Source organism: Panthera leo, chromosome B4 (genome assembly GCF_018350215.1).
Source record: "Panthera leo isolate Ple1 chromosome B4, P.leo_Ple1_pat1.1, whole genome shotgun sequence".
NCBI classification, from domain to species: domain Eukaryota; kingdom Metazoa; phylum Chordata; class Mammalia; order Carnivora; family Felidae; genus Panthera; species Panthera leo.
This window is the reverse complement of record NC_056685.1, coordinates 139,541,445-139,823,648: the sequence shown is the minus strand read 5'-3', so window position 1 is coordinate 139,823,648 and position 282,204 is coordinate 139,541,445. Positions and strand designations below refer to the sequence as shown.

Genomic DNA, 282,204 nt, shown 5'->3' with positions numbered 1-282,204 from the left:
GAAGAAATGCATCTTTTGAAAACCTGAAAATGCAGACTTGGGCCGAGGAGAACAGGGGTCCGTGAAGGCGCCCCGGGGAGCTGCAGGCTTGGGGTGCCACCAGCACAAGCTGTCACTGACCGCGGTCGCGTAGCTGATGGATTCGCTTATGCGCCTGGTACAACGTGGTTCCACAACCAGAAAGCTGTTTTGTGAAGCAACACAATTTTACTTTATTTTTTATTTATTTTTTATTGTTTATTTTTGAGAGAAAGATAGAATGAGAGTGGGGGAGGGGCAGAGAGAGAGGGAGACACGGATTCTGAGCTGTCAGCATGGAGCCCGACGCGGGTCTCGAACCCACAAGCCACGAGATCATGACCTGAGCAGAGTTGGGCGCTTAACTGACTGAGCCACCCAGGCGGCGAGGCAACACGATTTTCAGCTGATTTTATTTATGACCGTACATACTCAATAACGTGTTATTCACCCAAGTACATATTGGAAGGTCATTCAATATGATTGATTATGATTTTTCCTTGCATGTGAGCATGTCTCAAGACTAGAAAATCCATCCGGAGATTCCCTGATTCAATGGACTGAAAAGATAACGCCACATGATTCCCTGAAGAGATGTAGGAAAAAGTGTTCAGAGTAAAAATAAAAATCTGTTCAGATTAAAAATAAGACTATCAGAAGGTTGGCAATTAAACAGAGTTTTCTTAAGGCTACATAATAAAAACCTACGGCGCGTACCGTCCTTCACAGAAACTTCAAGTCGCTTCCAGCGAAATCACACCGAAGATGAGTTCGCGCATCCGCCCTCTATCATCCCCCCATTTAATGTGGCACCAAGAACTCTGGCCGCGGACACACACGTGTGTGAAATAAAATGGTCGTCGTCCACAGATGAGAAGCCTGTACACAGAAATCCCAACAGAAACGTAAGTGAAATCATGGCACCAATACAGGAACTTAGCACGTTTATCAAATGCAAGGTCGACGTAGCATAACTCAACAGTCGCTTCTACACTAGCTACACCCGGCTGAATATTAATGGAAAATAGAAATGTAATTTACCCAAACAAAATTTTAGATATACTGGTCTAATGAGGACTCAGTTGGTCCAACAAAAAATACACAAGACCTTTATGAAGATTGTTTAAAAAAAATTTTTTTTAATGTTTATTTATTTTTGAAAAAGACAGAGACGGGGCACAAGTGGGGGGAGGGACAGAGAGAGAGGAAGACACAGAATCTGAAGCAGCTCCAGGGTCCGAGCCATCAGCACAGAGCCCGACACGGGGCTCAAACCTACAAACCGCGAGATCACGACCTGAGCCGAAGTCGGGCGCTCAACTGACTGAGCCCCCCCAGGCACCCCTGAAGATTGTTTTAAATCTTACCGAAGGGCATAATAAAATAGAGTCAACACAGTCCCGCTCAAACTTTCATCCAGATTATTTGGGGAAATTTGTTGAAGTCATTCAAAATCATCCCAAAATGTACATGAAATCTGCACAAATAGCTGAGTCAATTCTAATAAATGAGCTGCCAACACGGGCAATTCGCCTAACAGGTGTCGTGACAGGACAGTCGCACAGGTAACAGACGTGGCAAGCACAGCGTGGCCCCCGCGAAGGGAAGAGAGAGCCCAGAGACGGACCCGGACGTGGATGGCATCTCCCCAGAGCTCAGGGTGGGGAGCAAACAGTCCACGGCCACGCGGAACTCTCCCCGGGGCCGACAAGGAAGGAAAAAGCACCGTCCGCACGGCGTGTGCCGACCCCCCGGTGGAATCGCCCGTGGCCAGGGGGATGGGCCGGCCACGGCGGCTGAGTCACTCACACACAAGAGAATGTGGGGGTGGGGACCCAGCTCCCTGCCTGGAGAAAAATGAAGCCACGCTCCCACTTTGCACATCACGCAGGTTAAATCCAGGGAGATTAAAGTGTGAGCGTATGAGGACAGACAGGGAAGCTGATAGAAGCAAATACAGAAGGATACATGTGTGAGGCAGGGTTGGGAAATTGTGCTTCATTTAAAGGTCTTAGAAGCACGAGCCAGAAGATGGGGGGCGGGGGGGGGGGAGGTGATGAATTTGAGTTCATCGCCGTTCGGGAATGCCCTGGCCTCAGGGAATATGGAGGAGGCAGGCTCCCGCCAGCCACACACCCTGGACAGACGTGTGGAGCAGCTCCCGGAGCCCCCGGAAGGGCACGTGACGGCAGGTGCGCGGGGGACAGAGGCCGGCGTGTGAAGGGCCACCCATCCAGGGGGAGGTATCGTCCAGCCTGGGCTCAACACAGCCCCAGACAAGAAGTGAGCCCCTGGAGAGGCGCCCCCCTCCTCGCCCAAGGACAGAAGACGGGGCCCCTGGATCAGGAAGAGGAGGAAATGGCTCCATTCCTGTTTCCTGCCTTCCAGATCCTTCCGCAGCCTGAAATACAAGCACCGTGGCGGGAAGACGCCCAGCCTCTGAGGGAGGGAGGCTTCCTTCCGACCGGGCGGCTCTGATCCCGAGGGCACAGGTGAGTCCCCAGTGGTCTTCCTCTCTCTGTCTCCCAGGAATGAAGGGAAACCAGGAGACCCACTGGCGGCAGATGGGGTCTGAAAGACGCGTGGAAGGAGTCTCCAGGTGGCCGGCGTGGTCCCCGAGGGGACAGGAGACCAAGGGGTGACGACAGAGCCGCGGGGGGAGGGCGGGGTGGTGATGCATCCGGGGAGCCTGGGGCTGTTCTGCCTCTAGAGTGAGCCGAGTGTGACGGGGCGGAGGGGGGAGCGCAGGGGGCTCCGGGGGCGGCCGGGCGTGGAGACGCTTCACGGGGGCCGAGGTGGCAGGGAAGCGCCTGAACCCCGAGTGGGTCGTCCAACTGCGAGTGTGTAGACGGTGATGTCCGGAGCAACGTCAGCAGAGAGGCTGACGTTTAGGGCTCAGGAGGTAAACTGAGGTAGGGCACGGACCGTTCGAGGAGGCGGCAAAGGGGAAATGACAGGAACGCATCAGATGTGATCACACACGTCGTATACTCCGCGTGCACCACCTAACAGACCCACGTTGCCGAAGTGTGTCCAAAAAAGAGGAATAATAGAGGGAAAACACGAACAAGGTGCTGTGTGCAGAGCTCGCTTGCAACAGAACGGTGTAAGTCGGTTAAAAGGATGTGAAACATACACCACGATGATTGATCGAAACGGATCTGGGCAAACCCAGAGCGTCTGCTCCTGTTGGGTAAAGAAACCTGACGGGACCCAGTCGGCGAGACACAAGTGGCCACAGAAGGGCCAGGGTGGCTTTGGTGAGTGTGTGTGTGTGTGCGGGTGCAGGTGCGTGTACTCACTTGTATGTGCATGTGTGTGATGTACTCACTTGTGCTGTGTGGACGTACTCGTGGACACACGCGCACACACACCGCATTCCACGGATTGCAGCTGAGGGTTCCCTCTAAGGAAGGACCCCAGGGGTGGCTGCCACAGAAGGAGCCGGACTTCGGGGACGGTGTTGGAGGCGGGTGGCCTTCCGGGGCCTTCCACACATAGGGAGGGGGTGAGAGGGACCGAGGGCAGCCTGTGTCCCGGGCGTGACCGGATAGACAGCAGTGCTCTGTGGGGAGGACCTTGGGGGGCCGAGCTGGGGCAGGAGTGGCAGGCAGGGTCGAGGGTCAGCTTCAGGCAGGGCAGTGACAGGTCACGGGGCCATCTGGGGGACTGAGGCCACCCGGCCGGACAGCTGCCCTGTGTGGCCGTGGGGAAGATGAGGTCGCCTGGGGCCAGGGGGCTGGCCTCCTGGAGGTCAGAGAAGGACGAGGAATCAAAGACGTGGGCCAGCCGGGCGTCTGGATGGGGGCTGGGAGGTCTCGGGGGACCAGAGCAGAGCATCTTCCGCGGGTGGGGGTTGGACGCGCAGCCGGGAGGGGGAGGAGAGGGGAGACGACGTTGGTGTAGAGGCTGATGAACCTGTGCCACGCGGGTGGGTGCGCGGTGGGCACGGGATCTGTCCCCGGGCTCCAGGCAGAGGTCAAACTCCGTCTGGGTGCCCGCGGCTGCCGGGCGCTCGGCTCTGTGCTGCCCAGGACGGAGACGCGGAGGTTCTGCCCAGGAAAGCGGATGCGCTCACCCCAAGTCCCCCCGAGGCCAGGCAGGGATCGGCCCGGGGCACTGCCACCGCCCCCCACCCTCCGCCCAAGACGTGTTGTTTAAAGGAAATGCACACGCGGACCACTCGGCCCGCGGGGCCCTCCGGCACCAGCAGCAAGAGGCCGGGCAGGCTGGCTCCCCCTGCCGTGGGCGCGAGGGGTGCCCAGAGGCGCACACGTCCTGTACATGTGCTGCGGCCACGTCCTCCGGGGCACGGCATTGTGGCGGAAATTTTGCCGGAAATTACGGATCGGGTGGCGGTAGGTGGCCCCTGTCAGGTGTTAGAAACAGTTACACGATCTGTTTTTCCGTCTCAAACACACCTTCGATGTGCTCTGCGTGCCTGCGTGGGAGAAGGACTTCCGACAAAAGAGCATTTTCATGACGTGAGCTGACGGGCTTCGGGATGTGGGATGTGCACTTTGGGAGGTAACTCGAAACGCACTGGCCACACCGGGCTGACAGGAAGCCGCGCTGCCCGTGGCCGGGCTGCTCGGCCACGGGCGACCTTCAGCGCCTGCCTCACCGCGGCCGCCGGGCGACCCGGCCCCTGTGCACACCTGGGCCCTGACATTTCTCCCCCGCCCCACCCCTCCCCGCATCGGGCCCGGGTGTAGAGATTACTTAAAATAAACAAACGAATAAGTAAATCACAAATGATGAAAAATATTTCCTGTTTGTCTGAAATTCGCCTGTAACTGGCCTTCTGTATTCGCTAAGCCCAGCACGCTGGATTTGGAGGGTGTGACCCTGGAGAGACAGACAGACTGAGGATTATGGGAGCGGGGTCGGTGACTAGGGAGGCTCACACGTCCCCATCTGCTGTCGGTCTGTCGGTCTGCTGGGGGCCCAGGAGGGCCGGGCTGTCGCTCCCTCCAAGTCCCGGGGCGGGACAGCAGGACAGACAGAGAGGACAGACGTCCCGGCTCAGCAGCCAGCCCCCCCTCCTCTGCCCTCTGTGCCACAGAGACCGACCCACACCGGGGACGCCTCCGCTGTGCTCAGCCTTTCCGGAAACACCCCCAGAGACGCTCCCAGAACTATGTTTTACCAGCTCTCTGGGCACCGTCCTGTTGACACAAAATTAACCATCACAAAGTCTTTCTAAAAACTACAGGGGCGCCTGGGTGGCTCAGTCGGTTAAGCGTCCGACTCTTGGTTTTGGCTCAGGTCACGATCTCACGGTTTGTGAGTTCGAGCCCCATGTCAGGTTCTGCACTGACAGCTCAGAGCCTGGAGCCTGACTGGGATTCTCTCTCTCCCTCTCTCTGCCCCTCCCCTGCTTGAGCTTTCTCTCTCTCTCTCTCTCAAAATAAATGGACTTTACACACATTAAAAAAAACATATAAACCATATTTGAGCTCTCCTTAGCCATCTCTGGTCTGGAGCAAAGACAGCAGCCCAGTTTCCCGGAGAACCCCACTGGTGGCTGACCCAGTACCTTCCAATGGCCAAGGAATGTGCCGGAAACCACGTGAACCGGGGGTGGGTAGGCACGTGCCCCGCATAGAGGTCAATCCATCTCTGAGACCTTCCAGAGGGGACCCCTCTGGGGGTGGCATCTGATGCTAGTGGGCAGGTGGCCGGGCTCAGCTTCTCTCTGGCTCTGCGGCTGATTAACTCCCCGGACAGAACCACAGACAGAACCGCGCGGGGTCCCCGATCTCCGGGACTGGAGGTGCACTCCGGCCTCCCACCTGCCTGCCGAGGGCAAGGCCGTCCCTCCCGCGCTGCGTCCCAGAGCGAGACAAAGTTCCCTCTGCTCTTGCGTCCCGTTGAGCAGAAACTTGGCTCTGACAACTGAGGGCAGGGCGGGGACTGCTTTTTCTTGCGCTCGGGGCCCCGGGCGGGAACGGTAGCTCCCTCACCCGCTGGTCCAGACGAAGCAGACACACGCAGGGCCTGCGGCAGTGGACGGCCGAGTTTGACCTTGTGACGGCAGTGTGGCTGGAAGTGATGAAGACGTCGCGGGGAGAATCCGCGTTGTCTCGGAGAAGCCGCTCCCGGGGACCAGAGCTGACGACACCGATGTGCACGGCTCTGTCCTGCCGGTTCCAGGAAGTCGGCCCCGAGCGGACACACGGGCACGACTCCGCCCACGCCTCCTGCCACGCCTCCGACCACGCCTCCTGCCCCTCCCCTGATGAGCCCGCACCCCGACCCCCCGCCTCTCTCCGGGGGCCGCCCCTACCCTCCTGTCCGCCACCCCCTGCAGGGTCCCCATCCGCGTGTGCAACTTGCTCTGCCCTTTCAATGACCTTGCATTTTGGTCTTGCTTCCGGGGAGGACTTGCCCCCCCGATCTGTTTTGTAAACTCCCGTCCAGCCCTCAAGACCCACCACATGAAGGTGTTTAATGATCCAGGGCCTGGCTGGTCCCTCCCTCCTCCGTGGGTGGTGCCGTCACATTCTCCACACTGTCCCCTTACCGGCATGTGACCTGTCCGAGGGCGGGGACCTGCTCACGCGGGTCTGAATCCCCTGTGTTCGGCACAGAGTGTGTATGGTCTGGGGTCAGTCGAATTAATAAATTCTCTCCTAATGTTTAAACCTCCTGACGCCCAGGAGGCCTACTCTGATGGGATAAACTACATTCCAAGCTTTACTTGAGTTCCCTGGACGCTTCTCAGAGAGTGCACCCCCCTCCCCAGGCCTCTCCCAGCATGCCTGCTCCTTCCCATAGGGAGGCTTCTTTCCAGAAGGCTTTTCAGGCATCGCCAGAGCTGGGGGAGGGGCAAAGCTCACACACCTGGGCAGGCTGAGGCCACCTGGGGGAGCGGCCGGTCTCTGGGCGGCAGGACGAGCCCACCTGCTTCCTGATGGGGCTCCGGCCGCTCGGAGGTGTCTCCCCGAGGACGTTCTCCGGCTTGTGCCAGGAACAAAGCCTGGAGCCGGTGGTTAGTGGGCTCTCTCCGGGGACACCCGGGAGAGCATCTGAGCCCCCAGCACGCTGACCACCACCCCCCCCCCCACTTCTGGCTCCTGGGTGCCTCAACCAGGAGGGTCCAAATGGAGACAGGCGCTCGAGGCGAATGACGCACATCCGATTTCAAAACTTGCTACGAGATAAAGGTGGGAAACTCATTCATCATTTTTTGAACTGGTTACACATTTCGGTGATAAGAACTGGGTAATTGGATTAAATACAATAAATGACTAAAATACAGACATTTCACCTGTTTGTTTTCCTTCATCGAGTGTGACCAGGGGACACAGAACACTCAGCGGCTCGTGCAGTGCTCCCTCCGGGCGCTGGACCGCAGTTCGTGCCAGCGTTCCGGTGTCTTCCCTGCACGCCTGGGCCCCGGCCCAGCCCAGGGAGGGTCTCCCCGCTGTCACGTGCGGGAGCTCTGTGACGGCACCTCGCTGCGTCTCTGGGAGCCCGGCGCCATGTGGGGAGGAGCACGGCCTGGCGGAGGCAGGAAGTTAACCGCGGCTCTCGAGGCTGGGCCAGAGCGAACTCCAGGGCGGGATGGGCGGCCTCCACCAGCACCAGGGGCTTGCGCGCAGGGCCACTTTCCTCTTGGTTTGCCCAGGGCTCACGCGTGGCTTCCGTGTGGCACTCAGGGCAGGACTGGGGGCAAGGCTGAGCCGCACAGGGGTGGGGCCGGCGGGAGGGCGGGCTCTGCGAGGTTCAGGGAGCGGGAAGGGCCCCGCAAGGCCCCCGGTTTGGGTTTCATTGCAGGTCAACGCGCTGCCGACCTTCGCCGCACAGCGGTCCCTGCAGCGTCTCCACGGGAAGCAGCCCGGTCGTCTAACGCTCGCGGCTGCCTGCGCCCGTGCCCGTGCAGGGGCCTCCTGGTGACCGGTGACCGCGAGGTCCTGGTGGCTCCGGGTTGAAGGTGGGCCCGTTGGGTTTGGGGCTGGGGTCCAATAACTACCAGCTGCTGTCTGGGCCCCCACTTCCTGGTCTGTAAAATGGGGTCCTCAAGCCACCCCCGCGTCAGCCGTGGGCGGTGGGCACAGCCTCGGGCACCTGCAGGCCTCAGAGCGTGGGCCACGTGTGGCTGGGTGTCCCGATGTTCCTGAGCACCAGTACGGGCCCCACTGGGGCAGCTCGGGAGGGGGGCAGGTGGATGTGAGCCCTGCTCTGGCTCCGAGAGGGGCCCCTGGAAGGGGAAACAGGGACAGAGAGACGGAGACAGAGACTGAGTCTTTCGGCCATGAGTGATTCGGAAATGGAGTCCCCGGGGCCCAAGCGGTCCCGTCTCGATCCCACGATGACCACGGGGAAGGGAGGCGTCGTTTGGAGACCCTCTCAGGATATCCCCGGCCATGCTGGGTCTGTGAAGTCGCCTCCGAAATTAGGGAAAAACAGGGAAAAGCGGATTCATGCTTTAAGGGAGTATTTACAGATAGAAAACTAACAAACTATTAATTTTAAAACAAATTAAGTAAAGAAGCTCAAAATGATGCCATCTTTTTTCCCGAACTGTCATCGATGAGGAGCTAATGTATTATTTTAAAGAATGCCCCTCAGATGACACCATAAATTCCATTTTTATTCTGGCGATTAAACCAGCGTGATTTATGGGAGTTTTTTCGAAGGCATTTCCCCCCCGTATCTGAAAACACAGACTGCATCAGAAGGGCCCATTTGCTGCCCCTATTTCAAATTGATTGTATTCCATTATCTCGTTTGGTGATTTATAACCTGGTTTTTCTTGAGATTCTAATCTTAATATTGTTGACCTGTTTGTAAAGCGTGTCTCCCTATCTACCTTTGGCGACACTGCAATCGTCAGCCCGTCCCGTCTGGGATTCTCGGCCACCCGCCTGCCCTGATGCAGGCCGTGCCCCGGGGGGGTCGGGTGCAGCCGTGTGTGCGTGAGCGAGAAGTCCGCGGTGCCAACACCGAGCGGGCCGCGGCACAGACCCTGAGCACCGCCCTGGGAGGGGAGGAGACGGTGCGAGAGGAAACAAAGCTGGATCCGGCAACCGCTACCCCCCCCCCCCCCCGACTGCTTCTTTCGGGAAGAGACACAGCCGGTCCAGCCTTGATCAGCGACTCCGCTCTGTCGCTGATCCTTCAGCGGACAGGCTCCCGGCAGGCAGACTGAGCTACGGCTGGGGCGGCAGGTGTGGGTGTGTGTGGAGGCGGAGGGACGGGGGTCGGTTGTGTCGAGTCGATGAAGTTCACGGTTTCAGTGAGCCACAGGCACACCGCCCCAGTGTCAAACACACCCAGGTACAAGTGCAAACGCACGCACAGGACAGACAGCTGTTTTCAGGAAAGTGGTCTAAGTCCGTGACCCAGAGCAGGGGAAGGTGTGAGGACAGCTTCCCTCTGCGACCAGGTGGGAGTCGTGAGCTTCAGGACCCGCTGGCTCCCCCGTCCCGCAGGTGGCCTCCCAGGACGTCCCCGGGGCTGAGCATGAGGCGGCTGTTGGCACGTCACGATTCAGGCCCCTCGGACCCCGGCTGTTACGGAAACCTCAGTGTGGCCAGCCTGACCTGTGGTGTCCCCGCCTTAATCCCCAAGGCCATCCCTTGCGGGTTGTATGATGACCAGAACCGGCCCGTCACACGACCCTTGGCTGAACCCATCCCACGAGCACCTCCAGCTGCTTCCAGAGACCTCCAGTGGCCCCGCTGTCCCCAGGGCAGAGAAATGTCCCGGACGTCCTCTCCAGGAACGGCTCAGGCACCTTCCGTGGGGTCTCAGCTCCCGGGGGACCGCGCCCAGATTCCTGCCAAGGACCCGGCAGGGGCAACTGATGGGGACAGAAGGCAGTGCCCGCCCGGCCGAGCTCCTTCTGGAAGCCCCTCCGTCTTGCTCACCTGTAGCCTCCATCTTTCCAGGAAGCCCCGGATTCATCCAGAACCAGGCTCCACCCGACAGCCCCGTCGGTGGGACGAGGGGGGGCGGTCCACGCAGCTGGGAAGGACCATCTGCTCATTCGCTTTGGCAGTTTTGATGACTTTGCTTTTGTGGAAAGTGAACTTCTTTGGTCTGGAAAGCAACATATCCCCCCAAATCCCATCGACTGGAAGGCGCCTGGCCTCACGTGAGGCCAACACAGACACCTGCCAGACTGGAGGAGGGAAGCGGTTGCCGCCATCCCCGCCTCCCGGGCCGCTAGTCAGGCGACCTCCGCCGTGCTCCCCTCCAGGACCTGGGTCTTCGTTCACACTTACGCGTGTGTCGGGAACGCACACGACAACACAACCAGCGTCTGTTTCGGACGCCCTTCCTCCACCGGGCGCCGGCGTTTGTTTGCACCACAGGCCACGGGCTGCGTCATGGGCCACGTGCTTTCCCCGGAGAGCCTTGCCCTTTCCGGAATTTTCTTAGAGAGGATTCTATTCTCGAACACGTGCATTTGGGGCAAGAAACTGGCTGGGTTTAAGATCACGGAGCCCCCTTCCCGTGGTCACTGTGTGCACCGCCCCCGTGTCTCCTCCACCCGTGTCTTCTCATCCACACGGGAGGGGCCCCTGATTCGCTTGTCCACTGTCCCCGCCGTGACACTGGGCTCTGTCCCCCACCCAGGAGGCCCAGGCGGTGGCCAGCTCCACACGCTCCGTAAGCCTCTGGCACATTCGCACCAGATTTTCTTCCAGTTTGTTCCTTCGATGCTCATCGTTTATCTTCTTTCTCCTCTTACCGACCGTCCCTCTCTCCCCCACTTTGCCAACACATTTGCAGAGTGGCCACGCTGTCTGTCTGTCCTCCAGACCCCCCTGAGAGCTCCCTGGCGGCCGCTTGGCAGCTCCGTGGTGGGGGAGGGCAGACTCCTCAAGCCCCTTGGGGGACCCGAAGCTCCTCACCTTCCCTCTGCCTCTGGCCGCGGCCCGTGGTTGAGGCAGGTTCGTCCAACACGGGGCCGAGGGCACGTGGACAGTGGCCCCGGGTGGACACCTGCACTTCTGTGAGGAACCCAGACTCTAACTTCCTTCTAGAGGTTTCTAAACGTACAGGTGTCGTCCCTCTACCCAACGTCTTTAAGTGAGCCCTCTCGAAGGATCTGATTCCTCGGAGAGGGAAGTGATTTTCAAAATTCATATGCTGACGTCACGTGCCCTTCCCTCCTGGTGCATGTGCTGGATTTTTATGTGTATAATTACATTCCACACATCACTGCTTTTGTTACCCCGCTCCCCCTCCGGCCTCACCTGCTACAACCCACTCCCCACGCGGCCACAGAGGCTCCTAAAGCGCTCACTGCCTGCCCCGCCCCCCCACACCCCCACTGCTCCCCACTGCTGTGAAGTTGAAGTTCAAATTCTCGGACCCAACATGTAGGTCTGTTCCTCCAGCAACAACCGTCTCTCCCACCCGACCTCCCACGTAAGTTCACTTTCAGGCCGATCTCTTTAAGGTTCCCATTCTCGTGCCTGGGACTGTTTTCCCCCCTGCTATGACCCAGCGTGATGTGGCAGAAGGCTGGCGGAGGGGCCCCGGCAACCACGAGCTGTGTGTCCTGGGTCTATTTGCTCGGTTGCAAAACATCTTCCAGGTAGGAGGTTAAATGAGATGATAGGCTTTCAACACCTGGCACCCAGCAGGTGATAAAAGGCTTCACGCCCCTTTCCTCTTCAGACAAGCCGGCCCCACCCGCTCTGCAGACTCCCTGCCTCTTCCGGACCAGGAGCAGGTGTCTCCCATGTCTGGAGCTGCAGGGTCTCCCCAACCCCCATCCTCGCTTGTGCTGCTCAGTTTCACCCCCCACCCCAGGCTATTCGTCCCATTGGGCGGAACTCCCTGGAGGAGGGGACGGTGTCTCAGCCCGAACACAACACCTGATGGGCCTCAAGAGACAAAGAACATGTGGGAGCACCACTTACCGCCCGTCTTCCCGGCCCCCCTCATACACGACCTACAAAACCCGGCAATCCCACCTGGCGGGGCTCCATCCTTCCGCCGCCACGGGCAAGCAGAGACTCAGAGAGGCTGAGTGATGCACACAAGTCGCACAGATGACAACCACAAGGCCACGGTGCCGACGCGTCCCTGACCGCAGCAGTTCGGCCACCGTACAGCCAGCTGTCTCCGTGGGCTCGAAGAAATAGAAGCAGGGGTCAGGAGTCAGTGAGGCTGCCGCAGCTCTTCTAAGGTCACACTCGGGAGCGAGACCTCTCCTGGGAGAGATGTCAGGAGGAATTAGCGCGGGCAACCAACCCAAAGGGCTTCATGGGAAGATGTGGGCTTTGGAGGTCGTTCATCCTGACGGGGGGGGCTTTGACACTGGCTGGTTAGTCAAGTTCTTAACTTCCTTAAGCCCCGTGTTTTCTTCTGTAATATGAGCTTAATAATAGTAGTTATCACTCTCTCTTAAGGTTTCGGGTGTATCGGTTGACTTAAACCTGTGTAGGGCACCTCTGAATGGTGCACAGCGCTCAATAGATGTCACGTGGATGGATGGATGGATGGGCGATAAATGATGGATGGTGAACGTATGGTTGGATGGATGGATAGATGATGGATTGATGGATGGATGCATGGATGCATGGGTGGATGTATTATGGATGGCGGGATGGATGGATGGAGGGATGATAAATGATGGATGATGGACGTAGGGTTGGATGGATGGATAGATGATAGATTGATGGATGCATGGATGCATGGGTGGATGTATTATGGATGGAGGGATGGATGGATGGATGGAGGGATGATGGATGTATGGTTGGATGGATGGATAGATAGATAGATAGTGGACTGATGGATGGATGCATGGATGCATGGGTGGATGTATTATGGATGGAGGGATGGATGGATGGATGGATGAGGGATGCATGACGATGGATGGATGAATGGATGGATGGATGATGCATGGAGGGATGGATGATGGAGGGAAGGAAAGGGGGAATAAAGGAGAGGTGGTAGAGTGAGAGAGAGAGACAGATGGGTGGGCACCTACCATAGGCAGTCTCCATGCCAGGCAATAAGAAAAAACATGGTGTGTAAAAACTGATATTTACACCCCCATCCTCATGGAATTTACAACATAGTGCAATAAATAAGCATTATTCAAATAACCACACAAACAAATATAAACTTGCAACTGTGAAATGTGCTGAACAGCAGAGCCGTGCAACTTTAGGAGGTACTGTCCCAGGGGATTTGACCTGGTTTGTGAGACCAGAAAAGACATCCATGACAAAATGACTTAAGCTGAAAAGATGTCTGGCTTAGTTTGGGCATGTCCCAAATTCCAGGGCGGCTGGAGCAGACAGAGCCAGGTGCCGGTTGACCAAGCTTCAGAGATGCTCAGGACACAGAACTGACCAGGCAGAGCACTTGCCTGACGATGGTGCATGGACAGGGTTAGAAGAAGACAGAGCTGGCCCTCAGGTCTCTGGCATCAGGTACGGGTGGTGTTGGTCCCACCCCATGAGAGAGGGAGCAGGGTCATGAGCTGGTTTGGGGCATGTTGATCTGGGTGCCGTGAGAAGTCCACGGAGAGGTGCTGGGGAGGAGGATGGATGCAGGTAGAACCCTGGAGCTCGGGGCCAGAAGGGAGCTGGATTGGGAACGTGGGTGCCATCTGTCTGTGGTCCACACCTGATGCTACAGCTCTCGATGGCATCACCCAGAGAGAAGGCACCGGGCAAGACGGGAAGGAAGAGGGTGTGGTTATCCTTGAAGAGCCCCATCGGCCCCGGGCTGGACACCCAGGGGAGGAGGTGTGGCCAGAGAGACGGCACAAAGCCCTAGGTGGACATCTGGAGCGAGTCATAGGTGGGGGGACGGGAGCAGGACGCAGTAGCAGAGAGGGCTGGGAAGGCCCGGCCAAGAAAGGGCCGAACGGACGGCACGAAGCTGGAGGGAGAGGAGGCAGCAAAGCCCTCGCCGCGCCCCCACAGACACGGTCGTGCATCCGACGGGCCACCTCCCAACACGTGCGATGGAACCTTCTGGAAACTGTGCCGTCTATACAGCACTCGCTCTATGAAGGGCAGCCACACACACACACAGAGCAGAATTTTGTCCTGTGTTTGTGTTGTCCTCTGTCTGGCAGTTCTTGAACGCTGCAGTCCTTGGGGACATTTGGGGACCTGATAGCTGGACCTCAGTATCGCAGTGGTTGGTTCTCCTTAGGGCTTGGGGTCAGTTCACACAGCAGGCTGCTCAGAGTCTGTGTCCGTTTCCAGTCCTTGCTTCTTGGTCAAGGCTTCGGGCAGGGGACCCCCTTCACACACGGGCTCCCCCCAAATTACACACTCACACATTTACACGCACATTCATACATGCACACATGCACACACATGTATACACACTCGCACAGGGAGACTCACACACGTATACGTGCACACTCACACACATAAACACACACGTACACATGCACGCTCACACACACGTGCACACACACACCCACACACATGGAACTGGATCCTTCCTTCAGCCTGATCACTCATTTAAAGATTGTGTTTCAATTTCCTTTAAGTTGACCCATTGCCAAAAACTCCTCTGACTCCTATTACAAAAATGACCACTGCTATCTCCGTAAATCACGAGCGCACAACCCGCAGCGTCATCGGGCACAGCGGTGGTTCCACGCAAATGGATGGCGTCCTAGTCACTGAGCCCTCGGGACCGTCACTGCCATTAGGAGCCGCACCCCCTCACCGCCAGGACGGCCGCCCCGTCCAGCACCCGGGGCCACCGGACAGACGCCTGCGGAGCCCCAGGCTGCACCTCAGACCCCGAGCCGGACCGGCCAGGCGAGGCCTGCATCCCCGCCCCCCGCGGTGCGCGTCTACACAAGCCTCTGTGTCCGAGGGGCGTGTCTGCGGCAGAGGGGGCGGGCTCCCACGTGCTCTACCAGATGCCACGCCCCGTCCCCACCACCCCTGCAGCCGGACCACAAACACCACCTGTGTCACCTCCTGCCCGGCTGCTCTGCGTCGGGGCTGACCTGGCCCTTCTCTACGGCGAGCAGCGTCCGCAGGACAGACACTCTGCCCTCGGTAGGCCAGAAGAGATGCTTCCTTCTGAGGGTCTGAGTGGACCACTTCCCGGGTGGGCAACGGCGAAGGGGAAGCTGGTGCCGGGCTGGGGGAAGCTGGGGTCGGGCGAGGCGTGGGCCTTGGTGGCCGTGAGAAGCCAGGGAGCCCCCGCTTCCGTCTGAGGGGTCCTTGGTCATCTTGACGGGGGGCCTGATGAAGTGTTGGGAAACCCACCATACGGGGACACCGCCAAGGGGCGTCCCGGGCAAGACAACAACAGTAAGGGAAGCAGCGATTTCTGTTGAAAGAACATTCAGATTTATTGACCCGGAGGTTCCCGCTGTCTTGCAGGGTCGGCCTCTGGCCTGAGGAGGTACATTGGCCTCTGGCCTGAGGAGGGAGCCAACATGTGCTGTGTCCAGCCCCACCAAGGCCACACTCCGGCCTCAGCAGCCCTCACGACCCGGGATCCCACGCCCTCTCTGCCTTTGCCCCTGCTCTGTTGTCTATACTCCGTCACTCACTTCCCTTCCCCTGGTTGCGTCTTCGGTCGGCCTTACGGACTCCGGACCCCAAGGACCCCACACGGACCACCCTTTCCTCCAAACTTCCTGATGTTCCTGCTAGGTGACAGGCTGGCAGAGGGGACACGGGAGCCGGGGCGCAGGGCCCCCCCCCGGGGCAGACAGCCTGGGCCCGGCCGGGTGGGAGTGGGCGCCCTTCGGGAACGTGTTGACCCAGCAGCACCTCCGGACTGCATTCCGCTGCTGCATCGTCTGCAAAGCTACTTCTCGATGACAAGCGGACTGTGGATGTGGAGAAGACGTCCCCCGTAACACTTTAATAACTGCTCTCCCCGTGAGCGTGGCGGCCGCTCCGATGCCTCTCAGGCCCTTCGTGAAAAGCCTGCTGTGACGGCAGTGCCCCTCCTGCGGGGATCCGGGGCTGGGGAGGGACCCTCGGCTGGACACCCAGGGCGGGGGGTGGCCCCGGGAGGCAGAGGGGCGTCTCTCTCTGCCCCTGCACCCCGCGTATCAGGTGACCTTGTCGGATCACCCTGGAGAGGGACCGGACCAGACGGGCCGGGCCGAGGGAGGTTCACGGGGCAAACACCCACTGGAGGTGAGCACGCGGAGGGCTGGCTCTCACCCACCTCCCCCGCTCCCGTCTTCCTGACGCCTCCTACCAGGTCTCCCATGAGCTGTCGTGGGGCCCCGGCCCGGGCTGGGGGTTGGGGAAGGGAGGGGCCTCACCCCAGCAGTTACGGGGAGGGACGAGCAGCCAGCCACGGACCTCGGCCTGGAGGTGAGTGGCCACCTTGGCAGGTACATTCCAGCAAGCGAGTCGGGCGTGTGAGCCCCGGATGGGGAGGGGCGATGAAGACTAGTGTGTGACCTCAGTTTCCCTGAGAGTGGGGCCCAGGGGGTGGGCACGTGGGGCCGAGAGGCAGGGGGGCCTGGGGAGGAAGGGGGCAGGCCGGAAGGGGGGATCCGCTGCAGAGTGGCTGGGGTCCCCGGAGTTTGCGGCCCCCGCCCTGTCCCCCCTCGGGACCCTAGCCCCTCCCACTGTAGCCTGGGTGGTGGGGGGAGGGGGGGAGTCATGGAAACCACCCCCCCCCCCCCCGCCACCGTTGTCTGACTGAATTTCAGAACTGAGCATATTTCAGTCAATCCAGAAGTTCAACTGGCCTGGTGACATTTAGTAACACGCGGCTCTGCCCCGCTAATGCCTGCTTTCCAGGATGTAACGGGTGTATTTGTGAAGAACGCCAGTATTTATCGGCTGCCGGTTTTCAGGAAAGGAATAATCTGTGAAAACACTCTCCTTAGGAGTGTCGCTTTTACGCAAACCTGTTGACAAACATGTCCTCTCTGAGACACGCCCCAACTTCCCTGCACATGGGCTGGGCCCGGCCCAGGCGGGTCCTGGAGGGACGGCCAGTCTGCGGGTCTCTGCCAGGCGCCCGGCTTCCGTGGCTCAGTCTGTTGTCCACGCTGCTGGCCATATGCCATAAGCCGTTCTTAGCCGCCGGGTAGCTGGGCCCTCCCAGAGCCCACAGGGCAGGAGGCGTCCCTGGGCTGCTCTTCTCTGAAACAACCAAGGGCCCGGGGCCACCACGGGCAGCCCTCGCTTTGTCCGGGAGGCCGCCCCGGGGCCTGTGCTCAGACACCGAGCAACGCAGACAGCTGGGGCCTCTGGCAGGGCCGAGCGTTTCTAGGGATTCGAGACAGCAAGAGCCACCGAGGGCCGGCGCTGGGAACCGGGGCAGCCGGCTCTGGGCATTCGGCATTTTGGAAAATCACACACGGATGGACGTTCAGAGACGAAGAGGCCGGGCGGCTGGGTGCCGCTGTTGCGAGCCCCCCAGGCGGACTCCCCTCTGGTCCTGCCCGCCATGTGACTGCAGGCCTGGGCACAGATGCCGGCAGACAAGCCCAGCCCCGCCTGCCCGGCACCTGCAGGCCGGCCTGCCTCCCCCTCCCGCAGATACGAGCGGGAGGCACCTGCCTCCATCAGGGCCCATCCCGCCCAGAGCGCTGCCCACAGGCCCGCAAGGTCCTCGGGTCAAGCAGATGCCACTCGGGCTCCTGCTCGTGGTGGGGACACAGCTCTAGGCTGAATCCCAGGCGCCCAGGGCAGGCGCCCAGAGCCCAAGGGCAGGGCACTGTGTCCAGCACGTACGATTTGCTGCCACAGTGGAAGTTTCGACATCACCACAGGTTTTTACACTTCGCTCCCGAAGCTATTTATCCAGGATATAACGATGTCGAGGTTGACACTGGCCCAGCTTCTCTATGAAACCACTTGTCCTCAGTAAAAATCCGCCCGTCCCAGGGGTGCATCATGAGAACACAGGGCCGTTGGTGGAGGAACGCGGACGAGCTTCCAGATCATTTCAAATGAGTTCGGGCTGTCCGCAGCCGCCGTGCCCACTCAGTCCCGGAGCCCAGATGCTCCCGGACCCCCTGGAGCTCACGCCCCTCCGAGGAGCAGTCTCGGAGCCAGGCTGCCCTGAATCACCGTGATTGTCCCCAGACTCTTTCCCAGCAAATCCTTCTGTGTCCGGCAGAAGTGACTTGTATTTCTGACTTTTTAAAATTGGACTCACCTGCCTAATGCCTTCCTGTAGTGGGTCTGGGGTTCGTCTCACCCGATACCGAAAGACAGACAAGAACAGCCCGCCGGGTGAGGGCAGGGAGCAAGGAGCCCGAGCGGGTGGTCCTGTGCCCCTGGTGGGGGACAGCCCTGCAGTCCTTGGGGGTGCCGTGAGGACGGGCCCCGGGGTCTCAGCGGAGAAGGCGGGATTCCGAGGCCCCAGTCCTGTCCAGGGTGAGCCTGGGTCTTTGCCGGAACAGCCTGTGGGGCAGGCCTTCCGAGCGAGCGGGGACGGGCCAGGCTCCCACTGTACCATCCTGGCGATTTGCAGCTGCAGGGGGAGGCGGGGAGGGGATTCACGGGGCGTTGAGAGGCCGGCGTTACGCGTGGGCTGGTGCCTCGCCGAGCCAGAGGAGGCCAGCGGTGAAGGTGGGTGTGGGGTGTGTCTGTTCTCCAGGGAAACAGTCCAGTGGGATGTGGGGGGTGCTCTAGGAATCAGCCCTAAGATTAGGGATCTGTAGTCTGCAGGCTGGGGACCCAGGCCGGGGCTGTGGGTCCCAGTTGGAGGCAGACCAGCGTCCCAGCTCGGAATCGTCAGGCAGGGAGAGTGGGTTCTCTCCTGCCCGCGGGCTCCGTTCCAGCCTCCGAAGGACCAGGCCCCTCTGCACCAGGGAGGGAGGTCCCCGTCTGCTCCCAGTGCTCCTCAGGAACATCAGACTGACCTTGGTGGCTGGAGAAGGGGACAGGGGACAGGGGACACGGCTGGCAGGGGAGGAAGGGCAGCACAGAGGAGCCCACAGGAAAAAAAGCTAAATGTTCAGGTCTCTCCAAAGCCCAAAATAAATGGAAAAGCGCGGTGGCCTCCAGGCCGGGACGGGGGTGATAGATGGGGACACACAGCACCATCAATCTCCCGGGGAGCGGGGGCTGCGAGGGAAATGGGCCGGAATTGGATTTTCTGGTTGTGTTTACTTTTGACAAAGAAGCAAACTGCTGAGAACAGGACGGGATGCACCGACGGGGAGGCGGTGACTCTCATCGCGGTTAAGTGAAATGAATCACTCCAGCTTTTGGACCGTTACCCTGGCCCGTGTGCGAGGTGGGGTCACCTCAGCGTGGGGAGCAGGGGAGAGGTCTCCCCCGCGTGGACTAGAAGGACCCCCTGCCCCACGAGGGGCGCCCCCCTCCCACAGGCACCAGGCCTCCTTTCTGGCTGGCCCCTGGGCACCTGCAACACAGAACACTGTCCAGATTCTGGGTCCACGGAGGGCGGTGGGGACCCTCCTGTCCTGTGTCCATGCCTGCAGCGGTTGGCACGCGGGTGAAAGGGAGGGGCGAACAAAGAGAACAAGGCAGGGCCATCCCTCAGCGAGAATGGGGCCCGGGAAGCCAAGAATCTCACACGTGTGCCCACATGCACACACTGCACATGAGCACACAAGGAATACACACGATAACTCCTGCTCGAGTGTGCACGCACGAATATGCACACGTGTGCACGCACACGTACAGGCATGCGTGTGAGCACGTGCTAATGCTGGTCACAGAGCACCAGCCCGGGACCCTCCTCGGCTGACGCCCTCACCCCCGTGGTGACCGTGTCTCTCGGCTTGTCCCTGCCGTCCCTGAGCCCGAGGGCCAGCACACTGTGAGCCCCACGCCCCGCCCCCACGTGCGCCCCTGCGCGTAAGCACTAAGTGCGAGCCACGTGCCCGGGTTCCAGAGCCTCGCCGTCCACGGCCCGCCGGCTCAGTTCCGCGTCCACGTCCAGAAGCATTTTCCTGCTGAGGGCGCGGCTCTTGGCCAGGCACCAGGCGGACCTGAAGGGGAAGGAGGCTTTGGAAGAAATCTCGTGTCGAAGCCAGAATGAAGCATAAAGAAAGAAGCAGCCGCAGGGCAAGATGTGAGGAAACACACCGGCCAGCGGGAGGAACAGCGGGGCAAGTCCCACTCCCAGCAACAGAGGAGATAAGATACCCATGAATAAATTGAACAGGAGACGCGTGAGGCCAGGAGGAGGATGACTTCAAGGCGTTCATTAAAAAAACAAAAGTAAATTTGAGCAGATGGAAAATCACATGGTCGGGGACAGTCAGCATCACCAAGATGTCGATTCTCTGTTAATGCGTCAGGTTCAACACAATCGGAATGAAAATGCTAATGGGCTGCGTTCTCTGGGAACAGTCAAGGCCACTGAAACTCCCCGGAAAAAATGAAAACAGAAGTGGCCAGGAAAGCGGAGAGCAGGAGTGGCTTGCTCTGGCCGACATGGACGGTTCCCATCGCTGGGGTCCTGGAGCACCATGGACGCGCAGACCAAGGGCGGGGGGGGATCCTGAACGAGACCGTGGGCAGAAAGCCCTCCCCCGAATGCGGCCTCGCCTCGCCCCTGCAAGGCAGGCCCCCACCTCGAACTTGAGGTATGGACGCATCTCCCCAGCAAGCGTGTACCTGTGCCTGGCTGGGCAGACACGCGGACGGCTAACACCACAGACTCCCAGGCACGAAGCTTCAGGAAAAAAGCTCCAGGGCCGGCTTTCAGCCAGTCGCACCCCTGCCTCCGGGACCTGTGGCAGATGACTGCCCTTCTCTCCTTCACCAGCCGCACGGCTGTCCCAAGCATCAGTGTGGCCGTGGATGGCCCGTGAACCCTGCCGTGCGGACAGGAAAGCCCCGTCTTTGCCCCATCGTGGCGAGATGCTCAGCCGTGGGATGGCACCTGCTGGAGGGGTCGGGGCACCACACCATGCGGGTTGCAGCGGCCCCCAGATTGCTGTCCAGACGCCGGGGAGGAGGTGGCCCCGGGCTGGGCAGGCGGTCAGTGCAGCCCACACCGTCCTGGAAAGGCACCCAGAGGCCAATGAGCTTTTTCCTGTCGCTGTTTCCGTGCAACAAAACTTCATTACCATTTTCCAAACCTAAATCAGTGCAAATGGCTGGGGACAGACTGACCCGTGGGCTCTGTGAATGCAGAAAAGAATTGCCAGCCGCCCCTCAGACGGAGGAGCAGGTGCAGGGGCGACTCCTTCTGGATGCTGACATCAGAACACGCGCACCTTCTCCAGCCGCCGGCCTGCGGAGACGGGCTTCTGCTGGTCCGGGCACCTCCTTCACATTCTCCACGGCGTCACTCACACTCGGTCGGACCTCCGTCAGGCCAGCAGGGACTTCCGGAGCGTGAGGACCGGGGGCTTCGGACCACACACAGCTGCTCGTAGCAGGACGTTTTTCAAGTGCACAGTGCTGTAGCTTTTCGTGTGTTCACAAGGTTGTGCCACCGTCACCTGCACCTGTCCTGAAACATCTCCATCACCCCGAAAGGAAACCCCATAGCCATGACCGCTGCCTCACCCCCGGGCCCCGGGGACCTGCATTCTGTCTCTACGGATTATTCTGTTTTTATGCGTTTCATCTACACCGGACAACACGGCGGGTGAACTTGGGTAACCGGCTTCGGTCACCTGCACAATGTTTTTGGTTCATCCACAGCAGATGTCAATGCTTCTGTTGTGTCTTTGCTGGAAAATATTGCACTGTGTGGATACAGCATCTCTCTCTCTCTCTCTCTCTCTCTCTCTCATCCATTCCAGGTGTGATTACACTCTTACCCCTACCACCCTGATGCATTTGTCCATTTTTATTGACGTCCCAGGTCAGCTTTGAGAGTGATCCTTTACGACTGTAGGGGGTTAGTTCCACAGATGCCTCTGGATCCACGTGACTTGACGTGTTAACGTGTCACTGTTGCAAACAAGACAGGTGAATGCACACACCGCCGCCCCCCTGCCTGTCTTTACTGGACCTCAGGACAATATCCTACCAGTTCTAGGTCACATTATGCCCCGTTCAAGGCTGTTTCCATAGGACTTGCTCAACCGCCCCCTTAAACCTGCAGGAACCAGTTCGTGCTTCCTGCGGCTCCTATGGGGGTCTGAGCTTCTGCAGGGACTTCTCAGCTCCGTGCCCTTTATGACAGTGCCGTGGTCTGCAGGGAGGAGCGGGGATGATGCCTCGTGTGCAGCAGGTGCAGGCATGCGTGGAGGGAAATGCACGCACGCCTGGGTGTGCAAATGCGAGGAATCTGGCGGCTGGGAGCTGGCGGCGGGGCAGCCCCTCACCACCTGTGTGCCCGGGTCCCGGCTCCCTGGGTGCTGATCCACAGGCTCATCCAAACATGGGCGGAGTGCCCTGGCCACGTCTGATCGACGGTGCAAGATGGCGGCTAAAGGAGTTGACGGATGTGGACGCCTTCTGTGAACCGTGAGTAACTGACGGGGTGGGGGGGTCCCTTGACTGGGCCCCTCCCGGCAGGATGCACAGTGCTCCTCCTTCCCTTCTGTGCGGCCGAGACGAGGACACTATCATCACTTTGCGTCGTTACCCTTGGTCTTGGGAGCACAGGGTCATCGGGAAGCCGGGCCTCCCCCCGGGAGCACCCCTCGCATCCGGGAGCCAAGAGGGCTGGCTGTCGGGTCTAGAAAACCCACTGATGTCAGTTAATGGATACCACCAGAGGCAGAGACAGAGGTCTCTGAGGCCCCTTCTCCACTCTGAGAGAGAGAGAGAGAGAGAGAGAGAGAGTGTCTCTCTGGTGGGTGGACCCCAGGCCCCTCGTGGGAGGTGACATCCTCTCCGGGTTGGGGGTGGGAGGGGCCCAGCCTGGGTGCCTGATGTTTCCTTGAGCCACTGGGTTCAGATAAGGGTCTTCCGGGGGCCACAGCCATCGGGGATCTTTGCTCTGCGAAGTTAACTCACAGGCACTGACAGCGAGTTGCTGTCCTTCGTCCCAGCCTTCCACCTGCGTTCTGATGGCCCTGCTGATGCCGGCTGTGAGCTGTCCGGTGCCCGGGGAGGGGCCATCAACAGCCGGCTTCCCGAGGGCCGGACCCTCACTCTGTTCCCATTCCCTCTGCGGTCAAAGTGGCTAATTCTGTCCTCATCTCAGTCCTTTTGTGGGCGGCCCTGCCCAATTCAGCCAACCGTGTCCACGGCATCCGGGCCTCAGGCCCCCAGAGGGACGGGGGCCGTCCCCCAGCTCCCGAGACTGTGTTCACGCTGCAATGACGTGTAGAGCACGACCCACCGCCCCCCAGTTCCACCCAAGTCAGGTGCCCTGTGTCAAACCCGTGCGGCCAGGGACAGTCCGGCTGCCCCAGCTGCTCTCCAGGGCCCGGCCCTGTGGGTACAGGTGCTTTGCAGGGAAGAACTTTCTGGAAATGGTGCAGTGTTTGGTCTTATGTGTCCCTCTGCATCCCTGCTCGCCCAGCACGCACATAGTGGGAGCTGAGCACCCGGCGCCGGGTGGAGCTTCTGGTCTGAGCCACTGAAGCCACTCAGTCGACAGCGTCTTGCTGAGCCGCCGGCTGACTTGTCCCCGGAAGGGCCACCCAGGCCCCGCCCGGCCCTCTGGCCCTCGAGCCCGGAGCACCTGCTACAGACCCTGCCCCTCGACAGCTAACTGACAAGGGATACGGGGCCTGGCGGTGGTGACCCGTCAAGCAGAGGTGCGGTGTGAGGGCAGCCGGTGCCCCAAAGAGAAGGCCTTCCAGGGGTGGGGTGGCGCTCCCGAGCCCACACAAGGCCCCCGTGCCCTGCTCACGACATTTATTTTCCTGCTCGTGTCAACTAAATTGAAGTGTAACCAGAGTCATCAGTCAGTGCGGAATTGCCCTAAATGATCTCTCTTCACAGCAGGGGCAGCGCTGCAGGCCCAGGATGGGTCTGTTAATCAGTGCTTACAGCGGGCAGCGCACGCCTCCAAGAGATGCTTCCAGAATGAGTGAGGAGGGGGAGGGGAGGCACCCAGGATGGGGGAGGGGTGAGGGGAGGGGAGGACACCCAGGATGGGGGAGGAGGGGGGGTGGACACCCAGGACAGGGGAGGGGGAGGAGGACACCCAGGATGGGAGAGGGAGGAGGGGAGGACACCCAGGATGGGGGAGGGGGGAGGGGAGGGGAGGGGAGGGGAGGACACCCAGGATGGGAAAGGGGAGGGGAGGACACACAAGATGGGGGAGGGGGGAAGGGGGGAGGACACCCAGGATAAGGGAGGAGGGGAGGACACCCAGGATGGGGGAGGGGGGGAGGACATGCAGGATGGGGGAGAGGGGAGTGGGGGGAGGACACACAGGATGGGGGAGGGGGGAGGGGAGGGGAGGACACGCAGGATGGGGGAGGGGGGAACAGGGGGAGGACACCCAGGACAGGGGAGGAGGGGAGGACACCCAGGATGGGGGAGGGGGCAGGGGAGGGGAGGACACCCAATATGGGGGAGGGGGCAGGGGAGGGGAGGACACCCAATATGGGGGAGGGGGCAGGGGAGGAGAGGGCACCCAGGATGGGGAAGGGGAGGGGAGGACACCCAGGATGGGGGATGGGGGAGGGGGGAGGACACCCAGGACAAGGGAGGGGGGAGGGGAGGGGAGGAGAGGACACCCAGGATGGGAGAGGGGAGGGGAGGACACGCAGGATGGGGGAGGGGGGACACCCAGGATGGGGGAGGAGTGGGGGGCAGAGGAAGGAAGCAAATAGCCTGGGAGCAGGTGTCGGATGCTGACCCCCCACGACCCCCCAACACTGCCACACCCTGCGCAGGGTCTGAGCACGCGCTCTAGCTCCACTGGCCTCAGGCTGGGTGGGAGAGACACCGAGCGTCCCTCCCGGGGTAGCAACCAGTGGGCCGGCAGGGGTCAGCGGGCCGACACAGACTCCCTGGGAGGCAGACACAGAATCTCAGCAAGAGGCGGGAGTGCGGAAGTGAGGGGGCTCCTGTAGGGGGGACAGGCCCCCGGCATCACAGGACACACGGCCTTCACGAGGTGGTCAGAAGGGAGGAGGGGAAGTAGGCCTCTCTGGACGCTGCGGTGAAGACGCTGACTCCTGGGCCTCACCCCTGCATCTGACTCCCGGGACTCACCCCTGCATGACTCTCGGGTCTCACCTCTGCATCTGACTCCTGGGCCCCACCCCTGTGTCTTACTCCCGGGTCTCACCCCTGCGTCTTACTCCCGGGTCTCACCCCTGCATCTGACTCCCGGGCCCCACCCCTGCATCTTACTTCTGGGCCTCCCCCCTGGGGTCTGCTCTAGGGACCCAGGAATCTGCATTGTGCGTGACCCTGCGTGTGTCCCCTGGGGCTGCCCTAACACATGACCACAAACCAGGGCCTTACGAGAGCAGACACGTACTCTCCCCAGTTCTGAGGGTCTGGAGCCAGAGGTCAGTGTCAGCAGGGCCACGCTTCCTTGCTGGGTCTGGGGGTCCCTGTTGCCTCCCGTGGTCTCTGATGGCCGCAGATGATGCTTGCCCTGCGGCCCCGTCCCCCCACCCTCTGCCTCCGTCTATACGTGCCTCATCTTCTCCCAAGTCCTTCTTCTGTCTCCCAGAAGGACACGCAGCGTCGGATTTAGGGCCCACCCTAACCAAGGCCGACCCCACCTTGACCCCCTCAACATCACTGCACTTGCAAAAGGCTCTTTTTCCAAATACGGCCATGTCACAAGTTCAGGGCAGGACGTGCACATAATGTGGGGGGCCTCCGTTTAGGCAGCGACACACCCCAGGAGCCAAACTCAGAACTCCTGGGCAGGGGTGTGTCTGTCACACGGCTGAGGCTGGTCACCTGCAAGTATGTGGTGGCACTTAGGAGACAGGTGTGCCACAGGCCGGGCAGCGCTGGGCTGGGCCGGCCTTCCCAGACTGACACAGGTCATCTGAGCAGGGTCCAGGGTCAGCTGCTGCCTGGTTCATGTCAGCCAGAGGGCGCCTGTGTGGCAGGGGCTGGGGGTGAGGGGAGGGACCACCAGGCAAGGCCATCAAACCAAGGGGGACTTGAGGTGTGGGGAGGAGGAGAGGACAGCAGGGCTGAGCCCCCAGGGAGGACAGGGGATGTTCATTATTAGTTCAACGAACCCAGCCAGCGTCATACCCCAGCCACGTGCCATGCGTGGTCCTGGGAAGGGACGGTCACCCTCGGGAAGGCAGGGTAAGTCAGTGGGGAAGCGAGTGGAGAAGGTGCTGTGACAATCACCTGGCCGGGGGTGGGGGGGATGTCAGGGAGCCCTGTCCCTGCAGGCTTTGGGGCAGGGTCCCCCTTCCTCCAGGCCGTCCTAAGTAAAGCAGGGCCCTGCTGCACAGCTGAACCAGTGGGTGTGTGCAGACAGACGGCCGGGCGGTGGCTGGGCTGCTATGTGCTGGTCCCCACGGGGCTATTCATGCATTTCTTTTAATGTCTGTTTATTTTTGAGAGAGAGGGACACACAGAGTGTGAGCGGGGGAGGGGCAGAGAGAGAAGGAGACGCAGAATCCGAAGCAGGCTCCAGGTTCCAAGCTGTCAGCACAGAGCCCGACGCGGGGCTCGAACTCACGGACCGCGAGATCACGACCTGAGCCGAAGTCGATGCTTAACCGACTGAGCCCCCCAGGCGCCCCAGGTTCCCACAGGGTTCTACGTGAGCAGCGCTCTGGCCACAGGAGGGACTCGGGCAGTGGAGAGCTGGGCTCTGGAAGTTTGGAGCTCGTGGGCAAGAAGGGGTGAGGTGGCAATGTGGATGACGGGTCTCAGGGGAGGGCGGCTGGGGCACAGAGATGGACGAAGCCCTGGCCGGCAGGAGAAGTCCCCGTTTGGCTGATGGAGACCCGACGCCCGGGCAGGGCTGGTGTCCCCGGGGTCGGGGCCCAAGGGAGCGGAGGCAGGGACTCCACTCTGCAGGATGAATGGGAAACCGGGCGAGAGGTTCAAGCACCTTTCAGGCTGAGCCCTGGGCCAGTGCAGCCCCTCCAGCTTGAGGCCACCCCCAGCTTCCTTCCCTAGCTGCCCCCGGGCACTCTTCTCGCCGGGGAAGCCTGGCATCGCCCGAACCATCACACGCACCTCCTCAAGCCAATCAAGTTCCCATTCACTGAAAACAAGAAACAAGGAAAGAAAAATGAATGAAACCAAAAACAAGAGGGCAGAGCAGAGGGGCAATCCCAGCCACGGTTCTCCTGGCAGCCTGAGCAGGTGCCACGTTAGAAGTTCCACTGGGCACTCTGAGCCCGGCCAGGCTTGGGAACCCGTGGTCTCACCCGAAGGCATCGCCCTGGGAGGGACTCCCACCCCCACGCCTGCCCAGGCTCCCGCTGGCCCCCGACCCTGACCTGCAGCCCCCTGCTTCCTCACCGCCAACACGATCCTCGATGCCCCGCGAGCGAACGGGGCCGGAGCAGAGACACTCGCCTCCCTTGCCACATTCTGAACAATCCCAGCGAGAAGTTCTTCGAGTGGATGTGCACGTTCCTGATAATTGGCCAGTACATTTTGTCCTTCAACAGAAGGAAAGGGGTTGAAAAAGAAAAACCTTCTTTTTAAAGTATTGGGGGGCATCAAAGCTTGTTTGTGGAGTGGAATTAATACCGCATTGATAGCATTTGCTATTGTGTATCTGTCTCTCCCAATCTAGCAACAGGAGGTGACCTCCAAATAGAGTTAATTTAATCTGCAGAAATAACCCTGCAATTGACTTTCCCGAAACTGATATTAGATGAAATCTCTGTTCCGCTGAGCCCGCCTGTCATTAACGATTCCCCGTGAAAGGCCTAATGTACGGCGTTTAAAAATCTCCCCTGATGTTGTCAGGTTTCATAAACGCGCTCTTTTATTAAAGAATTAGCAACATGGGCCTCAGGGCTGGTGCTGTATGGGCAAATCTCAGGATCCTGTCCTGGATGGACAGAGCTCCCGTGGACCGAGGCTGCGAGTGGCCAGGGGCAGAGACACTGGTGCCACCTGCCCACAGGGCAAGAAGGACATGGGGACCCCAGGAGAGCATAGAGGACAGGGGTCATCTCCCCAGAAACCACGGAATGCACGTTGCTGACCCAGGCTGTCAGCAGGCTCGGGGTAGCAACGGTAGAGGATACCGACCTTCCCTGGGGCACAGAGAGGACACGACGCTCACTGCCCACCTGGCCGGCTCTCACCGCGATCTGAGTTCTGGGCTCCAGCTTCCCCACAGGGCTGGGCGACAATGGACACGCCCACGTCTCAGCTGTGTTTCCGCTTCCTGCTCCCAGAAGGAACCTGGTGCAGGTGACTGCACGTGATGGCTGCAGACTGCTGGGTGCACGCTTCAGGCTGCGGAGAGGGGCCTGGCAGAGCTGGCTTTGAATCTCGGCTGCCGCCCTCCTTCGCTCCCCATCTCTGTGCCCAGCTCCTACATCTATAAATGGGCACACGGTGGTCCCACCTCACAGGGATGTCAGGATTCACCGAGGCACCGCTGTTGGGATCCGCCCACACTAGGCACAGACCAAGGGTTTCCTACACGTGAGCTTAGATGAGCACTTCCACGTCCTCAAAAGGCTTCTTGTAGCCTTCCTGTCATGGTACCCTTAAGATATGTGTGGGGATGGGCCTGTCCAGGGCCCCACAGCTCATCAAAGCCTTCTGGGTTCTGGGTAGGGGGCCCAGGCCACCCACTGGTTCCCAGCCCAGCAGTGTGTTCAAGGGGCAGATCTCACCCTGGTTTTTGATCTCATCTCCAAAGGAGACTGTGCCTCACTCCCCAGTCACCTGACAGGATGGAAGAAAGGCACTGTCCTGGAGCCCTGGAGGTCTATCCCTACAGTCCACACTGCCAGTAGCACAATCACATTGGAGTTTTGCTAATTTGGAGGGTATTTTGGTATTAACGTTGTATTTAATGTCAACGTTAAACTTCTAGTAACTTTGATTTAGCCTCGCTTTGTTATTTAACAATATGCCAGAACCTAGGAGACAATCTCAGCTCTAGGGCCAAGCAAAGAGCTCTTGGATTTGACACTAAAGCGCGAGCCATCGAAGAAAAGACTGATACACTGGACTTTATCAAAATGTAAAATTACATTCTATGAAGGCGAAGAGAACTAAAAAATCAAGCTAAACACTGAGAGGAAATATTTGTAAACTTATGTCAGACTCAGAATTAGTAGCTAGAATATATAAAGAATTCTCAGGGGCGCCTGGGTGGCTCAGTCGGTTGAGCGTCCGACTTCGGCTCAGGTCATGATCTCGTGGTCTGTGAGTTCGAGCCCCGCGTCAGGCTCTGTCCTGACAGCTCAGAGCCTGGAGCCTGTTTCAGATTCTGTGTCTCCCTCTCTCTGACCCTCCCCTGTTCATGCTCTGTCTCTCTCTGTCTCAAAAATAAACGTTAAAAAAAAATAAAAAAAAAAAAAGAACTCTCAAAACTCACCAGCAAAAAATAATGAAGCAACGCATTTAGCAAATGGGCAAAAGATGTTTCAACCAAGATGATGTCGAAATGAAAAATAAGCACCTGGAAAAGGTCCCGATTTCATTAGCTGTTAGGGAAATGGGAATTAAAACTAGGAGACAGCACTACACATCCATCAGGATGGCTGAAATCCAAAGGCCACATATAACTGATGTGCTAAGAAAAGCAAGAAAATTAAAGCGTAGAAAATGCTCATTTAAAATCACAAAAGGCAGAAAAAGAGTGGAAGACAAAAATAGGAACAGAGAACAAGGGCAACAAATAGAAAACAGTTATGAATATGGCGGACATTACTCCAGCTATAGCCATAATCACTTTAAACATCAATGGTCTAAATATGCCATGTAAAAGACAGAGACTGCAGAGAGGATTAAAAATAAGATTCAACTATATGTTGTCTACAGGAAATCCGCCTTTTAAAATTAAGTTTTTACTTTAATTCCTGTTCATTAACATACAGTGTTTTGTTACGTTCAGGTGTACAATATAGCGATTCAACAATGCCATGTCACCCAGTGCTCATTGCAACAAGTGCACTCCTTCATCCTCATCACCTACTTCACCCGTCTCCCCACCATCTCCCACTCTGGGAACCATCAGTTTGCTCTCTATAGTCAAGAGTCTCAAGAAACCCACTTTTAATAAAAAAGACACACATAGATTAAAAGTAAAGAGATGGAGAAAAACGTGACGTGCTAACACTACACAAAGAAAAGTAGCATAAACTGTATTAATTTCAGACAGAGCAGACTTTAGAGCAAAGACACTATCAAGGATAAAAAGAATAGCGGCACCTGGGTGGCTCAGTCGGTTAAGCGTCTGACTTCAGCTCAGGTCATGATCTCATGGTTCATGAGTTCAAGCCCCATGTCAGGCTCTGTGCTGACAGCTCAGAGTCTGGATCCTGCTTCAGATTCTGTGTCTCCCTCTCTCTCTGCTCCTCCCCTGATCACACTCTGTCTCTCTCTGTCTCTTTCTCTCTCTCTCTCTTTCTCAAAAATAAATAAACATAAAAAAAGAATAAAAAGAACATTACATGATGATAAAGAGGTTAATACTCCAATAAAACATAAGAATCCTTAATGAGTGTGCACCTAACAACAGAGCATCAAAATATATGAAGCAAAAACTGAGAAAACTGCATGGAGAGATTTACTAGCATAGTTGGAGACTTTAACACCTTCTACCAGTAATGGATGGATCCAGGAGGCAGAAAATCAGGACACAGCTGAACTCAACAACACCATCAATCAACCAGATATGATTGATATCTGTAGATGACTTCACCTGATAACTGCAGAATGCACATTGTCCTCAAGCTCACAGGGAACATTCACCAAGACAGGCCACATTCTGGGCCAGAAAACACACCCTAGCAAATTAAAAATAATATGAATCATATAATGTTTGCCCTTAGGCCAAAATAAAATAAATCTAGAAATAAGTAACAGAAAGATAGCTGGAAAGTCTCAAAATACTTGGAGATTAAACAACATAATTCTAAACAACACATGGTTCAAAGAAGAAACCTCCCACCTTCAGAGAAATTTTAAAATATTCTTAACTAAGTGAAATAAAAACACAGCTTTTCAAAATTTTGGGGGCACAGTGAAAGCAGTGCTTAGAGGGAAATTTGTAGCACTGAATGAATATAGTAGAAAAGAAGAAAGATCTAAGATCAATAATCTAAGATTCCACCTTAGGAATATAGAAAAAAAAAAAGATGAGAAAATTAAACCCAAAGTAAGCAGAAGAAAATAATAAATATTGGAGCAGAAATTAATAAGATTGAAAACAGGAAGTCAATAGAGAAAATTAACAGAACCAAACATGGATCTTTGGAAAGATCAATAAAATTGATAAGCATCTAGCCAGGCTAACTAAGAAAGAAAGAGAAAGGGCACTAATTACTAATAAAAGAAAGGAAAGAGGAGACATCACTACAGATTCTATGGACATTAAAAGAATCATAACGGGATACCATGAACAAGTCTATGCCCACAAATTTGATTCCAATTCCTTGAAACACATAATCTGCTAAAATTCATACAAGGAGAAATAAAAAATATGAATAAGCCTGTACCTATTAAAGGAATTGAATCAATGGTTAACAACCTTCCAAAACAGAAAGCACCAGATGAGTTCTACCAAACATTTAAGTAAGTATTATATCAATTCTCTAATCTCCTTCAGAAGGTAGAAATGGAGGAAAATAGTTCCTAACTCATTCTTTAAAACCAGAATTACTCTAATACCAAAACCAGACTAAGACATTACTAGAAAATTATAGACCAATACCTCTTAGGAACACAAAGGCAAAAATCCTCAACAAAGTAATAAAAAATCAATCCTCCAAGATATGAAAAAAATATATACATCATAACCAAGTGGGATTTTTCTCAGGTATGAAAGTTTGAGAATCACTTAATGTAATCCATCACATCAAGAGGCTGAAGAAGAAAGATAGATCACATGATCGTACCAAGAGAAGGGAAAAAAAAGGATTTAACAAAATCCAACACTCATTCATGACAAAAACTCTCAGCAAACTGGGAATAGAGGAGAACTTACTGAACTTGACAAAGAACATCTACAAAAACTGTAGAGCTAAGATCAGACTTAAGGGTGAGAAACTTGAAGCTTTCCACTAAGATCAGGAACAAAGCAATGCTGTCCTCTCCCATCACTGCTTTCCAACATTGTACTGGGAATCCTAGCTAGTGTCATTCTTCACCTAACACTCTTTGGTACGTCATCCACTTCTGGCTGTACGTAGGATGAGAAAAGAGCTCATACATGGACGTGTCTGAAAAAGGCTGCTGTATTTCAGAATTGTCAACATTCTCATTATTGAAGAGTGTCTAGAACCAAAACCACCACAGCACAGATTTTATGTTGTCTGTATATTTGTGGGGCGATGGTCTTATTAAGGTGTTTACTGAAAAGGGCCATTAGCCAGCCTTTCTTTCTGACAATCAACAATTAATAAGTTACTTCCGTTCAAAAAATAATTTAAGAAAAGAAAGGGACTATAGTATGCACACTGCGAAAGAAGAAACACCAGTGCCTTTGTTTACAGAGAACATGATCATCTCGGTGGAAAATCTAAAAGAATCAACAAAACAACAAAACTCCCAGGACTCATAAGTGATTACGCAAGGTTGCAGATGCAAAGGTAACATGCAAAAGTCCATCAGTTTCCTATACATGAGCAATGAACGAGGGGAATTTGACACCTCAAACAACACCACTTACGTTGACGCCCGCACCACTGATGTATGTGAGTATAAACCTAACAACATGTGCACAAGAACTATTTGAGGAAAACCACAACTCCAATGAAAGGTATTTAAGAACTGAAGAAACAGAGACAGTCCATGTTCATGGACAGGAAGAGGCAGTATTGCCAAGATGGCAGTTCCCCGCAGCTTGGTCTGCACATTCAATGCAATCTCAATAAAAATCTGAGCAGGTAACTTCACAGATATGGACAAACTGATTCCAGAGCCTAGATGCAGAGGCAAAAGACCCAGAATGGCACACTCACTATGGGAGAACAAAGTCAGAGAATCAGTGCTACCTGACTTCAAGATTCAGGACAATCTTCAGTAAACAAGACACTCTGGTGTTGGTGGTGACAGAGCAGACAAGGAGATCAGTGGAACAGCAGGCAGAGCCCGGACACAGACCCAGCAGAAATGGCCCAAACCCAGAACTCCGACAAGAGCACACGCTGGTGGGGCTGTAGAGCAAGAGAAGCTCCCATCCACGGCTCGTGGGCGGGCACAGTGGTGCTGCCACTTTAGAGGACAGCCTGGCATTTTCTTACAAAGCTAAACATACTCTGACCATATGATCCAGCAATCACACTCCTTGGAATTTACCCAAAAGTGTTGAAAACGTGCCCAAATGAAAACACACACACACACGTTTATAGCAGCTTTGCCCATAATTGCCAAAACTGGGAAACAACCAAGGTGCCCTTCAGGAGGTGAATAGATAAACAGTGTGGTCTATGCAGACAATGGAATATTAGTCAGTATATATGCCATTTCTTATTAAAAAGGAATGAGCTACTGAGTCCTGAAAAGACAAGGAAGAAACTGAAATGCACATCCGTGAGCGAAAGAAGCCCATCTGAAAAGGCCACATGCTGTCTGATTCCAGCTCTATGTCACATTCTGGAAAAGGCAGAACCACGGGGATGGTAAAAGGACCAGGGTTGCCAGGGGTTGGCAGAGATGACAGGTAGAGCACAGAGGTCGTTCTGGGCAGTGAGACTGCTCTGTGTGATACTATTAACAGTGAATCCGTGTCAGTATACATCTGTCCAGACCCATAGAATTTATGACACCAAGAGTGGCCCTCAATGTAAAGCATTGATGCAGGATGACAATGATGTGTCACTGTTGCTTCATCTATTGTCACAAATGTCCCGCTCTCATGGGGGATGCTGATACTGGGGAGGCTGTGCATATGGGGAGGGGGATATATGAGGAATCTTTACCCTTTCTTCTCAATTTTGCTGTTAACCAAAAACTGATCTAAACAATCAGTGTATTCTTTTTAAAAAGAGAAAATGACAAGGAATTTTCAAACTTGACAAAAGACATTAATCCACAGATTCAAGAGACCCAATAAATCCCAAGCAGAACAAAATAAAATAAAATATGCATCTGGACACATAAATGCAAACCTACTGAAAACCTAAAGCACTGAGACAATCTGGAGAATAGAGAGCCACGACCATCCACCTCTAAAAAGGCAGAAGTTTGGCTGACTGCCCAGAAGATCCGTTGACAAAGCAGCACGGTGAGGTCAGAAAGCACGATGCAACATACACGACATAGGATTCTGCCAAAACCCGAGGGGTAGCCACCCTAGCAAACCACAGTCAGGGCTCTGTCACATGCCAGGTTTGAGGGGAGCACTCTATTCGGGAAGGAGGGGTAGAGTTGGAGGACAGAAGGAATGACCGTGAAAGTGTAGACATCAAGGTAAATCCAAACAAATGTGGGTTGTGTGAGATGCTAAGGAGAATATATGGGGGCATTTAGAATAGAGAATTAGGGGGTGTGACAACATAGGCATAGAGAGGTGAGGGGACAGGTGGGATCCGTGTTCTCAGGTGCTTCCTTTATCAGGATGATGGGGAGAACACCTGTTACCCTTGGACGGTTCTGGGTCCAAACCTCATGCGGGAATTCTAGCACGGCTAACAAAATGACAGCAATAAAAACGTACGACTTTCAACCAGAGGGGGAGATTATAATAATGATAATTATCAATGCAAAATAAAGCAAGACATGAATGAAAGGGAACAGAGCAGACAGGGACATTCATGCGACATTGTAATTAACCCTAAATGCATCACTAATTGTGTCGAATGAAAAAGAATCAAACACTTCATGTAAAAGGCCATTGATGTCCTAAATGGATAAAATAGGAACACCCGTATATAGAATGTTTTAAAAATTATATGCAAAATATAAAGGCCCAGGAAGCCTAAGGGCAAACAGACGAGGAACAGTGAATCATGGGGAAACACTGAGCAAGGGGACGTGGCAGCCGTGGAGTCCCCTGAAGGAGTCCCCCCACAAACAGGGCTGAAGAAACACCGTCCACGACGACCATTCTAAATGTGTGTGCACATGTCAACCCATCAGTGTCACGAGCAACGTCATCACAATGAAAGACAATCATCGGCATCACCTCAAGAGACGAGTTTTTTGAAATAATGGCAAACACAGGAAAAGCAAACTTTGCTCAGCTCACAAATGGCCTCACAACCGCAACAAAACCCTACAGCAAATGGAGAAAATTCTGAAGGTTTCTCTTTGAAACTGGAGACAAGCAGGGACACTCAAGCCTCGCCACTTCTACTCGGTGGTGCCGTAGCAACGAGCCAGAGAAGAGACGCAAGAAAAATCAGTAAAAGCTACAAGGACTAAAAAGGAAGAAATAAATTTATTTACAAATGACACGACCGTATACATGGAAACAAGTAATAATACTCATGTCCCATTAGAAATGTATGTCAGTTTAGTAAGACTGCTGCATACAAAGTCAATATAAATTAAGTCAGTTTATATTTTTATGTACTACAAATGGCTAAGAACGATTTTCTTACAAGGGTAACATGTACAACAACATCAGAAACGTGATACTACATCTCACAGAAGACATGCAGGTGGCCGGGCCCCTCCTGGGCTATCAGGACTCACTGCATACAAAACACCAGCGATTAAGGGAACGTGAGATTGGGGCAGGAATGGTCGCGTGCAGATTTGAACGGAACACACAGCCGAACGGGAAACGTTCTGGAAGGTGGTCGGGAAGAAGGGCTTCGTGTTTGTGTGGAGAAGGATTTCCCAAACCACACACGTACGATGAGGAGGGGATTCCCTGCTACGCACACGGTGAGTGTGGCCAACGAGACTGAGAGTCAAGCAGCCTGACCCACAGCAGGACGCGCGTATGTTGTGTGATACGCCCGGGTCCCTCGTGGTCGCTGTGCACATCCGTGAAGAGCTGTTCTGGTCGCTGTCAGGACAGGGGGCGTCTGCCACGGCGACGGTGCGGGAAGGGTTCCAGGCGCCGATGCATCCGTGTGATCTGTTACTTGTCCCGTCTGCGCTCATTTGACAAATTGAATTCAGAGGCATGTCGCGTTTGACGGATTCTATGCATTTTATGTATTTTTCTTCGCACTGGCACGCTTAACCACAGGGACATGCAGCCTCTCGTAACTGCACAGAACTTGCAAAGAAGTGATGTCATCGTATTTCAGACGTTAAATGGAAACGGTTACGTCATTGCTTAACACTTCCGCAAGAAAACCCAAATACACAGCCGGGGATACCGGGTGACATCGGGCTTTTGAAGAACTTGGTAACTCCTCATTTTTGCGCTGAGGTGCACGCGGTGGCTCTTACGGTCACCCCGCTGCCCTGGTGGCATCTCGGCCTCCCCGGACCTGCAGCCCGGCTGGAGGATGCTTTGTGGTCCCAGGTCTGCTAGTCCCATCATGACCCTGGTCACAATGTGAATAAACACGCACAGACACTACTGTCTCGAATGTCCAGGTGCCCTTGGCTTCAGCACCAGCATTTCCTCCCGGGTGAGTGACACTTACCGTTATTATTAATGGCCCTGGATGAAAAGCCCACGGAGGTGTTCTACACACATTTTCACGAATAGTAAACAGAATCAGCTGTCTTTAAAACGCGTCTCAGGATATGACGAATGGGGCCTCTGCCCAAATTTAAATCAAGTCCCCGGAGATGACAAAGTCAGCGTCCTGCATCAATTTTATTCTTCATTTTCATTTTCTTTTCACTTAAGGCGCTGAGAAAGGGTCCACATCAATGATACGAGAACGAAGGGATCTTTTCCATTAAATGGACCTCGTTTTGTTGAAACTGTACCTTGAGTCGCTTGCCAGAGGGCGCACCCCGCCCCCACATCCCCCCCAACACCTGCCTGCGGGGCCCACCCCGTGACACCCAGCTGCCCCCACTGGCCGCCGGAGGGGACGCTGACGTCCAGGCTGGGGCACAAATGTGATACGTCCCCCATCAGGACGGCTGGTCCCAGGAAACCCACAGACAATTCGGGTGAGTCAGTGGAGGGTCTTACCGCAGCCCTGTCCAGGCCCCGCCCACACCCACCCTCCTGGTCCGGGCCACACCCACACCCACCCTCCTGGCCCAGGCCCCGCCCACCCCCACCTCCTTCGTCCAGGGCACGCCCACATTCATCCTCCTGGCCCAGGTGCTGCCCACCCTCACCCTCCTAGGAGAGGCCCTGCCCATACCTTCCTAGGGGAAGGCCCGCCCACCCTCCTGGTCCAGGCTACACGCACACCCAAACTCCTGGCCCAGGCCCCGCCCACCCACACCTTCCTAGGGGAGGGCCTGCCCACACCCACCCTCCTGGCCCAGGCCCCACCCACATTCACCCTCCTGGCCCAGGTTCTGCCCACCTTCACCCTCTTAGGGGCGCCCAGCCCACCTTCACCTTGCTGGCCCAGGCCCCGCCCTGCTTGAGGAGGTGAAGGGTAGGGGTTCCTGAGTTGGGCTGTGGGTTGATCAGGGGCGTCTTGAGGCAGCACCGCCTCCAACCTGTGGTCTGAACCAGCCCACAGCCCCGGCCTCCCGCTTGCGTCCACACAGCGCGTCACCCACGGCCCCACGAGGCACCCTCACACGCGCGCTCTGAGAACCCGCCCCTGTCCCGGGGTCACCGCCTGGGTTCCAGGGTCAGGTCGCCCAGCGGCTCCCTCCCGCCTGAGGGTCAGTGGACAGTGCGGGCCCTGAGGGGTGGGACCTGCTGTGACCCCGCGGCCGGCTGCACCGTGGGGGCCGCAGCAGGAGGCACGGGAGGCACAGGCCTGCACCCTACTCCGCCCCGTGTTCTGCCTCCCGGAGCGCACGTCCCGGTGTCTCCGGGACCCAGGGGGACTCACACCTTGACAGGTGGAAGAGGGCACTGGGTTCTCGTGGTCGCTCCGGGGGACTCACTTTCCCCCAGGACTTTCACCTGAGCCGCCCCCCACCGCCACCAGGCAGTGCCCCTGACCCTGGGTTCATCTCAGCCCATCTGGGTCTCATCTTCCACCCCCGTGAGCCCGGCAGCTCGCCAGGACCCTGTGCAGGTCACCAGTCCCGAGCGCCCAGGACCCGGCCCCTTTGACAGAACACTCCCGGTAAGGGGGTTTCCTGGCTGTGTCCCCTGCTGTCATCACCGCGGGGCCCCCAGCCGGGGGAGGTGCCAGGGTGCAGCTGTGGCCAGGCCAGAGCAGGGCAGGTCCAGGTCGCCCGCCGGGGTCCTCCTCCCGACTTGAGGGCCGCAGGGAAGTGGAGGGCAGGACGGGCTGGTGTGAGCGAGGACGTGTGGGTGGTGGAGACAGGGGGCGGAGGACAGGGGCCAGGCAGCAGGCGCAGGTACACCTGCAGGGAGCGGCATGGGGGAGGGGCACACCCTCCCGAGAGACAGACCGAAATAAGGAAACCACACCTGCCTTCAGATTGCTCTGTGTTCCTAAAGACACTCAGAGGGCAGGGTGTTTTTCACTCCACGGTAATAATTCACTCCGACACCAAACTCAAGGGTGGGTGTTCTTGAAACGGCCACGGAGGGAGACGCCCAGTGGCTGGGGCTGCAGCAGGGGAAGGGGGCCTTGCGCTCAGGACCTGCCTCCGCCTCTGCAAGTGCAGCCCTGGCAGCGGAGCCTCTGGGCAGAAACGTGTGAGGTCGCAGACGGGCTGATAAGCCGGTCTGTGCCAACCAACCTCAGGTGACCCGGCCCCTTCCCCCCCTTCGACTTCGGGACCCAGCTCTCGGGAATAGGACTGCTTCAGCCATTAACCTCCAGGAGTTTAGGCTCTGAGCCCACCAGGGTCTCCCTGGATGGAAACCGCGGGTGCGAGCCGTGTGCAAAATGGACCAGAGGGGCCCGAGACCCAGGGCCCGCTCCAGCAGCGCCTCTAAAAACTGGGCCCGAGGCGCTCCACGGCTGGCTCCCGACCCCCACGCCCGCAGCCTGCCGAGCCCGAGGGCAGCCTGCACCTCCTCTCTCACACCGGAGGACACGGGCACCCCGCCTGCAGGATGTGTGGCCCGCGCTCCGGGCGGACACCTGGCTTCCTCTGGCAAGACCTTCGCCGGCCGCTGGCTGTGGCGGGTGCGCGGGCAGCGAAGCGGTGCAGGGCCCGGTGGCGGTGGGGGGGATGCTCAGGAGGCGGGTGGGCACCTGGGTGGCCAGCCCCCTTCTCTCCTGGGGAAGAGAGGACAGGAAGGCGTGGGCGCGAGGGGCAGGTGCACGGGGGCGGGGCTGCGTACAGCACCTGGGAGCAACCACGCGTGGGCTCAGAGAGTCGGGGCCCTGGTCACAGAGCCGGAGGGGGCTGAGGGGGGAAGCCAGCAGACGGGTAGGGTCAGGTGTGCGTGGGGAGGAGAGGTCGGGTGTCAGGCTCAGCGGGGGTCGACATCTTCAGACCCCGTGTTGCAAAGGTCACTAAGGAACAGGGAAAGCGGGATGCGAAAGCAAGCGCAGGCCCCCAGGGGCCCCGAGCGTGGAGGAGGCAGCCGAGGTGCCTTCAACACCCTGTCCCCGGTCATCGTCAGCCCCTCCGAGATGTGTCTGCTCCACACCCTTGACCCCGGATCCCACTATCCGCCCATGCGGACGAGGAACCCGGTGCCCTCTCTGAGCCCGTGCTCTGCTCCCTCGTGCACCCCTGCCCAGGGGTTGGCCTTCGAGGCCTGCCCACGCGGCCCTCCCCAAACTTTCTGCTCCAGGCGGCACCGTCTCTGGCCGGATTCTTGCCGTGGCTGCCGGCCTGCGCCCTGCACAGAAGCGTGGGTCAGCCATGCATCTCCCTGCTCGGCGTCTGTAGTAACCTTATTTTACAAAGAGGGAAGCCCAACATCCTCACATCAGGGCCCGTGGGAGCTGCCCGAGCACCGTGCCCCTCCGGCCTCACCGGCCTTGACCCCCTTCCTCTGGGAACAGCCCGTTCCTGCCAGGTTCAGGGCCCTCCCCACCCCGTGCCCTTTGTCCGGGCTTCCTCCTTTCATGTGACTCGTTCTTGCGTCTCCTTTGGGACTTCCCCTAAAAGTCACCTCCTCAGAGAGGCCCTCCAGGACTACAGTACCAAAGCTAGCCCTTCCGCCCCGCCAGGCCCCTCCCCTGCTTTTGCTTTCTTTCCAGCACCTCGCCTCCTTCTGTTCTCTATTTGTCCTTTGTCCTCCGCCTTCCTCACCCAGCCACCCCGCTCTCTGCCCTGGGAGCCGCCGGCGTGATGGGTGCATCTGCCCTGCCCCCACCCTGCCGGGAGGTGCCAGAGGGCTGCCAGAGCTCCCGATGCACGGTGTCCTTGGATCGTGTCAACAAACCGGAGCCCAGCACGGCCTGCGTCCACGGGAGGCCCCGCGCCCCTGCGCGCCGCGGTCTGGGAGGCCTGGGGACCCCGGCTGGAGCCCGGCGAGAAGCTCCACAGTCCGAGGCTGCCAGGGTCCCCGAGTGGCACGTCCGTCCTAGTGCCCCGATGCCCCGCAACGGTATACAGCGCGCGGGAAGGCAGACGGGACGCGAAGCCGTGATTGCTCCGTGAAATCTCTTTCGTCTTTCTGACACGCGTTCTCCCCACTCGACTAATCATTAACTGATAGGTTGCTGCATGGAGATAATATCTCTAATATGTAATGCAATTTACAGAGCATAGAAAGTGCTTATGGAACACAGCTGCTCTTGGGGGTCGGCGACCTGTATGGAAATTGATGAAGAAACTGCCCCGCGGAGCCTGAGCGAGAGGCGTCCGCGCCCGCAGCCCGCTGTTTATCTATGCAGAAGACGTCTTTGTAAATCACGGAGAAAGGAAAATCGATGCATTTGCATCTTTACTCCCTCAAAAGCCCATTAGATGCACTTTATTTAACGTGAGGCTTGTTTGCTGTCCCTCACTTCGGGGGATGCATGAAGGGCGGGACCCACCAATAATTTTAATCTCCGAAAAGTACATTTCTATGCTAATTTTTAATTACAATTAGTGCCAATGTCAGCTGTTAGCTGGGGTGACTGACTTAATGACCTGCCCGTGCCGGTCCACGGAGGAGGGAGAAGGCCCCGGAAACAGCGACGTGGAGTTTAAGGGAGACTCTCGCACCCGGTGTGGACGCGTCCGGGGAAGCACCAGCACGGCTGGTCACCCGCCACCTGTCCTCCGTGTCACGCACCTGCCCCTCCTCGTGAACCCACTCTGGCTGCAGGAGCGCTCGCTCGGCCTACCCCTGTCCCCGGGGTCCCCGGCAGGATCTTGGGGACACCGGCTTTGCGATGGGCCACAGCGGGGCCTGGTTCCGCTTCTCGGGGCTGGGCTCGATCAGCCTCGGTGGCCCCTGCTTTCGGGAAGAAAAGTCCAGAAGCAGAGTCTATTTCTAGCCCATCAGAAGGACACTGGGAACCAAGGTCCCCGTACTGACTCGAAGCTCATGTTGTACTGGGGTCGTGGGTAAAGGCCTGTCACTTGCACAGGTGGGAGGGGATGTGAACTAGAGGGGGCAGACGGAGTCCAGGCAGGTGGCCTTCACAGGCGGCCGCCGCGATGCCCGTCCCCTCCCTGTGCTGCACCCCTGCTCTGGACGGGCCAGGGACCCGCTCTGAGTTCTGGGGCCATCCGCGTCAGTCGGGACCCAGACCACGAGAAGCGGGACGGGCCCAGGGTCTCATGGAAGGCTGACCACACCCTCAGAGACCAAGGTCACCACCCGCAGCCAAAGCACGCTCGGGGGCCTCGCTGCAGGGTGCATGAGCCGCACAAGTTCTGGCCAGCCTGTGGGGCTGCGAGAAAGCAGACGTCGCCATTGTTTTAAGCCCAGAAGTTTGTAGGACGTGTTCCTCAACCGTAGAAAGCTTGAGAGTGACGGCCCCGTGCCTGGTTCTGCTCCTCCTGGCCAAATTCCCCCAGGGACCCCAGGAAAACCGGGCGTGCAGGAGACTCTGGCCTGCAGCCTCGGGCTCGGGGACGGCGAGGAGGGGACAGTGGTCTGCACACCTGCTCTCAGGAGCTCGGGGGTGGGGGAGGTGGCGAGGAAGGCAGGCGGGGTCCCGAGCCGGTGGGGAGGGGGCTGGGCGCCAGGGGAGCCCCCTCCTCTCCCACCTCCCCCGCACCACCCGGCCCGGTCGGAGCCCCCCCCCCCCCACTCCCTCCAGTATCTGAGGCTCCCTTCATAATGGGAGCTGACAGAATATGCAAATGAGCTTCTAAAGGAACCAGCAAAAGTGGCAATTTTTCTCACTGAATCTTCAGATGAGCCGTCTGTCTCCCGGGCGCACGGTCTCATTAGAATTCCGAGATTAATTTTGTCCATCCGCATGAGATCATGGGTTTGAGTGAGGTTGGGGGGGGCGTCCCAGGAGGGAGGCCGGAGCCCACTGCAGAGGCCGACACACGGCCAGCGGAGCTGTCCTGACAGCGCCTTACCATCCCCGGGCGCCTCTGTGCGGGCAAGGTGCCCACGGCGGAAGAGGCCGGCCTGGCAGGCTCCGTGGCCCCCCGGGTGGGGGGGGTCGGGGCTGGGTGTGTAGAGCTGCCAGAGAAAGGGGGTTCCCTGGGAGCCACAGGGACCCCCCCCCCCAAACACATGCTCTCGACCCGGGGACAGAAGGGCAGCTCCTGGGACCCATCAGGTGTGAGCAGTCCCCACGCGTATCGCTCCCATCACTGCCTCCTGCCCGCTCGGAAACCCTCCGAAGGGCAGCACCGACCCCAGTTCACGTGGACGGAGACACCGAGAGGAGCAGCCTCGCCGAGCGCACCTGTCCCTCAGCGGTGTGGCCGTGCTGGGGTTTCAGCCCACACGGGTGCGATTCTGGTCTCCACGCCCCGGGTCTCAGCGGCACACGCCTCCGGGCCAGGGCGCCAGCCATCGGCGTTGTGGGCCTCCCGGGGGGACCGCTCAGAGGACCCCGTCGGTGAAGAAGGGAGCTCACCCTGCAGGACAGCCGACGCAGACTGCCATCCTGGCCCCACGCGGGCCAGGCGCCGAGCCTCCTGCTGTGTCCCCTGCCCTGGGGCGTGCACACGTGCAGAGCGTGACCCCGCCCAGATGTCTCCGTTTGGACTCGTGTGCAACACAACCGACACAGGCCGTGAAAACTTACCCAGGTCTGGGGAAGGCAAGCATCCATCAAGGCGCGGACAAGTGGGCCCCACGCATCCAGAATCGTGGTTCCGCTGGAGTCCGTGGTAAGGAGCGGTGTTCATGGAGCACCATCCGCGTGCCTGGGGCTCGCCGTTCGGGGACCGCGTTGTTCCAGCCCCACGGTCCCCCAGCAGAAACAGACCGTCATGCGCCAGGTCCCCACAGGGGAGGCCAGGTCACAGGAAGCGGCCCGGAGTCCCACAGCCCAGCGGTGGCAGCGCCACAGCCACGTCGGGACGTGGCCGCCCTCGGAAACCCCGCAGCTCAGGCCACTGTCTCCTAAGTGACCGTCAGGCATGGAGACCGCACGCCACGTCTCCTCCGTGGGGCTCCAGGCCCTTCCCCAGCACCTGCCCGAGAAGCATCTTCAGACACGCGGGAGGGACCAGAGGAGCCTCGCACCAGACTGGGCTCAGAGCGGAGAACTGTGGACACCGACTGACAGACTGTTAGGGGACACCGGAAATGTTCTGCTTCACGACAGAATGGCTTCAAAAGAGGAAAAAAGCCCCCAATAATTTAGAAACAAGCGGAAAACAGGGAGCCTAACCTGCCGCTCGGGGGTGGGCATTGTGGAGTCTGGTGCCGGGCTCCGGAGCCGGAGGGAGGCCGGGCCCATGTGATTCTCGGGGCCCCCGGCGCCCACGTGTCCCGGGAACAGGCCGCCGGCCAGGACTAGCCCACACCCAAGCTCCCAGCGAAGCAAGACGCTCAGCCCCGCTTTCTCTGCGTGCACGCCTGCCCGGCCACCCTGTGAGCGCAGGGGAGAGTGGGGGCCGCAGCGGAGAGGCAGGGGGACGTGGGGCCTGCGGGCCCAGGCGTTGGTGGTCAGCCCGGACCTGAGACCCTGTGAGGCCTGGGCGGGTTCCGGGGACACCCCCAGCAGTCTCCCCCGTTTCAGAGCCCACGTTTAGCTACGGCCGGGGCCTCCCCACTCACGTCTGGGGCCAAAGGGACACAATTCCACACCTGCTCCTTCTGCCCAGTCCCGGCGGCGCCGGGGGCCCCAGCGGCTGCTGCAGGCAAAGCCTCTGCCCCTCTGCTCCCGGGAGGGCGGCCGACGGGGGCTCCCGTGCGGCACAGACCCCCGCTGGCTCCTGTTGGCGGAGCGACGTCTGTGATGCGCTCTAGACCGCCTCCGCTTTGCTCTGGGGACCCACCTTGCTTCCCCCCTGGATCCTGGGTCTCACCCCCCTCTCGGTGCAAGACACCCACCCCCAACATCCTCCAGACTCCGAGTCCGCAGAACCTTTCTGAACTCAGCAGGTGCTCAGGACACCTGTGTTGGCGGAGTAAATTCTCTAGACGTGTCTGGATCTCCTTCCCAGCAGCGGGCCCATCCGGAGGTCGATGACAGTGTCCCGGACAGACCTGCACCTGCACCCCTGGCCCGTGCACCTGACAGGCTCTCAGGCCCCCGACCCCGACGCACACACGCGGCCCTGCCCTCTGGCCTGGCGTGTGCACACAGCAGGGGCAAGCACACCCAGCCCTCCCCAGCCCCACAGCGAACCCGCGCGTCCAAACGTGCCCGATGCGTCGCTAAGTGAGGCCGGGGGACAGGTGCTGCCCGGGCCCCAGCTGCCAGCGTGAGTGTCCACACCTCAGCCCATCCCTGTGCTCAGGCTTAACGCACCGGGGGGGAGGGCCCTCTGACCTGCACGCGGCCTTCCTACACACCCTTGGATGAAGGGCAAACGGGCTGAACCGGGTGCCACCTTGGGTCACGGGGACCCCCCCCCAATTTTGGAGACTCACAAAGACTCACAAAGATGCAAATCAGGGCAAACAGTACAAATGCAAACACCTCCAGACCGAACGGGCAGTGGGCTTGTCCACCACCTCCCAGGGCTCGCGGGGTCCCGTTCCTGCCAGCCCGTGTGGTGCGTCTGAGCGTTTCATTTTCCTGCACTGATCCGGCCAGGCACTGTTCCTTCCCGGCTTGCGGCTGCGCCCGAGCGCTCCGATGGACGGTGCCGGGCCGCTCGAGGAGAGGACAATCTCTTAATGTTCTCCGAGGGCCTCAACTGAAACCGTTCGCCCTGCTCACCCCCCGTTCAGGACAATGTTTGACTCGGTGGTTTTGTGAGTGGCTCCGGGGAAGCCCAGCGGGTGTAAATCCAGCTCCTTGTAGAGGAGGACAAGGTGGCCTGGCTCAGGGAGGGGGGCGGGGGCCGCAGCCCAGGCAACTTTCGGGGTCCTGGCCGGAGTGGGCCCTGCAGAGGCAGAGGGGAGGCAGTCCCCCCTCACATTCGCTGGAGCCTCGTGGCTCAGGCACGGTCCGCGGGCTCTCGCCGACACCCACCCGTTAGCCCACGGTGAGGCCCACGCCCGCCCCGGGCGCTGGGGCCTTTAACCCCTTCGATGCCGAGTTAGGGCAGCACACCCTGCGGCCTTCGCAGGACCACGGGAGCAAGTGGGTCAGGCTGATGAATCCATCTGGGGAGAGAGGCTTCCCGGAGGAGGCGGCACAGGCTGAGGGCCAGCCGGCTGGAGGAGGGCGCCGACAGCCGAGATGCCCGCTCCTCGGGGAAAGGGCTCAGGGGAGTCCTGGAGAAGCTTCTAGGAGGGTCTCTTGCTTCTCATCCGCACATGCATTTTGTTCACCAGGCAGGGGTGGGGGCGGGGGATGTCCACTGGGCGAGGCTCCCAGGGCACAGGGGTGACTGGACGTGACACCCACTGACAAGGCCCTCCCAGACCGGTGGGTGGGGCGGCTCTAGAGACGCGTAGCCCGGATCCCGGCCCAGGGAAGGCAGTGAGGCCCCGGCTGGGAAACCCAGAAGCGAACACGAGTTTGGGTCATTTTAATCCCGGAAAAACTGACTCACTGATGACCCATTGTCTTGGGCGTCCATTTTGTCCCCTGGCTAACCTGCCAGAACCCCTTCTCCCTCGAGCACCGGCCACCGGGACAGGGCCCGGGACCTGGGTGCCCTCCTGCCCGCAGCCCAGGAGCCCCCGGCCCGCCCCTTCTGCCCGTGAGACCCGTGGGCCGCCGGTCCTGAGTCTAAGCACTTGGCCCCTGCCTGGGAGAGGCGGGCTTGGCGGTGGTCCGGCCCATCCATCTCCTTAATGAGTCCATTTGTCACGCGAGGGGCTGTGCTGTCCACCCGCCCGACGGAACAGGCCTGTTCCAGCCGGACGAGAGCCACCCAGCCCTGGTTGTCGGGGTGCACTGTGCAGGCTGGTCTAGGGGCTCGGTCCAGGCTGCGGTGCCTGTAGAAAGGGGTCTGCTCCGGCCCCCCGGCTTGCTGTGGACCACGGGGTTCCCGGAGGTGCCCCTCCAGGGTCTGCGGGTCCATTTGCCCAGAAGCAATCGGTGGTCACGCCTCACTCACGTGAGGGACGACACGGCCTCCACCTGCCACGTCTGTTCTTGGCTGACCCCAAGGACACCAGCCGACAGTCGCCCCGGTCACCAGTCGCGGAGAGGGGCCCCTTGGAAGGGGATGGGGTTGAGGAGGAAGGTGGTTCTGCCGTACCCCTCCCCGGCTAAGCAACCCTGGGGAAGTCATCCAGCCTCCTGGATTCTCCAGAAGGTTCTGAAGGGCACAGCGAGGCGCCCACCCCACGTCCCGCTGACGTCGCTCTGCCAGCTCCCAGTGGCTGGGGTGCTGAAATGCTGAAATGTCGGCCTGCTCACAGGGCCGTGTCCCTTCGATGACCTGCTGCCAACTCCGGCCAGGGGCCCGCCCCTGCAGGTGGAGGCCTGGGAACACCCGTGAAGGCTCCGGTCCCCGCACCTCCCCTCCTGGATGCCCAGCTCCAGGCACCTGCCAGGCAATCCCATGGCGAGCGTCCAGCTTGCCCTGGGCCGGCACCTCGAAGGCACAAGAGGAGGGAAAGTGCCAGATGGGGTGGTCGGAGCAGGGGTGGCCCCCAGCCAGGCGGCTACAGGCCCCTCAGGGGCCAGAAGGGAAGACCCTGCCCTCGAATTACCCACCTGCCCCCTGCCCCTTGGTGGAGCCATCCTGCCCTCCCTGGGGACGGCCAGGCCACCCTGGGGGTGGAACTCAGCAGAGCAGAGGAAGGGGGACCCAGGATAAAAAGAAACAGGGTGTGCAGAGGCCCTGCAGGGAAGCACCAGGTGGATCGGAGGGAGGAGACCCTGTTAGGGTCCCGGCTCAGCTCCACTGTCCCCCATGTCCTGGAATCAAGGGGGCAGGGCACCCCCACGGTGGCCGGACTTGGCACGGGGCGTCCCAGGCTGGCCCGGGACTCCTCCTGTCCCGCTCTGCAGACCCAGCACCTTCCTGGGCACCTGCTGCCCCACGGCAGCCTCACAGGTGCACAGACACATCATGTCCCTTCCCGGTTGCTCTGCTCAGAGACCCCCCACCAAGTAGAGCCGCCACAATGAGCAGCCCCCCCCCCACCACACACACTGAGCACAGTCCCCGGGGGGCTCTGCCCCAGAATCCTCTGGGGCTTGTTCTTCTCGGGAAGACCTACCCCTGCTAAGGGCCCATGGGTCCACCTGCATTCCTGTCCCCAGACCTACTTGTCCCCAGTTCTCCAGTGCCTCCTTTCCTGAGTTTCTGCTCAGACAAGCCTCAGTCCATGGGTTCCTCTCTGTCTTCCTCCCCGCTAACTTCTCTTTCTGCTGGTGGACCACCCACTGCCCTGCCCCCTGGAGCACGTCCCTCTGTCAGGACTGCAGAGTAGGGACGCCCTGCAGTGACAACCACATGCCAACCCACCGAACCTCAGAGACCAGCCCTTGTCCCCCATCCAGCAGCCGGAGGTGTGGGCCTGGACAGCAGCCGGGGTGGTGGGCGGGGGCGGGGTGGATGGGGCAGGGGGTGCTGGGGGGGCTCCCAGGCTTGGGCAGCTCTCTCCTGCCCTCCGGGCCTGCCAGCTCCTGCCCGCGCCTGGACGCGCCTCCTTTGCCTTCTGAGGGCCCTGCGGGGGCCGCTAACCAAATGACCTGGGGGTTGACAGAGCACTTCCCCCATCAGCTGGCCACTTGCTGTCCCAGGCTGGTGCTCCCTTCCTGGCAGCCAGGCCACTGGGGTGCACATTCTGAACCTCTTTTCTACAAGCCTCAGCGTTAGCCGTTCCCAGCACCAAACTGCCCACCGCGGGGTCTGCTAAGCTGGCCGTCTCACCCCGCAGCGGCTCTGGGCCCGTAGCTGTTAGTGTCACCGGGTCAAGGGCCGGAGCAGGGCCCCCAGTGTGGGGACCTCCTCAGAGGTGGGGCGCACGGTGCGGCCGGCCATTCAAATGTTGTAGGGATTATCTCCCGCCTGCCGAGGCCCCCATTCCTGCCACTTTTTATCCATCGAGCCCAAGGTCACGGAGTGACTGGTCCCCGGAGTGTTCTGGGGAAAGCCCAGCTGCTATGAGGGCGGGCAACATGTTTCCACAGCCTGGGATCAAACGATGGTCCATCCCTGGCGACCGGCTGGGACCTGGCCCAGCTGTCCCTTCCCGTCTGTGCTGGGACAGGAACGCCACCCCTGGTGGCCCAGCCTGTGGCCGAGGCTGGCCCCCGACAGTCTGCCGGTCCGCTGTCACCCTCCAGGGCCCATCTGGTCAGCGGGGCCAGACTGGGCTGGCGAGGAAGGTGGGGGTGGGGCGGCCTCCCCCTCCGCCATTCTCCCGGGAGGCCGTGTGGTTTCCGTTTGCTCCCTCGGGTGGTGGGGCTGTCAGAGGTTTCCACTCGCCCTTTCTCACAAGGACAGTCCCCCACCACGCAGGCCGAGGACCCGGAGGGCCCCCCCCGGGCCAAGACGCACTTGTTACCCGGCTCCCCCTTCCCCTCTTCCAACAGCGTCCGTGGGTCATGCTGGCCCGAGGAAGCCCCCTGCCGGTGTCCTGGTCCCAGTGAAGCCTGCATCACGGGAACATCCTCTCTGAGTTTACCCTCCCGTGGACCCATGACCCGGGGACCCTGTCCCAACACGGTGTCCTGGCCTCTGCCCTGCATGTCCTGGGCCCACAGCTCCTTCCACGGGCTGCCCTCTCTTCTGTTGGCAGGTGTAGCACATCCCTACCGGGGTCTGTGACGGCCCAGCCTTGCTGTTGGCCTGGGGCCTGAGACGGAAGGGCTGCCCCTGGGGGTACAAGCTGTCGGGTAGGGCAGGCACCTCCGTACCCCGCCAGCCAGGGGGCACTAGCTCTCGGTCTACTGTAATTTTAGGGGGGGCAGTCAAGCAAACCCTAATCCTCTGGCGGGGACAGCCCTTCTCCTGCTGGAGGTTTGGGGTAGGTCTGTTCTTCCTCACTGGTGACCCTGGGGCACCACGCAATGGCGCTCCAGCCAGGGCCCAGACTCATCCCTGAGTTTCCCTGCATCCGTGAGGTCGGGGCCCCTCCCCAGTCCCCAGCGCTGCGGGCCGCTTCTTGGGGCAGCGCCCGGGGGGCAGCGTCCCCTGTGGCCGTGATCCCTCCCCCCCACCGCCCTGCGGCCCCTCTCACCCCCCTCCTAGGCGCCCTCCACTGCAGACTGTGATAAGTATTCCAGGCCAACGTTCCCACGTTCCCTTCCCACGGTTCTCTGACCTCCTAATGCAGAATGATGGTGTTTTCTCCTGCTCGGCAGCCTGAACCCAGAACCCCTCGTTCCCCCGGTCTGTCCCCCGAATCCCAAGTAGCCCCCCGCACGCTTGCACACACAGCCGTCTGTGGGCGGCTGGCAGCTGTGGAGAAGCGATTACCAGGAACTAAGAAGAATAAACGTGCTGGGCGCCTGCCCAACAGTCTCAGAGGCGCTGGGAGGAGAGGTTCCCATCCTAAGCCCAGGGCACTTCCCACATCCACCTGCTCAGATGGCCCCGTGTGCCCCGAAGGGCCCAGGCCAGGGCCCCACCGCGTGCTCACCTGGGACTTCCCAGACCAGCAGCGTGGACACGCACGCCCCTCCCCTGCCCCGCGCAGCTCCTGGTGCGGCCGCCTCCCTGGGACGCTGTTTGGCTCCCGTTCCCGTCCCCCCCAATCCGTTCCCTTTGTCCCTTCACCCCATTCTCATCGCCCTGGTCTGGCCAGCCCTCGCCCACTGCCCTGCAGCCTCTCAGCCCAAAGTCCCTCGTCCCACAAACATCACTCCAAACTATCACGTGAGCCTCACCCGTGCGATCCCCGGCTAAGTCCCCACGTCCCGCCCCACGGGAGCACCTCACAGCCACCGATCCCTGGGCGTGCCCCCAGGAGCTGCTCATGCTCAGCCTACGGGACATTGGGCTCAGCTCCCACGGCCACTGGCCCCTTCCCGGTGACCACGCTCGAAATGCAGCGAGGAATCTGGTGGCAAAGACCTTTCCCCGTGGGGTGGGTGGCTGGGCAGCTCTGGGGGGACACAGTCCTGGGGACGTGGCCTCGGAGCTTGGGGGCTGCGGCTGCATGATGACCCTCCCTCCCACAGCCACCAGGAATTTCCTAGGGGCTCCTTGGACCCGCCCGCCCAGCTCCGCGCTGGCCTCGCGGCCTTCAGTTGATGACCCGCCAGCCGGTGGCTCGTAAGACCCTACACTGTGTTTCCTTTGAGAAGGAATTCACGCCCGGGGTCCCAGTCCCGGGGTCTGCTCACCGCCAACCCACCAGGAGTCCAAAGGGGACTGTGCAGTGGGGGTTCAATGGACGGCCTTTAATTTAGTCTCCAAAGCGGGTCCACGGGGGAGGGAAGCCCAAATCGGGGCCCACAGGAACCCCGAGGCCAGGCCCGGTCTGCAGGACGGAGGCTCTTCCTGTCCTCGGGGACACTCGTCTCCTGCCTGCGGCACAGGCAGACACACAGAACGAAGCAGACAGACATATGGACCGAGCCCCGGGTGGACGGGACGGATGCCAGCCTCACGAAAATCAGTGCCTCCGAGCACCTCAGCCGCAGCTAATTGCTTGTCATCGGAACCCCCTTAATGCGTTAGCGTGTTTCCCGAAGAGAAAAATAAACATGTGCCCTACTCCATGGAGCGCGTCCAAGGCAACGACAGCGGAGCAGACGCTCTCCACGGCTGCGGGACGCGGTAGGTCCTGCCCGGGGCGCGGAGGCCCCACGTGGCGTCCCTGCAGCCCTGCTCCAGGGGCCCCGAACGCTGGCAGGCCAGGGAGGAATGCGTCGTGTTCCTGGTCTTGCCCAGTGAGCCCCCAGCCTGTGGAGCTGGAAAGAGGAGAAACGGGCAGGTGCCGTACAATCCTGATTATGGGAGGAGGAGGCAAGACAGATCCAGGCGTCGGAGGTCACGGCCGTGCAGACCCGCGTGGGGGCCACGCCAGGGAACACGCGGGAACCTGGCCTGACGGGTGGTTCACGAAACCTCACAGAGCGACAGTCCTCGACAGGCAGGGCCTTCTGGGATTAGACGTGTTGACCGAAAACCGGAAAAGCATCTCGACTGCGGCCCCTCCCTCCCTCCTCTGTCTACGTGGCCCGGTGAACAGCTCAGTCTTGTTTCCTGTTCCTCTGAAATCCCCAACCCGAATGTTAGGCCCCACACAACTCGTGGAAGACATCACAGGACGAAGCGTGACCGGCCGCGTGTGGCGATGAGTCTTTAATTTGTTTTTTTAATGTTTATTCATTTTTGAGAGAGAGACACAGAGCGTGAGCGGGGGAGGGGCAGAGAGAGAGGGAGACACAGAATCCGAAGCAGGTTCCAGGCTCCGAGCCGTCGGCACAGAGCCCAATGCGGGGCTCGAACTCACGGACCGTGAGATCACGACCTGAGCCCGAGTCTGAGCTCGAAGGACTGAGCCCCCCAGGCGCCCGGGTGATGAGTCTTTAGATGGGACACGGGAAACACGAGCCTTGTGGGAAAGGTTACCAAGTTGGACTTCACTCAGATGGAAACTCTTTTCTGCCAAAGACCCTGTGATGACCCATAAGAGAGAAGCCACACGCGGAGGGACACGTCTGGGGAACGCATCCCCGACAAAGGCCTCGTGGCCCCAAGAACACGAGGAATCTTGACCTCAGCAATCAGAACGTCACGCAGCTGAAAACCAAGCAAAGGCCCTGAGTAGAGCCTCACCAAGAAGAGGTGCGGAGGGAGAGCACGTGTGAGCAGAGGCCCCGGCGTTTGTGGCTGGGGAGTCCCAAAGCAAAACAGCAAGGTGACACCGACGTCCGCGATGGGGGTTCCGGGAGGAGACGCACACGGCCGCGTGGGGCCCTCGCTGTGTCCTGATGAATCACACAAGGTGACGGTCCGTCTCTGGAGGGGCCGTGGGGACACGGGTGCGCACCGGAGAACTTGGGGGGCGGGGGGGCCTGCGGGACCACAGGCGGGAAGGAGCGCCGTCCTCGGGCTCCTGAGGTCGTGTCTGCAGGACGAGGCACGAGGCGTGAGCTGTGGACCGCGGGACTAGCTCACGGAGGCCGGCGAGGCCACGGCTCCCTGGGGGAGGGGCGGGAGGGGCCGTCCACGCGGTGACGGCCTCGTGTGGACACGTGAAGCGTGAGCTCGTGCTTACCCGAATATTCCTGTGGACGGTCACGTACACAGGTGCATCTGTGCGGCGACCTCCTTGCCCTGCGGGAACCTGGAGTGGGGAGACCCCAGCGGCAATGTCCTCACCTGCACCTCGATTTCCACCAGCGCTTCCCACATGGCGGAGCCTGGCTTCTGGGGGAGTGGCTGCTTGTAGGACCAGGGGTGGGGGAAATAATCAGCCTGGAGCATCTTATAGTGAGAAAAAGTAAGGAGGTGGTGAGGAGGAGGGAGGGAGGGGGGGAGGGGGAGGGGGGGAGGGAAGGAAGGAAGGAAGGAAGGGGGGAGGGAAGGAGGGAGGGAAGGAAGGAAGGAGGGAGGGAGGAAGGAAGGAAGGGAGGAGGGAAGAAGGGAGGGAGGAAGGAAAGAAGGGGGGAAGGAAGAAGGGAGGGAGGAAGGAAGGAAGCAGGGAGGGAAGGAGGAAGGAAGGGAGGAAGGAAAGAAGGGGGGAAGGAAGAAGGGAGGGAGGCAGGAAGGAAGGAAGGAAGGAAGGGGGGACTGAAGGAGGGAAGGAGGGAGGAAAGAAGGGGGAAGGAAGAAGGGAGGGAGGGAGGAAGGAAAAGGGGAGGGAAGGAGGGAGGGAGGGAGGAAGGAAGGAAGGAAGGAAGGAAAAAAGGGGGGAGGGAAGGAGGGAGGGAAGGAAGGAAGGAAGGAAGGAAGGAAAGAAGGGGGGGAAGGAGGGAGGGAAGGAAGGAAGGAGGGAGGGAAGAAGGGAAGGAGGGAGGAAGGAAAGAAGGGGGGAAGGAAGAAGGGAGGGAGGCAGGAAGGAAGGAAGGAAGGGGGATGGAAGGAGGGAGGGAGGAAGGAAAGAATGGGGAGGGAAGGAAGGAAGGAAGGAAGGAAGGAAGGAAGGAAGGATGGAGGGAGGGAGGAAGGAAGGAAGGAAGGAAGCGGGGAGGGAAAGAGGAAGGAAGGGAGGAAGGAAAAGGGGAGGGAAGGAGGGAGGGAGGAAGGAAGGAAATAAGGGGGGAGGGAAGAAGGGAGGGAGGGAGGAAAGAAGGAAGGAAGGGAGGAGGGAAGGAAGGAGGGAGGGAGGGAGGAAGGAAGGAAGGAAGGGGGACGGAAGGAGGGAGGGAGGAAGGAAAGGGGGACGGAAGGAGGGAGGGAGGAAGGAAAGAAGGGGGGAAGGAAGAAGGGAGGGAGAGAGGAAGGAAGGAAGGAAGGAAGGGGGGACGGAAGGAGGGAGGAGGGAGGAAAGAAGGGGGGAAGGAAGAAGGGAGGGAGGAAGGAAGGAAGCGGGGAGGGAAGGAGGAAGGAAGGGAGGAAGGAAACGGGAGGGTAGGAGGGAGGGAGGAAACGCAGTGCTGAGCATATGTTAAAGGGACACAGGAGACGAGGGAACAGACACCCAGTGGCCAAAGCCAGGGCAATGTGACCCCACAACAAAGCCGCAGGGGACCATGACCTCAGTCTGAACGTATATCCACGAATTCATAGTGATGTAAATAAGTGATGAAATAAATAAGAGAAAAGACACAAGTCTCTGTGCACAACGGTCACAAGTAATCTGTGTGGACACCCGCGCGGGAGGAGCTGTGACGGAACCCCCCTGCCCCGTGTCCGTGCACACGGACCCCCTCCAGAGAGGACGGGATGTAAGGGGAAGAGGACGACAGACCCGTCCCCGCCGTGTGACCAGGATGGACACCACGGGGGCCAGTCGGCTGACCACACGCATCCCTGGGGCGGCCCGGCCTCCCTCAGAATAGCCACCACCCCAGTGAGAACGGCGCCTGGCAAATTCCAGGAAAGGCCGGTCCCCGGAACACCCGCCCCGTCCTCCCCCAAAACCGGGGAGGTCGTGGGGACAAGGACGGCCGGAGAGGCCGTCCCGGCCCCGAGGAGCCGCAGGAGAAGCTGTCCTGGGTGATCGGGGACAGACACCCGGGGCCCCGCCTCACTCACCTCCTGCCCTCGTCCCCCGCCGGGCCCCACCCGAGGACTCCCACCCACGGTCCCAGCGACGCCCCAGCTCCACCGCAGTCTGGCTTCACCCGAACCCGCCACACCACCCCTACCACCGCTGCTGGCTCCCCACTCCCCGCCCTCGCCCCTCGCCCCTCGCCCCTCGCCCCTCGCCCCTCGCCCCTCACCCGGACTCCACTGGGGTCTGCTGCTCATCCCGAGTCCTGACAGCGCCCGGCAGGCGAGGGGCGCCCAGCGCTTCGGAGCACCTGGCCGAGCACAGGGCTTGGCGGCCTCCTCGCAGCCCCTCACCGTGGCGGGGACCCCTCCCTGCCCTCTCAGGAGACGCGGGGTTCACCCCAGGCGCAAACGCAGGCGCTAGGCCGCCGTGTGAATGACGGGAAACCCACGCCTGCCAGGCGCCGAGCAGAAATTGCACCCAGGTGGCCACGTGCTCGCCAGGTCCCTGCGCGCAGGGCGCTGCGTCCTCGCTAATCGTTGCAGCTGCTCAAAGTACACGATGGTCCAGGAACGGCGCCAGGTCCCGCCCGCTCTCGGCGGGCACCGCGCAGGGCTGAGCGGCAGGGTCGGATCCCGGCTGCCGCGGGCGTGGGCCAGGGGCCGCACCGGGCAGCGTCCCAGAGAACCAGAAAGTTCCGGGGAGCACCTGTCCTCCACCGAGTGGCCATTTCTGGTGCGCCCGCCCCCACGGTCCGGACGGTCCCCGCAACCTCACGAGGCCTCGGAGAACTGGCTCACCTCGATCAACACCCGTGTCCCGCAGGTGGACAGGAGCGGAGGCCAAGGACACAGCGGATCGACCTCATCTGCCAACAATCTCGGCCACCGGGAACCACTGCGCCTCACCGGAGGCAGCAAGGCCACGTCCCCGCGGCAGATCCAGCTGGGGAGGGGGCGCCGTTAGAGCTCAGGCTGATTCCTCCTTCTGTTCCTGTGCCCCTCACTGGGCCTTGGGAGGTGGGGGCACGGCCAGCTGCAAAGCCACCACGTTGAAAACCCTGACCTCCCGGCAGGGTGACGTGTCAGCTGGCCGCTGAGCGTGGCGGGTCAGGGAGCCCGTGCCCGGACCGGACGGCCGTCGCGGCCTCCACACCATCAGGATGTCGGCGCAGGAGTCCCGAGAGGTCGGCCGCTGACTCTCATCCGAGGAACCAGCTCTTCCGGTGCCCCCCACCCCCCAGCCCGGCTTCAGGCTCCCGACTCCCAGCTCACCCAAGCCCGGGCTCGAAATGTGCTGCTTGTCCCGAGACGGAACACCATTCGTCTGTAGGTGGCTGGCCTCCTGGGGGCCGTGCTGACTGTCCCTGGGCTCGGCCCGGCCCGGGATGCTGTGTCTGCTGGCCTAGCTGTGAACCGCTCCCCCAGGGGCCAGACACAGAGCCTGGCGCCCGCTGTGAGCCCGGCGCAGGCTTCTCACCCGAGATGGTCAGCACACACGTCTCCAGTTTGCAGATGAGGAAACCGAGGCGGCCACGTGCGGCTGGCTGGAATTAGCACGTGGGCTCCCTGTGTCTTCAGCTCTCCGGGGAAGCGGTGTCGCCCGGGGCGTGGGAGGCAGGGAGGGAGGGTCTCTCTCTTCCCGGCGCCTCGTCCCTCCCGACGAGGACCACCAGGCACAGACCACCAGCTCGTCCGTTTCCCCTGGGACGGCATGTGGAGGCTAGAATCGCATACGGCCGGACCTCTGGGTCCGGATGATTTTCTAAGGACCTCGAAGTCGGCGAGGACGGGAGATGACTGGCCAGCGAGGCCAGCGTGACGTGGAAGAGAGTGAGGACCAGGAGCCTACGACACAGAGTCACAGACATGACACGGGTCCCCGATGCAGAGGACACGCCCGCCCGGCAGGGAGGACACGTCCAGGGAGCCCGGACAGAGGGACCCGTGGTCTCACAGAGGACTCCAGAGCCTCGGCGTTGGCAGACCAAGGGGGCACAGGGACACGGTGTCCCCACGGCAACCACCGTGGGCTCCTCCTGGCCACCACGCCCTGTCCACGACTTGGCTCTGGCCCCAGGTCAGGGGCACGGTTCCAGAAATTGGATCATACCGTTCCCAGCAGCCCGACAGCACCGGACTTGGGTTCAATCTTACAACGAAGGGTAGAAAAAAAAAGTTATCTTCACGCCCACCTGACTCTGAGGGCTGAGCTCTGTACCCGGGAGAAAGATCACGTGCACGCGTGTGTGTGCGCACATGTGGGTTCCCGGGGGGCAGAAGAGGAGAGAATAACCTGCAGGCAGTGGCCCAGAGGTCAGAGCCCCCAGGGAAAGCCCCCGCGCTCCCACCCCGGGCCCTGTTTGCTCCCCTTCCAGGCCCCTTCCGGGCAGAGCCCCAGTTAGCGCTCACGGGCCCCTTTGCTCCTTTGCAAGGTCCCGTGTGTTCAGTGTAGACCGCTAAAGATTCTAAGGAGCTTGCGGAGTTGACTTCTTCCCACGTTCAGCGTCGGGGCCTGGCTCTCCTCCCCGGGCATCAGGCCAGGGGCTCCCCCCCACAACTCCAAACCCGGCCCGGGACCACGTTCTGCAAAAGGGCACCTCCACCTCGGTGTGGTCTCCGTTCGCTGCTTCCTCAGGCCCGTGAGATTACATTCACCCGGATGTCCTGGGATGGAATGAGGGCCACAGGCCTCAGGGACACCCCCCAGGTCACTGACCTCCTGGGTGACCGCCAGCTCCTGGGACTGATGTATGGGTCGCCCAGAACCCACAGGTGTCCTGTTCAAAGACAGAGAAGTACGGGCGGTGGGGGGGAGCAGGAGCCCTAGGAAGAGTCTGCCGCCCAGGAAGGGTGGGGTGGGGACCCACTGAGGCCCGGGGGGCCTTGGCAGGTGACCTACACTGGGCAGTGGGGACTTCCCCACCCGTGCCTCAGTTTCCCTCAGCTGACAGGGTCAGCCCCGAGCTGAGGGACGGCTTTAAGTTCCTCCACCGTGTCCGAAAGTCCCCTTGAACCCAGACCTGCCTACTCCGCACAGCCCCACCCACCCGGTGGCTCAAGACGATGAATGAGCCCTTGGTCCCCTCCGCCCCCTCCCTGCTCAGGATGCAGTTTCCTTCTCCAGAGTCAGGAAGCAGTGACCTCCTCCCAGCCGGCCCACCTGAAGCTGGCGTTACCCACACGCACTCACGCACACGCGCCCGGTCCCTGCTCCTTCTCCCGTCTCCTCCTCCCGGTCACCCTGGAGGAAGGCGGAGCCTCCTGACTCTCCCAGGCGTCTGGCGCCGCTCGGCCCCTCCCCGCCACCTGCTCTGTCTCGGGGCGCTGACCCACTGGTGCTCCTCTGTTCCCGGTGTGCCTGTCCCACGTCTGGACCCTCGGGCGGGGCCCAGCCCGCTGAGCTCTCCACGATCACGGTGCCCACGGCCTTAGGAGCGCTGCGATCACCAGCGGGTTTGTGAGCCACACTGTCCCGAGTCTTCAGACTCCGTCTTCAGACGCAGCGCCCACGGAGGGCGGCTCCAAGAAGTGTCTCTTCCCACCTGAGGGTGAGCACCGGGCGTTCTGTCTCAGAGACCCCACCCCAGCCAGCAGACAGAGACCCGAGGGAGCCCGCGGGAACCCCAGCGGGAAGGGCGGCCCTGCCCTCCGTGAGTGTTGGCCGCGGTCCCGTCTGCCACACTAATGGCAACAGCGTCCCTTCCATCTGTGTCTGGGCCGGGAGGCCATGCCAGGGGCCTGCCCCTGGGGCCTTCTGCGCCCCTTAGGAGGTCACTGAGGCCACAGACCCCAAAGGCGGAGCGAGGCTCTGAACCTCTCGCAGGCCTCAGTCTGCAGGCAGGGGTGGCATGTGGCTTCCTGTCCACTGGCCTGAGCTCTGGGGTCACCTGCCCCCCTTGGGCCCGAGGAGCCCCCCCATCCCCCATCGGGCCCAGTGCCCGGGAAGGCTATTAAGCACAGCTAATTTACTCCAGCCATTTAGGGCGTTAAACGGACATCAGGGCAGGGGTGACAGAGGTGAACCCCTCCCCCTGGAGGCGGCCTCTGGGTGGGGACCTCCCCCGCCAAAAGCTTTCTATAAATGGTTCACCTTCAGCTCTTCCTGGGAGGCCAGGCCTCCGCCGGCAATGACGGAAAATCCATACCTGGCACTTTTATTCTGAGAGGAAGCGTCTCCTGTGCCTGTAAATGATTAGCAGAGACCTGCTCCCGGCTGTAAGTAGCGAGCTGGATGGCCCAGGCCACTCTGCCCCTGGGCCCGATGGGTAGTCTCCATGACAATGACACCAGCTTCCCCCGGGGTGAGAGACCAGCCCCTCCCCCGCCAGGCAGACCTTGCCACAGCCCCCCCTTCCTCAGGGCTCAGGCGCCCAGTCACCTGTGGCCCCGCCTCCAGGAGCCTCTGGTGGGAGGGATGGGGCATTTCGAGGACCAGCCTTACCCCGTGTGGGGTCCTGGGACTGCGAGGCAGGGGTCGCCCATCTGATGGGTCTCCTCGACCCAAGTGCCCACTGCATCGATGGTCAGAATGCCGTGACCGCTGCCCCGTCGGCCTTCCACACGAGCCCTGACCAAGCCCACCAGACTGGGAAGCAGAGGGTAAACTGAGGAAAGGAAAACCCCAGAAGTTCTGGCGACGACTGCTGTTTTAAGGACACAGTGTGATTTGTGATCAGAGAACTGCTTCTGCCTCCAGGGACGAGGCCTGCCCTCTAAGCACCCTGGTGGGAACTGACCTGCCCGCCCCTCCCCGCTGTCCTTCTGTACCCTGGCCCTTCCTCTCTGCTGTCTGCCATTCCCAGGGTCCATCTGTGAGCAGGTTCCCTCCAGGAGCGTTCCGTGCAGCAGCCCTCGCTGGCCCGGCACACCCCGGTCACCGTCACCATGTTGGGACCCCTGTCCTCACTGGCCCAGTACACCCTGGTCACTGTCACCGTGCTGGGATCCTTGCTGGCCCAGCACACCCCGGTTACCATGCTGGGCCTCCTGGTACTTCCTGCCTGCCCCGTGTCTGGACCCCTCCGTGGATGCAGAAGAAAGGAAGCAAGGCAGGAGAGTGCTCCAGACCTGGGGTCCTTTTTTGGGGGGGCGGGGCAGACACACTTGACCCCTCCAGTTCAGAAGTGCAGGGTGGCTCAGCGTGTGGCCAGGGCTCCGGGCCTCGGTGTTAGTCCTCTCGCGCCACGGAGAAAATAGCAGAGAGCAGGCGGAGTCCTGGAGGCCAAGGCCAAGATGAAACGGCAGGTCTGGGGTGAGCAGGGCCTTCCCCGGGCCGGCGCCTCCCCTCTGTGCCCACGTGGCCGAGACGGAGCCCTAGGCTCTCGCTCTGCCTACGGGGACCCAGTCTTGCAGGACCGGGGCCACCCCATCCACGACCTCATCTCACCTCAGTGAGCTCCTGAAGGTCCTGCCTCCACACGGCCACCCTGGGGTCAGGCTTTCTGTGTGCAGGCTGGGGGGAGAGGACACAATTCAGGCTGGAGGCCGGACAGAGGCGGTGATGGGATGCAGGGTCCCCCGAGGAGGGGTGCCGGGACCCAAGGCCAGGAGACACTAGGGAGCCCTGCGTGTCAAGCCGTGGGGCCAGCACCAAACACATGCCGACAGTCACACACCTGCCCCTTCCCAACACCACACACGCCCCGCCAGGTTGATTTCACTGGTTGGCTTTTTATCTGAAATAATTTCAAGCTTAGAGAAGATCAGCACAGACAGCAGGAACGGGGGGGGGGGGGGGGGCAGCGGACCCCCTCCCAGGGAGGGGTGGGTGGTCTTCCACCCACGTGCAGGCACCCTCTCCCCCCCGCGCCCCCCCCCCCCACTCTTTGTTTCCTGAACCAGGTGGAAGTCAGTGGCCCCACTGACCTTACAATGTCTGGTGAGCATTTCCTTAGGTCAGGACCTCTTTCCAAACCCAGGGCACAAGGAGGGACCTGGGGACGTCCCACAAGGACACGGAACCCTTTTCTGATCTGCAGCGGCCCCTCCGTGGAAGGACATCATCACCAGAAGGGGCCTGGAAGGCCCTGGCCCCTTGTACGCACCCCCTCCCCGTGCCTGTAGTTGGCTCAGTCATGCCGTTTTCTGGGCGTCTTCCCAAATGCGGGGACATTAATTCACAGCACACGAGCTCATCATCCAGGCCCGCAGGGACGTCGCCCAGAAGGCCGCTGCAGACAGAGCTCCCAGCCCCGACAGACCGAGGAGGGGGGCGGGTTCTGCAAGTTGACAGACCCCCCCCCGCCCCCCGCCATGGGAGTCGCCCAAACTGTGGTCCTCAGCTGGGAGATGGTGGTCCGCCCCAGGCGTGGGCGATACTCACGGCCTGGGCCCCCAGGACACGTCAGATGGAGCCAGTGGGGGGACAAGCTGGAATCTGGAGGCTCCCTTACCGGAGCCTGGTCCAGCGGCCACTGGGCAGGCTCGGTGGAACCAGTCCTGTGGGACGGCCCGTCGCTCTAGTGGCCCTCGAGGTCAGGCCCAGCGACGGACACCGTCCCCGGGGTCCCCGAGGTTGTAAACCCACTATCCTCAGACACAGGATGAGTTTTATGCACAATGTGTTTCATCACTGGGATTATTATTTTTTTAATTTTGGAATTAATAATCCAAGATTCCTCTATGTGTTTTATGAAAAGCCCTATCTTCCATTTAATGAGCTCTATGCGACTAATCAGAAAATAAAACTTGAACAGCACAATGATTTAGCGGTCGGACAGAGAAGGAAGGTGAAGGAAACGCACTGAGTTGGGAGGGGCCGGAGGAGGGCCTGGCGTGGGGAGGGTCAGGAGGGTCAGGAGGGAGGGTCTCAAAGGCCTGAGGGTCAGGCTTTCCGCTGCTGCCTTAACTTCCCCCGCACTGGGTTCAATTCGCGCCCTAGACTGCAAGGCCACCAGGCCCGGCTCTGAATTGGGGACGGGGCAGCGAGGCTCCAGCCTCCGCCCCAACAGTGAGCGGCTCGCGGAGGAGGCCAGGTGGAGGCCTACCGCAGGGCACTGGCGGCCACCGAGCATTTGCTTTTGGGAGATTTAGCTTTTAAAGGCTTCAGAGCTGAGCCCCCTGGGCTCAGGTTGGTCTTGGACTTGAGTGCCTGCAGCAGAGCTCTCGTTAACATGCAAATCTCTCCGGGCTGAGGCCTGGCCAGGTGGCAGCCGTCCATCAGCAGGACCAGAGGGGACAGGGTGCCGGGGAGACATGGGGGAGGGGGGTACAGGGGCGTGGCCTGGGGGACACCGTAAGGGGGACGTGGGACGGGCTCGGGGGGCCTGCTGGGATGGGCCTGGCCTCTGCCCTGGGGCGGGAGCCTCCCTGGTCCTCCAGCCCGACCCCCATCCTGAGAGCCCCAGATACTGGAAGAGGCCGCCTGGCATTTTAAATGGCTTCCTAAATGTTAAAGACTTATTTACATAAATGGCCAATAAACATATGAAAAGATGTTCAAACTCAATCGTAATCAAAGATATGCAAATCCAAACAACAAAAAAACGATTGATACCTTTTTCTGTTCAGCAAATTGGCAAAGATTAAAAAGAAGATATAATCCCTGGTTTGGGCCGCAGTGTGGGAAAGGCGGGCCCTCTCCCCTGGGCTGGTGGGCTTCTGAAAAGATCCTGTTTTCCTGGAGGGGGTTCAGCAACGTGCTGCAAATGTAAAAAACGCACAGAGCTTTTATACTCCTCGCCCAACGTCCCGCCAAGGGTTCGTCCTGACGGTATTATTAAGTGAGATGCGGGAGGTCACGTGCCAATAGATTCCCCACAACGCGGTCATCGGGACAGAGGGGCCACGTCGCTGCAGCACATAAGGGGCTGCGGGCCCTTCGACGGACTCTCGTCCGCCGTCTTCAGTTGAGGATGCATTTCTGTCCATTAACGCGGAACAAGGCCCGACACACAGTGGACCGGAAAGCGCAGATACAAAGCCCTATGCACCCCGCCCGTCCGCTCACCCAACAGACACCGATGGGGGGCCTACTGTGCGCCTGGAAAATTCTAGGTGCTGAGATCACGGTGGGAAGCGAGACAAAGAAGGTTTTGCCCACAAGGCGTTGGTTTCCACGGGCTGGTGGTCCCACGGGCACAAACTGGGTGGCTTGCGACACGCGGGATTTATTCCTGCCTGGTTCTGGCGGCCGGAAGGCTGAGGTCAAGGCGTGCGCAGTGCTGCGTTCTCTCCGAGGGCTCCGGGGAGGTCCCCTCGCTGTCTCTTCCCGCCTCCCGTGGTGCAGGTGCTTCTGGGCCCACAGCTCGTCACCCCTCCTGAGAGGGCCCGTCCTGGAGCTCAGCACCCCCCCTGCTCCAGTCTCCTGGACCTTACCTGAACCCGCTCACAGCCGCAGGGGTGTTTCCCAGTAAGATCCTGATGTGGGAACAAAGGCAGAGGGAAATGGCAGATAGAAATCAATTTCCTTCTAGGCTGCAGCCCCTTGGCAGATACTGGGCAGCAGAGTAACACGTTTCTGCGGGATTCCCTGCTGTCTCAGCCCTGATGCTTTGCTGGAGGGAAAAACCATCCTGGCTTGACAAGAGCTAGGCCTCCGGTGCCCTGGGAGTCTTTAGCAGGTGAAAATGTCCCTGGAAACTTCCCCCGGACTTTACCTCCCCCGACCCCACAGTATATAACCAGCCTCTCCTCATGGTCCCTGGACGGCTCTTTCTGCCCACGGGTCCTGTCCCCGGGCTTTGATAAAATTGCCTTTTTGCACCAAAGACGTCTTCAAGAATTCCTTCTTGGCCGTCGGCTCCTGACCCCGCGAACCCCCATCACCCTAAAAAACCTCATCAGTCTCATTCACAGGCGCCGGGCTCAGAACTCCAGTGTGTCCCTCTCGGTACCCGATCCCATCACACCAGGAGCTCGCCGTGGCTCCCAGTGGCTGACGCGTGTGGGAGGGACACTCCTTGTCCCCACGCTTGACTGAAGGGGAAAGTCCAAGAGGACGTCAGCATGTCGGTAACTCACCGGGGCTGCAGAGCCCACGCTGGGGGTGGTCAGGGTTTCCGGGGGCCCCAGGCGGTCCGAGGGCCTCACAGGTGTGCCCCCCTCCCACGCCGCTGCCCCCTCCCCTCCCAGGCTCGGCCACCTTCCTGCCCCCAGGGGTTACCCAGTCTCCCAGCTTCATGGCCACAGCTTGCTTGTTTTCCATTCTGGGAAGCAAAGCCTGGTTCTGCCTCCTTGTGAACTTTGTGAAAACAGAAGCCCACGTGCGTACTCTGGGTGTCCTGCTTTTTCCACACGGCAGTGCGGTTTTAGGACTAATCCCACTTTTCCTAGATTCGCGGTGAATCGCTAGATGCCACAGTTTATGGATTGATTTGGCCGCTGACGCCGACGTGCCCTTGGCGGGTCCCCACTCAGGGCCGTGACCAGCGGTGAGACCCGGTGCCGAGCCGCGATGGCACGTGTCCCGGATGTGCCCTCCTGCGTCCCTCACTGTCCTCGGTTCCCAGAGGGGCCGGGCGAGGCTGGTCTCCGTTTCCTCCTGCTCATTTCTAAACACTTATTGTTTGATAATTACATTGCCTTGGAGTCAAGTTAAGAAAGAGGGAGCCGCGTGCTGGTTCTTGACAAGCGTGGACGTGGCAGCCAGATGGACGCTGGGCACGCGCCGTCCCTCGTCCACGCCTGGGGCCCCACGGTCAGCGGGGAGGTTAGAGGACACGGAGGAGGCCCTTTGCTGTCAGGCGGCTTTGCTGGGATCCTTGTTACCACAGAAACAAAACCACCGTCATGGTGGGAAAATAAAGTCGCAACAAAGAGCGGGTGGACAGACAGCCCAGGGTTCTTCGTGGGGCACCGGGGCCCCAGGGACTGTGTCCCTCTCCGTTTCATCCCAGCATGGGTGCATTCCACCCGCACAGGCCTTGGTTCCTCCAGGGAGAGCCTGTGGGGGGAATTAGACTCTGGAAGCCACCGGTCAGAGTCAAGGTCAAGCGTCAGGTCTGGAGCCTCACCGTAGTGCAGGGTCCGCCGAGGCGGCCTGAACACCCAGAGGCAGCGGTGTGGAGCTGTTTCAGGGCCGAGCTGGGCCTCAGGACGTGACTGCGTTTGCCAGGGTCTTTACAGAGGTGAGTAAGGTGAAGGGGCATAGGGGTGGCCCGGTCCCAAGTGACCGCTGTCCTTATGGAAGAGGGGACAGGACACAGACACGCAGGACCGTGTGAGGCCGAGGGAGGGACCAGCCCCACCCAGGCCTGGACCTGGGACCCCAGCCTCCAGGGCCTGGAGAACAAGGCCCCTCGGCTGTCACAGCCTCCTGCTTGGTGGCATTGGTCACACAGTCCCCAGAAACTAACACATCTTTCTTTCCAGCTCAGCCTGATGCTTAGGAAACTGTTTCCGGTTTGGTCCCCCAAACAGTCAATCCTGTCCCTTTTCTTCTGTTCCTTTCTCTTCCTCCTCAATTGGGCCCTGTGGCTGCTTGGTCACTGTGATGGTTCGTTCTGCATGTCAAGCGGACAGGGCCATGGGATGCCCTGACACCTGGCACCCATCATCCGGGGTGTCTGTGCAGGTGTTTCCAGAAGAGGTGAGAGGCTGACTTAGTGACCTGGGGGCAGCAGGGGCCTGACCGGGGCTGGGGGGGTGGGGGCGTACCCCATCCATGGAGGGTCTGAATCCCCTCCCTCTGCCTGAGCCCAGACACCACCCTCCCCCTCCCCGGACACGGACCGAGCTCGGCCGCATCTGCTCTCTGGCATCTCCCAAGGGCGGATGGGGAGCCGCTCCTGTAATGAACTTGCTCTGACTTAAATCCGCACGGCTCCTGTGGGCCCCGTTTCCCTGGAGACCCCAGCTGGTGGAGTCCTCCGAGCCCATGTCCCGGCTCACTCACAGGCTGCTCCTTGCACAGACGGGCTCAGCAGGGCTCTGCCATCCCACTGACTGGGTGCAAACCAGTTGGGTCCAAGCCGGTCGTGTGGCCTGGAGGGGACTTCCACACACCTCTGGAAAACCCCCTTCTCCTCCTCTGTAAACCCGAGGCCAAGTGGTGCTGCCTGGAAGGCTGTCGCTCAGGTGAAACAAGGTGAGGGCCGAGTGCTGGCCCCGGGCGCCGCCCTCTGTCCCCAACGAGACGGGGCCACCTCTGGGGTCCTAGAAGAAGAAGGGAGGCCAGCAGGTGCGCCCACCCCAGCGCCAGGACCTAAGGCAACAGCTCCACCTGCATGGGAAGAGGGGGCCAGACAGGGGGCCAGGGGACGCCGCTGAGCCCGACATTTTGCTGATGTTCGGTTACCTTTCAAGTAAGTTATTCAGAGAGTTTTGCAAAGTCCAAGGTTACAGGAAAATAAAGGCAAATGACCCATTTTATGATTTTACATCAGCTACCATCGCATGGTAAGTGGGCGCCTCGCCGCGGGAACGGATGGATAAATCTCCCCCACGTCCACATCTGTCCCGGCTCAGGGAGCTGCTCCCTGTCCCTTGCCGTCCTCAGGCCCGCGATCCCTGGTGGGGGCGGTGTCCCTGGCACTGGTCATTGAGCGCACAGCGCCGTCTTCGGGAACGGTCGCCTGGGGGGTTCAGCTGGGGTGCAGGGGCCCCTGCCATGGGCTCCCTGTGCCTCCCGGGCGTCCTCGAGGTCTGTGACCCCACGCAGCCATGAGCCTGTGCGCCCAAGCCAGAGCACACGGCTTCTCTGCTTCCAGCCCCGCCCTGGCTCTGCTCATGCAGGGAAACAGCCACAGTCCTGCGTGGTCCCGGCCCCCAGAGGGTCTCTGGCCTCACCCCCACTGCCCTCCCTGTGAACCCTCCATGCATCCACCCCTATCACGAACCTGGAGCACAGAGGGCTCCCTTCTTCCTGGAGCCTTTGCACCTGTGCTCCAGTCTACTGAGGCCAGTCGGCCCCAGAATGCCTTTCCTTCAGGTCTCACGTCAGCGCTCTTCCCCCACCCCCTGGTCGCTTCTGTTTTGCCCAGGGCCTCTTCCCATTCCACAGCGACTTCGGTGTCAGGAAGGAGCAGGTTTGGGTCCTTGTGACCCTTCCTGCACCCTCAGTGCCCAAGCCTGGGGTGCGCAGGGACACTCTGGGTCCTCTCCTCTAACTCTGAGTTCTGGAAGACCCTCCTAGAACCTCCCGACACACGTGAAAATGTGTAATAAACGTCCCGTACACATTCCGCTCTGTGGGTCACCGCTGCAGTGGCCGCCTTCTCTTCTCATGCAAATGAAAACAAGGAGGCTGGGAAAGAAGCAGAAACAGAGACTCCTGCAGTGAGGAGGCATCATTGTATTTATAATATTTAATCACTGCAAAGGGCAGCAACTAGAGAGGGCCAGAGATGCCCTGCCCACCTGCTTCTGCAGACCTCCGGGGAGCCCACACAGCACCTGCCCACCCCCTTCTCCAGACCTCAGGGGACCCCACACAGCACACATTTTCCAAAGCAGTTGGCACAGGGAGGGGCAGCTACTCATGGAAAATGATACAAAGAAGCCCTGGGCCGGCTACACAGGCTCTCCTTAAACTCCTGACACCATAAAGGTCACAACATTTGGGGTAAACAAAGGAAAACACCATCTGTCCGCTTTGCAAGAAGTTGCCAGTCTGACATGTGATCAAAGGAAGGAAGGTTATAGGTGAGAAATGGCTTTGAAACCACCGATGTCGAGAGAGGAAGCCCCGTTCTGACCAGCCACACATGTGCCTGTACACACACCCTGTATCACTCAGGACTTAGCCAGGTATGCACCATGGACCCCGGGCCACACTGTCCCTCTACAGATGTCTACCTTGGAATTATCACTCCTCATTCAAATTAAAAAAAAAAAGAAAAAGAAAAAGAAAAATTAAGGTTGATATTGAGAAGGAAAGTAAAAATTTACACCAGAAAAATTTTGCCAGAAAACCAATGACAAAAAATATTAACAAGGAAAGATGATATCTCATGAATTTAAAGACCCTGGTTAGACAACAACAACAACAACAAACGTTGTGACGAATCAGTAACTTAAAACCAAGACAGAAAAGAACAATGAAACCAATAATAAAATTGAAAAAAGAGATGAAAATAAATTAGACCTTGGCAAGGAATGGGAGAGGGCAGTAGAAAAGTCCATCACTGAAAAGTCCATATTTGAAGCGTCTTGAGAACAAACAGCCATAGCCAGGGAGAAATAAACATGAAAAACTTGAGAAAAATGAAATGATTTGTTTAAGTATTGAATATAAGAAAGAATAGGAGAGCTATATGAGACAAGGAAGATTTCCAGCATGCATAAAACTGTGAGCCCTGATGAGGAGGACCTGAGATCCCAGGACTTGTAAGACAGCCTCTCCACCTATTCCCCCCAAGTATCCTCACATATTAGGGGGAAATGTTGAGCTTTCTCAGGACTTCCCTATAGGAGCCTTCAATGTTGGAAGAGTGTGGAGCAACGTTCACAGAGATTTCAATGAAAGAAAATGTCACACAGTAATTTTATACCCAGCTAAATGATCATTTGAGTACAAAGTAAAGAACAGAGCTTTTCTCAGGCAGGAAAACGCCCATCAACTTTCCTGAAGACTGAAGTCAGACAGCTAGGAGCTGAGTAAAGAAGATGTATAAGTAAGCTGGTGATGAGTCTCTTTTGAAACCTTATACAGTTAGTAGTAAGGCTAAGATGACTGTAGAAATGATGGTTATGGGGTAAGCAGTATGTATTAGAAGCTATAACTATGTAAAAATGATAATATAACCTAATAGCAGGTGGGGGGGAAGGCAAGCTAGAGACTGAATAAAGAGTGACCTCATTGGTCACCTCGTATGGTTCAGGAGACCATAGGTGTTATGGAAAGCTGATAAATCAAGTAACAGAAGTAATGATTAAGTTGTTTGAGCTTCTAAAATAAATCGGGATAATTATGTAGCCAGTGATGCTGGATGTCTTATGCTTGCCCCTCAATCTCTTGAGCCCACTGGCTTGCAGCTGAATTTGGGCAGTAAGGAGACCCGATGAGAGATCAAAGGAATGGAGGAGAGTGGGCTCAGGGGGCTTATTCCTCAAGTTTCCTCACTTCGGGTGTCCTTGAGCTGCTGTGCCCCTTGACAGAGGGTTACTGTTCCTCTCAAAGTGGCCTACATCGCCCATCATTCATTCCCCCCAGCTTCCAGTGAACTGTCCCTCTCCTGGTCCCTTTGGGTGTCGTATTGGCTCTTCTGACATGAGGTTCATACACACACACACACACACACACACACACACAGATCCTGCTTCCAAGAAAAAGAAAGGAGAGGAAAAAAGCAAAAAACTCAGATAAAACAGAAAAATAGCACAACAAAAAGTTTTACTACGTAGAAAATATTCAAATATAACTAATTATGACAATACAATGATTTAAGGAAAACAGACATCTGATAAACACAAGAGACATGCCTACAACATAAGAAAACAAAATTTGAAAGCAAAGAGAAAGACACAGTCTTGGGAGCTAATGAGATAAAAGCTATCTTGGCGAAGCTACGTGAAAAATGGAATTAAAGCTACCAGCAATGAAGAGGGTGGCTTTATAATGAAAATGCGAAATTCATCAGGGAACATTAAAATGTCTAAATATGAGTGCACATACATATCTCCACATTTTATAATGTCAGGGAGAGATAGGTAAACCCAGCACCATACTGGAAGATTTTCACAGAGCTTTCACAGTAAGTTAAGATGCAAACATATTTATTGACAAATATATAAAAGATTGAAACAACACAATTAACAAATGGATCTAACGAAAACCTGGACTGCAGAACTGTGGGCCTCAAAATTGCAGAGACACTTTCTTTTCAATTATACAGAGAACACTTACAGAAATTGGCCTGGATTTAGACTATAAGTCAGATCCCAACATGTTTCAAAGCCAAAACACTTTTTACAATGAAACAATATATTTTGTGAACATAATTACATTGCAAACCAACGGCAAGGTAACATTTAGCACAGTTCAACAAACTGGGGTCCGTCCACACCCTGAAACAATAGTCAGCAGTGGAGGGAACCAGAGGACTGTCCATGCATCCGCTCACATAGGTCTCCAGGGCACTGCATGGAGCAAAAGGCCCATCCGAAAAGGCTGCATACCGTAGGAGTCCACTGACGTTACACTTTTAAATGGCAAAGCTTTAGAAATGGAGGCAGTGTCTGCCAGAGGTAGGAGGGGAAGGCAGGTGAGAGGGAGGGTGGGCATGGTTAGAAAGGGGCCTGGGTGTGGGAACTTCTTGGTGTCTTCTCTGTTGTTGGATGCATGAACCTATCTCGGGGATAACACTGCATAGAACTGAATGCGCGGGCACACACACACACACACACACACGAGTACCATGAAAATGGGGAAAACTGAATAAGACCAGTGGATTCTATCCCTTACTTGTGACCTAGTGTGGTAATTCTGCATGATGTTTTCCGTGGAGAAAACAGGGCACGATGTACATGGGATTGCTCTGGATCCTTTCTTACAATTCCATGGGAATCCCCAATCATCTCAATAAAAGTTTCAATGAAAAATTATACATATTAAAAAAATTTTAAACCCACTTTAAAATTACTTGTTTAGAGCATAGATAGTAAGGGAAATTATACCATATTTCCATCTACACAATGAGAAAATTCTGTGTTGAAACATGTTGGATGTGGCAGGTGTAAAAGTAGAGAAAAGTTTACAGCCTTCAATACTCGCACTGGGAAGAAGAAGGATTAAGAGTCAAGGACTAGGAAGTTAGAAGAAACAACAAACAAAGAACAATGGTGTGAATACAAAACACCTGTAATAAAGGCAATTTAAAAAGCGTGGAACTCAATGAAATAGAAGTCAAACGAAACACAGCTAGGAGCCCCCAAACCTAAAGGGTATTCTTTTGAGAAAAAAAGGAAGAATGATTAAAATTGACAAGCTCAATGAAATTTACATTAAAAAAAACACCCTCAAAACCCCAGAAGTCTGATGCATTTTTAGGACAAATAAGCCAGTGCTAGGAATGTAAAAGGGGTTTGTGACTACAGATGTAGAGTGGTCCTATCCTCTCTTTAAAGATAAGACAATTTTTGGGGGGCGCCTGGGTGGCTCAGTCAGTTAAGCGTCTGACTTGGGCTCAGGTCATGATCTCACAGTCTGTGAGTTCGAGCCTCATGTCAGGTTCTGTGCTGACAGCTCGGAGCCTGGAGCCTGCTTCGGATTCTGTGTCTCCCTCTCTCTCTCTGCTCCTCCCCTGCTCACACGCTGTCTCTCTCTCAAAAATAAATAAAGATTAAAAAAATTAAAAGAAAAAAGATAAGACAATTTTCAGATTAGGATGGTGAATCACACATTCCATTTTTCAGCAACTTCCCCAAATTTCCACTAACACTGTATGTTTTTTTTTTTTTTAAACCTGAAAATTTTTCAAAAACTCTAAACAGATGGGAAGAAAAGGAACAAAATTTTTGAAGCTGAGAAACAGACCAATGAACAATAAGTGATTGAGTGAGCCTGAGAAATCTGAATCCCAAGCAGCAGCCAGGAAGGCTGAGAACCTAACTGATTTTCTGAGAGAATTTAAAAGGGAGGGAGGGAGAGAAGAGAGGGGAGGAGTACCCCTGCAGGCATCCGGAGGGGTATTTTCTCCACAGGGCACAACTGAGATGTGGGAACTGTATAAAAATGAAAACCAACCAACTAACCCCCAAAACAAAACCTGGCACACACACCTTCCCTTTTTGGCCAAAATGAGAAGACAATTTTCTGGGGAATCAGATCCACCCAAGAGGAAATATCTGAGGAACAGACACAGGGTGGGGATTTTCTAGCAAACAGCCCATCCCAACCTCCTCGTAGCAGGATTCAAAGTCAGTGATTTCATCTATGTACGAAGAGATTCCAGACCATGTTCTAGACCCGCACCATTCATTATCCAGCAAGGATCCTCAAGTGCAGTGAAGGTCTCCCACATGGTGTGGGATGGCTGGGGAGAGGCCAAAGTAGACAGAATGGCACCACTGGTGGAAACGAGGGCCTTTCAGAGAGCAGAGACTCAAAAAAAGTCATCTAATACCCTAGACAAATAAGGAGAATACTGCAGTCATAAAACCAGAACAAGCGCTATCTATAAAACAAGAACAGATTCTCAAATCAGCAACAAAATGGCTGTGGGAATTAAACATATGGCAGTCAAAACGGAAACCTCTAAAGAAATCTGCAAGATGAGGTTGAGATAACCTCATAAAAACTTGGCAGAGATAAAGACAAACATATGAAAAATGAAGAAGTGAAATTTGAAGACTGGTCCAGAGGGTCCAACACCCAAATAACAGAAGTTACAGAAGAGATTAACTCATCAAAATTTTTTCAAGAAAAGTTCTCAGAAACAAAGGACACACATTGATGGATTTGAAAGCCCCACCAAGAGCATAGGTTCACCCCAAGGCTCATCTTTGTGAAATTTTAAAACAGAACACGAAGACACTGCATTAATCAAGGTCAGATAAAAGGATGGGGAATCAAAACGGCTGTGGGTTTCTCAGCGCGACAGAAACCAAGAAGACAGGGGAGCATTGGCTTCAAAAGTCAGGAGGGAAATGGTTTCCGGCCAAGCTCTTAAATAGGTTCTTAAGATTCGATAATAACATCCATAAAGTATGTGGAATAAAATGAAGAATGACTGTGGGTAAGTGGGATCTGAAAACGTTGCTTCTGGTGAGTCCTTCTCAGGAAGCGCCCGGCAAGCTGGAGGACCAAGCCCACAAAGGGGTGACGCAGGTCACAGGCCACAGGAGATCCGACGTGGAAGAGTGGTGGCCGCCACCCTCGGGATGCTGGTGGCATCACCCTGTGTGGACAGCTGTTCATCAGAGGCAGAGCTGGAGCACATCCAGCTGGAGCACGTCCCACAGGGGGCATTTTATGGTTAACCCAGGACCTCGTCACCACAGAGCCATTTCTTTAGCCCAGCGCCATGCACCTGGGGGTGCCTGTCAAGGGTGTGGATGTGGTTTCCTTGGCCGTCCAGCCCTGAATTCCGAGCCGGCCGTAGGGCCTGCATTCCAGCCGTCAGGCACATCTGTGTTGACCTGATCCTGGGCACCGGAGGACGCCATGGCCAGCCCAGCGCTTGGCCAGGTTCCTCTAGGACACGAAGCCCCTGATCTGTACGACAGCCCCTGTAGGTGCCCCAACTGCAGCGGGCCCTCGCGCTCCGGCCGCATGCATCACCTGCTCCGGAATTCCGCAGGACGCTCTGATCAACTCTCCAAGACCCAGACAAGGCTTCCTCCCAGAAATTCTCTTCTGCTTGTTTCCTTGGGCGCCTTCACCCACGTAGTCATGATACTACTCTTTCCTCATAAAGCCAGTGTTGACTTTCATACTCACATTTTAGGGTAAACAACTTAAACTTATGGATACATCCTTAGACCACAAAGCTATGCAGAAACGTAAGAAGACAATTTGCACAAAGAAAATGATTTGCACGAAGGCAGCGGTAACTGGGGAAGGGGCACGGGGCTTCAGAAGGGCTGCCCGGGATCCGATTCCGAACACAGGTTCTGGACGGACGAGTGTGTCCTTTTTTTACAATTCCTCAGACCCTTCCTGTACCATGCTGATGCGTAACGAATTCCTGACTCAAGACAGTACAGGTGGGAGAGCTCTATAAACACATTTGCACCGATAAATGCATAAGCTTGAAAAAACTGGACAAATTTCTGGAAAAGTATAACCTCCAAAAAATGACCCAAAAAGAAATCGGAAGCCTAAATAGACCTATAACCGTTAAAGAAACCGGCTAAGTATTTTAAAGTCCACCCACACCATATTTTCAATTTAAGAAGAAGCACAGATGGTTTTATGGGTGACTTCTACCAAACAGTCAATGAACAGATCATTCCAATTTCATAAAGGGTTTTCCAGACAATAAAAAATGAAAGAACTCATTTTACGAGGTGAGTGTAATTTTGATCCCAAGCCAGGCAAGGACAGTATAAGAAAAAGAAAATTGTAGGTCAGTATAACTTATGAACATAGATTTTTAAAAATCAATTAAAATATTAACAATTCAAATGCAGTAATCCATTAAAAATTACTCCTGACCAAACTGGGTTTTCTTAGGAGTAAAAGGGATGCATTAACCCCCCACACTCTATTTCACCACAGAAAAACTGTACAATTATTAGACTAGAGGCAGGAAAGTGCATTTTTAAAAATTTAACCCCATTCCTGATAAAAACCCTGAGACAACTATGGAAAGTATCAAACATCTTAATGTAGCTTCTCTATAAACATCGACTGCAAACATGCTTTGGGAGAAAACTCCTGGACGCATTCTCTGGAAAATCTGGGCCAAGTTAAGAGTATTCTCACCTAGTGGTGTAAGACAAGGAAAACAAATGAAAGATAGAAAATAGAAACATGAAAATATCAACATTATTGCTCGGCCATTTTATCGAGTCAACAACAATAACTTAATAAAAGTTTCCCAAAGTGCTTTGTGTACAAATAAAAGGGATGAAACCCAAAGATGCAGAAGAGCCTTAAGAAGAAACCAATGGCACTGAAGTATTGAGAGGCCAAAAGAACAACCGAATAAAAGAAGAGAATCATTACATTAATTTATGTAAAATCTCAATTCCTTAACGATCTGTTTGCCCACAAGAATCCACGAACTCAATCATTTCTCATCAAAATTCTGGAACGATTTTTGGTGGAACTAGAGAAACTGAGATTCACACGTGCGTGCTCGATACGTGGGCTTCTACGTGGCATGGCTCAATTACGGGCCTGGAAAGACACAAAGGAAAAGCAGAAAATGCCAACCCAAGGAACTCGCACAACTGCATTAACACAAAATAGGGGTGTCTGGGGGGCTCAGTCAGTGGAGCGTCCAACTTCCGCCCAGGTCATGATCGCACACTTCGCGGGTTCGAGCCCCGTGTCCGGCTCTGTGCTGACAGCTCAGATTCTGTGTCTCCCCCTCTCTCTGCCCCTTCCCTACTTGCACTCTGTCTCTGTCTCTCAAAAATAAATAAACGCTAAAAAATTAAAAAAAAAATAAAATAAACTCCAGCACAAAATATTATTTGTTTTAGAGACGATCACAACAGGAAGACAACAGTCTAATGATACGATATAGCAACACTTACCACGCATACTCTTAATAAAAGAGCTTCCAAATATATATATATATATATATATATATATATATATATATATATATATAAATTAGCAGCCCTCGCGGGAAAAGTACATACGAATCCCTCATGCTGGTGGGATAGTTCAAGCCTCCTTCGCAAAGTCCAGGCTGAGGGAAGACCGGCAAGCAAGCGATAGGAAATGAACACATAAAGAATGAATACTTTTTCCAAGCGTACATGGAAAACTCTATCTTGCAGGAGGCTGGGAGGGAGGCCTCGGTTTAGAACTAGACGTGTCTGTAATGCAGAGCAGGACCTCTGACCACCACGCGGTGGAGATAAAATTTAAAAACTAAAAGATGCATTAAAAATCACCTGCAAATTTAGGAACTGAAACGCCATTACCAAATAACTCCCGCATTACAAATACATAATAACTCGGGGCGTCCGGGTGGCTCAGTCCATTAAGCGTCCGGCTTCGGCTCAGGTCATGATCTCATGGCTCGTGAGTTCCAGCCCCGCGTCGGGCTCTGTACTGGCAGCTCAGAGCCTGGAGCCTGCTTCAAATTCTATGTCTCCCTGTCTCTCTGCTCCTCCCTGGCTCATGCTCTGTCTCTCTCTCCTTCAAAAATAAATAAAAACATTTAAAAATTAAAAAAAATACATAATAACCATTAAAAATGTTAAAGGACGCAGAGCTGACTTACGCTACGAACACCACAGGTGGAGACGAGATGTGGTGAGCTTAATGCTTGTGGTACGACAGCGTGAGCCCTGCAGGCCAGTCCCGTTGCTGGTGAGGGCTGTGAGCACTGAGCAAGTATGAAGCGTAAGCACCTGAGGGCACTGAGAATGACGGAGAAGCAAGCGGATTGTGGGGCCCTCCCACGCCCGGAAATGCCGCTGACGCGGGGCCCGGAAATGCCGCTGACTCGGGGAGAGTCTCTGGGCTTTGGTGCCTCGTGCCGAGTGTGGGCCCAGCATGGACCCGTAAGAGACACAGCTACCTCCCTTTCTGGCCTGGGGACTGGGAAGGGAGGTGTGGGGAACAGACACCAGTGACGGTAAGGAGCCCGAGCGGAGGGCAGAGCGCCAGAGAAATGGTCTCTGAGTCTGTGCACGGCCCACACAGTAAGCCTACGAAGGGCGGGCTCCACGCCGGCACTGGGTGACGTAGATGGGTCAGCGTCACGTGAGCTGAAGATGGACATCGAGCAGGTGACCAAAGGATCAGTTATTCAGGAAGAGATAAACTCGTAAGCCTGTACGGTGATAAGAGATTTGAGACACCGAAGCAAACATTGGTGAATCAAAGGGAAAAACACACACGTCCACAAAGTAGGAGACTTTCACGCCACCTCGGCGATTCATAAAGCAGCTCCACACAAAACACAGGGAAGACAGTGTAGGATTTGATCTGATTGATATTTATGCACATTAAACAAAAAATATCACAATTAGGGGAAAATGAGCCATCTCACGTCTGTAGTCGAGGGTGTTAACCTGTGTCTTCTCGCAATTCGTAGAAAACTTGGCGGAAAATCCATAAAGACAGAAGATTTGAACATCGCCAACCACCCTGCCCTGCTTAACGTTTACAAAACACCAACCCAACCTTTACAAAATAGACACGTATTTCAAATTAATATCGTACATTTGGCGAGACGCACATCCTGGGCCATAAAACTCTACACCTCCATACATGTTTAAGAGGACTGAAATCACACGGGACGCATGCTCTCACCACAACGCCATGAACTTAGATGTTGATGACACTCATGTATCTAAAAAATCCCCCAAGGACTGAGAAATTACACAACGGGGGAGCCTGGGTGGCTCAGTCTGTGACGCACCCAGCTTTCGTTCAGGTCACGATCTCCTGAGTTTGGCTCCTGAGTTTGAGCCCCACATTGTGTCGGGCTCTGGGCTGACGGCTCAGAGCCTGGAGCCTGCTTCCGATTCTGTGTCTCCCTCTCTCTCTGCCCCTCCCCTGCTCAGGCTCTGTCTGTCTCTCTCTCTCAAAAAATAAACATTGAAAACATTTTTTTTAAAGATATTACACAACACATTTCTGAACAATTCATGGGTCAAAAAGAAAAAAAAAACAAGGAGATCTGAAAATATTTTGAACAGGACAGTAGTGAAAATTCAACAGATTAAAATGTGTGTAATGCCACAAAACCAAGCCTTGGAGGGTCAGCTTTCCATGCTTATATTGGAAAAGAAGAAAAGCCCCAAATAAAACATGTGAACGTTCACCTCCAGAAACGAGAGCAGAGCCAGCCTAAGAGGGAGGCAATGATAAATGGTCAGCTGAAGGCAGGCGGGAGCAGGGGCGAGGAGGGAAAGAGGGCCCTCGGACGGTGGATGTGCTCTTGACTGGGGCTGTTGGAGACCCACCGGCTTCCCTCCAGGACCCTGTGTCCAGGTCCTAACCCCAGCGTGGTGGTTTGGGGCAAGTACGTGGGTTTGGACGTGGCCGTGAGGGTGGAGCCCTGGTCCCCTGGGGTCAGTGCCTCCATCAGAAGGGACCCAGCCAGCTCTCCCGCTCTCCCCACCGTGCAGGACCCAGGGACAGGCTGGCCACCGGGAAGCCAGGAGGAGGCTCTCGCCAGAACCCAGTCTGCTGTCACCGTGATCTTGGACCATCCAGCCTCCTGACCTGCGAGAAACGGATCCCTCTTATTTGAGGCCCCCGTCCGTGGCATTTCAGTGTTTTAGTGCAGGCTGAGCGGAGACGCGGGAAGGTTGCCCAGGGCTGTGCACGCGTCGGGATGTGTTCAGCTGTGCACTTAACTCGTGGCAGTTAATTACCTGCCGATCATAACTCAGGAAAGGCGTTGCTGAAAAACGAGCTTTTGGTCTCATTCCTCCCCTCTATCATTTGAACGTTTCCCTTTTCACCGATGAGTGCTGTTATCTGAGTTATTTCGTTCTTTCTACTCCCGCTCAGGGCTACTCTGCTCCTGTTATACTAGCTGTGTGAGGCGAAAGCTTGCAGCGACCATTTCAGACGTTTATGGTGTCTGCTAGAAGTTTCCAAAGCTGAATAATTTCTCTAAGCACTGCTTTAGTCCCAGTGCCCGGATTTTAGTATGCTGTGCTTTGTTACCATGCAAGTCAAAACATTTAAGTTAATTCAATTAAGTATGTAACATTTATTTTTTTTTAATTTTTTTTTAACGTTTATTTAGTTTTGAGACAGAGAGAGACAGAGCATGAACTGGGGAGGGGCAGAGAGAGAGGGAGACACAGAATCAGAAGCAGGCTCCAGGCTCCGAGCAGTCAGCACAGAGCCCGACGCGGGGCTCGAACTCACAGACCGTGAGATCGTGACCTGAGCTGAAGTCGGACGCCCAACCGACTGAGCCACCCAGGCACCCCTTAACGTTTAAATTTCCATTTCTGGGGCGCCTGGGTGGCTCAGTCGGTTAGGCGTCCGACCTCGGCTCAGGTCATGATCTCACGGTTCGTGAGTTCGAGCCCCGTGTCTGGCTCCGGGCTGACAGCTCGGAGCCTGGAGCCTGCTTCGGATTCTGTGTCTCCCTCTCTCTCTTCCCCTCCCCCACTCATTCTCTGTCTCTCTCTCAAAAATAAATAAACATTAGAAAATGAAATAAAATAAAATAAAATAAAATAAAAATAAAATAAAATGAAATAAAAGAAAAGAAAAGAAAAGAAAAGAAAAGAAAAGAAAAGAAAAAAGAAAAGAAAACAAACGTAAGCACGCCCCTGTCCGGTGCTCCTGCTCTTCCAGGGGCTCACCCTTGGGGGGCGGGAATGTTCTATAAACATCCATCACGTGTTAGCGGATGGTGTCCACGTCTCTGTGCACTCACAGACCTGTCGTCTGTTCCACCGGTTACTGACAGAGAAACAACACGTCCCATCTCGTTGCTTCCAATTCTGCCAGGGTTCTTCTTAATTTTTTTTTTAAGTGTTTGTTTATCTTAGAGAGAGAGAGTGCAAGCAGGGGAGGGGCAGGGAGAGAGGGAGACACAGAATCCGAAGCAGCTCCAGGCTCCGAGCCGTCAGCACGGAGCCCGACGCGGGGCTCGAACCCACGAACCGCGAGATCATGACCTGAGCCGAAGTCAGACGCTCAACTGACTGAGTCACCCAGGCGCCCCTGGAGTGTTTATTCTGTTTATACTGAATGTAACTGTCCACGGGTTTGGCATTGATCCCTTTGTGATTTCTGACTTCTCCTTTCTCGTCCCACCTCATTTTTCTTTATTTTCCCTTTCCTGCCTTCTTTTGTGCTTACCAATCTCAGTGGCATACACTTCACCTCCATTTTTTACCTTTTAGGTAAAATGTCTTTGCGTCACTTTCTAGTGGTTGTGCTGGGGTGGTGTTGTGTCACCACGATCAGCGTAAGGTCGTTAGTAAATTACTTCGGAACAAACATGGGAACCTCGAGGCAGGATGTTTTCTACCTGTGCTGTTCACCTCTTGGGCTAAGTGCCTACAGGAAAAAATAAATAGGGGCTCCTGGGTGGCTCAGTCAGTTAGGACTTTGGCTCAGGTCAGGATGTCGCGGGTCGTGGGTTCGAGCCCCACGTCCGGCTCTGTGCCGACAGCTCGGAGCCCGGAGCCGGCTTTAGATTCCGTGTCCCCCTCTCTCTCCCTGCCCCTCCCCGGCTCGTGTTCTCTTTGTGTCTCTCAATAATAAATAAACGTTAAAAAATTAAAAAATAAATAAACAAAACCTCGGTGCGTTTTAACCCCGCGATACAGTGATAGCATTTTTGTCTCAAGCAGGCGCAGGTGTTTCAGCAATTACGAGGATGCACACACAGGTGTGTATTCACATTTCTGTGATACATCAGCCGTACCGCGGGCAGTGAACCCTCTCCGCTCTGCTCTGTTTTACTGGAAATGTTTTCATTTCACGTTCTATTTCAAAGAATAGTTTCTTGGGATCTAGAAGTTTTGGTTGACGGATTTCCACCTCAACACTTCAGACGCGCACCTGTTCCACGCCTGTGGCCTCCACCGCGCATAATGGGGAGTGTGTCGCCCGTGGCATCGCTGTCCCCTCTGCGGCGGCCCCACCCTTCTCCCCCCCCCACTTCTGGGACTCGCTCTTGGTCTCAGTCTTCCGCAGGTTGGACCGTCAAGTCCTTGGCGGTGGCTTCCTGTGTTTATCCCGCTTTGGGTGACGGGTCTGTGTGGCTCTTTGTGTTGTCCTGTCACCGCATGTGGGGAGCCTTGGCCATGACTTCTGCAAATGCTGTTCCCACGTCCCACTGTCCCTTCTCCTGTCCAGGGCTCGAATCCCACCTACGCTGGACAGGGTGATGCGGTTCCGAAGCTGTCTGAGGCTTTAGATTTTGTCTTCCTTCTTCTGTCAGTTTCTCGGATTGGAAAACTTCCGTGGCTCTGTCTTCAGGCGCCCTGGCTCTCTCATGTTGAGAGAGCCGTCGAGCCCCTGTGGTACGCGTTCCAATTTATTTTCTGTTATTGTATTGTTCACCCGAGGACTATTTTTTAAATAAATATTTTTAATAATTTTCACTTCTCTGTTGAAACTCTCTACCTATGCACTCATTTGTACCACATTTTGCTTTAATTATTTAGACATTTTTATTTTTCAATTTTTACTTATTTGGAGAGACGTGGGGGAGGGACAGAGAGCGAGAGAGAGCGAGAGAGAGAGGGAATCCCAAGCAGGCTCCGGGCTGCCAGCACAGAGCCCAACTCGGGGCTCAAACCCTTAAACCACGGGATTGTGACCTGAGCCGAAATCAAGAGTGGGACGCTTAACTGGCTGAGCCGCCCAGGCGTGCTGTTTAGACATATTTGTAAGAGCTGCTTTGAAATGTGTGCTAAACACAACAGAAGCCTGCTGAGCCTGGGTTTCTAGGCCCGAGCACAGATCGCACTTTCCCGATCCTTCTAATTTTAGGGGAAAGATCGTCATGTTAATTAAGATGTGGACACTCTGGGTGTCTGTATTTCTCTGAGCTCGTCGGGTTTCGTTACGGAGGGCAGTCGCTTTGCCCGTGAGCTCTGCGCCCCTGGAGCCAGAGGAAGCTGACGTCTCTGCTTAGGGCCGTCGCGTCCTGTTTCGGCTTCCGGCTGCGCTTAATTTTTACCGACCCGCCGTGCGCACCCTTCACCCGAGCGTTTGGACGGGGGGCTCACCCACGCTCACGGTCTCTGGCTTCTGAGATTTCCCTCGACCTTCACTGCCTCCGGGGCCACCCCGGGTCCTCTGCTTCGATACCTCGAGCCGGACGAGCCTCCTGCCCTGCGCTGGGTCGGAGGCGCGAGGTCGTCTGTCTGGCGTCCGACGTCTTCCCTGTCCGCGCTCTGCCCGGTGCTGCTCGGGGGTCAGCAGGGGCCGTGGGCTCCTGCCCCCTCCGTGCGCCCTCGCCGACGCACTTCGCCCTGGCACCTGCCGCCTCCAGCTGGCAGGGCTGTGCTCCTGCGTCTCCACGGCTGGCTTTGGGGGGCAGCCCCAGGGAAGAAAGCCACAAAACCGTGCTTCACACGGTAGCGTGCTTGCCAAAGCGGATTCTCCTCCGTTTCTTCCTGCCTTTACCCGTCTGCACAGAGCCTTGCAAGGCACTTTTGAAGAACTGGGTGCGGACTGTGACTGTGGCCCCGGGAAGGACCTCCTAGCCCCCTCCTCCCTCTGTTACCGGCGTCCTGCCCCCCGTCGCGCCTGCCCCTTCCGGCTCCTCCTGGGGCCACTCCCTGTCCCCCCGTCCGTCCCACCCACTGGAGGAAGACGCTCCGAGAGCATCCTCTGCAGTATCTCTGTTCCATCATCATCTGGGGAGTCTCCCTTTGCTGGACGTAGAATTCTACCTTGGAAAAGGTCGGCTTTTCTCCCCAGGACCGTTGAGACCCTCCGCTGCTCTCTGGCCTTGCTGTCTCATGTCCCCGAGGGGTCAGGGGCCCAGCTCTCGTCCAGCGACGTGGGCTGAGCCTGGCGGCGGGTTTCGGCTGCTGATCCCGGCGGGCTGCTCGCATCCTCTGGTGGGAAGGAGTCGGAGCATCGAGAGCACGCACTTTCTAGTGAGCCGGCGCCTTCTGAATACCTGCCCGCATCACATCAGCTGTTTGTGCAGCCAAAACGCGTCACGGGAGCAAGGTCGCGTCCGCGTGGAGCCACAGGGGTGTGGGAACCAGGGCCGATACTGCGGGGTCCCCTGGGGCACCCGCTCGCGGTCGTGCTCACGCCCTGTCCCCTCGTCCGCCAGGCTCTTTGTCTGCAAGTGTCCAGGGTGGTACGGCCACACTACACCTCTCTGTAACGAACGCTACACACGCCATGGAACCTTCCGGAACCCACCAGCTGGCTGCGCAGGAGACAGTTTGGCTACAGAAGAGTTCGTCCTCGTTGCTCGTAAAGATGCCTCTCCTTCACCCAGACTCCTGCCTGTGACCGCCATACCCCCCCCTCCAGTCCTGAGATCCTGGGACACAGGAGCTGCAGCACGTTCAGAAGGATCCCAGCACATCCGAGCCGATACCCCCCGAGCCCCTGCCCACAGACACTGGGCAAACATCTGGACGTGCATCTGATGCTCGCGTGGCGAGAAGTCTGGGGACACAGAGCGGGACAGGCTCCTTCCTGTGGGCCCTGCAGCGTGCGAGGAAGGGAGAGAGGAGAGGAAGGTGCCTCTCAGGACGGGTGGAGGGAGAGAGGAGAGGAGAGGGAGGAGAGGCCTCGGGGATCCAGGTGTCAAGGCGGGAACGAGAGCCCTTCCCTGAGAGACCTAGATGGACTGCAGCCCAAGAGGGGGCTCGTGGCTCGGGGAGCTTTAAGGGGGGTGCTCCCAGGGGCCCCCCGGGGAAGGCGGGTAGGAAGGAAACGTGGGCGTTTGCCTCCCTCAGGGGCTCCTGTCTGGGGAAGGGGCTATGTTTTCTCAGGCCATCTCGACGTCCATCCTGTTCTTACTGAGGGCGGCTCCTTGCTGTCCCCGAAGGACGTGGGCTGACCCATACGGGCCGGGACTCCGCACGCCTCCTGTAGGAGGTGCGTCCCGGGCGCTGGGCACTCGGGTCCGTGGCTGCTCTGACCCTCCCCCGTCCACCTGTCGGGCCCCCGTCTCGTGCGTGGCAGGGCCGCCTTCTCTGAATTGCTGTCATTCTAGGCGGGACGGCTCTCACTTTATGGGGAAGGACACGGTTGATCAGAGCTCAGGAGCTGATGCCTTGGTGGCCCTCCTGTTTCTGCCACGTGCCACGGGGCTGTCTCAGGCATCATCACGCAAACAGGAAGCGCTGCCGTGAGAGCGGCTGTGGTGCGTCCATCCACGTGTCCCATCTGTGTGCCCTGCAGGGGAGGAGGGACGCCCAGGGGCCCCGAGACGTCACAGGGAGTTGTCGCCCAAGGAGCTGGACGTCACGCAGGGCCCTGGGGCCGGGTGACACTACGGCAGAGGCTCGGGGGCAGAGAAGCCGGCAGGCACCAAGCCACAGGGAGCAGGGTGCAAGTGTCGCTGGTTTCCAAAAGCTGGAATGGACAGGAAAGCAAACAGGGTTCTGGACTTCCGTTTCCAGCACGTTCCCAAAGCAGGGCAGCCCAGGCTACAGCCGGTGTCTCCGTGAGACCAGGGGGCTCTGTCCCAGGAGGGGAGGTTCTAACACAGAAGGCGTGGAGACTCCTGTTTCCCACGCCCGCAGGTGGTCTCCCGCCCGATGTCCCCAGACCCCTTCTGCTGTCATCACGAGCACGGGGCCCAGATCTGAGATCGCAGAGGCCTGCGTCCTGGGAAAACACACGAAGACCCCCCCTTCCGACAACCCCTGCCAAGGCCATTGCTTCCTCCGGAACCCACGCCCGGGGACGTGAGAGCGAGAGTGTATTTCTGATGTATTTCCGCGGTAGCCGGCGCCCCAGGAAGCCAAAGGCTGGGGTTTATGTGTCTGTAAAATGGCCCCGGTGACTTTGCTAGAAGAATCTGAGCTCTGCTCTCAGCAAACACCACTGATGGCACGTTTTATGCCCTGGCAGGGATCACGCAGACATTTATGAGCAAATGAAAAAACTCGTTCTATAGGAAAGCATTTTCCAGCCTCAGCTCTGTCCTCAACCACCTTGCCCACCTACTGGGCGTTTCTCCTGGGCCAGCGGGTGCGGGGCTAGCCTGGCACCTGGCAGGAACATAGTACTGCCTGTGCTTCAGACCCAGAGGAGTAGACCCGGGGGGTAGGACGCAGTGGCACACGTCCTCCTCACCGTGACACGGTCATCGGTGCCGCAGGCTCCCTGCCGCGGGTCCTGCCCTGCCTCAGGGCCTTTGCACCTACTGCTGCTTCCTCCAGAAACGCCCCTCTGTGGGCATGGCCTCAAATCCCTCACGTCCTCCCGGATGTCATGGGTCACAGAGGCCTGCCTGGCCGGCTGCATCCAAAGCAGGCTGGCCACACGGCACGGCCCCACCCCGTCCTGGAGTCCATGTTGTCATCTGCCGGTGGGTGTTCTGTCCTCCCGCCCTCCCAGCCACACCACAGTGGAACGTGAGCTCCTTGGGCACTGGCAGGTTGCCTGCTCTGCCCCCTGCTTCCCGCAATGCCTGTGCCAGCGTGGGGCACACACGACCTGCTCGGCGGGCGTGTGCGGGGAGAACAGGTGGACGGTGAACGAGCGACGCCCATCGTCCGGGACGACACTCATCGAGATGTGCGGCAGCTGCTGACAAAGGCCGGTGGCACCGGTCGGAGTCCCGGCCGGGGAGCCGCCCGCCCCCCAGGGAGCGATGGCCGCGCCTTTGGTTGGTGCCCAAGTGCGCCTGCTCCCCCGAGACCCCCACTCCTTCCACATTTCCTCCTTCCTTGGAAACCACAGCTCCTGGGGAAGTCTCCGTGTGACAGAGCTCCAGGCCTGATTCGGCTCCTGGGTGCAGTGCCCTGTGTGCCATCCGGCTTGGGGACCCGTGCTTGGGGGACTCGCAGGAGGGTCCGTGCAGCCGAGCGGATGGCGTGTCCCTGCCAAACGCCCAGGACTGTAGCAGGCGGGGCACGCAATTACGTCACTGAGCCCCAGAGGAACCCCCGCCCACTCCTGCAGACAGGCCAGCCCCCACCTCCGGGGGACGATGGCTGGGAGGGGACGAAGACACCCAGACGCACACGTGGGGGTGCTCAGACACACACACACACACACACACACACACACACCCCTCCCAGGACCCCACAGCCGTGTTAAGGCCAATTAGGAAAGCAGAAATGTCTGGAACCGAATCTGGTGAGCGAGAATCTGCTGACGGAAGGCAATTCGGTGGCTGCACACACATTCCCGCCACTGCGTCGGGCTCTCTAGGGCAGGTGTCCCCCTGGAGCAGCGGGTGCATAGTGCGGCCCGGCACCCACCCCCTAGAGGGGCCTCTGGGAGGGCCGTTTGCAAACAGCACTGACCAGGAAAGGGGGACCCCGGCTCCCCCGCCCCGCTGACAGCTTTGCATAATGATGCCATCTGGGCTTGACATCACTTCGTCCCTGAGAAAATCACAGCCCTTCCTGGGGCAGAGCCCCCTGCCCACTGGCCCCCTCCTGCTCGTCTCCCTAGGCCTCCGGGCTGGGATCCTGGTTCCTGTGGGGCAGGGTCCCCGGGGCGCCTGTGAGCAAATGCAGACTTTTCTGGAGAAAAGTCACCTGTTTAGAAGTCCCTGGCCCGCCTTGCACGGGAGCACAGAAGAGTCCCCAGGATGCTCTCAGGTGGCGGTGGGTGCTTGGGCCGTGGGGTCAGAGGGGTCTGTCTGCCTCCTTGTTCCCGTGGACGCGGAGCGTGTCCCTGCGGGGGAGGGGCCCTGATGGCGCGTCCTCGCGGTGGGAGCCGCCCCCAGGGCCTCCGTGTGGGGCGCCCCGGGCTCCTGCCAGAACCCCCACCCCTCAGCTGTGCCGACCGGTCCCCACCGGCGGGGCCGCCCGGGTGATTTAGGGGCTCTGCAGCCGTAACGGACGGGAAGTTTATGAATCCAAAGCAGAAAAGTAAGTTTAATTATTTGAAAGTCAGAAAGCTCATTCTCTCCCGGTGACTTACGACATTTAGTCTCCAGGCCTCGGGAGCCTACGTGAGGGTAAAATCGGGCTACGTTTTAGGAATTAAATTGATAACTTGACCAAATCGATTTCATTAGTGAACGTGTCATATTTGCCATTAATGATGGCGATCGCTGGAATGGGAGCTGACAAGCGCCCTTGAAAAACTGGGCAGACGGAGATTACATGAAGTCGGCGGCCGCGCATTTCCACGCTCCGGCCGGGACCCACCAGCTCTCCCGCCGCACTGCGGCCCGCCCTCCGCGCGGGGCTCATCATCTGCCCTGAGCTGTGTTGTCCCGAGCTCACGGGCCCAGAAAGGAGGGAGGCTCCCGGTCAGACCCTCGCAGGTGCTCGGGGAGGGTGAGCAGCTGGGGCCACCCCAGCGCAACGCGGACGTCTCCTGGGGGGATGTCCCCGTCCTCCCGACAGACAAGCACAGCCGTTGTCAGCTGCTCCCGGAAGACGATGTCGATTCTACAAGGCTCGGGTGCTCCCCGAATGCTCAAGAAACCCAGGCCCACCATGCCCTCCTCCCTCCGGCCAGACCGGGCAGGAGGGATGCCACAACGGTGGACGCTGGGGCTCCTGTTAGTGTCCACTGTGGGCAGGAGCCCCGGGCTCCCCCGGGCTTTCAGCCTGGCGTGGCCCTGCCTTCTCTGGGCCTGACGGGAACATATCCCAGTGAGCTGCGTGCTGGGGGCCTGTTAGCGGACGGGGCTGCTTTTCCGGGACAGGTCTGTGCCAGGACATGGGGCCAGGATCCTGAACGTGAGGCTAGGGCTCCTCTGATCCCCTGGAGGGACCCAGTCCGTCCCGTCTGCCCTGTTCTTCGAGGCCTCGTCCCTTAGGGCCTTGGGGCGGTCCCAGGAACCACGGCGGTGCGGCCCGTCCGGAGCCGGAGGGGTGTCTGGGCTGTCCTCGAAACCCCACGGCCACACTCGTCGCCCACGGGCTGAGGTGCACCTGCCCTCCGGGGGAGGAAGGACAATCACGGGCTTTGCCCACGGGCTGTGCGGCCGCCTCTGGCCAGGAGCTGACCTCGCACAGTCTGCACAATAGACCCAGTGGTATTCTGCAGGTGTGACCCTCCTCCCCTCTCCTCTCCAGAGGGGCATCCGAGCCCCGGCCGTCTCCCTGGGATGGGAGCTTTCCTAGAGGTGAGGCCAAGCTCACGACGGGCTGGGTCGGCAGGTGTCGGCATGTCTCCAACACGCTCCCTTGAGCTACCTGTGGTCAGGCTCCCGAGACCTCCGCCCGCCTAGGGCGACCTTGGGCTTCCGCACGCCCTTGCTGAGTCCCGTCGCTTGAGAGAGACTCCCGCCCCAGGTGGCGAAGCCGGTGGCCCCACCCTGCTGTCGCTGGCCGTGGACCCCATGGTCTGGGAGGGACCCTGGGGGCCCCGTCACTCCCCGGCCGTCCTGCACGCCCTTCTTTACCATCGCTCCCAGGCCAGGATCACTCTCGCCGTCTGCACAGAGTGTGGGGGGGCAGCGGAGGGGTGCAGCTTCCACAGGCTGCGTGTCCCGCCTGCAGGACAGAGGGGACGGGCCGCCAGCCTGGGTGGGCGCCCCTCGGCTCGTCGCTCCTCTGTCTGGAGTGAGGCTCCCTCCCAGTGAGACCGTGGGGGAAGGGGGCCAACGTCACAGGCGGACCCCCCCCGGGGGCCACCAGCCACCCACCCGCCACCCAGGAAGGACACTGACGCGCCCTCCCTGCAGCACCGGAGGAAGGAATAAATGAGGTGACATTCGTAAAAGCAGAAAAGACACGTGTGATTATTTTAGAGCAATTCTGTGACTCTGGGCACAGAAGGAGGGAATAAAAGGCGGTTGAGATGGAGATGGAGATGCCCACAGGACCATGAACGTGGACCAGCCAGCACAGACACGGGGAAGCCACATGGTTCCTCACGGCTCTGGAACCATGGACGGCCGCCGGACGTTTAGAAGGGAGGCCAGTGCTCGAGGCCGGTGCCCGGTGGTGGGCACGTGGGCTGGGGGGTCAGATGCCGGGTGAGGCCAGTGGGGGGCGGGGGCCAAGAGACGGACGGACACAGGAATGTCTGACCCCGCCTGGACCCAGTTTGGGAACCCAGGCGGTGCGGAGACGTCACCATCAAACACCACATCAGCAAAGGGCCTGCACACGGTAGGCACGCGGGTGTGTGTGTGATCGGCCGTGTCCCCCGTCTCCACGTGTCCCCTCCATCGTGGGGGCCGGGGAGGGGCCGGGAGCATCAGCCCGCAGCGTGCGCCCTCGTGAACATTCGGCTCGGTGGGGAGGCTGTTGGCGAGTTGTGGTGAGGGGGTGAGGAGTGCAGGGTGGACAGAAGGGGGACAGGTGGCCAGACAGACACCTGAGACGGGGACTTTGGGACACGTGTGGGGGCAGGGCGTGCTGTGTCCCCGGCCGTCCTGGGGTCCTGGGTCTTGTGCTGACCAGTCCGACGCAAACCCCAGCCCTGCTCCCACCCCGGCCAGCGCGGCACCCGTGGCCCCTCCCCACACTGCCCCTCCCCCTCCCGCCATCTTCCTTCTCTGTCTCCCCCACCTGTGCTCACCGCCTATGACCTCCCTGCTGAGTGGCAATGGCCCCTTCCTCGCCCGACGTCATTTCTCCCCAGGTTGGCCCCTCCGAGGAGCAGCGGCCTGGGGATCGTCCTCAGACCTCCAGTATGTCCTCCCTGTAGCCCCACACTGGTCCTGCTGGGAGGGGGACGCACAGAGGCCCCCCCCGACACTCCTTGGTGGGCCCAGCGCCCAGGGAGTCTTGGGGTCTTTCCCGGAGAAGCACACTCTCCATGGGCACCAGCCTGTGGGGGTGAAGGCAGCTCAGGATGAGGGGAGCAATGTGGTCACCTCCTGAACGCCAGCCTGATAGGTGACTGTGGACCTGAGGTGCCCCGCAGGAGAGGACGCAGCCACTCGGGCTTGATGGGAGGCACCCGGTGGGCTGGCAATGCCCCCTGGGACGGCCCGAGCTTCCACCACAGGTGAGACCAACTCAGCAGCCCTCTGGATGGATGCTTCTGAGTGTGACCTTGGGGTCCCTGACCTTGGGGGTCCTGGAGGTCAGGAACCGTGCAGATCTCTTCCTCGGAACCCTGGCTCACAAGGTGCTCAGCACATGAGGGTAATTTTGAAAAAGTCACACCTGTGCGCACGTGCACACACACACACGCGCGCGCGCGCGTGCGGGCGTGCCCCGGGGACACTGAGCTAGCCCACTGTTGGCCAGGCCGGCCCAGGAGCTAGCCCAGGACAGGAGGGTAGAGCGGTGGCCGCGGAGCCTGGCCTGATCCCGGCAGGCGGGCAGATGTGCGTTCCCGCTCGCCCGCAGCCCGGGCTCGTGTCAGCACCTGGTAAGAGGCGGGCACAGGGGCCCTGGAGCCCAGCCGTCAAACGTGGCTGCAGGACGGGGTTCTGTGACGGACGGTGGCGGGCAGGTGGCGGGCACTGACGTGCAGAATCGAGCCAAGGAAGCACTCCCGTCATTTAGGGACGACCCGCGTGCCGGGCTTTTCACAACCGGCGTCTCCCTTTATCTCCAGGAAAACCCAGTGAGCTTTTGCACAATCCTCTCTGTCCCACCAAACAGGGAAACCGAGGCACAGAGAAGAGGCGCGGCCTGCTTATACCACGCAGCTAAATCGCGACTGCCATAGCCGGGCAGGCTCCCCAGGAGCCCAGGGCCACGTCCAGGGGGTCGTGGCCTCCGCTGCCCCACCGCCGACGCTCAAACCGTCCGTCCTGGTGGCCCTGCGGGAGTGGCTTGCGTGCGGTGGGGAGAGCTGTCCCGCGTCCTCCCCGTCCCGTGGCAGCCTCCGTGCACCTTGACGCCTCCCCTCACCGCCCGGCCGGGACAGGGCGCCACGGACACAGCGCTCGCCGCACAGACCACGCGTGGCCATCCCCACGGCGGTGAGGTGGCCCTCACACGTCTTGCTTGGGCTTTGGGGCTCTTTTCCCAGGCTGCAAGCAGGCGGCCGTCATGACCGTCCCAGTTGTCGAGTGAGGAAACCGAGGCCAGAGGGCTCACGTCAGCAAAGGACGGGACCAGCCAGAGGGAGCAGAGACGGCTGCCTTCCGTGTGGAACCCTTTCCGCCAGGCTGGATGTTCCACGGGTCTCCTCTGATCACAGAGACGGAGGGAGCCTCACGGGAGACCTGTCCCCAGGAGGTGCTCTGGTCTGTGGTACGAGGCAAGATGCTCGTTTACGTGCCGGTCAGCCTCCGAGACGCCGGGCTGTTTGTTACCGAGACACGACCCAGCCCGTCCTGACCGACACGCTTTGGGTTCTTGGGAGACGACCGCCCTCACTCTCACGAGCCCCGGTGGCCATGAAGGTCTCAATCCTTTTCTCTAGCTTGCTGGTTTGTGGGTTTCTCTGTGACGTGCCCAGGGAGACTCTGGGACAGTGACGTCGGACTGCAGACTTCCTGGGCAGGTGGCTCTCAGGGGGTGAGCTTCCCGGATCTCCCGCTTGAGCCGCCTTTCTCTCCCTCACAGGGCCCCCTCCTGTGCCCTCCGGCCTGTCCTTCCTCAGCTTGGACAGAGTGAGAAGTGGTGCCCCGGTCCTGCCCTATTTGTGCCCAGACTACAGAGCCCCAGGCTTCTCCCCCTCCACCGCCCCGTGGCACCAGTGGCCTCTGCCGGGCCTGCGTTCCGCCCCCTTTCCTCCCTCCCAGGCCTAGCCCAGCTCTGTGCCAGCGGGTGGGGGTCTCCTCCCGGGTCTCGCCTGGCTCTGTGCCAGGAGCGGGGTCTCGTCTACCCCCCGCGATGGCTCCAAAGGCCAGGGGAGTCTCCTTACAGTCAGGCTCAGACTGCAGACAGCCCACAGCTGAGCCACCAGCCACGGCTCCCGGGGCTCCCATTTTACGCAGAGCAGCTGGGAACTGACAGGTGTGGCTTCCCCGCATCTAGGAGATGGGACTCTGGGCGGCAGAAATGTTCTCAGTGCCAAGACCCCCCTGCAGATCTGAGCGGATGTCTCCGGAAAGGGGGTCTCCTGTGGGGGCTCTGCTTCTCCGCGTGCAGGGCCTGGCCTCTGTGTGGTGGGGGGGGGGGGTAGACACTCACACACAGGGTGACAGGGGCCCCGGAGTAGCTGCGGGCCCAGCACCGTCCGCTCAGGGAGCCGCCCTGCAGGCCCTGGAAGGAGGTCCCTGTGGCCACCTGTGCGCTGAGCTCTGTGGGCCTGTCGCCCCCAGACGCACCTGCTGCAGCCCCTCCCAGGACACCACGGCCGGCAAACAAAAGCCATGCTTACCAAAGGAGTTTTTCTTTATTTTCATAATTTAGCTGAATCAACACAAAATTGAATACTGTAAAACAAGAAAAAAAAAACCGCTGTATCGTCTTAAACCTCCAGTCTCTGCCTTTGAAGGGGTCTACACTGGCTGCGGGAGGAAATGCGCACAGGGAGGCGGCAGAGACGTGGGCGGGGCGAGAAGGCGGGGCCCTCCCTCGGCCGCCCGCCACTTCGGCCACCAGAAACCGAGGTCCCCCCCACCCCCGGCCGTGTCTTTCCCTCCAGGACACTCGAACCTCTACATTTGTGGTGACCAAAAGGTAAATTAAATGCTCATGGACGTTGAAACGGGTCTAAATGGATCTTCTCTCCTATCTGTAGTCTATGGGTTGCTGGAACAGCTTCTATATATATATGTATATATATATTTTTTTACTTTTTCTTTCTTTTTTTTCTTTTTTTTTTTAGTAGCATCGAACTAGCATTAACACCTGTTAATCGGACTATCAGGTAGTGTAGTTCAGCGGAAACTCAGGAGAATGGAGGAACCCGGCGGACGACGGCCAGGGGACGGGGAAACAGAACTGCCCCTTGCTCACTGGGCCCGGAGACCCTGCCCTGCACCGAGGGCGCGAGAAGGTCGGGAGGGTCAGGCGCTGGCCGTCCTCCGCACGCGGTGGCCACCCCAGCGTCTCAGCCGTCAGGCGTGAAGACAGAGCCAGCGGGACGTGGACTGGGGTCGGGGGTCGGCTGCAGAGACCCCTCCAGACCCGCCATGTGGGGGGGGGGTGAGAACAAGGGACGCGGAATCCGTCGGAAGAGGACGCACACACCGCGTCCGCAGAGACGGGCAGGAGGGGAGCCGCGCCCTGGCCCGAGCCGGGCGAAGACAGCCGCGTCCCCGCTGGCGCCCGCCGCGGCTCCCGCGACGTCGGGCGCGTCCTCGGCTGCTGTCCCCAGAGTCCTGTGCTCACGCCCGGCGGGGCCCCCCGCGCCCACCCCCGGAACCTCCAGAGACACCGCGCTCTGCCGGCCTCTCGGGTCGGCCAGGGCTGCCAACATGAACTGTTAAATAGGATTTTCTACAAATATACAGCATATAAAAACTGTTAAATATATAACTTTAGGCTTTGCAAAATACATTTAATGATCTCTTTCAAACAGTGTTACTTGAGTTTTCTTTAATTTGCTTTCTGGAGCTAAATGGTGTATCAGAGGAGACAGCGGTCACGGGAGACCCAACATGCTCTTGGCGAATACTGGATTATCCCACTATCAGAAATGAGCTGCAGAGAGGCAGGTGTGACTGGTTAAAACAGAAAGGGATTTTAGTCGGTCAGGTCCATCTAAGCACAGCGCGCGGGGCGGGCGCCGTGGTCTGTGTCCCCGGCGAGGCGCGCTCGCTCGCGGGGTCCGCGTGGGGGCATCGCCGGCCGCGGTCCGCGGGGCCGTGTCCTCCGCCGGCTGGGCCCCTCTCAGGGCGCACCGCAGTGTCCGTGGGGCGGACGCGCCCGCCAGGGCCGCCCTCCGCGCCCCGCCGGGGCCACCGGCACGTCTCGGCCCCCGTGTCCCCCAGTCGGACCCAGGGACTCGGACGGTGAGGGTGAGTCCACGTTAAAACAGATTTGCTCTTTGGTCTATTGAGTGAATACTGAAAGGGTAAGAAAATAAAAGCGATTCGGACAGTCTGGGGCACAAGGAGAGGCCAGTCCTGCCCCGGGCCCGGCGCCACCCTTCTTCCCGGGCTGGTGAGGCCAGGCTCCCGCGGACGCCCAGCGCTGCCCCCGCTGTGTCCCAGGCCGGGCTCCTCGCTGCCGCGGACACACTCAGCTCAGAACGCCAGGGAAGCGGGCTGTCCTTGGCAGGCTACAGAGAAACGGACGGTGGGCGGGTGGCAGAGAACAGGTGGTGTCCACGGCGGACAGAGGGCCGTGGCTGAGGCGTGGACTCTCCAGGGAGCCAAGGCCACTCCCGGGGCCCCTCTGGGGCTGCGTTTGTCAGGAGACCTGAGGAACAGAGAGAAGAGAGCGTCAGCCCGCAGACACCAAGGGTCCCGGTCGGGAAGGAAGGAGCCCAGGGCACGCCCGCCAGGCTGGCCTCGGGCGCGGTGCAGTGTGCATCACGGACGCCCGTCCTTGTCCCTCCCCTGGCTCAGACCAGCGTACTTTCTCCAGGACATAACGTCAGACTTCAGGTCTACGCCTGCCACAGGGAGTCGCTCTGGGAAGCACCGTCCTTCCTCTGTGTCCCTGGTGGGGACCCCCACCCCTGCACCGGGCGTGACCGCGGGCTCCCGCCCTGAGCACTGCTAGCCAAGGGCACGGCCTGTGCTGGATGGCAGTTTGGCTCTGAGCCCCGCCCACCCGTTTCCCTAATGCCGTCGGGCGCTGTGCCATGCACACAGCGGGTGTTGCCTAATTGCGTGGTGACAAATGATGGTAATGAAGTGTCACAGGCCCGCAGAGCATCTGGGAGGCCAGAGGTGGGCGGGATGCAAGCCCCTGGTTGGTGACGCCCCTGCATCCCAGAGTCCCAGCAAACATGTCAGGCTGAACACGCTCACGGCCACAAAGTGTGAGGTGATGGTCGCGAGCCACGGCTGTGGGGTGGAGAAAATGCCACCCTTAAAGCAGCAAAGGCAGAAAAGTGGGGGGCATGGGGGTCTCCCTAGACCAACACAGCCTCACACCACTGGACCTGTGACCAGAAGCCTGGTCCCAGGTCGTCCCAAATGCCCACGCGGCCCCGGTCTCCCTTGCCCCCCAAGGTGGCCCCAGGCCCAGCCAGAGACCCTGGGACTCTGGTCAGGCACTCAGGGGCTGTCCCGCCCGGTGCAGCCTCCCCGCAGGTGCCCCCAGGCAGGGGACAGGACACAGCACAGAGTGACGGCCGGGGTGGGGAGGCTGTCAGCCATCCCAGCTCAGCCTTCTCTCTCCACGCAGAGGCACCCCCCGCCTCCGGCTGGCCCCCATCTGCACCCCACCTGCCTGAGGCCCCCACCACACTCCCGCCCAACCCTGCCTGCCCCACAGGCCCCTGCCCCACCCCCGCTGGCCGCACCACGGCCTCTTAGCCTTCTCTCAAATTCTCAGTCCCACCAGGCCGGGCACGAGCGGTCCTTGCTCGTGGGGACCCTCTCCCCAGGTCCCCCTGCGGAGAAGCCCATCCTGATGGCGCCACCTGGAGTCGACCGTGCCCCGGCTGCTTACGCGGTAGGTGTGGGGGGGCCGTCCTCAGGCCGGCCACGCCCCACCCGTCACCCCTGAGGACCCACTCAGGGAGTCTGGACACCTGGCTGCAGGGAGCCGTCCGGGGACAGAACAGACGGTCTCCCGGGGACAGATCAGGCTGCACCTGGCGCCCTTGGCGCCCCAGGCACCACGGAACAGAAGAGCCGGCTCGGCTCACTGCATCCAGATCCCCTACAGAGACCCCGTTCTCCCCCGGAGGCCAAGGGCTCGTCTTCTCACTGACGGAGGCCGTGGCCAGAAGGGAGCAGGGCAGGGCCGGTGGGGCCTGGGTCCCCACGAGCCACCGAGGGCGGGCGGCTTGTTTCTGCAACAAAACCTGGCAAAGCGTCTGGACCCTCCCCTGTGCCCGCTCCGCCCCCACCAGCGCCTTCTGGGGTCTTACAGCTTCCTGCCCAGGCTGCCCCCCACCCCCGCCCCCGCCCCAGGCAGAGCGGAATCGGCGTGGGATCTGCGAGCACTGGGGGAACAGGGAGCTGTTGGCTCTCATCTGGGATTGCGGCCACCGGAACCATGGGAACAGAGGTGACCGATGGGGGTGCGGCCTGACCCAGACCCAGGCCCACACGCAATGCGGCCGTGGAGCCCTGGCGGGGTGGGGGGGTGGGGGAGGTGTCATCAGCTGGGCCCCTGGAGGGTTGGCTGAGCCCCTGGAGACAGTGCAGACCCCAGCTACACATCTGCGTCCTCCCACCGAGGTCCTGGACAGCAGAGGAGGGCGAGGGTGTGACCACCGGAGGTCGGCGACCCCTGAGTGCTTCAGGATCCACGCCTGAAATGGCCCCCTGGGGCTTGGGTGGTGGGGACCCCAGGCCCCCCATGGTCTGCCTGTGCGGGGTCCGGCAGACGGGGCCGGTGGGGGGCTCCTTGGGGTCATGAATCCAGAAGATGGCAGGCGGCGGCTGGAAGCTTTAGAAATCCGACAATTAAACCACATGAGCACTTGGTCACATCTTTGCAACCAAAACGTATTGCTTTAATTGTCAAGATTCACTCTGTTCCCTGGAGCTCTTCTGGGGCCTGTGCCTCGGTCCTGTCCTTCAGCAGCTGCGTGCCCGCGCTTTCCAGAGAGGAATAACGAGACGGGTCTTAAGACAATGTGCCCCCCGAGGCTTGTCCTGCCGTCCGCTCCCCACCCCCCCCCCCCGGGGCCGCCGCTGGCTCCCCAATCCCCTGCGTCACATCCAGGCCCTCCCCCTGCCTCCCAGAGCCCCCAGCACTTTGCGGGACCCTCGCCTGGCCGGGGCTCCCCCCCCACCCGCTGCCCGGGACGTGCCCCCACCGTCCAGACAGGCCAGGGAGGGCTGATGCAGACGCCTCGGGCACAAACCCTCACTGGCCCCCCCAGGGCTCAACCGAGGAAAGTCTGCCTACTTTTCTGTTTCTCGTTCATGGGAGAACGGGGAAGGGCAAGCACGTAAACAACGAAATTCCACCGGCGTTTCCACATCCAAAGGTAAGTATTTGGAAGATTCCAGCCCATCTCCTTCCCCACTGTAGTGGCGTGCACACGGGGAGGGGGGGGGGGTAGGGGGCGGGGTGTGGGGAGCTAATTCCATGTGGCCCACGAGGCAGAAATGCCAGGTCCTCCGCGGGGCTGGAGGGGGAATCCCTCACCGTCTCCCGCGACACCGGGTGAGACCCTCCTTCTAGATGCGGTTCCTCTCGCTTTGCTCACGGCGCCCGCGCCCTCCCCACAAGGCTGGGGGGGCACCATGCGGGCCAGCGCCGCGGCGAGGGGGCCGTGCCCCGTACAGCCGGACCCGTGTCACTTAACCTTCCCAAGGCCATGGCCTCAACCCCCACACGCTGCCCCCTGCCAGCCACAGGGACACCAGGCACGGTCAGCGCTGTCGTTCGCTCCTTGGAAATCAAAGCCGGCCCCTCCCACTGACCCAGGAGCAAAGCCCCAGGTGGACACGTTCTGTCCCCGCAGGCCCCACGTCCACCAGCACACTCAGCCGGCCTCCCGTCAGGGTCACGGACTCCAGGGGTTTCGCGCCTCCAGGCCTGTGAGCTGGGGCGCTGCCCGGCCCCGGGCACCCCGCTCCCCCGGCCCTGCTTCCTCAGCATAAAACGGGAATCGGGTGCCCTGGCCACAGGGCCCAGGAGGGGGTGACCCTCCTCCTCGGGGGCCTGGGGGTGGTCAGTGCCGTGTCCCGAGGCCAGGACGTCTGGAGCGTCACGCACGTGCTCTCCCCTGACAGCTCGGCCTCGGTGTTCCCCACGGACAGGAGAGGGCGTTCACCGCAGCTGTGGGCTGGGGCCTGCCCACCGTCACCGGGCGGGACCACCAGGGCACAGGTGGACACCCGGCCGTCGGGGTCGCTGGTGAGGCGGCAGGGGCAGGGCCTGGGAACCCACAGACTCGGAAGGCAGACGGTGGTCTCGGGAGCCGGGTCTCTGCAGCCCAGCTGCCTTCCTCCAGGCCGGCTGCCCTGATCTCGGGCGTCTGGGGACCACCTGGCAACACAGCCTGCTGTGAGCAGGGGACATGCCTCCTCCCAGAAGCTCGTGCCTTCGCTCGCTCGCTCGCTCATTAGCCACGGATTTCAGAGAACGCTGCCGCTGGTCTCCAGCACTCCCACACACACGGGTGTTTTCATCACTGCAGTGGCTCTGAAGGCGCCAGGGATCCGGAGCCCGTGCACCGCACGAGGCCCCAGGCAGAGGGGGGCCGCTGTCCCGCCCCGGGTGACAAGGCCTGGGGCCCCGGGCCACCACACAGCACGCCGGCCCTGCAGAGCTGAAGGACGGGCTTCGTCTCCCGGAGCGGGCGTCCCGGGGGACGGGGGGTGTCCTCCTGGCAGAGAGCCCGGGGTGGCGGGTGGGGGTCCCGCCCGAGGGTGAGGCCGCGTCTGACCGGGACCGGGCGAGGCTTCCCTGTCCTGCTCTCACGTCAACGCTGGCGACCCAAGGGCTCTCCGCGGAACGCCCCGCCTCGTCTACCTCTGCTGAGCACAGAGGGATGCGGCCCCTCGAGGATGATGCAACCCTCAGGCCCCGCGTCTCCGGAGGGTGTGCCCCAGGCCAGCCCTTGGGCCGCAAAGCTGGATGCAGGACCCCCAGAGCACGGCCTCCAACCAGGCGCGGGGCCGGCTGCGGTGGGGGCGCTGTGCGGCCACCAGCTCACACACCAGCCTGTCCCTCCCACAGCTGGGGCCGGGCCTCGTGTCCTCTGTGAGACAGGACCCAAGGCGTGTTGAGGATTCCGGGGCCGGACTTAAGTGCCGGCCCTGGTGCAGGAGGGCAGCCCTTCGGCACGAGAGCCAAGGACCCGGGGGCGGTGTTGGGAGCCACCCCAGCCTGCCCGCCCTCCACCGATAAGCCTTCAAGACTCTACTGTCTAGGGCCTCACAGTTCCCTCCCTCAGCAGTTTGCACCCCGAGGCCTGTCCTGGGTCACCACACGTCTGTCTGTGCAGACCGACCGGCATCATCCGGTTTCTCAGCAGCTGTGCCCCGTGCCGGCTCCCCATCCTGGGCCACAGGCCCCCACCCACCACTGCCGGCCGTGCTCCTGTCTGCCTCCGCGTCGCCTGGCCACGGGCCTTCCCCCCCTCCAGCCTCACGTGCCGTGCCCCTGGGTGGACTGGGGGACGGACGGCGAGCACAGCGGAGCTGAGGTGTCCCCAGCCTCTGTCCTGCTCAGGCCAGGCTTCCCTGGGCTCTTGGAGAGAGAAGCCTGAGCCCAGCACATCCGGGCAGAGCAGAGGCGGGCGTGGCTTTCCTCCTCAGTGAGCATCTCTCCTCCTTCTGCCTCCTGGCACACGCTGAGGGCAGCACGCAAAGGCCACCTGCACGAGGGCCAGTCCGGCGCGAGGCCTTTGTCAGAGCCCCAGTCCCCTTCCCCACCATGTGCCTGGCCCCCAGAGACAGACGGGTGGGGTGGCTTGACCTCCACAAAGTCCCGGCCCGGCCCACAGCTGGTGGTGGCCACCAGCTCCTCCCTAGGCCTGGTGACAGGGACTGAGCTGCAGTCAGAGCTGCGGTGACGGGTCCGGCGGGCCCGGAGGCAGGGTCCTCGCAGGTGTGGGCAGAAGCCAGCAGGGCGTTCCCGGCCCTGGGGGGGAAGCAAGAAGCGTGTCCAGCTCAGGAACCTTAGGTGGAGGCCCCTCTCGGGACCTCCCAGGGCTCCCGGCTCGTGGCCTGTGCGGGTGGCCACAGCTCAACCAAAAGCTGACGTGTGGGGCCTCTGCCTGTGGCAGGACATTGCTGGGCCCGGGGAGCGGCCTCACTGGCCTCTGGCTCCCTTCCTCGGGAACGCCCGCTTCTGTCACACCCTGAGGTCGGCCGGCCCACACAGGGGACCCCGGGGGAACCCTCCTGCTGTCCTGGCCGGCTGCCCCCTCCCCTGGGGACTGCACAGCTGAGCTCCAGTGACCACATGGGCTCCCACCTGCTCGGGGACATGTGGAACCGGTGAGCCCCGGGCTTGGAGGGAGCGAGAGGGCCATCGGACCGTCAGGCTGCAGGGAGAGTCCCCTGTGAATAGTCCCGCCTCTCGAGAGCGCGTCCATCCTGGGGCCCCCCCCTCACCCACACACTCGAGGGCTCAGGACTCGGCACCTGGGTCAGCGGGCTGGGGCCCTGCGGCCGTGACACCCCTGCCCTGGGGAAGGGTCCCGTGTGGGTGGTTCCTGTGCCCCCTCGGCCACAGGAGGATGCTCACGGACAAGCCACCTGTGCGCGGTGCCTTGTCAGCTCGCGGGCCGGGATGGTGCTGTGGGGCCGCCAGAGCCCCGTCCGGGGGTCGTTCCGCCCACCCCGGAAAGTTCTCTGTGGTGACAGGCAGGTTTCTCTCAGTACTCGGTCGTCTAAAAAACATGACAGAACTTTCCAGCCCGAGTCCGATGCGCGGTATTTTCTGTTCCTCATTAAAAGCTTGTGTTTGACGCGAGGTCAGGACCAGGCACCTGTATTCAAGAACGCGCCGTTCTGGATTGAGAGCCCCGAACAAAAGGTCCTAATAAACAGCAGACACGCAGACACGGAGGCGACGGCAGCCTGCCTGGATAGAGGCTCGGAAAGAGCTGTTGCCATGGGGAAGATAAAGACATAAGCAAGGAAGAAGCTTCTGGAAAGGCCACACATCATCCCACCGGGTCCCGCCACCCGTGCGTGGTTTCCTCTCCGGGACTGTTCCCTGAAGCTGTATGGCCAGTCCACACACAAGGAAGCCTGGACCCCACGTTCTCCCCAAACCCAGGCTCATCAGAGTGACCGGACTGGCCGTGGCTTGCCCGACGTGGCTGACGGCAGCTCCTTGGGGTCACCGAGTGGGCTGGCGACCTCAGAGCAGCCCCCGCATCCTCCGTCCCAACGTGTGAGCGGCACAGGCGTGTCTGGGCCGGGTGAGGCGCGCTCCATGCACCCTGCGGTGGGTCCCCGGGCATGGGCTCACCATGTCCACCCCTGTCCGTCCTTCCTCTCAGCCTGTGACTCACTGCGTCCCGGGCTCACTCTGCAGGGCACTGGGTGGGTTCCGGCGGACGTGAGGTCCTGCCTGGCTCTTCGGGGAGGTGAGGCTCTGACACCGGTCAGGAGGCTGATCGGCCTGGGGGGGCCGGGCGGGGAGCCCCCTGAGCACGGGCCCGGCCACAGGGATGGAGACGCGGACTGAGACGGTCCCCTCAGATGACAGGCTCGGAGGCCCCTCCTGCTCCTGCTCTAGAATGAGGCTAGACCACGTGGCCACCACACGTGTCCTGGGGCCACGGCCGGACCACTGCTTCCCAGGGTCTCTTAGCACCAGGTCGGGGCTCGCGTCCAGGGTCTTGACGCTGCTCGGCTGTTTGTGATCTAAGCACCCTAGGTTACTTCGGCGCTGCCTGCCTCAGTTTCCCCAGGTGTAAACACACCCCCACCTCCCCACTTCCTGTTTATAAACCATCAGAGCAAGTCTAACGGAGCCAGCAGCAGACAACTGCCTCTCACGCTGAAAGGGAGAACAGCTGAGGTTTTAGGGTCCCCCGAGCAGGTGGTGAAGAGCCCAGCCCTCCACCCAAAAGGGTTTCTGCTCGTCCTGCGGCTGTGTGTGCAACTCGCTCTTTCCTCATCGGGGCGGGGGGTGCCCCGGGGGCTGACGGGGGGGGCGGCCCCGGGGGCTGATCCCTCGGGCCCCAGAGCACCTGGACGCTGCCTCCGACACATCCCGGGTGAGGTTCCTGAAGGCCCCGTTTCTGCTCTGAGCATCTGCACGTCTCCGGGCCCCTGCCCGCCCCCACCCGTGCCCCCTCCCTCTTCACATCAGCTCCGAGCAAGCCCCCCGCGGGCCGGCCCTCTACTGCCCGCATCCTGCGCTACCAGGCGTGTTCCCCAAGGCAAGACCTGTGCTCATGGGGACACGTTCCCTGTGTATTTCTGGAGCCGAGTGTCCAGGGAGGGAGGGAAGGAAGGACGGAAGGAAGGAAGGACGGAAGGAGGGAGGCAGGACGCAGTCCCAGAAGCTGACGGACCCGGATCTGTGGGCAAACCGCCAGTGTCCACGGCCGAGCGATCCCGGGCCGGGCTCTGGGCTGGGGGACAGGACGTGCTCGTAAGGCACAGGCTTTGGAGCCGGTCTGCCCAGGTATGAAGGGCAGCCTGTGAGCTGGGCCCTCTTCTTAACCTCCCTGGGGGATGAGGCCGGCATCCGCCTCAGGGGCTTGGGGGTCCCGGTTGGGGCGGGGGGGGGGGGGGGGGGCGGAGCCACGGTGGGAGGAGCCTGCAGGTGCTCTCAGACACACCCACCGTCAGGCCCCCGCCCTCGGCGCTCTGGGTCCCTGCGCCCTTCTCTGTGACACCGAGACAGGACGGGTCTCCCCGCCAGTGTGGCGGTGTGGCTCTGGTTTGTTTCCTTTTAAGAAAAAACACGCAGTTTCATTTTAAGAGTCTCGCGTAAGCCAGAGGACGGGGGTAGGCCATGGCGAGGACACGAGCCGCGGTGACACGGACGCAGCAGCCGCCGTCTGGATGGGAGGGGCGGTACCAGCGACCCGGCAGCCGACACCGCAGGCCGGGCGGCTCCAACCACAGACCCTCGTCCTCTCTTGGCCGGAGCCACGTGGGAATCAGGCGCGGGTGGGGCTGGTCTCTCGTGAGGCCCCTCTCCCTGGCGTGTGGACGCCGACCCTTCCCCGTGTCCTTGTGTGGCCTTTCTCTGCATGTGTGGACCCTGTGTCCCTTCTCACCAGGACACGGGTGCTGAGGGATCAGGGCCCCGCCCGCTGACCTCACACGACCCTAATGTAAAGGCTCGACTTTGAACCCACAGCTGCTCGGGCAGATCTGACCCTCGGGTCCGAGTGATGGGAAGCTTCTCAGCAGGTGTCACCCACGCAGGAATTTCTGAAGCGCATCACTCTTGCCTTTCGTGCCCCACACGGGTCTGGGCTCGGTGGCCTGCCAGCCGGATGGTCTGACTGAATCCTGACCTCTCGGAGCCTCAGTTTCCCCGCCGGTGAGGTGATGACAACGCCCAGGGTGGGGGGGAGGCTGGGGGTCCATCCAAATGCCGGGGGCGGGGCCAACCTCCCAGACGTCGGTTGGAGAAGCCCCAGGACAGACTGGACTCGGCCGGGTTCCAAGCCTGCCGGTGTCACATCTACAGGGAGGGCACGAGCCGTGGCTCCGGGCCCGCTCACGTCCCAGCAGCCACGCGCGCAGACCCCCGAGCCCCGAGCGGGCCGAGGAGCCGGCCGTGCACCTGACGGAGGCGGCAAGGACGCGGCTTCCCCGGGCGGCTCTCAGGTCCGGAGGCCAATGTGCGACCGGGGCTTAGGGGGCGAGGACCAGGGGCCACCCCGCCGCGGCCGAGGGGAGACGCGGCCCTTGGGGGCCTCCTCTCCCCTCTCCCTCCACCTGCAGAGGCAGCGGCCAGCATCCCCCCCTCTGCCCTCCCACGGCCGCTCCCCTGCCGCCCCCTACAAGGACATCTGTGGCCGCACGTGGAGCCCCCCAGACGATCCCCACCCCACGGCCCCTGCTTCAGATCACGTCTGCAAAGTGCCCCCTGGCTTCTACGACCACGTTCCAGGCCCCGGAGCAGGACCTGAACGTGTCTGGAGGCCGTGGGTCGGATCGTCACAAACACTCACTAATTCCAGAAAGAAACCTCCTTCCCGGAGTGGTCAGGAGGACGGGCCCTTCCTCCTCTGTCCCCGCAGGGGCAGCGGAGGGCCTCCCGCAGGAGAGGCCGGACGAGAGGCCGGGCTCCCCGCTGCTGGTGCACAGCTGCCCCTCGGGCGACGGGGCGGGTGTAAGGGGGGCTGCACAGCTGCCCCCGACCAGGATGAGGTCCGGACTCTCCCTTCCCTCTGGACCTTCCCCACGGGGTCGTCCTCAGCCCCACATCCGGTCGTCGGGCTCCACACGATGAAGCTCGTGGGCCCGCGTGTTTGTGAACCGAATCCTGAGTCTGGGATATCCGTGACACCTGACCCTGTGGAGGGGGCACGACCCTTCCCAGAGGAGCCCGTCTCCCGCGTGCAGAACACAGAGCGCCTGGGATCTCGCAGCGGCTGGGTGGGGTCTGAGCACACCGCCCCGGGGAAGGAGGTGCCCCAGCGTCCCCGGGGCCGAGCCAGTGGGCCTGCCCTGCCCGGGTCACCCTGCTGGGACCAGCTGCTGCTTCTAGGACGGCCGGCCCCCCCTCCACCTCTACCGCTCGTCAGCCACGGTCCGGCGGTGCTTGGTGGGACTTGCTGACCACCCTGGGATGATGACGACGCTGCTGTCCGGCTCTTGCGGGAGCAGTTAGGAGGCACAGAGTGAAGCTTGTCATCCCCCCGAACCCACAACCCACAAGGGCACATGCTAGCCCCCCTGCTCTCTGTGAAGTGTCCCCTCAATCAGGGGGGCCCCATGAGGACACATAACGCACTGGACTCTGACCCGGGCTCAGGGCCTCCGGCCGGTGCTGGCTGGGCCCTCGCTGAGGCGGTTCAGAAGGTTCTGTGCTCTGCACAGGGGAGCCCGGGTGGGGGCTGAGCCTGACAGGCTGGGGGCCACCTGTCCTGGCCCGGCGACCTCACAGCACGTCCCTGCTGCCTACTAAGCGCTGTGAAGCGGTCAGCGCCCCTTGTGACCGGAGAGAGCAGCCGGGCACTGTGTGGTCATCCCCGCAGCTCGGGGATGGGCCCGGGGAGCCAAGGGGGAGAAGCTGGGGGACCCCAGGGCCCCTGTTCCCCGTCTGCAAGGCCCCTGAGCCACCCAGCTTTCCCCAGGCCTGAGGAGATGGGCCGCGAGACGAGCTCCTCGCTGAACAGAGCAGGATCCGGGAAGAGGTGGGAGGACTGCGGGCAGCCTAGGCGGGGGAGGGATCGCGGAGAATCTCCGAGAGTCAGCACGTTTGGTGCTAATCAGACTCCCACTGGCAGAACAGCCCAGGCCGTCCCAGGACACGCACGGGGGCAGGTCCCCAGAGCTGGCTGATTCAGCACCCGCCTGCCGAGGACACAGATCGCGGATCGTGGTGACTGAGCTGAACCGTGTGGGGCAGGGGGGTGGGGTGGGGGGCGGTGGTGGTGCTGGGAGGCGTGCACGGCAAATACCAGGCAGAGACGGCGCACAGAGACGGCGGGAAAGCAAGCACACGCGGAGGACGGAGCCACCACGAAACCCTCTCCCCAGATCTGTCTTAATGTGTCTTTTTCAGTCATTCTGCTCCCAAGCAGGGAGTCTGAGATCAGAGTCACCTTGGGGTGCACGTGGATTGCCGCAGACACCTAAGCTGTGTCACCTCTCGTAACACCTGCCGCTCAGCCCGGCCACGAACACGGAAGCGGTCGGCTGCTCTAGCCGGGGCCTTGGGGGAACGCAGGCTGGCAGTGATTGCGCAGCCCTTCTGTGCCATGAGGCAGAGAGCCGGGGGAAGAACTGGGGCGGGTGTGCCAGGGCCGCACCTGGGAAGGAGTGTGCCCTTCCCTTCAACTTCTACAGCGAGAGCCAGAAGGAGTTTCGGACTCACGTTACCTCCCGCAGCTGAGAGCTGGAGGGACATGAATTCACTGCTCAGCTAAACAGTGTAGCTTCTCTCTCTGGAAAGTGAGACCTTTTTGAATCTCATATGGGAAAACTAGATTTCTTTCTTTACAGCGGCTTTTTCCTTCCTTTGCTCATAGCTGTCTTTCTTGGGGTCCATCTCCCTGGAGAAGTTTCTAGAAAGTCTGGTCCAGCTGGATCCTAGCTCAGACGGGCTCTCGGGAGCTGACTTGGTACATACGTCTGCTATTTCTATTGAGTGGCCGCTGCTACAGGGAAGCCACGTTTTCTCCTCCTTGGGGAGGGCACCCACGCATCACGGGGCCCCTGGTTTGGGGTCACGGTCACCACGGGCACTAGCATCCGGTTCTAAGACTAAGACAAGGGCGGCTGGGAAGGCGAGACCTCGATCGAAGGAGAGGGTGGTGAGGAGGGTTTTGTGCCTTCGAGGCAGAGTCACAGCTGAGCCTTGGGCTCTGACCCCACGTTTGCTCACCAGGCCCTTACGGAGCGACCAGCCGCTGTGCCCCGGAAATACCAGGGTGCTGCGTGACCAGGAGCCTCACTGGCTCCTAGGGCCCCCCCGGCTTCTCTGTGACGAGGACCCCATTTTATTTTAACGTTTATTTACTTTTGAGACAGAGAGAGAGCATGAGCGGGGGAGGGACAGAGAGAGGGAGACACAGAGTCGGAAGCAGGTTCCAGGCCCGAGCTGTCAGCACAGAGCCCGACGCGGGGCTCGAACCCACGAACCTCGGGATCATGACCTGAGCCGAAGTCGGATGCTCAACCGACTGAGCCACCCAGGCGCCCTGAGGACCCCACTTGAGAGAGCTACAAAGAGATGGGGGGCTGATTACCTGCCCAGTGGACACAGGCCCCCCACGGACATGCGGAAAAGAACAGCAGTGTAGGTGTGTGCAGAGGTGTGGCTGTGTGTACACGCGGGAGTGTGTGTGCAGGTGGGGTGGGCGTGTGGCTGTGTGTGCACATTGGACACGCCTGCCCCCCTCCCCCCCCACCCTGGAGGGTCTTTGCGGGGCCGTCCTGACTCTGGGCCCAGATTTGGTGGGAGGTGCTCACACGGTCCAGGACCCATGGCAACAGCGGCCTCCCCTGGCGAGTGCAGGGCGTGGGCCACCCCAGCCCGGTGGCTTTCAGCCTCTCTCACTGTGTCCCTGCCCCGTCTGGTCTATCCGTACTTGGTCCTGAGACCTCGCAGGCTGCTGGGGACCAGCTACAGGGCAGGTCTGAGCTGGCGCTCCCCATCTTCTCCTGTGGCTGGACACGCCCACGGGGGACGTCTCTGGGGCTCACAGACCCGGCCATAGCTCTCCTGGTGCCAGGCGGGTTTCCACGGCCCGCCTTTCCCTTCCTTCTGGGGCCACAGATGAGCCCCCGTCCTCTCCCCTCGTGCGTCCCAGGCAGGTCTTTGCCCAGAAAAGTCTCCACACTGGGGCCTCTCTGTTGCCCTCCCTGCAGAGCTCAGGAAAGGCACTCAGCTCCCCACAGCCTCAGTTTCTACATCCACTAAATGGGACTCTGAAAAGGGACTGGCCAGACAGTTTCTGCAGGGGCACGATTCCCCCTCGTCATGCAGGAGTGGAAATGTGAACGGTCTGTTGTCCAAGGAGCTACTCAAGATCGCACGACATACTTATCCGCGCACGTGCGGCAACACTGAGGTCGTTCTTGAGTCGGCCTGCGGGCTCCTCGTCTGGGCTCTCGAGCGCGCACAGGGCCCCCTGAATAAATAAAGGGAGGCTCGTCCCTTAGGTCCCAATTGAGGTTTCACCGTGCGCAGCGGTCTACAAGGAAGCCTGTTCCGCCCTGAGAAAGCCCCAGCTTCAGCCCAGCCTCCCGCGTCTCAGGGAATCGCTCCCAGCCTGAGCCCTCGGAGCCCACAGGCGGCTCACTCCCCAGCCCGCGAGGGCCACTGGCAAGGTGCCAGAAGCCAGCACAGCCCGGGGCTGCGGGCACGCGGGATGCCACATGAGGCGCAGAGAGAGACGGCTCTAGAATCCGGAAGGATCCTGCGTCCACGGTTCCACTGGCTGTTTAAGTTCTTACTCTACGTTTTGCAAACGGAAAGCAGAAGGAACAGATGGTGCCAATGCAAGAAAGTCGGCAGGGACGCCATGAGTGGGACCCGCCCAGTGACCCCCCAGGGCCCCAGGTGACCCAGGGACCCGCCCAGTGACCCCCCAGGGCCCCAGGTGACCCAGGGACCCGCCCAGTGACCCCCCGGGGCCCCAGGTGACCCAGGGACCCGCCCAGTGACCCCCCGGGGCCCCAGTGACCCAGGGACCCGCCCAGTGACCCCCCCCCCGGGGCCCCAGTGACCCAGGGACCCGCCCAGTGACCCCCCGGGGCCCCAGGTGACCCAGGGACCCGCCCAGTGACCCCCCGGGGCCCCAGGTGACACAGGGACCCGCCCAGTGTCCTCCCGGGGCCCCAGGTGACACAGGGGCTGGGATGGCTCTGGTCCACCAGAGGGCAAAAGCCCACCTGGGAGGGGGCACCGGTGCCCACATGGCTGGAATGCCCCGGTGAGATCTGGTCAGGCAGGTCACAGAGGTCACACGTGTGGGGGGCGTGGTTCAGATGCTCGGGTTCCCACTGAGAGTCTCTCCGAGATCTGAGACGTCACAGCAACATTCGCGGAAGCTCCCTGCTGCCCCCTCCCCAGCCTGCCCTCTCCCCTGAGAGCAGGGGCCCGTCCGGCCCTGGCAGAACCCACAGGGACCGCCCCGGACTCATGACCATGTGCCGAGCCCCTCGTGGGTCTCCAACACGACTGCCCCCGACCCCTTCCCACGGAGGGGCGTGCGGAGACCTCCTCTGCTCTGGGAGGACCCCCTCTGTCGGCCGCTAGCAGGCAGGTGAGGGCCCTCCATCCTGAGCCAGGCTCTGGCCCGCAGACCCCGGGGGGCGCCCCGCTCTGTCTGCTCTGCTGGTGCGTCACCGTCCCGCTAACGCTGGATTAGGGAAGGTGACGGCTCCACTCGGTCCTCTCGAGGCCGGGACCCCCGGCAGCCTCCTGCCCAGGTGCCGCCCGGCTCCTTCAGGGAGGCCTCCCCACTGGGTGAGGACCCCAGGCTGAGACTGACCCCGAGTCCCCTCGGGGCTCCTGCCGAGTCCAGCTCTGCTCACGACTCCCGAGAGGACCCGATGCCCCCTCACTGCCTCCATGCGCCCACTCCCTGTGCCCGTGCGGCCAGGGCAGGGCCACCAGCTGGGTCCGGTCACCGCCACCTCCTTGCTGGCAGGGAGACCGACTGGCCCTCGAGTTCCCTAAAGCCTCGGGTCTTTTACGACAGCCCAGGTTGCCAGGTGGCCTTCTGAAGGGGGGCGTTGACAACCCAGGGCGAGGTCTGCAGCCTGGACACCCGCCCTCTGTCCACCCCCCCAAGGCAGTGCCGGCTTTGAGGTCCTTCCCTCACCTGCGCTAACCGGGCGGCTGCCCCTGCCAGCCCCACACCGGACCCTAGCCGGCATGGGGGCACGGCGGCCTCGGCCACCTGCCGCGAGCAGCAGACCCGTGGCCCACGTTCACAGGCAGGTGGCACCTAGGGGACGCAGAGATGACAGCGCGCGTCTTCAAAGGCGGCACCAGAAGCGCTCTGGCCGACGCCTTGCCGTCCGCCGTCCACAGTGGGGAGGGCGGCCCTGTGTGCTCCGGGAGCTCGGGATCAAACCCCTTCCCCGGTCTCCTTCCTGGGGCCACTGACAGGAAAATGAACACTCCCAGTATGGGGTCAGCTCTGCGCGGCCGGGTCTGGGCCTCTGAGCTGGAGCCCCGCCGGACCGCTGTCCGTCCCTGATCCCTGGGACCGGGCGGTGCCCACACTGGGGCCGCTGTCGTCCCCGAGCCCTGGGACCGGGGGACCAGGCGGTGTCCACACTGGGGCCGCTGTCCGTCCCCGAGCCCTGGGACCGGGCGGAGGACTGGCCAAAAGGACGTCTCCATGTACCTGTCTGTAGCAGCTGCACTGAATTCGGCTCCCACGCTGCAGTCACCCTTCCGGAGGGTCCAGGCAATGCCTGCTGTTTCCTGGGGTGTGTGGCCCACCCCACAGCCAGTCAGAAGACCTCCCCACCCCACATACAAGGAACCCTGACCCCTCAGCAGTCACGACCGCCCTCCACCACCCTCTACCAGCCCCGGCGGCCCCTCAGCGGACTTTTCTGCCCCCCCCCAACCCCCCGCCGTCTGCCTTTTCTAAACAGTTCCTGTGAACCAGTCACACACAGGGGGCCTTCTGTGTCTGATGTCTTTCACCTTGTGCGATGCGTTCAGGGCTCGTCCCCGGTGCGGCCTCTCGAGCGGAGGCCTTGCTCCGCTGGAATGATATTCACTGAACGGCGGGACTCATCAGCAGCGGGGCGTCCGGGCCGTGCCGCACAATGTCGCTGCGGTCCCGCGAGCACGGCTCTCTGAGTGGACGTGGCTTCCTCTTCTGTCGGGCGGACGCCCGGGGTCCCGCGGGACAGGAGCGGCGGGTCATGTGGTGACTACGTTTCCCTTCTGAGCACCCGCCAGCCTGGCCTCCAAACGGCCCGAGCATCTTTCTGCTTCTCTTGACGCCTGTCCCCTAAGCACTTTCTCGAAAGGCAGTTCTCAGGCACACCCTTCCCGAGGCCTCCACGTGAGACCGAACGGAATTAAAACCACACGCGAGCACCTCCTTCGTGTTCGGGCTGCCCGCTCCCCGACCGGGGGTCTCTCTCCCCACTTTCCTCGCTGTTCCCATTTGCCGTTTCCGGACCTCCCTGCCGCTGGGCTAGCCTCCTGTCTGCGTGCCGTCCCTCCTCCGCGCGGTTCGGAGCCAGCCCTGCTGTGGGGGCTCCACTGCCTCCCGACCCTGCGACCTGTCTGTTTTTGGGAAGGTGGGTTTGGCTTTCGGAGGTTTGGGCTGTCAAGGTAAGTCCGGGCGGCCCGCTGAAGGCGGGGCCCCGCGTGGGCCTGTCGGGCTCCGGCTGACTCTGGAACCTCACGGCGTCCTCATCTGTACAGCGGGGAGAACAGTCTATGGCTCACGGTGGCCGTCAGCCTAACAGGTGGATTTACGTGCGTGTGCACAACAGCGTCTGAGCATGTGTACTGTCCGAAGTGTTCCTGGTTGTTCCCGATTCCTCAGACGCGATTTATAGCGACTGCATCCCTGTCCTCACCCTGAAGCCACCTGTCCCCTCACTTTCTCCTGCCGTCCCACTCCAGTCTGGAGTCCCCGGGGAATTCAATGTGGAGTGAGGTGAGTGGTCAGACTCTGACTTGAGTTGCCCCCAAATACGAAGCCCGTTTTCCCCGGCCCGCTGTCGGGGGCCCGTCCCTCCCCCGCTGGTCTGGGCAGCTCACCGCACCCCTCAGTCCATCCCACTGATGCCCACGTTCCACTCGGGGCCATGTGTCCGTGCAGCAGGAAGTAACACTGGGAAGGCTAACACTTTGCATCAGGTTTTAAGTCTGTCCTCGGTCCTTGTATCAAGGACCAGGGGGGTGACGGCTGGGGTGCAGCCTGGGGGCCGCTCGGCGGCCCCCAGCCCGGGGCTCAGCCACCCACAAGCTCCCCCTGCACAGCCAAGTGCACGCCCGGCGGGACGTGGACGCCTCGGTGGCCTCTGTCCCAGAGCCTTCCTCCACCTCCACCGTGACGGACCTACCCTCCCACGAAACGTACAATCCCTTGTGATGTTCCCAAAAACTTCATCGGAGATTTGACTGAACTTGTATTAAATCTAAAAATTAAATCTGAAGGCACAGACAACCACACAGGGCTTAGGCACTCACCGACTTTATCGAAAAAGGGATTTATTCAAATCCCTTTAATTGTCTCCTGATAAGACTCTGCCGTTATCTTCACACAGGTAATCAACCTTTTCTCACTAAAATGTTATTTCGAGTGACTTCACGTGTTTTCTCCTGGTATCAACAGAGATCTCCCCTCCCTCTTACTTACTCGGGTTTAATTCACTTGTGTATTTTAAACACACCCTTATGCTTCTGAGACACATTTGCCTTCAAGTAGGAACAGAACCAGCTTCTGTTTTCTCTAGCCCCTCCTCCACGGCCAGGTAGGCAAGTTTCTTCCTAAAGTCTGCGGGCAAGTTCACCTGCTTTCGCCTCCTAAACGACGTTCACCACGTTCAACCGGCTGCTAATTCCGTATCCCCGCGGGCAGGCTCGGAGGACTTCCCCTCACCTAGCCCCGGGTTGGCAAACCCAAGTTGCAAAGGGCAGGGGGTCCAGATTTTCAGCTTTGCAGGGGGTAAAGTCTCTCCTGCAACCACGCAAGTCTGCTGCTGCAGCCCCGAGGCATCCCTAGACCATCTGTAAGTGAAAGGAAGGCTGTGTTCCAATAAAACTTTATTTATAAAGAGAAGTAGGGGGCCGGATTTGGCCACCAGGCCATAGTTTGCTGACCTCTGACCTAGAGCTTATCTGATCTCAGCTTGTATCTGCAAAACGTACAGATGAACACAAGGGGACAACCCTCTGTATCATAATTGGTCCATTTTAATAAATCGATTAGTTTTCAAGGCATTTCAGCGGCTTCTGCAGAGGCTTGGAAACACCTGTTTTCCTCATCTGTGGGTAACAATGACTGTATTTTCTCGTATCAAATAATTACGTGCCTGCACTTGCCAGATCTTCGAGAAGGTCATCACGGAGACGGCTGCCGGCTGCCTCAGCGTCATCTCAGATGGATGTTAGGTTCCGGGGTGGGGCGGCCCCCTGCCTTCTCCTCCAGGTGGCCTTGGAGGTCTGTGGTATGGACGCTGTGGTCTGAGATTTTCCTTAGGAATAAATGTGGTTCCTGCCTGGTGCCTTTTTCAGCATCTATGGAATTAGAGCTCGTGTTTATCTGAGCCTCTTGTGGGGCTGGTTGTCTTTTCTGATTCTAAAATATTAAAATAGATGTTTATTTCTTACCTAAATCTACTCCGTGGTGCCTGCCGTGTTTCTTAAAGGACTGAGTTATTCAGCACTCTGTTACTTTATGCAGGTACGGGCGATGTGTGTCCCAATCACCCCCACACATTCCGGGGGTCCCCCAGATGTATCCACTTGCCCAAAACAATGCGGGGCACACGGGGGCCCCCAAGGGCACTTTGCTGAGTGAGTCCAGTGCTCAGCACACGGCCCGAGCCACATCACAGACACAGTCTTTGTGGACCACAATGGCTTTGTGTGTTCTCGGACCTCTGGGGAGACAGCAGGTGTCGTGGTTTCCCTAGTCCCTAAAACGAATGGGGCAATTTTCCAGTATTTGGGGAAAAGATACCTGCACATTAATGTTTTTAAGAACACGGCTGTTGGGACGCCTGGGTGGCTCAGTCAATTAAGTGTCCGACTTCGGCTCAGGTCATGATCTCGCGGTCCGTGAGTTCGAGCCCCGCGTCGGGCTCTGTGCTGACAGCTCGGAGCCTGGAGCCTGCTTCAAGTTCTGTGTCTCCTGCTCTCTCTGCCCCTCCCCTGCTCACACTTTGTCTCCCTCTCTCAAAAACAAATAAACCTTAAAAAAGTTTAAAGATAAAGTTACTTAAAGACATTAGTATACCAAAGTCCATCTTTCACTGTGCCTGGCAATACACCGTGTGTGGCTCTTATAACATTTGGAAAGTGATTAAACTGCATGGACTTTATCGTCTGGGATGTGCTGGCTCTCCTCGGACAGTATTACTGTTCTAAATCCTTCAATTCTATGGCAGCCTTGGAAAGCGAGGGGGTTGGCATCCCACCCATTTTACAGATGTAGACACTGAGGCACAGGAAGCTCTGAGTTAGGCAGGTGTCAGGTCCTCGAGCAACAGACTGACTTCAGACCCTGAACGCGGCTACTCGAGTGCGACTTCCCTTTTTTTCTTCCTTCCGCACCTCCCCACCCCGACCTTCCATTTGACCAAAACACCGTGGGAAGGTACTGGCTGTTGGGGTTATTACTATTATGTATTTATCTTGGGGGGCATCTTACATATACTGGAAAGTGACCAGAAAAGAAGGTTGACACATTTCCCCTCTTAGGCAGGTTCCATTCGTGGATTATGGATTCTTCTGCAAGGGTTTCATCAACCGTGGGCAACTGGAAACATCCTGTTCGTATGTTAATGTTCAGTACGTAGCTGCAAATTCAGCTGTGATATTTTTATTGTTCAAAAGACCTACGTCCTGGTTATTTTTATTGTTATCTGTGGTTTTTACTTGATCTTAACACAGATGTAAGGGTTGTATAAATTTCCAACTAAAAGTTACGTTTCTGATCATTTTGTTTATTTGCAGTCAGGCTTGCGTCACAGAAATTGTATGCTAATCCGTGATACTTTCATTATGCTGGACTTTAATTATCGATATGCGTCAATAACTATAAACATTTGTATGACCCTACATGTATCACCTTTAAGCATTAAATCGACATGTTCCAATTTGGTCATGTTTAGCTACTGATTTCCTTTCCCTCTCCTTGGCCAGGTATACCTTTATTTATTTGTTGCTTTAAAATTTTTGTTTGTAGGAGTGCCCTTAGAAAGTTTCCTATGTTTGATTATTTATTTATTTATTTATTTAATTTAAATTTTATTTCTAAAGTTTACATCCACATCAACGTACAGCGCAACAACGATTTCAGTGTATTTGATTATTTTAAAACCTGATTTAAGCAGTCCTTGCCTTTTAGTAGGGGGAGACTAACCCACTTACGTTTATTGTCACCACTGGCACAGAAGTTGTCATGAATAGCACGGCCCACTCCGATTTCTGGTTAGGGTCCGTTCACGGTTCAGGTCCTTATACACATGCACGTTTCACATGCTTTCTCCTCAGCCATAGTTTGAAGGAATCAGGTTCTTCTATTATCGGCCACCTTTGTGTAATCAAACGCACTCTCAATGATGAAGCCATGTCTCTAACGATCTAAGTCCTCATGGGTCCTCTACTCCACGAACAGACGTTAGGTCACTGTTCTCTTACTCACCAGCCGCTCTGGCATGTCGGCCTCTGTTGATCTCACCAGAGGCTACAAACTGGTTTACTATCACACAACGATCATCTTTCACAATATACAGTGTACTAAATACATGCCGTGGATTTTGCGTTCAACTTCCTAAGCACACTCACAGGGGTGATTTGTTTGACTGCACGTATCTGTTGGTATCGAGAATCACCGTTCTTCTTCTCACACATGACCTTTTCCCTCATCAGCTCTTGATTTTTATTTCTTCAATTGGCTTCAGATGATTTTTGTTCACGTTTTCAGGGAAGCTGTGTGGGTGGTACACTTTCTAAATTCTCGTAAATTTAAAACTGTCTTCTTTAGTCCCTTGGTCTGAAAAGCAACTCGAACTAGGGGTGAATTCTTTTTTTTTTTTTTTTTTTAATGTTTATTTATTCTTGAGACAGAGAGACAAGAGTGCGAGTGGGGCAGGGGCAGAGAGAGAGACACACAGAATCGTAAGCAGGCTCCAGGCTCCAAGCTGTCAGCACAGAGCCCGACGTGGGGCTCGAACTCACAAACTGTGAGATCATGACCTGAGCCGAAGTCGGACGCCCAACCGACTGAGCCACCCAGGGGCCCCGAAGTGGGGTTGAATTCTTAAGTGACAGTATGTTTCAGTCAAATCCCTGGTGGTGTTCCTTCCTTTCCTTCCGGTTCAGAGGGCGCCTGATCTCTGCCTTCGTAGGTTCCGTGGACCTCTGTCCTCCTGTCTTAATTTTATTTCCCTGATTTAACCTGGCTTGGGATGAGGCAGCCCCCTCTCATCCTTTCCACGCAAACACAAGGCCATGGGGTGCATGGGTCCTGATGCTTCTGTATCGTTTGTAGTTGGGGGTTTTCTTTCCAGTCCTATTTTTGCCCTAATCTGACGATTCTTTCTTTCCTGGTCACGGTGGCTTCCCCTCTGGAGTGCCCCGTTTCTCAGGTTAGGAATGTGCCCTCTGCCCTCACACCTACCGACTTTTTTCTCTCTGGCTCATTTCGTGGCTTTCTCCTATGACTTGTTCCTTGGCTGAAGACCCCCACACTTCACGGAATCGGTTTTCTGCAGGGACGGTTCCTTCATTCGCAGCTCCCAACACCTTTCTCGATTCCACTCATGTTTCGGGTATCCTGCCTTTCCTCCAGCTCACCCAGCAAACCTCCTTTGCCCCGGGCGGTCCTTTCTCTGTGGCTCGCGGCTCCCGGGTCACAGAAGGCACGGCCCCCTGTATGTCTCTGACACCCACCAGCAGACATTCTCCAGAAGTCTCCTCTGTGTACCTTAAACAACTCTTGTCAGAGCTAACTCTGCCTTTAATTCTTTATGAAGTATTCCTTTCCACAGTGTGCATTTTCCCACAGGCTCCTGTTTGAACTTGGGCTCTGATGTTTTTTTAAACCCCCTTCGGACAAGCAGAGGCCTAGCCTGGCCTGGAATGAGCCAAGAGGCCCGGTGGCAAGCAAGTCTCCAGCCTTCCTCTGGGTTCCCGGGCGGGGCGGGGGCGGGGGAGCCCTGTGGTTCCAGGCTGGTCTCGAAGGTCTGGATGCACAGAGACCCCCAGCCTTCACGTGACCCCAACAGGCTCTCAACCGGGGGGGGGGGGGCGGCTCCCAGTGGTGTTTAACCTCCTTGGGGGGTCGGGTGCTCTGCCTCGGCTGGAGAGTTTTATGGTCTTTTGAGAACGCTGAAGTGAGTGGACACACAGGCCCCTGCGTGAGCCACCGCATTGCCCTCTCCTGCCCACCCCGCCCCTTCCAGTGAAGCTCACCTCCACCCACCGCCTCCTGTCCTGTCACGCTGCTGGGAGTCAGTCTCTGCAGGGCGATCGGGGGCGCTCCTGCTGGCCCGACCCCACCTCTGCAGGCTGGTTTCCCCGTCGGTGCAGCCGGGCCTGGGGCTCGAGGGCGGGCCCGGGCGCGATGAGGAAGTCGCAGGTTCTCTCTGCATTTTAGGAGGTTCTCGTCGGAGCTGGGTAGCGTAGACGGTAAAGCACTGTGCCAAGAAGGGGCCTCCCATCCACGTGCGACACGCCCATGGCGAGGGTACCAAACTCAGCACGTGTCTCTCTTTTCTTTGAGTCAGGGTGCGATGGCCAATTGGTTTTATTTCCAAAAATACATAAGACCGGACGCGAGGCAAAGGCCACGCAGCTGTCGTAACAAGCGTGACACCATGTGAGTCCAGAACGTCCAGCCGCCACAGGAATCCAGGGGCCCCGGCCGGTTCTTCGCAGACGTGGAGGAAGGATCGGACCATTCCTCTCTCCTCCAAATGTCCAACAAGCTGGTTCCGTCATAGCGCGGATGGCCGTGGTAATGGGGACCAGGGAAGCTCCTCCCTCCCCCACTCATCAGTCCCATGAAAACCTGAAGCCACGTGGGCAGAGACGACACAAAGGGAGACGCAGCCAAAATTCAAACAAAACCAAGAGACGCGGCAACGCGGCCAGCACCCCGGGGCTTTCCTGCTACCCAGCGCCCACTACCAGATGGGCGGGGGGCTTCCCAGAAGGGGCTGCGGGTATGGCTTCTTCCTGATGATGCAGCCACTGGGGATGTGAGCACTCTAGAATATTCCGGAAGGTGCCACACGAGGAAAACAGCAACACTCAGACCCACACCGACTCCCCTGGGCTTTCATAAACTGTTCTCTCCCTTTCCCACCACCCCAGGGACCTGTGAGGTCAGCCTGGGGTGCACTCTTCCCCCATCCCACAGATGAGGAAACCGAGGCTACCAACGTGTGCGTGAGAAATATCACCCGTGAACGGGGTGGGGACGATCTCACGCAGAAAGCGGAGAAGCGGCCGGAGAGTGGGAGGCTCGTCACGGAGCAGGGCACAGCGGCGGGGAGGGAGGTCACACACAGCGCCTGGCGGGGCCGAGCTCGGTGCTCCGGCCGGGGGAGAAGACGCGAGGGAGGATGGGTGCCAGAACCCAGCGGTGGCGGCTCTGGACCCACCACCCAGGACCCATGTCGTCCAGTATACGCCTCGGGTGGAACTGGGAGTTGACGTTTAAGGTAATTCGGGTTGAGACAGAAATCCTTCTGTGTTTTAGACTGATCTTTTAATGAGTGTCCACGTCACATGCCGTGTGGTCCCCAAGTGGCACGCAGACAACTGGGGAGGGGTCGGCCGGCGGAGGACCCTGTCCCCGGTGCTGCTGTCCAGGCGGCACAGCTGGCCTGGGATCAGCAGCCCCCCACGCCGGGCGCACAGAGGACAGAGCCCGGAGGCACAGCAATGGAGACAGGTGCAGCATGATCAGAACCAGGGGTGCAAGGGGCCGGCTGGGACGTGGGCGCCAGGCAGGGAAGGCATCCTGCCCTGGAGGCTTGTGCAGTGTGCACACTGACCGACTGACTTCTCGCTTATGTGATCTTACACATCACAGCACAGCCGAGAGGGGCTGGGTTTACCTCTGTCCTTTACAAAGAAGCAAAGCCCTAAGCAACGTCATTTGTAAGATCATAAGGACGTATTAAACCAACAGGAAAAAAACATGTTTTGGATCACTTTGCCCAAAAGCTCACGAAAGCCGGGACCAGAAGACAGAATTAACACAAACAGTCCCAGCAACTTGGGATCACTCTGAACTTGATCAGCTCTTATCAAACACTCGCTGTTGACAAGGTGGCCCCTTCATGCTCGTGGGGTTGCAGGGACCCCCCTTGACTTCTGGGATAGCAGGAGAGCTCTGGGCAAAGGCACAGGGCAGGCCCTGACAGCCCACGGCCATGTGGTGGGCTGGCAGGGTGGGCAATGTGGTGGCAGCAGCCGGTCCGCTCGCTCCAGAAGATTCCCTTACGGGGGGGGGGGGGCACATACTGTGTCTCAGGCAGGGTCCCCACCTTCCCTGTGGACTGCTGAGACTTGGGACCATTTGACCCTCTCGGATCCCAGAGCCCCAGGCATCATGGTGAGCGGTGGGACACGGAAGCCTGGCCAGTGCCTTCCAAAGGCCGGCATTTTCTCCCCATCTATTCAGCAGAGACTTTTGACCTCATGTCTAAGCGATGGCCGCTTGTGCAAGCCCAAATGGGGCCGAAAGCTGTCCCTCCACGGACTGTCACGGGGGCCCGTCCGCTGCTGTCCCTCCACGGACTGTCACGGGGGCCCGTCAGCTCTGTGAGGGGCAGGACTAGGCAGGCTTCCTCCCTGTATCCCAAGCATCCAACATGGCTCCAGGAAGGATAGGGGTGGGGGCAGGGGAGGGGGGAGGGGAGGGAGAGCCCCGACGCTGTGCCCCAGCTGCCCATGCAGGGGCGAGGGGACGGCAGAACTGAGCCTCCCAGGCCTCGCGCTAGGGCCCGTCCCCAACCCTGATGTGGTCGGCTTGGCGGGCTGGCATCACCTCTGTGGCATGAGGGACGCCCCAACCCCGTGGCGGGGGGCTCGTCCCAGGCCCACTGGTTTCTCCACTGGGCACGTCCCCCCGCAATTCAACCGTGTGCCATTTACGTATTTAAAACAATCCAGAGAACAACTGCTTTCAGGAAAATTGAGACTGATGCAGTGCCGTTACCATAAACAGCTACCAGCACGTAATGTCTCCCATCGCGAAATCGGCCGAAAGTGCCCACGGAAAAAATGCGGGCTTGGTCAAACCAATTTTCCGTTTCTGGGCTCGCTTCTGCCGAGCAAATGAAGACTGCCGCAGCTCACGATGCTAGCTGGTGCCGGGCCGGCCGTCCGCGTTCTTTGTTTACACACGGAATCTATTAAAACGTCCAGCTATTACTGTGGTGATACATAGCAGTGATTCAAGGAACACAAAATGGATTGCAGACAGGGATCAGAGTAATGACTCGGTATTTTTCATTGTTTGTGCGGCAGAAAGAATTAGCTGGGTGCGGGCACTGACTTGCTCGGGGGAGTTCTGCCCTCCGCTCGGCCTCGCTGGACGCTAATCCTAGAAACCTGACAAAAGCCCTTTGTCCTGGCAGGACGTCGTCGTATTTGCTGAGATGCTCCCAGAGGGCAGATGAGAGGGGCTGGCTGGGAGTCCTCCCGCGTCTCTGCCCTCCTCCCCTCCGCTCCCCTGGGCGGCCACGCCCCATCCTGAGCCCAGATGCCTCCCTCCAGGCAGGGCACACCCGGGCCACGCTCTGTGCGCTGCCTGGGCTCCAGCGGACCCGCCATAAACACCATTCCATCCGATTCCACATGCCTGCGGGAGGGGCCGCTCAGCCCCAGACCTCACGGCACGGCTGGCCCTCTGTCCCCTGATCCTTGCAGGCGGCAGGGGAGGCCCTGAGCCACGGGCCACCGTGCGCGGGTTCTCAGCCAAAGCTCCGCCCGGCATCCGCCGCGGGAGAGGAGAGCCCTGAACAGACGCCAGAAAGCACATCTGTTCCAGGCGTCTTCCCAGGAGCCCATGCGCCCTGCACCCCGGGCTGCTCTCAGGGTTCCTAGGGTGTATTTCTCTGAAACAGAGGCCGGCCTGGGGCAATGTGTGCAGGAGGGAGCCCTGTCTACACGGACGGGTGCCCTGGGAGGGGAACGTGGCAAATGAGCTTGCCTGCAGAGGCTGGGCACGCCGGGAAGGGCCTCGACTCACAGAGCCGGGGGCACTCGGCTGGGGGCCTGGGACACCTGCCGGGGGGACTGATGGAAACCCCCGCAGATCCGCAGGGACCACTGTCTCCCTCCCCCCAAAGCAGACAAGGAAATACCTGCCACAAGCCAGCCAGTTGTGGCCTCCGGCCAATAAAGCCCCGCGCTGCCTCGCTCGGGGCCCGGAGTCATTTTTCTTTTATTGGTTTTCAGAATGAGCAGCAGAACGGCAGCTGAGACCCTGCTCTGTAATAAAAGCTTCTAATTGCTGGGATGGCTCATTCAAGATCAGAGACAAACCAGAGGCCCCCAAACACCTCCACGAGGCGCTGAGCTCCTGGAAGCTGTCAGGATGATCCCATCTGTAGGGGCTCACGGCTGGCAGGCACGTCTGGAGAGCCCTGAAGGCCCGGGGCCCACGAAAGGGACCAGCAGCGCGTCCCCTCCCGGTGGGGCCAGAACCTGCAGTTTCCACGCGCAGCACAGGCTGGCCCGGACCGGGCACTAGGAGTGCTCAGGACATGCCGGCCGGTGCGGCGGGTGGACGGCCAGACGGGCGAGCGGGCCTTTAGCGGCCGGGAGAGCCAGGCTGGGGGCACAGAGATTGCAGGAAGTGACAGACTGCGTCCACGTTCCCGGAAGTCCTGGAACTCAGGAGCGAAGGAGCCCCGGGTCGCCCTGAGCACGGAGGGACGGAAGGAGGCCTCACAGGGGACAGAAAGCTGGGCGCACACAACCCCCAAGGTCGGCAAGGCTGCAGGAATTCCTACTGACCCGTGGGCCTGGGGGGGGCTGGGAGGGACCAGGGGACCCCTCGCAGAGACGGGGGAGCAGACGCACCACACACAGGTCGGCCGCTCTGTGGTGGACGCCTCTGGGCTTCCCTCCACGACCGTGCCCGCCACCCTCCCCGCTGGGGGCCTCCAACCCCCCCCCACCCCAGCCACGGACCCCAGGGGCTGCCACACTGACTTCGGACGGCCTAGCGCCTAGCGTGTGGGCCGGGGGGTGGTCCTGGATGCCTACAGGAGTCACCAGGCCGGAAACACGAGTCCATCCTGACCCCTGCCCCTCCCCACCCCTCCCTGCGCCACAACGGCTGCCGCCGTGTCCCCTCTCTGACACCGCAGACCCAGTGGGTCCCCTCCTCTGCAGCTGGGACCACAGAGTCTCATCTGCAACCCTCTCCCTGACAGAGTGACCTCGAGCCCGTGGCCCCAGCCGGCCTCACAAAGACAAAGCCCTCCTGAAGTTGTCCCTGTGCTCCCGGCACATGCAGAAGGGACTCTCTCCGGCATCTTCCATATCCCCTGGGGCCCTGCCTCACCCTTGGAGACGACTGGGCCCCCCCAGCTCCTAAGAAGCCAGGCTGTCTTGGGAGCAGGCCGCAGGTGCCTGTGTGGACCGCTCTCCTCCAACTGTCTCCTCCCACTTCAGACAGCCGTCGCTTCCCCGGGGAGTCACCTGAGGACCCTCCTGGGGCTCCGTGGGGGCAGGGCTCGTGCCCACCGGGACTTCCCGGACCCGCAGTGCCTCACAAATAACGGGCTCATAGATACATAATAAAGAAAGCTCTCCCGTGGGGGAGAAACGCGAGACCGGCCCAAAGCTTGGGGGCCCCACGGCTGCAGCGGGCTGGGCCGGGGCTCCCCCGGGGCTCGTCCTGCTCGGTCCTCCTCTTCACGGATGGAGGACTTTATTCCCACCACAGGGGGTGCACGGAGGGGCCCCGCCGGCTGGAGGCGCTCTCTCCCGCACCCAGGAACATTCCTCCAGTCCCGGAACCCCAGGTCGGGAGCTGCGTCCTGGAAATCGGGAAGACGTGTGCTGCTCAGGTCTGGCTTCGAGCGACTGGGCAGGACAGCAGCGGTCGCATCCGAGTCCGTACGTGACCCTTTCCCCTCCGGCTTTGGGCCGGCCCACGGCCCCGCGCTGACTCACCCCTCCCTCCGCAACCTGCACCTCTGAGCTCTGGGGATTTCTTTTCTTACACATTTCTTTGATAAGCTTCTCTCCTCCGTTTCTCTCCGTTTTTGGACGCTGTGTTCTTCGGACCTCCTGAACTGGTCTCTGTGTTTCCTACTTCTCGTCAACAGTCGACGCTACGACTTTCTGGGGCTCCGTCCTTCCACCAGCGGGCTAACAGAATCTGCTCTGCACACACACACTCGTGCAGGTGTATGTGCACACAAATGCACACGCGTGTGTAACCACAGGTGCACGTGTGCTCACGTGTGCATTTTATACATATTTTAAACTTCCGTCCTCATAAAAATTATACACGTAATCCCCCCCAAAATGCCTTTTATCTCCCTGGTGTCCAACTCAGCGTCTTAACTCCACCGTGACTCTTGTCACAAATCTGGGGCGCGAGGGCATGGGGGTGACAGCTCACCCCCGTGTCGAGAGAGGTCGGCGGGGGCCCCTCACAGGGGAGCACGGTGGATGTGGGGCCATCGCACACCCCCCCCCCGCCCGGAGGCTCAGGGACCCCACCTGGGGGAGGAAGGGAAGAGGTCGGGGACGTGTGGCCCCACTGGCGTGCCCTCCTCCTGCCGCCTTCCCACCCCCAGCTCCCGCGGGCCCCCCCCACCGCCAGCTTCTCTATGCGGCCGCTGGTTCCACGGCCTTCCGGGCGCCTGTGCCTCCGGCCTGTGGTTTGCGTCCTCTGTGCTCCCGGCTCGAGCACTGGCCCTTTGCTTTCCCCCACGTCCTCCAGCGTGGCCTGCGGACCCAACGGGCAGAGGCTGGGCTTCCCAGAAGGGTCCTCGGGCCCCACACCACGGCGACCCACCTTGGGCTTGTTTAAGTTAGTGGATGGGATGGGATGGGACCCTCGTCCCACCCAAAATTCATGCCCACTGAACCTCGGAAAGTGACATTTTTGGAAACGGACTCATCTTAGATGTAATAAATAAAGCTCGCGAGACAGAATCATCCTTAACCTGGGACGGGCCTGGACGTGACGGCCGAGTGTTCTCGAGGGAACCACTAGCTCCCGCAGGCACACGGCCACGTGACGGTGGAGCCCCAGACCCGGCCTGAGGCCGACGGACCCTCCCTCCTCTCCTCTGTTGGAGCCTCGCCTCAACATCTGACCTCCGGCCCCCAGAGCCCAGTGAGAATGAGCTGTGGCCGCGGTCACTTGGGGGGGCCGCAGGGGACTCACGTGGAGGGGTCCTCCAGAGAGACAGCGCTCCGGGAGCTGAGGGGGCCTGTGCTTCTCAGGACCTGGGTCTTCAGGAAGCTCCCCGACCTGGAGACGCGCCAGACACGGGCCCCGCTCTGGCACGAACCCCCTGGGGCCGTCTGCCGTGGGGCCAGGCGGGAGGGCCTGCCTGCACGGTGCCTCCTGCCGTCTCCTCTCCTTCCCCCTGCGCCTTTCTCCTTCTCTTGTCCCTGTCACTTTATACGGGTGTCCAGATGGCAAACATGAGCAGCACGTGTGTTTTTGTTTGTTTGTTTGTTTTTTTAACGGGGGGCCCAGAACATTTGCTAGGTTCTTGGTCGTTGTAAGATTCTCAGTGCAAGTGTTGTGGAGAGTGTGTGGGGGTCCAGTGTGTGGGGTCCAGGGTGTGGGGGTCTAAGGTGTGGGGTCCAGTGTGAGGGGGTTCAGTGTGTGGGGGTCCAGGGTATAGGGGCTTAGGGCATGGGGGTCTAGGGTGTGAGATCTAGGATGTGGGGGTCCAGGGTGGGGGTGTCTAGGGTGTGGGGGTCCAGGGTGCGGGGGTCCAGGGTGCGGGGTTAGGGTGCGGGGTCCAGGGTGGGGCGTGTCTAAGGTGTGGGGGTCCAGGGTGGGAGTGTCTAGGGTGTGGGGGTCCAGGGTGCGGGGGTCAAGGGTGGGGTGTTAGGGTGTGGGGGTACAGGGTGGGGGGGGCCAGGGTGGGAGGGTCTAGGGTGTGGGGCCCCAAGCTTGCAGGAGGCTGAGGCGGGAGCTCCGGGCCAAGCGGGCTATCTGGACAACACATCATCCTCAGGACTGTGAAGATGGGCAGTGGAAGGGACAGTGGCCCCTACCCTGTCCCATGCTGGCTTTCTCGGCCCAGACAAGGGCTCTGTGGAAAGACACTCAGCACCTCGGGGGGTGTTAACAGGCAGGACCCAACAGGAATCAACGACAGCCAACCCCACCCCCGCCCTGGCGCTCGTCTGCCGTGTGAATCGGTCCGTAGTGAGCGCTGAGCTCCGGGACCGGTCGGCAGGCCAGGCCGGGCCGCCGGGCATCCCCTCCCAGGGTCTAGCCCAGATGCCAGGACACCGTGACCCCCTGACTGCCTGAAGTCCCGAACAGCCGGGCAGGATGTCCACCTCTGGGCACGGACGAGCTCAGGCTGTGGCCGCCGGGCCTCGTCTCAGAGCCGGCTCTCGGGAAGTGTGCTTTGGGGGAAGCGGGTTTCCACGAAGTCCCAGTTCCTGAGCAAAACGGGACAGACACTCCCCCCAACCGGGCGCTCGCTCCGCACAGAACTCAAGCGTGGCGCCTAATGGCTGACTGGGAACGTGGGTCTCTATCTGGTTTGGGGGACGGAGCACCAGTGCGCGGACGAGCACCTGGTGACACATGCAGGTCACGGCCTCAGCGCCGGACACCGGGGAGGGCGCGTCCTCCCGGGTCACGTTCCTGGTGCAGGCCGACGTCCACGGGCCAGCGGAGCGAGAAGCGGAGCCTGGGGCCACACAGACGCGGGAGCGCCCCGAGGCCGCCGGGCCACCACACCTCGCCGTGTCCTGCCGTGACGACCCCATCTCCCTGGTGACCCCGTGCGTGGGCCTTTCGCTACACGGCATTCACCCTCACGACGCGGGACTCTCTCGTTTTACTCTATTTCTTCTAACTTCTTTTAAATGCTGGTCATGATCCAGGAAATTAATTTCATGACCCACTAATGGGGAGCAAGCTGCCCTCTGAGGAGCCACGCTCTAGGACACGCAAACACCAGCACGCTCCCGGGGTCTCTCCCCAGGAGCTGGAGTCATTAACGTATCGCACCCACGTGCGGGGGCCCCGCGTGAGGGCCACTCACAGGTGGGTGGGCACAGAGAAGGGAACACGGAGGCGTGAGGTGAGACGTGGTGGGGCTGGGGGGAGGGGCACCGCTCCAGACGCGCTCTAGCCACTGAGTTGGAATTGGCTGTCACCTGGCCAAGCCATCACGAGGTCCCTCAGGGCCCATCTCACGGGAAAACCGTCGTGATGGGAGGGGAGACCCCATAGCGCTGAGCATCTATAAGAGAATCGAGACGCGACCTTGAAACCCGGACTACGCCTCCAATTATACGGTGTTTGGGTCAAGAGCTCAAGTAAACTTTTCGGAAAGCTTTGCAAACGGGTCACCACAGCCCAGCCTTGCCGTGAGAGCCGGAGCTCTGTCTGGAGACACCTGGGAAGACCCCCGCCCTCCAGCTTTATCACACTGACCCCTCGGTCCCCACCGATGGAGGACAGCGGCTCTGGCCAGCGAGGGTCTGCGTGTCCCCAGGTCTCCCCCGTTTGGGAACGGCACACAGACGAGGACCCTAGAATAATGAGCCCCTGGAGGTGGCGGCCACACGTCAGAAGCTCCCCCGGGCTCCCTCGGAGCCGCCAGGCAGGTGGCAGGTCCCTGCACAGCTGATGGGCATGAGGACAGGGTGGCCATTCCCGTGTTCATCACGGGTGAACAAGTGACTGTCTCAGCTGAGGGCCGCATGTGGCCGGTGCCCCCCGCCCAGCCCACGCTGCCACCAGGGGAGAACTGCCTAACTCCCACCAACGGGCAGCCGCTGCTCAGACCGTGCCCCCGAGGGGCCTGCAGCATAGGGGCTCCACCCAGAGGCCGCGGGTTTTCCTCTGGCCCAGCTCCTGAGGGCTGCAGCCCCCACAGCAATCCCGGGAGGAGGCCCAGACCCCCGTGGGGCTTTCTAGATGCTTCCCCAGGGACCCCAGACCTCCCTGACTCAAAGTTCCCGTGGCGGGAGTCACGGCCAGATCACAACCTACTCCAGTCCTCAGTTTCTAGGTGGAGCTTACAAGGAAGGGCGGGATTGGGGTGAGAATGGGCCAGCAGGCAGCAGAGGTCATTGCCGTGTGGGCCTCGGCCTGCGGAGCCCCAGGGCCAGAACCAGAGGACACGGGCGCCGACTCCCGTGGCCTGGGCCGTCGCCGCACGGGCCTCGAGGAACTTACCTTTGGAAAAGGGACCTCAGCGAGCAGTCCCAGGACCCCCTCCCCTTCCCTCCCGCCCCCTCCCACCCCCACCCCCAAGGAACAGCAGCCACGGGGACAGGGCTGGTCGCAGCGCCTGGAAAGGAGGGTCCGCGGTGTGCCCCCTCAGCGGACAGGGGTGTGCTGGGGAAGGACAGGGGGCACCTCGGGGTTTGTCGGGGCCTCTGCCGAGTGGCCACTCTGCGGTGCCCAGGGCGGGAACAGACATTCAGGTCACCACCCCTCCTCAGTCAATCCTGCTCTTTCAAGAGCCTTCGCCCCCCTCTGGGGGGCCCCAACCCCTTCTCCTGGAGCTTCGAGCATGCCCCTGCCCCAGAAAGGAGACAACACCACCAGCCACCGGTTGTGCGTGGGCCCTGAGCTACCTCCTGAGTGGTTCTGTCACGCTCTCCGTGACGGCCCGAGGGGGCGGGGACAGCCCAGGGACCGACTGATTGGAGCCCAGAGAACGAGGCGGGCATGGAGGCAGGCGTGGCCCCTCCACACCAGGAAGCCGACTGCCCCTGCCATCGCCGGTGTGGGGCCGCCTCCCCTCGAGCACCCAGTGCCCAGGGCCCGCCGCCCTCCCTGCGTCCCAGAACGAGCAGGGCCGAGTACGCACCGTGGTGGTCTTTATCCGCCCTCCAGGCTGCGTGCACGTCCAGCCTGACCGGTTGATCAGCAGGTCACAGCCTTCACCCTCCAGACACGGGAGCATGTCGCACCACTGCTTTGTCTTGATGATCCGAGCTGTGGGAGACAGGAGGGCGGTCAGCATGGCTCAGCTGGGGCAGCGCCCGCACCCTGACCCCACCCTGGGCGCCGGCCACGGGGGCCGAAGGCCTGGTGGGTGGCGCCCGGGTCACGCGGGGCGGCCGGCCACTGTTGCCCCGGACCCCGTTCGGTGCTGCTCCCCAGGCCCGGCCCTGCCCCCAGCCCCCAACCCCCAGCCCCCAGTAAGTGGTAACGGGGTGTTGAGGACAGTTTCAGGGAGCAGCCACGGCCTCGTCCTGGAGTGGACAAGTCTCTTCTCTCCTTAAAAGCAGCACCGGATGTCCTTCCGGTGTGGCACACGCGGGCCGGGTGAAGGATGGGGACGCAGGGGCCGGGGGTCGGCGCTACGAGCGGGGTCCTCAGGAGGTGGGCCAGTGCTGCCATCGGACCGATCCATGGCGGGTCTCGCAGTGACCACGGCCCCTCCCTGGTCCTCCTCCAAAAGCGGGGGGCTGACCTGAGCCCCTGTCATCACCTGGGGTGCAGGCAAGCGACAGGGTGGGTAGACCCCAGGTGGCCGCTGAGCCCGGAGTGACGCGGCAGCCATAAAGCCCGAACCAACCGCTTCCAGGCAGAAAAGAGCCACGTTTCTCCCTTGCTGGAGGCACCCCATCATTTTGTGGCTGCGGGCCCGTGGCTGCTTTCCGAGTTAGGACACAGTGCGCGTCCTTCCGGAGGCACGTACGGCCGGCTGACCGCACTTCTACAGGAAGGGCATCCGTGCAAATCGGAGGGTCCCCCGTGCAGAGTCTGAGCGTTCAGACCGGATGCCCCCAGCGGGCCAGACGCACGCTTCCAACCACAGCCTCGGCCTCAGCTCCCGCCCCCCTGCCGGAGGACGCACACAGGGGTCCAGGTCGAGCGAGCACAGGCGCGTGTTCGTGCATCTGCCCTGTGCCGGTGTGCCTGTCCCCTCGGGGGCGGTGGGAGGAGGCCAGCGGGGCCAGGAGACAGCCTGGGGGCGGGACCTGGGGCCGTCCAGAGGATGCACTAGGTGGTCACCCTGAGACCCGCTCCTTTCCAGGCCAGGCCACGGACGGGACTGCACCCCGCTAAGTCGCAAGGTGAAGCCCTGACCCTCTAACCCCCAGCGTGTGGGCCCTCGGGCACTGTGCTCTTACGGAAGTCAGGTGACACGAGGTCACGAGGGTGGGGTCCCGGTCCCATAGGACTGGTGTCCGTGTGAGAGCAGACACCGAGTCCCCGCTGTCCCTCAGCACCGAGCCCACGAGGACACGTGAGAAGCCAGAGGAGGCCTCTTGCTGGAACCTGAGCCACCGGTGCCCTTGCCTCAAATCCAGGCCCCCAAACATTTGCTGCTGAAGCTGCCCTGGGGGTGGCATTTTGTCCCAGCAGCCTGTGACACGAGGGACACTCACCCCTCAGACACACTTCTCATTCAGCTGGAAAGTCAGCACGGAAGGACACTGCAGCTGAGAACCAGTGTGGCTCCCCAGGGCAGGGTGGGGACGTGCAGGACTCCATTCGCAGCGTCCCCAGAAATGTCTCTGCAATGAGCGGCCGCCGTCCTGGGCCGGACCCTTGGGGGAGACGCTAGGTGCGGGCGGGAGCCCCTCTCGGGCCCGGCCACGCGGAGGCCGGCGCTTTGCCCAGCGCACCCCCGCCCCCCCCAGGCCTCCTCCTCCTCCGCTCATCATTCCTGCCAGGGCCCCACCACGACGTCCTGTCCCGGATGCACTATTTTGTCACGGTAAAAGATGGCCCCAAAGCCCTGTTGGAAGCCAGGAGACGGACACCCTAAGCCCACGGAGCGGCTACAGGATTGAGGCACACGCCCGGCCCAATCCCCGGAAATCCTCTGCGTGGCGTCTGGGCGAGGATCCCGACAAGTGTCGGGGAAGCTTCTCTGGGATCAGCAGTGAGGATCGGCGAGGAAGGGGCTTAAGTGTGGATCAAAGGGAATCCGCATCTGCGCTCCCCGTCTGTCTCCCTGAGCCGCACCCAGGGAACGCGGTCACCGAGGCTCCGCCACCGGGGAGGCCTGGGCCGCCCCAACGCTTGACCGAGGGTCTGAGAGCAAGAACAAGGTGTCTCGGGGACGACGTCCCCTTCGGCGGCAAGAGGATGACGAGGTTCTGCAGGCAAGAAGGCCACGCAGGCGGGGGACCGCGTCATCCACGAGGGGGCTGCACAGACAGTGCTGAGGGCCGGTCCCGGCTGGGGCTGTGCCGCCCAGGGTGCGGGACACCCCGGGACACGGCCAGACGCCCGAGCTGGCGGGGCCGGCAGAAGGGCCTGGGTTCCATGCTGCACCGCTGTGTGCCGGCCGCGGGGCCTCAGCAGCAGCGTTCGTCCACCCTCGGGCCCGGTCCTCCCAGGGGAGCACGGTGCCGGGAGGAGGAGCAGGTGTCCACACGGGGCTCAGCCTGTCGGCGCTCACGGACACGCATCCCTCACGGTCGGGGCCCCTGCGGCCACTGGGTCTGGCGGCCGTGGACAGACGCGGGGCAGACGGCCCCAGCCTCGCGTGCACCCTGAGGACCTCGGGACGCTCCCGTTAGCCTCACAGCAGCTCCCCCTCCCTTGCCAGGCCCTCAGCCGAGGCCACGTCACCGCAGTGCGACCCCGGGCTCCGCCTGGGCTCCGTTCACCTTTCTGGAAGCAGGCTGGAGGCTGCGGACCCCACCCCTCCACTCCTTCCCGCCACACACGCAGCTCTGAAAGCGGGGAACACGCGGCCCCCCTCGCCGTGTCCACACGGCCGATCACACACGTCCCTGCTTGCTCCCATGTGCTCCTGTTCACACGCACGGGAAACGCACACAGACTCTTAAACGCACGAACACAGGCAAACAGCACGCACCCGTCCGTGCGTCCACGAGTGCGTGCGCACACACACGAGCGGACGCATCGAGCGGCTGACGGCCAGCCATCCCCCACGCGGCGTGGTGGCCCGGACGTGGCAGGGGCCGGCCCCGAGGAGGGCACTGGCCGGCTGCTGCTGAGCACACGCCTTCTGTTCGCTGCAGACCTCAGCTCAGCCGGCCCGAGCCCACTTCCTGCTGGAGGCGGTGGCAGGCACAGTGCTGGCCACCGCGTCCCAGGGACACAGGGACCTTTCGTGCCACACGTCACGGTGTCGGTAACGCTGAGGCAGCTCTGGTGCCGGGGAGGGCACCCGCCAGGGGCTGACGGTGCCCCCAGTGGCTGACAGTCAGGGGCCTCAGCCGCGTGGGCAGCTGGGCCCCCCGCTCATCAGGCGTCATCGGCACGTCCCCCGGCCTGTCCCCGGGCCCGGGAGTGCAGGCTTGTCCAGACTGGGGCTGGGGTCCAAAATGGAGCCTCTGTTGGGGCGCCTGCTCGGCCGTGGGGGGTGCCATTGCCCCTCCCTCGGCCCACCCCCACCTCGCATGGGTCCCCAGAGACACCCCCAGGCGCCCAGCACTCGCACCTCCTCTCGCCAGCCGGTCTCGCTCCCCGTGAACACGCTTGCACCTGCCCACTCGCACCCCGGGGCGGCTCTGTGCACCTGCTGCTGGCGGGCGCCTCCCCCTCCCCCAGCAGTGAGCGCTGGGAGCCTCAGGCTGGGGCCCCGAGTGGCTCCCGGCCCCGCTCCAGACTGCCCTCCACGCGGACATCCCAGGGACGCGGGCTCTGCCTCAGGCCCCTGCTGCTTCAGCCCGCTGCAGCCGTGGGCAGCGTGAGGCAGGCCGCTCGGGACACAGCTGGACGGGCATCAGAGGGCCAGAGGGGCAGCGAGGCGATGGTGGGGCGGGTGGCCCTGGTCCGGGGAGAGAGGCCGGGCACTGGGGGGAAAGGCCACAGCGTAGGGCCCGCAGGCGGGGGCCACAGCGCTACAGGCGGGGAATTTGCCGGAAGGTCAATTTGCCCAGACAGCGTTCGGGCCGATGGTGAATGGAGCTGAAGACGGGTCAGGACAGCCACAGAGTGACGGGGCCGGACAGGGGGCAGCGGGGACACTTCTGAGAAGAGACGAGGGAGAGACTATCTTCCGGGGAAAGGACAGCCCTTCAGAAACACAGCGGGACGGCAGCGGGATCGGAGGAGGGGTCCCTACGCAGCCCCCCAGCAACACGGCCTCACCGGCCCTGGGAACACACCCGGCACACGGGCACACGGGCCCCGGAGAAGCCCCTCCTTCCTCGAAGAGACGCGCGAGCGGCCCGGCACCGGGTCCGGGTCAGGCAGCGGGGGACCGTGGACACAGCCGGGAGCTCCTCCCGCCGGCCCCCGACCCCAGCCCGAGCCAGGAAGGGGCGGCTCAGGGGGCTCCCCGCCTGCGGCAGGGCTGGGCGGGGGGACGGGGAATGTCAGGGTGGAGGGTCCGAGCTCACCGAGCTGCACGGCTTCGTGACTGAAGGGCAATCTTCTCGCCCCGGGAACACTTTACTCTCCCGGAGCAGCCGGAAGCTTCCATCCAGGGCAGAGCCTGGGCTCGTCCGGCGGCTTTGCGAGCGCACCCTGCGGGCCACGGGGTCCCTGGCCCCGTGTGGGGGTGCACTGAGGACCCTTGCTCTCTCCCCTCAGACAGGGACTCCCGCACAAGGGCGTGAAGGCACGGAGCCCTCCCGCCACGCTCCCCGGGTCCCCCACACCGTCCACTGGGCCACCCTCGGGGACCCCCTGCCAGAGACGCAGGGCTGAGCCGTCCTCTCTGAGCACGGTCCCCCAGGGAGGCAGAGCCCGGCAGGGTCCACTGGAGACGACCACGGCGGCCGTCCCGGCTGGTGTTGGGGCCCCGTGAACGTCTCCTAGTGGAATCCCAGACTTTGGGCCCTCGGTGAGGACACGTGCCTCCACCCAGCTACCCTTTTACATCAGGACGATGACGGTCAGGCAAGCCGTGCTCCTTCCAAAGACTCTTCTAGAAAACACTGGGGACCTGCGCCCGCGGGTGCAGCCTGGCCGTCCTGGAGTGCGCTCTGTGCCTACAAGTGTGCCCCCACTTGCTCTGCAGCCTTTGCACAGGGAGAGGGGGTGGCGCTAAGGCCACACGGTGGGGGGGGGGCACAGCGCCCGGGGCCACGGCACCCTGCTGGCTTCCTGCCCCAATGCCCCTCCGGGAGCAGTTCACCAGGAGAGAGCGTGGCAGGACACGGGCACGGCTCGGTCCCCTGCCCCTGTCACGACCGGGTCACGCCCATTTAAGGCAGTGCTGGAAGGAGACAGCCTGGGACAGGCGCCGGGAGCCCCTCCCACCAGTGCCCCGGGACAGCTCTGGGGGAAATACGGAGGCTCTGCCGTTACCAGTGGGGTTTCAGACAACATGTGGGCAGTGTCCCCAACTCCAGAGCCTCCGGGCAAAGGCAGAAGAAAGCGTAAACGTGGAGCAAACCGGCGGGTGCCACGCCCGAGGATCTCCCCCGAACATCTGCCCTAGAAAAACGCTGCCGATTTAAATTTTATCGGTTCTGCAGTTTTGTTTGTGTTTAATCTGTAAGTGGGTTCAGTCTTTTTCCAGTTTATAGTCTGGTGAGGACGCCCGGCTTGGTGTTTGTTCATATCCCGGCAACATTATAATAGAAACCATTTAGGTCAGTCGCGAGGGGCCCAGGGAAGGAGCTTTCCCTTCGAAGGAGTTTTCAAGTGATTTAAGTCTGGGCAACACCCGCTGCCCACCCGCGGTGAGCTGGGCAGAGAAGGAGGCAGAGCCGGGGTGGGAGACTGACGCACGGACCCTCCGGGACCAGACTGGGGCCGCAGAAGGGAGCCCAGAAGGTTCCGGTCCCGTAGCCCTCACCACCCTCGCCCCAGCCAGAGGGGCTTGGATCTCCTGTGACAGCCCCCTCTGGGGTCTCCCTGCCGTGGCCCCAGCCTAGAGACGGAGGGACCTGGAGGCGGGCGTGTGCTGCGAGCATGGGCTGTGGGGTAGCCTTTCTTTGCCCCTGTCCCTCCGGCCCCTCCATGGGGGAAGCGTCTCCCCTGAGATTCTCATAGATCCCACATTTGTTGTGGTCGTTCGGGTAACGGAACATCTTAAGTCGCTCGCAGCGTCACGCCGAAATCAGGGCCAGCCCCAAACTCGATTAAGCACTGATCGATCCCTGCCCGCCGCGGGGCCCACCCCTCCCCGGGGCCCGGTCAGCCGCTCCTTTCTCCTTCCTCCCAAATGACCTGTGAAGGGCGGGGTGGAGACTGGCACCAACTGATGTTGGCTCACGGCGGGGCCAGGCCGTGCCTGGAGGATGCTCAGTCCCGATTCTCCTTCTCTGGAGCACATTCCAGAAGCCTCAAAGGCCCAGGAGTCTGGCTGCAAAGTCTTCTCTGCTGCACTACCCCTACTCAGCAGATCTAGCTCCCTCTGGCTCAACAGGCCTCCTCACCACCACCAGCATCCCCATCAGCAACCATCAGCAGCTCCTGGACTGGGCTCTTGTCGTACTGGGCACACTGGCCCCTTCACTCCAACCGCACTTCTTAGCGGAGGCTCTCCGGAACCTCTTTCAGAACGTGCGGGTTCTGAGGGTTCCCGGGACAAGGAACTGTGAGAAGCTGGGGTTCATGCCCAGTGGCCAACCCGTAAGCGCCCTCTCGTGGCCTCTGTGACTCCAGGACAGACCCCCTTCTTTTCAGAGGCCCCCCGTGTCCCAGTCTGATTCCTCCCCGCTTGTGCCCACGGTGCGGCATGAGCGGAGACTGGTGAGGAATCTCAACCCCGTCGCTGCCTACATCTCATTCTTCACAGCCTCCAGCCTCCCTGGAGGACAGCTGATGCGGGAAGGCTGCGGAGCTGTGTCGGCACAAACCCACCCGGCTTCCTCCCGTCCGTGGAAAACCCCGCTGGAGGCAGAGATGGTTATGCAGCTGCAGAGGGGGGGCCCAGCCAGCACCCCCAGGCCCCGCAGTGGAGCCTGCGGGATGGGGGGCAGCCAGCCAGGGCCTCCTGCCCGCCCTGACTCAGCCGGCCAGGGCCGTGTGTCCTCCCCAGCCTGGGGGGCCTCAGGGCTCGTGGTGGGTGGGGAGCAGGACTGGGAGGCAGGAGGCCCGGGTTCGAGTCTCAGCCCTGCCACCACCTGGACTCCTCGAGCCTTTCGATTCAGCTCCTAGTCAGTTTCTCCAAATCGATCGACAGAGAACACGCCGGGCCTGACGCCTGATGCTCTGGAGGGACGTCCAGGTCCTGGCCAGGGCCTGACGCTCCCGCCTCGTGTGTCCCAATGGCAACAGAAGGGAAGCCTGTGTCCTCACCGTACAGACCGACCGCATCCCCAGGGCCTGACCCTGCAGCCGGCGGGAGGCACTGATGTCCCAGCTCACCCAGACGCCTTGCAAACGCTGGGCCAACAGCTGTGGCCCCTGACGTGCCAGCGAGCAGCTTAAATGGGGAGCAGCAAGGAAGCGTCTGGGCCAGCACGGGGCCCCCGCTGTGTCACGTGTGTTCCATCGGACAACTGGTCTCGCCCAGAGGCAGGTGGGCGCGGGGGTGGGGTGCGCACGAGCACCTGTGCGTGCCCACCCGAGCAGGTGCTCAGCAAACACTGAGGAAATGCCCAGACACACAGAAGAGCGAGCCGTCACAAAACCCGACTTCTGACGTGTTGGCTGCTGGTTCGAGCGTCCCCAGTAACTCCAGGTGACCCCAAGATCGAAGCGCAGACTTGCCTCCTTGGCCCATAAAGCCCGTGAACGTCCAGCACCCCGCTGCCTGAATCCTGGCCTCCTTATCTCTGTCCTGCCTCCAGAACCTTCTGCCCTGGGCCTGATCACACGTCCCCTCCACCTCCCAGGCCACCCTCTCTCCTGGCTCCCGAGTCCAGGCCAGCATCTGGCCTGCCAGGCTGCCCTCGACGCCCTCACACCCCACATGCAGCCGGCACTGGGGCCCGGAGCCCACCCCTCTGGGGGTCCCTGTGCACCCCGGAGCTCACAGAGCGCCCCCCTCACTTCCACCCCTCCCGCGGAGTCCTCGATCAGAACGTTCGCGTTACAGGGAGGAATCAGCACGAGACTTCTCGCCCCAGGAAGACAAGTGGGCACAGCCCGCCAGCAGGGGTCTCGGCTGCCCCCGCCTGGGGACCCCCCCCCCCCCCGTGAAGATCCGCCACGGCGGCTGGGCTGGGAGCTGAGGTCCCAGGTGATCAGGCTCAAAGCTCCCTTGGACCTAATAACAAGCAGGATGCCGGGCCATTTGCTGAGTTCATTTACAATCCGGGAGGGTAATGGTGCCTTACACGAGTAATTTCTCACGGATCCTCAACAGAGCCACGGACTTCGTCTCCTGAAGCGCGTTCTTCTTGGGAAGGCCCAGGAGGCTTTTGTTTACTCAGTAAGGCTCCCCGAGCACTTGCTCTGTGAGAGCGGGGCGTCCGCACCAGCTCCTGGGCCGCGGCCCCACCGGGAGCAGGAACACCCCCCTCCGGGCCACGACTCTGAACCTGGGAAGACGACCGCGAGACACGGGGGACACGCTCACGGACCGGGACAAACCACACACGCTGCAGGCCACAGAGAGCCCGAGCCACCCGCTTCAAAGGCGACCACCTGGCTCTCTGGCCAACGACTTCTCTAGAAGCGGCATCGTCTGGACAAGCACGTAAGGTGAGGCCCCGTGAGGAGCAGGAGACGAGGAAACGCCATCATGGACCCCTCGCTAACGAGGGAAAACTCGGATTTATGACCTCATTAAGCCTCAGAACCCTCCTTCAGGAGGGAGCATGGGCCCCTTTCACAGACAGGAATACTGAGGCCTGGGAGTTCCCCTCTCCTTCTCCCCCCTCTGCTACCAGGTGCGCGCCATCCTCCGAAGGCGCCCCCACCCCACTATGAAGCCCCCCAGGGGCCAGGGTGAGGGGCGCTGCAGGTACCCAGGCCCAGACTCTTCTGGGCCCCATCCCCATCCCTCCCCCCATGCTCAGGCAGTGTAAGTCCTACCCGTGTTTCCCCTGATGTCCTGCAGCCCTGCCTCTCCTGCCCCCCAGGTCTCCCTCCATCTCCACAGCCACCCCTTCTCCTGGGAACCCTTCTCCGCCACCCCTCCGCCTTCCGCCTCTCCCCCCGGGACGGCCCGGCCGCTCCCTGCTGTCCCTGTGGTGGGCCGTGGGAGGGCTTCTGATGACCCCAGACCCGGGACTGTGCGGGACCCCTCAGTGCTCTGCTGAGGTCCCCGGGGGGCGAGGGGACAAGGGACGGAGGGATGAAGACACAGGACCGGAAGGCGCCCGGCCCACCTGGCCCAGGTGGTCACAGATGCTCAGAGACATAGAGTCTGGGCAGGCGTGGACCCTGTGTGGCAACCCTGTGCCCGCTCGCCTCGCCTCCCTGGCGACACCGGCCCGGGACTGGGTTATACACGCAGATGTCACTCCTTACTGCCTTCATTCCTACCCATCAGGGGTCCTCAGGAGGCGGGGCTGAGGGTCAGAGTGGACCCCAGTGGAACCTCCTCACCAGAGCCACGGCACTTCCTATGGCGGTCAAGCTGCTGACCACGTGTGCACAGGTGAGTTGAGCCGTGCAGCCGTGCATTTGTGTGTGCTCACAAGGGTGTGATGTGCACATGTGTGTGCATGTGTGTGTGCGTCTGTCTGTGGGGTCTGAACGTTCTGGTCCAGGACCTGAGCCGCATGTGACGAGGGAAGTCCGGGGCCAGCGACACCCCGCCCGGCGGGAAGGACGCGGAGGCTCCCTCCTCGTTTTCTGGCACCAATATGCTTCGGCTCAATCCCCGTGAACGACAGCAGCCCCGCCAGGCCCCTCGCCCACCCCCGAACCAGAAGAGACAAAGATATGACCCCGAGGGACCCGAGTCTGGCCGACGGTGGCAGGTGTGGACAGCAGGCCCTGCGGCGAGCACGCTCCCGGTCTGGCCTGGACAGATGGACGGGGACAGACGTGCTAATTTGCCAGGGGACCGTGGAGACCGCACTGCCGCGCTCAACGCCAGGCTCTTCTCTGCTCACAAACCGCACGGCTCCCTTTAGAATAAACAGTTTCTTCGTTCCCATTAACATATGAATCTGCTTACTTTACTCGACAGCTTGGAAAAATGAATCATCCAGAACAAAGCCAGTGGGGCTGCAGGAGAGCTCAGGCCACATCCTCCGACGAGATCCCCGACAGACCCTGTCCGACCGAGGTGGGGGGGGCGACCCTCCCCGGCAGGTCTGACCCAGAAGGGTACACCCGCCTTGTCCCGCTGGGGTCAGATCACACACTGGAAAGGGGCAGCTGACGCTTAATGCACAGGCACACGTACTGGTTAAAGGTACACACACACACTGACCCACAGGAGCCAAACATAAGTGGGACATCCCAGGGTTCCAGAAAAATCTACCGTAGGGAGAGCTGATGTAGACCGTGAGGTCTTAACTGAGACAGGATCCCTGTAGCGAATGTTCTGGAAGGGGAGGAGTGCCCTGGGCTCCCCACTGCTCTGCTCCACAGGGCGGTGCATTAAGGCCCCTCCTGGCAGGGAGGCCCATGGGGCTGGAAGGTCAGAGGGTGCCCTGGGTGGCTTAAGGCCCGCCCCCAAAAGCCCACCTTCAGCCGGCCCTCCCTGGGCAGCCTGGTGCCAGGGGCAGAGGAGTCAGGTGAGCACTGCCCTGAAGGACAGGGCAAGGGTGGTATAAAGACGGGGGACTGGACACGGGGACATGCGTGCAGGGTCTGGGGGGCACAGCGAGGTGCAGCCTGGCCCGTGGAGGGCCGGGGGCCTTGTGGAGAGGAGTCTGTACGTCCAGACCCCCCTGGTGGGCTCCAGGTCTCCTGCCCGCGCCCCCTGCGGGGTCAGCCACACGGGGCTCAGGATGATACGAACAAGCAGAGTATCCTCAGAGATGCCCCCGAGCTTAAGGGAGAAACCCATTTGCTCTCAGCCCCAGAAGCACCTTCTGTGCTCCAGAAATTCTGCTTTGAAACGTCAGTGCCCGAACACATCAGGTGAGCACGCAGCGGGGGAAGGAGCGGGGCCACCCGGCCCTTGGGGAGCCCCACCACCGGCTGCTGGGGACAGGCATGAGGCCCAAGGACACGGGGATGCCTCGCGGGTCCTCACGGGGACGTCCGTGCACGGTGAGTGTTACAACCGCTGGGATCACCCCCAGGAAGGCCCGACTCCCTCATCCTTACATCACAGAGGGGAACACGGAAGCTCAGGGCAGGGGGGTCAGGAAACCTGCCAGGGTCCCACGGCTGCCAAGTGACCCCGCGGGGAGCTGGGCTGGGGCAGCCTGAGCAGAGCCCCGTGCTCTCTGGATCCGTGTGGCCCTTGGGCAGGAGCCTGGAGGCAAGGGCACGGCGGGAGGAGGAAGGGAGGCTTGTCCGAGAAGGACCGCGTCTGGGGCAGTCCCGCGGGCCTGTGTCCAGTGGGGCCGCCACAGCGGGGCTCCCTTGCCACCTGCCAGACGGACGTCTGCACAGCAAGGTGGAGTCGGGGACGGTGAGCGGGTGGAGGTGGAGAAAACGGAACCGGGCAGAGTGGATGCCAGCAAGGGACAGCCCGGCCCAGCCGGGGGCAGGGCACAGGCCTCAGGAAGAGACCAGGCTCTTGGCCCCCGGGTCTCACGCCGCGTCTCTCTCCCCTCCCCTGCACCGGACGCAGTCATAGCTCCCGGCCGCTCCGCCGTCCCCCTCCTCTGCCCAACGCGGCCGCGGGTCAGCACCCCATTCCGATGGCACCTCGGCCGCTGGTGCCTCCAGCTTAACGCTGCTCCAACACACCCGTCTTCCCTTCTTTCGAATTATCTTCTCAAGACAAATTTCTAGGAGTGGAATTATGGGATCGAGGGTCTGGGCATTTCCATGGCCCCGGATGCATCCCGCCAGGCTGCTCACGGAATGGATTCCGCCCTGAACGCGGCCCCTGCACAGCTCTGAGGACGCCTGTCTTTCCCACGGGAGCTCCGGCCCGGAGTCACGTCCTGCGCTCGGCGTGCGAGTGTAGACGGGAGTGGGGTCCCAGGGCAGCCTGAAGAAACACGTCCCACCAATAAGCCGACCTGGGGTGGAAGTTCGTGCGGCGTAAGCGCACAGGAGCGGACGCCGTTCTGAGAGTCACAGGCGAGAGACGGCGGCCCCTGCCCCCTGTGGACCCAGGGCTACGAGGGGCCAGAGACTCTGGGAGGCAGAGGGCGTGTGCCTCCCTCCCACCCTATCAGCACCCAGGCTGCACGGCCTGAGTGGCGCCTTGTCCCAGCCCTGTGCCGTCCCCACGGCAGGAAGCATCTGGCGGGGGTTGCGAATGAGGGTCTGGGGCCCCGGGTCTCCCACTGTGGTGGGTCACAGTGGGAGCGTCTGACCCCCGAGGGAGCTTCAGGCCGCACCGTGGGCTGAGGGTGGCTCCTGATCCCCACCTGCCTGGGAACTGCTCCCCCCCAGACACCTGCAGACCCTCACAATGGTCTCCACCAGGGAAGCCGGTGAAGAGGGAGATACACCCAGGGGCACCGGGGTGGCACAGGCAGTGAAGCATCCAGCGTCGGCTCAGGTCATGATCTCACGGTCCGTGGGTTTGAGCCCCGCGTCGGGCCCTGTGCTGACAGCTCGGAGCCTGGAGCCTGCTTGGGATCCTCTCTCTCCCTCTCTCTGCCCCTCCCCCACTTGTGTTTTCTCAATTTCTCAAAATGGATAAATGAACTTAAAAAAAGGAGACATCCACATCTATCCACCTGTTACCTATCATCCATCCTACCTATTCTGTCCATCAAGTATCTATCGATCAACCCATCTATTTACCTCGACTTACCTGTCTACCGATCTGTCTATGGGTCAACTTACGTGCCTATCTATCTATTGATGGGCTGGTCTACCCGTCTGTCTGTCCGCCTGTCGATCCGTCTGTCCATCACCAAAGCCCCCATGTGCTCATCGGCCCCCCTCAGCGTCCAGCCGTCGCAACAGCCGCACGTCTGCGGTGCTGGTTTGCAGTGAGCCAGGCCGATGCCACCACAACGGAGAGGATTAATTTCGCCCCCTGGCCTCTGCCCCAGTGTCAGGCTGCGGCTGAGGGGGGACAAGGGGCGCGGGAGGGAGGCGAGCCTCCAAGCTGTGCCCAGGTCCAGAGCCCATCCCTGGTCCAGCTCCCAATGCGAGGCCCACCTGGCAGCATGTGGGCTCCAGCCCGGCCCAGGGCAGAGAGGCACGGGGCCCGGCGTCCCATGGGCCCCACAGGGGAGGTCTTGCTGGGTTGAGTCAGAGTAGGGACAGGGGACGTGGCCACACCCAGCAATCCTAAGTCCTTTACAGAGTGCCCTGTCCAGGTGACGGCCGATGGGCTCACTGTGGCACACGGGCAGTGCATGGATGGGGGTCCACGTGGTGCTGGGTGACGGGAGCTGGCTGTCACCATCACACAGAACCGAGCCAGCAGAAGGGCGGCCACCACGCCAGGGGACAAGGGAGAAAATCGGGAGGTGCCAGAAGGGGTCAGGGAGGGACCATGCACAAACTCTCACGCAGAGCCTTGCTCTCCCTCTCTTAGCCTTCTAGAATCTTCTGTGACCTCTGCAGTCACACTCCTGGTCTGGGATTCGTGCCCTCGCCAGTGTGCCCATCATTTACATCGAGGGGGCTGACAGCAAGTGAGTCTGTATGAGTCGCCTGCCCGTGTGCCCTCACTGCTGCACCAGCCCCCACCCCCCACCCCTCACTCAAGATGGGCACAAACCTCCATCAACTAGTTTGCAAAGGTGTCCCACAGACCCTGTCCCGCTGGATCCTCAAGGGGCCACAACAGGAAGCACGCTCCCTGCTGACAAAGGCGAAGCCGGCCCCAGCGCTAACTCACGAGCCAGCAGGAGCTGGACCGCCATGGCCTGGGGGTCCCGGCATCCGTGTGGCCGGGGAGCCGACACTCAGGGTTCTGCCTCGTCTGGGGAGTGGGGCCTGGCCTGAGTCCCTGACCTGCTCTGGGTCATCTTGGTTACAGGAGGGAGACGGAGAGCTCGCAGCCAGCGCCCCTGCAAAACATCCGTGACGCCCGGCCTCGTCACTCACAGGCAGGTGCTGCTGGCCGTTCCCCGGGCTCCTCAGACGAGGCGAAGGCCCATGGGCTCCGGCCTCAGATAAACCCATCGGGAGCAAGTGGGATAGCAGTGGGCGCAGCTCGGCCTCCGGGACCCCTGAGCTCAAGCGGGGGCTCTGCCTTCTGGGCAAAGAGGGCCACGAACGCTCACTCAGGCTGAACCCAGTGTCTCCTGCCTCAGGGACGTGGGCCTGTCCTTAGGAGCATAGAGCCAATAGTCTAAGAACATCCTACACCAGAGAAAGCGCTGGCCATGGGGTGTCCACAGGGCAGTGGGGGCTCAGAGGAGGCCCTGGGCCAGCCGGGAGGGCTTCCTGGAAGAGGTGAGATTAAAGGAGTGAATTGGCCACAGCGAAGAGGGAGAGAGGGCGCTACAGGCAGAGAAAGGGGCCCTGAAGCCCCGGGGCAGGTGTGTGGTCACTGCTGTGAGCTTGAAGCATCGCAGAGACACAGGAAGCTCCGTGTACTCAGGCGGCTACAGAGGCCAGGGGGGCAGAGGCCGGCACTGGGGCGGGGGCAGTACACTGGGTGACCAGGCCCCCGGGGCAGGTCCCGCCAGTGTCTTAGAAGGGCCATGGTCCTCCAGGCCATGCAGGGAGCTGAGCAAGGGCCTGAGGGCTCAGAGTCCATTAGCCAGGTCCCCCCGAGGCTTGCCGAACCCCACCCGGACCCTCAGGCGGCACTTTCTGGAATGTGGTGCCTATTCTAGGTGGGCTCTCCTGGGGTTATGGCACGTTCAGCCAGCACCTGGTCAGGGAGTCAGCCTGCCCAGGCCCGTTTCCTGAACAGGAGGGGGTGGAGAGGAGGGAGGGCCACACCCTGCAGCCCTGGCTAGGAGCCCCCACCTTGTCAGAGAGAGGGGGGCTTGTTCCGGCAGCTTCCCTGGCCCGCCAGCCGGAGGGCAGGAGCTGGGATGTATCCACGGTGCCATGAGGAGGGCAGGGGAGGGACAGCTCTCCACCCGCCAACCCCAGCTCCCCAGCAGGTGAGCCCCGGCCAGGAGATGCGGAGAAGGCAGCATCTAGCTGCAGGCAGAGTGTGGGCGAAATTCCCGTGCTTTGGGGAGGCTCCCCTTCTGACGGCACATCATCAGGAGCGTCTGATTCCCCACGAGCATCCCTGCGCCCCGGCCCACCTCCTGGAGAACCCGCATCCCAGGGCAGAGAGCACCCTGCCAGCGGCCAAGGGAAGCGTCTAGCTAGAGGCTTGGAGGTGCTGGGATTGGAACAGAGGGAGGCGCGGAGCAGGCAGGAAGGACAGTGGCCCCCAGTCAGACCAAAGCAGCCTGGGTGCCCGGGGGGAGTCCCGGTGAGTGGCCGGGACGGGACGGGCGTCCGCATTTCTAAAGCCCCGCCCGGGAGACTCCGACGTAGCCCTCGGGGCCGCAGGGGTGACCTGGGTTCCAAAGCAAGAGCCAGTGCATTGAACCAGCTCGGCCTTCGTTGAGCAAAGCAACCCAGACGCAAAGCCAACTGACAGAGCAACACGCACACCGTCACGTTACCGTCGAGTCTCTGTGCGGACGACTTGCTCGCGTTTTCGTAAAAGTCATCGGGGGCTTGGCCCTCTCCACTGGGCTAACTGAACTCTCCTGAACCCTGAGACCCTGAGGGTGCAGGAGGGCAGGCGGGCCAAGCAGGCCTGGCCAGGCAGGGTCGCCCCAACCCTGGACCAGGAGGGCAATGCGCTAACGCCCCCCCCCAGCCAGAGGCGGACAGAGGTGGAGAGCGTCCCCCGCGAGTCCCCCAGCCTTGTGCCTCCCGTCTGCAGTTGAGCGCCTGTGAGCGCCAGGTCGCGGGAGGGATGCTGGGGACGGGGGCGGGAAGGGCCCACAGCAGCCAGTGCACGGTGCTGGGGCGCGTCCACACCCGCTTCGGACACCAGGATGCACTGTTTCCTAGGAGCAGGCGAGGTCGAGAATCTCCCTTTAACCCCATGTGCTAAGAAGGCAGGCCGGGGGCTACCCCGCCCCACAGCCGGGGGTGGAGTGGGCTTGCTCACGGCCACGGTCTGCGAGGGAAGCAGGGCCCGGACCCGCCTGAGGCTGGCCCTCCACAGCCCGAGGCCCAGAAGGCAGGAAGCAAAGGGCACGTGCCCCCCCCTGCCCCCCAGGGCTGCCCGGCACGGGCCCCTTCCATCGCTCGGGGGAAGAAAAATTCGGCAAACCCGAGATCACATCTTAAAATTAGACAAAATTTTCTTTCTACGACTTCGAGACAGCATAATCTAGCGCGAACGGTCTCAATAATTATTTTTTCTTTAAATAGTTACAGGAGAATGTATTAATTTTCAAGATGGTCCTCTGATTAGCGTGATTCATTAGCTGTCTAGGACTATTCTGCGGCACAGGAACGGGAAGGCTCGCTTTGTGATGTGCACTGAGCCACACCAGTGGAAGACACTCCAAATGTGGGTAATCAAATTAGATTGAGGGGCAGAAGGAGGGAAAGAAACACAGTTGTCACGTGCTAGCTGCTTCATTATTTCATTAGGATTAAGAAATGTAAGTAGAGGGGAAAAAAAAGGCCACTGCAATCATTTTTTTCTTGGGCAAATTCCCACAAGTTGACAGGAGCTACTTAACGGGCAGCAGGACAAGAGAGGCAGCTGGGTTTTAATTTCAGGGTGTGGAGAGGAAAGCGTCTCCCTCTGGCTCCGGGAAGCAGAAGGGATCCTGTTGGGGGAGCTGAACCACGAGGGGACAGCCCCCTTCCTTCCTTCAGGGCTGGGACATCCCTTCACTTAGGCCAGCGGGCGGCTGCATGTGCTGTGGGTGTCAGGCTCTGGGGAACAAGCAGAGGCGGAAACAACGCGGAGGTGGGTCCTGCCTGAACAGGGGAGACGGGGGTCACGGCAGGGAGGGACTGAGGACAACGCTGCTTCCTTGGGGAAGCAAGTGCCCTGCCAGGACTCAGACTCAGCCCTATTCACAGAGGTCTCATTCACTGTGGAGCCCACAGAATATTCAGGAAGGCATCCTCTGTCTACCCCTCCACCTACATATCCATCTATCCACCCACCCATCTATCCATGCACCCACCCATCCATCTTTCCACCCAGCCATCCATCCATCCATCCACTCACCCATCCGCCATCCAAATATGCAACTACCCATCCATCTACCCATCTATTCACCTACCTACCCACCCACCTAGCCCCTCATGCATGCATCCATCCATCCATCCATCCATCCATCATCCATTAATCTATCCATCCATCCATTGGTCCATCCACCTACCATCCATCTTTCCACCCATCCATCCATCCATCCATCCACCCACCCATCTATCCATGCACCCACCCATCCATCTTTCCACCCATCCGTCCATCCATCCATCCACTCACCCATCTGCCATCCAAATATGCAACTGCCCATCCATCTATGCATCTATTCACCTACCTACCCACCCACCTAGCCCCTCATGCATCCATCCATCCATCCATCCATCCATTAATCTATCCATCCACCCATTGGTCCATTCACCTACCATCCATCTTTCCACCCATCCATCCATCCATCCATCCACCCACCCATCTATCCATGCACCCACCCATCCATCTTTCCACCCATCCGTCCATCCATCCATCCACTCACCCATCTGCCATCCAAATATGCAACTGCCCATCCATCTATGCATCTATTCACCTACCTACCCACCCACCTAGCCCCTCATGCATCCATCCATCCATCCATCCATCCGTTAATCTATCCATCCATCCATTGGTCCATCCACCTACCATCTATCTATCCACCCACCCATCCATCCATCCACCCACCCACCAATCCATCCATCATCCACCCACCTGTCCGTCTGTCCACCCCAACCTTTGGTGTGCTGAATGCTGTGAACCCCTGAACTTGCTTTCCTTCCTCCCAGTGGTCAGAGATGGGTCCTTAGACAGGATCATGCCTGCTGGTAAGGGCCAATGAATCCACCCCTCAGGGACGCCTCCCTCCTGTCCTCTGCTGACTCCACAGCATGCACAGCCTGGGTGCGGTCAAGACCAGGGCTCTAGACTTCCAGCCCCTCCCCCCCTCTGACCTCGTCCTGCGCTCCACGAGGAAGGTCGGCGGGTGGTGATGGAGGGCATGGGGCATTCTGTCTGTGGCCCTTTCTGGCTGGGAGCAGAACTGTAAGGCAGCAGCCTGTGGGCATCTGTGGAGGTGCAGATGTGGACTGCAGGGACTTGGGGTCCCCACTGTAATGGGGGGAACCACCACATGTCCATGAAACCAAGGACCCCAGTGGTTCCTGGAGAGTTTTCTCCAGACCCAGCATCTCTGTCTTCCAGCGGCTCTGCCCTCTCCTACTTGGTGTGGCCCATGTGGGGCTGGTGGGGGTGGGGGGCGGTGCTGTGGACCCTCACTCAGGACCCTCACTGTGCCCACAGGAAGGAGGCCAGGCTGGCAGGTCCTGGACACTCTGGAGCCATGGCTGGTCCCCTCTCGGCACAGCAAACTTGCTCCCCCGGGGAGCCCTCGGCACCCAGAGCTCTGAGCCGGGCAAGGGGTCACATCTCTGGACTGGACTTAAGTCACATGATGGAACAAGGGCCCTTCACGGAACTGTTACCGGAAGGTTCCCAGAAGCCCGTCCCGCTCACCCTTCCCAGGAAGGCAGGCAACAGGCTTCTCTGGCGGACACCTGTTTCTGGGCTCAGGGCCGCCTGTCTCTGTGTCCCCCTGAACCCTGCTGCCCTGCCCTCGGGAAGCTCCACGAGTCACTGTCCCACAGGCCCCCGCGGCCCCCACAGGGGCCTGGAAGGGGCCACGTCTTGTCCCCGTCCCAGGAAAGCAAGTGCTGCCTTGCTGTCACGTCACGCAAGGAGGTCCAAGGGTCACGGCCCCTGGAAAACGAGAAACTCGAGCAAAAGACTGACGGTTCTTTCAGAAGCGGCTGTGACACGAAGGCTCGGACGCAGCAGGCTGGCCGGCCTGCAGGTGGGGGCCCAGGGCAAGGCGCCCCGGTGCTGGCTGCGGGACGTGACCCAGAGCCCCAGGCACGCGTGGGGTCGTGGGCCTGGGCCTCGGTCAGGGCCCTGCAAACGCAGCCCCGTGGCCTCGCCTGGAAGGGGGACACGTGGCTCCCGCTGGAAGAAGCGTGCAGGCACGAGCCCCTGTGCGGGTCGGCCACCCGGTCTCCACCGCCAGCCTGGCTCACGTCCACACCCGTCCGAGGTCGCCGGTTCGCCAGGAGGGTCGGGTCCGTGATTCGGCCGCTGGCAGCTGGGGCTGCCGCTGTGTAACTGAAGTTCCGTCAGTCAGAGACCCCAAGGGAAGGAGGCTGGTGCTCCCACAACCACCAGCTGCAGGGAGCAGTGAATCCCTACGGAAGGAACCCGCCGTGGCTTCGGGCGTGGACGGGGCAGCCGTGAGCTGTTGCTGAGAACGTGAGCTGGGCCCCGACACTCGACAGAGCCCAGTGGGGGCACGGACGCACGGACCACGCCCGAAGCAGAGTCGTCCCCCCTCTGTGGTGGTTGCCCTGAGCCCTGGCCGGGTCGTCATGGGTGACAGGCGGTCCTGACAGAGCGTGCAGTCTCCGAGGGACACGGGACGTGGAACACACACCAAGGACAGCGCTGCCAGACCCAGGCACCCCCAGCGCAGAGACGCAGCGGCTCCCAGGGCCACCCACCCTCCCGCCAGCGCCCTCCCAGCTGCGTCGGGGCCGGGACTCTTCACAAACGGCTCGCTGCAGCCCTAAGGGGCAGGTGCAGTGACAGGCACCCGAGAGGTGAAGCCCCTGGGCTGGGAGGTCACGTCTGTCATCCCGACAGGGGCAGAGCTGGGCTCCCGCGGGCCGTGGTGTCGGGAAGTCAGGCTGCTGGACACGTCAGGAGGACAGCACTGAGCGTGTGACATCTGCTGTCCCCAGACAGGGACCAAGGGAAACCGAGGACTGCTCTGGGAGCCACGGTCACGTCCTGGAAGGTCCGAGGGATGCTCACAGCCATCTCCATCCAGGGGCGTGGGGCGGGGGGGCCGGCCTGGTGCTGGGCCTCGTCCCCTCGAGTCCAGACACAGACCAGGTCTGAGGTCAGGACGAGGAGAGACAGGAGAGGGAACAACGTCCGATTCCCCGAGGAGGAAGCGGGTACACGGCGGCCTTAGGTGAGCGCTCAGCGGGAACGCCCGGGAGGCCATCTGCAAGAGGATGCACGAAGCCGGCCCTCACTCCCTGGTGGCACTGAAGAGAGACGCGGGAGGGCGTCGAGAGGTGGGAAGGGGACGCCATCGGAATGCTGCGTGCAGGCCCCGGGGCCCAGGCGCCGAGGGGCGCCTCCAGCAGTGGTGACGTGGGGCCCTCGGAGGGGCCAGAGCCAGGGCTGAGGCGGGGGGGCTGACTCGCGGCCCAGGTGCCCTGTGTGCGGAGCCAGGGGAGCAGGTGGGGCCAGGGCACCTCCAGGGACGGGCTTCGTGCGGCCAGGGTCCCGGGGCCGCTGTGACAGCACCGCACGAGGGCGGCCCAGAGCAACAGGAACTTAGCGCCCACGGTTCTGCAGCGGGAAGTCTGGGACCACGGTGTGGGCAGGGCCGTGCTCCCTCTGAGGCTCCGGGGGAGGGTCCTCTTCCAGCTCCCGGTGGGGGTGCCACCCCCGGCCTTGCCGGTCTCCGAGACCGTCCCTCTGATGTCTCTCCAGCTGTCCCCTGCGCGGCCTCTTCCATCCGTGCCTCTGTCTTCCTGAGATGCCTCCCTCTTCTCACAGAGATTTAGGGCCCAGGCTAAGGAGCGCATCCTGACCCGTTTCCCCGCACGGCCACGTGAACAGGTCCCGGGGCTCAGAACACAGAGTGTGGTGCGGGCCACATGCCACGCTGTGCCTCCCATCCAGAGAAAGGCCCCTCGGCTGTGGGACAGTAGCCCGACCTGTGTGCTCAGCTGCCCGGAATCCGAGATCGGTGAGCTCAGCCCCCGACCCCGGGCGAGGATGCTGCTGTTTGACCAGGTGCGTGTGTTTGACCAGGCTGTGTTTGGACAACATGCCCGGATCCGCTATGTTTGCAAAACCCATAGGTGACTCCAAACTCAACTCAAGCAACTTTACGCGCATGTCTTATCCTGGAATCTGAGATAGGCGTCTGTATCGGAAGCTGTTTGTCTGGGTTTTAAACGTTTCAAAGCTGCGTGGGGGGAAGGAAGGATGCCCTGATCACATGTCTGTTTGCTCACCGGTGTGATCCCTCCAGGTCCCGACAGGCTCCAAACTGGGGACGAACTGGGTTCTGAATGTGGAACGTGGCTTCCTTGCTTCTGGCCTCACCGAAACTCTGCACCCAGGTCGGCCCAGAGCAGGGCCACTGTGTCCGAGGACCCTGGGCTGAGGTGTCTGTCTGCACAGCTCTACCAATGTCCCGAGCGCGGGGCACGTCGGCAACCAAGGGCCCAGAGAACCGGAAAAGTGCTCCCGACTTAGGAAACGCATCTGCGGTTTCCACGGAACCTCGGGCCATCTGCTTTCGGGTCGGAGCCCATCTGGAGGCACCCGGTGGCCTGCCCCCCGCCCCCTGCCCTGCACTCTGACCGGGGGGGACGGCTGACATGCTCTGCGGGACCTCAGGGACTTGTACGGCTGCCACAGCTGGAGGCAGTGTGAGGAGTCCAGGGTCCCCGAGTCCCCCCCAGCTGGACGGGGTCCCTGCAAGGCGGGGGCACATCTGGTGGATGAGGGTTCCAAATAGTGGCTGTATCTGAACTACCTGAAGCCATCAGGCCCAAGTTTCCAGGCCCTTGTTCACCATCTCACAAGCACAGACGTTCAGCCCGAGGACCACAGGCAAGAACCCAGGAACCCTTCCTAATTGTCAGTCACCGGGTGCCAGCTTTCCTCCCCGATGCCTGACACCCAGCCTGCTCCCCGGAGGCGGTCTGGCCGGCCGAGCCTGGCGTCGTCCCCCATTTAGGGGGGCAGCCCGCTGCAGAAGCAGGACCCCGAGCCACCGCCTGCTCCACAGCCGAGCGCCCGTGTCGGGAGAGCAGAGGCAGCGGGCCAGCCTGGCAGGGAAGCCGCAGCAGGGGGAGCAGGGGAGCGGCCATCGGAGAACAGACCCCCGGGAAGCAGAGACGAGGGGCAGAGGCACGGGCAGAGACCCAGAGCAGGTCACGGGGGTGCAGTACACGTAAAGCAAGAGGGTCTCTGTGCCACCTGCCCTTTGCACCGTGGTGTCTGTGACCCTTACGAAGGCCCCGGGAGCGCTCCCGGGCATCCAGGTCTGCGCCCCACTGAGAGCTGAGCCACCCGCGTGTTCTCTGTCCAGAGTGCCCCCCGGGGGTCCACACCTAGTAAACCCACTGATGCCTCTGAACCTGAGGTTCGCCAGGAAATCTGCAAACACTCTGGGGCGCCGTGGGGGAGGGCGCACAGGGCGTGGGGGCCAGTGGCTCAGCGACCAGCGGTCACCTGGCACCAGACGCTGTGGCGGGGGACCGAGACGGCTGCATGAGCCACAGTTGCAAACCGCCCAAGGCAAACAGGCTGGAGCCGCGACCGTGCATCCGGCCCGAGCTCCCGGCAGCACTCACGGACGCTGGGCGTCCCCTCCGTCGCCCGTGCGCCTTCCACTCCCGATGGCTCCAACGGAACAGAGTACTCGCAGAAGAGGCAACCGCAGTTTTCTTTGGGTTCGAAAAAAATACTCCCAACCTGCTCCTCTCGCTACATGGCTCCCTACTGCCCGCACTACCTGCTGTAAGCGTGGTATTTCATGCTGGTTTTAAAGATCAGGATTACAGCGAAGTCGCTGAGGCTACGGCATCCGCCGCAGGCACACGCGGGGAAGAACCAGGACGGGAGCTGAGGCCCGGGAGCCGGAGGCTGAAAACCCGGCAGAGAACAAGGCAAGTCGGCAGTCAGGGCGCCGGGGGTGCGGTCTGGGGGCCGAGATCGGTCGGTTCAGTGTCATAACATGTCCCACTCGGCCACGTCGCCTCACTCTACCCGCTTCTCGGAAGAGAGGACAGCTCAGAGCGGTCGAGGGGTCGCTCTAAGACGCACAGCCACCCGCTAACCCCCCGCCAGGCTCACGGAACCCCGGGCCACACGCGGCGCATGCTGGGCTCGCCCCGCGGCAGCGGCTGTCATGTGCGTCCTGGAAAGAGGCCCTCCGACTGTCTCACGGGTGAGACACGCTCCCGGGGGAGCACCAGGAGGCGGCGGTCTGCCCTCCGCCTCGCTGCCGGCTGGGGGCGCACGCGGCCAGCACGGAGGTCACGGCTCTCCCGTGCTTCTGCAGAACACGAATGTCAAACGCGTGATTTAGGAAGCGTGTCCGAGCAGCCGCGTGGTCCTCCCGGGCTCGCCATGTCCTGTAATACAAAAGACCCTCTGGCAGTTCCCAATAAATACCTGCGGGCGACGTTTCCCTCCGGCCTCCTCGTTTACGGGTAATGAGCAGTGACAGTTTGACTCAACAAGCTTTAGGATTTTCATTCAAACAGATAAGTTAGTACCAACTGTCCCAGTCTTTGGAGACGGTGTTTCCCTGCCGTATTTATGACACAGGATACAGTCACCAGAGGCCCGTAAAGCCTGCCCGAGAGAAGCTGCCATTCATCACGGTCCCCAGCACGGAAGCGCGGCCCCGTCCGACACAGGAGGGGCTCCCGGGCCGCCAGGGCTGCGACAAAATGCCTCCACCCAGCGACTTCCTACGGACGGCACATTTGCGGGGCGGCCGCCCAGGAGCTGCAAGATCTGGTCCGTGCCGCCGGGAGCTTTGACCTTGGGCTCCACTCTGCCCGCCCGCCTCGGCCCCCCGGGCTCCGCGTGGGGTCAGGCCGGAGTGCGAGCTGGCCGCAGCTAACGGGACGTGCCTGCTGAGTGCCACCAGACACGGCTCCAGCGCCTCCGGCGGCCCGTCCCCCGAGCGTCCCTCCAGCAAGGCCCTTCCCTGACAGCGTTCCTCCCTACACCACATCGCAGTGGCCTCGTCAGAGGAAAAACGCCCCCGATAAAGGCGCTGTAATAGACACTACACTTATTTACTGCAAAAGCCACAATTAAGGAGGGCCGTCCCACCAAGTGCACGAGCCATTAGTGGCCAATTACAGGATTACGGGCAGCAGGCGCCTGCCCCTGGAGCACGGCTCCGTCACAGAGCGTGGCCAGGGATGCCGAGCCGCCCCCTCCGGGGGACGGGGACCTGCAGCCCAAGGCCTGAGCCCACGCGCCCTGCCGCCCGTGCCGACCTCAGGGCTTTGGTGATTCGCGCGGGTCGGACGGCAGGCTGGGCACGCTGCCAGGCGCGAGTGCCCTGAGCACAGGCCAGGGGCCGCGTCTTTCCGTTCCCGGCTAACTGAACAGAGACGCGGGAGGCAGCCAGGCCTCGGGGTCTGCGCCACCTGAGTCCGAGCCGAGCTCTGCAACCTCCCGGGTCTGATGCTGACAAGACCCTTCCTCAGGGTTCCTCTGCAGGGAACCTGCCACACGCAGCCTTGGGAACCCCGGGGGCACAGGCAGTTCAAGGCAGACTCTTCTCCAGGCGGCCTGAGGCCACGGGCAGCGGTGACTTCAGGTCAGGTGAGGGCGGCTCCCTCTCCCCATAGGCGGCAGCTGGCGGGACGGCCTGCCGTCCTTCCAGAACAATGTTCACTTGGGGCATGTGACCGGACTTGGAGCGGGGGCCCGGGGACCTACAGCCTGACTGGGTCTTGGGTTCCGTGTAGACGAGGCCATGTGTGCTGAAGCGTGGGCCCCGCCCTTCCTCGGGGGTGGGGGTGGGGGGTTCTGGACAGGGATCACGTCCCGTTCCGAGCACCCGGTCTCCGCCCTCGTCGCGGTTCATCCAAGAAGTCTGACGCCCCAACCTCCCGCCGGCCTCGCTGGGCCCGAAGGGCGCGAGTGAGGGTAGCAGGTGCCGCAAAGGGACACGGAGGGGGAGCACGGCAGTGTGCCCTCTCACCCGGGCACCGCGCACGGCCCTCGGCGGGAGCTCCACGGCCTTGGCGGCCGGAAGCCGATTGCTTCTGTCAGCAGTCAGAATATAAGAGAAATTGAATTAAACGGGCGGCAAGTTATAATGCAGTGTGGGCGTTCTGAGGAGCATCAACATTCAAGCAAAGCCCGCGAGATAAATAAACATCAAGGGGAGAGCGCCAGCTCGGGAGCCGGGCGCGGTATTGATGTGGAAGATGCTTGCTAATATGCAATACCCACGTCGGAGCCAATAAGGCCACAGACACATCAAGATCACAGTACGGCTATTTCAGGAAATGTGATTTCATTACCCGTCTTCAATCCTTCCCCAGCCCGCCTCCTGCCTCGGAGCGACCGTCCCTTCCCTGCAGCACGCACACCCTCACCCGGGGCCCAAGACGGAGCAGTGGGCCCGGACCCCAGCGCGCCAGCCCATGGGACAGGGTGCCGGCTCTGAGCTCCTTCCAGGCGCGGGAGCCTCCCCTCCGCCGAGCTGAAACACGGGGACCTGCCCGGGATGCCCCGGGCCAAGGTGGGCAGGAAGCAGGGATCGTGCCCCGCCTGCCCTCTGCGCCCCGACCCTCTGGGGTCCCCGTCTGGGCTTCCCCGACAGGGCTGCCGACGAGGACGGCTACCCCAGGCACCTCTGCGGCCGGACTGGACTGCCGTGGGGAGAGGGCGCAAGGCTCCCAGGTCCCATCTTCGGGGCTCAGCCTCGTCCTGGGTGAATGGCAGTCAGGCTGCAGGGTCTCTGGAAACTCTAGGTGCACGGACGTCCGGCACCAGCTCCGGCCGGGCCATGGCACGCGTCCAGACCCCCCACCAAGGCTGCCTGGAATCAGCAACCCTCCCCCCCACGCCGGCTCCTGCATGGGGGGCGGGGGTCTGGGAGGGTGGCCTGCCCTCGGGGGGTGAGCACTCAGGCCAGCTCCTTGCCCCCACCTCCCCGCCCGCCTGGCTCCCTGGTGTCGAGGGGAAGACGTCGGAACCCAGGCAAGAGTCAGGCTTAGTGCAGCCTCCCCGGTGACCTCGAGGACAAAGGGTGCCCGTGGGGCCTCGCCAGGGGGCAGACATAAACCCAGGCCCAGCAACCCTTCATCTGCCACAGGCACCCTCCCCGGGGAACGGCCCCCAGCGTGTTTGTGAGGCCCCCGCCTGCTCGGACCATGGGTCTGGGACAACTGTCCTCTGAGATACTGACATTGGTGGGCCGGTGATTTACGATCCACACAGCAGGGTCCGAACCCAACGTCCACTGTGGGATTCAGTTAACAATGGTGCGGCCACGGCGGGCCCTCCATACAACCCATGCGAGGTGCTAGCAATCAGGGCCACGGCGTGGGGGGACACTCTCTACTCTCTACTCCGTTTTTCTCTAAACGTAATACTTGTCTAAAAACAAAGACGTCAATCCAAAACAAACAAAAACTAACTGATCCAGCCAGACATTATGAATCCAGACTTGGGGCCCGTTTCTCTGCAGGGATAACAGATCAGCACATATCCCTCTGTGGGGAGCAGGGCCCCGGGGTTCTCTGCCCGGCTGCCGGACGAAACTGGACAGAGAACCCCCGACTGTCGGTCTACGGGTGCAGCCTGGGAGTCGTGAGCGGGCCGACGGCCCTGGACGGAGGAGCAGGCTGCACCTCTCCTCTGCCCGTCTGCCCTGCCCTCACGGCGGCGAGGGTCCGGCCGCTGGAGGGGGTGCCAGGAAGGCCACCCCTCAAGGCAACCAGTGACCCGCCCCATGGGAGGGCCACAGGCTGAGTCAGGGTGTCCTGGGAGCACTCCTTCTGTTCCCCCCAGTAACCTCGCCCCTGAGAGGTCCGACAAGGTGGAGGAGGGACAGGGAAACGGAAAGCCCGCACTCGGTATCTGCGGGGGAGGGCGTAAGTACAGGCAGGACCCTGGTCTCGCTCTAGTGTCAGCGGAGGAGACGGGAAGGGATGACTCATTTCCATTCTGCCTCAAAAACGTGTTTCAGCGCTTTACGTAAGAGCCAACCGTAGCGAGTGAGAAAGGCCCGAACTTCTGGCTACGCGGTGCGGGTCTCTCGGATATCCACGTGCAGAGGAGACGGCGAAATGGGAAACTGATCTCAGACCCAGGCTTGCCAACGGCACAAGCACCATGGCTCCCCCAGGAGGACGGCCACGTCAGAAGCGCCGACAGCAGCAGGTGTTGGCAAGGGCACAGGGCGAGCGGGCCTGCAGGCCCGGCCCCGACCCGCGTGCCGGCCGCTCCCGGTGGCGCGTCCAGGATGAACGAGCGCCTCCGTCTACCAAGAGACGGGCACACGCGCGTCCACGCTGCAGCCGTAACGGTCAAACGTCACAAGGACCTCAACACCGCTGTCTTCCGGTGAACAGACAGATGAACCCAGGTGCCATCACACAATGGAATCCCACAAAAATTCTATACAAGTACCAGAGTACCGCTGCCCACGTAGACGGGTCTCACAAAGGCAGACGTACACCGTCCGATTCCGTTTATGCGAATTCCCAGAACAGACAAACGTGCAGTGACAGAGGCCAGGACTCTAGGGACCCGAGGGGGCGGGGCCGGGGCGCCCAGGCTGCCCGTACGTGTGTGTGCGCGAGCCTGCGTGCGCGAGCACTGGATCTCAGTTAAAGTACCTCAGTTCAGGTCTTTAAAAAGAACACGGAAGCCTGGGCGGGGTGGGGGGGGGCTCAGTAGGTGAAGCGCCCCACTCCTGGTTTCGGCTCAGGCCACGATCTCAGGGTTCACGAGTTCGAGCCCCATGTTGGGCTCTGAGCCAACAGCGCGGAGCCTGCTTGGGATTCTCTCTCCTTCTCTCTCTACTGCTCCCCTGCTCTCACTCTCCCTCTCAAAATACTCTCAAAATAAATGAACTACAAAAAAAAAAGAAAGAGAAAGCCTTCACAGAGAACCGACACGTGTTCTGCACCTCTCGGTCCTCCGCAGGGTCGTGTACTGCCTCCTGAGCGTGTCCGACGTGCAGCTGTGCATTCACAGGGTCACCGAGGTCCCCGGCGCCGGAGGGAAGCCCCCCTCGTGAGACGCGGCTGCGCGTGCGTCGCCGTGGGGTTACAGCATTTCCTGGGCGTATTCCGCCCCCGGAGGCAGCGGAGGGGCCACGCGTCTGTGGGTCACAGGCCTGCAGTGCGGGCTCACCGCGGCCAGGAGGTCGAGCCCGCGTCGCCTGTAGGAAAACGCTAAACCGCCCGGTGCTGGCTTCTGTATTCCTTCCCACGGTCCTGTCCCATTAGTGTCACAGACCGATGTTCCCGGATCCCTGGAGCCCGTGAGACAGGGTGCAGGGTGCGAAGGTGACCAGTGCAGGTCACTTGGGCAGCGAGGCCCAGGGGTTACGAATCCCCGCCACGGCGCCCTCAGCCTGCAGCCCCCGCCTGGCCTTCAGGAGCAGCACCCCGTTCACGGGTTTATGGACGTGGACGTGGAACGTGAATGCCGCAGCCTTCCCGACAATACAATCTTCCTTCAACCCACCGGCTCGACCAGGAGCCAAGGACACTTAGAATGACAAAAGTAAGAGCCAGACAGAACACCGCTGAGGCACAGGCAGGGACCCTCTGGCTGATTCTGAGTGCCACCCTCAGCCCGCAGCCCTGAGTCCTGCCAGCCTCCCGCCCTTGGCCGCTCGGGCTCTGGCCACCAGCTCGGCCGGGTTCCTGCTCTCCCATCAGTCAGGTGTCGCTCCTGTGCGAGCCGAGGCCGCCGGGACCCTGCCAGGCATCCTGAATAATTAACGGAGCCCTTTATCGGCCTCTCAGCTCCTTCCTTCCACGGCCCCAGCCACCGAGGACAGGGAAGGGAAGGCACTGACATCTCCACGCTGCGTCAGGCTCAGCAGCGGTCACATCCTGGAGCACGGCCACCCTGGCACACAGCTGTGTCCTGAGCGGCCTGCTTGCCCCTCCCTGCCGACCTGCTCACCTCCACACCCAGCCAGGTGCATCGTCCGGCCGCCCTGGGCACCTGCCGGGGAGGGGCAGAGCGCCACAGACAACCTGTCCGTGTCCCTTGTGCAGCCCATAGCCCCCGGTGGGGCGCAGGTTCGTCCTGCACAGCTTCCCGTGCCCCTACCTGGGCCTCCCACACCGGCTGTCCCCCGTCACCACCATCACCAGGCGGATCTCTCCCAGCATCCACTCCTGCGGCTCGAAACTTACTGTCTGGGGGCAGGGAGGGATTTCTTCCAGAAGGCCGTCAGCCAGCACTCCGCTCCCAGCACGCGGGAATCAGTCCCTGCCCTGCAGGCCTTGTTGTCTGATCACAGACACCTGCCCTCCTCCCTCCACCTCGCAGCCTCCCTGGAAGGGGGCGCCAGGCCTGGGGAGCACGGAGACGGGAGATGCGTCCAGGGGGCCTGGATGGGACCAGGGGCTGCCGCTCCCCCACAGGCATGCTCCCGTCACCCCGATATCCCGTGATCAAAGCATCTCCCGAGATCAAAATAAAATTGTCTCATCTAAAATTTCCCTGGCTTTGATTTGTTTCTCATCACACGGTTTAATTGAGTCGGAAATCTCCAGTAACATCAAAGACAGCGGGAAGGCTCCGTGCTCATCAAAGGAGGTCCCACCCTGGGGGTGGGGGGGGGGTGCAGGTGCCGGCTGGGTGGTCCCGCGGCCCCCTGCCTTCAGCAAAGCCCCTGCCACACGTCCAGGGGAGGACACAGCCCCACACCAGGGTAGGGCGGTCACAGGGAGGGGAGAATGAGGGCAACGGGCACCAGTGCCCCACCCAGCTTGGTGCCTCGACCCGCAGGGGCCCCCACCCCGCCCCTGGCCTCTGCCCAGGCCCCACAATGTGACTGAGTCTGTCTGCTCTCCTAAGCTGGCCTCCCCAAGAAGGGGCCCTGGGTGCACGGACAGGCACTGCACCCACGGTGGCCAGCCTCCCTGTGTCTGTCTCTCTCGGGCTCAGCCTGGAAGTGGCCGGGTGGCCGGTACGGCTGTGTGGACTCCTCCCCTCCACAAGGTCACCCTGTAGACCAGGATGGGGGGGGCACGGTAGCTGGTGTATGCCTCTCCGCTGGCCCGCAGCCCAGAGAGGGACCGAGGCCAAGGGCAGCACCAGCCACAATGCTGAGCACTGGGGCGTGCCTATGCGTGGCGTGAGTGCTTCGGGGGTGGTGGTGCAGGAGACAAGGGCGGCCGCCTGCGTCCCTCCTCTGCAGCTGCCACGACCAGGAAGACTGGGGGACCCTCAGGCCTGGCCCACAGCTGCACCTGCTCGTGACCGCCACGGTCCCATCATGGGCGCAAGGGTCACCTCCTCCAGGAAGCCTTCCGTGGATGCCGCAGCCTGAATCTGCACTCTTGTTTCATGCTTCTCCCGTCCCCCATGCAGATCAGCTCCAGAGCTGGGCACCCTTGTGCCCTCCTTCCTGGAGGCAACACAGCCTCGGCAACGTCAGGAGGGAGCTGCCTGCGTCAGCCTGGGTGGAGCCCAGTGACACCGGATCTCGCTGTCCTGCAACAGGGAGTATCTGCGACGTCCCCGAGCTGAACGCGGGACAGGGTGGAGCGTCTGGTGATCCGTGTGGACCCCCTGCATCGTTCCCCGGTTAACGTCACGAGCATCCCTGATAATGGTCCCAATCGGAGCAAGCTCCCGGTTTCCTGGAGAGAATTTCCTCAAAGAGGGTTCAAAGACATTTCTCCTTACACATGCTGATTATTCTCAAATGCTGATTAAAATGTATAAGATGAGGGAAGTGACATTATTAGCACAGCCCTGTTTTATAGCTTTCGGGGCAGGAGTCTGGCACTTGCTATGTCTATTTTTGACTCTTTGGGTTTTTTTTCTTTTTTTTGACATTATTGTAAATGGAATTGTCTTCCTGAGATCGTTTTCACGTTGTTCACCACCACTGCAGAGAAATTCAATTTTGTATATTGATCTTATATCCTGCAACCTGGCTGAAGCCTTTAGGAGTCCAAGCGTGCATGTAGATTCCTTAAGATTTTATTTACAAACGATCACATCACCCGTGAACCGATGGCCTTACTTCTTTCTCCCGCCCACCTTCCCGGGCGACAGCCTCCAGGACGATGCTGAATAGAAGTCACGAGAGCAGACGCCCTGGTCTTGTCCTTGAAATCGGGGCAAAAGCGTCCGTTCTCCCTCCTCCGAGGATGCTGTCTGTCCGCGTTTCCTAGATGCTCTTGGTCGCGTTGAAAACCTCTCTTTGTCCTAGTTTGTTGAACGTTGTTACACGATATGGCGTCAGATTGTGCGAACGCCTTTGTTGCCACCGTGGGGACGATCGTAGGATTTTTGTTCTCGATTCTGTTCCTACGGCATTCTACGCTCACGGGCTCCCAGAACCGGACTCACACCCACCCGTGACGTGAGTCCCACCTGGTCACGGCGTGTGACCCTCTCGGCGTGCCCCTGGGGGAAGCCGGCTAGTCCCCTGCTGGGGATTTCTGCGTCTACACTCGGAAGGTCTGTGTTTTCTTTCCCATGTCTTTGCCCGATGCTTCCGGTGTGAGGGTCACGCCAATTAGAAGGGTCTCTTCTCTGATATATTTTTTATGTTTGATTATTTATTTTGAGAGAGAGAGAGAGAGAATATCCCCACTGTCAGCACAGAGCACAGTGACGGCTCGAACACGTGAACCGTGAGATCATGGCCTGAGCTGAAATCAAGAGTCAGACGCTCAAGCGACTGAGCCCCCAGGCGCCCTGTTTTCCTTGTTTTTTCTATTCCAATCCTATGTTACTTTCTTCCTTCTACTTAAGTTTAGCTGCCTCTTCTTTTTCTTCTGTCTCAAAATGGGTACCTTTGTTTTTAACGTAATTTACTCACAGGTATACTTACGGGACTTAATTTTTAATACCGGCTGATGCTAACAGTCAGCTCACGAAACCCCCGGACACAGAACACGGCTCTCCCAAGCTGTCCTGAGTCTGCTCCTGCACCCCGCAGGGGGCGGGTCTCCCAAGCAGTGCCACCAAGGAGAGAGGACGTCACCGCAGGGCGCAGGAAGCCGGGCCGGGCTGCGTCTCTGCCTGAGCTCGCAGACTCTAGGTGACCTGCCAGAGGCCACCCGGCTGCGCAAAGTACACACACGCGTTTCTAAATACACGTGAACACTTCCGTCCGTTTTTCTAAGTACTGAAGCACATAAAAGCTTTTCCCCAAAAGGACGGAGGCCAGCTGTCCCCTCTGTATCCCGTCCGCCCCTTCAGAGGCTGTTTCCTCTCAGTGAGCAGGGTTGGAGGGTCCGGACAGCGCTGGACGTGGACGTGGACGTGGACGTGGGGCGGCCTCGCGCCCACTCGTGCCTGCAGCCAGGGGCCCCCAGGCACCTAGGGCACCACCGGGCATGTGGGTGTGGCTACCTCCCCGGACACAGTGCTCGGCTCCCCCGGAAAGCCTTCCGGAACTTTTGCTGCTGCCTCTGCCCGGCTCAGCCCTGCGCCTGTGGCCCCACGGGGTTTGTGCTGCCCTATGTGCCTCCCCCATCTCACGCTTCTGTCTCTGACCCCACCCCCACCCCCAGCGCTCCCGGGGGCTGCAGGGACACGCGGTGAGGCCGGCTGGCCCAGCATCTCTGTCCGCCCCCGAGGCTGCACAGCCCGGTGCCAGAGTATCTGAACACTGCTCCCCGCTCCCTCCACACCAGGCTGTCAGCGGGTTCAACTCAAGTCCCGTCCTGCTCAGAGACTGCAGCCACCTAGAAAAAATACCGAATTCTGCTGTGAGGCACAAGGACGGGAGAGCTTGGGCTGTGGGGGCCTGCATAGCAGGAGGGCAGACAGACCCGGACCCTCTGGGCAGCCAAGCCAGGGCCACAGCAAGGGGACACAGCCAGGGTCACAGCAGAGGCCACAGCCAGGGTGACAACAGGGGGCCACAGCCAGGGCCACAGCAGGGGGTCACAGCCAGGGTCACAGCTGGGGCCACAGCAGGGATCACAGCAGGGGGCCACAGCCAGGGCCACAGCAGGGGGTCACAGCCAGGGTCACAGCTGGGGCCACAGCAGGGATCACAGCAGGGGGCCACAGCCAGGGCCACAGCAGGGGGTCACAGCCAGGGTCACAGCTGGGGCCACAGCAGGGATCACAGCAGGGGGCCACTCTCTCCCTCACTCAGACCCGTGTGTGGCTGGGGCTCCAGGGGAGTCTGGGCTGAGATAAGAGCACCCGATGGTGACAGGCCGGTGCTCTGATCTCTCTGCACGAACATGAAATGGCCACGCGGCCGGCCACCGTGTGGTCGTCCACGATCAAAGGCAGTTAAGTTAGATATCCCAGCGAGAAGGTGCCAGAGAAGGATGGTTTTCTCCCTTCGGATGAAAGTGAACTCACGAAGCGACAGGCCGGCCGTAAGAGGCTATTACAGCCCGTGGGTGCAGCCAGCCGGGGCTGGGCCCCAAGCTCCTTCCTGACCCCGGATCCCTCCAGAGCTCCCCTCCAGGCCCGGGCCCGCAGCACAGCCTCACGCACCCCTCCCTGGCAGGGCTGCTGGGTGCACAGACCTGGTGCCGCTCACGGTCCCTGCCAGGCTTTCTGCACGCACACCCCGCCCTCCTCCCCCGAGAAATCGCGGCTCGGGGCCTCGTCAGAGGGCACCTCAGAGTCCCCCTGGTCCTGGACAAGCAGCTGGAATGGGGGTGGCCTCAGGAGGGCGGGTGGTGGCATCTGGGGAGTCTCCGGGACTCCGTAACCATCACCCCTTCCCCAGAGCTTGTCCAGCAAGAAGCTGGACTCCAGCGACAGCAGAATGGCGGGGGACTGAGCGTTACAACGGCCCTGTCGTCATCGGAACGCGTGGTCAGGCTGCAGACGCACCGGCCACACTCTGTCCTCTCCCCCGCCCACCACACTGGCCCCTGGGGTGCCCCGCACTCTGCAGAGCTGGGGCCCCAAGCCCAGGTTCCCAGGGGCTGGCCTGTCCCGGCCGCAGCCTCAAGAAGCTTCCAGAAAGCCGGGAACTTCCTGAGCTAGAACAAAGATGAGAACACAGACGTGTAGGCAGCCCACGTCTGCTGAGGGGCCGCACGCGCCCTGCGTGTCTCAGGAGCACACGGGAAGGTGCCTCAGGGCCTGCCCGGGCCACAGGGCACACCGGCTTACTTCCAGGGACAGGACACTATGACGGTCCCCACCCCACGCAGGACCGAAGATGGGGGCGTAACCCCCACCCCCCACCCCCCCGTCCTCCTCTGAACCCACCCCCCACCCCCTCCTGAGAACCGCCAGCCAGAGTGGTCCCCCCCACCCACTGGGCCGCCCCACCCCCCTCCGCCGGCGCCCAGATGGCCTCAGGGTGCTTCCCCTTTGCTTCCGCTTCTGGGCACCAGGCCTCCCTCCTGCTACACGGGTCAGGCACGTGCCGATCGAGCTGTGGCCGCAGGGCCTCGGGCCTGACACCCGCCGCCCTCGCCCAGCGGCGTCCACGGAGCCCAGCAAACACAGAGTTCTGCCCGAGGGCCTCCTGGAGGCGCGTTTGTGCAGTTACTCGTTTTCACCGCATCCTACGTCCCAAATACCGGCCCTTCCCCACCAAGCGTCTACACCAGCCTCTCCTGGCCGCCCGTCCGTCACCAGTCGGAACGCCCACCCGGCGGGGCTGCGGGACCGCCCACGTCCTACCCCTGGTCCCCGCCACGAAAGCGGACTGGCCAGCGCCGGCTCCGGCCGCACGCGAGGCCCCGCGCCCCTTCCGGCCGCCTTCCTCCCCCCCCGCCCCGTGATTCACCCACGGGAAGCACAGCATCCGCAGCTTTCAGGGTTTTCGCAGAGCTGCGCCCCCGCCCAGTCCGTTTTAGAACACTTTCACGGCCTGAGAAGAACCCTGAGCTGCTGATCACCCCCCCCCGCCCCGCTCGCTCCTTGCCCTCTCGCTCCGGAGACTTGCCCGCCCCGGACACTCGTGGACACGGACTCACACAGTCCCCGTCCTCCGCGCCCGGCATCTCTCACTCACGGCTCACGCGTGTTGTGGGGCGTCCCTCCTTTTCACGGGTCGGTAACGTTCCGTTCCGTGGACGTACCGCACCGTTCACCCCCTGGCGGACCCGTGGGTCGTTTCCGCTCTTTGTCCGCCCTCGTGAACACGCGGGTGCGTGTGTGCGTGGACGCGTGTCCTCACTTCCCCTCGGCCCACGCCCAGGACCCCGCGGGGGGTGGAGCCACGGCTCCTAAGACAGCGGTACGTTGAGCCAGACCAGCTCCCGGGGCAGCCACACCTGCACGCCCGCAGCCGCGGGGGGGCTCTGACCGTCCACCTCCCCGCCAACACACGTGACGGTCCGACTCCGCGGAGCTCCCACACGGCCCCGTGTGCCTCTCCCTGGTGGCTGAGGACCGAGCATCTTTCCACGACTCCGCGGAGCTCCCACACGGCCCCGTGTGCCTCTCCCTGGTGGCTGAGGACCGAGCATCTTTCCACGTGTTCCCTGGCTGTTTGCACAAATACCTTCTTTGAAAATACACCTGTTCAAACCCTCTGCCGCTTTCTCAACTGGGCTGTTCGTCTTTTCATCATCTAGTCGTAGGAGTTCTTTGTATGTTCTGCAGACAAGTCCGTGATCGTTATTTGCAAATATTTGCTCCCACTTGGTGGACTGTCTTTTCACTTCCTCGACCGTGTCCTCGGAAGCACCAGAGTGTTCAGTTTTGGTGAAGTCGCGTTTACCTTCTCTTCTCTTCTCTCTTTTTGCTCGTGCCTTTGGTGTCAGATCTAAGAATCCTTTGCCAAGTCCAGATCGCGAAGGTTCACCCCCATCTTCTTCTAAGCCGTCTACGGGTTCAGCCTCTGATCTGGGTCACGTTAACTTCTGCACACGGCAGGTCCCGCTCCACGGCCGTGCACGCGGCTTCCAGGGGTCACGGCGCCACGTGTTGAGAAGACGAAGCTTTCCCCGCCGAATGGTCTGGAAACACTTGTCAACGACCAGTGGACAGAATATGGGAGGCTTCATTCCCGGACCTTCACCTCCTCCCGGACGGAGGACCCCGTCCTCATCCGGAACCTCAGCAGCCGTCCGCAAGCAAACGCGCCCAGATGCCTGTCCCTGCTCTGTGCTTCCTCGGCGGAGGCCCTCAAGGCCGCGTCCGGGACCCGGGGATCACCTGCTGCTGGACACAGTGTAAAGGGGGAGGGGCGGTGGGTCCCTAAGTTGGGGGGAGCAGGTAGCAGCTTAGGGAGCCGTTTGCACGCCGTATCTCACGTGCAGAGCCTGCCGATGTCCAGTCTGTGGATGAAGGCGGGGGCCCAGCCCACCGGCGCCCGACGCTGAGGGCACAGGGAATCGCCGACCAGACGTCTCCACTCCGCACCTGGGGCTTCCGGCGTCCCAGGCTCCCGTGGACAGGAGAGCGTGTTACAAGTTCCGAACTTCACGTGCAGGCACGTGACGTGGTGCATTCCCTGCTCGGGACTGAAGGGCCAGGTCACCTAGAAGGCAGGTGGGCTCCCAGCGGTGCCACCGGTGAACTGTGTCACCACCAGGGTCACCCCAGGGCCCCGGGAGAGCCCGGCCGACCATGCGCTGAAGGGAGCCGTGACTCCCCAAAGCCTCTCCAGACATCCCGACAGCCCAGGTCACCCTCCCCCTCCTCCGGCGGGCCCCGGGCCTCACTACAGACGCTGCCCTGCCTCCTCCCCCAGACGCCCAGGGGCCCCTCTCCTTCTGCCCCCCTGGCTGCGGGCAGGGCTGCTTTAGAAACAGCCCTCTCTGCTCCGACCGCCTGCACCCGGCCCCGGCATCACCTGCTTTCTTTACTTCGATTCCTTTCCAAGGCGTTTCTGGAGAAGTCAGCTGAGGGGAGGCAGGGCCTCCACTTACAAAGCAAGACCCTGCCTCAGTGGGAAGGACCGCGGTCCTCACGGCAGCCCTGCAGAGGCACCCGGCCCGCATGTGTCCACTGAGGGGCACAGGGGAGCTCGTGGCTTCCCAGAGCCGCGACCGCGGCATCCACGACCGGGGGTGGCCCCTGAGGCGAGCCGCATCCCCTGTATTTGTGCGTGAGAACGTGCCCCTGCAGACACGGCCAGGAGTCGCCCCTCCTGCCACAAGCACCCTCCTTTTGGGAAGAAAAGCTTCCCTGGCGAGCCCCTCTTCATCCCTCAATACCCTACTCAAATGCCCCCTTGTGGAAGTAACTTTGCCAAGGTCCCGGACATGAAGGGACGGCTGTGCTCTGAGGTCCCGCAGCCCCTGCCCCACAGTCTGGACCCCAGCCCCACAGCACTGTATGTTCTAGGTATTAGGTATCCTGAGCGTCAATCACTCAAGAGCACAGCCCGTATCTGAACGTACGAGAGCGTGAACGAATGAATGAATGAATGAATGAACAGGTGGACAGACGCGGGGGTGCTCCAGGACTGCAGGCTCCCTGCCGACCACACAGCAGGGTCAGCACAGACCACCCCACTGACCCTGCTCGTGCCGGATCGCACCCACCGAGAAGGCTCAAGGTTTCTCTGCAGCAGCCACAACGCACACGTGAGGAAACTTATTATGCACCCAGAGCAGGGAAATAGAAAAGCAAAAATTAAATTAGACGGCAGCGGAGAAAATGCCCACTGTGCAGAACCAGAACGCCAACGAATTTGTCTGTCCTCCCCTGGAAGCGGCCAGGTTTTAATTCGGGTCTCTGGGACACGGCCCCTGAGGCGCGGGAAGGCTCGCGGGAGAGGGGAGAGAACGTGGTTTCAGATGAGCAGACCCGGATTCGATTAGGAAGAACCTCGGACCCCAACTCTCCCTGCAGGCTCGCGGGGCTAGCAAGGAGGGGGCCCATCGCCCCGCGCCCCGCGCCCCGCGCCCCACGCCCCACGCTCAGCCCTGGGAAGGATCGATGAGCGTCAGGAAGAAGGTGTGCGTCACTGGGAGTCTGATCCGGTTTCGGGAGCCGGGGGCAGAGGGGGAGGGGTTGCTAGGGTACAAATGCAGCTCCCTGGGAGTCAGGGAGGCCGCCCCGGCCCGAATTCACCGAGCACCTGAGCTGGGCTGCACCGAGTTCCGGAACGGACACTGCCACCCCCAGGGGGCAGGTACCCCCCTGCTCGCTCAATCGCACGCCTTTTATGGGACGCCCACCGACAGCAGACGACGGTTCTTAAAAACAAACCCAGCTCCCGCGACGAGCCCCTCTGAGCACCAGGTCCTCGAGATGCCCCCACTTGCCTCCAGCCCCCCACGGGCAGGGTCAGCCCCTCTGCCACCTTCTCCCAAGTGCCCCCCGTGTTCCCAAGGAGCCCCTCAGGGCTGGCGGCACACGGCCACGGGGGCCAGAGACAGTCAAATGGGCCCTGGGGTGGGGTCAGCCAGGAGCCCCGCCGGGCCTCCAGGGACCTCGTACCGCGGGCCCCCCGGGCCAGGCCCAAGCAGCCCGCTCAGCCCCAAAGGGGGACCAGGCGTGGGTGGGCCGGGCCTGCAGCTCCCGAGCCGACTCACTGCCCCACCACGCCCCAGACAGGCCGGGGACAGGCTCACCGGTGACACCAGGGGCAGAGGTCCCCACCTGATCAGTCTCCATCCCCCAAGGTGGCCTCATGGCTCTGCTGACCCCTTCCTGGTGCCTTGTGGCTCCGGGGGCCCCCCTGGGGCCGCCGGCCCGTCCAAAAGCCCACCCCTGGGGATGCTAACATCCCTACTCCCGAGGGCCCAACCCCCCGCCAGTGAACTTCCGAGCTCAGGTGCTCCAACTGTCCCGGCCCCAGGCTCCCACGGCCATCCTTCCTCAGGTGACCGTCCCGAGCACCGAGGGCAGTGGGGGTGGTCATTACCGCAGTATCCTGGTTGGGCAGGAAGCGGGCTCCCACACAGAAGCCGCTGATCCGAACCGGGGAGGAGGTGCCCAGAGCCCCGTGCAGAGGCTGTCGGGGAAGGAAGGGCACGGCTGAGCCCTGGGACCCCACCACCTTGTCAGGCTGTGACCACACCTCCTGCAGCCCCCCCAGAACACCCTGCATGGGGTCCCCCCACCCCAAGCAGCTCCGACACACGAGGCCGCCATTGGCCTGGCCACAGGAGCACCCCCTAGGCCGCCTGCTCCGGTCACGGGGCTCCGGCCCGGCCCCGATGCTGGCCTGCCCGCGGATGCCGGGTCTCACCCCGGACCGCACACAGAGGCCCATCTACCAAGGTGACGGGCATTGCAAGGGCTCCCCTCTGCTTCTAAGAGTATTTGCGATTCTGTTTCAAAGACCATCCCCGAAGATACCGCCTAACACAAGGTGCCTGGGCCCTCGTCCAGCGAGGATGTTAATGTGGCACATCTCAGAGGCCAGACAGCCCGCTGGCCGTGGGGAGGCCTCACCACCTCCCCGCTCTCGGAGCCCGAGGGGGATGGGGTCCTGACGCGGGTCACTGAGCGGGTGGCCTCCCCCAGAAACCACATGTGAGGGATATAACGGCATCCAGGGCTGCCGGCCTGCACCCCCTCCGCCCGCAGCGACACTGAGGGGCCACGGTCCCCGCCTGGGCCTGTGACTCTCTGCCCCCCGCAGCACCCCAAACTCCACACACGCAGAGACACCAACACCGTCCGGGCACCGAGCGCCCCATCAGGGCCGTCCTGCCTGAGGCCAGGCCCAGACAGCCGGCGGCCTCCACAGGCGTTCCCAGTGGTGGGGGCCGGGCTGTGTCCGCTGGACCCCAGCCGCCCGGGCCTTCGAGGGGGTCGCGACCGAGGGCTCTTACCGTCCACGCAGGCGGGCCGGGCTCTCGTGGTGCCCGCGATCTGCCCCTTTCTGCAGGCACAGCGAGCCGTCTGCCGGGCGATCGTCCTCCTGGGCTGGCTGCTGTCGCGGTCCAGGGTCACAATCTCACAGGTGCCGGCGGCCAGCTGACCTGCAAGAGAGGCACGGGTGTGGGCTGAACGGCCGAGGCAGGGGGCCGAGCGTCCCAGCCCTCCCACCCACGGAGGGGCCCCGGCAGCCGCGGGAGGCAGGCTGCCCGCCCGGAGTGCCCGTCTCAAACTCGCGAAAGGACGCTGTCAGAAACACGCCGTATGGGGCCGGCACTGGGTCAGCCCAGCCACCTCTGCTCTGCACGGGGACGCTCGAGGGCCTGCCCGGGCAGACAGGAAATTAACTGTGGCCCCGTCCGTCACGCCGGAGATGAAGGGGCCGAGCCTCGCTGTCGGGCCTCTGATGGAAGCAGCCAGACCGCCCAGAGCGCAGAGATCCGAGCCCACGCCGGCCCCTGGGTCTCCGCTGGCCAAGACGCATTCCCAGCTGTGTTAACGGCTGCGCGCCCGCCACATCGCAGGGGAGCCTCCCCCCGTCAGCACGGGGCTGAGAGCAGGCACGCTGCACAAGGACGCAGCCAGGTGCACGCACAGACACAGACACGCCCGCACACGCCCGGAAGGTGGGCACGGAACGCACCTCACACGGGTTCACGCGAGCCGGACTCAGGTGTGAAGGTGCCAAGGCCAGGAGCCACACGGGCGGGTACGGGGAGACGCCCACACAGCACACGTGTGACCCATCGACGCCCGCCTAGGTACACAGACGGCGCTCATACGTTGCACACGTGTCCCGTGCAGACACGCACACACAGGTACACACAGGTTACCTGGATGCCCCCCTCACTCCTGCCTTCCCACGTGGACACTGCCCTGATCCCTAAATACTGGCCACCCCAGGGCACGGGGCTGTCCTTGGTCCACCCCTGGGCCAGCAGTGTCCAGAGAAGGGACAGGTTTCCTTCGAAGGCGACAACCAGTTGGGGTGGCTTCCTCCTCCTCTGTGGTCCCCGAGTCACGGAAAGGGTGCCTGTGCCGCCAACGTCCCAGCAGAGGGGAACCTGCCTTCTGCAGGCTGTCACTTCTGTGAAACCTGGCACGGCCCCCCCCCCGACCCCCCGAGAACGTTCGCCGGGACGGTGTCGGCTCTGCACAGAGGGCCGTCCTGCCAGAGACCGGCCACCTCACCCCGTGCCGACCGGAGGCCGTCCCCAGCTCGGCCGGTGCAGCACCGGTGCGTCCCTGGGCTGGGCCCCCGCTGCCCCTCCACCCCGGCCACCCAGCCGCAGCCTCCACCCGCGTGTCCACTCTGGAGAACCACCGGAGGCTCTGCGCACTCACGTTCTCGCTCTCCCGGTCCCTCGGCAAATAGTAAGCACCTACTGAATGCCGTTGGTGTCGCTGGGCCCCGCAACCATGCTGTGAGCAAAGCAGACCGCACAGCGCCCTGGGGAGCCAGGAGGACCAGCTCCTACAGACACGCGTCACGCGGGGCCCGGCCGGGAGACGGGACAGCGTGGGGACGGGGCCTGCATGCTGGATCACAGGATAAGGGAACCGCAAAGAAGCGACCGCCAGGAGACGGGCCGGTGGGGCAGGTGGGGTGGGGGTGGCTCCCACCCTGCAGGGGAAAGCAGGGGGGATCCCGGGGGCTCCTGGGTGGCACTTCTCAGCCCTGCTGTCCTTCACTGTCCACGTGCCTGCTGTCACCTCGGGCCCCTCCTCCAGGCAGTCCCCCGGGCCCTCCAGGCAGCTCACTGCACAACATCGCTCCTGCCTTTTTGTCACCTATAGGTCCGTAGCCAAGCCCGAGCCAGGTGCAAAGCAGGAAGCACACCCTCGAGCCGGGGGGTGCCGTGTGTGCGTGAGAACCGGGAGGCACCAGACGCGCCAGCCGCGGACTCAGAGGGCTGCGTGCAGTGACCCCAGGCCTGCTACCCAGAGCCTGTCGGACGACACACGAGGTTTCCTGGGGGGGCCGCACGGGTGCGGGGAGAAGGACCCCTGGACACCGTGAGTCCCGCCTGCGAAGCGAGGCGCCAGCCAGCCACGCGACTCCTCACCTAAGGCGTTAACCGGCCCGTGTTCCAGCACGAGCACCGGGGCCACGAGAGACGCTGCCGGGCACATCGGGACTCGGGGCCACAGCGAGGGGGCCGACGGGGTCTCTGCGACCCAGAGCGCCCGTCACCCCGACGGCCCAGCAATCAGCGGCGGTCAGGCCGGCACGGTGGCCCCCACGTGCCACAGCTGCGGCCCACGCCCCGGGCACGGGTGGTGCCGGCAGATGACGAGACTGCCAGGGCCCCCCAGGCGGACACGCTTCCACACCGACACGCAGCCCACGGCAGGTGCCTCTGATGGCGGGTCAGCATCCGGGGCCGCCCTGGGAAGGAACCGGAGACGGGAGGGAGGCCCGAACCGCAGCCTGTCACTCGCCCCTGTGTGCAGGCCGCACGTCTGACACGCAGGTGTGGGCAGGGGGCCCCCGAGGGCTGCCGGGGACGGTCCTTCCTGCCTCTCCCGGCGTCCGGGGTGGCGGGTCCTGGTGGCAGCCGCGTCGGGCCGGCCTCCGCCTCCTTCCTCACCAGGCAGCGCTCCGTGCCTCTGCTCTTACGAGTCACCTGCCACCTGGACAGAAACCCGCTCGCATGACCTCATCATCACGTGAGCACAGCTGCAGAGACCCCACTGCCCGACGAGGCCACACTCACAGGAGGTGAGGACCCGAGTGTAGCTCTTGGGGACCCCATCCGACCTACGAAAGGAAGGAAACAAAGCTCCCCCTCTGAGAACCCAGAAATGCCCGGCTTGCCACGATCTGGGGGTGCGTACCCTTCACGGCTGGCTGTCTTCCGGAGAGGGGTGCCCCCGGCTCGTTAACTTATCGCCAGCTGACCAGACTCGGGGTTCCCCTGCAGCGCCCAGACCGGTGCCTCTCCGTGCGTCCACCCCCTTCCCTCGGCTGTCCTGGCCGCCCCTCTTCCAGGTCCCCCATCTTACTTTCCATCCCCCAATTTGGGCTGACACACAGACGTCAACCCTGGCCAGCCCCCGTCGCCTGGGGCTCCACCTCGCCGTGCACGGACCCAGACCTGGGCCCCGGCACCCCGTGTCGACAGCTGCAAACAGCCTCACAAGGGGCCGGAAGGGGCCGGTCCAGGGGCACAGGGTCCCAGCGCGTCGGCAGACGGGCCCCGAACGGAGGCGCAGAGAGACGTGACGTGCTTTGCGGCTCAGCGGGGACAGCGTCCTGCCACTCCCGATGCCACTCGTACCCCACGCGCCGATGTCGCCAGCAGCTCACACGGCTGAGTACGGAGATCAGGTGTCAAAGGAGTGGCCACTGCACGTGGCGAGGACGCTCAGTGTCGCGGAGAATAATCAGCCCGGCCTGGGCGGCAGCCGGCCCTCCACTCGGCCCTGCCTGTCTGTTTTGGGGGTCAGCCACGGAATTGAGGCCGCGACCCGAACGTGTGGGCACGGACCCACCGCCCGCCAGGACTCAGGCGCGGCCATCTGCCGCTGAGCCCCAGGAACCCACCGCGGACGCACCGAAGCTATCACTCAACAAGCTTGTCGGGCCCGCCCATCCGCACCTGCCGGGGGGAGCGGAGTCCCACCCAGCCTGGCGGGAACCCACAGCATCTCGTCCAAGCTGTGCCCACGCTCGGGGCAGGGGTCAGAGGGCAGGCAGGCAGCTGGCCCCGCCCGCGGTGGCCACACCGGCCATTTGGAGCTCAGATATCGTCTGTGGCACACCTGGGTCCCCTCTGGCAGCCAGCTCCTGGCAGACGCACTTCAGAGCTCCGAGGTCACTCTGTTCCACTCAGGGTTCTAGTTTGTGGTCGGGACCCCACTGCCCTCCCATAGGGCAGTAAGCGTCGAGCCAGCAAGCGCACGGCCGGCCCAGATCCGGTGTCTATCTCAGCCCACCCGGCTCCCGGGGCCCCCAGGCCTACACCCTCCCCAGGCCCTGCCGACCCTCCCAGCACCCTGGCTCCTGAGGCTCTGAGGGCAGCAGGGGGGCCCGCCCCGGCCGACGGGGCCGCACGTCCCGCTCAGAGCAGGTGGATACACGTGGAACGAAGTTCAAGGAGACTTGCCCCCGCCTGTGGGTTCAGACACCTCGAGACTCGCAGGGCAGGGACAGAGAAGAAGGTGGGAGCCATCCTGCCCGGCGTGCCCTGGCCGGTGGGCTCTGAGCCCCGGGAAAGGGAGCCTTGGGAGCGGCCCCCACTGCAGGGCTTACTGAGGTAAACCAGCCCCGGTTGTAAGTGAGCCCAAGCCGCTTGTCCCACCAGGTGTGCAGGGGACCAGGGCACTGGCGGGCCTCACTGCCCGCTCGGGCCAGCTCTGACCTCCGGCTGGGCATAAACACCTGCTGGTGGCCGAGTGAGACCTGCCGCCAAGGACCGATGTGCAGGGACCCCACCAGGGACCGGAGGCTCCCAGGGCCCAGGACAGCAACAGTCAGGGAGGAAACCACAAGAAGACCAGGGACGGGTTTCCTCTTGCCACCAAAGCTCTCTCGTGTCCAGAACGTCAGGAGCCCCCGTGGGTCCTTCAGAGCAGGGCCTCGGAGGGCGTGCCAGCACCGAGGAGGCCAGGACTGTGCCTGGAAACAGTGTCCCAGCTCCGGCACTGGGGGCCACGGCTAAGCTCAACTCCGGGCCTCTCTGCTGCACTGGCCGAGGGCTGGAGCCCTGCCAGGCGGCTGCACGTGGCCCCAGGGGAAGGGGCTGGGGACGCCTACCGGACCCCAGAGGCTAAGAGCCCACTATGGGTCCCACTCACTGCCATGGTCACCTGAGGTGCCGGCTCTGGGCTGGACTGGACCCCAACAACTCCCCACAAGGTGAGCATTCTGACCGGATTTTACAGAAACAGCCCGCGGACATTCGTCACACGCCGGCGGACCGTGACCGGGGGCCCTGGCACTCAGGGCAGGGACGTGCCAGGAAGCACCAGCGGGACACATCTTGTGCTTGGCCCCTGGGGGCCTCCTGGGTGTCCGGGGCCCTGGCCAGCGCGGGCAGAGGCCCCCTGAGCCAGAGCCCCCGTGTCCTGGGCTGTCAAGTCTCACGTGTGCCCGGAGTCAGACCTGGCTGGACAGCAGCCCCTCCAGGTCCCCAGCACGGTCCCAGTGGAGGGCCGCCACCACCCAGCCCCCGAGCCTGGTCCCTGAAGGACCGCGAGAGCATCCTGAAGACGAGCTGTGCCAGAGCCTACCTCGGGGTCACTGCGCTGTTACACGTACATCTCTTTCATCGAGACTTACGGTCCGAGACCTTGTAACCCACTGGCCCAATGACTCCTCCTGCTGCGGGAGTCAGTCCTGCAGGGCCCAGCCTGACCAGGTGCGGCCACTTGCCGCTCCCAGCACCTGGAGGGCCACCTGCCAGGGACTGGAGCCCGAGACCCAGTCCAGGAGCAGAGCGGCCGGCACCGTGGGGGCCTGATCTCGGCCGCTGGACACTGTGGTGTGGGGGCACCGCCTGCCCCGGGCAGACAGTGCCGGCTGTGGTGCAAGATTCCAACGCAGACGTGGGCACCCAGGCACCGTGTTCTAAGGATGCCAATGGAGTCTGCAGCCTGATCATCATAGCAGGTGCCACTCCACCCGGGCCCCTGGTCAGGCATCCTGGGACCCAGGTCCCCAAATCTGCGACTCTGTGCTTGGCTCAAAGTGCTTCTCAGTGAGAAAACAGCACATGCCCAGCGCCCGAGTGGGGGGCGTCCACTTGGCCTGGGTGGGGGTGGGGGCCGAGTTCGCTCCTGCCCACGCTTCAGCACGCACGGAGGTCCCCTGGCAGGTTACGACGACGTTAGACAAGGTGGGATGAGGTGGGGAGGCGGGCTCAGCGCACGGCCCAGGGCTGAGCCGAGCCTGGCCCAGCACAGCCCCTCGGGGCCCCTGCCCCCATCTCCTCCCAATACGTCCAGGCAGACGGAGAAGAGAAGGCGATGGAGACCCAAATCTGCTCTGGACTCCATGGTCAGACCCTGCAGGCAGCGATCTTCCCCTCCTGCCCCCGCAGCCAAGGATGCCCACCTCCCCCCAGCCAAGGGTCCCCAAGTTCACAACTGGCTTCACTCCCAACGCGGGTGAGCTGTCCCCCCGGGTGCCGAGGTGCCCTCTCCCACCGTCCGAGGACGAGGGTGCGGACGCCCACTTGGCCACAGGGCATCCTGGGCCCACGCTGGTGCCGTCCCCAAACCGCAGACTCCTGTGAGCGTTGGGGTGCGGCCCGACCGGACAGGAGGCATGTGGAGGACAGAGCCCTGGGCGTCCCTCCTGTGCACCTGCCTCTCCCGTTACCACCACGGACGGCACTGCCAATGTCCCACCGCGGAGAGCCCGCCAGAGGCTGCACCAGCGGGGACCGATGTGCAGCTTTGTCCCGGGCACACGTTAAGTAGGATGAAAATACACGGAAAAAGGTATAAAACCCAATGGGAGTATGACAGCCTCTGTGTTTGAGCTACAGCAGTCACAGTCCCACTGTCCGCGGTTTGTCACCCGCACGACGTCCACCTTGGCGGAAAGCCCCTGCTCCCCCGCCCCCCGCAGTGTGGGAGGGCCAGGTCAGCGCCTCCTCCCTCAAGGGGCAGGTCACTGGCTCCCATGGCAGGAGAGGGGGGGAGGGGCCGCGGGACATCCGGTGACTTTCACTAAGTGCACCTGCCGTAACCGTCCTCCTTCACGACCAGTCACCGTTGTCCACCTCCTACTGTGCCTGCCTCATGACTTCGCCCAGTCACAAGGCTCGCTCGGTGCTACCACCGTGTGCGCCCCCCCAAACCCGCACCTTGTCCGACAGCCACCTCCCCCCACCCAGCTTGGGTCCTGCCCCCCGCGGGGAAGGGGGCTCCCGAGCACTGAAGCCGGCATCCAGTCCTCTATCACAGGAGCCAGGTAAATGCGTGCCGCGGATCACCCAGGACAGCCCTCTGCTCACGGGCACGGGGACCAGCCTGCGAGACGGTGAGTGAAACCGGGACCTTACGGAGGAGGGGACATCTGTGGCCGCGCACGGGTGGCCAGCCCCAGCCGCTCCGCAGCTCCGGCCCCTGGTGCCAGGAGGCACCTGCTCAGAAGACAGTGTGACAGAGGCCCCAGCGCACGGGCGAGGGGACGCTGGTGCAGAGCAGGGGGCAGGGCCACCAGGCTCCCGAGACCAAGAGCCAGAGCAGCTCCAGAGCGCCCGCAGGGTCCCTGGGGGCCCGGGGAGCCCAGGTGCGGGCCACAAAGCCGCTGCTCCCTCGGGGCATGTGCGCTCACGGCCCAGATGCACACACACGCGGGCACGCACACCAGGCTTTCCCAAGGAGCCCCCGTAGGGGCCGTGCGCTCCCTCCCACGGGACTCAGCAGCTGGAAGCAAGTCCGCTCGGACCGCCCACAGAGCCTCAAGGGGTCTCTCCACGGCCCTGTTTCCTTTCCAGCCACACCTCCCAGGATGGCCACGCACCCGCACGGCCCCTGCAGACCCTCAGCTGTGTGCCTCCATCTCCAAAGGGACAGTCCCCTCCACCTCTGCACTGGGGGCGATGTCGCCCCTCTGCCTGGACGCCTCCATGCGGCCTGTGCTCAGGCCTTGGCACGCCCCAGTCCGCGGAGACGGCCGCTGATAACGGCCTAGCGGGGAGTTAGGGGCCCTCGGCCCTGGCTGGCCCTTTCGTCCTCACAGCCAGTCCAGCGCTGGGTGAGACCAGAGGCGGGACGGGAAAGCCAGACTGTGCATGAACTCAGGAGACCGAGTGGCCTGGCCCGACGCTGCCTGCCTCTTCCTGGCTCTGGCTTAGCTTTGCAGGGAACGTGTCAGGAAGGTCAATGGCGGGGGCGTGGACTTGGGAGACGGGGGCAGGATGCGTCTGCATGGACGGGTTGTCCTGGTGCCTGTCACAGCTGGAGACCTGCTCCTTCCCCATCCTAAAGAGGAGCCCTTGGCTCGCCCCTGCTCTGCAGATCGGCCCCAGTGTCCCCTGGCTGTCCCCGCTAACACAACTGTGAAATATAATTATGTCTTTTCCAGCAAAGTCAAACATCTCGCGGAAGCCTCCCGGAGCCGGCCGACCTTGTCCCAGCCTGCTCCCGTCACGTACTGCCTGCCCTCTACCACCTGGGCCGTCCCCCCACCACCTCCCCGAGCTGCGTCCCCTGCCCAAGCCCAGAAGCCGGACGGGTTGGGACAAGAGGGGCAGACGGCAGCCCCCTCCCACAGCCAGATGCACCCTTCCAGAAAGTTCTGCCGGCTCACCCCTGCCCAGTGCCTGACCTGTCCCTCGGCCACCTGTCAAGTTTGAAAACACGGGAAGGGTCCCTCCGTGGGGAGCAGGCAGGCTGTACCAGGAGGGAGGGACGAGCCCCCTCACCATTCCCCGGCTCAGAGAGGAGGGTCCGCTCAAGGACGCCAGCGCCCGCAGGCTCTTCTAAGCGCTGCTGGGGCTGGGCTCTCTAAGAGCTGGGCTTTTCATCTGGGTAAGAGCAGATGGAGGGACCATAATAAAAAAGAAAAGAGAATAATACCTTGATTACAGCTACGAGGCAGGCTTTTCAGGCCTCCAGAAGGGAGATCAAAGCCTCTCTAGTCAAGTTCCCTCCGGTGGCTCCACAGCGGGCCTTAAATCAAATCAGTGCCTCGCCGCCCCTGCCCGCTCCCCCCGCCCAGGCCTGAGGGGTCTGCACCTGCCGACACGGGCCGGGGGAGGGCCAGGCTGGGCCGTCCTGTGCGAGCCAGGGGCAGCCACCATGTGGGTGTTGGGGACCTGCCCGCTGTCACCGCCAATGCTGTCAACCCTGCCGAGGACAGGGCGGTGCCCGGAGGCAGTGGCTGGTCCTTGAGACGCGGGATTTCAGAGCCAGCCGCCGCCTGGGCTGGGCTGGTGGCTTCAACAGGGACATGCCCCCGATGTGCCCTCTGCAGCCCGTGTGCTGTGCTCAGTAATGCCGACGGGGCGTGTGCAGGGCCTGCACGGGGTCACTGGCCTTCACAGTTAAGGCCTGACCCCCTCCCACCCCCTGGAGCCGACCCAGGCCTCCAGGAACCCAGTCAGACTCCAGCCACGCCCACCTCTGCCCGGGGCCACCGGGGACATCACCCCGGAGGCTGTGTTCTCCCTGCCGTGACAGCTGCTGCCGACCCCACGCCAGCCATCCAGCCAGGGCGCCCGGGCTCTGCCCATGCCAAGCCCGGGGGCAGGACTCCAGAGCAGGAATCACCCCACACCTCTGGATACAACCACAGCCCCACACAGCCTTTCGCCTTGAGAGAGACCAGACAAGCAGCAGGGGCAGCCTCAGTCTCCCCATCTGTGAAGTGAGCCAGCGGGACAAGGCAGCGTTCTTCCCCGTCTGGACTGAGCCACCACCGTGGAGACCAGATGCCACGGGGAGAAGGGCGTGGACGGCGGAGGGAAGGTCCTCGTCCACCACGAGCCAGCCGGTGGAGGGCAGCGGGCCCAGAACCTCCCTCCGAAGGGCACAGCCGTCAGCGGGCTCCAGGGAGAGAAGGCAGGACTCACACCACAGACAGACCTAGAAACAAGCCTCACGCAGCAGGTGGAAAGCGGTGGAGTGATGTGCACCTCCCAAGCCCTGGAACGTGTCAGGTGGCCCCCTCGCCCACAAAAGGGTGACTATCTCCCACGTGGTATGGGCGTAAGTTAGGGAGCTCGAATGTGGATGATCCCAGTGGCCCGTGTCACCCCAGGTCCCCGTAAGAGGGAGATGCAGGGGATCTGACCACAGAGGAAGGACCCAGTGACCCCACACAGAGGCTGGATCAGCCAGAGCAAAAGGGCCTCAAAGGTGCTGTGAAGGGCATGGGGGGGTGTGGGAGGACCACGTGGGGGGTCCTGGGCCCCAGCCAACAGCACAGGGCTGCAGAAGGGGGAACCACAACCCCAGTGCCTTCCGGCCACACCATAGAGAGGGTCCCCGCTGGCCCTCCTTCCTCGTGCTTCCTGACGAGACTGTCCCCCGAGATCAGGGCTGCCCCACAAGCCGGGAACCGAAGCTCACGGCCAACACCTGTGCTCCAGTCATGCGACCCTGCAGCTGGGGGGGAGACCTCGGCGTAAACACGGCTGGACCAGGGCTCAGAGGATTCAGGTCCACGTTTCAAGTTAAATATTAATTACTGGTGAAAATAGAGTTGGAACATGTGCCCGGCACCGAGCCCTACCCGGGGCAGGAGGCTGGCGGGTCCCCCAACCCCCCAGGGCTGGGAGTGGAGCCCAGAGCCTGCACCCACACTCAGAGCATCAGCCACCACATGGGGACCCCTGCTCTCCTCATAGACTTCATCACAGACTAAATCGCGTCATCTCCAACACACTTTGGAAAACCCTGAAGGCGTGAGGCTGTCCTCAGGTCCTCTCAATGTGAGAGCAGAGAGGAGGCTTGGTTGAAGCAAAAGGGACCACGACCTAGGTCGTTCCTGCTTGGGAGCCCAGGCCCTTTGCTGTGGAATGACCTGGGCTCAAGCCCCTCTCGGGGCTTGGTAACGAGGCCACAGGGGGCCCTGACCCAAAGCGTTTGGTGAGGACGCCTCCCGGGGATGGGCTGCCCACCAGGAACCACACACCGGGGCCCCTACGGGGGGAGCCCGAGCTCGCCTCTTCCCCTTGGCCTGGCCGGCACAAAGGCCGGGACCCCAGCGGTCGTCACGGGCTCCACAGCTGGTCCCCAGACCTCGTCCCCAGCAGCTGGGCTCACCCTGCCCTTTGGGAGGGGCTGAGGCTCCGGGAGCCCCCGATCCGACCTCTAACCTGGACTGGCAGGTACTGTGTGGGTGGGGGACTGCGCCCAGAAGGCTGACCGGGGACAGACCCTCCCCAGAAAGTTCCTGAAGGAGAGCACGCCAGCTTGCATTCCAAAGCAAGGCTCCCCTGTCCGCTCCGACCCTACGTCTCCCACCCCGGGAACGAGCACGTGGCCGGCGTCCCCCCCGCTGGCTGCCCCACGTGCCCAGTTATGTCGGCGGCTGCCCGGGTTTAGGCAAGGGCACAAAAGGAGCCGAGGGCCCAGGCCCAGCTGACCGAGGCACTCCCTGCTTCCTTCCCTGGGGCTGGATTCTTCCCGAACCGATCCCGGGCCCTGGGGATGGCCCGACAGCCCGGCTCCTCTGACGTGCAGGCGTGTTATGGAAGAGGGCAGTAAAGGAGGCACTTTCGTTGTTCTCCTTGAGGCTGCGAACGCCGCCCCGAGACGTCCATCATCAAGCACCTCGCCGCTGTCCAGCTGGCTCCCAGTCAATTATCCCCGTTAATGTGCCTATTAATGAGGCGACGCCCGGCCTGGCAGGTCCGCGCGCGGCCCCAGGGCCCGTCCCGAGCCGGGCTGGAACACTGCTGGCACAACATCGTAAACACTGGGTAATTACGCCGCAGTTTATGACTTCGCAAAGGTCAATAAAGGCACGCGGCACCGCTCTCCAGAAGGGAGCACCGTGTGGCGGGCGGGGGACCACGGTGGAGCCAGATCCGCCCGGAGAACAAGGGGGCCCCTCCGCACGGGCTGGACCTTGTCCACGGCTGCTCCACGAGGCCCCTGCGCTCCGAGCCTAGAGTCCCGTGAGCCTCCATCCGGGCAGCTACCCGGGCTTCGCCGAGTTAGCGACAAGGGCGGGGGCTGGTGGCCTCCTGGCTCCCGCCCGCACCCCCACCCCAACCAGCCTCTTCCCGGCAAGGGGGCCCTCAGCCCAGGCCGGGTGGGGCTTCTCCCGGCCGCCCCCTCCATGGCAGACGGGATGGGCTTGGGATCCCCAGGCACCTGCATCCCCAAGGAACCACCAGGGTGACGGTAGGGGACTCCTGGCCAAAGGGGCTTGGTGTCCAGGTGCGGAGCGTAGGTCATCACCCACTCCTGGCTGGGGCCACCCCCACCCCCCACACTCCCAGTCCCTTACTCTGGTACCCAGTCCTCACTCTGCAACCCAGTGTCGCCGTTAGCAGCGGCCTCCTTGAGGGCCAAAAGAGCCCCTGATGGGCTGACAGGTGAGGCTGCCCGGACCATGGGGCCTCCCAGACAGCCACCTGCCCTCTGCCACAGGTGGCTGTGACCCAGGCCTTCTCCCGGAGGTCCCGTGGACGTCCCAGCAGATCCTTCTCTGGGGCTGGGGTGCCCTACGCACCTCAGGGTGTTCAGCACCACCCCGGGCTTCCCCACTCTGAAGACTGCACGTATCTCCGGATGGTGCCAGATCCCCCAGAGGCCCAGAACCTGCCCTTGACTGAGAACCTGGCTGAGTCACCAAACCTGTGAGCCCTGCTATTTAAAAACATGTTTCCGCTTCAACCTGACGTGGATTCACGTGGCTCTCAGACCATCTCTGGACATACGGGTTCGCTGCAACCAGCAGAAGAAGGGCCAGGGCCTGGGTGGGCTGGGAGGTCGTAGGAGATTGAGGAAGGTCACGGGACATCACGGGAAGGGGTGGGTGGGGAGGGACCGGCACCCGGCTCTCCTGTGTGCTGTGAGTGGCAGGGGCAGGAGGGGCCCGGCTTGTCCAGCTGTCTGTCCCACCTGAGCTGGAGGACGATGGCGGGACGCCCTCCTGCAGCTCCCAGGTGACCTGAGAAGTGCTCACTCCCTGCTCTGCTGTCTTTCAGGATGTGCTTGAAATGACCCAACGTGCACGAACATCACAGAGCCAACGTGATTTCCGTGCACGGGTCACCCCAAAGGCCTGGGCACCCCGGGAGGGCCGGGGTCCTCGGGTGGCAGTCGGGCAAGCTGGGGAGCCTGCCGTCATCCCGGAGGGAAGGAGGGGCCCGGCGGGGGCCATGGAGGTCAGGGCGGAACCAGCAGGCCAGCCCGCACGCCGCGGCCGAAGCGACTCCCTTCTCCCCCCAAGGGCGCGTCCTCCTCCGGATGGGGCCCCCCGCAGGCCCGGAAGCCTGGCTTTCTCTGCAGACCCTGGTCTCACGGGAGGAGCTGCTAGGGAGCACCGGCATTCAGCCAGGCACGCGCAGCCCTGCGCTCGTCCGAATATCCTCCCCCGCCCCTCCCCGCATGATGGCACCCACGAGACAGGAAGCAGGTGTCCCTGAGCAGTCCCGGAAGTGCGGGCTACGGCAGAGCTGTTTCCGGCACTGGCCGTCTATCTTAGGAAGAAGCAGCCTTGGAGGGACCAGTGTGTCCCTGCCTTGGGCTCCAGGAGGACAGAGGTGGCCGCAGGGACGGCTGCTGGTCCCCCGTGACATCACGTAAGGGTGTGCTCTGCGTCCAGTGGCCCAGCCTCCACGACAGGTGGCCCGGGGGTTTGTCCCCCACCCTGCCCGGCTCCCACAGAGGACCTGGGGGCGGCACGTGGGGACAGGGCACCTGGGGACAAGCCTGTCTCCTCCATCGGCAGGAGCTGTGTGGAGGCTTCCTGCTGGCAGAAGGGCGGGACGCTGCCCTCTCTCCCAGATGACCTGGCGGGGAGACAACCGTGCGGGAGGTACCTGGAGGGAGGCAGGTGTGCAGGTGATGGTGGCCCTGAGCGAGACGCACGGAGGGAGGGAGAGGGGCGCGTTCTGGAGGCCAAGGGGACAAAGATCCAGAGACCGGAGGGTGAGCACAGGGAGGGGCTCCAAGGACACCCCAGCACACCGGCCTCCCCTCGTCCCTGGGCGGGCACATAAGCGGAACGTGGTAACCTGCGCTGACAGATGCCCCCTCAGCCCTCCTCCTGGCTGACCTTGACCACGCAGACCCCTCCGCAGCCTTCAGGCCAGACCAGGCGGGGGGCACCGCTCCCTGCCCCCGTGTGGATCCCGACCTGCGGTGGATGCATCCTCCTTCCCTGAGTCTCTGTCCTCCGTCCCTGCCTGGGCAGCAGGGGTACCGGGGCTAGGACCGCTCGGCGAAGAGCCTCTGCGCCCCGTGCCCGGGGCCGTGGCCCTCAGACACCGGGTACCTGCAGGCTCCCCGTTAAAGCCGAGGGAGGCAGCGGAGGACCTGGGAAGGAGACCACCCGCCGGGCAGCCGCGCGAGCCCTCGAGGGGAACCACCAGCAGCAGCTCGGAGACACGTAACGCCGGGGGAGTGTGCGAGCTCAGGGCACCGGGGACGGTGCAGAGATGGATCTTTGGCAAGCGCATCTGGCCTCTCCGGTGGGCTTTCTTTAGACGGCACGGGTGATGTTCCTGCCAAGTTGCCGATTGGAAAACCACGTTTCCCAGCCTTGGTGAGCATCTCCTGGATCACAGGAAGCAACGGGATCTGAGGGCTCATTACCTGGCCGGGGGGCGGGGGGCAGTGCAGTCTACACCGAGGGCGCCCACCCCCAAGCCTCAGGACAGCGACGGAATCCACATGGGGCCGGCTGGTCTCTCTGACAAAGCAGCGAAGGCAACTCCACGGAGGAGGAAAGATCGCTGTCCAGCGGAAGATGCCGGAATGATTAGGAGTCAGAGATGCCAAAAATGAGCCCAGACTCAGGCCTTACACCGATCACAAAAAATCAACTCACAGTGGGGATCTAAATAAAAAAACCACAATAATCTAAAGCTTCCAGACGAAAACGTAGGAGAGAATCTGCGTGACCTTCAGTTTGGTAAAATGAGCCGTTAGACAAACCACCAGAAACACGATCCACGAGAAAGAAAAAGATAAACTGAGCGTCACCAACATTAAGCACTTCTGTTCTCAGAAGATGCCGTTAAGAGCGCAAAAGACAAGGCAGAGGCACGGAGAAAATGCCACACGCGTCCGGCAAGGCACTTGCGTCCAGAAGGTGCACGAACCCTCAACACTCCACCGGAAGAGAATAACCCGACTAAGAAACGGGCACCAGATCCCAACAGACACCTCCCCCTCAAATGGCAGAACGGGCACACGGAAACATATTCAACAGTATTTGTCACCAGAAAGTTCCAAACCGAAACAAGGACGTACCAGCACACGTGCATTCGAACAGCTAACACACGAAAATCTGAAAATCTCCACCTGCCGGAGAGGACGCACGGAGACCAAGAACGGCTCCCTCGCCGCGGGAGGGCAGGCGGCACGGGGCGGCTGCTGCGGAAGGCGACTGGGCCGTTTCTTGTGAACGGACACGCTCCCGCCGGCCACTGCGCCTTCTCGACCCGGCGAGCCGCTCCTGCGATGGGACTGGCCCTCACTGACGTTCACGCCTACGTGCTCACAAAAGACTGCTTGCACCTTTTTGCTCACACCTGGACACAAGCCAGGGGTCCTTCCGCAGCTGGACGGACACACGAGCCGTGGCCCATCCGGACCACGGGACGGTCCTCCGCGCGGCCGAGAGGTGAGCTATCAGGCCACGAAAAAGACGGGGAAGAACCTTAAGCGCTCATCCCTCAGCCGGAGAAGCCAATCTGAAGAGGCTACGTCTTCTGTGAGTCCAACTCTACGACGTTCTGGGAAAAACAAAGCGACAGCGAAGATAAAAAACTTAGCGGCTGCCGGTTTGCGAGGAAGGAAGCGGGGGAGACGGAGAGGAAGGGAGAGGAGGAGAGGGACGTTTCAGTCCAGGGAAACCAGCCTGGGTGACCCCAACGGGGCCACGCGGCATCATCCGCCGGAAGCCGTGTTACTTCACGACTCAGCGAGTGGCCCGAACACACACACCCTTGCAGGATTCCTGTCGGGATCCCGGAGGGAGTTCACGTGCCGTCAGGAGCACCTCACCGTGTTGGAGGCGTGTGAGCTGCCTGCAGACGCGGGGCCACCGTGCCGCCCTGATGCGCGGACGCCGTAAGACGGAGGCGGTGGGAACCGCGCAGAAGCACTGTCTCTAGCGAATGAAGCGGGTTCCCAGGGGGATACAAGTGCCCCAATCTGACGCTGCTCTACGTCTGCACGTGACCAGTCAGGCAAGTGGAGGCGGCTGGTGGAGCCAGGCTTCACACGGTGGCGGTGGGAGGTCAGATCAGCAAGCGCGGGAGGCTGAACGATCCATCGGTCGGTGTGAGTTCCCGTCAGCTCCCAGGCTGCTGCACACGCGGACCTACCTCCGTGTTCGGTCCGCTTAGAGGATCCGGAAGCAACAGCAGCCCATTAGCAACAAGGACACCCGACGCCCGATTGTGGTCTCTAACACCACCTCCCCCCCCCCCCCCCCACCGACCAGGACTCCTCGGGGGAAATGGCTTATTTGAGGGTTGGGTAGGAAGTGTGGCATCTTGTGGAGACGAGAAGGAAGGAAGGACTCAAAAACCAAACAATATCATTGGGGGGGGAGGCTATGTCAAAGGCACACGGGAGTTCCCAGGGACTTAGGCTAAAACATTTGAGCAACCAGATAAACAAAGCAGCAGCAGAGCATCTCATTCAAAACACACGGTGCTCTCAGTCTGCGGCGATAACCATAAATGGCCGAAGCAACTCTCCGATGGGCAGAAGATTGCAAATCTCCAAGGCTGAAGAATCCCCACTGATTTCTGTAGACACCTGCCCTCAAGGAAGTGGAGCGTAACTCCCCACTCCCCAGCCGCGGGCTGCGCCCTATACGGTGACTTCCTTCCAAAGAGAACATCGCAGAAGGAGAGAAGAGAGGACCGTCGCTGAAGAAGAGCCTGACAGACCAGCTCAGCCAAGTGATGGAGGGCACGGTCCTCGGGGTACATCGCGTCCAAGGCATCTGCCCTGATACGATGGGGTGAGAAGGCACCCCCCCCCTCCGCGGTCTGCCTCCCGCAGACCCACGTCCCCAGCCTCCCCACGCGAGAAACATCGGACAAAACCCGACAGAGAGCCTTTCTACGAAACACCTGCCCGGTGTCCTCAACAGTGCCAAGGTCGTCACCAGCAAGCAGAGTCTGAGAGACCGTCCTGGCCACAAGAAGCCCAAGGAACCATGAGGACTGAATGTCTGGTGGTGCCCTGGACAGGACAGGCCTGCCTGGCACTTCACAGGACACCCTATGGAGCCAATCCTCGCCGCTTTCCCCCTGGGATCCAGCCCGCCTTCTGCCCACTCCTCGTATGGGGTCCCACACCCCGAGAAGCCCCTCCCCGCAGGCTTGGCCCCCAAAGCCCTATACCAAGCAAAACAGACAGGCTTTCTTGTGAGCTGCTCCATTTGCGTTCCTGGGCCGGCCTGCCTTGGGCCACGTTTGCTCACTGCCTGCCTGCATAGATCTGACACCACCACCAGGATGGACGGACGGAGGGACAAACGGAGGGACGGACGGACGGACAGATAAAGGGAGGGATGCAGGGATGGAGGGAGGGAGGGAACAGGGAAGGGGGCAGCTGACCACGGAGCTCTGAAGGTAGGGGCCACTCAGCAGTCACTTCTGCGTGTCCCGGGCCACGGGGCTGGACAGCGCGGATGCCTGGAGATGCCTCTGGGGGAACGGAGGCCCACCTCACAGATGCTGCCGGGACCCCCACGAGGACACACACGGGAAGGAGCTGAGGACCCCTTCCAGACAGTAGAGTGCTGGGCTTCGTGAGCTGTGTTTGGAGATCAAATGAATCCTCCTCTGGGGAAAAAGGAAGAAGGCGGGAGGATGAGGGACACGGTCCCCTCTCCGAGGTGGCAATTGTGTCAGAGAGCCTGAGTAGGAACTGCCTCCCAGAGGTACGAGCATCAGGAAAGTCCAGCCCACTGTGGGCAGGACCGGGACGGCCGTGGAGAGGTGGGTCACACGGGAGGGACAGGAGACGCGTCCCAGGGTCACAGACCCACCCAGAAGAGCCAGGCTGTGTGCAGGGTGGGAGGGCTGGACACACTCCGGACAGGCCACCGCTGAGGGTGGGGCAGGCGTCCTCCCCCGTCCCCCACCGGCCACTCACACAAGGCCCATGGCAGGCAGGGTCCACGGCCCTAGGGTGGCCGCGCTGGGGGCCAGCAGGGGAGCCCCGGGGGGGTCTGCCCTCGGCAGCGGCCACGATGTTGTCCCAGCAGCAGCCACAGAGCAGCGTCCACAGGTGTTTGGTAAATGACTGAGTGCACGTACTACGGCCCAGATGCCGACTCTCTTCTGGAAACTTCCTGGAACCATGGGGGCCGAGGTCCACGGGGGAGTCATCAGAACCTCCAGAAAGCCAGAAGGGGCGGCAACTCCTGGGGACAGCGTTGTCCAGGATTCCCTGAGGCAGGAGCGGGGGTGGCCCTTCAGGGAACCCGGGGGTTGAGGCAGGGAGTGCGGTGGGGCAGGGTGGGGGTGGATCTAGAAGGCCGGTCTGCGCAGATTAGTCAAAACCTTCCAGAACCTGGGCCCCAGGCTCAGGCCCTGGCATCCAGCTGTCAGGGAAGCCTGAGCAATGTGTCACAGGACAAGGTCAAGGCACGGGCAAATGGGGAGAGAAAGGTTCACAGGACAGCAAGGACCCTGGGATCGGGGACCAGAGGGGATGGGCGGAGGGCGGCCCTTTCTCCAGTCCCACGGCCTGGCTGCCTGAACTCAGGGTCGATTTGTTTCTTCTTCTTCTGCTCCCATGGGGTTTGACGGCTGGCATTTCCGTGGCGCCTGTGGCTTGTGGCCCCAAGTTAACCGAGGTCGGGGAGCGCAGCACTGGTGGCCCGGGGCTTGGGGGGCGTGCCGGTCAGAGTAGGAAGCAGGTTGAGACTGTGGGGGCAGAAGCTCTTCCCAGCACCGTGCGGTAAGGCTGATGCTGAGGCCCTGCGCCCAGCCCTCGGGGAGACCCCGGCCCCCGGGCCATGCTCCGTGTCCTAAAGTAGGCGTCTGCCTGGGTGCCCCAAAGCCCTCACCAACGGGGGCCCTCGGAGCCTGGAGTCTGGCCCACACCCCCAGGAGCACCCAGCCAGCAAGGGCGGGACAGAGCCCCCCCACAGCTCATTCGGCGCAAAAAAGGGAGAGCGCCACGGCTGGATTTCGAAGGGAGAAAAGACTGGAAATTCCGGCTGTTTTCTAAAAGTGAGGACACCGAGGCTGGTGGCAGATCACTATCTTGGGAAGTCAGACAGCTAATGTGTTTATCCATTCCATTAACTGCTCTCTCATTCCAGAACGAGTATGAAGGGCAACAAAGCAGTTAACTCGGGGAGGTCTAACCCCGCCGTCCTCGCGGTCAGGAAGTAGGGGGACGGGAGGGACACAGAGATGCTTGGAGAGCACAGGGGGGTAAGGCACCCACCTTGGCCATCGGAGGTTCTGGATCGGCCCCAGGAGCCCACCGCGCCCTGTGGGGCACCCACACCACCCAGGAGAGGCACAGGGACCCCACTCCTCCCCCCGCGATGGGGCCAAGCAGCCCGATTACAAACAACAACCGTTAGGCCCCACCAATCAGCCACCCGACACCAAGCGAACCGTCCAGGGTATCTTTACAAGCGAGTAAATCCCGAGTTTGTTCCAATGAAGTATTTATGAGGCCTCTTGTTTCAAAACTGCACGGATGGCCTTTTTCTAATCCGATATGTGCTGCGAGAGTAAATACAGAAACACCGGATGCAGGGCTCAGTACGGGAGCGCCGTGCACGCACGTGGAGTTGGCCCCCCAGGGCACACTTCAGGCCCGGAGGCGGGGGCCCCACCCTGAGGAGGTCAGAGGCTACCCGCTCCCACTCTGAAACAGCCTCCTGCATCAGGAATCAGAGTGTTTCCTGCCGTTATGTCCCGCTTCCATGCAGCCCTGAGCTCACGCGCAAAGACCACCCTCCCGGGGCCCACAGCCTGGCTCCGACACTGGCCAGCTTGCCTCAGTCTCCCTGTCTGACACCCGGGACGGCTGGCTGAGGTCATCACCGGCCAGGTGCTCAGGACAAAGTCCCCGCCCTGCATGCCGGGAGAGGTCACTGGAGATCCTGTCCAAGGAAGTGGTAGGGTCCCTGCGGGGCCGCTGCTGACCTGACCGGAGCCCTGAATCTGCTGGGCCGGAGCCACGGGCCTTTCAGGGGTTCCTGGGAGTCTGGCAGCCCCCTGCAGTCCCAGTCCAGGCGTGGGCAGGGCAGAAAGGGCAGTCCCAGTCCAGGCGTGGGCAGGGCCGGGCCCGGCAGGTGTGCCTCAGTGACGTCACTCCTGATTTCCAAGCCCAGGCGACCTTCACGGCCCTGCACCTGCACCGTGTGCTCCGAGCAGCGTGTCTGGGGGTCTCTCCCAAGCATCCTGCCTGCCGGAGATTTCCCTCACGACGCCAGAACCCGGCAGAACGCTCGTGGACGCTTTGCACAAGGCGGACAGCCCGGATGTTCTGGTTAATCAGGACTCAACCAGGGAACATCAGCATTTTAGAAAAACAGGATGCTCAGCGTTGGCAGAAAATTATAACGAATGAAATCGGCCCTCCCTTTTCGATGCCAGCAGACCTGTCCTCTAAGCTCTGCCTGGTTGCTCCCAGTGATGGGAGGCTCACTGCCTCTCAGAGCCCAACCCACACCTGAACACCTCTGTAGCTGCCGGGCCCCCATCCACAGTGACCCCGGGTCACTTTAGGTGGCCTAAAGCCTGTGGCCACCACTCCTGTTCCAGCCCCGTCTCAGGGCCCCCACGCTGCCAGATCTCACGGCGTCACACAAATTCTGGAACCACATTTTACAGATGGGAAAACTCCAAGTTATGACAGAACAAATGACAGGACGTCGATGCTGCTGGTAAAAATGGACCCGGGACCCCGGAGGCGGTAGCAACCCGGAGCACGCTCGTGAACACTCGTGGCACGGGAGGGGACGCGTGGCCAGCCTCGCGTGGAGTTCAGCCGCTCACATCAAACACTAAGGCGCACGACTGCAGAACAGCGAGCTCCCCTCCTCGGGGCATCCGGGGAAACACCTGCGGTGTTTCCATCAGCCCCAAACTTTCTAGAATCTGGTCGTTTGGAGAAGCTCCAAGGTTAAAATCTGAAAGCAAAGCAGGGATGCTCTCTAGGAGAGGCTGGGGTCCCCGGGGGGCTCTGCGGCCCGGCTCCAGCAGACCAAGCCGAGAGCCACCTTACAGATGGGTCAGGTGCCTCGGTCCCCCCACAGTGACCCAGAGCCCTGCGCTCTGCGGGCGCGTGCAGACCCAGAGGCTCGAGGGGACCTCTCCGTGAATGCTATCTGCTCTCTCATTTCGGAGCCACGGTGCCGGGGCAGGAGCCGTTCGCTAAAGGCCGCGTGCGTCGGGGCCGCGGAATCTCAGAGGGTTACCCAAAGCCGGGTTTCTAAACCGTGTGATCTCAACGGACACAGAAGTCCAGACGCAGGCTCCCGTCTGAGCTGGGGCTCTGCCCTCCCACCCAGGGCAGCAGGACGGGCGCCGAGTGGGGCAGCCACGTCCTCGCCAGGTCTGCCGGCTGCAGAGAGGGGTCCCCACCACCCGGCACCCCACAGGACACCCCCTTGTGACTCCCAAAGCATGAATTTAACCTGGACCCTGGCTGGTCCCTCGTGGGACAGTCGCGACGTGTGGATCAATAACACAAAGGACTATGGCTCACTGTCCTCGGGGCCGGAGAATGCCACTGTTGGGAGAGGCCGCCGGAAGATTCTGCCGGGCATCCGATGTCCACCGCGCCTCCAAATGCAGGAGCGAAATATTAAAGGTATATACAAATGAAGGTGACCAACTGTCCTGTTTCACCTGGGACCCGTGGGGACATGTGGGATACAGGATTTTCACTGTTGGAATCAGGAAATCTCAGGCCAACCACAGCCAATGGGGGTCCATGAACGAAGCGAACTTAGCAGAGAGTTAAGCCCGGAACTCACAGACGACGCACACAGCTGTGGGGGCACGTGACTGCTGCGCCGTTCTCCTGACCCTTCTGTACGTATGAGGGCTTTCGTACTGAAAGGGCATGTGACCGGTGGTCCTGAACTCCCCCAAACCCATGCCAGGGGGCGCAGGGGTGGACGTACAACCGAGCAGGTGGAGGTGACCTTTTGCACGGGGACAGCTGCCCTAGGATGCTGTGTATCGGCCGGGGGAGGGGCGCCTGGACCCCTGCCCGAGGTCACAGAGCGGGTCCCGGGTCTCTGCGCCTGGTCCCCGCCCACCTCCCCAGGCCTGGCCCTTGGGCTACAAACAGCCTCACTCTGGGCCTCAGATGGACGGACGCCGTGCCCGCGTGACTGAGTGACGTCCACGGGCAGTTCAAGTACCATCCGCAGACACACGAGGATCGACGCCTCAGGTCGGGGGTCGGCAAACGTCTTCCATAAAGGGCTAGCTGGTCAGCGTGTGGCTCTGCAGCCGAGATGTCCAGGGCAGCGGCTGGTGCTGTGGCTGTGGGGCAGCGGGAGCCACGGATGAGACTAGACAGCAGGCGTGGCCTGTTCCCGCACAGCTCGCTATGGAAGCGGCCGTCTGACTTTCACGAAACAGTCCTTTCAATTTTTTCAAAGACTTAGAGTTTTAAAACAATTCACGATTCGGGGCTGCACAAAACAGGCCAGGGCAGGACCTGGACAGGGGCTGTAGCTCCCCTTCGGGCCAGGGGGGCTTTGGGAGCATCAGGAACACCCCCAGTGCCAGGCACTGCCCGCCAGGTGGGCACAGAGGGTGAGGAAGGACAGATGCCCAAAAGGCACGACCACTGCCACGCAGCTGGACCCCGTGAGCCCCTGACGTGGCAGGTGCCGCAGGGGCTGGAGCGGCGCTCAGGGCGAGGAGGGGCGGCCCAGGGGAGGGGCCGGGTGACCAGTGATGAGCACGGCCCATACCAGCATCTCAGGGCACGGGGGGGGCCCGGACGCTCTCGGGCAGAGGTGTGGGTGCGACGTGCAGTCAGGGCGCGATGCCCTTCTCTCTCCGTGGCTCCCACGGCCCGTGTGCAGACAGGGAAGCTGAGGCCCGGCGAGCAGGGGGCCCTTCCGAGCTGACGCTAACGGTCCGGGACACATGGGTCTGCCTCCGGACCTCCACGGCGGCCTCGCGCTCTCACCGGAAATATCCGAAAAGCCAGACGGAGAACGGTCAGGCCACCACCTTGCTGGGGCCTCACCTGTGGGGCTGTGACGGCCACGGGGGTCAGGACCCCGTGTCCTCCCGATCCCCCACAGGCCCCCTGCCCGTGCAAACACCCACACGTACGTGTACACGCTCATGGCCAGACACTTACTCCTGTAAGTGTGCACTTACACACGTGCACACTCACATACTCACTGTCAGACACAAAGGGGCCCCAGAGGCCCTCGGCTGAACACAGGAGTCTCTGTCCCATCGTGTGCTAATCGCATCCAAGGTGCCCAGATAATTGCACTCAGGTCCACAAGGCATGTGAGGCTGGGCCCTGCCCTCGCTCTGGGGCCCAACCCCACGTGACCACGTGACCACGAGGGGGGCAGGGCCAGCCATGCAGATCCCCCCACCGCCCAGCCCCGACCCAGCACGGGTACCCGGTCAGCACGGAGATGCCCCTCTGGCCTGTGGCCACATCAGGTCTGGCTGCGCCGTGTGTATGAGAAGTGGCCTAATCCACCTATGAGTGGATTTTAGCGTCTCTTTGCTCCTAGAGTCAAGGCCTCCCTGTGGTGACTCTTTGCTAGGGACACGCTCACGGCACCCGGCACACCTGCCCTCATCCCCTTCTCCAGGGGACGGTGCACCACACACCGATGCGTGGACCTTGCTGAGGGCAGATGGTCTGGCTGACGGAGAGGGAGGGAGGCCCTGCCGGCCCAAGGCGGGCTCTGTGTTCCTGTCCCTCCGAAACGTGAGGCCAGGGGAGCTCTAGCAGGTGACGCCGGCCACAATGCCAAGGCCATCGATGGCGGTGGGTCCTCTGTCCTCGACCCAGGCTGCTCCCTGGCAGTCAGCCCTCCTGTCCGCCCAGGTCTCACGGGTCACGGCACAGGCGCCCGGCCCACCGGATAGTCAGGGCACCGCTGGGCAGTGTCTCAGGAGGCCTGGGGACACAGAAGGACCGACGGTCAACACAGACCCTCAGCATCACCGGGAACAGGTGCAGGAATGGGCTCCAGTGTGGCACATCACGTCGTCCGCAGACCCGGGTGCTCCGAACCCCAGAGCCTTCGCCCCGGCACCGCGAGTCCCAGACCCCAGAGGACAAACCCTGAGTTTACGAGAACGGAGATTTCTAGAAGCTGTCGTGCCTGTTGCTCAGTCAGAGCTGAAACAGAGCAGCTAACGAAGACTGAACGAACGAATACCAGGAAGTAATAATAACGAATAAAGCAGGCGTAAGAAACGCACCACAGGACCGCACCTGAAAGAAAAGACGGAAAAAGAGGAATCGGAGAATTCGGGTCTACGGGGGCAGCCGCCAGAGACGACAGATGTCGGTGCCGACCAGGCAGGAAGTGACAGCAAAACACAGCACCGGCCACGTTAGCACCCACAAACGGGACACGTGGTACAAACCTATCAGAACAGGGACGCGCTCTCTAGGCGGAAACCGCGGATCCCGACGAGCAAAGGCACTTAACGAGCAGAGACGCGGTCCACGTTCACAGGCCGGAGGCCTCAAGGCTGTCAAGACGTTGGTTCTTCCCACAACGTCTACAGACTCAGCACCGCCCCAAACAAAATCCCAGCGAGGTATTTCAGGGACGCCGGCCGGCTGATCGTAGCATTTCCGCGGAGACGCAAAGGCGCCAAAGACCCAACAGGACGCCAGGGGAGGACAGAGCCAGAGGACGGCCAGGCCACACGCCCAGGACCCACGGCAAACTACGTGCGATGCTGGGCGAGAGCCGGGCGGAAATGGGTCCAGGGCGCAGCGTGGAAGGTTCGGCTACAGACGTGCCAATGCGCCCCCCCCTCACCTCTGACCAAGGAACAAAGACGGTTTTCCAACAGAAGGTTCTGGAATGGCTGGAGGTCCACACACACACGAATCCGGACACAGACCTCACATCCTGCACGAGGATTAACTCAAACCGGGTTATAGACCTAATAGTCAAACACAAAACTGTAAAACCCCTGGAGGGTGACCTTGGGGATGATGGCAGTGGAGCGGAGACCATGGCTCTGTCCGTGGCCTGTGGCAGCCGTGTGCCATATTCCCTCCCCCTCTTCACAAAGCACTTGGCAATGACCACGTCCTGCCCGAGGGGCCACTGAGGCATCCGGCTGACAACAGTCCCTCCCTGGAAAACCAGTGTCCAAGCCTGGCCGCCAATTCAAGTCAAGCCCCTGCCTGGTCTCTGACCTGCCCTGCAAGCCAGGGCCCCCCATTCACTGTGTGCTGGGGACAGACGCCCTCCTCTCCCACGTGCTGGGGGCAGACCCCGTCTTCTCTCCCCTGTTCTGGGAAGAGACCCCCTGCTCTCTCCCCTGTACTGGGGGCAGGCCCTGAACCCTCCCCACCTTGTACTGGGGGCAGGCCCCTCCTCTCCCCTCTGTGCCTGGGACAGACCCTCTCCTCTCCCCCGCGCAGGGGACAAACCTCCACCCTGCCTCTGAGCACACGACAGCACTAATCTGTTTACGCTGAGGTTCATTCTGTGCCTGCGAGTGCTGCCTCCGTGGTACCTACTGACCTTTACCTGTACCCGTGCCGGCCACTCAGGGACGTGCTCGCAGCAAAGGAGGAGCGGGGAGCCGAGCCCCCGGAAGAAAAAGATCACGGGGCTTCGCGAACAAGCAGGAGCCACGCTGCGGAGAGGTCCCCTCCAGGAACCTTCCTTCCTCCCAGAGGCCTGGCCCCACTCTGGAAGGGCTCTCAACCCACCCCCGACCGGACCCCGTGAAGCGACCTCAGGGCCATCCCTCAGCCTCCACCCGAGGCCCCGCGAGGCCCCGCTCTGCCTGCCGTGAGGGGTGCAGAAGTCTGTCCACGTCCTAACCCCGCACCTGTGCGGCAGACCTCAGGCGGAAACGGATGTGATCACGGTCCGATGAAGTCACTGGGGTGGGTCGCAATCCAACGCGACCAGCAACCGTGTGAGGAGAGGCAGAGAGACGGACCCCCAAGGAGGCGGCCATGTGACGACGGACACACACACGGGAGAGTCGCAGCCACAAGCCCAGAAGGAAGGAGCACCTCTCGCGGATCCTCCCCCACGGCCCTCGGGAGGCCCCTCCGCCCGGACCCGCGGCCCCCGGCACTCGGAACGAAGGCACCTCCGTGGTCTAAGCCGCTCCCTTCTTGTTCCTCTGCTCCGGCAGCCTCGGGAAAGTCACGCAGCCGCCCTCGCATCGTGAGCGTCCCGGCCCCGGGGCGTCCTGGGCAGGAAAGGTGACACAGTCTGCCCACCGACCTCAGGAGCCAGCCGAGGCTGGGCACCCAGGGCGCGTCCCCCGGAGCCGGCCGCGCAGGCCCTCCACAGAGGGCAGCGGCCCAGGGACGGCGCCCAGCCGAGCGACGCGTCTTGTCCTTTGCAGTCAGTGTTACCACGGGGCTTGGGGGTCTTCCCTCAACCCGTCCCCGCCCTTCGGGCCTCAGGCAGGGAGGTGAGTGGCTGGGGGACGTGGGCATCACAGCGGCTGAGCATCCCCTCGGTACCCGCAGACTGCTCAGGCGCTCACCAGACGGACTGTGCCTGCGGGTGCCGGCCACGAACGGGGGAGCCTCCACCTGCCAGGGTCTCGGGACGGTTTCTGAGAGGTTCCGGAATGTGGACCTCAGGGCCTGAGGAGTTTATTAAGGGCTGTAACGTATATACCCCGAGTCTGCAACGTCTGCACCCGGGCACGGTGACCGGCCCCTCCCAGGGGCTCCCGCCTCCCCTGCCGCGCCCCCACTCCTCGGGGATGGCTCCTCGTGGGCCAGATGGCCGCCTGAGAGCGGGGCCAGCCCTCCACCCAGGCCCCTCCTCCATGACCAGGTTGGTCAACTAAGTCAGGGCAAACGTCAGAAAACAGCCCCACCTTCCCCAAGTGTCGCTGGGAGGGCCACTCACCCTGGGGGATCTGTGCCACGTGGCTGCTCAGAGGGTGGCCTGAGGCCCGTGGGCGTGGGCTCAGGACACGGGGAAGGCCCCGAGAGCCCCACCTCCCACCTGCCACCTGCCCTTCCCGGGGTGCCAGGCCAGCAACTCCTCCTGACACGCCGGGAGCCCAGCTCCCTTCTGGGCGGCTTCTGTCCCACGTACACGCCCTCACGCCGTTCTCCACTTTTAAGTGGCAAGTGCCACAGTGTCCGCTCTCCGTCCTCGTGGCCTCTCCACGAATGCTCCGCGGACTCGGCAGGAGGTACCGAGGGCACTTCTTCATTCCGGGCAGCGTGGGTTTGCAATTTTCCAATAACTGCACACGAAGCGTGGTCTGTACTACGGATCGAAGGCGGGTCACGGGCGTGTACCTTCCTGCGAGCCCAGGTGCGCACGCGATGCCTGGAGGACGGTCTTCCGCGGCCCCTCACATTCCGGTTCTTCGGGACCACGGGCGGGCTCGGGTTCACCCCTCGATGGAGCTACGCCCCCGAAGGGAAAGCTGCAGGGTCCGTCTGTACGGAAGTGACGCCCTCCTGACAGCAGCTAGATGTTTCTGCTTCCCTGCACTGACCCGCCCTGGTTTTCTACTCTTCCTTCGTCACGTGGCCAGAGCGTCCCTGGTATTAGAGGAGCCTTCCCTGGAGTGACAGTTTCCCAAGTCACAACAGCAAAGAGCAGAATGCTTCCTCAGAGGGACCTCCACGTCCTATCACCCAACATACACACGTGTGCGCACACACACACACACGGAAAAGTGAGGGAGGTGGCAGAGCCAGGGATGGGGAAGGAAGAGATGAACAGCAGGGGGCCTTGGAAGGATGTGCCAGGCCCGACCGGGGCACAGAAATGGGGCACCCTGTAGCCAGAAGGGTGGAGGGGGCAGAAGCTGCCCAGTGAGGCGTTGAGCTCACAGTGGGGGACAGCAGCAGGACGGGTGCTCCGGCCTTCGGGGCAGGCGGGTCCTGTGTGAACAGCCACTTATCACGGCCATCAAACCATCATCACTGTCACTATCATCACCGTCACCGCCATCGTCATCACCGCCTTCATCACCCCATCAACATCAACCACCATCATCATCACAACAGTCCCCTCCCCCCGAGAAGAAGATAAAGTGAAGACACCCCATAAACCAAGATTCCTTCCCAAGCGTGCTGCTTCCTGCTTGTACCCTCTGGAGGGACACTCGGCCTATTCCTCCCATCTCCCCGTAGCCCTGCTTCTAGGGGCCCAGCGGGGACAGGAAGGAGGAAATATCCAGGAGGCAACCACCATCCAGGGGCTCACTTTCCGTCAAGGAAATTCAGGATGACACAGGAGCAGGGCCTGCCACTCTCGGCTCACATTCCTGGCATGCTGTTGGCACAGAGGGGTGTAGGAAAGGAGGGAAAGAAGGGGGACTTTGTCCCAAAGCCACCTGTCCCCGGGCCACAAGAGGCGACAGCCAAATCCTCCGACGGCCTGGGACGCGGTCTCCGTGACAACCACAAGCAGCTGAGCCGCCAGCTAGGAGCGCCCCATCGGGGCGCCACACGGGTGTGCACAGGCCACTGGTGCCAGACAAGGTGCTCCTGGTGTCCTCTCCCCAGAGCGTCATCGTACAGCATCCCAGCACCCTCAGTGGAAAGACAGAGGGAAGGTGCCGGGGCCTTCTCGTGCCCCGATGGGATGCCCCGTGTGTGTGTCCACGCTGCGTCGTGACCCTGCGCGGAAGCGGGTCCCTCACTCTGCCCCATGTCTCCCGGGCTGGGTGAAACCGGGGCCTCTGTGACCCCTGGCAACTGAGAGGCGGAGGCAGGGAGGGGGGGCCTCGCCGGGGCAAGCAGGAAAGTCCCGGAGCTGCCCCACCCTGCAACGCATTGTCCCGAAAAGCCCGAAGTGCCCGCTTCCTGGCAAGCCCACCAATGAGCATCTCTGAGGCCGCACAGCTGGAGGCGCGACCGCCATCTGCCTGGGGACCTCCTCGCCCCACGTCTCCTGAGACGCGGGAACCGGGAGCGGGGACCTGCCCCCGCTCACACAGGCTGCCCGGCCCGGGAAGCGCAAGGCGGGACCGGAGCCAAGAGCGACGCCAGCGTCTATGACGCAAGGTCTTTTCTGGTAAATGAAACCTCCCACCCGGGAAAACGGAGGGCCCGGCACCTCCGAGAGCCGGTCTGCATCAGCCCCGTGTGCCCGTCCGCCGGGGCGCTCCCCGCTCCGTGCCGTGGGCGCCAGCGAAGGCACAGCCTTGCGGTGAGGTCGTACCCTCCCCGGAAGGTCCAGGCGGGTCCAGAAAGGCGACTGCTGGCCAATGCGCCCCTGAGCCCGTTCCTGAGGGACCGGCCCTGCCTCAAGCCATCACCCCGTTACCTCTCCAGGCCCCTGCAAGGCCTTCTCGTGCGGCAGGAGTCAGAGACGTGGGACCTGCCTGTCCGCAGAGACCCTGGACTGGGCACCTCCAGAGGCCGCTGGGCAGCCCGGCACCACCGTTCCCTGGCCATATGGCCCTGCTGCCCACCTCAGCCCTGGCACAGACACCTCCATCAGCGGACTCACCGCCTCCGACCCCACATATCACAGCTCCCCCGCCCCCCCCGAGACGGTGAGAGGTGACGGCTACTCAGGGCTCCGCTGACCCGCACACTCGGCCCTCTCCAGGTCTGTGCCGGGCACCTGTCAGCACCAGGCCGTTACGGGGCACGTAATGGGACGCGGCCGTGCACGAGACCCGGCGAGGGGACAGACACACGTGGTCTCTCAGACGTGGCCACGATCGGAGCCCAACACGCACGGACGATGGGCAGATTGTGCCTGAGCCGCTGTGCCACCCGTGTGGTAACGAAGACTGTCCCGGAGAGCGGAGAGCCCTGCAGTCAGGACGCCGCGAGCACCCCACACAGAACCGCCGCGGCATCGGAGAGCGAACGGGGGAAAGCGGCCGCATGGGCCTCAGAAGAGAAGCGAGAATGACAACGGCCCCAGACGCCCGCCCGCCACCTGCTGGTCAGGGGGACGCACAGGGTTGACAGCACGCGCTGCGGTGCGGGCGTGGGGGGGCCGCCTCTGCACGCGACCCACTGGACGGAGGGAGGCCCCGGGCTCGCTTCCAGAGGCACGACGGCGCACCGCCCACGGGGCCTCGAAGGCGCGCACGGCTGCCCTGGCCAGCACGTTCCCTTCCGAGAAAGACGCAGACGGGAGGGCCGGGGATGGGGAACCCGTCACGTGAACGTGAGCCCACACCGAGGAATCCCCCACAGCCGCGTGAGAGAACACCGTTCTGGAAAGAGCTCCAAGAACTATTGCCGAAAGGGCAAACGTAATGTTCTCGTGTGTGTGTGTGTGTGTGTGTGTGTGTGTGTGTGTGTGTGCGCGCGCGCGCGCACATGTGCGTGCGAGCGCTCCCGCGGAGGGCAGGAGACGCTGGAAGCACAACCCGGCTGGCCGCTGCAGGGCACGGGATCGCCGGGGAAGACATCGTGACTCAACACCTGTACCTTCCGAACTGCGTGCAACACAAGGTGTCGTCGGCTCAAACACCCACCTTTACGCACACATAACACGAGACGAGGTGCATAAAGACACGTGTGGGTGCCCACACGAACAGCCACGCTACTGTGCACGCACACACTTCAACACGATGAATCAGAGCAGACACGCTCCCTGTGGCAGAAACAAGCGTGGCCACGAGGGCTGGCACGCAACTCGCAGAGCCGGCGAACAGCCTCCACTCTGAGCCCTGCCTGTGGTGCCATGGGGCCCCACCCCACCTGCTGGCCTCCCCGAGGTCCCCTCGTTGTCCAGAGGGGCCCAGCCCAGGCACGCGCCCCCCACAGAGAGAGTGGGAGACACAGAATCCGAAGCAGCTCCAGGCTCCGAGCTGTCAGCACAGAGCCCGACGCGGGGCTCGGACCCACGGACCGCGAGATCGTGACCTGAGCCGAAGTCGGACGCTCACCCGACTGAGACCCCCCAGGCGCCATTTTAACCACCTGTCACTGTGCAGGGCAGGGGCGTCGAGCACATTCAGTGCGGTGCCACTGTCACCACATCCGTGTCCGGAACTCGGTGGTCCTCCCGAAAGGAAACCTGCTCCCCACTAAACACCAACACCCCATTCTTCCCCCCAGGCCCCAGGAAGCACCATCCGACTTTCTGTGTCCGTGATTGGACCACTACCAGGCCGCCCGCCCAAGTGGAACCGAACAGGAGTTCCCTCGAGCAAGACTTGGTTCACTTAACGCCAGGCCCTCACGGGTCGTCCACGTCGTAGCAGGTGCCAGAACGTGCTTTCTCTTTACAAGCCTGAGCGATAGTCCACCTCATCGGCACGCGTCCCGTCATCCGCTCACCTGCCGGCTTTCTCAGGGCTGGGAAGGCCGCCCTCCACTGGTCTCAGACATGCGCCAGGGCCCAGAGCCGGCCGAGCCCGCGGGGACCAGAAAGGAACACTCACCCTAGGCCCCCTGAGGCGGCGTCCCCTCTGCCGTCCCCACCTTGTCTAAAACAACTCTGTCTCGGTAACTTTCAGGACAACAGAGCGTCGTTTTAATCAGGCGAGGAAAAACCTATCGGCACAACCGCCAGAATTTTCCCAGACCAGCGAGCTTCGTCCTTCGTCACGTTCACTCCCTTGTCAAACCCTGAGATGCAAACACCGCCTTCAAGATGCATTTCAAAAGCTCTGCCACGCGCCTGCTTAACACAAAAGTTAAGATTTGAACAGTAATACCACTAATTCCCTGGGACTCAAGCTTACGTACGGGGGGGCGGGGGGGGTTGGAGATAATGAATGTCCTGTAAGAACCACACTGGAAGTTGCATAATCATACTTAATGATTGTGTTTGCATAATCTTGCCGCTTAATAAGGCTGCGAGATATCATGTAGCCGAAGTTTTAATTTACTTAGCTCAGAACTCAGCTGTACCGGAGACCGTCTCTGTTCTTAAAGGATTAGACCCTGAGGAAGTCGGCACGGCCCCACACGGATGCCAATTAACCAGCACCCGGGATCTTCTCGGCCCCCGGAGGCAAGACAGGTGCCGGGGACCCTCACCTGCGGGCGGGCGGCTCACTGCACCTGTTGGGCTGATGCCCATCCCCCGAAGTGTCACTTCTTCCGCGTGGCCCACGGGGACGGCTTCGGCGGCCCCCACGGAACCCCGCTTGGCCTGCCTTGGCCCAGAGAAGGGCTTCTGGCCCCCCTGCCCAGCAAGGATCTCATCACCGCTGGTGGCGTGCTGATCGTCGGAACAAAACGCATCTATTTCCCCAGCCTCTTCTGTGTGGCTGGAGCCCCTGAGTGCCGTCAGCTGCATTCGGTCCCGGCAGGCTCCAGCTGGAGCTGCCGGAGGGGGGGACGGGGGGGCGGTTGTGATCGCCTCCCCGCACCCCTGGGGCCCAGAGGAACACAGGAGCCTAGAGGGCAACCATTCTGGGAACAGGGAGTCCCCCCAGATCTCTTTGCAGGGCCCCCGGGTTGCGTTTCTGCCCGGGAAGGCACAGGGAGAATTCCTCTGCACTTCGGAGCAGTGGAGGCCAAGGCTGCGGGCACACAGCTGGAAGTGTGTGCACGGAGACCACCGGGTCACGGGCTCCAGGAAGCTCTTCCGTCCAGAGTCGCCCACGTGGACACGGGGCTTCACGCGCCCGGTGCTGACAGGTGCGGTCAGGTGCGGTCAGGTGCAGTGTCTCCCGGTGCAAGCAGCGACGCCCACAAGACGAGGGTGGCTCGTGGGCCGGGGGGGGGGGGGGGGGGGGGGGGCGGGGGCACGGACTCCTCTGGGCAGGGCAGGGTACACCGAGGAAGCCCGTCTGCTCCACCTGCCAAGGCCACCCGAGGCTCAGTGACCAGCCAGACGAAGGCTCCCTGGGCGCGGCGGTCAGAGCGCCAAACCACGGGGTCCGTGTTCCCAACAGCCCACCCGGAAATACAGACAGGGTGCCCGGTCCGTGGTAGACAACTCAGAGCTGGAGACCACGAGCCACGGCCCAGCCCCAGACAAAGCTCCACGGTCACACTCAGTAAGGAGCAGGCAGCTGGCGGGACCCACACGGGGGCCCCCTGGGAACGGTGAGTGTGGCCCCGTGTCCCCGGGTGCTGACTTGCATTGGACACACACGTGCCCAGCCCTGGGAACAGACCAAGAGCAGCCCCCCACCTCGTGCCTGAGAGCAGACACGTGTGTCACTCAGGGGACAGGGCAAGTACAGATTCGAGGGCCCCCACACAATGGCTGGTTACAGGAACATTCCTCTGCAATCTGATAGCCTGCCGGGCTCAGACCCGGCGCCCCCATCAGTCCTCCTCTGCAGACCCCTGCCCGCCCCCCCCACCCCCCCCCCCGCCCATGCAGCCAGCTTGGAAACCCCTCCCTGTTGCACCAAGAACGAGAAAGCCCTCGGCCGCACCGGTCTCCCTGCCTGAAGACCCGTTTCCCCCAACATCTGCCAACATCACTAACTGAGACCCACGAAGCCCTGGAGGAGTCAGTGTGCTGCCGGGCCTCAGTTTCCCCATCTGCGAGGTGACATGGGCGGGCCTCCTCTGTGCCGCCATCTCTGGGCAAACGGGCTCCGAGGCGTCACCTTATACGCAGAAGCAGAAAGGCATCCAGTGAGCAGAGAGTGGGCTGGGGACCTGTGCACGGGGACTCGTCCAGGAGAATGCAGCGGGCCGGTGAAGGCAGTCGGCAGGCCAGCCGCCCCGGAGCTGCTCTGCCCCCAGCTGGGTCACCAGGGGACGGCTCCGTCCCGGGGCTACAGGCAAGGCCGTCCCTGGCTCTCCTGTCCCCCCTCAGCAAGCCTCCCCCAGGCCCAGGACCCCGTTGGGGGCTCTCCAGGCACCAACCAGGTACCACGCCAGGCTCAGCCCCGGGGACCCTGACCGCCCTCTTGAGTGACCCCTTGAGATCAGCCCCAGAAAGCACAGGCAGGACCTCATGAAGGCAACCTTTTGCCTATGTCTGCTAAGTATTCTGGAAAATTCCACGTACCCTGGATCGTCACCCAACACGGGGCCCTCCCTCTGACAACCTCCATCCAGAGCCTCCCAGAGCCCAGCTGAGAACTGCCTCTCAGCCCCCAAGGGAGAGGATCAGCATGAACAACGAGGAAGCAAAGGAGGGGTGCAAAGAATGGGGGGGGGCAGTGGGGACACGGCGGCCAATCCGGAGTCCTCCGCCCATGTGAGAGGACAGACAGGCGGGATAGTGATCCCAAGCTGGGTGTGACGTGAGGACAGCACTTTCCACACGCTCAGCTGTGACCTCCTTCATGCGTGAATGCACCTCTCCCTCACCACCACCCCGGGGGACCTGTGCTCACAGCCCCCCGATGGGGGAAACTGAGGCACGGGGTCCTTAAGCCCCCAAGGTCAGTGGCAAAGAGAAGAGCTGAGCATGGCAAGGCGGGTGTTCAGTGACAGACGGGATGAGCCAGTCGCCGGAAGGACGTCAGCACAAGGCCCCATGCAGGGGGCAGCTCAGGAGACCACTTGGACCAAGAGATTTCTGCAGAAGCCCCAGGGAGCCCTCCGGCCCCACCCCTACAGCCACCTCCCAGGTGTCCAGGCAGATGCTTGCTGGGGGAGGGTGATTCCTGGGCCACCCCCAGCACCACACCCTCACGTCTGCAGGGGCTCAGGGCCACGTGGCTTCAGCAAGCCCCTCGCCGCCTTTAGCCTGACTCCCCCCGTCCCCCACCTGCCACCTCGGGGGATGTTACATGACACGGAACAGGTCAGGCATGCAGGGGGGCTGACTAGTGGCCTTACAGATAGGCTGGGGTGCCCGCCTCTTCCTTCTGGCCAGCACGGCCCCAGCAGGCTACTTCCAACGGCACTCGGTGCGTCCCCTTTGCCTGGGACTCCACGTTAGGGGCACAGTCCTGCCCTCGTCCCCGCTCACCTGCACCCCTCCAGCGGCCCATGCATCCCATGTCCCCTCCCTAACCGGTAAAAGGACTATCGGTACCGTGAGCCCGCCCCTCCCAGAACCTTCCAGACGGCTCATCGCCCTCCCCCACAACATGGTAAGCCACACCCAGGTGTATGGCTGTGTCCAGCCTGCCACCTGGGGTCAGACGCACTCGACCAGAGCCCCGTGGGAGCAGGAACCCAGGAGGCAGCCAGCATTCGGGCCTGGGGACCCCTCTCCCGCTCCCCAAGTTTCTGGTTCTGACTGGTGCTCTCCACCCGGGACGAACCGCCTTCCAGCCCAGAAGATTCTCTAGGGAAAGCGGGCTCCATCTCCCTGTTCACACTCTGCCGGCGACAAGGGGGGGAAACTCAAAACACACGAGTTCCCGTTTTGCTTTCACTGTCAAGTCACCACAGGACGGAGAAGAGAAAGTTCGACGAAGCAATCCGTGCACTGAGCGTAAACCAGGAAGAAGGGAAGACACTAGAACCACGTTCTTACCATCTCACCAGGTAACTGTCAAACTGGCAAGAGCCCGTGCCCGTCGGAATCAAGCTGCTTTGGGGCAGGCCAGGCACACGTGTCTTGTCCCTCCAGCGAGGAGCCGCTGGCTGTCCTATGGGTCACTCACCCCGCCCGCCCTCCAACCGCACGGGCCCCCAGGCCCCAGCGGAGCCCAACACACAGGGGCTACGGACTGGAGCACAGCCGGAGCCTGCAGCTCTAGGATCCGCCAGATCGGGCCTCTGGCCCAGGGAGACGGCGTCAGAGCCCAGGCACGGGGGCCCCTGCCCTTCCACCCCAACACGGTGGGTAAACTGCCTCCCCAAAGATGGATCTACCCAGAACCTCGGAGCGTGGCCTCAATTGGACCAAGCGTCCTCACAGGTACAATCAAGGCTCTTGAGACGCGATCATCCTGGATCTGGGAGGAACCGGAGCCTCCACAAGGAACCCGTTCTGCCCACACGGTGGTCTAGACCGTGGCCTCCAGAGCCAAGAGACCGGAAGGGTCTGCGGCTCAAAGTGTCCACCCACGGTCCTTTGTGACGGCGGCCCCAGGAAGACAATGGAGCCACCTGTCCATCCTGACCTCCATCGTGGAGCCCGGCTCCCCCGCTGAGCCAGCCTGGACACCCGAGAGGAAGCGACCAGCATTTTGGAGCCCACCCCCCAGCCTGCAGAACTCTCCGGAGCTCGCGGCGCCCTTGGTCCCAACAACTCCCAGCACCCGGCGCTCAGTAGGTGCTCAGGAAACGTGCACTACACCCACCCCGAGTCTCCCCACGACGACACCGCACCCGAGTCCCACCTTCCTGTCCAGAAGAAGCCCTTTCTCTCTCTTAACCAGAAAGCCAGCGCCACGGCCGCAAATAGAAGGTACCCATAAAAATAAACACATGGCCGTTAAAATGAAAAATGCCCACCCGTGCTGCATAAAGCGTGCCTCACTCTGCAAAACGCTGGATTTATGGGGGAGGCGTGCTCAGAGTTTCCGGGTGGCCCCGTCCATCCCACACCTGACCTGGGGGAAGCGGCTTCTGCCCCACCCGGCAGCTCCAAGGTCATCACTTCCGTGGGCCCAGACACCCTGACCGGAAACCAGACAGACGGGGGGAGGGCAGTGAGACCCAGCACCCGGGAGAACACGCTTCCCTGAGCCCCCGGCACATGTGGCGTGACTCCCGGCGACGTGACTCCGGTGACACGGCGTGTGCCCCCTCCTCCGTGCGCGGCCTATCCATTTCTGGAGCTGCCCTGACATCACCACCAACGTGTGGCTTCAAACAACAGAAATCCACTCTCCCGCAGGCCTGGATGTGGAGGGTCCAAGACCCAGGTGGGGCAGGGCTGTGTCCCCTCTGGAGACTCCCGGGGAGGGTCCCTCCTGCCTCTTTCTGCTCCTGGTGGCCGTGGGCAGCCCTTGTCCCCCCCGTCTCTGCCCCCGTCCTCACCCGCCTCCCCCCACGTCTCATCTCTTATAAAGACACCTGTCGGGGGACTTAGGGTGGACCCTCGTCCAGGACGATCTCATCTCGAGACCCTTACCTTAATTGCATCTGCAGAGACCCTGTCTCCAAACAAGGCCGCATCCACGGGTCCGGGGCACACGTGTTTAGGGGGGTCCCGCTGCCCGCTGCTGTGCCTTCCCCCCAAGCGCACACACTCGGGCCCCCGCCCACCCTGTCTACACACTGGATCCCACTGGGTCCACCAGCTCCCCAGCACAGGGCCCTGCTGGCTTACAGCAGGCACTTGGTCTGTGCTCGAGGCACGCCTACTGAGGCCGTCACAGGCTGCGGGTCCTGGGACCGGGTGCGTGCTGCCCTGGTGCCCCCCGGGGTCAGAGGGTGAACGCAGGCCGTAAGGCCCACAGAGCACAGTCATTTATAACAAGGCCTGGGCTCCGCCTTTGGTGAGCAAACCAGAGGGCCTGCCTGGCCGCTTCTGTAAGCGGAGGAGAAGGAAGGTAAGGAGTTAATAAACCACGCCTTCTCCAGGCAGAAAAGAGCGTGCTTAAAGATGGAACAGCCTCCTCTAATCACGCACGGGGAAGATGCCACAGGGCTGAGGGCGGACATGGTCAGTCGGGGAAAACTGGCCGGGTCCTCGGGCAGCCTCTCAGAGGGCAGCTCACCCAGAGCTGGAGCCTTCTAGAACCACCCTCCCCGCCCAGGTCAGGGGACCTAGAGGCAAGGGGCAGGGCAGAGGGAGCCCCCTCGGCACGTCCAACCACAGGATCCCACCGTCGGACCAGGAGACCGAGGCTCAGAACCGGTGGCTGGCGTCCAGGTCTCTGCCCAACCCCTGCGGCCTCCGCTGCACAGCGGGGTCACGTGGGCGGACAGACAGCTTTGAGGCCGATGTCACCCTGCCCGAGACCGCCAGCGGGCGCCCGTCCTGCAGGGCGCACCTCCGTGTGGCTTCCCAGGATGCACATCTGCGTTCCCACAAGGAAGAAAGAGTGGCGCCCGGTGCTCAGCGTCGAAGGCCCTGGGGCCTTGGCCAGACCCTGCACGTTCTGTCCTTGCTTTCCAACCACACCCTCCTCACGGGGTAGGTGAGGCCATGGGAGGTTACAGGGGAGCCCCGGCAAGACCAGAAACGAGGTCCAGCCTGGGCTGGGGGTGGGTGCGGGGGAGGCCCCGCTTCTGAGAACTCCAAGGCGGCGTAAGGTCAGGGGCGGGGGGGAGGGTGACACCGCTCCACAGGTGACACACTGACCTTCGGGACCCTGCAGAGCCCGGTCTGTTTTCTGTGGTGCAAAACAAGAACAAAAGAGGACAGGGCAGAGGGCAGAGGGCAGAGAGCAGAGGGCAGAGGGCTCGGCTGAGTGGGGGCAGGGGGCATGATCACCCCCAGCCCAGGAGCAGGTGCCGGTCGGACCCCACACAGGTCATGAGCCGGCAGGCTGAGGGCCTCCAGGGACGCCCCAGGGCGACTGCCTCGGCCCTTCGAGGCCCCGTCCCACCCGTCGGGAGTCCCAGGCACTCGGGGACAGCGAGAGCTGGCGGCTGCCACTCTGGGTGCCTGGGGTCCACACCAGCCCCGCGGGTGAGAACAGCCGCTCCAGCAGGCGGCCTGTCCTTCTACCACAGCTCAGGGGCTTCGGGAGGGTTGAGCCCTAAGGGCTGGGGGCCCTGCCGCTTGGAGGGCCTGAGACACAAGGCCACGTGGGTCTCATGCTCCTGGAACCAGCCTGTCCGCGGCCGTCCAGAGCCTCCTCCCTCCACCGTGTTCCCACCTGCAGAGCGGCCTCCCCCTTCAGCGAGAATAGGACGGAATGACAAGTGACTTGTGGACGCCACTAGGCAGGGAGGGAAAGGCGAACCGAAGACACGTGCATGACCACAGCAGCTCCCACATCAGTCCCACAAGAGGCAGGGCCCCTGGAGCTGCTGGCACCACCCCTCCCAGGCCGGGCACGTGGCACACACACCTGCCGTCCATGTGACGGGCGGCAGTCCACCCAGAGCGAGCCGTGGCTCAACCCCAGGCGGTGGTCTGAGTCTCTGACACGTGACGCATCAGGCTGCAAAGAAACTTCCGGCCGTCCGGGGCAGAGCTCTGGGACCTCTCCGTGACGGCTGGGAGCGGCCGGGGCACGCGGGGCGGACCTCCGGCTCCAGTCCCTACAAAACTGTTGGGACAAAGGGGTTCCGTGCTCTCGGGGCTCACCTGGGAGCTGCCGTGGGCACCTTTGGGGTCGCACAGCTGCACCTGCCACGTGTGCCTCAAAGAGCCCACACAACAGGGAAACGGATTCGTGCACCCTGACTGCCTCCCTGGGTTCATCCAGGCACCTGCCTGCAGGCAGTGTAGACGCGGAAAAGCGATGATCCAGCAAAGCCAGGGTCTCTGGGGAGCTGCCCACCCCAGGCCTGGAGGAAGCGCCTGCTCGCGTGGGGAGCTGGGGGTGTCGACAGCAAGGTCCCCCCCCCACCTCGGCCGACAGCCAGATAACCCTCCTCCCTGCCTGCAGCCGTGGGCCACCCCTGCCAACAGCTTCTGCAGGGGGGCTGTCAGCAGTGTCCCCACGCACTCAGTAACTAAGTAACCGCCAGAAAGAGCAGGTGGGTCTGGCCGTCCTGCACCTGACTCCCCAGGTCTACGGAGCGATGAGAGCCCCCCGCCGGGAAAGGCAGGCTATCAGCCGAGGCTGGTGAGCGGGCCCCCCAGGACTCGGGCGGGGTCCCCGGGTGGACCTCCGCGGACTGGGCTTTTCTCCCACCCTTTCCCCGTTCCGCTGGTCCTCAGGCTCCCTTCCTTCTGGGGAGCCCCCACCTGCAGAGGTGGTCCTGTCCATCCATTTGCGGGGCAGTTGAGGGTGGGGGGGAGCACAGACATGTGCTCCCGGCCCTGGGAGGGAGAGGAAGCCTTGCCCTTTCCCACAGGGCTCCCCGGGGCCAGGATCCAGAGTCCTGGGAACGCTGGCGACCACGGCTGAGGCCCCCCTGGCCGACAGCAGGTGGACGGCAATACGGGCCACGAACGTTCGTCCAAGAGGAGCCCCGAATCCGTTCCCAGAAACGTGCCCAAGCGGCTGCTCTATGCTACCTGTGCAGGTGTTCACAGCGTGGCTCACTTCACACCCGTCACAGACTTTCATGTGCTTTTCATTCCTGTGTGACTCAGGACACAACGGACGGGCTTCCCTCCGCCCCTGTCCTTGCACGCCATCGCACAGGCGCTCTGCCCCCTAATTAAGAGGCTGTATTTTCAGTCGGGCCCACGATGCATGTGATATACTCCACACGCCTCAGGACGGCATATAGAACCACAGACACACGGGGCCTTTGAATAATTCAACCAGATGTCACTTACTAGTCGTTACTATCACCACCAAAGGAGGGGACGTGGCCGCCCCTCCTGCCTCCTCTGCTCCTGGTGTCCCCAGACGGCAGGCGGACCACTGAGCGAGGGCTCCGCACGTCCCCGGCGCGGCTCCCCGTGCCATTTTCGGACAGAACGAGGTGGGAGGCTGCTGCCTGCCAGAACCTCAGCCGAGGCCTCGCCGTTCCCAGCGTGGGCACGTGCACGGCCCCCACCCCCACCGCAGCGGTGCCCCCAGGCACCCCAGGGCTCTTTGGGGGCCCCCAGAGCGCAGACGCCCCCACCCAAGGCCGCAGCGAGCCGTGTCACGTCGGAAAAGTCCCCTCTGTTCCCAGTCCTGAGGATGGGATCTCGGCGCTGAGATTCCCACTGAGGCTGGCGTGGGTTTCATTTATCAGATTCTTCGTCACATGAGAAACGATAGTAAATGATGATAAAGGAGCTGGTTATTTTTAACGCCCTCCAATCCCACCCCTCCCGAAGCCACTCACACGTCCCCAGCCCCCGACGCATCTGCTGGAGGGTTGGGGAGGCGCCATGCGGGGAGCAGGTGGAGGCCACTGGCACAGCGGCCGAGGGCGGCCAGGCGCGGGGCTGCGGCCCTCTCTCTGTGAACGAGGCTTGCCTCTGCAGCCGCGACTCTGACGACGGAGCTGGGCACCGTCCCCCGGCCCAGAACCGCCAGGAACAGCTTCCCCGCCGAGCCCGCACCAACCCACGGCGGGCCTCCCGCCAGCCCCTGCCGGCTCACGCCTTGGGGACACGCATGCGTGCCACATAACCGGGAGAGGCTGTCGGGCTGTTTTCGAGCCAACGAGCGTTTCCGACGGAATCCTCGCTCGGGAAGGGTGCCGTGTCAGTCCCCGATCCTCTCCCTGTCCCTTGTTCAGAACAAGCTGGTGGCTGCAAGGAAGCTGGTGACGCTCGGTGCCAGCTGCGAATCTCGTGACCACGACAGCAATTAGCGACTACGGAAGGCCGCCAACTAACGGAAGGCCGTTAAGGGGCCCGACGGGGTCACACGTGCCCCCTCCCAGCCTCGGGCTCACAGAATTACCCTTCCCTCTCAGAACAACGAGCTGACTCGGGACGTGAACGCTGGATCGTATCCACTCTATCACACAGCCTGGCCCGGAGCAGCGGCTGAGGCCTCGCGGGCCACAGCGACGGCACTCGGAGCCCTGGGACCGAGGCCGGCGCACAGCGAGGGCGGCCGGCCCGGTGCCGACCTCCCCACCCCGCCGCGAACGCTCGCTCGGTAGCAGCTGTAAGAGAGGCTGTTGACACGACACACGCCCGTCTCACGCACTCGTCTGCCACCGAAAGGGTTTACAGAGAGAGACCTAAATCCGCAGACCATGTTCCAGAAACAAATCCCAGCTTCGCCCTTCCATGCAGACTTCCCGGCCTGCTCCCGCCCCCTCCGGGTCCCAGAGCCCCCAACACCTCGCCCCCAAGCAGCCTGGCTCGGCCGGGCATCAGCTCTCACGTCTCCCCGCTCCTTTTTAGTGTTTCTGTCGCTCTTCCTGTTACATTAGGCATCGACACAAAAGCCGTTAATCTGCGGGCAGTGCTGTAATCTGTCAAGTGAATAAAAGACGGGAGGAAAATATATTAAAGTCCCTTGAAGAGGAAGGTGGGAAACACTGTTATGATTCTAGCCGTTCCCGTAACCCCCTGCTCCGAGGCCCGACGTAACTAAGGACGTAGAGGAAGGGGTTCCCTCTGCCCCTGCCCCAGCACCCCGTCACCTGGGCACCTGCCTCCTGAGTAAGCAGCTGGGTTTTAAATCTGGTTCCCGAGACCCCCAAACAGACATTTGCACGCTGCATTCAGAAGCAACACACAGGCCCCTCTTGTGTCCCAGGGGGTCGGGGTGGCCCCAGGAGTGAGCCGAGAAGGTGCCGCCCAGGCCCCGGGGCGTCCCCACTTCCCACACCGGGACCACGTCCGGGGCTCCCTCTTCGGCCCTCGGCCGGCCGAGCCAGGCGGGGACCCACCCAGGGGCCAGGATCGTCCCGACAAAGGCCGGACCAGCCACGGCTGCAGTCGGGGAACCACAATGTGTGCGCATCTCCGGTCACAGCCCGATTCATCTTCCCGAACGCTGGGAGGCCGGCTGGCCAGAGGGGGACCGGTCAGCCACAGGGTGGCCCGCAGCTCCACACAAAAGGTGAAGTGTGGACAAACGGCTCCCTGGGCCCCCCATTCTTCATCCCTGAAAAGCCAGAGTCACGGAAATGGCTACTTAATCAGCCCTTTCGCACTCATCTGCAGACAGCAGGTCACAGCTGCCGGCCGGCCCGTCTCGCCGCCCCCCTCCCGCGGGCCAGCACGCTACTGGAGGGAAGAAAACCGGCTCCCACGGCCTGAGGACCAAGAAGAGCCCCAGGCCTCCCCTGTGACGAAGGGGACAGCCCCTTGCAGCCAGTGCCTCCGTGTCACCGCACGCTGACGGACCTCCGGCGCCTGGACGGCTGGACGGGCAAACACCGGGACTCCCCGCCTGTCTGAGGGACATGCGCCTTCTGACCACACGCCTGCTCCACGGCCCCGCGGCCCGGCCTCCTCGTCCGCCACGGCCTGCCACCGCATGACACACACGTGTGTGTATCTGTCTGCTTGAGTGAATGCCGAGATTTCCTGCGAAGGGCTCTCCACGACCACCCACAAAAACACTTCACTCCGTGAGCCCCGTTCTTCCCTTAAACCCTGCCCTGCCCTGCAACCCGGCATCCTCCAACCCAGGGGACAGAAGCTCTTTCCTCCCGGCCAGAAGAAACTGTCCTTGAGACCCGACGCCTCAGGAGGATGGTGCTGTCCCCTGAAGACACCAGGACCGCTCAGTCCCCGTGGGGCGAGCGGAAGGGACCCGTTCAGCCCCACGCAATCGGAGTGGCCAGCGGCCTGACCCTCTTTCTAAATCATTGCTTTAATATCAGGGAAAGGGCTCTCCGTCCCGGGAGCTTCCCACGTAGACGGGCACTTTCGACCTTGGAGAGAGACGGTAAAACTTTAACGTGCGATCCCTTTCCAAGACGAACCCCCCCAAATGGGAAAGACCAGGGAGAAGGGTAAAGAACTAAAGGCCCAACGAGGCCCAGCTGCCCAGGGTCCCTCTGGCCACTTGGGGGGGGGGTCCTCTGGTCCCCTGGCAGCAGACACGGCTGAGAACAGCCCCCTGGGGACGTGCCAGCCCCGTGGGACCACCAACCCAAGGCAGGACCGCCCACTCCAGAGGCAGGCGGCGTGGCCGGGAGCTGGCCTCCAACTTCACCCGCAGGGCAGGGCAGGCCAACGGCAAGCCCCTGGGACAGTCAGCTCCCCCTTCAGGTCCTGGACCCAAATTCCACGGAGGGAAACGGCCACCAGGCGGATGGAGGAGGTCACCCAGCCTGGGGCTGGCCTCCCACACCTACCTGCTTCCCTGGGGAGCCAGCAGCAGCTCATTAATTAGGCAGGGAAGCAGCTGAATGCTGCAAATCCTTCCTTTGTAGGAACCCAAACCCAGGGCTAATGAGGACGGGCTAGCGTTCCCCAGCCACTCCAGCTCCCTCCAGTGCTCAGCGCTCCCTGCTGGCCGGGGGGCGCGGGGCCGGGCAGCCCTGGTAGCAAGGTGCCTGAGGGCAAGGGCGGCTGACAGCCCCAGGCAGTGGGTACAACTGAAGGCCTGGCGTGCCCTGGGTCTCCCGTTCTGGCTCAGCCCCGGCTCTACTAGGACCAAGCTCCAGGAGAGCCCTGCTCGGGGCCAGGAAGTTTCCAGGAGTGCCCCACCTGACCATATGGGAACCCGAGGTCCCAGAGTACCCTCCAGCCTCGAGGGTCCGACCGTCCAGGCATCCGCCTGAACCAAGTCCCAAGAACGGGATCCAGGGACCCCCGCTCCAGCAGGCACCCGGAGGGCAGCCCCCCCCCCCAACCCCCGCTCTTTGGCGACCAAGTCCCGGCTCCCCGAGCCCGCGGGTCCCCAATTCGGCTGGGAAAGTGGCGTGGGGAGCGGCATGCTGCGCGCAGGCCTCGCCCTGGCTCCTGCCGGTCCCCCAGCCCCGCGCGCGCGCGCCCCGGCCCCGCCACCGTGGAGCGCGGGTGCCATCTACCGAGGGCCCGCGGAGAGCGGGCGGGCGCCGCTGCCAACGGGGCCGAGTGGGGCAGGGGACCGGCACGGCAGCCTCGGCGAGAGCTGGGGCCCCCAGCGGCGCGAGGTCACAGAGGCCCCGGCGCCCTCCCCGCGCCGTTGGTGAGCCCCGAAGCGCCGGGCGCGGGAAGGTCCGCGCCGCCGCTCCGGGCCCGCAGTGGCGCCGGCGGAACGTGCTGGAAGCCCGGGCAGCCGCGGGGACAGCGCCCGGGGACCGGTCCGCGCCGGGGACAATTACCTTCTTTGAGGAACTGAGCGTGAATCACCAGGACGAGGAAACAGCAGAGCGCGGCCCCTGCGAGTGCCCAGAGCGCCTTCAGGAGCTGCATCGCGGAGTGCCCACTCGGCCGACGCCCCCGAAGTCGCGCAGCGAAGGTCCAGGCGCCGCATCAGCGCCCCACCGGGTGCAGCCGCCGCGGCCGCCCGCTCGCGCCCCCCATCCGCCGCCACCGCCGCGGCCGCCGCGACTGGAGGCGCCACTCCGGGCGGCGATGCGCGTCTTTCGGGCAGGGGGGAGGGGAGGGGCAGGGGGCGCCGGGGAGGGGCGGCGGGGCGGGGAGGTTAGCAGAAAGTCTCCGGCCGCGGCGGCCGCCGCTCCGGCCACTCGGCCACCATCGCGGGCTGCGGGGCGCCGGGGGCCCGGGCGCGGGGGGGCGGCCGCCGCGGCCCCATGAATCAGCCCCGCCGCCGCCCCCGGAGCCGCGCCGCCCGCAGGGCCCGGACGGCGGGCCGCGGATTGCGCAACGGCCGGCGGCGCGGGGGGGTGCTGCGCGCCCCGGCCCCTCCGCCGCTGCTCGGCGTCGCCTTCTTCGTCCCCTCCTCCTCTTCCTCTTCTTCCTCCTCCTTCTCTCCTCCTCCTCCTCCTCCTCCGCCGCCGCCGCCGCCTCCGCCGCCGCCGCGCCGCGCTCGCTCCGGCCGGGGCTCAGGGGGCCGCGCCGCCGCCGCCGCGGAGAGCCGGGCTCGGGGCCGGGACTGCGCGCAGGGCGCGGGGCTGCCGCACCATCGCCGCCGCCGGGGCCCGGCCGGGCCCGCCGAGATCCAACTTGCGCGGCCCGGGGCTGGCGGGCCGGTCGCCCCCCTTCCGCCCCGGACGGGGCCGGCCTCCGCGCTCCCCGGAGCCCGCGCCTCCGCCGCTGCCGTGGGACGAGGCCCGGGCCGGCGCTTCCGCGGGCCGCTCGCGCTGGCCGGCGCTGCCGGGGCCGGGGCCGGGGCCGGGGCCGGGAACGCGGCCAGCGGAGGGGCCGGTGGCGGCGGCCGCCGCGCCGACAGGTGGGGCCGGCGACGCTGCGCGCCTCGCCGCCCGCGGGAAGCCGCTGCTCCGGCCCGGCGGCGCGCGCCCGCTCGCTCGCTCGTTCGGCCCCTTCTGGGGAGGCGGCCCGCGCGGCGATCGGACTCCGGCCCGCGCCCGCCGCCGTCTGCGCTCCGCCCGGTCCGCGGAGCCGCCGATGCGCACTGGGCCGCGCAGGGGACCCGGGGGACCCCCCGCCGCCCTGCAGCGCCCCCGCCTGGCGCGCCGGCGGGTCAGGCGGGGCCTGTCCAGCCGAAAACCGCGGGTCGGGCTCCACCTAGGTGCGCAGGGGCCTCACTGCAGAGCCTCCGCGGCGGCTGCGGGAGCGGGGCGGGCGGCCTCCGGCGGGCTAGCCCAGCCCCCTCGCACCCCCGCGGCCGGCGGGGGGAGGGGGGCGCGGGGAGGACCCTGGCCCAGGCCTCACTGCGGCCCAGGCCCGACCTGCTGTGGGTTCTGAAAAAGGGCCCCTCTGCCCGGAAACACATGCGCGCGCGCCCGCGCGCCCGCGCGCGCGCGCGCACACACACACACACACACACACACACACACACACTCTCTGGGTCTGGTGTGTGAAATCCTCCAGGCCAGCTGCTAGGCGCCCGAGCACGTGGGAGCACAGTACATGCCCAGGGAAGGCTCCAGAGGAAACAGCGGGCACCTTCCTGCCCGCCTCTATCCCGCCCCTAGCAAGGGCAGGTGTTTCTTCCTGGCGGATTTCCTCACCTTCCCAGGGCCCTGGCCCAGGAGCATCTGTGGTCAGATCGCCCCCAAGCACAGCGGCCAGGGTGGTAGGCCTTGAGGCACTTGTGCACCAACTGAATTCAAATGCCCAGCAAAGAGCTCTGCAAGTGGGTTGGGGCAGGGACCTATGCTTGGCCCTGCGCTTCCTGTGTGAGGCCCTGTGTGTGTGTGGGGGGGCGGGGGGGGTCACAGACCATCCTGGGGCAGAGGGTCCTTGTGACTGTAAGGTAGGCCCGGAGACGTGGTGCAGGGGTCACAAGAAGGCTGTTTCCTTCCTGCCCAGGCATCTCGGTGTAGTCAAGGGAAAGAGGCCAGATCTGGAGAGGGCTCCTAGAGGTCAGACAGCTCTAACCTCTCAGTGTACATTTGGGGAAAGTGAGGTCTGCAGAGGCATGGACACCGGCACCAAATCCAACAATAAAAAACCGGCCAAGACTAGCACCCGACTCGCTACCGTCTGCCTCTCACGATTCGGCTGTGCCAGCCCCTGATCGGGGGGGGGATGACAGGCAAGCCCACACCTCTGGGTGAGTCACCTCCCTGGGAAGTCGGAGGAGACCAGGACGCCAGTCCAAGCCCTCACCTGGAGAAGTGGCCTGGATCTCACTCCAGCCGGGGACTCAGGAGCTCGGAGAGGGTTGGTGTTCTGCAGCCCCTCCTCAGAGCCCCGTTTCCTGCCCTGCTCCTCTGCCTTCGTCCCCAAGACACTTTCCAGTGATGCCCTCACCTGAAGCGATCGCTCAGGGAACCGCCCTGCCCAGTATGCAGAGCCTGACCTCCACCAAGGTCATTGCCTTCCTTCCTCACGTGGAGCTGAGCCGTCCCCTTCAGAAGCCTTGAGGGTCACCAGGGCACTTGCTTCACCTGCACACCCAAGACCCCAAAGGGACCTCAATCAAGAAACAGAGCCCACCTCTGACAGCCACCTGTTCCCAAGCAGGTGGATAGTATTTGAAATTTGGAAAAATATCCTAAATTCACCCGGGGAACTTTTAAAACTAACCATTTGGAGGATCCATCTGTAAAGAGAATTCAAGAAAATAAAGTTCATAAAATGAAGTGTGTGTGGGCATTATTTTTCAACAGGTGGAACCGAGGGACCTGTGTGTCATGCCACAGGGAACGGAGCCTCCTCCTTCTCTGGGCGCCGAGAACTTCCACCAGTAAATGTGTGCGGCATTGCTTGTGACCTTAGAGAAGGTAACGGGAACACTGGGGGACACCCAAGGCCGGCGCCCACGAGAGCCGGTTAACAGTGTACATCACGGAGGCCCATGGTGCCACTGGGAAGTCTGTTCAAGAGCAGGACACGAGCACAAATGCAGACCTCGGAAGGAGACACCCAGTTCTGATCAGAAAGACGTTTTCAAAAATGATTAAACTGTAATGGTGCTGGACAAGAATGGGGACAATCTGCCAGAAAGGATGGGAGATTGTGGGGCCGGTTGCTGCGGAAAAGAAAAGGGGCTGCAGCCGGAGCCATCAGAAAGACGCCCAGGCCCCCCCGACCCCCCGCCAGCACCTGTGATGCCAAGGGACGGAGCAGCGCATCCAGGGGGCACAGGCATGTGCTCACAAAGTGGACGGTTGGTGGACAGGGTTGTATTTCCAAAGTGCCGGGTTAGTCCGTACCCCCACCCTGCCCACATGACACACAGCTGGTGTCAGACTTTAGTTCAGGCCAGAGCCAGGAGAACGCTGTCCAAAGAGAGGGGCGTCCGGCCTGGGGAGGGTCCCCAGAGTGCTGGAGGCATTGGAGCCTGGATGGAGAAAGTATGCACGTTGTTTAATGTGTCCTTAATTTACAATTGGCATTAACCTTCAATCGGGCATGTAGGCAGTAAACACGATATTTGGGTGTAACTAACGGAAATCACAGGAATCCTCGTACCATTTTACAGCTCTTGGGAATATTGCAAAGTGGTGTTTATGTTCACCCTGATTTCTAACTAGAGCTGTCCCACGGCCAGACATTTTTACATAATGTTTTAATAAAGAAGTAAACATATTACTGCATCAAAAGAGACTCTCCAACATTTGATAAAACTCATTTTGATATAATTGGTTTTCTTAGTAACTTTCTATATTTCTATGCTATTCTGAGAAGGGTCCCATAGGCTTCGCCAGATCGCACAAGCGAGACTAGGAAACACCCCCCCACCACCACCCCGGAATGTCCTGGTCAACCAAGAAGCCTGCTGGGCTACCCAGCCAGACCTGCGCTAATCAGTCACTGTGCACCCCTCAACCTTTATTCTGGTCCAGAGAGGACCTGGCAGGCAGGGCCACGGGGCAGCTATGGAAAGGCGGTGGTGTGAACCGGGAGGAAGGCTCGGGATATTGATATTCTACACTTGACAATGAGGTGGCAAGGATCAGAGATGCTTCAGGGAAAAGTGAAATAATAAAAATCATTCTGAGTAGCATCATTCAGGCTACTGTGAGGAAACAGACAAGAAAGAAGTCTTGGAAATGAACATGCTAACCAACGTGAAGCTCGATGGCATGGACACTCCTGAACACCAGGATGTGGAAGATACTGCCTAGGACGTGTCCCAGAATAGGGAGCAAGTGGAAAAAGCATTGAGAAGGGAGGTGAAAGTTGAAACATGCAAGGTGTATCCTGGGTGCCAAACTTTCATTCACTAGGAATTCTAAAAGAGGGAAAAAAGGCAACCGAGAAGAGGAAACAGTCAAATAAATGAGCAACATCTTCAGATAGCACGGGCCTACCATATTCTGAGTAGATCCAATGGGCAGGCCCAGACCCAAGAAACGCAAGAAACTCTCAAAATTTGGCAGAATAAAAAGAACACGACCAACAAATAATGACTGTTCGTTAACAACACTGCCTTCTAGAAGCTACTGGAGCAGGAAGGGTCTTTAAGTTCTGATGGGAAAAGGTATGGCATCTAGACTTTTATACCCAGCCAAGCTGTCAACAAAGCAAACCATTTAAGGCTGTTTGGAAGTTCCATTTTCCTATCACAGACCCCAAGCAAAAAGCTGGCCTGGGAGGACAGCCCAGCTGCCAAAGGAATCAAGAAATGAGCTGTGCGGATACAGGATGAAGGAAAACATAGCCTCTCGACTCTTCCGAAGTACAACAAATTGTCAAGAATACGCATACAAATACACTAGACCCTCATATTCAGAAGAGCCTCCTTCAACGGGTAAAATCTTTACCACGTTCTTCTTCTTCCAAAGTGCTAGTCACAAATATGAAACCTGCATAAACATTTGTGCAGTAATACTGCCATATTTTCATTTTCAAGTTTTAAAATCAAGATGTAGAGAAAGCTTGGAGAAGTATTTATAGTAGAAAGATAAATAGAAATTTTTACATCTTGTTTTTTTTAAATTATATGAAAACAGTGAGGTGGGGAGTTGAAGCACAGAGTGGGCTTGGCGCCTTCTTCCCCGCCCGGAACGCGGCGAAGCAGGTGCCCCCCAGCGGTGACCAGTCACGACATGTCAGGACACACCTAAACTCAGAAGGTTAGGTCAGGTTAAGTCAGGACAAGTTATAGTGGGAGGGCCAGAACGGGGAAAGAGAACTCTATTAACAATTCTGTTCCTGGGGCAAAGGGCAGGGTGTGGGGCAGAGGGAGGCAGAATCCTGCTTTGCATTTTGAACCTGGATTTGTTACTTGAAAGTTTGTCTTTTCCACATGCGCGTCATTCGATGCTCTATCATTTGAGGAAACCTAGTATCGCAAAGACAGTGTGAACTGTGTTCTATCCACGTAACGTGACTGTCCGCGTCCGTCAAAGAGAATGAGACAATGGCGTATGTATCCGTGGACATGCGTGTGCACGTGTTGCTAACTTGGTGTGAACGCACACGCTTTCTAACAACCAAAGGCTGTGAGAGCAGATGGGGCACGACGCAGGCCTTGGTTAACGGGGAGAGGTCATCTCAGTGGGGGAGAGTCAGGGTGGCCTCCTCGGGAGGGGAAGCCAGGGGCACCTGCAGGAGAGGGGAGCTCGCCGGCAGGCCGGGAAGCAGGCGGCTCGAGTCTAGGACTTGAGGATGTAGAGGATCGATCTTCAGGCCAGTGTGTGCCGACCCGGAAGGCCACGGTCTCCGGGAGGCCTCGGGCACGTGCGGAGCAGAGCTGGGGATCGGGACACTGGGGCGAGTACAGCATAGCCTTCAGGGCCCAGATGCCCCGGGCAGGCCCAGAGCGAGGTAGCTCCCTCTCCTCCCGCGTCCACGATGGGGCGAGTAAGGAGGGTGGTGTTGTGTGTGCTCGGGGACCCCTGGAGGGGAACCACCTGGAGGCCTCGCCCTCAGCCAGGACCAAAGCAAGGGCCCATGGGGACTCTACCAGAAGTGACCACGGCCGCTTCCACGTGGATGTCGGTGGCATCTGTGTGCAACTTTGTGGGACCCAGCCCCCACTCCAACAAGAGTAATTATGCAACAACCCGGCAGGGCCTGAGCCTGGGAAACAGAGCAGAGTCCCCACGGGGTCCCCAAACGTACCCCCAGGACGGGAGAACGTGTCTCCCGGGGCGGAGCCGTCCTGCCCACACAGACACCCTGAAGCCTTGACCGCTCCCCTACTCCCAGCGTCCTCCAGAGGCCCCATCCAAGAACAGACAGGCCACAGCAGAGGCCGCAAAAGAGAAAGCCTCCTGGACCGAACTGTGACGTCAAAATCACACGGTCCCCGGTATTAATGCGGAGCACGCTCGCGAGGCGAGGGGAGAGAACGGGTTAGCACGGAGGGGACGGGCGGGGAGGAAGGCCGGTCCCCAGGAATGCCGGCCTCAGCCCTTCTTCCCTTGCCGCACTGGCGGGGCCACGACTAGGCTCACAAAGACGACATGCTTGGGACAAGTGGCCACGGATGAGACCCACATCTCTGGCCAAGAAAGGAGCCACAGCGAGGAGAGCAGGTGTTGGGACACTGTCGAGAAAGCAGGGAGGCCACCCCGATGTGGTGGAGGAGACGTTACAAGCGGTGAGACCTGGGCAGTGATTTAAGGCCGGTTCCGGCGAGATCTGGAGAAGGCCTGGATGAGGGCGGTGGGGGGAGATGTGCCAGAAGCCCGTTGCTGGGGCCGGCAGCGGGGGTGGGGTTGGGTCTGAAACACCCAGGATGGAGGGGGTGGGCGGCCGGGGCATGGGGCATGGGGCATGGGGCATGGGTCATGGGTCTGGGGTGGAGAGAGAAGGTCTGGGTGCCCAGAAAGGCAACAAATGCCCAGAGTGGGGTAGGCTGCACCCGTGGGCACCTCCAAGGGGCCCCGTGGCCGAGTGCCAGGCTGGTGCCTGGACACCCAGTGGGCTGGGGAAGAGGCGTCCGGCCAGCAGGTGCCCCTGGAGCCCCCGGGTCACAGATGCTCAGCATCTGCAAGCAGCGTGCTTGTGGGGCTTCTGTGCAGCGGCCCCCGTGGGCAGGGGGTACACGTGACGGGTGACGGGGCCCATGCATGACACACGCACCACGCAAGTCAGCGCACACAGCACACGTGATGGGGCACGTGGAACATGCAAACAGTGGCACGTGTGACAGGGACGCACACACCAGGGAGGGGCCGGACTCAAACCGGACTCTGTCTGATTTCAAGGTTCGATTCTTCGTAAAGGGCAAAATCCCTGGCAGGGCTCACTCTAAGCCAGCGTCAGTCCTTTCTACCCTTGGGTGAATGAGTTCCAGATCCTTTCTCTAGAGCGGAAGAAACCAAGCGAGCAGAACCTGTAGGGGGAGGGCACAGAGAGAGAGAGGTAGCAGGGAAAGGGCACCAGCTGAGGGAGGGCGAACGGGGAGACTGAGGCTCCCGGCTGGGGGAGGGGTGAGAGAGCGTGTCCACGTCTCCTGCCCATAGGTCGGTTGTGCTTCAGGACAGCAGAGCCCGGGCAGGCCCCGAGGGCCCAGCCACACCCGTGAGCACAGACCTCTTCCGGGCCTGGAGTTTTTGTCCTTACCGTCACCTCTCCCCGTGGCCTCGCTGCACCCCCAGAACATAGAGGCGATGATCTCAGCAAAACCCACCTGCTCGTTGGGCCACCAGCTGGGACCGAACCCCCTCCACCCGGCACTCGCAGCCTCCCGTGATGGGCCCTCGCCCCTCGCCCCTGCCCTGGGGCACAACGGGCCCCCCATTGCACACGGACCCCTGCCGACGTCCCAAGGCCAGCATCCAGCCAGACTCCGCCAGGAATCCCGTGCTAAACCCTCATCCTACGTGACCCACTCTGCAGGGCCACGCTGTGCCGTGGCCTCCCCTCCCTGTCCGCCCATGGCCGCCCTGGCCTGGGGCTCCGAGCCAGCAAGGCTGTGTCTCTGTCCTGTGCACCGAGGGCCTCCCCAGCCAAAACGGAGGAGGAGGAGGGAGGAGGTGGGGGAGGACGGGGAGGGGGTGGGCGCTCCACTGGGGAGCAGATGCCCCCCCCACCCTCCGGCCGATCTCCCAGGACGCTCAGCCAGCTGCCTGCACGGCTCTCCCCTCCCCGCCCTGGCCACCGTCACCTTGCTCCCCGTTTGGAAATTCTTCTCTTTGCTCCGCACCCATCGACCCACATTATAGCTGCGCTTACGTCCCAGTTGCCCCAAATGCGGAACGTCTTCCGAAAGCATCTCCCAGTGAGCCTAGAGGGACACCACGGACGTGCCCGGTGCCCCCGTTCCTCTGACAGATGTGCACCTGCTGGGGCTGAGGGGCACTCGGGAGGGGGAGGCACGCGCTCCCGCCCGGGCGCCCACCCGGCGGGCACGTGCTGTGACCGGCGCCAGCGTGGGCTCCTGGGAGCTGAGCACGCGGCCGGGTGGGCGGCCGGACAGGGGTCTCGTGTGGACGGAGGGAGGGCTTGCGGAGGGGAGGACCTGAGAACGCCGAGGCCTCCATCTGAGGGACAAGATGCCGGATTCTGCTCAAAGCGGGCCCTGCAAGCAAGGTCGAGCTGAGCAGTGCTGGAAACCGGGAAAGATCCGGGGCTCCAGCCTCGCGAATACTTCTTTGAATGTTGCCGGACGGAGAATCCCGTGCCTCGGAAGCTGGAACGGGAAGTTTCCCCAGGCCCCCGCTCTCCTTACCACCCCGAGTGCGGGATCCGGGGACATCGGGGTCCCCACTATACTGTGCACGGGGAGAGCCACTGCCGGTCCCCCACGGCCAGCATCCCGGGAGAGCCACCCAGCCGTGCGGTCTCCGGGCCCAGGCCCCCGCCCGGCGCTTGGCGGTGTGAGTGGGTTCTCACGTGTCCCCCGGGGCCCACCCTGCGCCTGAACCTGGCGCCCTCGCGGGAACTCCGGGTGGGCTCCGGGAAGCTCCGGCCGGCAGGATCCGGTTCCTGCCCCAGGCCCACCCCGCCGCCCCAGGGCCACCCCCACTGTCCATCCCGTCACGGCCACTGGGGGTGACAGAGTGGCCAAGGGAAGAGAGCGTCTGTCTCCTGAGTTTCTGTTCTCCGCCTCCAGGTCCCTACAAGCTCTCGGAGCCTCGGTTTCCCCAGCTGGTCTCCTCCACAGGGCTGCCCAGTGGAGTCACTGAGGCTGGGGGCTGTGAGGGGGCATGTGTCCCCAGGCTCCTGTTCTGACCCAGATGGTGATGACGGCTATTACGGGCGTCAACCAGCCCCAGAACATTCCCTCCCGGACTAGTGACCTCCCCTCCCCACAAGGCCACAAGCTGCTCCTACAAAGCTTGGTGACCTGTGCCCACCCCTCTCGCCGCGGCCCAGGCTGGAACCTTCCCAGGTCCCCGGGGGATGGAGGAACTGACCACACAAACAACGGACAGTGGCCAGACCGCACGTGACAGTGGACTCTGACCCCCCAGCTCTGCGCAGCCACCGGGAAGCCCGGCCTCCACCCCCGCAGCCAGCAGGCTGATCAGCTGGCCCAATTTTGCCCCCGCTCAGGACCCACAAGAGAGTCAAACTTGTCCCACCGGCCGCAGGACGCAGCGGAGCCACGGGGCCACCCCGCCCCCGCCGGCCACCCGGCCTCTGCTTGGCCTCCTGCAGTCGGGGACTTGGCGGCCACCACCCTCCCCCTCACGGCTGTCCCCTCGGGGGCCCCAACGCACCACATGCACACGCGTCCTGGTCTCGGGGGCTGCTCTGGGGCTGCCAGACTAAGGCACTTGCTGGGAGGTGCCCCTTTCATAGAGACAACGGCAGGGGCCTACCCGGTACTGAGCCCACACCGTGGTCCGAGGCAGGAAGGACAGAGTTCCAAGTGGTCCTGGCAGGGGATGGGCCGGCCTGGGGCGCTGGGAGCAGGAAGGCAGTTGGGAGGCCACAGGCATCTCTCCCGCGGGGCCCTCGGCCCTGTGCCGCTCGGCCCCCTCCGCTGACCATTCTCCCCTGTCAGTCCGAGACTCAGGCCTTTGAGGTCCTGACAGGCCTCGGGAGCCGGCCGGGGTCCAGGCCCTCCCTCCCCAGATGAGACGCCGACCTTGGTCAGGGGGAGACGTGGCTGGTCCCTCTGAGTCACAGACCACCCCCCACCCGCCCACCCAGGAGCCTCCGGGTACCCACTGATCCACTTTCTAGAAGGGGCCGGGGGAGCAAGGCTCCAGAGCAGTCTTGATGGCAGGGGGGTGACCGCTGACATTCCACTCTCCTGTGGGCCAGGAGCTGGCCGGGTCCACGCCGTGGCCCTAAGCCCTGAGAGAAAGAGACAGAGGCACAGAGCCCCCGAACCTGTGTCAGGGCAGGAGCCCCAGGGGTCATTCGCCGGAGGCTGCCCAGCAGCTCCCACCAGGCCCTGTGGCGGCGGGTCAGAAATGACTTTGGTCACCTGCCGCCTTTTCCAGAGCGTTGGGGGCCCTGGACCTGACCCTGAGCAGGGGCTCTGGGAACCAGGAACACTCACCTCTAAATGAGGCTGAAGCCCGAGTCAGAATGTCAGAAACAGCTATCGCATTGTAGGAAATGCGTGGGGTCACTGTTTGTGAGGCGGTTTATTACCGCCTGCTGGTGTCTGGAACTTTCTAACGGGGATGCTGGGTCGTAGCGGCAATCATCACCTCGATAGCAGCACGCGTCAATCACGTCGCCACCGGAGAACCAGCGGGTGGTCGCGGGCATGAATAGCAAAGTGGACGCTAAATGTTTTCTAGGCCGTCAAGCGCCCGGCCTGGGAGGGCTTTGCAGGAGACGCGAGCCACCCCGAGTCTGCACGCAAGGTCGCCCAGGTGGCCTTCCAGATGAAACCGGCCAGAAGAGGCATTCTCTGTCATTGCCAACACGCGTGGGCCACGCCACGGCCCAGGGCAGCGATCCGTCACGCCGGAGGGGCAGAAGGCAGGGACAGCAAGGCTTTGCAGAGGCCACGGCCAGGCGGGGCCGGATGGCGGGGGCCGGGTCATTCCCAGGCGGGGTGTCTGCCTCAGCATGGCAGCCTCAGGGCCTGAATCAGAGGCCCCACGCCCGTGGAACCCCCCGCCACCCCAGCAGCCCTCGTCCGCACAGAAGATTCGAGGCTGCAGGAACGTGAGGGCCCGCTGTCCTCCTCCACAGGCCACGAGAACAGACGCAGCGCAGGAGGCTTCAACAACACCGTTTCCCCAGTTCTGGAGGCTGGACGCGCGGGATCCGGGTGTCGGCAGATGTGGTTCCGGCGGGAGGGAGGCCTCTTCCACGGCGGACAGACATCACCGTGCTCCTGTGTCTTATAATCGCACCACGGGGCCCCAAGTCACGACCAAAGCACATCCTAGAGGCCACTTGCACACACTCTGGGGGTTAGAGTGTCAACACACGCGTGAGCAGGCACAGGCCACAGGCCACGGCGCCCATCACTGCAGACGTCCCAGCGCGCACCTGCTCCCACGCGGTCTCTGGGAGCCTGCGGGCTGGGGGAGGAAGCCCGGGGTGGGGGGCCACACCACCCCCGACTCCGTGGCCCACGTGGCACTCAGGTGTCCTTGTGGACCCGAGACGGCCAACCCTTCCGCTGCCCTGTGCCTCCCTCCTCACTGCCCACGTGGCCGTGGCCACCTCACTGTCCCACAGCCCCTGGACCACGTCTCCCAGCGGCTCTGCGTGGAAATGCCTGGGACACGTCTCCCGGCTGGCCAGATGAATAAACGAACACGAGAGCAAGGAGGGACGTCCCCCCACACTGCCGCCGCTCCTAAAGGCCGCCCTCATACTGCCGGTGGCGGGACAGCATGGCAAGGACCCAAATGGACCTCGACGCCATTTAATAACTTCATTATTGGCTTTGAGGATATGACCCTGTAAGTGATCTGCAGCTGGAAAATGCAGACGATTATGGGCTCAGAGACACAGAGAGGTGTGACGGCCATTAAAACACATTATGTCAGCTCCAGAGAGGGACACATTCAAACCCAGATTTAATTTGTCCGTGTGTAAAACGCGAGACTGTAAGAAACACCTGGGGCAAGTAAAACGAGTGTGTGCCGAGGAAAAGCAGGCGACGATTTGCGGGCTCCCAGCAAATTGAACATAAGCTCTCATTATAATGCAGCCACAGCGAGCGAGCACGCAGTAATGGCTACATGGGGACGGTGGGGCCCTGGCCCGGAATGAGAATGAACCACACAGCCCGGCTCTCTAGCCGCCCGGGACCTCCCGACACCCTCCCGGCCCCGGATCCCCCAACGTGCAGATCCCAGAGGACCCGGGGGGTGGGGCAGACATGCACACCGCCCTCCCTTGTCCCTCGCCCCTCCGCCAACGAGCATCTGACTCGGTGGCCGCCACATCTCCCAGACCTACTTCCGCGAGGGCGGGCGGCGCCCCCAGGGGACCGAGCCCTGGGACTCGGGTGCGGGGAGAAGGTGAGAGGCGGGCCGGCAGGAGCCCCACACGGGCTTTGACGCAATGGGGCGGTGGCTCCCTCTGAGCCCCGCGGGACCCCCTCACTCTGCCCGTCTGCCGGTCCCTGTGGCCCTCCTCATCTCCCGGGGGAGCCCCTCGATCCCCAGGACTTGCTCCTGGAAGGCGTTGGTCATGCCTGGACCGTCCCGGAGCGTCCACCGGAAGGGGAGGCAGCTCGGCAAGGTCGCGGTAAGGACTCAACACGCGGACGTGTGTCCAGGCCTTCCCCACGATGAGGCAGGCACGCAGGACACACAGGGGGCAGGAGCGGCCCGGCGGAAAAGGTGTCACCGGGGAGACGGTCACAAGGAGGCTCCAGCCCCCCTTCTGGCACCCCCCGCCCCAAGGGCAAGACTCAGAGATCAAGTCTTGGGGCCATTCCTCAGGGCCCACGTGGATGTCACGGTGGTGACCACACATCGGTGACCACCCGAGGCCGGGGCCACACGACACCGTATTCCCAGACGCTCGTCTGTCCCCTACAGCTGCCGACCAGTGGCCAGAATTCGCCGTGTGGCCTTCGGAAGGGGGAGTGTTGTTTCCTGTCATTTTAAATCAGAACCGGAGCCTGGTCCCCAGCTTCCTCCCGAGGTGCCCCCTCAACTGCCATCAACAGAGACGGCCGTCAAGCCCACGGCCAGGGTCCACAGGCTCAGGCGCAGCTCCCAGAGCCAGGACAGGGGGCCACATCCTGGAGCTTCTGTTCTCACCAGCCGCCAGCAAAGGCCCTGAGGCCACACCCCCGGCTGACACCCTGTGCCTGGGGCTGGATGCACACTACACAGTGTAGCTGGTGTCTGGGCCGCAGGGAGGGGGGAGGTGCACGCTGCTCCTTCTGGACAAACCCCCGACAACAGGGACGCCAGCTCTGGGCATAAAGGAGGTGGGACGAGAGTGCAGGGCAGAGGCTGAGAACCGCAGCCAGGAATGTCTCCAGTCAGATCCTAGAAAGAGGCCCCTGCGGGCTGAACACAGTAGCTCGGGCCGCCAGCGCACAAAGAGCCTGGCCCCGGCCCCGGGATGGGGAGGGCCGGGCGCTCCCGGGTCCGCGAGGTGCCCCTCGGCTGGGCCCGTCCTGGGAGCAGCCTCCAAGGATGCCTCGTCCGTGCACCACACTGTCTGGTGTCTGCGGGGCCAGCTTGGCCTTGTCCGTGGTCACGGCCTGTCACGCCTGCCGTGGCCCCCGTGGCCCCGGAGGCCACCACCCTCCCCAGGATTGCCAGCTTCCCTTCACAGGCAAAGGTGTCCCAACGTGGGCCTGCCTGGGAAGCATCTCTCCCCAGATGAATACAGATGGCAGAGGCCGATTTAAATAAATCTATTAATTATCCCCAGCTTAGCACACACACACACACGTGTGTGTGTGTGTGTGTGTAAGCCGCAGCTCCTAAATAATGTAATTTCAAAAACCTCAGCATCTATTACTTACATTGAATTACTTCCCCGTGTGGTGTGCAGGAAGAAGGCTCACTGTTAACCATGTCGGTCCCCAGAGCCTACAGGCCTCAAGGGGGCCGTTCCCTGCGCCTCCAGGGTGCACGGGCGGGGAGCACTTCCTGCCAGGGACCCGCCTCCTCCCAGGCCCCCTGGGATCCCCCCAGTGATCGGGACAGACTCATCTCCTCTGCCCCAGAGCCCCTGTCTGTGACCCCCACGGCTGACCCCACCGGCCCCTGGGCGAAGCTACCACTGAATCTGATTCTCCCCCAAAGGACCAGGCTTCAGCGTGAGGTCTTAGCCAGGACCCCGTGGTCCCCGCCCAAACATCAGGACACCCTCCCTGGGAGGTGCAGAGGTCCTCACTAGCATGTGGCCGCATGGCTGGGGCGGGGGGGGCACCGTCGGGCCGGGAATCCTAGGGCCTGGGCCTTGGAGGACGCTGCCCTGGGACAGATGAAGATTTCCAGTGCGTGGCCCTACAGTGCCGGGCCATCAGCCAAGCTGTACCTCCTTGCCTTATGCCCTGGGACAGGTGTCCTGAGGGCCCCCGCCCCACTGTGGCAGCGGGGCTTGGACACGTGGTCCCTGCAAAGGTCATCCCTTCTCTGAAACCCTTTGGTGATGGGGTCACCGAGCCGCAGGAGTCCTCAGAGCACGGGGCGCCCAAAGTGTGGGCGTGCCCCACAGCCCCCAGGCACGTCCAGGGTTAAGGATTCCTTCTTGCCTTGTTTCCCTGTCTCTCTCCGGTCAAGATCGGAGCTTCTGAAGGCACAGACGCACTTGAACATCCGCCGTGTGAAAGAGAAGATTCCAGACAAAAGCCACAGCATGAGCTGGAGGGGGAGGCGTCCTCCCTCAGCCCGGGCCCCAGAAGGAGCGGAGGGGGTGTGGACTGCGGCCGAAAGGCTCTGAGCCGCCGGGGTCCGAGGGCCGCGCTCTGAGAGCGCAAGGAAGTGTGAGCGCGTGCGGAGGAGGCCTGAGGCCAGCGGTGCCGCTCAGGAGCGCCGGGCCCCGTCGCCCCCAAGCCACACCCTGTGCTATCCTTCCCCCCGCTCCCCAGGTAGCGACAGGCCGCGGAGGGCTCCCGGTTCTCCCCCCGGGACCCACTGTCTTCCCCCTGCTCCTGTCTCCACCTCCACCGGCTCTCAGAACCCGCGGCCACGCCTGCCACACGGCCGTCTCGGGTCCCACTCGCCAGAAGCATCGTCCGGTGACCTCTGCAGACACGGAGGAGCCGGCCCAGGGAGGCTCTCGGGGACCCCTGACCCCAGGCACCTTCGCGGAGACCATCCCGGAAAGGGACAGCCAGGGACAGGGGCGCCCACCTGCTGGGGAAGCAGACACCTGCGTGGGCGGGTTCTAGGTGTGAAGGGCCTCTCGGCACCTAGACGTTCCTAGGTCGCATCCCAGACACCTGGGAAGTGGTGACACTGTTGTCATCTGGGGGTCTGATCCATTAAAACAATAGCTCTTAATGCTCATCCGTTCCTGGCAATAAATGGCGGTAATCGTTTGCCGACGAAGCCGCCGTGACCTTCACTGAACCCCACTGGTGCTCATCTGTGTTCTCGTTAAATGACGGGCCCCCATCGCTCTTTGAAACCCGAAATGCTCTCCTTCCCAGAATTGCCAAAGCCTCCCCAAAGAGTAATTAACTCATGTGATTAAAAATGTAATATGTTGGGGACATTTTTTACTTTACGGAGGTACCAGGTTAAGAGTTTTAATATGCACTGTATTAATCATAAATCATTTTGATTAAAAAAAAAAGCTTCACAGAACGAGAAGTAATTGGAAAAGCTTCGTTGTCAATGTTGGATTATGATAATTTCTTTCCTATCCTAATTTTTATTAATGAAAAAGAAAGTGATGAACGAAAGCGGCCGTCAAACTCCTGCACCGTCACAGCCGGCGGTCTAGGGAGCCCTTCCGGAATGTTCTGAAGATGTCGGTCCCGTGTCCCCAGGCCCCGCAGGGGAAGCTCCTCCAGCGGCCCAGACACAGACTGGGGAGTGGGGAGCGGGGGCGCCCGAGGGCAAGGCCATGGGTCTGCCCCACGTTCTCTGCTCTGGGGGAAGCTCTGTGTGCCCCTCGATGCCACAGGCAGGGGACGGTGGCCTCGTCCCCACTGGGGAGGGAAGGACACCGAGAGCTGGCAGGTGAGTGTGTTCACCCACAGGCATCAGCACCCGCCTGGCGTCCTGTTCTGGGCGATGCTGGGGGCTGGGAAATGCCCTCTGAGCGACGAAAGGCCTGAATGGAGAAGGGCACAGCTCCACAGGTCAGGGAACAACAGGGTGTGGCAGACGTGAAACCACCAGGGACAGAGAGCCCGAGGGGGCTGGGCCTGGACTGAGTGGCCATGAGACGTGAGCTCAGAACGATGCAGGAACCTTCCAAAAGGCTCACCGTGCCCCGGAAAATGAGCAGGGTCCCCAGGCCGAGGAAGACTCGGGCACAGGGGCCGGGCGGGTGTGGAACCGGTGGCTGCCCTGCCCCGTCCCGTCAAACACGGGCACTGGGGACCAGCAGAGAAGCAAGTCCCCCTAAACACTCACGTGTCTGTCACCAGCCTGCCTGAAACCCTCTGCCAAACCCGCCATCGGGGTCACAGGCGCCTGATCTCATCAGCTTGCGCCTGTCCCGCCTGCACCGGTGACCCCTCCCCCCTTGCACACTGCCCCCCCCCCCCCCCGGCGTCCTCCCTGTCATCTCAGGATCCTTCACCCCCTCTCCCGCCATCCTGCCCCCAGCGCACTCCTGTCAGCCGGCCAGACACAGGGGGACGGGCTCCCAACCCTCCCCGGCACCCAGTGGTGTGCAAGCCACCATCCCCTCGTGTCCCAGGCATCCCATGTGTCAGTCCTTGGTCGGGGTACCGGGGGTGCTGCCGTGAGCACAGCCAAGGCCTGACCGACCCCCCCTCTGTAACACCTGCGGGTGTGAGTGACATTGCCATGGAAACACACTTAGCAGGGCAGGGACGGCACAAGGGGAGAGGCCATCTGAGTCACGCTGGTCCTGGGCGGCCTCCCCCAGGAGGTGACATTTGTCAGAGACCAGGACTGCAGAAGTCACGATGTGTGGACGGACCTATCCGAGAAGGCAGAGCAGGGCCTGATCCGAGAAATGTGGCAGAATCTCCAGGCCATCGGGAAGGGCTGAGGCAGGGCCGGGGGGGGGACGGGTTGGGGGGGAGGCAGGGCAGGGGAGGACAGCAGGGGGGATGGGTCCGGACAGTCCTGCAGGCTGGGGAGCCGCAAGGCAAGTCCACAGCCCCAGCCACGGTGGCGTCTCTAGTGTGGATCAGGCTGAAGCCAGGTGGCCCGTTCGGGTCTCTCTCCACCCCGTCTACGCCGTCTACACCCGGGGCAACACTAGACTCGCTTCATGTCCCCGCACAGGCAGGGCCTCGGGACGTGGAGGGGACACGTGAATGAAAAGCAGCGATGCCGAGGGCGGCTCTCATCAGAACAGCGAGGGGCCGAGCCCGACCAGCAGCCCCAGGGGAGCCCAGCGGACCCCTCTGCGCACAATAAATATTTACTTGAGGTTTTTCCAGTTGTCAGCGTGATAAACGGACCCCTGACACAATCAATGAATCAAGTAAGCCGAGTTAATCTACAGGAGGCCCTCCTAGGGCACACCCCACTCTGCCCGCCACGCAGAGCGTGGGGGGTGATGGGAGTGGGGGGGGCGGTGGGGCACCCCATTCCACTCAGAACTGGGCACGGCGGGCCCAGGGTGGGGATGGGGCAGAGGGACAGGGACAAAGTGTGGTCTGAGCAGCTGTCCGAGGACCGAAGAGACCCAGGCCACGGGGCAGAGCCGAGGACAAGCAGGGACGGAGGTCCTGCCGGTGAGCTCGGCCTCCCCCACCTGATGCCAGCTGCCTGCAGAAGGGACTTCGCCCCAGGCCGTCCCCAGGCCACACCCGCAGGCCAAACCGGGACGTCCTCACCCCCAAAGACATCCTTGGTGGGGCCGGGTTTGCAGCCCAACCCCCTCCCGTGCCCGCGTCCCTCGTGGGAGGCCAAGCCGAGTCCATTTAATCCCAGAGCAACTCAATTCAGTCAACGCTCAATTCAACAGGAGACCTCGCAGCCTGATTTACGTTCTTTCAAGGTTCCTCCAGCGTGTTCCCTTCTCCAGACCCGGCCCGGCCGTCACCTCCACGTAAACCTCACTGGCAGCTCCTCCGATGAGGGGACCGCGTCCTCCCCGGGCAGTGCTGGCCCCGTAGCCGCTTCTGTTCCAGAATCTAACGCGTCTGTTTCCTTCTCTCTCCATGAAACCCTGGGGCCTGTTTTTGTAAATAAAGTGTAATCGGCACGCAGCTGCGCCCACCCCCTTCCGGGTGGAAGGGGAGCGTGGAGCGGCGGAACAGACACTGTGGGGCCACAGAGCCAAAACCATGTCCTATCTGACCCCTGACAGGGAAGGTCTGCTGACCCGGGCGGCACCCTGAGCTCCTCATCCCGGAAGGGACCTTGGCTATCTGTCACCGTCTCCGGACCTGAGGCAACGGGTCCCTGGCATGTTCCCCCAGCCGCAGCACCCAGTCAAAGCTCGGACTGTGAGCTCTTTGGGAGACTGGTCTAAGGGGGTGCCCCTGGGTGGGGGACCTATGGCACCCACCTCCCCACGACGGCCCAAGAGCTCCCGGGTAGGGCCTTCTCAGGCGCACAGGGCTGGCTTGCACCTTCCACAGAGTCTCTGGGCCATCAGCCCTGCAGGGCCTTGATGGGGCCACCCTGTGGGCCCAGCCCTGAGCCAGGGGCCGGGGTGGGGGTGGGGAGGTCATGCATCAGAGCAGGGTATGGCACAAAGAACAGAGAGGAGCTTAGGGCCCCAGAGAGGCTGGACTTCGTCCGGAATGGGAGGCAGGGAGAGCCCAGGGTCGAGGGACCCTAAGACTAGCCAGCCCTTGCACGGTCACCTTCCAGAAACCTCTATCCCAGAACAGGGGTCCTGGCATGTCCCAGCCCCGGACGGAGAGCCACCCACGGGGAAAAGGAGGAGGGAATTAGAAGCTCCCACCCACGGACCTCTCCCAGCCCCAAGCACGATCTTAAGCCCCTGAACTCCAGGACTCAGTCTGCACACACACCTCTCCCAGATGGGGCGTCATGACCCCCGAGACCTCACACATAAGGCAGCAAGCTAAGGTGGGGCCTTTGCTGGAGGCCGTGGGGCAGGAAGGGACAGACAAGCCCCATTCCTGAGACCAAGCCCAAAGCCGCCCACCTGCCAGTGGGCCCTACCCAGGGCCCTGCCATGCTGGCTAGTGTCACTCACGGTCCCAGGCGGACCCGTCCTGGACACCAAGACGGCCATGTGAATGAATGAAGGCCTGACCTCAGGGCAGCTGGCCTCCCTCAGTGCCCCTCCCCCCAGCCAGGGCCAACGTCACGTGGGCAGAGCCCCAGGCAGTGCGCGTTCCCGTGTGCAGCCCTGGGCGAGCACCATGACCTGAGGCTCGTTCTGATGGAGGAGGCAGAGGTGTCTCCCCACAGGGACCCCACAGGGACCCCGTGCAGACAAGCCTTCATGCTACACGCGCCCAGCACAGCATCTGGCACGCGGCCCCTGGGAACACGGCCCAGGACGCCGCAGCCACAACGGGGCTGGGTCGTGGGGGCAGCTCCGGCCACGGGAGCAGGGGAGGGTGGCCTAGCTCCACGGGACGGGGCCCTAGGAACGATCTCGCCGTGGCTCTCCCCACCTCATGCGTCTTCCTCCCCACCCCCTCCCCGCTTCTGCAGAATGTGAGCAGAAGAAGTGGAAACACAGGCCGCCCCGGGACCCCCACGCACAGAAGTCCACACGCACCTGAAGGCAACGTTTTGTGGCACAGCCCAACGGGTCTATATTTAGCGCTGAACTTGAAGCCAAACATCAAGGAGTTCTGGCACGGAATCCTTGATGGGCTCGCGCCCTTCGCGTGTGCTCTGAACACCAGCGAGCCCACCGTCCCCTGACCCGGGAGGTGACAGGAAGGCCGGCCCTGCACAGGGGACTCTGGCCCTGCATTTATGGGGCCGCGCCCCCTGCCCGATCGGACTCACCAGAGCGGCCTCACCCCTGCACTTTGGGGCGTGGTGGGCTCAGGATGACGCTGAGCTGGAGGACGTGGGGCATCCCCGGACGGAACGTGGTGGGCCCTCCTCGCCGAGGCCCAAAGCAGGGGCAGCGGCTACCACTTGGGGAACCGTTTTCAACAGCAGATATTTGCTGCACAATGAGCGGAACCCAGCTGGTTCTGGGAACACTTTAGTGTGGACGTGATGTGCCCACCTCACTCCCGGGGCGGGAGAAGGTCCAAGAAGGTGTTTCATCCAAGGAGAGCATCCTGGACCAGGACGCGGCGGTCCGGGCTCCCGGACGCGCAGGCTCTGTGGTCCGGCAAGGCCTCCATCCACACACCGGATCCGACAAATTCGAGTCTGGAAGGCTTCGGACTGTCACGAGCGGTCAGACGGTGGGGGCCGCCTTGGGCTAGGATGCTCCTGGGGGCTGGGGCTGCGAATCTGAACCGGAAGTCCCCACGGCAGGTCCCCAGGGATGATGCACTCCACCTTCCGATAGAGCAGGTGCAGAGGGACGGGGGAGTCCCGACCTCACACAGCTAAGTCACGGCCCCGGGGAGGGGGGAGGGCGCTTCTCCGGGGCCCCCGCCGCCCACCCTCCTCTCCCCGGGAGCGCTGCTGAGGCGCCCTTCGCACCCCGAGGGTGGCTCCCAGCTCTCCGACACCCCAACACCCAGGGGGCATCGGGCTTCGGCCGCCTGAGCCTTGCTGCTGGGAGCGCTTCAGGGTCCTGAACCCCCTGCCTGCCCTCCCGAAATGGCAAAGGCTCCTCCGGTGATTCTCCGCCGGTGCCCGTGGCCGACATCACTGAGCCATCTCCCACCATCTCCCACCGAGCCTAGAAGATGCCAGAACCTTCTCAGGAGAGCCTGTCAGGCATCTGAGGTGACGTCACTGGAAAGCTGCACGCAGGGAGTACCTGTCATCCCGGAAGCCTCCCCAGCTCCCGCAGCCTGTCCGTGCGCCCTGCACCGAGCCCTCTGCCCTCTCTCCGCGCCCACCCACACCTTGTCCCCACCAGGTGCGCCGTCTGCCCAGCTGGCTCCCGGCAGCCGGTCCCCATCTCGCCGGACACGTCAAAGGAAGCAAGGAGACGCGCATGCTTTTAAAGAGGGTCTCAAGCTTCGAAGAAATCGTTCCACGGTCCACTCCTTAAAGTCCCCGGAGAACGTCGGTCCACGCTTGCGCGGCTGACACAGTCTGGGGCCAGCGCTGTGGTTCCGAGGGATTAACGTCGCTTCCTCCGTCCCTCTCCCCATCACTGCCTCGCCCGGCACGTCCGGACACATCCTGCCACGAAGTCTCCAAATCACCTGTGCCCTCGGCTTGACCTGGGCTGTCCTCCTCACGTTCAGCCCAGGCAAGCTGGCCATCGGTCAGTCACTCCAGAAGTAGCAGTTGAGGCCCCACCCCCACCGTCCGCAGAGGGGTCTATTTGCCGTCTGCGTGGGCCTTGCCGTCCCCCCACATTCTGACGGCGGGGGCAGAAAGGTCTGAGGTCTTAGTTCTGGGGCTCCCAGAGGAGTCAGAGCCGGAGCGAGTTTTCCGGGGGCCCGTCCCTGCGCCCACCCGGGAAGTGAGCAGACACCCGGGGACTCTTCTTAGGCTGAGGTCGCTCTCCCTTCAAAGGCCAGTGTGTTTAGAATGTCATTTGCAAGAGACCCTTGCCGTGTTTCTGCTCCGTTCCTGGGGGCCTGGAACTCGGGAGACCAGGCGGAGAAGAATGTATTTGTGACACAGAGAAGGGCTCCCATCATGCATTTCCCCCATGCTGGGGGAGCACTTGTGCCACATCCTGGGGACACGGGGCGGACGGCACAGAGCGGCTCTGCCCTCAGGAAGCTGACGGTCATGGGGCCGAGGCACGCATGACCCCCGAGCCGCGCCTGGCTTGGGAAGGTCCTGAGCCGTTTGTAACAAGACACAGAGGCCGGCGGGAAGCTCAGAACATGGGGATCCCGGCAGGTGCGTGTGGAGAACGGCAGGGCTGATGGTGACTGGCGGGCAGGTACAGAGAAGCCGCTGTCCCGACAGGAGGACGCCCAGGGGGGCCCGTCTTCAGGTTACCGAGTGTCCTGTGACTCAGTTCCTCCCTGGAGAAAGGGGGGCTCCAGCGAGGAGTCGCTGCGCGTAAATCACTGGCAGCCGCGTTGGGTGCCCCGTCGGCCGTCAGTACCCGCCGACGCGGACGACCCGTGTCGTCCGGGGCGCACGGCGTCCCCAGCAGCGGGCCTGGCCCCACCAGTGTGACTGTGTGTGTGTTTGGTCCTCACGCCCGGGCAGGGGCTGGCACTGCTGTCCTCACCCGCGTGGGGGCCTGCAGCTCTGTCCACTGCCCAGGGCCACGTGCCAAGTACAGCCAGAGAAGGACCCCACCCCGTGCAGCCAGCCCCAAGGCCGCCCACGGCCCGGCCCCGGGCCTCAAGGGTGAACTCGAGGGGACCCAGCCCGACCCCTGGGGGGCCCAGCCCGACCCGGGCCGTTTTGCTCGAGTGCCTGGAGGCTGCTGCTCCGTAAGCCTTGGTCCCTTCTCCAAACGCCACCGCGTGAATGCCATGAATACTATGTAAATTCCAACGAGGCCCCTTCCTGAAATGTGTGCGATCATTTGCTGCACCAAGTTCAGGATGAGCGTGGATCTGTGACGCGTCATCCAACCTCCAGCCCCGCGTGGACCGCCTCCGCCAAGGTGACTCAGCAGGCGTGGTGGGGCGCGGGGGCGCGGTGGGGCGTGGAGGGGTGTGGCGTGTGGGGGCGCCGGGGGGGGCACAGGAGGGCGCAGGGGGGCCATGAGGGGCGCGGGGGAGCTGGGGGGGGCATGATGCGCCTCGGGGAGGGCGCGGGGGGCGCCGCGTTCCTCTCGGGTGACTGTTGGGAAGAAGGGAGGCAGGGGCACCGGGTGACGACCCCGCACCTGGCGGGAGGTGGGTTCCGGTCGCGAAAGGAGCGATGTGTGTTCACTCTTGGTGTCTCTGTCACAGGGAGACTGAGGGTCCTTCCAGGCCGATGAATTTACATGTCCCATCGGAGAAGTCTTCCTTAGGTCAATGTGGTTTCTACACGGAACTTCTCTTTGGCCGAAAGCCTGGCGTGGGTGTGATGGCATCCTGCAGGCTCATTCCCAGAAACACAATGAATTCAGAGAACAACTGACTTCGGCCCAGCGGGAAGGCAGCACACATGAGGCCCCTGCTGTATGCCACGTATGACAGGGAAGAGGGTGGCTGGCGGGCTGCTGAGTGACCGCCCCTCCCTCCCCCCAGCCCGCCCCTGGCTTGGCCCGGCAGGATCCGTGATGCGCAGGGGGCGGAAGTGACCACGAGCTCGGCGTGTGCTTCCGAGGTCGGGCCCCTCGTGCTTCGAGCACAGGGCAGCCCTGAGCCTCCGCCCTCGGCCGGGAGCACGCCTGCCGGCTTCAGCGGAAGCTGGCGAGTGCACAGCCTTGCCCTGGAGCCCGGGACCGGTCGGTGCGGCCCGGTCGTCGCCGACCGCAGACGTGAGCGCCGTGCGGTGCCGCCGAATTTGCAGCTTCAGCGGCGGTGCCGACCTGTGACAGGTGTCGGCTTCCGGGGAGGACCAGCAGGGGAACCCACGCCCACGGTGGCCCTGGCGGGAACGGGGAGGCAGGCGGGGGGCGGGGGGACCGGGGAAGCTCTCGGGAACGTGGCAGGCCACGTCGCCTCTGGAGACCTTGCAAAATCCTCGACATCTTCCTTACCACGTTTTGCTTGTGAGAAGGAGCAGCCCCTCCGGGGTCCGATCTCCCATAAGCGCTGGGTTCTGGGAAGCCAGAATGCTGGTCTGCCCTCCAGCCACTCCTGGGGTCTCCTCGGCTTTGCAGGGGTCCCCACGCCGCTGCAGCACCAGAGGCCGTGCCTCCCAGGACGGGGGGCTGCAGGGACTGAGATACCGGGAGAGCCCGTGGCATAGACACCAGTGGGGCGACAGGTGCGTGGCTCGGGCTCTGGGTGGGGACCGCCCTCCCTGGGCTCCGGCTCCCTCACTGTCGTGCCGTCGAATGCCGGGTCTCGATTTTCCCCACTTGTCGAACGGGGCGGGGTACATTACCGCTCAACGAAGTCGTTTCGTGTGTGTGCGCACGTCAGACCCCAGGAGAGAGGTGGGAGAATCCGGCCCTGCGGGGAGATCCAGATTCAGGACGTCTGGGAGGGGGCCGAACGTCTTCCCAGGACGGCCGATGCCGTGGCCCTGAAACCCGCTCAGACCCACCAGCTTGGCGAGGGTGGCGTTGGCTTGGTGATGTAACACCTGCAACATGGCGGACGGGGCTGGCGAGTGACGTGGAGTCTCTGAACACAAGTCGCTGTCACCCTCACTCCTGCTGGTGCTTAATTAGAGCCACCCTGGCCATCTAAATGCTGGCCAAGCTACCGGCCACGGCCAAGGACCCTGTCTCTGTCTCACCAGCACCCAGGTTCACCGTGGGCATTTCAGTGCCTAGAACCTCACGGGCAAACCGTCCTCGCTTCCCGGGAAGGCGGGACTGAAGGGCAAAGAGACAGAAGCCTCCGGGGAGGGGTGGTCACGGGGGACCCCCACCCACACAGCTCCCCTGGCGGGTCCAAGCCTCGGGGCCGAACCTCCCCCGTGAAGCGCCCCCGGGAGCACTCCATCCAGCACATGGAGGGGCTCGCAGGCAGAGGACAACCCTACTCCTCCCTCCCAGCAGAGGAAAATGGCCCCGAAGCCTTGTTCCCACAGAGCACGGGAGTCTAGTGGCTCGGGGCCTGTGGGATCCTCTGTAAATGGCTCGGCTGGAGGGCCACGCCGCCTTTTCATTTGAAGATACAGATACCATCAGACATTTTGATCATTTCTATTTCTGTTTCCACACTTCGATTTTGGCAGGAGTCTCTTGGGAGCTGAGGGGTGGGGGTGGGGGTGGAGAGACACATTTTTCTCTACCGTTTTTAATCTTCTTTTATTTATCAAACTTAGCTCCTCTTTTGGTGGATTAAAACAGACTTGGACGGACTCTGGAAAAACAAACTCTTTTAAAACAAGACGGAGATTGAGTCCAGCCAACTGCCTGCTTCCAACGCTCCTCAAGCCGAGCAAAGGGAGTTCGTTGGGGCGGCCGCCCCTGCCCGTGCAAGGCAGTGGGGCGTCAGTCACGGGAGCCAGCAGAGCGGGACGCACGTCGGCTGAAGGAACCCGTGCTTTGTGACGGCGCACCTGCTCGAGTCACCAGGCCCTGGGACAGCGGTGCAGAAAGGGTGTTAGTGGAGGCTTCCCCTGTGGTGGACGCCCTCGGAGGTGAACAGCTCAGAGGTGCCGCTGGCCCGTCAGGGACACGCTGGCGGAGTCCTCCCCTGCAGCCACGTGCACCACCGGGGCTCCCCGGGGCCGCTCCAGTGGCCGGCGGGAGGCCCCGGCCGGCCGGGACTGCTGGTGCCCCCAGCGTGGCGCCCCCCACGCTGGCCTGGATTCCGGGAGCCCCAGGACTGGCTTCCTTGGGTAGGACCTGCCTAAGGCCCACGGACCCCCGGAGCCACCCATTCCCCAGGCCGGCGCCTGACACGTGGCCTTCACTCATGGATTCCTTCACTCATTCACTCGGCACATACTGAGTGTGTCTGCGCTGGGGGACCCTGGGGTGGCACCTGATGACAGAGGGTCTCTAACAGGGATGGGCCGTGGGGACGGTGCTCTGAGCTCTGTCAGACGCCAGCACTGTATTCTGTGGGGGCTCTCGGCACCGGCAGTGACCCCCCCCACCTCTGCAGGCTCGGGGGGCCCCCAGCCTGTGGCTCTCCTGCACAATCCCCTCCTGGTCCTGGTCCTGGGTTAGTTCTGGGGGCCCCATCTCCCTAGGAGGCTCAGAGCCACAGGGTGCGGGATGGCCTTTCAGCCCCTCCTCCATCCCTCATCAGCCGGCGGGGGACCCTTGATGATGCCCAACCTGGCTCCACAGGACCGTGAGGCAGTGCTGCAGACTGAGCAAGCCTTGCACGCCCGACAGTCATTAAGCACCTACTGTGTACTAGACTGTCTGCTGGGCATTGGGAACACAGGAGCCTATAAACTTTGCTTCCCTCCTGGGGGTCCCATTCTGGCCAAGGAGCTAAGTGATACCAGTTATGATAAATTATAGTAAGCGGGTTATGGCAGGACGGTGCAGCCCCCACCACGCGCCGCGACAGGGGGTGCCAAGACATTTGCACAAATCGGGAAGGTGGCGATCAGAAAACTTGGCCCCAAGAATGTTGAAACCAAGTGGCATTAAGCCAAGTGGTCGCCGTGGCCACAGTTAGGATGACGGGCCTCACCGAGCCGACGGAAGGCTCGGGACAAGGGTGGGAAGAGAGAATGGTATGTCCTACAAACCTACTTTGGGGAGCCTGGGTGGCTCAGTCGGTTGAGCGTCTGACTCTTGATTTCGGCTCAGGTCGTGGTCTCGTGGCTTGTGAGTTTTGAGCCTCACATTGGGCTTGGTGCTGACAGCATGGGGCCTGCTTGGGATTCTCTCTCTCTCCCCCCACTCTCTCTGCCCCTCCCGGCCTCTCCCTCTCAAAATAAACAAACACACTTTTAAACAGTGTTTTAAAAATAAATAGAAACAAAAAACCTATTTCCTCAGGACTTGAAAACTCACTTACAACGGAAGTGTCAGGAAATGATGGTGGAGGGGGTTCGTTTCCAAGGGATCCTCCTATCGGCTGAACTGTGGGCACTGGCTCGGCTGCGGCTTCCCCCAGACAGAAGCTCACTCGGGGGGCCGGCTGTGGCCCTGCTGGAAAGGACATCCTGTAGGCTTCAGTCCATGCCTGACCTCGAGGGGCTGGGGGAGGCCGGTGGTGGTTCCGAATCCCAGCACTGCCCGGACCTCGTCCTGGATGCTTCCCCAGAGTCTCTCAACCCCGATTTCCACATGAGACCCCCAAGCCACCCCCTTCCCAGATCACCAGAGAGGCCGAACTCAGGCTCTACCCAAGCTGCAGATGGGCGACAGAGACCCTCAGGCCTTCCGCTGCCGAAGGCACACGAGGACTTGAAGGTGCAGGTGGCCTCAAGGGGACGAAGCAAATCCTCAAAGCAGGTGTTCGGTGCGGACGTTGGGGCTTTGAAAACGTGGGAAAGAAATGCAGCCAACTGAACACACGCATCTGCACCCCTGCATCCTGGGGGAGGCTGGTGCCTGCTCCCCTGCATCCTGGGGGAGGCTGGTGCCTGCACCCCTGCATCCTGGGACAAGACGGTGCCTGCACCCCTGCATCCTGGGGGAGGCTGGTGCCTGCTCCCCTGTATCCTGGGGTAGAACGGTGCCCGTGCCCCTGCATCCTGGGAGAAGAGAGTGCCCGCACCCCTGCATCCTGGGGGAAGCTGGTGCCTGCTCCCCTGCATCCTGGGGGAGGCTGGTGCCTGCTCCCCTGCATCCTGGGGGAGGCTGGTGCCTGCACCCCTGCATCCTGGGACAAGACGGTGCCCATGCCCCTGCATCCTGGGACAAGACGGTGCCTGCACCCCTGCATCCTGGGGGAGGCTGGTGCCTGCTCCCCTGTATCCTGGGGTAGAACGGTGCCCGTGCCCCTGCATCCTGGGAGAAGACGGTGCCCGCACCCCTGCATCCTGGGGGAAGCTGGTGCCTGCTCCCCTGCATCCTGGGACAAGACGGTGCCTGCACCCCTGCATCCTGGGGGAGGCTGGTGCCCACTCCCCTGTATCCTGGGATAGGACGGTGCCTGCGCCCCTGCATCCTGGGAGAAGACGGTGCCTGTGTCCCTGCAGCTGGTGGGCGGGGAAAAGCAGTCCAGTGTTAAAGTGAGTCACACTGTGTTTGCACCACTCCTGACACGGCTGCTCCTTTGAACAAAGCCCCAGTTCCCATTCTGTGGAGAGGTCTACGTGTCTCTCTAAACTGCTGCCTTGTCACACGTCACCGGGACTGAGGTCTGACGGAGACCCTGCCAGCCGCCCCACGAATATGGGCAAACGGTGAAGGAGGAGGGCACCCCCGTCCACGGTGGTGATGAGGCCTCTGAGGGGCTCTGCAGGTGGTCAGGACCCCCATTTCTCTGCTGCCCAGGTCCTCTGGGCGGGAGTAACTCCAATCTGCACGGGGTGAGGCGGAGGGCTCCCGCCAGGCCCAGGGGAAGGTCATCAGCCAGGACCTCTATCCCCCCGGCCCCACTGCCGTCCCGTCCAGCGTCGTACCTCAGGACGGGGACTCGGTGAACCCCCGCCCCGGCCCAGCCTGCATTTACAGCACTGGCTCTGTCTCCCCTCCAGACCGTGCCGGCCCGCCTGGCAGGAACGCCACCTTCCAACCTAAGACCCCACCGCCGGCTCTCCTGAGCGACATTTCGTCCAGAGTGGCCGCAAAGGTCACCTCCCCTCCATTCGGCCGGCTTCGCAGCCACGATTACATTTTATGATCCTTTTATGAAGAGTTTTGTCTTTAAGTTCTACAAATGTTATTGCAGAAAACGACTCGGGTCAGGCCTCCCGCCCTGAGGGGGGTGATTCTCTTGAACGATGGGTGTTTAGTAATAAGAGTTAACGCCGTTCTGAGTCCTTACTTCCAACAGAGCAGAAAAAGAAATTAAATACAAGTGGAACAGACCCCGATGGCCGCCCTGGAAACACTCCGCGGACAGGAGTGGGTGCCGGCGTGGGGCTGGGGACAGAGGAACACAGACCCCCCCCCCACCCCCCGGCCTCCCTTGCTGTGGGCTCTGAGGCCAGGGGTGCCATGACCTGTAGTTGGTTGGGGTCTGGTCGGGGAACAGACGCAGCGGCCCAGGCAGGTGGGGTGGGTCCCATGCGCATTTCAGGGCCGTCTATGCAACACGGAAACTCGGGGATGGCCGTTGGGGTCCAGCTGGGTGCTCCCGGACCCTCCCGGGGGTTCTCTCCAGACGGGCCTGGGTCTCCGGGAGGCTGTGCACACCCGCCCTCCCCTCCTCCCCCCCCCTCCCCCACAGCAGCTCTCACGGCTGCAGGGCGTGTGCCAAGCACTGCCCTGCCATCTGGTCCTTGCACACACACGCCCGGCAAGCTCACTGGAAGCCAGGGATGAACATTTGCTTCGTGCACGTGGGTGGGCCCGCTCCTTTCCGAGGACACAGGAAGGGGAATCCCAACCCCTCTGGTATCATTGTCCCCAACGAGGCCAACCGGGGGACGGGGCCGAGGGTGGCTAGTGTGACTGCTCTCCTCCCTTTCAGGCCGGGCCACGGCCGATCCGGGAGGACCCCCGCTCACCCCCACACCCCGGAGCTGGCGTCCCTCCAGTGCCTGGGCAGTGGGCGTGCTGGGGAAAGGGAGGCTTCTCTGTGGCGTCCACAGGGGGCGCCCCACACGCCTGTGATGGGGAGCCGGGCCCAGTCACCACCCCTGTCACACCGGGTTCATGTGAACCATCAGGGGGCTCAGGGTGTTTGAAAACCATCCGTGCTCCCTTCTGCCAAATGCACTCCTGTTCCGTGTCGAGCACTGACCTCGCACCTCCCGACACCCAGGAAAGCGGGGCGCTGGGTGGGGACTCTGAGGCACAGACGGGTCAGCCCGCTCTCCGTGGGTTGAGTTTGTCCCCTCAGCAAAGATGTGTGCGTCCCAACCCTCAGAAAGCTCAGGCTTGGAAACGGGGTTGCTGCAGATGTTGTTGGTGGAGAGGAGGTCGTCCCAGAGGAGGCCGGGCTCTGACCCTCCCAGTAAGGCCGGGTCCTCCTAAGAAGAGGAGAAGGGGACAGACCCAGAGTCAGATGACTCACCCCGGAGCCGGAGCAGAGGTGGAGGGTGGGGAGCACGGCCACAGCCCGGCACACGGCCAACAGCCCCGAGCCGATTCTGCCTCGGAAGGAAGCCCGCTGCCCCTCGGGCTTCTGGCCTCCAGGATGACAATGAATGTCCTCGGTGCTAAGTCACCTGGTTGGCAGTGCTGTGTCAGGGGAGCCCCGGGGAGCTCGTGCAGTGCCCCAGGGCACGTGCGGTCACCGGGCCACCCTGAGTCCCAGGCCTGAGACCAGAGCCTGGGGGGGCACTACCCCTTGCCGGCCACCAGTCCCCTCCCAGGCTAGGAGCAGAGTCCCACGCAGAAGGGCTCTGAGCCCGGAGCCCGGAGCCGTGTGAAGGGTGAGCTGAGCCCTCAGCACAGACCACGTGGCAGGGACTCCCCGTCACCACCTCCTCCAGCCTCCCTGCAGGGGACACAGCCCCTGATGCACACGAGAAAAGGTGACGGCGTGAACCAAGGGGCCCGCTGGACACCGGGCCCAGGCCAGAGCAGGTGCAGGGGAACGCAGGTCTGCGACGAAACAGGAGACTGTCCTCATTGAGAGGCAGTGTCCAAGGTCCCAATCCCGAGCCTCGGGCCAGAAAGACAAAGACCTCAAGCCAAGCTACGAGTCCCTGCACACAGCCCGGGAAGCGGGGGGCGGTGGGGTCCTGGGTCCGTGTGCACACACCCGGAAGGCACGCGGTCGAGGCAAGGGCCCCAGCTGGGCCTCTGACGCGCGAGGGCCTGGGCGCTTCCTGGCCACGCGGCCCTGGGCACATCCCTCGGCCCACGTTCCCACGTCCCCGTGGGAGCCCCTTTCCAGGATCCGAGCACAGACGGGAGCTACACACCGACACGTAAATCACCGTCAGGCCCGGCACTGCCTGGCCAGCTTTCGCTAAACGGCTGCTTTTACTATTTGGCGATGAAAACTAGTCCAACAGGTAAACACGGAACGGACCCGTGCCGCCACACCCCCCAAATCTTCCTCCGATCGGAAGCTGAGAATGAGGCTGCATGTTTCACAGCACATTAGTGACTAAATTCTAAATAATACCATTTTGTAAAGAAGGAATAATTGGCAAATTATGAGATTATTTTAGTGCAGTAACTTGAAAAGCAACTGAAAGACGGCAGCCGGAGCTTGGCTCTGTGGAAAGAACAAAGGGCGTGTTCGAGGGACACAGGCGACCCATGCCAACCCGCACCGATTTTCTGGCTCTGGGAGGAGGAGACGCCCGGGGTCAACATTGCACGGGCCTCAGCCGATGCCGGGACCCACGAAGGGAGAGGCTGGGGGACCTGTGGCCGCGTCCTCATGGGGTGTGTGAGCCCTGGACTTCAGGAGACCCTGCAGAAGTGTCCTCTGAGAGGGACTGTTGGGGTCAAGCAGCCTCCGCCCAGCCCCCTGTCGTGTCTACAAGGGCTCCCCAGGGCCCACCAGGTCCAGGGCAGCCGGCCTGCCCTCACTGGCTTCAGCCTGTGCCGGCACTTTCCATTTCCCCCCAGGGGCAGCCGGAACGCCAAGAACGGGCTTGGACCCAGGCTGGTCCAGCCCGAACACACGTCCGCCTGCAGCCCGCAAGGCTGGGGTCAAGTCTGTGCCCGAGACGGGCGGGGGACCCAGCAGCCCAGCAGGCCCTGGACCCGGATGCTCGTCCCCAGAGGCCCCTTTGCCGTTCAAGCCAGTTCGGGCTGAGCTCCCTTGTTTCCTGCTCCTGGAAACATCTCAGATGCTGTCTGGGAGCAGCTCCAGCAGGGGCCCCAAGGCCATGGGCATGGCAGGGATGGCGACGCCCCGCTTCCGACCACACAGGACCGCCACCCTTTCAGTGCCCCCCCCATCTCCTGCCCCCCCACCCGTGACCACCCAGCAGCCACCAGGGCCTTCGGAGCCTAACTCCGTCCTCCTCCCGCCTCCTTCCTGTCATGCGTGGAATCAAACCAAACCCTCTTCCAGCCCCCGTGGCCCCAGGTCTGCCCAGCTGCACCCCTGTTCCCCAACCCAGTGCCACTAACAGCTGGTCCTGCACTACAGATTCGGGACCTTGCAGTGTGCTTCTGGTTTCCCGTTACTGGGCACTCGGCGAAAATGTCACCTCCTGGGAGGGACCCTCCGGCAGGCTGCCCGCCCGTATCACGCTCCCCTGCTGCAAGTGTCTGAGAACCCATCCAGCTGCCGGACGTAGCTGCCATGTACTTACAGGTCTGCGTATGGCCTGTCGCCTCCCCAGAGCAGGGCTCCCTGCCGCAGGGCCCTTGCGCGGCCGCGAGGTGCCGGTGTGCCGTGGCTTCAGAGACAGCGCGGGCACAGACCGAGCCTCGGCCCGTCCCAGGACGGCACGAGGTGGAGAAAACGGTCACGGGAAGCCCCGGCGGCCTCAGAGCAGCCTGCGCACGTCTTCACACAAGTCTCCTTCGTTCCTTACCGCCACCTGCCGCGCTCGCGACATCCACGTGACTCACACAACACCAAAGGCGGCAAAGGAAAAGCCGCGTTGACAGACGCCCCCGTCCAAACGTAACTTCGTCTTTAGAAAAGTCAACCTAGTAATTCTCTTTGTTGCAGACCAGGCACCAAGGGGGAAATCAAATAGCTTTTCCTGCCCGAGAAGCAGTCACAGCCACTTCAGAGTGACGGCCAGCCCCATCCCCACGCATCCCCCGGGGGCCGAGCCGGGCGCCCGCGACACAGGAGCCCGTGTCCTATTACAGCACCGTTTTTGCCTCCGATTATCTGGCAAATAAACCAATTTGGGGGCCCACCAGGGTCCTTCTGGCCACCTCTGCCAGGCCCTGGCTGAGCTGCTTTTGTGTTCATTTCCATAGAGATGGTGTCCTCTGCGAGACGAGGAATGTCATTATTTACCAAGAAAGCAAGGTCTGAAGATGGCAATTACTGGGCAGGTCACGAGACGGCCCTGGGGCACGTCCCTCCACAGAACCCGGCCCGGCCCTGTCAGAGCTGAGAGGGGCAGCCGCGTTGCTGGCCCATAGGTCTGCAAGCCCCCGTGCACGGCATGGGACGGGTTTACAAAAGTGACCGTGTGTCCCCCAGAATGCCTACTCACTCCTGCCCGCACAGGAAAAGGGGCTCGTGGCTCACAAATCACACACCACGACCGGACAGGAAGTCGTGGCACCCGGGGGGGAAGCCCCGAGCCCAACCTTTAGCCCAGAGCCCCCGCCGGCCGGCTGCCCCGAGGGAAGAAATGCCCGGCGGCCGCTGAGCGTGACTTTCAGGCTGGTCCAGACCCCCGGCGGGTCCTCCCAGTGACCCCCTGTGCTCCACCCCCGACGATGCCCGCCAACGATTTCAAAGAGCTCAGCTGAGGGATTAGGTAAACTACGCATTCCCCCCATTCCCTCCGCGTGCTCCACCCCGGCTCCCATCGCCGTCCCCCTAAAACCAGGAGCCGGCACTCTGTGCCAAGGGCCACGTAGTAAACATCTCAGGCCACCGGTGCTGCACGGCACACTGTGGTTGTAGCCCGTGAGGCACGTAAAGCCCACTCTTCAGTCCCCGGAAGTGCCAAACCAGGCCGCGGGCGGGGGGTGCCGTGCGGGTGGTGACGAGGGCATCTAGGCACTGTCCCCAAACCACCGGGCACCCACAGAGACCCCTGCGCCCTCCCCACACCCTCCTCCACACGCCCCGGCGGGTCTGCCCTTGGGGGGCTCACCCACCGTGCCTGAGACGCACAGAATGACCCATCAGGGGGTGGAGGGCACTGTGCCACCACCATCAACGCCCCCCCCAAAACGCCCACAGTGCTGCTGCCTGAGGAACTTCTCAGAACCCACAGTCCTTGGGTCGGCCCCATGGTGGCCACGTTCACCCAGGCGGGCAGAGTGCGTGCCTCTGGGGACGTGACAGTGAGCCACCTGGTGGGGCCCTGCCCTCCTTGGGCTGCAGTCTGGGGGCCGGTCCACGCAGACGGAGCCCCCGCAGGGAGGCTCAGGGATAGGAGTCTCGGGGCTCCCGTGGAGGGGCGCTGGCCCCCTGCACGGCTTGTCCTTGAACAAGAAGGGGCCGTGGCTCCTCATTCCATGAACACAAGCAGCCACAAACTGTCTGGAGCTCGTGAGAGCCCAGACATCACCCTGATGTCCAGCTGCCAGGATTCAGAGGTCACGTTTGCCCAGGGCCGCACCGTCGGGACGTGGCCGGGCCAGGATTTGAGCCCCAATCCCTTCCTCAGTCCCACTCGGTGCCTCCCAGCACTCAGCACGGCCATCCCAGCAAGACTCACGGTCATCAAGAGGGGACGGAGGAGGAGGAGGAGGAGGAGGAGGGGACACCCACTCAGGGCTCCCACGGCCACACCCCATGACGGTCCCTCCCGGAGAATGCTGAGGGCACGTGCCAGGGACAGAGCAGCAACACCTGTCCTCAGGTCCCAGGGGAGCAGCCACGCGGCTGGCAGAGGACACGGGACACCACGGGAGCCACACAGAGCCACCCGCCCCATCCTCCCTGGTTCCTGCCAGGCTGGAAGATCGGCTGGTTTCAATCTGGGACGTATCTCCCCAACCAGCGCGCTCTCCAAGCCCCCGGAAGAGCTGCCCAACGCCGCGGTGCCCCGAGGGCCTGGGTCCTGACCCTCCCCTGGGCAGCTGAGCCAAGCCAGGGCCCCGGGGACGAGCTCTGCAGTTCGTGAGTCCTGCGAGCTGCCTCCGACTTCTCTCTGCACGAGCCAGCCTGTCCGGCACGACAGAAGAGCGGCCTCGGAAGCAGGGACAGCCCGTCCCTCCGAGGGCCGTGGAGGAAGCCGCGACCGTGAGTGACATGGAAACCCAGGAGTTACACTCGGCGCGGGCGGTTTCAAAGTGTCAGATGTTGATAACCAGGCGGGTCGCGGTCCGTGCGCGGTGAGGGTTTGGCGCGACAAGCCACGGCCACCGCTTCCCGACAGCGCGTCAAGGGCGCGCGCCAGGGCCGTGTGTCCGCTTCGCGCTCGTTACCAGGCGGGCTCCTGACACGCCGTCAGCGGGAAGGACGGCCGGCTTCGCGGCCGCTCGTGCGTGGACACAGGACTTGCTGGGGGACAAAGGAAACCCTTTCGTTTCCCGGCTCCAGGACGGGAAGGCGTGGGACACACAGTTCTCGCCGGGGCGCGAGGGCACCAGGGCCACGCGGATCAACCGCAGTGCACATGTGTGCGTGTGTGTAAGACACAGTTCTGTGAGTCACACGCACGCGCAGGGCTGTGTTTGCACGTAAGCCACGGCCCATCTTCTCGGGAGCCACCCACACACAGAACCAGGATGTCCCCCGGGGAGGGAGTTCCTGTCCCCGTCCCCACACTGGACCCCCGGGGCCCTGAAGGCTGGCCGGGCAGGGGGCAGGAAGGCGCTCCGGGACGCTCTGGGAAGCAGGAGGGGCCCGCCTGGCACGGTCACAGGCTGGGTGACACAGCGGCCACAGGGCCGGCAGGGGGCCGGGGAGACTGGGAAGCAGAGAGGAGGACCGGCGGGGGGTGGGGGGTGCAGATGCCCACCTAGGCCCAGCGGCCAGCGCCCTGGCCCACCCCTCGCCCTCCACGGCCCCAGGGCCCTGCCACTGCCCACCTGAACCCGCGGCCACCTCACCCCACCTCTCTCGGCCACACACCACTTAGAGTCGTGGCCCTGCCACGTCCTCAGTGCCACGGTGTCCCTGGAGCCCCGGCCAGGCCTCCCCTCTGAGTGGGCACAGACCCACTTGTCAGCCCTTCTCTGACCCCCCGAGTCCCAAGGGCAGCACAGTTTGTACCTCCCCCAGCCTGGGGGGCACCCCCACATAACACACGATGGAGGGGGCGTGGGGCCAGGGGACTGGAGGGTCCCGCAGCCCCCACAGGTGCTGACCATGGCCTCCCTCTCTGCGAGGGAGTCCAGTCTCTGGGAGCCCCCAGAGGCCGTGGAGGGCGAGGGGAGGGTCAGGCGCTGGCCGCTGGGCCTAGGAGGGCACCTCCACCCCCCGGTCCTCCTCTCTGCTTCCCAGTCTCCCTCGCAGACAGGGAGGCCGTGGTCAGCACCAGCCTCCCAGTCTCTGGGAGCCCCCTCCCTGCCCACCTGCCCCTCGCTCCCCTGTACGTCCCACCAGCTAGACGTGGCCTCTCCTCTCCCATCAGCCCCAAAGCAGACCATGCAGGGTCACCTCCGCGGGGGTCCCAGACCCCCGACCTGTGTCCCCGTCCCTGAGGGAAGGACAGACAGTGGCCTGTCACCTCCACCGGCCCTGTCCACACCCTTGTCAGCCGCAGCTGCTGGCACACCAGCTCCAGGGCGTACGTGCTGAACTGCGGACGCTGTCCTGTGCCCACACGCGGGGCTCCGTCCTCTGAGCCCCTCCTGTCTCGCCCCTCCCCCAAGTCACGACGACCACACGGGGCTCGGCTCCCGTGCCCTGCTCTGCTCCGGCCAACCTTCCCACTGCGTCTCTAGGCGCTGGATTGTGGCCCCACCCGTCCTGGCATTTGACGGCCACGGAGTCCTCACCTCCACGTGGCAGGAGGATCTGGGCACAGACCGCCTGGCACCTTCCAGGGAGAGTTCTGAGGGCAACACCCTCGGCCTGTCCCCCTCCCAGGGGCAGGAGGGGCAGGAGGGACAGGAGGGACAGGAGGCGGGGCCGTAAAGGACAGCGGAGAGGGGCGGGTCTTAGCTCCCTGGTGCCACACATCCCATCCTAGTGGACGGGCCACCCAGGAGCAGAGGAAGGCCACAGACGGGAGACCCCTGCTGGCCTCTGGGCCTGTCTTTCTCCTAACACCGCAGTGGGCTGGACACAGCCTGTGTCCTCTCCTCTCAGGGGGACACACGATGGCAGGGGACACAGAGGCTCCGGACTGCCCGTCTGTCAGCAGGTCCTGCTCGGACAGCACGGGGCAGGGAGCAGGGAGGGAGACTCACCAAATCCCTCTGCTGCAGAAATGCAGATGTCGCCCCGCCCCTCCTCCTGTTGCCATGGTGACCGAGCTGGCTGAGGGGTCAGCAGCACCAGAAGGACCCAGGGCTCCCCTGCCCTGCCCGCTGCCTGATGCCTGAGGACAAGGGGCCAAAAGCCCCACAAACAGTCCTGGGCGGGCCTGGGAGGAGAAGGGGGCCCCCAGATCGCCCCGGATGCCCTCTCACGCCCAATCCCCCCACCGCGGCCCAGGGCTACGGTCCCCTCAGAGGCCACGCGTGCATCACCCGCTTCGGCCTGGATGCACGCCCTCTTGTGCCTGTTCCACTCAGGCCTCAGACACACGGTGGCCAAGAGCTCTAACCAGTCTGCTCACCGCCCTGTTATGTCCCTGCAGGCAGGCCACACCGTGCACCGAGGCCTCAGTGCTCCCGGGCCCCGGGGAAGGGCGGCCTGTCTCTCTGCGTGTTCCCTACGGCATCGCATGGAGCCACCGTCCCCGCGTGCACCTGCCTGCCGGCCCGGCGGGGCCACTTTGCCGGCCGATTCCTCCCGCTTTTCCACCGAGGACCCGCTCAGGAGCGCACGGCCCTGCCTCCACCGCCCCTCTTCTCCTCCACCGCGGCCACGACCATAGCGCAGGGCTACAGGAGGCCGGGGACCTGGGCCCGCGGTAAGTGACACGGCGTGGCTGCCCACTGGGAAGGGTGCTGACCATGCCGCGGGGCCGTGGGAGAAAGGAGAGAAGCCGCTTTTGTGGGAACCTCCACGCGCGCTGGGGCTGGAGTCGGGTCCGCACAGCCGGTGCGGAGAAATCCCGCTGTCCGTGTTCTCTCTCCTGGAGGCTCGCGCGTCAGTGACGGTGGCCACGAAAAACGGCGGCCCGAAGGCAACCACCGGAGGGTGTGTGCAGGGAAGGGGCGCAGGTGCAGGACGGGGCTCGGGCGGCGGAGCTGGGGCCAGCAGGGGCCCACACAGCCGAGCCACCGACCTGGGCAGCCTCCTCCACACTCATCCTCGCGCGTGCAAGTGTGCGTGCACTCACGTGTGCAAACCCAGAATTCAGACGTGGGCATGTCCATGCTCACGCATGCACACTCACACAGGGCACGTCCACACCCGCACTTACACGTGGGCACGTGCACACTCACACACACACACACACACACACACACACACTGGGCCTCAGCTTCCGAAGGGTAGAAACCCCGTCTGTCTGGTGCTCTCCTGCCAGGCCGGTGCCCTGCGTGCTCGGGGAGTGTGTGTGAGTCTGGGCACACGAGGGTTGGGGTGACCCCGAGACGGAGCGGCTGAGGCTCCGTGGAAACGAGAGCGGCGCCCGGAGAGGGAAGGGCTGCTCTGCCCGCCAGGGCCCCGGCAGCCCCCACAGCCCACGGCCCCCGGCAGGCGAGGAGCCCGGCCTCACCGGAGCCGCCCTCCCGGAGAAACCGCTACCTCCAGGGTGGCCGCCCGGCCAGTGCCCGGCCGCGGGGGCGCCTCCTCTGGGGTTCTGCCACAAAGGCAGCCGTGGGATGGGGCGACTCTCCTCCGAGGGCTGCCCAAGTCCTGGCGGAGACACAGAGGAGGGGCGCCAGCCTGCGGGGCCCCGGGCAGGTCCCGGGAGACACCGGAGGGAACACGCCCGGGGCCTGGCACGTGGTCAGGCCTCCCTCGCCGGTACTACAAAGGTAGAAACGTCCAGATGAGGCACGCGGGGGACCTGAGTCCGCTTCCGGAAAGTCTGCATTTCTCCGTGGCTGCACAGTGACCACGCTTCCTGCTCACCACAGACAGAAATCACTGGAAGATCCAGAGACACCAAATTCAGCCCTCGCTGTGTTCCCAGGAAGCATCTCTGAGCAGCCGCCGGCCCCGGGCCGTGGCGGCCGGGGGTCACGGGGTGGGACCTGCGGGGCTGTCTGCTGCCCATCTCGGGCACGCTGGGGGTGAGAGCAGGGCCCCTCACGTGCACTCTATGCCTGGGCCCCTCTTCCCTCAACCACATCCTGGTCTGCTTTCCGGAAGGTTCCGGGGTCCAGTCCCAGAGTGTGATCCATCCTCCAGGCGGAAGGGTGGAGAAAGGTGAGAGGGGGACCCAGCTCCCAGCCGCCCCCCACCTCCGCCCCAGGGATCCCCGGGGTCAGCGTGCAGCCCTCCCCCGCTCTGGGTCCCGCTCAGCCTCTGGGACGTGCGGCCGCAGCTCGGTACAGGCGTCATTCACCCACCGATGCAGACGCGTCTGTCGTCCTATGACGTCACAGGCACCTGCCATCAGTTCCTGGGCGCATTTTCTAAGTGTCCTCTGAGGGCAGGACCGTGCCGGGAACCAAACGCGCAGCCCGTTGGTAGGGGAGACCCCGGAGGAGAAGCCATGCGGGGCGGGCCACCAGCACAACCCCCTCCGCGGACCCCACCTCCTGCCCCGGGGAAGCGGGGAGGCGGGGCTGACTTTGGGGGCACTGGCCCCGACTCCCAGTTTATGGCATCGTGTGTCTCATTTCCCCAAAGGCACACACCTGATGAGCCTTCTTAACGAGATAGGATATTTAAAGGCAAAGAAATCATTTTTGAAAATTACGAGGACACCTCCACACCCCCTTTCAGAGGAGCCACAGCCCATCCTACAGAGGATGCCATTGTTAATTTTTCCTAATGACACATCCAAGAAACAAAGCAAAACAAAAGAACCATCAACTCAGCATTTAGAACAACATATTTTGACAGCATATTTTTAAACTAATTCCCCTCTTCCAATGAAAGTGCCATCTTGCAATCTTTTTAAGTCTATTCAGTATACAGCAACATGATTATCTCATTCTCCTCTCGATAAAAACTCCCAGATACATAATGACAGCGTGATCGACATGCAAATGCACTCGGGGGACATTGTCTCTTCTCACAAGGACCAGGAAGGAGGAAACAATGTGTGACGTCCCCCGGGAGCTCCCGCGCCTCGGGCGTCCTGTGTGGTCAGAGTTAGGGGACCGAGCGGCCCTCAGACGCCCATCCTGTCCCTCCCAGGACACAGGCTCCGGGACTGGGACCCCACGGGCTCACGGGGCTGGGATGGCCACCCCCGGATGTGGCTGTGGGTGGCGGCTCACGGAAAACTCTGCCCACAAGGGTCCTACCGTCCATGTACAAGTGTCCTGTGGCAAGGGGCTCCTATAGGCTCCTGGAAAGAGCGGAGGGGAACCTCCTTACGGGTGCACACGACACAGTTGTGGTGTCCCCCTCGCCCGGGAGGCCATGGGCTGGGCCTTCACAAGGTGCCCTCTTTCCCCGTCAATACTGAAGCCAGTGGCATCTCGCCTCCCACCCCCTGGGGACTAGTACGGAGGTCCCTGGAACCCGCAAATCATGGCAGCCAGGCGTGCACTGTCCACATCTTTATCGGGGGCCCCTGCCGCCCCAGCCCAGACCTGCTGCATCAGAAACCTCAGGGGGGCAACAGCCTCGCTCTCCTGAGCCCTCCAGGAACCTGACCCGCGCTAGTGAGGGTGTCCTGACAAAGCCGGAGGGAATCCAGGTGGCTCCCCGACCCCGAGCGATCCGCCAAGCTGGGACCCCATCCCTCAGTGGGTGCATCAGGCTGGCCCCAAACAAGGGCAGGCCCTGGTCCCTGGTGTCTGTGGACGCGACAAGGGTGAAGGTCTCGAGGCGGGAATGACGCTGCGTTTCCGCGTGGCTTGCTGTCCTCACAGGGGTCCTCGCGAGAGGCAGGCGGGTCCAGAGGCAGAGAGGATGTGGGGGGACAAAAGCGGAAGTGGAGGAAAGAGAAGATGGCCCTGGCCTGGCTGCGAGGTGGACCGGGGGCCACGAGCCGGGGAGCCTCCAGATCCCACAGGCACCTCCGCTCCGGGGCCAGGCCTGGGACTCTCAGGGGGGCCGCCCGCCCATCTGGCTCCTCCAGGCTGCGGCCTCACGCTCCGGCACCTGGCGTCTGGCGGGAGGCCGATGTCCCCTGCCCCAAGAGGGGGCCGAGTCGCCCAGAGAGCCGGCACCAGGGCAGCGATCGCCTGGCTCCGGAGAAAGCTCGCAGGACTCCGCGTGTGCAGCACGGGGAGAGCGGGCGGTTCCACACCATCCCTGTCCACACAGCAGCGCCTTCTGCTTCTCGAGCCCCGGCACTGGGACCCCGCAGGCCGAGGAACCCGAGCGTCGGTGCACGGGGGCCCCCCCTTCCACAGCGGGAAGGCACTTTTCCGGCTTCCCGACACCCGGAGGCCACGGTGGGGTTTGCGGGCCAAGCGGACAAAAGCAGGTGGCAGCTGGTTGCCCACGGCCAACCAAGTTCACCTCTGGGAGCACCCCACAGCGGGGAGAGCGAGCGGGGGCAGGGGCCGTGCCGGTGTGCTTTGTGATTGCGCGTGCACTGCCCATGCGTGCGAGTGTCGGCGTGTGCGTGTGTGTGCATGTATGCACGGGCACTATCCGTGTGCGTTGTGTGTGTGCATGTGTTTGTGGGTGCATGTGTGTGTCCTGTTCACGTGTGCACGGTCCGTGTGTGTTTGCACACACGTGCATGCGTGTACACTGTGTTTACTCTGTGCATCACGTGTGTTGTGTGTTTAAGTGTCCGTCCTGACCTCCCGGATGGTGGGGCTGTGATTTCTGGCCGGTACGGTGCCCCTCGCTGCCTCCCGCCCTCCCATCTGCACCCCAGCTCACTCTGCACTGGCCCTGGGTCAGCCCCCACCTGGCCCTGGCTGCCTCTCTGTGCTGCCCCCACAGCCCTGGCCCTGCCCCCCCCCAGCACCCGGGCCCCCAGGCCCCTCCTATGGCGGGGAGACGGCACAGGGTGGGGGCGAGTCACCTGCCAGAAGTGACCAGTGTCAGGGTAAGGGCACCCGGCAGAGCCCCAGCCGGTGGTGCTCCCCCGGGGAGCTGGACGGACAGGTGACAGATGGCCAGGTGGGCAGCTGGCTCAGGACCACGCTCAGGCAGAGCGGACAGACCGCCATCAGACCGGGGGAGACCGTGAGAGCTGATCTTAAATGCGCGGCGCACTCGTTTCCTGGGACCCCGTCACGAGGTCCCTCGGACGGGCGGCTCACACAAGAGACGTGCGCTCTCTCCCAGTTCTGGACGCCCCGGATCACGGTGTCCCTACGGCTAGTTCCCTCCGAGGCCGCGAGAGGGAATCTGTCCCAGCTTCCAGGGCTCTGCCGGCATCCTGGGGTTCCCGGGCCAACTCCTGCCGTCAGGGTCAGTGCCCATCTCCCGGGGAGTCATGCCTCTCCACGCGGCTCCCTTCTTGCCCAGACACCAGTCATGCTCTTCAGAGAAAGAATGTGCTTCCCTGACCCGCGGTGTGACCGGTGGACGATTCCGTGGAAGAGAAGCAGCAGGGAGGGGTGGGGGCACCAGGAAGCAGCCACGTGGGTGGTCATTGGGGCCTGGGCGTCCCGAAGGAGGGCGTTCGGCTGGGGTCACAGCTGGGAGGCGCCAGGCGGAGGGGTGGCTCCCGGGGCCCCAGGCTGGAGGGGGCCAGACACAGAGGATCAGAAGTGGAGGAGGTTCGAACAGGGGAGACGCGCACGCGGATCTCGGCGACAGCTGCCCACGGACCCTCCTCCCTACGGCTCCCCCTCCCAGACCGGTGCTCCCAGGGCCGGGGCTCCAGGCTTTAGTTTTGCTTGGGCTGGGCACCAGCCAGTGTTCGAGGCGGTCCGTGCAGTGAGCACCCCAGGCGACGGGGCCACGTGACTGCAGAGGCCAGACACAGGCTGCGTGGGACATGGCCACCTTTCGGCGTCCTGGCTTGTCCCTTGCTTCTTTGTGAACAATGAGCTGACGCGGCCCCTGCTCACGACGCCATCAGACAAGGTCTGCACCCCTTCCCAGGCAGAACCACAAGACTCAACATTCCCGTGTCCAACCCAACCTGGCGTGGCGGGACGGTGGCTCACACGTGGACAGGACAGAGGCCGGCAGGTCCAGGGAGGAGCCCCCAGGGCTCAGTGCGCCTGCAGGCTTCCGCGGCACAGGACCGCACGGATGAACCGCAGATGCTTTCTGGGGGGAAGGAGGCCAGGCTGGGACACTGCAGCCGGCGGATTCCATTCCTGAGACGTTCTGGAAAAGGCAGAGGTGAAGGAAGTGAGCACAGACCAGTCGTTGCCGGGGTTGGGGTCTCTGGGGTCTGAGGAGCGTCTGTGTCCTGACTGATGTTTACGAGAACGTCTGCGCATAAACCGACTCCAGGAAACGCACCCCAGAAAAGGGAATTTCGTTGTGGGTAAATATTTTTACATTATTAAAACTGATCCTGACCCAGCACATCGATTTTACATCAGCGGGGGGTCAGAAGCCACAGTCTGAGAAATGGCTTCACTGGAGCCCGGGAGGGCCTCGTCCGGGGGGATGGGGACTGAAGGGGGGTCCTCTTGCGTCGTGGGTGCTGAGACCCCCGGAAGGCGAGACTCTGGGTGCTGCCAGTGCTGACGACAAAGGTGACAAGGATAGTGAGACACAGAGACCAAGAGAGATGCAGAGACAGAGACACAGAGAGAGACAGAGACACAGAGACAAGGACAGAGAGAGAGACAGAGACACAGGGACAGAGAGGAACACAAAGAGACAGACAGACACAGAGACACAAAGACACAGAGACAGAGAGAGACACAGAGACAGAGAAAGACACAGAGGGAGACAGAGACATAGAGACAGAGACACAAAGACACAGAGACAGAGAGGGACACAAAGAGACACAGAGACACAAACACAGAGACAGAGGGACACAGAAAGACAGATGGACAGGGACAGACACAGACAGAGAGACGGGGACGGTCAGGGAGGCTCACCTATCTGTGGACGACCACCAGTGTGAAGGGCGTCCGGCCCGGGTGCGTGCCCGTCCCTCCCGCCTGTCCCAGCACACACCATCAGGGCCTCTCTGTCCGGACCTCATCTCGGTCCGTTCTTTGCACGAACCATCTTGGTCCACGAAATCACACGTTCTGGAGGCCCATCTCGGCGCTCGGGACCGTCACAGGACCATCACGGGGTCAGTCTCACGTGGGGCCGAACCCAGCATAGCCACCGCCTGCAGACCCTGCCTCCTGAGCATCCGGGCAGAAACGTGCCAAAGCCAGTCCGTGCCCACGGAGGCAGGTGCCCAGACCTGCCCGTGCCCAGCGAGTGGCTCAGGGAGGACACAGGCTCCTCCCCACGTCCCCGTGCTCCTTAGATCTCCACCCAAAACCTGCAGGCAGCAAATCCCACCCGGAATGTGTCCATCCGGGGCCCCGGCCATAGTGCAGAGCCCGCCGTGGCCTTGGGTCCCCTCGCTCTGCCCGCACCACAGCAGTGTCAGAACCGTGAGGTGGGACAGGCCACGTGGCTCTCCCTGTGGGGAAGAAGTGGGGGGGGGGTCTCAGGAGGGCACTGGGGGCCCCCAGGCACCTCGCCAGGACATCCCACACGGCCGTCTCCAAAGGCCACCGCCAGCCATCTGGAGCCCCAGGGGGACCCTGTGTTCATACCCAGCCCGGCCCGCTGCTGCAGGCTTCTCAGCAACCCGTCCTGGCGGGAAGTCCAGGCTGCCCAGAGGTGCAGGTGCCAGCTGGGCACAGGCTCCCCTGGGCCCCCAGGTGCCTGCAGCCCGGGTCAGGGCTGGGCCCGGAGGGGCACCCGGCAACTTCACAGATGGCCATTCGGGCACACGAGGACCCGAGCCAACACCTAAGCTCTGGCCCCCAGAGCGCAGTCTTTGGAGGAAGGCCAGCCAACCTCCAGGGGCCAGGAGGGCGTCCGGGGCTGTCCAGTCGGGGCCGCGTCCCCACCAGGGCTGCCAAAGGCAGACTTACAACCCGTCGGTCCCCAGCCTAAGGCTGGGAGCGGACCCGGTAGTTCGCTGACCCCAATCCCGCCCCGCAGAGTCCCCTGGACAGGGAGGAGAACCCCAGGCCCTGGCCGAGCCCTGCCCCACCTGAGCCCTGCTGTCCAGCCCGCAGCACAGACAAGTTGGTCACAGCCCTGCCAGCGGGCACGGCACAGAGCTCCACAGAGTGTCCGCTTTGTGCCGGCCTCGAAGCCTCTGAGAGACACGAGGCCACGGCCACATCCCGAAGCCGCTGCCCACCCAGGACCACCAGCCCCTGGGGTCTGAGTCAGGCCAGAGGGGGCTCAGTCCAGGACGAAGCGGGCACCGGAGAGTTCCGGCACACGACTGTCAGAGAACGAGACCGACGCCCGTGCGCCGTAGACCTCCGCTCTGGGGTGCCGTGTCTGCTCCTGGCCCGCTCCCGGGACGGACTGAACGCGAGGCGGGTCCCGGCAGATCCACGGCGTCTCGGGGCCGCTAAGAGGCACGTCCCGCTGCACCAGGCCTCCCGGCCCACTCTGGTCTCACTGCCACAAAGTCCTTCCTCGGGGTGCCCGGCAGACGACCTGTGAACCCCGTGAGGTCTGCGGTGGGTGCAGAGGAGAGCGGACGGGGCCAGGGTCCCGAGGTCACGGGTGGACACGGAACCAGGGCGGGGGCCGCGGACACAACCTGATCTGCAGGAGGCAGCTCTGGGCTCCACCTCGGGGCTTCCCCTCTGGGGAAAAACTGACCTCCCTCTGTCCCCCCCACCCCCACCTACGACCATCCCTGCTTGGTTCCTCGAGGACAGGCACGTACCTGGGGACGCGGCCCGCCCTGCCAGCACTGCCCGATGCTGGCCTGAGGCTGGGCTCCATTGCTGCCCCCAAGTCCCCTCCAGACGGGGCTCCCGCACAGAGGAGCCCGCAGCCCCGCCTTGCTCTGGGCTCGAGCCGAAGACGAGGGGCTCCCCTCCCCAAGATCCAAGGACGACGGGCTTCCGATGCCAAGTCCGAGTTCACGGACACAAGACGAGGGCCTGAAGGGCCCCAGAACCCGGCGTGTTGCCTTAATGACAAACCAACACCGACCAGCGATCGCACACAGCACTTCTCTCCTCCTGCCCGACCTCCCCTTCGCTCCTCGCGGGCCGAGAGCCGCGCGCAGCCCCGCATCCCTGAGCGTCTGCGCCCGTGACGGATCCCCACAACCCCATGTTTGTAATAAACGCCATTCGTCACAGACACAACGCCCATCCTGGAAACACGGCTTCAGAATTTCTTTGTTTTTACCCCCAGCTTGATGGTGACTAGCGCCTGGGTGATTATCTTGTGGTTTTTTTGGGTGGCGCTGGGAACAAGCAACACCATTAGGACCGCAGAGCGGGACGAATGCGGGAGAGGCAGGGGCAGGCTCGGTGCCTGAGGAATCGACACGCTGAACCCCAAGGGCCTCCGGGCCGTGATCCGGAAAGTTCCATCCCTCACTGTTCAACGCTGCAGAGTAAACTAAACCCAAACCAGGGAGAAGAGTCCCCCGGATGCACTAACGATATTTTTTTAAAGTGCCCAGATGTGCACTTAGGAGCAACATCCTAAGTAAATAAATTAAAATAAATAAAGCCAGAGGGCCAAGATACGGGGATAATTGGTAAAATGGGCCGGGGGAAACCCATTTACAGCCCTTCCTTCCATACCCGGGGTCCTGTGTTGGCATAGCCATGACAGGAAGAATTCACCAGGCAATTAATTTCCAAAGAAAATTCCACCCATGTGCACGACGCCCTACAAACAGACGTGCTGTTGAACGCAGGCATCTCGCGGCCCAACCGCTGGGCTCTCCCAGCAGCTGGCACGGAGCTGGTTCCTCACGGCGCAGACAGGGTCGTGACCCACGGGACCCTGGCCCTGTCCCCACTCCTCTGCACCCAGTGCAGGCCCAGCCAAGCCCCCACCTTGGGACCCTCTCTGGCCCAGGCCTGAAGGACTCTCTGGAGCCCAGGGTCTGCAAACCATGGCAGGCCTGTCTTGACAGAAACTTCCAGACCCAGAGCCTGTACGTTCTCCTTGGAGCTGTGTCCCGCCCAACTGTCCCTGGCTCTCCAGAGAGCTCCGTCCACCCTCTGTGGCCAGGCCTCCACACCTGCGGCCAGGACACTTCCCTGGGGGAAGCCGGCATGGCTGACACGGGCCGTTCCTCTCCTCACCCGCCAAAAACGGGAGGTGGTGCCACGGCCTGGGAGAAGTCGGCGTGGTCAGCGTGGAGCAGGGCAGGGGCACAGCGGGGCAGAGGGCGGTGTGGCCAGCGTGGCCCCGAGGGGGAGCCTCAGAAGCTGCAGTGTCGGCAGCAAGCCCGGGCTCGGGCCCTCGGCGACAGAAGGGCACCCTGGCACTTCCGGGGGTGGGCATCCGGACATTCTGCCACACGGCTGAGCCCCCCGGGCTCCGGGCCCCTTCCTGGGCTCTTCCTCTCCACCCTGTAAGTGACCTGGGCCATTGTCCAGTCCCAGGACTGCGTCCAGGGTAAGCCCGCAGCCCCAACGCCAGATGCCCGGCCCCGAGCGACACCCCCCGCCCGGGGGCTCCCTTGCACACCTAGCAGCCACCTCCCGCACGGTGCCTCGTGCTGTGCCTTCTTTCCCAGCAAACCGGGTGCAGCCGGCCACTGCCTGGACCAGAGCACCAGCTCTGCCTGCCGAGGTGACCCCTCCCCACGTCTGGCCCCGTGGAGCTCAGATGAGGTTGGGCACTCGAGGCAGAGAGGTGACCGCCGGGGCCGTGGGACAAGGGAAGGGGTTGGAGAGTCAGGAAAATGAAGAAGGTCAATGGGGCCCCTGGGGGCCCGACACGGTCTCCGGGCCGTGGGGACGCTGGCTCGTGGTGCCCTCATACCTGCCCCCCATTGATGCGTCTGCTTCCCAGGGCGGCCGTCACAAAGGGCCGCAGACCGGGCCACTGGCACCGCGGAATCCGATCCTCTGACGCTGGAGGCGGGAGGTCCCAGGTCCAGGGCTGGGCAGGGCTGGGGCTGTCCGAGGCCGCGGGACCACCTGCACCAGCCCCTCTAGTCCGGGTCACCTGCCTTGTCCCCACGTCTGCGTCTGTGTCCCCTCCGCTTGTTACGAGGACCCTCGGCACAGAGCTTAGGTCCACCCTGAGGTGAGCACGCCCTCACCTTAACCGACCGCATCTGCAGAGACCCTAGTCCCAAATACGGCCACACCCAGGCTGGACACACATCTGGAGGGGACGCTACTCAGCCCAGCGGATGGAGCCACTCCTGACCCGCTTCACGCACAGACAGGCTGAGTGACCGCCCCAAGGACGTGCCACTGTGATCGGACAGGACTCCCGGAGCCTGGCCATTGTCACCTCGCGTTTGCACGAAGGGCCGGAGGGGGTTCAGGTCCTCGGGCTCGGGTGGTCCCCCTCACGCCGCGGGTGCGGAGACTGAGGCCTGCGGTGACTCCGGTCCTGGGAGCCGGGCCTCCAGCCTGCGTCTCCCAGGACCATCGGGGCTGCGCTGGGTCCCCGGGGCGGCCGCGCTGGGAGCCACAGGCCTGTTTCAGGCCTTCCAAGTGGGTTTCTGGGCGCCTGCGGAGCACCGCCCTGCCCCGTGGTTGCATAATAAGCAGATCAGGGCATTAGGCGCCAGAGTTATTAAAAGTGAAAGATCCTGCAAGAGGAGACAAGGGATTCTCAGAGCCTCGTCTCCTACAAATATGTAATGAAATTTAAATTGAATCTGGTTTAAAATCATTTACCTTTTGACATCATGTATCAGTACACTAAGCATCAGCTGAGAAAGCAAATAACCTTTCAAGCAGGATGAAAAATTACTCTGTCTCTTTTGATTTCATGTTAATTTTCAAATTTAAACTACCCTAGAGCTCTCTGCTTGGGGTCAGCCCCTAAGAGCCTGTTGATTGCACGAGGTCCCGGCTGTCCCCTCTTGCGCCCCTCCCGGCCCGCACCGCGGACTCAGGCCCGCCCTCCCGAGCTCCTCGATGACTCCCAGGGGACAGGCGAGTGCAGGGGACGCTGGCCGCCACTCCAGGCTGCAGAGAAAAGCAGCACGTTCGTGGTCCTGGGGCCCCGTCCCTCCCCTGGGTACAGACACGGCTTCCGCGCAGGTCAGAGCGTGGGCCCGGCTCCCGGGGACTGTCCACAGAGCGCTGCGGGGGACACGGACACTGGGCGGAACCCCCCTAGCGTGACGGTGTCCTTGTGACAATGTACAAACCGCCATAACCGCCCAGCCCAGCGGGCCTCTGGAGAACACCGAAGCTTGAAGGGTTCTTACGGGCACGTGTGTGGTGTGGCGAGAGCGGCTTCTGGGCCACTGCGAGATGACGTCACAGGCGGCGATGACAAGCGGGGGCGGGGGGGTGGCTCTGGGCACCTCACTGCATGCACTACAGCCCACTGAGGCCTCCCGACAAGCCTCTGCCTCCGCTCCACCCCATTACACAGACCAGTAAACCGAGGCCCCGAGAGGCGAGCAGCTCAGCTGGGTCTCCATCACTGCACGTGCAGCCAAGACCCGGACGAGCTTCAGGAAACCCGAGAGATCGGCACCCAAGCGCCAGCGTCCGTGCGGCTCCCGTCCGATACTCAGAGGTTAGAACTCGTTCGTCTCGAACCAAGTCAGAACCTGCACCCACACACCCGGCCTTGGCCGTGATGGGCGAGGGGCGAACACGCTGGGGACCGAGGCACTGGTTTGCACGGTGCGAGCCCCGAAGCATCCTCCACTTCTGGAGCCTTCCCCCCAGCAGACTCAGCCCCGTTACTGTCCCATTTCACAGACCAGAGAGTTGAGGCTCAGAAAGCTGAGCGCCGCCCTCCGCACCCTCCCGGTGCAGAGAGAGAAGCGGGGCTCCCGTTGGAGCCCCCAAGGGCAACGGCGTGCCGACCCCGGGCCAGAGGGCCCTCGGGAAGTGGCTGGTGCTCTGCTGGGCCTGAGGGGTCCTCCCCGAAGCCTCCTCAAGTGCTGGGTGTGCTGGCCCGGCCCCTTAGGACCATGGCCGACTTCCAGGGGGGACGTGGAGCCTGGGCCCCCTTTGAGGCCTCCTGCCACTTCTTAATTAGCCAGAATAAACAAAGGGGCTTTTCATGAGGACTGTCCCCTGCGCTGTCACATGTGAGCGTCACTGGGCTGGAAAACAGAGTGGCCTTTGCCAGCACATCACCCCCACTGGGCCCAGAGAAGGAGGAAGGGGGGCACCCGGTTGGGGGAAGGAGGCCGGGGCCCCGGCGCTGGAGCACCGGCCCCCGGGGAGCACGCCCTCCAGCCTCAGGCTGCCACTGGGTGAAGGGATCCAGTGTCCAGGCGGTGGGACGGGGGAGGGGGCGGGAGCCCACGCCCAGGGTCTGCTGTTCCCCAGCCCGGGGCTGCTTTCCACCGGGACGCGATTCAAGGCCTCCAGGTGGCCCAGAGCCAAGCCCTGGGGCAGACGCCCCGGATGTCTGCGGGCCGGACACGCCGGCCTCCAGCGCTCGGGGCAGAGTCAGGAGCTTGCTCCGGGCCCGGGCGCACGCACAGTAGGCCTTCAGACACGGGGGGCTGGGCAGGGGTGCAGGCTGGGAGGCGGGTGGGGAGGGTCAGGGGGCACGGCGCCCATCATGTGCCCACCATCCGCGGCGCCCCGGGCCTGTCCGCCACCCTGAGCGGCAAGTGCTATAGGGCCAGAGGTGACACCGGCCTAGTGAATGTCCCCGGCAGAACGGTGCCCGGGGTCGCCCCCAAGGTCAGGCACGGCTGGAAGCCGCGTAGCCAGGCGGAAGCCAGGCCTGGAGCAAAGTCGCTGTCTTTGTTTCCCTGCTCGGGTGGCAGGGGGGACAGAGTGGGGGGTAGGGGGGGACGGAGTGGAGACTGGGGGGGGGATGGAGTTGGGGGTTGGGGGGGATGGAGTGGGGGCAGGGAGACAGAGTGGGGGCCGGTGGGGGGATGGAGTGAGGGGGGACGGAGTGGGGGGGGATGGGGGGGGACGGAGTGGAGACCGGGGGCGGGGACGGAGTTGGGGGTTGGGGGGATGGAGTGGGGGCGGGGGGGACGGAGTGGGGGGGGGAATGGAGTGGGGGGGGATGGACTGGGGGCAGGGGGGGATGGAGGGGGGGACGGGGTGGAGACCGGGGGGGGGGGGAGGACGGAGTTGGGGGTTGGGGGGGATGGAGTGGGGGCAGGGGGACAGAGTGGGGGCCGGTGGGGGGATGGAGGGGGGGGACGGAGTGGGGGCCGGGAGGGAAGACCCTGTGTCTGCTGCACATACCCCCTGCCCGGTCCAGCAGGGTCCCTCCGCCTTTGCTGCAAAAACCCTGTGAAGCGGGGGTCTCAGGGGGGACGGAGTGGGGCGGGCAGTGACCGCGTGACGGGAACAGGTCTCCTCTGGGGAGGCGCACGCGGTTGAGGACGCGGCAGGCGGTGGCTGGGCCGCGGTGTGAATGCGCCACGTGCTGGCGACACACAGGTTGCGGGACGGTCGACTTTGTGACGTGAGCTTCGCCTCCACAGAAACACCCCGCCAGGGCGCGGATTTAAAGGCTGCGGGAATGGGGAGCCCGGGGGGCTCAGTCGGTTAAGCGTCCGACTTCAGCTCGGGTCACGATCTCGCGGTCCGTGAGTTCGAGCCCCGCGTCGGGCTCTGTGCTGACAGCTCAGAACCTGGAGCCTGTTTCAGATTCTGTGTCTCCCTCTCTCTGACCCTCCCCCGTTCATGCTCTGTCTCTGTCTCAAAAATAAATAAATATTAAAAAATAAATAAATAAATAAATAAATAAATAAAGGCTGCAGGAAGAGCGAGCCTCCCAGGACCAGCGGCCCGGAACCACGCGGGGTGCCGCCCGCCCGCCGACCGCACAGGCTGCCTGGGGCGGGGGGCCCGGCTCGCGAAGGCCTCCCCTCGGTCGGCGGGCGGGGCCTCCCTGACGGCCCTGCAGCGTCCCCAAGCCCAGTGCCCCCAGCCAGGGGCCCCGTGACAAACGGGACAGCACATGGGCCGGGGACGCCCTGGAGAACTGGGCTGACCCACAAAGCTATGTCCACGGAGACGGCCTTCTGACGGCACCCGGCCCCCGCCCCACCCGGAAAGGCCCTCCCGCCCCCGCTCCGGACGCGATTCCGACCGTGACACGTGCCCGAACATCGCCTACGCCAAGGGCCAGGGGTCTCGGCGACGGAGATGGGGCCCGCGGGAGGGCTGTGCTGACATCACCAGGAAGGGGGATCGGGAGGAACCGTTAATATGTACTTAAACGTTCTTAATCTCCCCCAGCATATGCTGTTGCACCTAACTTTGATCAACTTAAGTGTAAAAACGTCTCTGTGCCTCCACTCGGGTTTTACCGCCATCTGGTTTAATTAGTCCTCGGGTAGCCCGCCACCGACTTAATGGCAGAACGCTGCCGGGCCGATCAGAGGGCCGGCTGCCACCACCAGGGCCCCCCCTGTTCCTCCCCAACCCACTGATGGGAGGTCGAGGCGGAGATACACCTGTCGGTGGGGTGGGCACGGGCGGTGAGCACCAGGGACAGCGGGCACAGGGGGACGGTGGGGCCGGGGACGGTGGGCACAGGGGGACGACGGGCACAGGGGGACGGTGGGGCCGGGGACGGTGGGCACAGGGGGACGACGGGCACAGGGGGACGGTGGGGCCGGGGACGGTGGGCACAGGGGGACGACGGGCACAGGGGGACGGTGGGGCCGGGGACGGTGGGCACAGGGGGACGACGGGCACAGGGGGACGGTGGGGCCGGGGATGGTGGGCACAGGGGGACGACGGGCACAGGGGGACGGTGGGGGCGGGGACGGTGGGCACAGGGGGACGACGGGCACAGGGGGATGGTGGGGCCGGGGACGGTGGGCACAGGGGGACAACGGGCACAGGGGGACGACGGGCACAGGGGGCGGTGGGCACGGGTGGGTGAGGCTGGCAGGACAGCCGCCTGGGTCGCCCCGGGCAGGGTGGGGTCTGTGTTCGGACCCTGGAGGAAGGACTCCTGCCCACAAAGGCTGGTGGAGATCCCTGGTGGCCCAGACTGGGAAGCTTTGCTGGGGAGACCTGACACGACCTCCTGTCTGAACCCCCTGAACCCCATCCTTCAGTGAAACCTGGGATGACCCCCTGTGGAGCCCCCGTGGAACCCGGTGCCTTTGCTCGTTCCTCCCTTCAGGCTTCAGACGCTAGTGTTCAGCAGGGTGTGGTGGTGCCCTGTGAATGGGCGACAGAGGCCCCCTCCCCTCCACAGAAGGCTTCAGGAGTGGCCTTGGGGTGGGCGACTGGGACAGTGACCTTGGCAAACCCTATTCCAGGAAAGGAAGGGTGGAAGGTGGAGAGCAGGGGGCGGGCAGGTGGAGGTGAGTGTCCGCTGAGAAGGCAAGAGAGGAGCCAGGGGGCCCAGGGCCGGGGGAGGCCCAGGCACCAGGGGAGGGGGGAGGGTGACGACAGGGGCAGGAAGCTTCTTGCACGGGGCGCCCGAGCCCCATGTCAGCCAGCTGGGCACGGCTGCGCCCCTGGGGAGGCCGGGCCCTTGGCTCAGGTCCGTCATCATCCTGCCACTTGCTGATGGGACGAGCCCACCCTTGGGCCCTCGTGGTTTCCCCGTAACCGTGGAAATGACGCCGTTGACCCTGCCTGCAGTTCTGCAGGCTGCAGATGATTTGCCACGGCCAGTGACGGCCAGGATCCGACGGCCCTGTTCTGTTTCAACGTTTTTGATGGACAAGGAGAGCCGCATACCCCAGTGACTTTCCCCTTTTGTCTCGTCTGCCAGGAAGCTCGGAGCTAAGTTTGTGCTCATTTTCAGGAGCTCCCTACAGCCTAGGCTGGTGACTCTCATCTGGGACCAGTCACCGGGCTGACAACGGGGAGGGGCTGGCCCAGGAGGCGCCCGCGCTGCCCAGCAGAGACCCACCTGGGGAGACGCAGGGGCCCTCTCCATGTCGCCTCAATGCACATCCACGGAAAGGAAGCCAACCGGCCCCACTCCTAAGGGACCAGGGATTGCGGCCACAACGCCTCACGTCTGCACTGTCCACAGGGACAACGACGACCCCACGCTGGCGCCCAGAGACGACCCGCGTGCAAAGGTCGGAGGAAACTCATCCCCCCACTACCAAGATTAATTTATTAAAAGATAATGGGTTTTCAGCGAATTTATTAATCAATTTGACAACGCCTGGGGATTGTAATATAAAAATAATCAGTTGGCCGCCTCACCGACGTGCGATGCCAAAAGGTGCCGTTTAATTCCCAGCGCCTACCGCCCCCTCTCCAAACTCTCTGCTATGCTGATTGAGACGAAGTTTTCGCAATTTGGAATTTCAGAGGAGCACGTGTGTGCTGCGTCCAGAGCCTGCACGTCCAGGCGGCGACTCGGTGGCCCTCACCGGAGCCCAGGGAAGAGCCCGGGCCCCAGAGCCAACCTGCGGCCAGCACGGAGCTTCCAGGATGGGGACACTGTCACTGGAGACCCGCCATCTCGCGCAAGGGCGATGGCACGGAAGGCGAGGGGGATGCCGAAGGTGCCCCTTGTCTCCTGTCCTGCTGGGCTGCCCTGAGTCCCTGTCCACGCTCAGGCCGCCGGGGCTGGGCACCCCGTCCCAATGGTCCCCAGCAGTTCCAGGTAGGGAGCCAGTGGACGGGATTCAGGAACTTCAGGGGTGGTTTTTAATGTCACTTGAAAGGCGGCGTCCAATAAATCAGAAGAGCAGCTTGAACCTAACGCATTATGTCTGTCAGTGGACACGGCAGGATGAGGCAGAGCAGGAAGGGGCAGGACGGGGCTGGAGGGGGCAGGACGGGGCAGGACGGGGCTGGAGGGGGCAGAACGGGGCTGGAGGGGGCTGGAGGGGACTGGAGGGGACTGGAGGGGGCAGGATGGGGCAGGATGGGGCTGGAGGGGGTTGGAGGGGGCAGGACGGGGCTGGAGGGGGCTGGACGGGGTTGGACGGGGCTGGAGGGGGCTGGAGGGGGCAGAACGGGGCTGGAGGGGGCTGGAGGGGGCAGAACGGGGCTGGAGGGGCCTGCAGGGGGCAGAACGGGGCTGGAGGGGGCTGGAGGGGGCTGGACGGGGTTGGACGGGGCTGGAGGGGCTGGAGGGGGCAGCACGGGGCTGGACAGCACTCCCAAGGCTAAAGACCAGCCACTGCTGCCTCCCCTTCCTCTGGGAATCCCTCTGGTCAGGAACAAGCACAGAGAGAGCAGTCATGACAGAGTGGACAGGTGCACACACACGGGGACACAGACCCACGCAGCAGACTCCCGCACACTCAGACACACAGACACCACACACACGTGCACATACACACACCTCCACGCAGGTGCACACGCCTACACACGCCCCCGGGGCCCACAGCCCATCTCACACGTGGTTACTTCCCCAGGTTTCTGAGCAGAGCAGAGGGGAGGACTCCCCGGCTGGAGAGTGTCCCTGACAGTGACGGGGGGTGGGGGGGGGGCAGCACATTTGGCAGCTTGTGGCCAGGGCCCAGCAGGCCACCCACCCGCAGGTGGAGGCCAGCCCCCCCAGTCCCGCCGGCGCCTAAAACAAAAGCACCCGGAAGCATGGCGGGGTCGAGGGGAAGACCCAGCCGGCCCTGGTGACCAGCTCACCCCCTCCAGACCATCCTCCCTGCCCCGGGCTCCCGGAGGCTCTGCACCCCCACGTCCCGGCACAGCACAGACCGGCACCGGGTCCTGGCCGACCCTGCATTGGGCTGGGTCACCAGACAAGCACGTCTCCACGGCAGGTGACAGCGGTCCTCACAGGACACAAGGGGTGCACCTTCTCCACTCAGGGGAGGCGGGTCCCAAGGGAGGGGGTTTTGCAAACAAGTGAAATCCCTTCTCTAAGCCCCTATGCACTTCGGAGCACGGGAAGGGAGTCTGCAAACACATGTCAGGCACCCTCGGGAAGGACACGGTCGCAGCACTCAGCCACCAAGGCGACAGGCCGGTGCAGCGGGACCTCAGGGCACGGCACAGGTGGGAGGCACCAGGAGAGCTTCCTGGAGGAGGGGTCTTTCCCCCAAATCTCACCGGGGCCTGAGCCAGACGCAGGGGTGTGGCTGGATGTAAGGACGGTGTCGCTCTAGAAGCAGTTCACAGTCGGGGCTCAGGTCACAATCTCGCGGTTTGTGGGTTCGAGCCCCGCATCGGGCTCTGTGCGGACAGCTCGGAGCCTGGAGCCTGCTTCGGATTCTGTGTCTCCTTCCCTCTCTACCCCTCCCCTGCTCACGCTCTGTCCCTCTCTCTCTCTCTCTCTCTCTCTCTCTCTCTCTCTCCCTCCCTCAAAAATAAAATAAACACAAAAAATTTATAAATAAATAAATAGAAGCAGCCCGCGGGAGAAACCCTGCTCATTCCCTCTCAGATCTGAAGTCTGCAATGGCTCAGTGAAGACCCGATCTTAAACGTGACGGGAAAGCTGTCGTCACTCACAGCGACTGTGTTTTCAAAACCAACAACTACTGAGCTTGTGCAAAACGTGACTCGGGGGCCAAGGCCGTGCGAAGCCCAGGGGTCCCCTGAGCCCCAGCCCTGGGGGGCAGCCGGGCCCTCCCCTGCTCTCCAGGTGGCCCCAGGCAAGACTCCGCTTCCCCGTCTGTGAAGCGAAGGGTTAACGCCGCTGGTGCTCCTCTGAGCTTTAACCGCATCCCGGACCGTGGCCTCCACACGAATGGTGACCGGGGACCTCCACGCATCCAGGCCCCCCCAGGCGGCGGTGACATCCTGTCCACACACAGGAAACCAGCTGGCCTGGCTCACAAAGCTGGGGTGCAGAGGTGACCTCCCCGCACAGCACCTCTGACCTCCTGGACGTCCTCCACCCTTCCAGGGGCCCCAATGCCGTCCGAATCGGCCCCGACCGTCCCAGGCGAGGCTTCCCCGAAGCTCCAAATTCTTCCCACAGGTGGCCCAGTGCTCCCTCCTGGCCGCCGGCTTCCTGAGCACTCACCTATACGAGCAGGTGCGGCCGGCCACCCTCCCTTGCTGTCATCACACCCTGACCAGGACAAAACCCAGCCTGTGTTTGGAGAGCCCAGAACACATCCCCTCCCCTGAACGCACGGCACACCCGGAAATGTGGCCTTGCTGAGGGAAAACCCCAGAGAGCCCACTGTTAGCACAAAGGGGGTCACAAGCCAGTGAACACATTGCAGAATGTTCTGCAGGGCCCGGGCTCGGGGTTGGGCCGACACGGGTCTGGGGGACAAGGATGGCCCAGGCCTTCCAGAGACCCGGCCGCCTGGGCTGCCAGGCCCTCCCTGTCCTTGGACCCCAGCTTGGGCCGCCCTCAGCAAGGGGTCCCCACGCCCATGCCAGCCCTCAGCCTGCACCCCAGTGGGACAAGTCCCCACCACCCTCCTCAGCCCTCCTCAAATCCCCCCTCCTGCTCCCACAGGACATTAAGGATGGGAACTCACTTTCCCAGGAAGGACACCTTCGTGAGCCACCTTCCTGTGACCTCATCACTTAGGCACCGAGAGGACAGGTGAGTTTACTACTGTGGCTTTAAAACAGAAGTAAGGGACCATTCTAGCTCCCTTGGAGTTATTTGTAAAATACTCACACAGAGCACGGGGTCCTGGGCAGGGGTCTGGACCCCAAGGGACCCCTGTCCCGGCCGCGTCGCTCCCAGGCTCTTGGTCTGCTCGGGGAGGCAGGTGCCGGGAGTAACGGTAGCCGAGGAGCTTTTGTGGGAGAAAAGGAACAGCCTGGAGCTGAGCCCCACGGCCGCGCTCCTGGTGACTCGGCCGACGGCCAAGGGAGGGAGAGACCAGCCCCAGGGGCCCCGCGTGCCTGTCTCCACCGGCCAGAGCCCGGCCCGCCCGGGCCGCAGCCGATGGCCCAGAATCCCGGAGAACCAGCAGCTCTGGGGTCTGAGTGTCGGGGGTCAGAGCACAGGCTCGGGGCTCATGGTCCTGCTCTGATCCACCTGCCCGGGGGCCCTGGGCGTGCCCCTTCCCTGAGCCTCGTCTACCTCTAAGACAGGAACACAAGCATCTCCCTCTGACGAGCGTCACGAGGATTCGCGGGGTGTGGAGTGCTTGCTGGATACAGATCCGCAAGGAAGGGCACAGCGAGGGCAGCGCACCCCTTTGCAACAGTGACCCACGCGGACCCTGGAAGCGCCACCGCCGGGACAAGCCTGCTGACCGGGTTCCCAGAGCCCCGACAAGGCAGCAGCACGTGCTCCTTTGTGCATCAGGTCCAGCCTCTGTCACTGAAGCCCTGAGCACAGGAATCTGCCAGGAATTTGAGAAGCAGAAGGGCTTCCATGGTGACCCTGGAACAGAGCCTGGAACAGAGCCTGGAACAGAGCCTGGGAAGCAGGATTCCCAAACCAGCCAAGGCCTCTAGGTGCAAACGGGGCATGAGGAGTCCCAAAAGGGGGGGGCCTTGGGGCAATCGGTCTCAGTCCGGGCTACGACTGGAACCACAAGACGTGGAGCTGACCTCGAGGACCCCTGTGGGCCTCAGATGTGCTCAGTTTCCTCCTGCACTTAGTGGACTGGAAGTTGCCAGAGGCCCTCCCACCAGGCAGGTAGCAACACCTGTTTCGGTTGGTCTTCAAAGTCAGGGTCAGACAGTGAGACCTTATGTCCACACCAGCTCCTGGTAGCCAGATCAGCATCAGGGCCTCATTCGTACTCAAGTGTAAATGACTGACGTCGGCCGTCAGTGCAGAGGAACACCTCTCTGTCCTCACCTATGTAGATAACAGGACAACGGAGAAACCTCAGAACCTCTGTGAGGTTCGTGGCCCAGCGTAAACAAGGCCCACACCGCGTGGACTCGAGAAGACAGAGGCACTGCCTGTCTGGAGGGGTCCGCCTCCTCCTGAAGAGAGACAGGAGACCTCTGGTGTGAGCACACACAGCAGGAAGAGGTGTGGGGCCCTGCTGGCACTTGCAGAGGCTCAGTAACTGTAGGGGACACAGGACCTCAAGTCCAAGGCCAGGGAAGCCTTCCGGAGAGCCAGGACCCCAGGGCACCAGGAGCTGTCCCCAGACTCCCGGGTCAGCCCTCGAACCTTCCACAGGCATCGTCTGAGTCCCAGGGAGACGGTGCTGAGCCAGCAGCCACTCCAGACAGAAATCTGACCCGCGAGGGCTCTGGATACGCAAAGTACAGAGCCGTGTCCTGCCTGGTGGCATCGGCTCCTCCAGATCTGGGGGACCAGACCCCTGCGGCCTCTCCCGTCCCTAGCTGCCCCGAGAACTCCATGGCCCCGTGGGGGTATCGGGGCAGGGGGCCTGAACCTGAGTTAAGTCACTGCTTTGCAATGGTAAGAAACGCAAAATGTGACACCATAGAAGGAGGTCCTTCCACAGTGGGAAACAGGTACATCCTCTCTGGCCTGCAGACACCCAGGGGCCCGTCTCCTCTCCCAGCCTCACGGAGAGACATCGGGGGGCCTCCGGTCCCCGCGGGCATCACCCCTACGTTGCCCAGGCCCTGAGAGGCTTCAGAAGCACAGATGAGACAAGGACACGTGTTCAGTCACCATGTCCCCACTGGTCAGCTCGCCTCGCTGGGCCGCAGCCCCACAGGGCAGGACAGGCTGGGCCGAGCATCCCCGTGACCCCACGGAACTTTCTAGCTCCCCACACGTCTGCTCGATGGTGCCACACTGTGCTCCCTTATTTTCTCTGAAGCGCGCCCGTCCCCATCTCTGGCCCCAAGAATGGAGATGAGCAAACGGGGTTTCAGGTTTCCAGCGGGTGGCGAGCCCAGCTGAATGCATTTCTGTTAACAACACAACACTCATTTTTTTTATAGTTTATTTCATTTTTGAGATGGAGAGACGCAGAGAGAGAAAGAGCACGGGAGGGACAGAGAGAGAGAGAGAGAGAGAGAGAGAGAGAGAGAATCCCGAGCAGGCTCCACACTGACAGCAAAGAGCTCAATTCCATGAAGCTTGAGATTGTGACCTGAGCCGAAATCAGGAGACAGACGCTTAACGGACTGAGCCACCAGGAGCCCCAACATAACACTAACTTTGATGACGACGAGTCTAGGAGGTCCACGGTCTGCGATGTGGCCACGGCCCGTGTCACACAGACCCAGATGGGCAGCGACAGACGTTAGAAGCCGCTGGGTAACCACTTGCAACGTCCCAGACGCTTGCTGTGCCAGGTTTTGCTCTTAGCTTGGGGAGCTCCCGTCTCGCATCGGCGGGCTTCAGACAACTTCGGGGGCTCATTCGCAAGCCCGCTCCCGGGCCTGGGTCGTGAGAACGTCGTGTGGTGTCCACGTGGTTTGGCTGGACGGGACACAAGGGTTCCCTGCACCCCTGGCCCCACTCCATTTCTCACGGCGCTGACGGGTTCAACCAAATGCCTCCCCCCACCCCGGTTCTCCAGCCTTGCTGGGGGCGTGGGGGGCAGAAGCCCCCTCCAGATGACAAACACGGGAGAGCTCAAGGTTGTGACGTGCCCTGGGGACAACGTGTGTCCCCCACACAGAGCGTTCCTCTAGCTGGCAGAGCCCCCCCCTCCCCGAAAGGAGCAGGTGGAGAAAGGAGCGGGTGGACTTCTCCCGCGTGGCTCCCCCCCCCCCCAGCCCCGCAGCCGCCGGGGAGCAGAAATTAGCATCAGGTAATTAACACCAGTCCTATACAGCCCATTAACGGTATTTAGGTACGTCTGGGGATGCACTCCCAGGTAATGGATACTACGGCAGAAAAATAATGTAAAAATGGAGCCAAAGTGCTTTTTTGAAAAGAGGCCACTCGTGTGAGTCCAGCGGCATTTGAGACGGCTTCCAAGGCATTGGCATTTCCGCCGTGAGGAAATCGTAAGGGGACGGTCCTGCACAGAGCCGCTCGACGCCCCCACGGATCGCCACAGCTCCAGCTGACGGGCCGTGTTCACACCAACCTTCCCCGGCATCTCATTGCGGCCATCAGATCGGAGGCCGCGAACACGGCACAGGCACTCCTCCCCGCTCCGTCCCCCGCTCTGTTGACAGGACGCGGCACTGAGCCAGCCTGAGCCCGGTGGCTGGGCCACGCAGAAGACCCTTCATCGCCCCGCGGGTTTGCACAGCAAGTGAGGGACCTGGGACCCGTCCACTGGCGAGGCCCCAGCACGGCTGTTCTGAGCACACACGAGCCTTCAGGAAAGAGGGAACGAGACGCCAGCCCTCAAGGCCGTCGGCAGGGACCCCGGGAGACACCCCCCCCCCCCCGCCCTGTGCTGGCACTCACCGGCCCCTCCCCTGAAGTTCCAGACATGAAGAAGATCGGGCAGGTGGGACTGGGTGGGGGTCCCTGCAAGTTCAGAGCCCCGACTTCCCACCCCTTCCCTGCAGCCGCGCACCTGCAGCCTTGTGCGGGGACCCACGGCGTGCAGAGGGCAGGAGGATGTGCCGCCTTCCTGCCCCGCAGAGGCCCCCGAAGCGGTGGGGACAGCACTCCCAGAGTGGGAGCGGGGAGAAGACGGGCCAGCTCAGCCTCCCGCTCACTCCTGGCGCCTCCAGGGCAGAGAGAGGAGGCCCACGCAGGCTCCCCTGCTCCATCTGGGTCCCCACTGCTCCATCCAGGGCCACACCATCACCCCGTAGCAGGGACAGCACTCTTGTGTGCAGGCCCAGTGACCAGTCAGGATCCACAGGCTGCCCGCCGCGTGTCCCAGGGCCAGTGAGGCCTCCCGGGTCAGCAGCAGGGGTCCATCTGCACCTCCGATGCGAGACGGACATCGGCTGTGTTCCAGAAGAGCCCCCGTGGCTGCACGACCAGACCCTGAGCCCTGAGCGGCCCGCCCTGCAAGTTTCCTGCCGGCAGACGCCCCCTACGCCCCTAAGATGGTCCACTCAGTGGCAAAGTGAGGTCAGCAGGGCTCAGGCCTCTCGGGAGCAACACATCCACCTGCACACATGTCTGCTCCCCCCTCTCCCCAGGCACGCGTCCCCTGGAGAGGTGAGCTTGGTCCCGGGGGGCAGGGAGGGAGGTCACCGGGAGGAAGGCGCAGCTGCCCTGGCCAGGGGGTGGGGGGTGCCAGGATGGGGTGGCTGAGAGGGGCTGGAGGAGGAGGCAGGGCCAAGCGCCCCGGCGAGGCTGGCTGGCTGGTCTGAACCAGGGGACCCCCGGGCGGAGGCCATGGGGTCAGAGTGACCGTGCCAGAGGGATGGGATGCTGAGCCGGGACCCTCTGAGCAGCTCCCCACCCCCCCGGCTCCCCGGCTGAGACCCAAGCCACCGCCCCCATCTCTTCCTCACGCACCCCTTCCAGGGCGAACAGCAAACGCAGCGGGCCCCAGTGAGCTCCAGGGCAGTACCACAGGGCCCAGAACCACCCCCCCGGCACCGACCAGCCCTGCCTGAGCGGCTGGGAACCCTGAGGTGAGGCGGGCGCTGGGGCTCTGTGATATGGAGGGATGTCAGCCAGGGCAGGGACCAAAGGAAGGTGGAACCCAGCTCCCGAGCGTTACTACAAGCCGGTCCCGGATGACTCACTTCTCAATTAGCCACCTCGTTATGGGAAGAGCCTGTCACGCCTGCTAAGTGTCAGGGAATGTTTTGACAGGATCTCCTCTCCAGCCCAGCCAGGGCGGACGTGGGTACCGCACCAGTCTCCCCGCAGCGTGGAGGGTCCCCGCACGCGCTGTGTGCTCAGGGACACCGGCTCATCAACGTGCGGGGGCTCGCGCTGCAGCAGGTGACCCTGGCGACCCACCCCCGGCTGAAAGCACACTCGAGGTGTTTGTCTGGCGATGCTCCTACTTTATTATGTGAACGACAGGCCAAATCCCACCGGTCCTTCGGCCCAAAGAGCTGAAGCAGAAAACAAACAACAGTCGCTGTGATGCGGCGGGGGAGGGGGCCGTGGCCTCCGCGTCTGCCTCCGCGGCGGGCACGAGCCCCGCCAGCCCGCGGGACTCAGCTGTGTTCTCGGCCTGGCACAGGGGTCAGCACCCTCAGCTTGGGAGGGAAACTGAGGCCCAGCAGGGGAGTTGCGGGACGTGTCTGTGTTGTGCACGTGCACGCTCACGGACACAGCACAGAGGGACGGGGCAGGGGAAGCAGCCAGCAAAGGAAGCCGATGGGCCACACCTACGGATCCCGTCTCCGTGGCTGGGAAAATCTTTAGGAACAGCCAACCTCGACCTTTCCTGTCTTACCGAGCAGGGCGTCTCCGGGGACGGCTGACCCTGTGCGGGGCCAATAGCAGGTCCGGCTGGAGACACACAGAGTCTGTGCACCCTGAGCCTGGGGGCTGCAGGGAGCACAGGCACCCTGGTGGCCAGGAGGTCTGAATGGTCCCCCAGCGGGGGCCTGCTGACCCCGGACGCCCTCTCCCTGCACGGGGCTCCTTGGCCCAGTGACAGGGCAACAGAAGGGGCACGCTGCAGCCCCTCCAGGGTAGCAGGCTCCGGCTTCCGCCAAAAGGACTGAAATAAAGGCATTTCTCAGCAGCCAAAGGTCCTGCCAGTGGCAGCAGAACTTTCTGGAGGGAAATGCACTGAAGAAACATGTTCCGATGAGCTCTAGGCGGAAATCTCGGGAGTCACCTGGAGATGACCTGACCGCCCCCCGGAAAGGAGAGAGTGATTAAGCAAGCGGCTGGATGACAGGAAGGGCAGGTGGGCTCCCCATCAGCACAGGGCCAGGCCTGTTTACTGCCTCCAAATGGCGGCATCACCATCAGCAACACGGTTACACATGCGACGCGCAGAAATTGCAACGCAGACGACAGACTGCAAGCGACGGGTGAACCCTGCGTGGCTTCCCGGCTCTGGAAAACAGACGTGCGTGGAAACGTGTGGAGACACCTCCTGTCCCAGCCGACAGCCTTTCCAGCAGGCTGGGAACGGCTGGGAAGGGCTGGGGAGTGCGGTCTGGGCAGGCGGAGAGGTCGAGGTCGGGCTGGGTGCTCCACAGCCTGGAAACCCCCCAACGGCCGGCCATTCAGCCACAGATACAGCCCCGCGGTTGTCACCCTGCCCGCGCCGAGCCCCAGGCCCAGAGTCTCACTCAACAAACCAGGAAACACCGGTGTGGGTGGGTTGACTGGGGACCCACAAACTAGAGCAGGAGTCCCGGCCTGGGGACGGGGCTGGCGATGATGCTCAACAGCCCGCGGTGCCCAGGACGGACGGCCCCACCTCAGGGACACCCACACGTGCGCAGTGCTGGGGACAGAAACCCCGAAGCAGGGGGATGTGGGAAGAGACCAGTGTTCAGGGAGCTTAACCGTGGAGGCGTCAAAGCGGGAGCCACAGAAAGGAGGTGAGGGTCACAGGAGCGCTTCTGACAATGTCCTACCAGGGACGCTTGACAAAATACTGAGCGTGTCCTCAGGGTTCCACACTTTCTCCCTCTTTTTGTTCCCCTTTTAAATCTTTTTAATCATTTCTGGAACTGCGGAAACAGATTGATCCTCGAGGATCCAGCCCGTTTTCAGACATCCTCTCCAGGCCTGTCCCCAGGCATTTGACCACGCCCCCAGACCTCTGGCCACGCCCCCAGGCCTTCAACTCCGCCCTTCCTTCAGCCCCGCCCTTAGACACCTGACCACGCCCCCAGACCTTTGATCACGCCCCCAGGCCTTCAATTTGGCCCAGCCCTTCAGCCCCGCCCCTAGACATTTGGTCACGCCCCCAGACCTTTGGCCACGCCTCCAGAACTGAATCCACTGTGGTCAAAGCTTCAGGGTGCCAGGATCAAGGAGTGTTTGCTCCAAGAATCAGGCAGTCAGGCCCCTAGCGGCCGTGTCAGGGCCAGAGCTCAAAGCCTAAAACAGGATGAAGGGAGCATTCACTGCCCGGGGCGGGGCATTCGGATGAACAGCACCGCACAGGGGAGGGGGATGAGGCCGTGTGTTCAAGGGAGGCTTCCTGGAGGAGGCTCTCTCCCAGGGCCAGTCCAGCTCACGGTGCCTGCCTGCAGTCAGCAGCAGTTCAGGGTGCTACCCCTTGAGAGGACCCGGCAGGTAGTGAGGGAACATTGCAATGGCCCAGGCAGACCAGGCTGTGCGGGTGAGAACAGACACACACACACCACCTTCCTAAGAAGGGAGGCCCCTGGTGGAGGCCTCGGGCCGGACTCTGCCAGAGCAGGACAGAGGCACCCAGAGTCCCACCAGCAAGGCAAGATCTGGCTTTGGGAGGCCCGGGGCGACGCGAGGATGCGGTGAGCGCTGATCGCCAGAGGAGAGAGGCACAGAGCTTTCAGTCAACGGGGAGCCACGGGTGGGGTGTCAGAGCGGCCAGCCTGGAGGCAGAGGCCCCACTGAGGACGGTGCTGAGGCGCCCAGGAGGGGCTGGGGCACAGCAGTGAAAGCAGACCTGGAGGACAGCAAGACTCATTTCGGAGGAAGACGTGCAAGCAGGCCGGGCGCAGGGACGGCCGAGGCGGGGCCCCGCTGACGGCCAGGCAGGAAAGAGGAGCCGCGGGAGGGAACAGGGGTTCGGGGCCAGACCCTGGGCTGCGGCCTGCCGTTCTGAGGTTGGGGCTGGCTGTGACCAGAGAGGGCAAGGGTGCCAGCAGAACAGTGTGCCTGGCCCAGGCTGCATGTGCCCTGCCCGACTGCCTCTGCTTTGTGCTGACGTCCAGTCCCCTCGGGATGCCAGCCCAGGAAGCCTACCATATCCACCTCTTTCCCGGAGCCCCTAATTCCCAATCACCGGAATCAACGGGAGGCCGAGGCTCCTGCCTTACACCGGTGCCGGGGGCTGGCCCTCCACCGCCCCTGCCTCATGCAACAGATGTGGAAGGACAGCCAGGCGCCTCCGTGGGACCCCCAGGCCAGTCCCTCCACGGGAGGCCCACCTGTGGCAGGAGACCGCCAGGGACCAGGGACGGGAGGTGGCAGCTGTGGCTGGGAGAGAGCTCTCCCAGGCAGACTCTCACTAAGGGGCCACCTTCCCGCCAGGCCCAGGCCATTCTCCGGGATGCGGCTGGTGCGCTGTGGGGAAAGGGCCTCCCCAGAGACCGGAGGAGCAGGGCAATCTGGAGGGGTCCAGCTCACCCCGCTGGAGACAAAAGTGTTTGCACCCTTGGTCCCGGCAGCCACTTTGCCCCCGGAGCCCTCCACCACATCCACCAGGGAGTAGGGGGAGAAGGGTGCTGCCGTCTCCCGCCAGCGGCTTGGCGTTTCTGGACAGCCTGTGCTGCCCGCCGGGAGTTTCAACGCATGCTCCCAGGCGGGTCTGAGAAGCTGCAGACCAGAGTAGGAAGGCAGCGGCCGGCCCTCGGGGAGCTGGTGGCCCTCCACCAGCTGGTGGCCGAGGGACGCCCTGCAGAAGCCACAGGGCACTGGGGCACCAGCCCCAAACTCCAGCTCCAAGGGTCTGCGAAGGGCGAGCAAGGGACACCGCTAGATTCCATTGGCCTCCTGTGCCAGTGTGGGCCCCAGAGCGCCGCCAGTGACGCTCCCCCCAAACAAATGACAACGGGCGGGTCCACGGGCCCTCGCCTCTCCCGCAGCTGTCGCTCCAGCCTCCGATCCCCCCACAAGCAGGAGACCCCGATCTGGGTCCTCCTTGTCAATCTCTCGGCCGTCACCCACGCTCTGGGTGACAGGTGGCATTCTGTAGAGGTCATTAACTCCAGAGCACCACATTTTAATGCAGAAACGAGCCCTTCTAAATCGGCACAGCTGCGAAGCTATATAAAGAAATGGGGATTTTAATGTTTTGCTTTTCTTTCCTTTTCTAGTGCCACATTATCATAACGTTTCCCCATAATTACGTCCATAAAAGTCACCTGAAAATACTTCATGCCACGAAAGTTGATCTACACGTGTCATTCAGTGGATGTCAAGTGGTGAGTCCCGAGCAGGAAATTCCAGTGTGGGATTCAGCCAGGAGGCCTGGCGCTGAGCAGACCCGGTGAGGCAGGCAGTGGGACGCAGCCTCCTTCCGGGGATCCGCTGTCCTCTGTCCTCACTGGCAAGAGTGAGGTGCCAGAGACAACCCTGAGAGGCCGTGCGTCCCCTGTTCCCCGGACACTGATCCCCAGAACACTTGCCCCCGAGGGTCTCTGCCCGGGAGGATGCTTCCGTGAGTGAACCCCCCTTAGCTCGTGAATGTTCGGGCAACCAGCCTGGCTATTTCAAATCCCACAAACAGAGGTGACTTATCTGTATGAAGTTGAAAGGGAGAAGCACTACATTTTCTCTAGCCAGAAATTCATCAAATAAAAACACACAGGAAGATAAAGAAAGAAAGAAAGAAAGAAAGAAAGAAAGAAAGAAAGGCCTTGAGATGAAAGAAAGAAAGACCTTGAGATGAGATGAGAAATAAACTTGTGAATGGCATCCTTTCATTAAGCCCGGTATTCTCAAATTTACCTCTCCAAGAACCCCAGAACTAAAATTTGAACAGCAGGAAAGTAGCACATTCTAATCTCTCCTAACTATGCAATAAATTATATTTGTAAAGAAAATGCGGCATCAGAGAGCCCACGCTCGGTTAGTATTCTAATGGATTAAAAACAATTCAGAAGTTGTTTGTAATTTCTTCTCGTCGTTGCAGCCGAGGATGTGAGATTTAACTCAAAGCTACAAGTCAATTTTGATGGGATTAATTGGGAAAAAAAATCCGTGTCAGAAATCCCTGCACGCCAGGAATGTGTGCCCACCAAGCTGTCTCCAAGGGGGAGGGCACGGTGCTCTCCACCTTTGGACTGAATACTGCATACAAGGTTCAAAGTCAAGGCTTGGCGTCCTACAGCATTCCATTAGCTCATCATTTTCCCCGTCTCCCTCGCTGGCGTGATGGCCACGGTGCCGGGAGCCAGCGAGGAAAGACCACATGCTCAGCAACGAGCACCCGGCCACAGTCAGACCACTGTGGTCGCCCCAGAGCGCCCCACTCCTTGTTCGAACCACATCCGGTCCCAGCCCTCTGCTCCAGATATGCCAAGGGTAAGAGGACAGAGACCAGCTCTTTCTGAGCCACAAGGAAAGAGGCTTCCCCAGATGAGGACATGGGAGTTTCAACTTTCTCCTCCAAGCTCGACATCCCCCAAGCCAACGAATCCCTACCCCCCAGCCCTGCTGTCCAGAGGATGTCCCGACACCAACACGTGTGCGTCTTCAAGAAAGCCACCGAGGACCCCCTCCCTCTCTCTGCTCTTCCTGGCAATTCTTCCCCAATGGGAGAAAATGACAAGACCGTGTCACTATAGCAACTAACCTAATTGGTGGACTGTAGGTATTTCTCCCGCCAGAGGGTGGAGCCCATCTCCCTACACATGAGTCTCAGCCCGCTGGGCCCCGAACGGCACAACATCCCCTCACTGAAAACCAGGCCAAGAAATAATCCAGCTTTCTTTCAGCAGCGCCGGAAAGTGAACACCTTCTGGGCTGCAGAGAAACGCTCAGATTTAATAGGCAGGATAATTGAATCCTGCATGATACTTATCAGTTTCCCTAACTAATATGATACAAATATATCTGCTCCGTAACACAAAAACATTTTGGGTAATAAAAATCCTGACTGATAACAAAAACAATTTACAAACAAGGATGCTGACTATTCTCACTCATCCCAGATATATTGGAAAAGAGAACGGAAATCAGAAGAACTGTTTAATTGGCATTTCATGTGCTTCATCCATTCGAAAAGAAAAAAGTGCTGTTGTTGTTTTCTCTTCTGCAGGACGGCTGTTCCACGCTATAAATCACGATTATGGCTATTCTGGATTTTAGTAAACTGTTTTAATTTCTCGAGTGCATTTCCGGTGAAATGGGGGGTGGCCGAAAATATCTTATCTTATCGTCAATTATTCCATTACACGGAAATAGCAACAACCACGAAAATGTGCTTCACGCAACCTTCCATTATTAATGATTTCTGCTCCTCCGAATATAACGCGTTACCCAATGTCCTTGTTCCAGCGGAAGAGGTGTTTCCAGAACGCCAGGGAGGCTGTTGGACGGCAGGCTGAGGGTGCTGCGGGTGGGGACCCCTGGGTTCCAGGGGTGTCTGGGCACACCCCCGGTGTGGGGGGTGGGGCTCTCTAACCCCAGTCCTGCCAGGGTGTGAGTGTGCCGATGAGGCGCAGCGGGGAGTCGTGGCCCTGGGAAGGGGGGAACCAGGGAGGCCCTGGCAGCAGGCGGGGGTGTGCAGTGTTGAAGCCACGGCCAAGGTTGTCCGGTACTTAACCATCAACAGTCTCTTTTTCCCACCTGCAGGGCTGCCTCGCCGCCCGCTGCAGGGCAGGGTTCTCACCTGGGACCCAAGGACGCCGTGGCCAGCGCTGGCTAGGGACAGCGCCCCCGGGGGTGGGGGGCTTGGGAGCCACAGTCCCCTTCCCCAACACTGCTGACTGAGCCCCCTCTCCCCTTATGCCAGCAGGAGGAGCCTTCAAATGGAGTTTATCTGCCATTAGCCCTTTGCACATCACCAAGGAAGCCGCGCCGGGGCTCCGCTCTCGGGAACCCTGTGAGCGTCGCCCGAGGGCCGAGATGGCCGCGGGGAGCCGGGGCGGGCGCGACCTCCGCCCCAAGCCCCGGCCCCCTGCAGCCCGGCCCCGGGAGTGGCGTCGGCGCCCGCTGGGCATCTCGGGTCACGACCCCGCCGTGGCGGGGGGGGGGGGGGGGGGGGGGGGGGGAGGGGGGAAAGGGGGCTTCCCGCCCTGCGCCCCCTCCCCGCACCGGGCGCCCGCCTCCCTAGCAACTGTGGGCCGCGCACAAGGGGGCCGCAAGAAGTCCGGCGATTCCGGCTCCGGCGCGGGTCTCGCTCGCGGTTCGGGCGGGCCGAGCTGTCCCAGGACTCGGCGACCGCGCCGCCGCCCGGGTCCCCGTGTTCCGCCGCGGGCTCGTTCCGGAGACAGCGGGAGGCTCGGACCGCGAGCGGGGAGGCCGGCACTTCGAGGTGGTGGCGCGGGAGCCAGGCTCGGCGCTGGCCTCTTTTTTTTTTTTTTTTTTTTTTTTTTTTAAGAATCCATATTTTTCCATCACCTCCCGCGCCCATGGCAGCTCTCCATGACAGGTGTTCCTTAGCACCCGTCCTTTCCTCCCGCTACGAGGGGAAGGGACCGGGAGCCTGTGCCAGGCGGCCGGCCGGGGAACCGACCGGCCCGCGCCATCCCGGCCCCCGGAGCCCGTGCCCAGGACGCCAGCCACTCCCGGCCACCCTGGCGGGCTGCGAGCCTGTGCCCGGAGCACTGACCACCCACCCCCACCGCAGCCCGAGGTTGCGCCCGGGACTCCGGCCACCCCCACTCCCCCACCCCCGGGCGCCCCCCGAGCCCGTCCCCAGCCCCAGCCCCGAACCTCGCGGCCCCGCGCCAGGCCAGCCGGCTGGGTCACCGGCTCGGGTCCCCGGACACGACTCCAGATATGCCCGCGGCGGCGGCGGCGGCGGCGGCGGGCCCTCTCCACGTACCCCACCCCTCACTTCTCTTTTTTTTGAGAAAGCGCCTGGCGAGTGTGCTTCCCAGGCACACGGAGGCTCCGGCCACGCGTCCGAGCCCGAGCCCCGCTCCCGCCGGGGGCACCCCGTTCCCGGCTCGGCCGCCGCGTCGCCCCCGGTCCCCGGCGGGAGCGTCGCCAGCGGAAAGCGCTGGGCCCGCCCGCCCCGGACCCGCCGCCGCCTCCGGAGCGCGCTGCTCGGCTCGGCCCGCCGGCCTGGACCGGGAGCGGCGGCGGCGGCACACCCCGGGCGGCCGCGGGCATCGCCGCGCCACCCGGGGCCTGGCGCCCGGGCCCTGCCCCGGAGTCGGGGCGGGAGGCTCGGCGGCGGCGGCGGCGGCGGCCGCTTCCGAAGTGCCGGAGAGCGGGGAGCCCGGGCGGCCCCTCTCCGTCCCGGCCCAGCGGGAAGCGGCGGGACCCGGGGACGGCGCGCCGCGAGCGGGCAACTCCGCACCGACTCCTGGCGGCCGCCGGGGCCGGGGCCCGGCCCGGGGCCCGGGGGCCGCGGGTGGGGTGGGGGGTGGGGGGCCCTGCCCTGCGGGGGCCCGGGCCGCGCGGTACTCACTGCAGTAGGCGATGAGCAGGCTGGCCAGGATCATGAACGCCCAAAAAGTTGAGGACATGCTGGGCAGGGCGGTCGCATCTTGCCGGCTGCCGGTCCTGGGCGATGGCGCCATTGAAGCCGCGGCGCCCGCGCGGGGGGCAGCAGCGCGTCTCAGCAGCCGGCCCTGCCCGCGCCCCCGCGCCGGCCTCCACGTGCGGGCCCCGCGCGCGCCATCCTCCGCCGCCGCCGCCGCCGCCGCCGCCGCCGCCGCCGCCGCCGCGCCCGGGCTCCGGCCCACTGCGCCCTGCGCCGGCCCGCCCCGCGCCTCGCCCGTGCCCGCGCCCGCCGAGCCCGCGCCCGCGCCCGCGCCCGCTTCCGCGCCCGCGCCCGCCGAGCCCAGGGACGTCGGCCCCGCGGCTCTGGGCGTCGCTGCGCGCCCGGGATCGGCGCGCGCGGCCACCGATAGGAGGGGCGCGCGGGGCGCGCGCCCGACGCCGCCGGGTCCCGGCGCGGGGCCCCGGGACCGGCGGGGGAGGCGGGCGGAGGGGACGCCGCGCCCAAGCCGCGCCTCTGGATGGCGACAGAGACGGCCCGGCGCGCCCGCTGCCTGGGCACCAAGCGGGGAGGACAGACCTGGCCGGCGCGAAGTTTGTGGACTTGGGCTGCGGTCCCCGGGCGCCCCTACTCCTTCCCGCAGAGGCCCGCGACGCCGGGGCCCAGAGTTTACCGTAAGTATAGGGTGCTTTGGGCCCTTCCCCAGATGCGGCTCTCACCCCTGTTCTGGGTTGTGCGCCGGTGTCCCTGAACCCACAAAAGAGCACACACGGCCTCAGACCCGCCCGGAGTCCGCTGAGGTCAGCACCCCCGAGGGCTCCCCCTCCCCCCGAGCTCCAGCGCTGCCAGGCGGAGACACACGTCCCTAGAAGCAGTCTCCTTGTCCCCTGCCCGGCGCCTCCACCTGTGCCCACTGCCCTGGCCCTGAAACGCTGTCTCCTTGCCCCTCACCTGGAAAGGCCCCAGTCTTCTGTCTCCAAAGTGCGGGTGCTGATCTCCTCTGGGTGGACTTTCTGAGCAGGTAACAATGACTGTAATTCATTGGGTTTGCATAGTTAAAGGTCATCAGTAGAACTGATTCAGAGGGCAGTGGATTCCGTACATCCTTTGAGGTCAGCTTCCCCAGCCCCGCTCCTCTCTCGGGTCCCCTCAGCAAGACGAGCTCCCGAGACCAGATGCTCGCCAGGCAGCCCCGGGGTACCAGGGGAGCCCCCGCGGCACCCAGCCACGGTGCCCCGTCCCCTCACTGCCTTCCTGCCGGTCAGCGGAGGTGCTAATGTGAGCCCATCCTTCCTCATCAGAGCACCTTCTGATCCCGCACGAGCAGGGGACTCCAAGGACCCCATGAGGCCTTGCTGGACCTGGATACCCTTTCCCAGGGGTCACTAGAGGGCCCGATGCAAAGACGGTCTCCGGCATCGCCCGTCACCTCGAATCCCCGCCCGCCGGGCCTCTAGGAGACCGTGGAGGCTGTGATGAGCGCTGAGGGCCCGCGGTGGCCCAGTGAGGACGCCTGTCCAGCTCCAACAGTATTCCTGCTGTAATGTGAGTGTGTCCGGGAAGATTTTCTTCATAAATTTTTCTGTTCCTGCTTAATTAAAACAGTCTGACTTCCCTCCTCAGTGTCCCCCTGACACGCTTCCTGATTCCCTCTGCTGGCATGCAGGCACCACAGACCCTGGGCTCCTGAGAACCTGGGGTTGGTGGGGGCAGGGCCCTTCTGGAATGTGCTGGGCTGGTGTCCGCCCTCTGGCCCCTGGAGGGGCTCCCTCGCTGTCCCTGCAGCTCCCAGGGGATGCCAGGATCTCCAGCTCTTAAGTTCCCCCCTTTGATGGCAGCCTTTCATCCTGTTCAGAAGGAAGTCACTCTTTCAAATGTGACACGTTCCATTTCGTCCTGTCCATTCTGAACTCCTGTTGTGTTCTGGACATTCCCCCATCCAGCAGCCATTCGTTGGGCACCTTCTAGATGTCACTGCTGCAGGAGAGGAATTAAACAAGACACACGCTTTCTGTTCCCTGGAAATGTGTGCTCGGTTTGGGAAATGGATGAGGAAACTGGCAATCAGAGCGCAGTGTGGCCGAGCCGTGATGGGAGGGGCTCATCCGGCAGGGGAAGAGCACTTGGCCCCAGATCAGGTGTGGGGCGCTGGGAGGGTGTGCCAGGGAAGCTTCCAGCAGAGCGGTTTTCAAACATGTTTAGTGCCGTCCGTAGAAAGAGCACACACAAACACGCACGTGAAATGACAGTTTCACAAAACAATACCCACACTCTCAATACTCTGTGCTGTTTTCCACTCTGTCCTAGTTCATTCCTTAAAACACTGGTTGTCCACCAATGCTTGTGTTTAC

The 282,204-nt window shown here is 62.0% G+C and overlaps 1 protein-coding gene across 2 annotated transcripts; it reads right to left on the bottom strand.

The window, feature by feature from the left end:
* Positions 1 to 90,781: 90,781 nt before the first annotated feature.
* Positions 90,782 to 279,932, bottom strand: TAFA5 (TAFA chemokine like family member 5). 2 transcript variants are annotated; one of them, XM_042944686.1, is made up of 4 exons: positions 279,821 to 279,932; positions 164,923 to 165,072; positions 125,237 to 125,364; positions 90,782 to 92,693 (listed from the first exon to the last, which is right to left on the bottom strand). In XM_042944686.1, the coding sequence occupies exons 1-4, from the start codon at positions 279,930 to 279,932 to the stop codon at positions 92,685 to 92,687; spliced, it is 399 nt and encodes a 132-aa protein (XP_042800620.1). In that variant the 3' UTR covers positions 90,782 to 92,684. The 2 variants fall into 2 exon arrangements, with proteins under 2 accessions (XP_042800620.1, XP_042800621.1); XM_042944687.1 differs by lacking the exon at positions 279,821 to 279,932 and adding an exon at positions 209,324 to 209,451.
* Positions 279,933 to 282,204: the final 2,272 nt, after the last annotated feature.

Bases quoted from the DNA above. Each gene is read 5' to 3' on its own strand.
- TAFA5 (XM_042944686.1), bottom strand. From the start codon at position 279,932: ATGGCGCCATCGCCCAGGACCGGCAGCCGGCAAGATGCGACCGCCCTG. The intron at 165,073-279,820 runs GTGAGTACCGCG...CCTCTCTTGCAG, and splicing joins CCTGCTCATCGCCTACTGCA to GTCAGCTGGCCGCCGGCACC. The intron at 125,365-164,922 runs GTAAGAGCCCTC...TGTCTCCCACAG, and splicing joins CCGGCCCGCCTGCGTGGACG to CTCGGATCATCAAGACAAAG.